Source organism: Carettochelys insculpta, chromosome 6 (genome assembly GCF_033958435.1).
Source record: "Carettochelys insculpta isolate YL-2023 chromosome 6, ASM3395843v1, whole genome shotgun sequence".
NCBI classification, from domain to species: Eukaryota; Metazoa; Chordata; order Testudines; family Carettochelyidae; genus Carettochelys; species Carettochelys insculpta.
Window position 1 is genome coordinate 21173400 of NC_134142.1, and position 276389 is coordinate 21449788.

Below are 276389 nucleotides of genomic sequence, written 5' to 3' on the forward strand. Positions count from 1 at the left end.
AAAGAAGGGATTCAGGGAAGGTTTTGAGAATGGCAGTAGTTTATTGTTTAGGTAAGGATAGGTTCTGTGGTTCTTGGCAGCCCTACACCAATTGCCAGGGTGAGTTATGCAATAGCCCTTCTGCCACATTTGTTTAAAGAAAGAGGGGGAAAAAAAGCACTTCACTGGAGTTAATTGTACATGGTTTTATATACCAGAAAATATATTTTGAATTTCTTGTAAGTTGTACCCATGTGTGTTGAATTTTTTCCATTAAAGTATAGGCCAGTTGGCTTTATCTCTTCATGTATATGCCTTGTGTATAATTTATGCAATGCTGTAATTTGCTTTAACCACCATTTAACTAATTGTATATAGTGTGGTGAAGAAGTGAAAGGGTAAAGTTAAAGAAGAGTTGCTACATGAAAGTGACAATTTCAGGAGCCTATGATACACTAATCCAGAGCCCATATAAATGTGCATAATAAAATACTGTTACAGCATGGCTGCATTTTGAAGTATTTATTTCAAAATGTTAGGCAAAAGTACTGTAGCCTCTGTCCACCTAACCTGCAGAACTGATCCACAATAGGATGTGCTCTACAATTCACCTCTGTTCTTTCAGGCCAGTCTGAAATAGTAAACTTGTGGCATTGTGAATGTGAACTTCATTCACTAGGGAGTGCAGCCAGCAAACTCCTGGTTTTTTTTTTAAACAGAGGAATACATGAGATTTTCTAGTTTGTGTATAAATTGTACACTCTAGTCAAAGCACATTTGAGGCATTGTGAATAACCTTGTATTCTCTCCTCCCCTCAAGCTGTCTCTCAATCTTAGTCAGTAGTTGTGGGTTTAAGTTTAGTACACTTAAATACTGTGTAATCTGCTCAAACAATTATTATAATATTAATTAGCAAAAAGGTCATTTACCCAAGTAAAATGAATATAAAACTACAAAATTGTTTTCTGGAAGCTTATATTTTTCCACATGAGTCGCTCAAAGAGGTCATTTATATAATCCAGTTTGTGGTATTTGGTGAAACTTTAAGTGTTAAATCACATGTTGAACACAAAATGATTACTTCTATAAAAGGGTATCTAAGGCAAAATTTCATTATACATTGATCCTCAACATTTAGATAAGAAAAAAACCTGAGATCTATACCCCAAAAGCTATTCGCTGCAGAAGAGACTTACAAATAGTTTGTTGGTTACAAACAGCAAACAAGTGTAAATACACATAGTATACATAACTGGTTCTACAAAAATTGTGCTATACATATTAGCGTGTAGTGCAGGTCATACTTTCATTTTCCATATTAAGTGCCAATAGGATTTAACAAAATAATATACAAAGTCTTAAATGTGAGACTATATTTAAAGCATTAATTGTATACATATTGCACACTAGGTAAGTGAATACTCATGGTTCAAAATTACTCACATTGCATGTGCCAGTGCTTACATAATGAACCACATTTGGGATAGAGAGGGTTCATAACACCAGTTACCATGGATCAAAGTAATTAGCAAAAAGTGAGAAGCAGGTTTTCCTTCGAGCTGATCTCTTCCCTCAGTGCTCAGACAACTTGCTGCCATTATTGGTCCCGAGATTCATAAAGAAGTTTTGCTGCCTGTGATCGAAAAAAACCAAACACACCACAAATCCACCATCATTATAGTTTGCTGTATAGGCACCTTAGTGATAAACAACAAAGCCTCCTTAGTCCTCCTCAGGAAGCTACTGTAAAACCAAAAGCTGTAACTTGTTTTCAAATCTTGGTTAGTCATCTGACACACAGATTTCTTAAATGGGAAAGACAATCATACTCCAGTTTGTCATGGCACAACATGAATTAAGAGTGTTAACTGGAGATTCTCAAAGGGTAAAACTTCATAAATTCATAAAAATATCTTGTAATCTTAAACTTTTGTCATGATACAACTGCCAGATGACTGACCTTTCTTTTGAGAAGATGGTTACGTAACAGCTTTCTAACTAAACAAGTTGATTATTTTTAGGAATATTTCTTGAAATACAAGTGACTAGGTATGTATCCACATTAATAGTAACATTACTCTTGGCAGTGGCATTGAAAAAAGTGTTCTGGGGGGTGGGGGAAGGAGGGTAAAAGGTGTGCTCTATTAAATAGTGAGTACAGTGACAACATCCTTTTATAAATGGTCTTTTGAAAACATGAGTGATCTGGCCTATTTCCATACAAAATAACTTTTTAAACACATCTTTACAAAAAGATTCTTACATAAAGTTAATGCTACATGACTTCAAGATTGTTTACAAAGTCTGGGAGGATTGCCAGATTCTCACCTCACTGATTTCTTGCTCAAGTTTGAGATACTACATACCCTCTTGTACCCCAGCTGAAACAGGATAAATTTCTAGCCTAATGAGAGATCCTGGAGGTCAGGCCTGAAAAAAGAGCTGAAGGTAGGTCTGCATGGCAAAGTTATTTAAAAGAAAAAAGCTGTTACTTCAAAATAACTATCCTAGCATCTATATAACAGCTATTTCGAAATAGCTGTTGCCTTATTTTGAAATCGTTAAATCTCATTCTGACCATATCTACACTTAGAAAAAAAGAAAAGAAAAAAAAAAAAAAAAAACTTTGAAATGGCTATGCTAATGGCCAAAATCAAAGAATACTAATGAGGTGCTGAAATGTTTATTCAGTGCCTCATTAGCATGCCTCCAATCACAGCACTTAGTGTTGTGGTTCTCTCGCCTGCAGCTTGTCTACAGGGGTCCTTTACGAAATGACCCTGCCAACATCAAAATTCCCTATCTCCTCAGCTGTTAGGAATAAGGGGATTTCGATGTTGGCAGGTCCTTTTCAGAACGACCCCCTGTGTAGATGAGCCACGTACGAGCTAACCAGGACTCTTTTGAAGTGCTGTGATCGGTGGCATACTAATGAGATGCTGAATATTCATTTCAGTGTCATTTGTAGGGCCATTTTGAATTTTTTTTTAAAAAGTATAGACATAACCTCTATAAATAGCAGCACCTATTTTAAAATAGGAACTATTCCCTGTCTTAACAGTACTTATTTAAAAAAAAAAAAAACACAAAACACCTGTGTCCAATGGCTCTATTTCAAAATCGGTTCTGTCTCTAGTTCAGCTGGAGGTTATGCCTGAGCATGAAAATAATAAACTTCCAGTAAAGAGCCTAAAGAAGGATAGCTAGGGTCATACATTTGTGCAAAAACAGAAAGGACAATATTTTAAAAAAATTATGTAAACAATGCAAAACAAAAACATTTGTGGTTTTAAGTCTGCTATTTTTACAGAAAACTACTAGAAAAACATTTGACAGTTCTTTTAAATGGGAAGAGTGCTTGCATCTTTTGATCACAAATCTGCCTAATATTAGGAATGATGCTGGAGAGTTGGATTCTCCTATAAAGGTGCAGCCTCACATGGATTTTCCAGGACATGACTTGTGCCAAAACAATCCAAATCTACTGTTTCAGCACAAGCTGCATAATAACTATATTATGAAAGCACTACAAGTCTACCTACAATTTAATTATTCACATTCCTTACTATTTGATACACACAATTTCACATTTAATATTTTTAGAAGGAAAAATATTGCTAGCATCAATTTTTTTCATGAAACACTTATTTGGAACACCAGTGCTCCATGAAACATAGGTTTTATTGTTTGTTTCCTTCTATTTTGTTATGAAAGTGAACTACAAGATTATTATGTAAGCATTAAGTGAAACCTTAATTTTGGGGTTGGGGGGGCAGCAGGTGCCTAGCTTTTATACAAGATGAAACCATTGAATGTGAAGTCTGTAGTTTGTATTGTGTCAAAAACAGAGTATCAGTCAAACCAGGGCATCTGGAAATCCATATACCATCCAATATTAGACTCCCAGAGTAAAGACAGGTATCAGAGGGGTAGCCGTGTTAGTCTGGATCTGCAAAAGCAACGAGGGGTCCAGTGGCACCTTATAGACTAACAAACGTATGAGCATAAGCCTTCATGGGCAAAGACCTATTTCGTCAGATGCAGGTATAGATGAAGGTATCTGACAAAGTGGGTCTTTGCCCATGAAAGCTTATACTCATACATTTCTGTTAGTCTGTAAGGTGCCCCAAGACCCCTCGTTGCTTTTAGAGTAAAGACAGTGTTCCTTGTTTGCAGTAGTCACTCAGATCCCTCCCCACACACACCCATTTAGATGCCAAACCAACATGATTTCTAGACCTCAGCAGAAGCCAGTGCTGTAATCAAGAATATGATCTATCATTTATAGTATGCTCACCACTGGCTGCACCAGGCTATAATGAAGCACTTTGAAGGTAACAAGTCCTAATCAATTTTAAACATTACATGTATTTTACACTAAGTTACCTTATGCATAGCTACTAGCCAGGCTGATGACAGCTTCTTGTTAGAATTGAAGTCCTCACTGACAGTAAATTTCATCTGTGTGAATTCCTCTGATCCTGGTACTTTATACCGCAGGAGCATACCTGTGGCACGAGTATTGCCTCCTGAAAAGGGAAAAATTAGAAGTCCTGAACAAGCAAGTAGGAGAACATTATTTAGCCACCCGATAAGTAAGAGGATGCTCTATCCATCATCACCAATATACTTCATTCACAACACCACTTGAATGCTTTAAATATCTTGTACTATTAACAGCTCCATCATTGTATGAGCATGAACCATGGTATGTTACCACAACTCAAAGGCAAGAATTTGCTGTCAGATTAAAAATCAGGGAAGCTAGCACGAAAGGTAGTTATTTATGCATTGACGTTACAAGAACACCTTTCTCGTTTGGTATTTTTCTGAGCACTGTAAGTCTTAAAACATAAAATTTATAATTCACTACACAGCATCTCACAGTTTGCAAAAAATCCAAGTTTTAAGTACTGGTTAAATCTGACAAGAATATTAAAAAAAATTCTTACTTGACAGAAAGTCAAGTTCACAGGAGTGAAAAGTTTCTGGTTTGTACCAGATAGGTGGGAGGACAGCTGGCCTTATGGTGAAAGCCCTACTGTAAGATCAGATATCTCCTGACAATATCACCATATGGGATGTGTCTGCCAAAGAAGATTGCTCCACAGAAGGAATTGTAGAAGAGCACAGCACCTTATATAAATTTATATTCTAGATCTCATTTTAAGCTGTGTTGTTATAAACAGGCCATCTAGTGAAGACCAGGAGGGAATTGAGGAGCAAGCACATGAATCAGGTTAGCTTAAAAGTCAAGAGCTATACATGTTATCCTATACTAACCTAAGCCCTTTGACACCTATTAGAGTTAACTAAGTCACCAGAAAAATTTATACAAAAAAAAAAAAAAAAAAAGGGCACAGGGAGAGAAATCCCCTTTGTTACCTCACTTGCATGATCCAATGCTCCTTATGCATATAAATGCCTTGTTTATTTCTAATGAAATGATTATCTGCATATGGGGGTAGGGCCCTCAGTGTCCTTATGGCACTACCCAACAGAAACCCAAGCACAATCAATCAATAAGATTCTGACCACAAGCCTTATGATTGCAAATTAACAGGTTGTTCAATTTCTTTCCAAAAGGAGCAATTAGATTTTTCTGCCTTCTCCAGTCCACCTACTTGGATTAGTAAACATTTACTGTCCTGAACTTTGACCCATTTCAGATTGTTGTAAAATGCGATTACATTACACTGATCTATCAGTAAGCACAAGTCACTAGTGGTTTATATAAACAAGACAGCACCAAAAGGAGAGAAAAATACAGCCACCAATATTTCTTTTCCTCATTTGATTAATCATAAACCCATTCACCACCGCACCTCTACCCCACAAAACCCATACCACCTGGGCATAAAATAAATAGCTTCTCCCTTCCCTCAAAAAGGCAGACAGACAATCTATAGCTTATAAAACTATGCCAAAAATGTATTAACTGCCCAAAATTTAGGTTTTTACTGAATATTCACTTTTATAATCTGGACATGCCAATTTAAATATGCAATATATTTCGTTTACATATACTTTACGAACCCAGCTACACCACTGTTAAGATCATATACTGAAGCAGAATAGAATCTGTTTTGAATAAGTACACTTGCCCATGCTTTGTTACCAAAGAAAGAAATTCAATTCATTTACAGCAGGGGCCTGAATCTGGCCCCTCACAGCATACAGCCCTCAGCAGGGTGGAAACTGTGGAGGACCAAGCCTTGCTGCCCAGAGACAGGTGGGCCAGGGCCAGATCCAACCCACAGGTTCAGCCTGGCAGGAGCAGGAAGTGGCACCGCTGCTTCCCCTTCCCTTCCTCTGGCTAGGGGTACAGCACTGCAGAATTGCCCAGAGAGGCTTTCCCCCCACTGCTGTGATTGGCTCTAATCACAGACAATCAGAGCAGCAGCAGGTGGTGTGTGAGAATGATGGAGGAAGGGGGGCACAGAGAGCCATATGCATCCCAGGGTGCTGCACTGGGTAAGCACTGCCCTCGCTTCCTCCCCATTGTTCAGAAGTCACACTGCCAGCCTGCTCCTGCTCCCCCACCTGCCCAGACATCCACACCCTGCCTGCTCCTGTACTAGAGATGTAAAATCCAATTTAGTTGGTTAACCAGTTTTTGAGTAAGGAAGCAAGCATGGAGGGTAGGGTGCTCCAACCCAGCTGGAGCAACCCCTTTCCATCATGGCTGGGCTGGAGCAGTATTCCCTGCTTGCAGTGAGAAAGCTACAGCAGCCCCTGCCTGCACCGTGCCTGCTCTGTGCACAAATGGGGGTTATTCCAGGTGGCTGACATGCCTGGGCTCGCACTAGACAGAGACTGTTCCAGGTGGCCAGAGCATCATCCATTAAGGGTGATGCTTATTGGTTAACCTTTCACATCCCTATCTTGTATCCCCCTACTTGTCCAGACCCCAACTCCCAGGCTGCTCCCGCATCCCTTCCCACCCACGCCCTCCTCCTTGCAGCCCCTCCCACACACTCATTTTAGCCCTGCCCCAGAGTCTAGGGGTCCACAAAAATGTACCAGCCCTGCCCCTCTAACTCAGAGGCTTGTGTGCAAGGGCAAAGAGTCTTTTTTTGGTTTGTTTTTCAGTTGGGACCATGTCTGGGGGTGGTTTTTTTTTTTTTTTTTTTTTGCTTCTCACTTGCATGCCTCCTCAACTCTTTTCTATGGGTCAGTGGCTCCCCAGCTCTAAAAGGGTCGCTCACCCCCACTTACAGCATTTCATTATGAAGACTAGAACTTCCAGCTGGTGCTCAGTAATTTCTATCACAATTTTCACTACTGGTTTGGTCTAGAAACTGGCCTAAAATGCACATTGGTTGAAGCACCAGTATTCTCTCTTCATGAAACCCAGGAGTAAGAAACTAGAACAGTATCAGTTCATACAAGAAAAGTGACCAAAATTCAGTAAAATTGTTTCATATGTTCAGCAGAAGCTACCCATAATTAACATGCCAAAACTGCAGCGATGCATACTAAAAGATACTCGAAAACAGTTCCTAGCATAATCATAGAACACTAGGACTGGAAGGGACCTCAAGAGGCTATCAAGTCCAGCCCCCTGCCCCAACGGCAGGACCAAGTACTATCTAAACCATCCCCGATAGACATCTAATCTGTTCTTAAATATCTCCAGCGATGGAGATTCCACAACCTCCCTTGGCAATTTATTCCACTGTTTGACCGCCCTGACAGTTAGGATCTTTTTCCTAATATCCAACCTAAACCTCCCTTGCTGCAATTTAAGTCCATTGCCTCTTGTTCTATCCTCAGAGGCCAAGAAGAACAAGTTTTCTCCTTCCTCCTTATGACTCCCTTTTAGATACCTGAAAACCGCTATCATGTGTCCCCTCAATCTTCTCTTTTCCAAACTAAACAAGCCCAATTCTTTCAGCCTTTCTTCATAGGTCACATTCTCTAGACCTTTAATCATTCTTGTGGAGAAACTAGAGAGGGTCCAGAGAAGAGCGACATCTTTTTTGAACTGCAGTGCCCAGAACTGGACACAATACTCCAGCTGAGGCCTAACCAGCGCAGAGTAGAGCAGAAGAATGACTTCTCGTGTCTTGTTCACAACACACCTGTTAATGCATAGGTATTCCCTAGTATTCCCTGCAACTGCCTCTCCATGAGGAACGAAGGACCACCTGAGATCAAGATTTAAGGGGATGGTTTCTTGTTTATATTTTCAACATCCCTCTTATTCTGGCCCTTCTCTAAACTCCCCTGCTCGTTCACTTATTCCTTCTGCTTCCTCATCTATTCTATAACTGACATAAAACACATCCACACCTTTCGTCTTTAACCCATCCTCCTAACCTGAGCAGTAATCTGTGAAGTAACCAAAGAAACGAATGTGCTAATGCCCACCGATTTGTACAGCATGAGCCTGAGTTGTTCATGGCAAGGGGAATAGCCATCCATATGACTTAAGGGAACCCTGATTGAGGCAGAAGTATTTTAAGTCTTTCCCCAACAGTCAAACTATTCTCCACTTTGGATAATTGCTGTGCTACTGTTCTTTCCAAGAACATCACACAAAATACACAATTAAATCTAACACTTATAAACACAGGTTGCCGAAAATTCATTTTAGGAAGAACTATGCAACAAAGAGAAGGGGAACAAAGCAGCACTAAAAAGGGCATCATAACAGCATGCTCTTAGGTGAATCAAGTTCACAATACTGCTGACCTTCAGTAATGTGCTGGCTCTCCAGAAGGCTGGTGTAAGTGTGAATATCTTTTTCTACATCAAGAATGTAGGCAAGCAAACAATGAGGGGGTGGGGGGAGGGAAAAAAAAGGAAAAAAAAAAAAATCAGAAGAGCAGTGAATAAGAAAGTTAAAGAAGCATTAAGTTACATTCAAACAGCCAATGTCTGGTTGATTTGAACATGGGAGTTAGTTCATTAGACAGAAGTTACACAGCGACCACAATAGTCCCTCGTTCCACAGTTGAGAGATTTGCAGTGAAAGTCCCATAGTCCTTGATGGTAAAGAATCACTTTAAGTAAAAATTGGGAACAAGAATTTCTAATGTACTCTAATACTGGACCTGCTCCTGATAAGCATATTTCATAGAACTTGCATTAAAGTCAGTTATCCTCATTCATATTTTGGTTGGCCAAAACTAGGACTCAGCTGTACAGTGAAACTCTGCACAAGTGTCTGGTTGACCATATACTAGGCAGCTGTACTTAAGTGTGTTAATTGAATAATTGGTCCCAATCTGTGGTTAGAAACTCTTATTTAGGAGGATATATTATATGATTTATTTTATATATATAAAAATAAAACATCCTCTCTGACACTGCACTCCCATCAACTCCAGTGTCTGTCCCTTATAATGTTGGTATCAAGCAAAAGCAGGCCACTGCTAGGTCACAGTCCTGTCTGTTCTGACCAAAGTTCTTCCTAACCACTACTCCAACTCTGTCAAGAGTGCATCTCTGTGGTTACAGCAGTGGGAAGTGACAGCAGGATAGATGCCCACCATCGCTTCATTTAAGACTCAAAGTTCCATTGTGTTGAGGATCAAAAAAGGTCAGAAATCAATTCTGACTTTTTGAGTACTCTAAAATGCTTTTGCCAGCAACCCAAGGCGAGACATCCAAATGCTGCTGCTGCACTCATGAGTGAAATGAATCATCCATATATGAGTTGTCAGTGCAAAAGAAGATAATGTTTTTAGGTTAAGGAAAAGTATTGCAAATTCTTAACATATGACAATTAGTTTAGATTCACTGCAAGATTTACCTCCAGGAGTAAATCCCTCTGAGAGTATCTGGACAGTTGAAATCTGTGCAATTTCAATTTCATAATGGTTGTCTCCATCCAGAAACAGGTATCTACACAACAGAAGAGAAATACTGCTTCTTTCAAGTGTTAATTTTCAAGTTTACAAAAAAAATCCGACTCAAGAGAAACAACAGGTTTTAACCAACAGTATCCTGGCAGTTTATATTCCTTAAACACAAACCTCACAGGGATTAACTTCTACAAAAGTCTTAATAGCAAGCAGGAAAGATGAGGGGGGGAAAAAGCTTTAAGTGAAAAAAAGCTCTGCAAAAACAAAACCACCTTTGATCATCAGATCAAAGCTATCGACTAAATTGCCAGGTGCCTCCTGCAATATTTCCTGCAGAGCATCCTGAAGGAGTGTGTGAAATTTTGAAAGGTTAACTAACTATCTAGAGCCTGAGAATCACACTGAAAACTCAGTGGAGTCTGGAACTTTATGCAGAGAGTTAAGTGTCTGAATTAAACATTTTGAAATACTTTTTCAAATGATTAATTTTTTCCCCTCTCATGCCTTCTCAACCAGTACCATTGCCATTACTGTTGGCAACATTATTCACATTCCAATAGCACCTATTGACCAACTAGGGTTCAAAGCCTAGTGTATTAGGCACTACATAAACACAACAAAAGACTGCACCTACCTCAGAAGTGAGGGGGGAAAAATACCAAACACCCAGGTATTAGGTAGTTTGTTTAAAGTTACACTACAATTTATTTTCATTTGTATTTTACCATCAACCAACCCGGTATCCTATCCGCCTCCAAAAGGCAATACTCCACCTCTCTCTGGCTGTAGCGGTTTAAGAAAATTGACAAAGTTAGCCAGAATACCTTCAGATGTTTCATTTCCCCACAAAGGAGCTCCCCCGAAACCCTCCCCCCACCCCTGAAAGGGACCAGACATTCACCTCACCTGATCTGCATGCAACATGTCCACTAGCAACTAATCACTTCCCTCCCTCACTGAGGCAAGGAGGCCTAGGCTGCCCCTCCATTCTTCCTGCCTCCTAACCCCACTGTGGGGGTCACCAGATTCTCCTTTCTTCCTCCAGGACCAGGATTTCTTCTTTCAAAAGATCTCTAAATTCACCATTTCTTCAGTATCAGTTGCCAATAAGTCTACACACTACTCTTCTCCCACCTTTGCTCTCCAAGACATGTGCCTTTCATGCTCCCGAGGATTCTGCTTGTATACTATACGTCATCTGATGCACATTTTTACAAATTAAAAGCTCTGAGAGGGTCAAGTACAATCTTCCTCTGTATGTTCATCTAATAGGTTTTGGACATACCAGCATAGAAATAAAAATGAAACTAGTCATGCAGCGTACTTCTTAAAATTCCATCATCTATGTTTAGACCCACCCGAGCGATATTCTTGAAATATCACTACACTGAAGAAGGAAAAAAGCACCACCACATGCACACAACTATAATAGCAGCTCTGAATGCCAAGTAACCTGGCTTGGGCTTGCTCTATATGACTAAAAAAAAAGGCACTCTCTCTCCTGCCTGGCTAAAACTTGCCTGGACTCTGAGATCAACATCCTGGCCTCCAGCTCAAGGAGGAGCTGGAACATATAAATCATTAATGTTAACTCTGTAGCATCAGCCCAAGTAAGCTGACAGAGGCTCACGTTCACTGCCATGGGTCTTTCTGTAGTGTAGATAAACTTTCAGTGTAAGTTTCTTCTGTTATCTGCAAGGTTTTGTTAGCAAAAAAAACTAGTGAATCTGATAGTGCAACAAATAAACAAAGATAAATCCAGAAGGGCTTATCCTCGCCTGTTCTCCACCTGCTGATTCTGGAAAAAAAAAATTAGTGCACATAAACCAGGCTATACAGGCAACATACAAGCCATAATACACAGGGAGAAGGAGATAATTTAATTTTAACTTAAACAGTTAACCAGATTTAACTAGTGCAGTTTCCCTCCACATTTCTCACCTCTGGTTGTTGGAGAGTCGACAAACCATCATCTCAGATTTTTCTGATGATCCCCGGGCAACAGAAAATGTAGCACCTTAGTAGGAAAAAAAAATCTTCATGTATTTATTGGTATTCAAAAGCTAAGTTTACAATTTAAGCAGTGAAATTAGCATATCAAAAACTTTAAAATTTTACACTTAATGCACCTATACCAGAGGCGTGAACTCAAAGCTACATTGTGCTCTCCAGATTACCCAATCCTAAAAGTCTGATCCCATGAAGTACATCAGAAGAGTCCACTTTCACCGTCGGCAATAAAATGGTGCAGTTTTAACTCAACATCCTGAAATGAGTTAATATTTATTCTCCCATGTGTGTATATTAATGTATTTCTACTTGATTTAAAAAGACATCCCAAATTTCAAAGCAAGAAGTAACAAGTGATTATGAGATTGTTTATTGCAGCTACACTGGACTGTTTTCGCACTTACAATTACTAAAAAAACATACTATAGAAACTTTTAGAAAAGCATACAGAATATACAGTGAGATATAAAGAATTATCAGATAGCTAGAGGACATTGATTTTGCTGATGATGTCGCCCCCTTTCACAACATCATGAAAACATGGAAGAGAAGATTGCAAAACTACACAAAATTGCCTCAGTGACTGGACTGAGCATCAACAAGGGAAAGACCATGACAATGAGGACCAACCATTTCAACACCACCATCACCACAACAGGAGGTGTTGACCTGGAAGATGTGGAGCAGTTTACCTAGTTGGGCAGTATTATGGGCAGAGACAGAGGAACAGACAAGGATATCAATGCCAGAATAAGGAAAACAGCTGCATTCAAGCTTCTTTGTCCCATATGGGAATCGCAAATAACATCTGCAAAGACGAAACTGTGGATCTTCCACACATGAAAAGCATGCTCTCGTAGGGATGCGAGACCTGGCATACTAAAAAACACCATTCTTCAAATCACAAGCACAGACATTCATAAAACAGATGCCCAAGGTACATCCTTTGCAACAAATGTCAAAACTTGGTCACAAAGGAGGAGCCTTGGAACAGAGCAGGACAAGAACCACTTGATGTTCAAATCAAGAGAAGAAAGCGAGGATGATTAGGCCACACACTCAGAAAAACCATCATTCAGCATAGAGCATCAAGCTCTCCAATGGAACCCACAAGGAAGACAACAACTGGAGGTACTTCTGGGGTCAGCTAGAAGTTTTGTCCTGAAACAGTGAAGTGGAGAAGACTTGTAGATGACCTATGCGCCACTTGGAATACAAGGGTTTAAGTCAGTCAATCATTGGCATGTAACCATTCCAAGACAACCCCATGCTCATTTTTTTTAGTTACACCTGTGTAAATCTGGCATTACTCCATTGCAGTATAACTTCATTAACTTTTGTACTTAGTATCTCATAGAGCTGGAAGGGACCTTGGATGGTCATTGAGTCCAGCCCCCTGCCCTCCTGGCAGAACCCAGCACCACCCCTGACAGATTTTTTTAAAATCTATTTGCCCCAGACCCATAAATGGCCTCCCCAAGGACTGAACTCACAACCCTGGGTTTAGCAGGCCAATGCTCAAACCACTGAGCTCTCTCTCCCCTTAATAAAATACCGTTCTTCACAGTACATTTAAAGGCCATCTGTGTCTCACTCCCAAGCTGTGCCCTCACTTGGCCAAAATTTTGAAAGGGCCCTACTAATAGCAAAAATCAGAGAATACTAATGAGGCGCTGAAATGAATATTCAGATCCTCATTAGCATGCTGCCAGCCATGGCACTTTGAAAGTGCCATGTTTCGATCACGTGCAACTCAGCTGCATGGGGCCCTTTTCCAAAGGGTCCCGCAAACATCAAAATCCCCTAGGAAAATGCCAAGTGTGGCTGCAGACCCCAAGTACATTTAGAATAATCAGTGCATTAAGTTATACATAATCCACGTGCAGATGTGTTCTGACAGCATATTATCCTGCCCCACAGGCAGTGCTAATTTGGTTGAGTGTGTCAAAATTAGAGACAAAACTAAATGTTAAAATTCAAATGTAACGTTCCATAGAAATTGGATTCACTCCTATGCCCATGAAAACGTCGGGCATCAAGGCATGTGCATTTTAAATTAGAGGTGTGCTCTTCCCTACCTACTGAAAATACCAATTAAAGTCACATTCAGCAGTACTTGAAAGGCACATTCCCAATTATAAAGAGAGTCACGGGATTTTTGTTTTTTAGAAAACTAACAAAGAGATTCTTCATTTTTAAAAATAGTTTAAATCAGGGAACCAGTTATATTGCATACTGCTCTTTAAGTCTTTCACAATTGACAGTTCAGTGACAATTCCACCCACCTACACAGCCTAGAGAGGAAAAAAAAAGATAAGGTGAAATGAAGTTTGAAGCACATACTCTCACAATAAGACTTCAGAACTATTCTCTTTACAGTTAAGACTACTGGATCCATATTTTGTGTACAGAAATATCATTTTTAAGAAGTGCAGTGTTACAAGAGCTATTACTATGCCCTCAAATATTCATCAGCTACTAAGAGAGTCTCTACTGTTCCTTTGACTGTTGAATCGGAAGTTTATAAAGATCTCATATTCAAAAGAGAGATAGGACTAGATAACAAAATAAACATGCAAACAAGAAAAATGACAATGGGAAAGTATTTCAAAGAGATTTCCAGAGAATGAAACATAGCTCTTTACTTGACAAACACAGAAGAATTAACTCTGGTATTTCTGTTCGCTATTTGTTTGACATTTGAATAACTATCTAGAGAATCAAAACAGTTGTATACGTAGTACTTACCATTCATAAGCACTTTGAGCTGCTTGTCATAAAACTCTGTTTCTTTCTGAGAGATGAGAGCACATTCTGCACACTGGCGCACAGGATCTACAAAGCACATACGAGGCAGAGGCACTTTTTTACTGCAGCACTTGTCACAAAAGCACTTTCCACATCTCCGGCAGTGGTGCTAGGCAAAAAAACATTATTACTACAAAAGTGCAATTAGAGAGCTGATAACATTACCACATCAAGAATAGGCCTACTCCTGAAGCTCTGGAATTCACAAGAAAAACCTATTTTGGTATTACCTACTCACCTACACCTATTAGATTTGGCTAATTAAGTGTCACATAATTCCAGAAATAGTGAGAAGTCTAAATGACATCTCTAGAGTAGTCTAGTAAGAGCAATGGATGTGCAAGCTTCAGACACACAAGCACCATGATTCAGGTCTGACCAGAGCCAACACCAAGGGTTAGAAGTAGCCCTGTGGCCCATTAAATCCTTAGCCTTACTGTCAACAAGACTGCAAAATATAATGGTCTTTTGTACATCCTCTTCAGGAGAGTCTACCGGATATCACTCTCAGCCCACACTTTTCCATCTAAACATTTAATTCCATTCCATGTCTAATAGATCCAAGAAGCAAATTCCAGATTTTAAGACTCAATGGCTACATCTACACTTGCCCCCATCTTTAAAGGTGGCATGGTAATCAGGGTGATGGGAGATTACTAATGAAGCGCTGTGATGCATATGCAGCACTTCGTTAGGCCAATTCTCCCCCGCACCAACTTCAAAGTTGCAGTACTTCATTAGGCTAATTCTCCCCTGCAGTATCTGTATCACAGCACTTCCTTAGTAATCTCCCATCACCAATTACCTTGCCCCCTTCTTCAAAGGCAGCAAATGTAGATATAGCCAGTGAGTTATATTTTTAATCCTACATCAACTGTTGAGATTATGGCAAATCATTTCAAGGGATGGTAAGGCCTATTTCAAAGTAATTCTAAATTCTCAGAAAATCCGTGGCAGATATTCCTCATTATGAGGACGATACCTTTGCCAAGGGAAAAAAAGTGATTGATAAGATTTCTGAGGAGTCCAATCTGTAATCTACAGGTTTTAAAGACAAGAAAAGCTACCACACACCCGTCATGCAGTTACTAGGAGAAAGCACAACTGCTGGCCAGATGCTATATGTTTTCCTTCCTCCTCTGTTTCTCAGTCTTGCCATCAAGGTAATTCTCTTCAAAATGAGTTAAGACATTATGTATTATGTGGCGCTATTGTAGTCTACTACCAATCAGCTCTTCTGTATTTACAGGTTCAACACTTCCCATCCTAAGGGTGAATCTATACTCACCGGCTGTTAAGATGTGTCAAAAATGGATCTCTCCGGGCTTGCCCGTCGACCCTGGTACTCCACACTATTGCGTGGAGCAAGGGACATTGTCATGAGCCCAAACGTGAACCCCAATCTACACCAGAAGTCGACCCGATACATTGATTCTAGCTACGTTAATGCAATGTAGCATAGACCAGGTCTAAATGCTGCCAATTTAGCTGCTCTGTCAATAAAGTTAGTGCCTTTTCAGCTTCCCTTGTGAGAAAATAAGTGTCAAAGTGACCAGTGACAAATCTGTCAACTGCCAATTACAGTGACATTCAGAGAAAGAAGTAAGCAGTACATACAATCACAAAAATTACAAGCAGCGTAATAGTCTTAATAAAATCCATTTCATGGTATTCTCACTAAATTCTCTTGGACACCAAGTCAACATCACTACATCTAAACTGAGGGATGTCCTCCGAAGGAAATCGCTTTCCAGGGCTTCTTGGGCTGAAATCACTAATCAGCAGTTGAGAAAAATAAGTTTGTGGACGCTAATGAAATATTTTGCTGAAGCCAGGCACACTTTGGAGAGCAGCACATGAGCCGGGACTTGTTTTTATCCAAAGCGTTTCTTTCTTGCTGCTCTGTAGTGGGTAGCCCACTCTGTGATGCACGGAAAGATGGCAAATGAAGCAGACAGAGCGGGAGAGATGCATAGATGGATGATGGCGTGCGATGAGAGAGGGCCATGTGCCCCAATGGAGCAAGAGGCAACATGCTTCCAGGGATGAAGCCCTTACTACACGAACAAAAGGGGAAGCTAGCTTGCTTTAGGCTCCTCTTTACTCCTTCCTTCCAACATGGCCCTAGTTAACTGCTCAGCTGTTTCCAAACATCAAACTGGAAACGGAGGCCAGGGAGGGGGGCAGGGGAGATTGAAATGTTTAAAAATATTTTGGGTGTTTTTTCCTATTTCAAATATGTTGTATTCAGTGTTGTAATTGAAATCAAAGTGAACATTCACTTAATATTGTTATTACAAATATTTGCACTGTGAAAGTTACAGGAAATAGTATTTTTCAGTTCACCTAATGCAAACATTAAAGTGCAATTTCTATCATGAGATTACAACTTACAAATGTAGAATTGTCACATAACTACAATCAAAAACATTAAGTCCTCTCAATCCTATTTCTTGTTCAGCTAATTGCCAAGACAAACAAGTTTGTTTCCATTTACAGAGATAATGTTGGCAACTTTTTATTTACACTGTCACCTGAAAACAAGAATACATGTTCACATGGTACTTTTGTAGCCAGAATTGCCAGATCTGCTAAACGTACCTAAGACCATCATGCTTTGGCCACCATTCCACAGAATATGCTTCCATGATAACAATGCTCATTAAAAATAATAATGCAATAATTAAATTTGTAAATGAACTCCTTTGGGAAGAAATGTATGTCTTCTGCTCAGTTTTATCCACATTCTGCCACATTTTCGTATTATAGCAGTCTGGGATAATGACCCACTACATTTTAAGAATGCCTTCACAAGTCATAAAAGAGTAACACTCCAACATGGAAACTGCAGAACCTGAACCACCAAAAAAAAGAATCAACCTTCTGCTGGTAGCAACTGACTTAGATAAACGCGCATTACCCCACACTACTTCAGATATTTACTGAGCAGAACCTGTCATCAGCATGGACATACATCCTCTAAAATGTTGGCTGAAGCATGAAGAGACATCTGGCATGTAAATATTTTGCAGTATGGCTAACCCAGGTGCCATGTGAGCACCTGTTTTCACTTTCAGGTGACACTGTAAATGCTGCCCACTTCCTGTTATCTTGTTTGTCTTAGAAACTGGCTGAAGTAGGAGGACTGAATGACTTGTAAGCTCTGAAGTTTTACACTGCATTTGTAAATACATACTACCTTTGTAAGTTCAACTCACGATAAAACAGTTGTACTACCACATCTGAATAAGGTGAATTAAAAATATTCTTTATAACAGGGGAACTATTTATAATAAAAATAAAACTAAGCACCATATGCTTTGTATTGTTGTGACTGGAATCAATAACTGTGGAAGCTTTCTACATTTTCAAATAAGTTATATAATAGCGTGATTAATTACAATTATTTTTTAATTTTTTGACAGTCCAACGTATCAAGAAATTTTTTTAGTGATTTTTTTTTAAACTCATTAAGAATGCTTAAATAGCTACATCCAACAACTTTTGTCTAGCGACTTCCTGGTACATGGAGTTGGCAACATCTTTCAGGGAGTGCTTGTAGCTTCTCCTGTGCACCAGGCCAAGATGGCATACCTGTGAAGGTTTTCAAATCTGCTGGAACAGCACTTGTGTGCAAAAACTTAGATTTCTCAGCCAGTAGTGGGACCCCAAATCATTGTTTCCTCTAGACATGACAGGCATAATGGCCATTCCTGATTTGAGACTGCAGAGGAAATTAAAGTAATTCATTCTGCATAGTAAAACTCTCCATGGGAAATGGAGCATGTCAGGCAACTAACCTGGAATAAAAGTAAGTTTTTGCAACCACGCATGTGAACAAATTATAGCCTAAGTTTCTGAATATTTCTTTAATTAGAAAGCAAAACTTATGTGCACAAAACCACCAACTGCTATTCCAATATGTCCATCCTCCTCACTGACTAGCCACATTTACTTACCTTAGTTATCAGTCTAACACTTTTAGGACTAATGAAAATTCCTAGTACCCCACATTTATTGAGATTTATTTTCTACTGCTTTACACCCAATCTATTGGGTTTTACATTCCAAATAACCAAATCCAAAACCACTGTTTCAGACCATGATGGATCTTCACACCACCCTCCTTTTCCATCAGTGTATGCTCCAAAACGTCCATGTAAGTTAAGCAATTATGCAAGGAATGTTATTAATAGCTAGAATTATTGCTAGTTTGTGCAAAAGTCAGCAGGAAGATCCAAAATGATTCAGCCTCCCCTCCTCCAAAGATAAACTCCAGATTCTCAGCAATATGTTCTGCGTCCTCTAACAGTAGCTCCTGGTAAAACAGCACCATCTCTGTATGCTGTTTGCTACTAAAAAGTTCAAGAACGGAAGACAACGTGAAAGTTAATAAATATACCTCTGTGCAGAGGACTGAATGTCCTGCCCAGTGCAGCCCACCTCATCAATTTCACTGAACTGCTGTTTGTAATTCAACAAAAACTCATTTTACTTCTAGGAAATGCATTTTGCCAGCACAGTTACTCATTTTTCACATTTTGCCCAAAACGTTACGATTTTCAAGCTTTTCCTAGAGCACAGACCTTGAAAAAAAGTTTTCGAATTCTAGACTCTTTCACTCACAACCAATTCTATGCATTTGAGTGTACTGAAATAAACATTTGTTGTTTACTTGCCAGCATCACTGACAACAGCATATTTTGAGAAATGTGGCTTACGTACTGCCTCAAAAACATCAGAATACTGAAAGTATTTTTATCCTAAAAATAATTATTTAAACAAGCAAGTTTACCTGGCGTTGCTCAGCTCCTCATTTCAAGCAAGCCTTTCCCCATCCCAGGGGGGAGAGGACAGGAGGTTTAAAGGAAAAAATGTCCATGCTTTATTTAAAATGATTAAGTTAATTTTTATTTTGGAATTCTTTTTAAAAGGGATTGTTAAAATTTGTCCTTTTTAAGTATTTTTAAAATAGTGAACAACGAGAGTTTATAGGGTTGAAGAAAAATACAATGATGAAATTCCTCTCTCTTAACAATACGGCTAGAGTCAATTTGGTTTTCAATAACATTTTCCTCTAGTTTTCAAATCTTAAGCAACGATTTAAGCATTGTTTTAGCATTAGCAAAGCAGAACACTACTCCAAATTTCTGTTTTCTCTCTTTCCGGTAAGGTTTATTGAAAAGCAATCCTATTCCAAGTTCATCCTAGTGCGACTCAACTGACCGACTGCACTGCGGTCAATCTGCCAGAGTTCAACTTTGCTGCATGTTAAGACACAGCAAAAACTGATCTCTCTAGGCTTGGCCGTCAACTCTGGTTTGCCACACTACTGTGTGGAGCAAAGGATGTTGGCACGAGCCTGAAAAGCCCCGATCTACAGTAGGTAAAAAAGTTGATTCTGATACATCAATTCTAGCATGCATAACAGAGATCAACTTTGTACCCTAGTGTAGATCAAGCCTTATTTTTCTAGCTCAAATTGCTTCTGTCTCTTTCAACATTTGCTCAGTTATGTCAATTTGGAGGACTACTCGATTTGGTGATTTCTCTTTTGTTTGGTTTTATAAGCAACAATTCCATTCCAGCCACATCCTGTTTTCCTGGCACAGCCAAACCTTTACATTGCTTTAAGCTATGATAATTTGAAGCTGTATGCTAATTTGGTAGTCCTAGCTTTCACTGCATAGGATCAGACAAACTCTAAAACATAGGTTTCACAGCAGAATGTATTAGAAAGAATGAATTCTTATTCCCAGGGGCTGGGAGGGGGGTAAAGAAAGCTACTTTTTAAGGCATTTCAAATTTTGAATGTAAGGTACTTGACAGTACTCTTTTGAACAAGACGTTTCACCACATTTCAAAACAGGAGTGCATAAATTTTCACAAATGCATTTAGGCTACTACTATGTTTTGTTATTTTATCTTACCTTTCTGGTTATGAAGTCAAACTTAGTCTCACACTGCATACATCTTGGACACTAGAAGACAGTAACGTGTTATTAAAATTTATGTACATCCTTTGCCCAGATACAATACACAAGATTACACAGCTCAGATTACAAAGCCAAATAGCTCTAATGAATTTCTAGGTAATATTAGTTTCTCATTTATCTTAATCTTTTGAACATTTCTGTAGTAGACAAGTATTGTCCACCTACTACAGAGAAGAAAGAGCAAAACAAAACTCATCTGCCCAAGGAACACAATAGAACTGTAACAGTCAGAAGTACAACTCAGAAATTCCAATCATATGCTTAATACAAACATGAAACACAGGAATAGCCATACAGACTAATGAATTATCTTGTGTACCCTATATAAACAAACTATTGATTTATATTATCCACATTTTTAAACTCAGTGTTGCCAAATTATGCACTTTGATAATGTTATCAGTCATTAATAAAACTGAAAAATATTATTTTATGCTGGAAGTTCTGTTTTCCCCATAAAACCATTAAAGTTAAATCTTGTATCTACAAAATTTCATTTGCTAATTTAGAGGGTTTTTTTTCCCTAGAAAGAGCTTTGTAAACGAAAAAAATACGAAGTCACTTTAACGTATAATTTTTCCTCATTTAAATATTTGACAATAACCAGCTGTTCTGGGTTTGGTTATCTAAACTAGTAACAGTACTTGAGAGGCTAATTTCATGCAGTAAGTGTTTGATGCAATGACTATCATGGGCTGTTCAAAGAAGATACTAACAAAGGCCACCCATTTGAGCTACAGAACAGTTTTACATCACTGGCATCATTTGTGAGACTCTCATATTTCACTTGAACACAGGACACCAGCCAACGTTCAAGGCTTTTTAACTGAAATGCTACCAGGTTGATTTGCTAGGCTACTGATGCAATGTTGTATTACCATGTGCCAGATGTGAAGATATGTGCAGGTTCTGCAATAGCTTTTAGAGTTACAAAGTCTGTAAATTCTTTAAACTGGAGCCATCATCATCTTATGTTTGTGCCATGTCTAGCACAATGGGGTAAATCACATTAGATAAATTACAAACCTCAAATTCTAAGCTGACTACTTTTAACAATAGGTTCATGTGTTAAATTACTTCATATACCTACACCTAATCTGCAGCTAGCCAGTTCCAATTAAAGAGATTACTTAAATGTTCAAAATGTGAAAAATTAACAAGAAAGCTGCCTTAATCTAAACCAAAAGCTTCCTTAAAATCAGAATTATCTGCACTGTTCTCTGATGGCTTTCAAAAGATGTTATCAAACTGCACATATATGTTTAATGCACTAATCCCTTGAATTCCATTGCTCCAGTTTATACACTACAAATTTAAATTGTTTTTTTTATTAGCAATGTCAGATACAAATTATAATTACTTCCCTGATATTTTCTTCTCAGTGCAGAGCTTTTCAAAGCAGAAATTGGGATAAAATTGAGCACAGGGCAATGAAAAATACCACAAGAGGGGCATGGTTATTAAAGAAACCATACTGAACAAGGATGGCAGTATGGCTTAAAATAAAGGGTACTGGATTGGGAATCAGGAAACCCTGGTTTCCATTCCCAACTGAAAGTGGCTTGCTGGTTGAAAATGGGCAGTTCACTTGCCTTCTCCATATTGCAGTTTCTTTACCTACAAAAAGGTGACAATGATACTGTCCTCCTTTAAACCACTTTGAGATCAATGGACAAAAAAAAAAGTTATATAAAAATCTAGATATTGCTCTATTATAGTAACTGCACAGACTTGACAAAAAGGCTCCTTACTCTCCAATAAGGAATAACTGTATATCTGTTATGTCAGTCACAGACACCTTTTTTTTTTGTAAGGCCCCCTTGCCATCTTGAGCGTGCCTGACATTAGAAAACAGTCCCTAGTCTTTAACATTACAGACTATGTTTGCTTGACTATTTTACTTTCACATTAACTATCACAGTCATGTATCAACGTACGATACTTTTGACGCGTCTAGCTTTGGTTATTTCTGGTCAAAAGGGTGGACCATTTGTACAACAGATAAATAAAAACAGGAGTTTGTATCAGCTCAGACCAATATATACGTATTAAAAAGTGGTCTGATTGGTGCTCATGCAATTGATAGTCATTGCCATTATCCCCAGATCTGACTCAATAAAGAAACACATTTGGTGAATTCATAGAAACAATAGGGTTCATTATTTCTACAGTCTGTTGACGAAGGAAGGAAGGAGGCTTGAGCTATTTTTCGAGAAAATCTTGAAGGAAAAACAGATTTTAAAAAAAAGTGGTACGCCATGAAACTACTCTTAGATATCTGAAGGAAGAACAAATATATTATTATCACAAAACAGACAAAAGAGGTTGCTAACTAACAAAAAAAAAAAACTATTTTCTTGTTTTAACAGTTGCATCAATACATTCACAAAACATACACATTAACTGTGAGCGTTGTTCATGATGTGTAGTTATTTATCCACAAAAGAAAATGGAAGAATGTTACAGAGCATTTTTAAGAGTACAGTGAGAAACCTTATTTTCATGAAATATCAAGGTTAAGTCTAAAATAAAGAGAATGAAACTGCTTTCACTGAAGTGTCACAACAGATTACAAACACGAAGACAAAAGGTTGAATATAACAGCTACAGCCACAGTATATTAAATACAAAAGAATTATGTTCAAGTAATGCTTTGGTCCTGGGTGCACACAAAAATTAGATTAGTCAATTTACAGACTGATTGTGTCAAGCTATGTCTACATTAGGAGGGCTATACTGGTGTACACATAGAATACCTTCTATTTACTGGTATAGCTTACACCTGCTCCTTACACAGAGCAAGTTATTCAACAAGATTACTTGTTTGCTGGTATATGATCAACACTGTGGCTTTTATTGGCATACCAAAGTTGGTTAGACATCTCATTTTTTTCCTACAATCCTAGCCAACATAGCCCTACAAGAAAAAAAATTAAGTGTAGACCAGGCTGCAGATGCTGAATTCAAGAACAAGAATTTTCCTATAAAATTTACCAACATCAGCATCTAGTGCTGGAAGAGACACAATTAGTAAAGAATGACCTAAAGTGGTCATTCTTTTAATAGTGGTATTAGCATACATCTAACCTTATAAAACAATGGTTAAAAGGATATAAAACATCAATTACACTTACCTCTATTTTTATGGGCTACTAATATGTGTTATCTTTGCTAACATCTATGTGTATGATGTAGTAGTGTCAAGCTACTAAGTAATATTTCTCACCATCAAAAGTAGATGCATTTTGCTGACAGTGTTAGACCCCATCTTGACGTCCTATGGCTGAGTATTCCACTAAACCATGGTCTCCCAAACTGCGAGACAACACAGCCCCCCCCCCCCCCCCCCATCGTTCCTCCCACTTGAAGAAAGAGCCGGCTCTCAGCCCCTGCCATTTTACGTGGGTGACCCGACACAGCCTCTATAAAAAGCAGGCAGCCGGCAAAGACCCATGCAAAGGTGAGTGAGTGTGGGTTGGGGGGGGAGGAGGACGAGGGGCTGGAGGTGCCTGGCCTGGGTGAAAGGGGTGGGGGCTGGTGGTACATGGCTTTATGAAAGGGGAGGGACTTGGGTGGGCAGCTTGTGGGGCCTGGGTGGCTGGCCCTGGCTTTGCAGGGCACAGGCAGCTGGCCCCAGAAGCTTGGGGCTCAGTTGATTTTGACTGGCAGGCAGGCAGCTGGCCCCAGCATCGTGGGGCTTGAGCTGGCAGGTGGACAGCTAGCCTGGACAGCGTGGGGCTTGGGTGAGTGGTTTGGGCAACTGGCCCGTGGCTGTTAGGCAGGCAGCTGGTCCCGGCAGCATGGGCTTGGGTTGCTGGCAGGCAGGTGGGCAGCTGGCCCTGGCGGTGCGGTGGTTGGCTGGGCGGCTCTAGCAGTGCAGGTCTCAGTTGGGTGGGCAACTGGCACTGGCATCTCTGGCAGTTCGCATGGGGCTCAGGCAGCCGGCCACCTGGGGTGCCACCAGGCACAAACAACATTTATATAAAGTTTTTTAAATTCTGATTTGAGTTTTTTCTTAAGAGGTGGGGGGCATAAGGGTTTCCCAAAAAAACAAAAGGGGGGGGGCTGATGCCAACAAGTTTGGGAACCACTGCACTAAAGCAAAGCATTCCTCACTAACTACTTTTTCCTAAAGAGTTTTATGTACTCATCTGTGTTAAATACATCCATAACAATTTTATCCTCTCAATCTTGGCAAGCAAAAGCATATTTCAAGGACAAGAGGCCGCAATCTTAGAAGCTAAAAGTATAAAAACTATTTCCTTTAGGAGCATAGGGCTGCTTAGTTCACAGCATCTTAACCTTATATGAATCCTCATTTACTTTTGTGATGGAATCTCTCAAAATGACCCTGGAAAATAACTCTTCCTGTTATTTTTATAGCCAGTGTTTAAAACCAGAAGGTACCACCACCAAATCATGTGGTCTGACCTCCTGTAGATCACAGGTGACCAATATCACCTGCACACTAAACCCAACAACCAAAATATGACCAAAGTACAACAGCCTGTAGGAGATTAAACTATTAAGTTACCACATAAAGAAAATAGGAGGGGCTTAGGCGTACTAATGCCTGAAGTTTCCGCAATGCCAAGAAAACACTTAAATGACACCAGTCCAGATAATCCTGACAAGTGACTTATACCCTATGTTGCAATGGAACAAAAAATACCCAAAGTCACAGCTAATCTATGATCCTAAATGAAATACAGTGCACTGTTTACAACAAAAAGAAAATAAACACTATGCACAACCAGACAAAGGAGACATCTGTTGGCTTGCAGTTTTTAAACATGGTCTAAGACAGAAAGCCAGCACATTACTCTGGAGATTAAGAGAGTCATGAACTGCAGTCAAAGACTCTACCCTTCTTATCACTGAACCATTCCCGGTAACTGTTTAGGAAGCAATTTGCTCATGTTATTTAAATCAACCCAACAGAAGCCTCTTCTTAGCTATTTCTCCATCAAGACAGTAATGAACAGGTCTTTCTGCATGGGGGATTGACAATAATTACTTTGCCTCTGCAAATATCTGTGGGGTACCTGTGTAAGACTGTATCCACAAACACAAGGAGTCCTGTGGCACTTTAAAGGCTAACATTTATGTAGGCATAAGCTGGCTCATTGCAACAGCAATTCTCTCTTGGTATTTCACTCTTCACGAGCTGTGGAGAGTGCAACACATCCACTCCAACTGAATTAGCCTAGTTAATAGTGGTACTCCTCCACTTGACAAAGCAACTCCCGTCTGTTCATATATATTTATGCCTGCCACTGTAATTTCCACTCCATGCATCTGAAAAAGTGAGACTTCAGCCACAAAAGTTTATGCTCCAATAAATCTGTTAGTTTTTAAGATGCCACGAGACTTCCCCTTGTTTTTCCCTCAGCAGAAACGGCATTTACTGCAGGCAAATATGGGAACCATGTTGACAAGATAGTACAAGAGATACAGTAGTCTAAAGATAAGAGATTCCTTAAACCCCGAATCCTTACAGCCCAGGCCCGTGGGGCTGCTTTGCTGGAAGCTATCCATAGGGGCGGAGAAAGCCAAGGTGCAGGGTTTTTAGGGGAGGATGGGGCGGCAGGCTCCATTGCGCATGGAACTGAAACTATAAGCAGTTCGTGGAAAGGTGTCTGCAAAGCCCCGGACCAGAGGAAATACTGAACTCCACTACAATGAAGGGAGTGGCCCAAACACCCCAGGGGTGGGTCAAAGCCTTGGGATCCCCACAGCACTTTAGTCGGGACTTCACCACAGGAGTAGCTGGATAACAGAAGTCAGAGTCCAGGCAGCTCAGTGCCAGGGGCGACACGGGGAAAGGGGACTCGCCGAACGTACAAGGGAACAGGGACTCAGGCGGTGGTGGAGGTACCAAGAGAGGCACCACAACAGCAGGACAGGAAGGACCATCAGGACGCAACGGGCGGGGCCCGCCAATGAGGGGGGGGTCTCAGGGCGGAAAGCTGGGGGCTCCCGCGGGCGATGAGGCTCCACCCCCTCCCCTCACTTACGTCCTTATCGGGCACCCAGGGCGGCTCGTCCAGGCCGAAGGGGCTGCGGGCGGCATGGTGCTCGGGCACCATCCGGAGCCCACTGGAAGAGCGAACCAGCTTCTTTCCATCGCGAGTCTCCCCACCCGACATCTTCGCTACAGCTACTAGCCCAACCGGGCGACGAACAGCAGCGCTGCCCAATCATCGACTACTTTCCTTGAAGCTGACGTCTATCTCTACCAATGAAACTCTCCAGCTACACGACCCGCCCACTACACGCATACCCAATAGCATGAGACTTCCACATACGGCTGTCGCAATGCCGAAGCCAGCTGGTAATGCGCATGCGCAATTCGAAAAAGAAAATAGACCATTTTCCTTGGCTATGGCTGAATTTGTGTGCCCCGGCAAATCCCGTAACCAATGAGCGAATTCCGAAAACGCGGAAGGAGGAACTGAGGGTTGGTACTTCAGGAAGACCCCGAGTCCGAGCACTCTGATTAGCCCGTCTCCAACGGGTTTATGACTCCGAATGTCTGTTCGGGGATTGGCTTCACCCAGACCGCCTCTGATTGGATGCTGCCCCAAAACGGCCCTTTCTGAACGCTTCTCTCATTGGCATGTGGTTTGCGCGGGTTCGGACGAACTGGCCTAAGATTAGCGGCCGTTTAGAGCGCTAATACCGTTTGTCTGCTTGGGCGTTGTGCCCTCCGTTTGCTGGCAAACTGGGAAGACTCGTTAACAGAGCGGTTGGCCGCGCGACGGCTCAGGCAAGTCACTCCCTGATTAGCTAGTCTCCTTGGCGCGTACACTTTACCTACGTGGTGTGCGGTCCGGGAGCGCGACTCGCGAGGGAGGCTTCCCTTGGGGGAAAGAAACTGAACGTCCGGAAAATGGTGGGCGGGGCTTCCTCTCAGTTGAAGGGCGGGCCGGGTTGTCATCTTATCCCTCTCTGTGACCACTACCGCAAATTTCCTTGCTTGCTAGGGTGACCGTATCACTTCCGGGCTCCCTGCCGCCCCGACTGCTCAGTGGCATCGGAGCTGCTGCTATTTAAACAGAATTTATTTTTAAATAAATAAATTGCATGTAAGCAGCGACCGCCTCCGGAGCCGCATGTGGAGTCAGTGGCGGCAGTGTTGGGAGCCACAAGTGGCTATTTAAAGAGCCGCAGGTTGGCACCCCTGCCCCAGGACCATAACTCAAACACCACTGAGCAAGTTCTCTTCTTCACCTTTCCCTGATTGCATGCCATGTAGTTTAGTGCAATTGAATTAAATCTTGAAAGCCAAGACCTTCCTACTGCATGTGATTATTAAAGATTTTAAAGCCTTGTTCATAAGCAGAGGTGTTCCTCCTTCTGTCTTGCTCATAATTTCTCTACCCTTCACGCTGTTGTATGCTGCAGTGACTGCATTTCAGTGGTGCTGTGTGGGTAAAATTTGTCAAGTGCTTTGCAATTCTTTCAGCCTTAAGGGCACTGAGACCATCCTTAGGTATATTGGCTACGTCTACACTAGCCCCAAACTTCGAAGTGGCCACGCAAATGGCCATTTCGAAGTTTACTAATGAAGCGCTGAAATGCATGTTCAGCGCTTCGTTAGCATGCGGGCAGCCGCGGCACTTCGAAATTGACGCGCCTCGCCGCCGCGCGTCTCGTCCAGACAGGGCTCCTTTTCGAAAGCACCCCGCCTACTTTGAAGTCCCCTTATTCCCATGAGCTGATGGGAACAAGGGGACTTCAAAGTAGGCGGCGTCCTTTCGAAAAGGAGCCCCATCTGGACGAGATGCGCGGTGGCGAGGCGCGTCAATTTCGAAGTGCAGCGGCAGCCCGCATGCTAACGAAGCGCTGAATAGGCATTTCAGCGCTTCATTAGTAAACTTCGAAATGGCCATTTGCGTGGCCATTTTGAAGTTTGGGGCACGTGTAGATGTAGATCAGTTTCAAAATTGGATTACGTTATGCTGTAGGATTTTTCCTCAGTTTTTATTTTAGTAAATTAAAGCAATTCTGAGTAACAGAAATATTAATAGTCATGGGTTATTTTATATTAAATGTTTTATTTCTCTTTGAAAATGAAAACATAGGGAGAGGAGTGGAAGGGTGGAAGTAATCACCTCAGCCAGAAGGGTATCTGAGTTGCGGGCACTTTCAGCAGACCCCTTGTTCACAGTGTTTTACAAGCGTAAAGTTAGGGTGAGACCTCACCCTGCATTTTTATCCAAGGTGGTCTCTGTGTTTCACATTAACCAGGACGTTTTCCTATCGGTATTTTACCCAAAGCTGCATGCCTCCCCGAGGGAGCAATGTTTACAAACCTTAGATTTTAGAAGGGTGCTGGCCTTCTGTAGGGACAGAAGGACACAGCAACTCTTCATGGCAGTAGCTGATAGGATGAAGGGCCTTCCATTCTCCCCCCAGTGGATTTCCTCCTGGATAGTGAAGTGCATCAAGGAGTGTTACAAGCTCTCAGGGGTTCCCCCTCTGCTGGTTAGGGTTCCCTCCACTAGGGGGCAGGTGCCTATCCAGGACATCTGTAGGGCGGCTACCTAGTCCTCAGTTCACACATTTACAGCACATTATGCTTTGACTCAGTACACGTGGGAAGACGCTGTGGTGGGCAGAGGTGTTCTGCATTGCTTCTGGGGCTGTGACCCTGCCTTCTAGGCATTGGCTTATATTCACCCAACTTGGAATGCACATTAGCAATAACTCGAAGAAGAAAAGACAGTTACCTGTTCTGTAACTGGTGTTCTTTGAGATGTGTTGCTCGTGTCCATTCCAAAACCCTCCCGCCTTCCCCACCGTTGGAGTAGCCGTCAAGAAGGAATTTGGGGGGTGGGTGCATATATTGGTCACCATATTGGTGCCACTCCAGCTGCTGGCAGCTGGGAGTGCGCCAGCACACACCCAACTTGGAATGGACATGAGCAACACATCACAAAGAACACCAGTTACAGAACAGGTAACTGTCTTTTTCAAGTTCTGTGTTTCATGTATGTTTGACTTCAACTGACAGGAAATCACCCACTCAGTGTGTCAGGACATGGATTGGGATCAGTTTGACATGAACCCCAAAGTGATAGCTGCTGTTAAGAAAGGTAATTAAGCCACCATTATGTACATTCCTGATTTGCTATTACCATACTCTCTACTTGTACATAAGCCTATCTATACTGCAAATTTTACTTAAATACTTGGTGAGACAATGTGTTTTTGGTAGAGATACCCTCTTCTCACAATGATCCATTGGTGATCTTTCCACATTGTTTTATAATCTCCTTTTGATAAACCACAAATGCAAGCTGCTTACTAAAAGCTGCTTGTCAAAAGTTGACAAGAACAGCGTTCTGGCTTCTGAAAAATCAAAAAAGGTAGAAATACTGGAATTTCTTTTATTAGGCAAGAAATGAATGGACACAATTGGACTATTCTTGTCTAGTGTAGTTACCTTTATTGTTATGTGCATATAGTATATTGTTGCCTTCTTCAGTAAGCTAAAAATAAAAAAAAACCCAGCACTTAGAGACAAATAACTCCATTTTGGCACACCAGAAAAGTATAGTAAAATTGATTCAGGATCACAACCTTCTCCCAGGTACCACTTCCATCTACTGTTCAAGATGACCTGTTTTAATGCCTTTCAAAACATTGACATCCCTTTCCATTCAAAATCAAAGGTAATGGTGGTAATACAAACCAGATTTGTAACTTTTAAAACAAAACTCCAATTAAATTAGAAATGGTATGTAAGGTTTTTTGTAAGGTTATATTAAATCCAAAAGTTCATAAGAGTTCTTTTAATTTCAGCCAATATAAAATCAATAAGAGAGATTTTGAATCTTTCTGGGGCAGACTTGCAAAGACTGACAAAACTGTCCAGTATGGATGTACAATGCTTATTGAAAACCATCTCTGCTACACTGAGGAAAAACTGTGTGCTTACAGGTAATACTATGAATACAAATAGCTTCATATTAAACTAATTCTTTTAAAACAGTGCTAGAATTCTGAGCTATAATGAAAGACTTAACTTTATTCTTCAAAAATCTATTGTTGAAGTATAGTGTAGCCTTTTTGCATATCAATATTTATTATCTGCTAAATTACTTTTCAAAGTTGCATCAGTTTTAAGAAAATAAAAACATCTTTTTATGAGTAACTAACTCACAATTTTTCATATTCCTAAAGGCCCTGAACTTGTGAAGTGCTGAATGTAAATAGAGGTGGATTTTACTTATTTGTATAGTCAAATAATTTACCTACATGGAAAATCTTTGAGGGACAGGACACTGCAAAATTCCCCTCTTAGAATTTCCACTGGAATATTTCATAGGAAGGAATTGCCCTCCTCTAAAGGAATGGGCTGGGAGTTGGTCATTTGGAACCACCACTTCTGGTTACCTGTGTGGATCTTAAGGCTTACCCAGAAGTACAGTCTGCTTTCTGTTCCTTAGTAGATCTCCTCCACATCCTGGTCCTATATGGAGATACACATCTTACAGAACTGGAAGGGACCTCCAGGAGGTCATTGAGTCCAGTCCCCTGCCCTCTGCAGGACCAAGCACCATCACTGACAGATTTATTTATTTATTTATTTTTAAATCTGTTTGCCCCAGAACCCTAAATGGCATCCTCAACAATCTATTTCACTGAAGTCATGCATACAAGATTTACCTTAGAATCATAGAAGATTAGGGTAAGAAAAGACCTCAAGAGGTCACCCAAATCTAACTCCCTGCTCAAAGCAGAACCAACCCCAACTAAATCATCCCAGTCAAGGTTTGCTGCAGCTGGCCCCAAAAGTCTCTTTAAAGCGGGAGAAGAGGGGAAGTTCTAGGGCATGGAGGGGGATTTGGCACAAATGCTGGTTTTACCAGTTTATAAGCAGATTCCTCAGGCTATGTCTACACTAGCCCCTGCCTGCCACTAGCTGCCATGAATATGCAGCACCTCATTAGCATATTCAAAAGTGTCTTATTAGCATCCCCCTTTCAAAAGGCAGGGGCTAGTGTAGACGTAGCGTCAGTGAATAGACTGTTGGGAGAAAACAAATTGCTTCCATCTGGAAAAAATGTCAGTCATAAAGCTACCTAAAAGGTGGCTGCTCTGTTATATTATTGAGAAAATACTCATAGAACTGTTTTTTTTCTTTTTGTTTTGTTTTGTTTTTTTAAATTATATCCTTAGCACTTCAGCTGTACCAAGACAAAGATCATTGTGCATCCCAATACCAGAAATTAAGTTTGGGTTGCTCAATACTAGACAGTTTGTTAAGAGGAGGCATTCCTTTGGTGGGAATCACAGAACTTGCTGGTGAGAGCTCAGCTGGGAAGACTCAGATTAGTTTGCAGCTGTGTCTTTCTGTGCAGTATCCTTATGAGTATGGAGGATTAGAATCTGGTAAGTACAATGCACTTTCAGATTTACTTATTTTAAGGAGTATGCTAGCTTTAAGATGCATAATTTTTGTATTACAGTAAATATTTGTATATGTGAATTTTAACTGTCTGCAGCATCATTAACAGTGAAATGAGAAACTGGGCATCTGGCAAAAAAAAATAAACGATGTACACAACTTCTACATCCCCACATAATGCTTACCACTCTTACAGCTTGTCTACACTAGCTCCCTTCTTTCTTTTTGGGAGTAAAAGCACTTTGAAGTTGTGTGGGTACTTCGAAGTGCCCGCAGCTACACAGCTTGCCGGTGCTTGGAAGTTATCAACTTCAAAGTTTGCGTGGCAAAAATTAGCCTAATAAGGTGCTGCATATGCATCACAGCACCTCATTGCTATTCCCCGCTCCAGCACGTTTACATGCCCCCTTTGAAGGAGGGAGCTAGTGTAGACAAGTCCTTACTTTTTGCTGTTACTATCACACTGTGTGGATACAGTCAGACATGACTTTCCACTGAATTAAAATTGGATTTTTCCCTCAATGATCAGGAGCAATGGGAAGATTCTTGATCAAGATGCATAAGACACATAATGAGGCAGTTTGTTAGTCTTCACTATCATGACCACTCTGACTCTTCATGAGAACTGACATGGCAAAACAGTCCACATGACATATATTGTTACTTAACTCTTGCCTAAGATAATGTAGCTCTTACTAAAGCAGAGGTTACAGTATCACAAAGGATCTGGACATGATATACACATCTCTTAGAATTAGAAGGGGCCTTGGAAGGTCATAGAGTCCAGTCACAGCAGGACCTATCACCATCCTTGACATATATATATATTTTAAATGTAACCTCCCACAGCCCCTGCCCCAACCCTTCAAGGATTGAACTCACCTGAGTTTACAAGGCCAGTGCTCCAATCTTGGAGCTCTCCTGCAGGATGCAAGTGATCGACAAATAGTCACGGTTACAGGCATTGTGATGTACCCTACATTTCGCCAGTTTCATATAGATTAGATGGAAAATGTGAACATAACCATTATTACTGGCGTGTCAATGATCTTTGTAACCTCTGCCTAACTCTTCTATATGAGGGGTTTTTTGGAGGTGGGCATGTATTTTTGAACTTTGGGAGAAAGAAACTATTAATTCTGAGAATTCAGTTGTCTGGTATTCTATATAACTATAATGATTTGGATAAGTTCTTACTGTGCCTCTTTATGTAACATTGTTTAAATATGAAACGTTCAGTTTTCTGTGCAAAACTTGCTCAACTGTTTCATATTAGGGATGTTAATATTTTACCGATTAATTGATAAATCTCACCCTAAGCATCTGAGTCTTACCCATTACAGCTAATGGGGCTGGAGCAGCCCCCCACCCAATGTGGGCAGGGAGTTGCTCAAGATAAAACACAATGGTAGAAAACTTATCAAGACTGACAAATCAGATAGAAGAGCAGAAAGAGTGGGGTGGGGGTGGGGAAGTAAAGTTAGGACAAACATCAAAGTATGTGAAAGAGTCCTTATAACGGGTTAGGACTTTTTCCACATACTTTGATGTTTGACCTAATACTTACTTCCCCACTCCACACATGCCTCTTTCTACTCTTCTATCTGATTTGCCAACAATGATAACAATTTTTCTGATTTGTCAACCTTGCTAACAATTTTTGGACCTCTGTGTTTTTTCTATATTGAGTCTGTTCTGGTAGGGCTGTAGGTCTGAAGATGTGGGTCTCTCCCACAAAAGATCATCTAATAAATTATTTTGTCAGTCTTTAAAGTGCTACATGATTGCTTTTTTGTTTTGATAGAATACAGACTAACATGGCTATCCCTGTTACTATTAAATTAAAAAAATGATCTTGTACTTATAAAAAGGTTGGAGACCACTGCTCTAGAGTGAAAAGTACAATCTGATAGTTAGAATAAGTATGGCTGCCCTGGGGATCAGGTTATGTGGCTGATGTGCCAGCATCTGTGTAGCTGCCCAGGGGATTAGGACAGTTGCTCTTGGGGTCAGGGGAGTGTACCCTAATGGCCAGAGTCAATATCGCTGCCCTTGGGATTCAGGGCTTTGGGGTCTAATGGCCAGAGTAAGGAGTTGTCACCCAGTGGGGTGACTTTCTTCCTAATCCACTGACTCCCATCTTAGGGCCCTGTCAGCGACATATTTGGTCACCATCTAGTGAGCAGGGATTCAGCTAGAGCATGCTGATATGAACTGAAACAAAATTGTGTATTACTCTATAATTGAATGAGTGTGAGTAGAAAAACACTGAACCATAGCAAGGTAAACATGGAACTGTCTGGTGTGGCTGACCAAGCAACAAAATGGACAATTGATAGCAGTAAACAACTCCAGATAAGGAATATGGATAGAATCATGCAAGATACCTGCGTGGCTGGAGGAACAAGGTGCAGTCTGGCACTGGATTAGCAAGGATGAGGTAATTTGGAAAGAGAAATCTGTTTATGTGACCAGCCAGAGATAAAAGGCCCATGTACTGGGGACACTGTGGAGACGAACCAGCAAACATCACAGTGGCCACATGTGCACCACCAGAGCTCCAGCCTCCAAGCTTCACCCACATCTTGGATTGGCCACCCAAGGATGAATGAATATGGTGCATGAATAAGCATAGGAAAATTCTGCTGGTAATTTTGGGAAATAAATTGATTTTATTGAGGAATACTTGCATGGTATGGCTCCCTCTCTATAAGGTCCTGGTATGAGGGCTTAGTCAACCTTCATTGCCACAAAGGCAGCTTAATACTGATCTTCCTTGGATGCGAAATGACACTCTCACCATCTCCCTGAGCCACTTTGTACCATGTTTCCTGAAGCCAGGGCCTGTATGTTGCTGGTGTTTCCAAGCCCTTGGTGCAGTAAGTCCCTGAGATTCCAACTCCAGTTGGCCACCCATAGGCAACTGTTCTATGGTGTGGTCCTTGAACTATGGTTCCTATAGTCAAGTGCTGAAGTGGCTTCTGGGCCAGAGCCTCCACCAGCAATCTGGTCAAGCTAGAGTAAGTGCAGCCAAGGCAGCACTGCCTCATAGCCAGGGAAGGGGCTCTGGCTGTCCTTACGGATATTGCTAGGCAAACTTTTCTAGCTCTGTTGTGTTGCACAGACATGCACTAAGTAGAATGCATCTACTTGAACAGATGGAGAGGGTTTGAATGATTGGATTTCTTTACATACAAACAACCAACCCTTCATTAGATTTAAAGCATGGTAAAAGTGCACTCATCTGACACCCATAAAAGGGTAAAGGATGAATTTTATTAATCAGTGTTATTGGTATATAAAGTAAACTAGATTCAGTGTTCTAGTTGTAGGCATCCTTCAGTCTGCATAGACTATGGATCGCGCCCTTTAAAGTTTCAACTGAGGACTTCATTTACAGCGTCTATTGTGACTATGAAGACCCACACGAGAGTGACAGTCCTTCCTGCATCTCTTGCAGATATAGTGGGTGTCTGGCAAGTCCTTATTGTGCTTTCTGTGCGCTCGCTTCTCCTCTGCTAGCTGTCTGATCTTCATCCCGCCCTTCTGAAGGCCCTTGTGTAACCCCTGCCTCCATCTGCTGCGGTCATCTGCTAGTTCTTCCCAGTTGTCCAGCTCGATGTCTAACTCTCTGAGGTCTCTCTTGCAGACATCTTTGTCGCACAACTGGGGGCGTCTGGGAGGTCTTTTGCCAGAGGCTAGCTCACCATACAGAATGTCTTTTGGAATCCTTCCATCATTCATCCTGTGGACATGGCCAAGGCAGCGGAGCCAACACTGCCTGAGGAGGGTGTGCATGGTTGGGATTCCAGCTTGCTCGAGGACGGCGGTGTTGGTCACTCTGTCCTTCCATGATATTCCAAGGATGCGCCTGAGGCAGCGCAAGTGGAAGACATTCGGCCTCTTTTCCTGGCGGGCATACAGGGTCCAAGTCTCGCTGCCATAAAGGAGGGTGCTGAGTATGCAGGCTCTGTAGACTTGCATTTTGGTGTGAGTGTACAGCTTGTTGTTATTCCACACTCTCTTGCTGAGTCTGGACAGAGTTGTGGCTGCTTTTCCAATCCTCCTATTTAGCTCAGTGTCCAACGACAGGGTGTCAGTGATGGTGGACCTGAGGTAAACGAACTCGTGGACAACTTCTAACGTATAGTTGTCAATGCTGATTGATGGGAATTCAGCAACATCCTGACCGAGTACGTTTGTCTTCTTTAGGCTGATGGTAAGCCCAAAGTCCTTGCACGCTTTGGAGAACTGATCCAGCAGTTTTTGAAGCTGGTCTTCTGTGTGAGACACTACAGCAGCATCGTCTGTGAACAGCATGTCTCTGATGAGGACTTCTCGCACCTTAGACTTAGCTTTCAGCCTTGCAAGGTTAAACAGTTTCCCATCAGATCTTGTGTGCAGCAAGATGCCCTCTGTTGAAGATCCAAAGGCATGCTTCAGGAGGAGTGCGAAGAAGATGCCGAACAATGTTGGAGCAAGCACGCATCCTTGTTTGACGCCGCTCCTGATTCTGAAAGCATCCGATAATGCGCCGTCATATTGGATGGTTCTTCTCATATCTTTATGGAATGACTGGATTGTCTTGAGTAACTGTGGAGGACAGCCTATCTTGTGGAGCAGTTTGAACAGACCATCCCTGCTGACCAAGTCAAAGGCCTTGGTCAGGTCGATGAAGGCTATGTAGAGTGGCTTTCTCTGCTCCCTGCACTTCTCCTGCAGCTGCCTTAGAGAGAGGACCATGTCAACGGTAGACCTCTCTGCGCGGAATCCGCACTGTGGTTCGGGGTACACCCTCTCAGCAATCTTCTGGAGTCTGCCAAGGATGACGCGAGAGAACAGTTTACCAGTGATGCTTAGGAGGGAGATTCCACGGTAGTTGTTGCAGTCGCTTCTGTCTCCTTTGTTTAGGCGTAATAACCTCAAAAATGTCCTTCTGACATGCAGCTATCATAGTGCTGACTGTGATACAGATCACTCGCTAGTTTGCTCCAAGCTCAAGCTGAGACCCAAGAAGCTGTACCGCTCTAAACCTGCTGGAAGGCCCCGCATTGACGCCAGAAAGACGGCAAACTCGGAGAAAGCTGAAAAGTTCAGAGAGACCCTCCAGGAAAATCTGCGCAGCGGCCCTGGGGGTGCTGATGCGACATCCAAATGGTAACATCTGAGGGATACAGTTTACAACACGGCCTTGTCGGTGTTTGGAAGAAGAGCTAGAAACACGAACGACTGGTTCGAAGCTAACGCCGATGAGATGATTCCAGTCATTGAAAAGAAGCGCGCTGCACTCCTGGAGTACAAACGCTCACCGAGCCAGAGTACTCAGCAAGCACTTAGAGAGGCCAGAAGAACAGTACAGCAGACAGCCAGGTGCTGTGCCAACAACCACTGGCTCCAGCTATGCAGCAGCATCCAGACCTGTGCCGACTTTGGTAATCTCAGAGGAATGTACGAGGGTATGAGGAAGGCATTAGGACCCACTCAGAACAAGATGGCACCTCTAAAATCCAAATCTGGTGAAGTCATTGCTGACAAAGCCAAACAGATGGAGCGCTGGGTTGAGCACTATTCCGAGCTGTACTCACGCGAGAATGTTGTGGTTGACGCAGCCCTCGATGCTGTCGAGCTCCTACCAGTAGTGGATGAACTGGATCAAGAACCAACTGTGGATGAACTGAAGAGAGCCATCAACATCACTGCAGCAGGAAAGGCCCCTGGTCAGGAAGGTATACCACCAGAGGTAATCAAATGTGCCTCAGACACACTCCTGGAACCCCTACATGAGCTACTGTGCCTGTGCTGGGAAGAGGTTGAGGTTCCACAGGATATGCGCGACGCTAACATTGTAACGTTTTATAAGATTCGGTGTTAGTGTATTTGTAATTGACATCCTCATAATTTACCTACATTCCTCAGTGTCAGGTCAGGTGGTTATTATGCAGCTATGCAATAACAATGAAGAGTGCAAGGAGGTGCATGTGAAATCAAAGGATGTGGTCATGTCAGTGGGCACCAAAAAAAAACCCAGCTGGCAAGACCACTGTGATCACAGATGTATCTTTTGGGTCATCAAGTTTGATTTTTTTTTTTTACTTTTTTAGGCCATTCTCTTACCACTGCCAAGATTTTGAGAGCATTCATTGCTATGCAGAAGAGGGAACAAAATTTTAAAATGTATTTTTATAGGAGTCATTTTGTAACGTCAGGTTGGGTTTGTTTTTTTTTTATTGCAGGTGCTGTCTACATTTGTACAGAAGATGTTTTCCCAAATAAACGCTTACAGCAACTCATTGATCAACAGAATAAGTTTAGAGCAGATGTTCCATGTGATGTCATACAGAAAATAAAGTTTGGAAACAATATTTTCATTGAGCATGCTGCTGACCTTGTAAGTAGCTGTGCAACTTACAGATAAATTAAGTGGGAATGCTAAATCCACTTTATGCAGATGCAAACGAACCGTACAGGTTCTAACTGACATGAGAGCACTCACAAAGAGGGCAAATAAAGATGATTGTACTATGTATGCCAGCTACCTAATTTCTTAAATATATTTAGGAGTCTGATCCAAGTTTGATACATAGTTTCATTTTGAAAAGATGAGATTTTCACAGACTAATATTCAATTTCCTTCAAAATTTGTTGCTTATTCTAGCATATGAAGGATTGCTATTAGTTATGTTGCAGTATTGTAAGGTATGCCCCCACCCCACTCTATATACTAGACACTGTATAAACACATGTAATAAAAAAGATGGATCCTGTCTCCAAAAACTTACAAATGTGAGTACTTACGACCTACGATAACAGGTTGTCATGCAGGGTATGAAGGAGTAAAATATCATGCTATACCATGGTTATTGTTTATCATGGTTATATCTGCTGTCTAGGCCTTGCCAATGTTTATGTATTTGGTACATTAAGATATTAGCTTTTAATGAGAAATTTGGGTGGAATTCTGCATAATTTAGAACTGAACCATCAGTTCATCTTAATAGATAATACCCTGATGGGTTTAATGTGGGATATTAAAGATATTTTTATAAATATTTTTATTTTCTCAAGATGGTCTTGTCATAATCAAAACTAACTACTGTCCAGGCTGTGTTTTTTGTTTTTTCTGTAAACTGTTCAGTAATAATCAAAATGAGCTCCTTGATGACTTACATCCCTCAGATACAACCAGTGAAATGACAAGTATCTCAGAATTTTATAGGTACCAACATTCTAACTATTTCTAATGCTGAATGTTTGTATTTTGTGGCAGGACACTTTCTACAACTGCATTACTAAAAGGATTACCTTACTGCTCTCCAGAGGAATGGTGCGTTTGGTGGTCATTGATTCTATAGCTGCTTTGTTTCGGTCTGAATTTGGAGCAAAAGATTCTGTTATGAAAGCCAGGTATCTGCAGACATTTGGAGCAAAGCTTCACAGTTTAAGCTGTAGATTCCGAACTCCAATACTGTGCGTTAATCAGGTATGAAACCAGAAATTTTTTCCTGCTCTGCAGAAACAAATGCAAATGACAGTGACAGTATTCTTTCGAAAAACACATTTTTGTTCTATGATTATTATAAGATTAATAGAGAAGCTGTATCATAGAAAAGGGAATTCAATAGGATTGACACCTGTTGGCCAGAAAGTATTTGTAGAAATGTCTTATAAGCCAGTTGACGATATTCTACAAAAACTTCCTTCTCTGAAACTGCAAAACCTAAATAAGAACTAGGAAAGTTCCCTTCCAACACTCGTTTTGTTAATCTGTTAATAAAGTCCTCCCATAAATTGAGTAGAATACGTACAACCCAGGTAGTACCAGTGCCTATTGTGATGACTTTATGATGTGGAATTTAATCTACTGAAAGCTGGGCCAAGAAAGCCTGAGACATAATTTTTTGAGTAATGTGTGGAAATCATATTTTCTTTGAGTGCTTGTTCATGTTCATTCCAATCAGTTGTCTATGCATGCACATGAACATTATCTGGAAGATTTTCCCCACCCCTCACCTACTAGCTAGCTGAGGGTCAGTGAGGGCACCCCCTGGAGCGGTGCTGAAATGGCTTTCAATATAGGACCCTACCAATCCCTCCTCTCCTCAGTTCCTTCTTAAACCATTAACACCTAAGAAAACTTTGTTTGAAATGTAATTGTGCAGATGTCATGATAGGCCTTTAGCTAGAGCAGTGGTTCCCAAACTGGGGAATGTGAGAGGTTTCCAGAGAGGCGATGCGGTGGGGGAGTGAGCCATGAGACAAAAAGTCTATTTTTAATTTTAAATTAATCTGAAATACTCAATTTTGAGCGGCATTTAATCATCTCTTCTGTAAACATCCATCAGAATATTAAAAAAAAGTTATAGAAGTTAGATTTCAACATTTGTCAGCATTATTCATCATCAAATAAAGAGCACAGTGCAACATCCTTGCATGTCCTTAAAAGAGGAAAAAAATTTTTAACAAAGGGGAGGCCAAGGTATATAAAGCTAACTTCTTTGTATCATAAATGTTTCTATAAAGGCCAACATTCTCTGCCTTTCAATTGCTTTCTTGGAAAATCATTCACATCCTCTTCAAGCCACGTGTTCTGTTCAGTTTGCTTATTGAGTGTCGGGATAGTGGCTGCATCTGTTTAAGCGGAAGGTAAATTCTGTTCCTTTTAAATAGGAATTTATAGGTCTATAAGAGTTCCCTGTTTGTCTTCGTGTGTGCAGTGCTTTTTGATTTTTTTTAATAACTTTTAATTAAACATGGATATTCATGAAATTCAGCATCTAAGTTTGTCACTAAACATTGCTGTTAATTCTTTATATAGGTCTTGTTAATTACCAAAATTGCTTTAAAAATTCTAACAGCATTGGATTAAATTTCTGTAAGTTGGAAGGCTGAAATTTTTCTAATATATTGAAGGCCCAAAGAAATTTTTTTTTCTTTTGTAGAAATGTCTGTGACAAAGAAAAGTATCAAGTTTGAATTTACTGTCACTGAAAAAAATGGGATTGATATCCCTCAGTGCATCATACCGTGCAGCTCTCAGCAATGATGCCATGAGAGCTGCTGCCAAACTTCAATGTTTGAGATGCAGGAAGCCGGACGCTTATGGGAATTTTCATCCAGAGAGAGCCAAACTGGTGGAAGCATCTTACAAGCTCTCATTACTCAGTGCAAAACCAAAGAAAGCTCATGTGATTGGAGAGACACTTGTGAAACTGTGCTTGAGTGCTGCAAGTAATGTGCTTGATGCTGAAAGCCAGAAAGCTATAAAAAATGTTTGCTTTGTGATAACACAGTGAAGTGTCACATTGATGAACTTGCAGAAGACACAAAAAGACCAGTTTTGGAAAATAAAAGCATCAGGTTTTTTGCAAATCAGTGCGATGATGCCACTGAGGAAACTCAATGTTGTCAGTTGCTCATCTATCCTCAATTTTGCGGATGATGGAGCTGTGAAAGAAATGCTTTTCTCAAAAGCATGGGAGACCACGTCAAAGGCTTCAGATGTTTTGGCAACTGTTTGACTTTTTTTGAAGAACATTGTCTTTCATGGGAAAAGTTAGTTGGTGTTTGTCCTGGTGATGTCCCAGCAATGCTTGGCTCTCACTCTGGATTTGTGACTTTGGTTAAAGAAAAGAATCCAGCCATAAATGGGACTCACTGCATCATCCATAGTCGAGCCCTAGGTGCTAAGACCCTGCGTGATTCACTGAAATTGGCAATGTTGTCAGTTTTGTGAAGAAGCGCACTTCATACACAAGGCTTTTTGCAGCTCTTTGTACAGATTTGGGAGCCGATCATAAAGCTCTCGTTTCACGGGGAAGTCTGCTGGCTCTCAAAAGGAAATACACTGAGCCAACTCTATGAACTCAGGCATGAAATAGGAATTTTTTTGCAAGGTCAAAAATAGAACTGCATATGCCAGTGAAGGCACCATACATTGTGGACATTTTTTGAGGCTATCAACCTCAATTTCAAGCTGTAAGGAAGAAGCACAAACAACATTGCCTACTACAATGCAATCAGAGCTTTCATGAAGAAAATTCAGCTTTGGAAGCACCAGCTCCGAAGTAGAAACTCTTTTCATTATTCCCTCATCTCAGCTGGGTTACAATATTCATTTATTTTGCATAAAAAGCAACCTATGTGCTTTACAGCTGTGCTGAGACAGTGAGCAGCATCTGACTCTTGCTGCAGTCTAGATGAGAGTAAGTTAGGACACCCTCAAATACCCTAACCCACCCCACCCCAGGGATGCCAGCACCTATCCATCCCCTTTCCCCACCTAATGCAATCTGCTTTTTGCCTTCTTCCACCCCTCAGCCCAGCGGCTGGGAGAGAGTCTTGCCTCCTTGGAATAGCAGGTACCAACAGCCACAGATTCACTCCGGAGTCCCCAGCCCCATCTCACCAAACCTACCTGCTCCAATTGGAGTCTGTGAGAAAGTGCTGGGGCAGGAGGAGGGAGCACAAGCTCATAGTTGCTGTAACGAATAATCTTTCCTCTCACACTGCTGCAGCCTAGCTGAGACAAGACACCCCAGATTTGTCCCCCTTTCCCTTCACCACTTTCTCCCTACTTCCTTCTTATGTTCACTCCCTACCAGTTGGGAACAGCACACTCGGTAGTCCTGAGCAGGGAGCTTCTGAAACTGAGGGAGAAGTGCCTCTCTCCCAACCAGGCAGCTCCTTGTGTAGCAGCTCTGAGCCCTTGGGTGGGACTCTTTAAATAGCTGTGCTGCCACACTGCTTACAGGGAACGTTTGATCTCTGGGCTCTTGAGCTCAGTTTCCATGTAAATGACAGTGCTCCAGGTGGTCTTGTTGATGTGCCTAGTGTTCAGTTCTTGCCTGACAAGTAGGAATGATGCCCCCAGGCTGTGTTTGTCAGAAACTGGGAGTGGGCAATGGAATGGATCACTTGGTGACTGCCTGTTCTCGTCATTCCCTCTGGGGCGCCTGTCATTGGCCACTGCTGACAAACAGGATGTTGGGCTAGGTGGACTTTCGGTATGACCAATATGGCTTCTTATGTCATTGTATACTGGTGATAAGCCAACACAATGACATTGTTTTATATCAATAAATGGGAAGTTGCATGCTTCTCTCTTCTGTCCTCTGTCCTCTGGCTATGGAATTTCTGTGCATCTCACAAGATGTTTCTACAGGCCCAGTATCTTCTGGGAGTGCAGAACACCTTAACAGACAGCCTCAGTCATTTCTTTCAGTCCCATGATTGATTCCTTCACCCAACCATCATCTAGTCAATCTTCCAAAGTTGGGGATCTCCCCATATAAACCTTTTTTGCTACCCAACAGAATCAAAAGTGCCATTTCTTCTATTCACTTCAGGGTCACAGCCCCAATTCCTGTGGAGCTACCTGCCTTCTCAATTTGAGAGTCAACTACTATATGCTTTTCCTTCTCAGTTCTTTGTTCCACAAGGTGCTCTTAAAGATGGTACATGTTCAGGACCAAGTCATTCTCATGGCTCCAGCTTAGGCCTGCCAACATTGGTTCACTACTCTATTGGTCTTGTCAGTGGAAGATTTGATCCCAAAACCTCTCACCCCAGACCTCATTTCTCAAGAGCAAAGCAGTCTCCCTTACCTGAATCTCTCCACTTCACAGCATGGAAGCTCCATGGCTGAACCCTCTGAAGTTTTCATGTTTCAAACAAGTGAGACCAGTCCTCCTGAGTAGTAGGAAGCCCTCTGTGAGATCTACTGATATGTCAAAGTGGAAGAGACTATTGATTTTGGGACAGACTCTGGTGGGCTCACCCCATTTGGGGACTGATACCATTGGTTCAGAGAACATATATGACAGCTTCCCCCCTTCACACTTTTCTTCAAAGATGAGGTACAGCTCTGCCCCCATCTGGCATTCCTACCAAACGTGGTCTCCCAATTCCACATGGATCAGGATATTTTTTCTCCTGTATTTTATCTTAAACCTCATGCTTCCCTGCATGAGCACAGCCTGCACTCTGGATTTATGAAGGGCACTTGTCTTTTACACTGAAATAACTAAACTCTTCAGGAAATCCTCCCAACTCTTCAGTGGTGGCAGAGAGGGTGAAGGGCCAACCTGTGTCATCTCAGCATATTTCTTCATGGATCGTGGCATATATCAGAGTGCTACAGCCTGGCAAAGATATAGCCTCCTCAGCTGTCAATGCACTCTACTAGGGCATAGTCATCCTCAGCAGTTTTCCTGACCTACATTCCTGCTCAGGAGATATGCAGGGCAGTCACTTAGTCGTCTATCCATACTTTTGGGGCCCATTATGGGATCACATATCAGTCTAGAGACAGTGCAGCCTTCAGAAGGGCCATGTTATAGTCAGTTCAAAGCTCTGCTCCCACCTCTAAAATTTAGGTTTGGAAATCACCTGATTGGAATGCACATGAACAAGCACTTGAAAAAATTATGTGCCTTCTCATAACTGTTGTTCTTTGAGATGTTTATGTCCATTCCAATACCCACCCTTCTTCCTCTCTGTCAGAGTAGCTGGAAAGAAGGAACAAAGGAGGGGAGGGGGTTGGCAGTGCCATTTTGGTACTGTTCCACGAGGTGCCCTGACCAAATCAATGGCTGGCTGCTTGGGGAAATATTTTCATCCTAACATGCATATGTGCACACAGATACCTGATTTGGAATGGACATGAACAACACGTCCTGAGAACGAGAAGAGGGGTGTGTGGGGGGGGGGTTGGTTTTGTTGTTCTTTTTGAGGTATTAAAAGAAACTAGAATGGCCAAAAGGGAGCAATCAGTACAGAAAACTAATGAAAAATGTTTCTTTGCAATTTGGACGAAGCATCAGATCTTAGACTTGTTTATGCAACTTTATCTGTTTTTTCCCCCCCTTCCTACTAATGTTCTGGAAAACTTCTGGAGATCGTTTTTTGTTATTTGTATCATGGTTGTGCCTAGAAAGCCTAGTGGGTACTGTAAATCTGATTTTTGCAAGTTAGTGGTAAGTACATGAAGAAAAAGGGGCTGCTTGAATGAGAGAATTGTCTTGTTTTAAAGGGACATTATCAACTTAGTCATTTTGATTAATTCAAATTTTCTAAGCGCTAATAAGGGTCTTGGGGTTTTTCTCCTCTTCTCCTTTTTGTTTGCAAGGGTCTCTTTGCTTTGTTTTGGCTAAGGGAGAAACTCTCTGTATAGAAGAGAAAATGAAAATGACCATCTGTAAAGCATTGTCAACTGCACAAAAAGCAACCAAACTAATAAAAGAGCATTTCTTTCACACACACACTAACTTTGAAGGGATTCCACAAGGATATGTATGGTCTGATCTCTTCAATATCAAATGAGAAGATTATATTTGCAGCTCAGGTACCAAAAGTATGTTAATAACACTGAACTAGATATCTTCTTCTCAATTCATGCAACTATTGTCACTACTAGAATGTCAGAATATCTACAAAATTTCAGTTCTTGGATGAAGGTCAGTTGGCTTTAAAGGCTGTGGCCACACTAGCCCCTCTGTTCGGAAGGGCTATGGTAATGTAGCACTTTAGAGTATGTTAATGTGGCGCTGCCGTAAATATGCAACACCTCGTTAGCATAATGGCAGCCATGTGTGCTTTGAAACTGCCCATTTCGAACACGTGCCTCCCGTGTAGCCAGGGCCTTTCGAAATGGTCCCCTGATTTTGAAAGCCCCTTCTGGATTTGGGAAGGGGCAGAGGTAGTTCTGAGTGCTGGTTAAATCTGCTTTCAGAAATGGGGAACAGTAAATTGGCTCTGGCTTGAGCACATCTTAGAGAACCCTCAGCCATAAAGGTTGCATTGACCTATTGTAAATGGACTGATTTTCATTTGATTGTATGCTACCTGAAGTGTGATTTATTTTTAGGAATAACCTCCCTACTGAGTGTGTAACTTAAAATGAATATAAAAATCTGTAGGCTCCTTGATCAGTCAGATCCCAGATTTATGTAAACCAAGTCTCTCTCCCTGGCAAATCAAGGTTCTGCAGATAGGGAGCAGCTGTGTGAGAACTACCCTTACAAGTGGTGCCTCTTAGCAGCTGGAGTATCTCTTTTCCTTTGAATTGCTTCATTTAGACTGCTTTGCTGTAACAAGGAGCAAATGATGGGGAGAAGCACAGTGGTTAGTTTCATTTGGAGAATTAAAGCTCCTGAAATTTCAGACACAAAGGCAGGGAATTACTGCAGTCTAAAATTCAACTTTAAATGTAGGGAATCCTGGATTGCCATTCTGTTTCATCATGCTGGAGATAGACTCTGACACAAAGGTGGAAGGCCTCGTGGACAGTCAGAATTGTCTTTGGTATTTGCTGAAAGAGAAATGTAACCCAGTCCTCTGACTAAAGAGGTCAGCATCTATAAAACACATGCATTTTTAACATAAGATTTTTTAAAAAATAACTAATTAGGCTCTAAGACATATAGCTGTAGACTATAAAAACTCTAGTTATAGGGGGGAGCTCTGAATGTAATTATTTTTGCTTATGTGTATCTTGAAGCTGTGCCTCATAGAAAATATCATAGCATGCACAGAGGGCTACATACAAACACAACTACTCTTCTAGCCCTTAACTTACTGTGCTTTTGTCAACAAAGGGATTAGGAACAAAGATCTTCTATTGTCCATTCCGGAAGATAATTCATATGGTTGAAATGCATGCCTGGGAGCCAGGACCCCTGAGTTCTGTTCCAGGCTTTACCTACAGGCTTAGTTTTGTGATCTTGGGCAAGTCACTTAATCACTCAGTGGCTCCACTTACCCACAGGTAAAGTGGGTCTTTTATAGTTCTTCAGATGATAGTACTATCTCAGTGAAACTATGCTCAGAGGACCTTTTTTAATTAAGATATTGGTACAAGTTGTAACCTAAGGGAATAGTTAGTGTGTATAGGACTAAATTTACACTTCAGGTATCACTTCAATTTCAACTTGGATAAGCAAGGTATTTGTTTTTAACATAGCATAAGTAGTTTGTGACTCAGTATGGTCTTTTTGTGTCATTCCTTTCCTCATCTTCCCTTGGTTAAATAAAAATATATATTCAAAATGCAATTTCATTCAAACTGTTTGGGTTTTTTTTTAAATAGGTAACTGATGCAGTTGATGAGACAGATGTTGTTCAGAATGATTTTGGGTAAGCAATTGTTCACAAACTGAAATATAGTAATCATGTATACACACCAATTTAAACATGCACTTTCTTCTTTCATCAGTTTATCCTCGGTATAATATATAGGAAACTAGGAATTGCCCTACTACATGAGACCAGGGTTCACTTTCTGTTTCTGACACTGTCCAGAACAAGCTGTGGAAGAAATCCTATGGGATACAGATGTGAAATTATCTGCTCAAATGGATGTTGCTTTTTTATTTCTCAGCTATTAGTGGTCAGTTTATATTCTAGCACATAAGGGATTATATCTTCTCTTGTCTAATGTAACTTTGGATGTTATTTTCCATATGCATTTAAAACTTTATTAATCCTGTTTTAAAAACTGTAAAAACATAATTAAACCAGAACTACATTATCACAAGATATCTTTGAAGCCAAAAGATTAATAGGATTTAAATAGGGCCTTTAATATATATATGAATGAGAACATTCCCAGTGATATAAGGAGATCAGATTTTTATATGACGAGATCTACATTTTGGCTGTGGCCACACTTGCAGCTCATTTCGAAATGAGCAGGAGAGCGGCTACACAGCAATTGCTCATTTCGAAATTAAAAAGCGTTCATTTCAAAATCATTATTCCACTCCCATTTTGGGAATAATGCCTCGTTTTGATGTTAATTTCGAAATTAAATGTGTGTAACTGCTCCCTGGCTGCCATTTCAAAATGAAAAGTCCTCCACAGAGCCAGCCTCTCCCACCAGCAGCCAGAGCTATATGGCTGTCAGCTGCGGGTTCCTTAAAGCTGCAGGGACACAGAAACCCCGGGCAGGAAGCTGTATGTGTGCTGGCAGCCACAGGAGCACGAGGTAGCCAGACGACACTCCCTAGCACCCCCAGAAAGCGACACCCCAGTGTGGCCAGACCGATGGCCAGCAGCCAAGACCCCCTAGGATCCTCATGGAGCCAAGGGCTCTGGGTGGCAGGGCTCTGGGCAGCCCCCAAAGAGGAGGGGGGGACCTCTGGCTGGAAGCTGAAGTCTGGGACTTGCTAGCTGTCTGGGGGGAGGAGGACATCCTGCTCAAGATGGAGGGGCGGAAGAGAAATGCGGACGCCTTTGCCCGCCTTGCCAGCAACCTCGCCACAAGGGGCCACCCCCTCCGGACCCTGACCAGATCCGCTCCAAAGTGAAGGAGCTGCATCAGGGCTATGCCCAAGCAAGGGACTCAGCTAGACAGTCGGGGCAGCGCCAGCCACCTGCCCCTACTTCAGGGAGCTCCACCAGCTGCTGGGACCCAGGGAGGCTGCACCACTTGAAGAGAACCCTGTACATGGTGGAGCCGGAGGGGCAGGGAGAGGAGCCCCAGCCAGGACCCTTGATGCCACCCCCACTACAGACTCCAAAGTACCTGCTGGCACTGAGGACAGCAACAGTGGGAGTGAGGGACCACTGTGCATGGCCAAGCCCTCCAAGGGCCCTAGCTAGGCTACCTCCACCTGGGACTCCCCTGAACCACCCAAGGAACCCTAAAGGTAGGACTGGGCATGGGGTGCACTTGTCATGCGGGGGAGGGGGCGGTCCCTGACACAGCCAATACAGGCCTGGGCACACAGCCACGGGCCAGGGATCCAGGGATGGCCATCATCGCTGCCAGGTGGGGCCCCCATGGGGCCATGGGCTGCCATGAGGGTCAGAAGCCTGGGAGGGCTGGGGCAACCACTCTAACAGCCCTGCATTGATGGACCCCACAGAAGACTGGCCCCCCCAGAGCCCCTCACCACAAGCAGGGTGGGATGGCGGTGGGGACAAGGCCGCTGGCCCACGGTACCCGGGCTCATGACTGATAGGACACCACCCTCTCACCTTATGTCTTCACAGCCTCTGCATCTACCAGCCACCCCAGCCCCCTGGAGGTGCCTGGGAGCCCTACAGCAGCAGAGGAGGATGAAGGGGCAACACCTCCCCGGACTGGGTGCTGTGGTGGGAGGAGCCACCGCCGCAGCTGGGCAGATGATCTGGCTGCAGCCCACACGGCTGCATGGTGGGAGCAGAACCACTTGCTGCGGGAATGGCTCTCCATGGAGCAGGTGGCCTGGGACCGGGTGGCCGGGTATCTCAACACCCTGACCCAGGCCGTCACCAACCGCCGGGCCCAGCCGCCCACTCTGTGGATAGCCTTTCCCCCAGCACCCCGCTCTGCTCCAGGCCCCGCTTCCTCCCTGGTACCCTCCTCCTCTCTGCCACTTCCCTCTGCCCCCGCCCCCCCAGCCCCAGCCTCTCCCTCTTCCCTACCACCCCCGTCTTCCTGAGCTCCTCCCTGTTCCCCAGCACCCGTCCCCCACATAAATAGGTCCCCCACCCCATAAATAGTCACACGTTCTTTCTGTTCCAAACATAGCACTTGAATTTATTTAACAGTGCTGTCTCCTGCCTCAGGTGGGGATGGCAAGGGCAGTGCTGGTGAGGCAGATGTGAGAACCCGGGGGGGGGCGTTGCATAGAGTGAGTGGGGCCAGGTCATGGGGGCCCCGGGGCAAAGGTCTCCCGGAGGGCTTCCCGGTTCACCTGGCAACAGGGGACCGCACCTGGCTGCTCATAGTGCAGCACAGCCTTGGCTGCCTAGTGTGCTACAAAGAGCTCCTACTTGCTTTCCACAAGGTTGTGCAGTGGACAGCAGGCACCCACCACCACGGCACGCTGGGCAGGCCTACCTCCAGGCGCATCAGGAGGCACCTGAAACGCGCCGTCAGACGGCCAAATGCCCACTCCACGGTGCTCCTGGCCTGGTTGAGGTGGGCATTGAAGAGGTCCTGGCTCTCATTGGTGTGTCCCATGCAGGGGTGCATTAGCCAGGGCTGGAGTGGGTGGGCAGCATCCGCAACGATGCACAGGGGCATGGTCACATCCCCCACCGGCAGCTGCTGTGTGGGGATGTAGGAGCCCTCTGACATCCTGCAGCTGAGCCATGAGTTCCACAGGACACGGGCATTGTGGGCCCTGCCCACCCAGCCCACACAGATGTTGGTGAAACGTCCTCAGGTATCCATGAGGGCCTGGAGGACAACAGAGTGGCAGCCCTTGCAGTTGATGTACCATTCCCGGCTGTGTGGTGGGGCCCAGATGACAATGTGGGTGCTGTCCAATGCACTGATGCAGTGGGGGAATCCCAGCTGTTGGAAGCCAGCTATGGCAGTGTCCACACCCCCAAGGCGGATCAGGCGGGTGCAGGAGGATCCTGTTGATGGTGGTGACAACTTGTAGGGTAGAGGGCAGAGGCACCTGTAAGTGTGTGGTAGCATATGGGGGGCCCCCTCCATGGGACCCCCCCCACTTTGGGATCCCCCTCCCCAGGAACCCACCGTGGGCGTGTGGCCCCGAGTGCCTTACCTCAAGGAGGACGACCCTGACGGTGGTCTTCCCTGCCCCGAATTGGTGGCCAACCAAGCAGTTGCTGTCCAGGGTGGCCAGCTTCCACAGAGCGATGGCCACTTCATTCTCCAGCAGGAGTGCAGGCTGCATGCGGGTGTCCTGGTGGCAAAGGGCTGGTGCCAGCCAATGGCACAGCTCCATGAAGGTGGCCTGAGCCATCCAGAAGTTGTGGACCCACTGGTCATCATCCCACTCTCCTAGGATGATGTCGTCCCACCATTCCCCACAGGTGGGGTACCGCCAGAGGCGACGATGGGGCTGGAACAGGGGGTGCTCCGGATGCAGTGTGGGGTGAGCCTGCAGGAAGTTGGCCACGTGTCAGGCAGCACCTAGCCTCCTATGGCATGCTGTCAGGATGGCCATCAGGCTGGCCACAACGTCCAAGGTGTCACCATCAGTGAAGTGCTACGGGTCCATGGCAGGCAGTGGTGTGGTGGCTAACCAAGGCTCTGCTGAGTGCTGTGCTGGAGGTCGCATGCTGCAAGCAGCTAGGGTCCTCAGCACAGGGGATGTGTTTGGGAGGAGCCCTTTAAGCCCATGCTCCAGGAAGCACTTGTTGACCATTTGACCCTGCCCTCGCCATTTCCTGCCATTATTTCAAAATGAAGCTGTGGCAGTGTAGCTGTTCCATTTCGAAATGACTGGGAGTCATTTCGATGTTGCAGATCGCAACGTTGCTCTGCATTTCACGTGTAGTTGCTTCCATGCCACTTATTTTGAAATGGCTTATTTCGAAATAATGGACAGGGCTAAGCTATTTTGAAATCACTCTAGTGTGGCCACAGCCTTCATGTTTTAAGGCATGACATTGAAGCGGGTTAGGGAGAAAGGTCTCTTTTGGGCAGGTTATTCCCTGTCTACTGGAGGGCTGTTTCCATGTTCCTTTAAAACAAATTTTATAAATGACAACTCAAGAAAAGAAAACTGAGGGTGTTAAATCTTCCGCACCTTTCTTAATGTTCCCTCTGCTGGAGCCCAGGGTACATGGCTCTGTAATTTTGTGTTTTAGTGGTTGAAAATTGTTTGGAATAATTCTCCCTCGCAAGAGAGGATTTGTCAAGACAAACGTCATATCTCTGGAGCATTCCATCCTTAAGCCAACAAAATTCTGACAGTCCACTTATATTTGAAGTGTAATTTTTAATGTCTGGCCTACTTAAAATGTATTGACAGCTTACTGTGAAACATCTTGTTTGATGTATGCAAAATCTGACAAAACACTGTTTCCTTCTAGATTATTGGATAAGACCATTTCTCCAGCCCTTGGGCTAACCTGGTCCAATCAACTGTTGATGAGATTGATGGCCAGCCGACTAACAGTGTCAGAAAAGTCATTTGGTGGTACACTACAGCATATTGGAAGTGTTTTGAGGACTTTAAGAGTTGTTTTTGCTCCTCATCTCCCTCAGTCCTTTTGCTGCTATACAGTAAATTTGGAAGGTGTGAAAGGAGTTAAAGTGAAAACCCCACTGTGAAAAGCTGCTCTCACAGACAAATGATTGTGAAACAAGAAGCCAGTTGATGCATTTTTCATCTGTGGGAAAAATAATGCTGAAAATATTGTTTGGACAGTACATTATTCATCCTATTCTGATAAAATAGAGAACAGGTATGTGTCTACTTTTATGTTCAGTTGTGTTCTCATCTTGATGCATCTATCCTGAAAAGGCAATCTTAATAAAATATTAACCTGGATGTTTGGAATGCAAATTATACTAAATATGGGCCTGCTTTAGAACAAATACAGAAATCAGTAAATTAAACTTTCAAATGCTAACTTTAGCAACAAAATAATTTTCTTTAATTACTTACTGAAGTAGCTGAAATTCTGCCGCTCTGGGGAAATGACAGAAGGGACAATTTGAATATAGTACCAAAACATTGTTATGGGCACTCTCTCTCCTGCCTCCCTACACACCATTAAGAAAAAAAATCCTTTTGCTGTTATTTCTAGCCCAACCTGCAACTGATTTTACTACTTGTAGCAGTGGAGGTAGTTGAAGACTACACAGCTACTTCCTAGTTCCTGTATCATGGCTATCAATTCTATGTAGGTTCTTATACTGTTCATCAGCAGACTAGTTGAGCAACTTCGAGTAGTTCATGAAGCATGACATATGTTAGAGGATTCACTCTTCTTCCCTGTCTATACGAGCCCCTTCCTTTCGAAAGGGGCATGTTAATGAGCAGGTTTGAAAGATGCTAACAAGGTACTGCAATGAATATGCAGCACCTCATTAGCATAATGACAGCCACATCAATTCGAAAATGTGGCTTTTTGAATTGCACACCGCCTGTGGAGACGGGACCTTCTGAAAGGACTCCGCCCCAGTTCAATAGTGCACTCTCTAAGAGGTCATGTCTACACTAGCCCCAAACTTGGAAATGGCCATTTCGAAGTTTGGGGCTAGTGCAGACGTAGCCAGAAAGGGACTCAACCTTTAGCTTATATCTGTGAAGTGCCTGGGGTGAACAAGACTAAAGCTTTCTCAACAGGGAGGCAGCTGACTTCATAAGTGGCATAGGGCAATTATTTCTTCTGAAGCATAGCAGGCCAAGCACCAGGAGAGTGGGGCTATAAGCTTGCTACCTTGTCCCCCTCTCAGATGGAAAAGGACAGAACAGCATTTATCTTCACCTACCTGTAAGTGGTTCCCCATACTATGGAAAGTAGGGTGGGGGGTGTGAAGACAGCTATGCCTATCTTTAGTGCAGATGCCAGTTTGTCTGTTTTAAGCTGACGCCAGAGAGGCTACCTGGTCAACCAGAAACCCTAGCAAACTGGAAATAAGCTCTCTCTCGTGTTCATCTAGTTGAGGTTTTACTGTACATTAAGTTTAATTCCATCACAAAGACTTGGTTCTTGAGAAGTGTGCTTCATTTTAGAAGCAGGATGGCTACGTTTAAATCTGTTACTGCGTGTCCAGGGAGACTGAAGTATTCTCCTGTAGGCTTTTGTATATTACCATTCCTGATACATGAGTTGTGTCCATTTGTTCTTTTACGTAGAGATTGTCCAGTTTGGCCAATGTATACTGTGAGGGCATTGACACATGATGGTATATATATTATATTAGTAGATGTGCAGGCAAATGAGCTCCTGATGGTGTGGTTTGGTCCTCTGATGGTGTCGTTGATGTAGATATGTGGGCAAAGCTGGCACCAAGGTAGTTTGCAGGGATTGGTTCCTGGTTTAGAGTTACTGTGATGTGGTCTATAGTTGCTGGTAAGAATGTGTTTAAGGTTGGCAGGCTGACTGTAGGTGAGGACAGACCTGCAAGAGTGAGAGATCTTTGTTCAGGATGGGTTGTAGATCACTGATGTGCTGGAGAGGTTTTAGCCAGGGGCTCTATGTGATGGCCAGTGGTGGTGTGTTTTCCTTGTTGGCCCTGTCTTGTAGCAGGTGGCTTCTGGGTACGCATCTGGCTGTCAATCAGTTTCTTCATTTCCTTAGGTGGCTATTGTAGTTTCAGGAAGGCATGGTAAAGGTCTTGTAGGTGTTTCTCTGTCTGAGGGACTGGAGTAAATGTAGTTGTACCTTAGTGCTTGGCTGTATACAGTGAATCGTGTGGTGGGCCCTGGATGGAAGCTGGATACACATAGGTAAGCATAGCGATCTGTGGGTTTCCGGTATAGGCCGGTGTTTGTGACCATCACTTGAACGTGATTTTTTTGTCTCTATGAAACTACCCCAGTGCACAACCACTTAATATTCCTTATTTGAACATCCAATGTAGTCCTGGCTTTTGCAGGTGACAAAAGTTTAATTTTCTTGAACTCTGTACCTACAAAAAGTCACTTGTGGGGGCTTTCTTAAAAAAGCAGCTCCAGTGGTCACAGGAAAGCACTGATATAAATACAGTAAAGCTTCTCTTAAATGCTGATTTTATTTTATTTCATCAGCTACAGCTGTTGATAGGGTTCATGTAACTTATCACATTTATATAATGTAATGAACAAGTTTGGCTATACAAGTTAGTTGGTGTAAAACCCATGAAAAGCAGATCTGTATACATAAATTATTTTATAAGGGTGAGAGGGAATCGTATGTGCAATATAAGAACATAGTAACTTGCTGTTCCAGTAGTACAGCTTGTACCGCCAAAAACCTTGATTCTCTGCCTCCAGTAACATCCATGGTCCTGCTGGACCATGGATGTTCCTGGACCACAGTTCCAGGTCAGCGTCTGGCAATGGGGCCAGCATCTGGCAGCCTAGACAGGACAAGAGTATGGGGGCTAGGTCCAGCGGTAGGGAGTCTGGCCAGGGTTGGTGTTAGGGAGCCAGCATCTGGCAATCCCAGCCACAGATGGAGGCTGAGTGGCTGGCCAGGACTGGAATTGGAGCTGGCGGTGGACTGGTGGCGGGTGACCCCCCCTTCTCCAGCAAATTCCCTCTTTCAGGAACAGTCAGGTCCCAAGGGGTTGGACCAGGGAAGTAAACCCTGCATTTTTTTAAAGTAATAATTGCACTTTATTTAGGAACTGTCCCTTATTACAGCTTTTTAATCAATCTTTGGGATTCACAATAGAAATTTATTTCTATAAAGGAAATAACATGACTATGTGCTTTTATATGAAAGGTTTACATTCTAAAATGCATAAATATTCAATTTTATTTAACAACTATCATAAGACTACATTTAAATATTTTATTTTTGCATTTTGAAATTAAATGACAAGACACTTGACATTTTGTTAACAGCTTCAAACCATAGCTCTGTAACAAATACAAAGTAAACAGACATTCAGTGGTAACATGATGCGCATTTCTGGAAACAGGTTATTGTTGACAAGTAGAAAGATAGGACAGTTATTCTATGCACTGTAAAGACATGGGTGCATACAAGGAAAAGTGCATTTATGGAACTAATGTTTTCAACACAATAGGCCTAGTTAAAAACCTTAACCTTTCACTTCATGGCAAGTTCTGCATTTAAATCACAGTAAATTACTGCTATCTTTGTTGTTATCTGTTGCACTCTTCCTTCTATCTTTGTTTACAAATTAATTCAAAAATGGAACTCAGGGTTCTGTTTCTCCTTCAAACAGTTGGAAATGCATCCTAAAACTGCACAGTGTAACACAGCACCCTAAAAATCAGTCTTTGAAGCTTTTAAAATGAACTTTTGTAATCTAAATCTACATTTTTCAAGTTGGATTTAAAGGAAAAGGTGATATGATTGTCCTTAAAGACAGAGCCCTGCAAATCTCCTTATATCCCTTTGTTAAACAGTGAATTTTAGCTATGAAAATTTATTTCAAACCATCCATACCAGTTGTATGTATTACAGGGACATGTAGCGCTTTGAAGACTAACAAAGTAATTTATGAGGTGATGAGCTGTCGTGGGACAGACCCACTGCTTCAGATCAGATGCTGATCTGAAGAAGTGGGTCTGTCCCACGAAAGCTCATCACCTAATAAATTACTTTGTTAGTCTTTAAAGCGCTACATGACTGCTTTTTTTGTTTTTACAGAATATAGACTAACACAGTTATCTGTGTCTATTCAGCATACTAGGGACATAAGAGCCCCTTCTTCCTATTTGGTTTTAGGAAGAAGGGGCTTTTGAAGCCGACGGGAGGTCTTTTAGAAAGGCTCCAGTCTGCATGGGTGGTGTGCGTTCTGAAAGCAGCACTTTCGAATCGCGCACAGCTACTATTATACTAATGACACTGCATATTCATGTCAGTGCCTCATTAATATTCCTCCTCCTTTTGGAGACAAAGCTATTGAGTTTCACAACTGCTGTTTCACATAAGCCTTCACTTTCTCACCAGAAATGCCTGTTTTTAGAGCAACTGAACTTTGGGTGATGAATGTGTGGGTAACTCATCATTTAGCTGTAGTTCAAAAAAAAAAAAACAACCCCACTGCTTACCTCTTCCACTCAAAGTACTGAGAGGACAAATGATTTGAAACAAATATAAACATTCACCTCACAAATTGTTTACTTTTTAAAGAGGGAGTACTTATGCCAATGCAATATTTTTTAGCACATTACTAAGACTTCCATTGCTTACTAGGCTCTTAGAAGACATTTGGTGTAAATTACAGCTAAATAACAGCACAGAACACAGCCACCAGTCCACGCTCTGTAAACAGACTTTGTGACCACAGCAGGAAATCTGGCCACACCCATAAGCGCGCATCCGGCTAACTAAAATCATGCCAGATTATGGAGTTCGCCAGTCGAGAGAGTTCCAGATCAGAGAGGATCAACCTGTACTATAAAACAAAACTTCCATGCTTTTCTTGCAATATTTATTCTTTTTTATAGAGACAAAGTACTAAAATGCAATACATACACTTAGCAGCTTTCTGACAAAGTAATGACCTAATTGACAAATTGTACACTTAAACCTATCATATACTGTAAACATACCTTAGATGAAGCACTGCACACCCTAATTTAATTGTACATACACAACACAACCATACTTTCTCTTACATTTGCTAAGTCAGTGGAATCTTTTGACTGTACAGTTTGACCACAGATACGTCAAGCTTCAACTTTCTTGAATTACTACCATTCAGCTTCAAAAAAAAATACAAAAGCATGATGAACTGAGACATTTATTTTCCATAGATCCTTTCAAACATGTTGCTACCACAGGGGACAGTGTTTAAAACAGTAAACTGCTAGTTCAGCCATCTATCTACAAATGGAGCTTATGACTCACTAACATTTACCATAATGTTTAATTCATGGTTTCCCAAACAGGAGAGGTGCCCCCCCCCAGGGGGAAGTGAAGAAATTCGGGGGGGGGGGGCAAGGTGACTCAGCCCTCCCCATCAGACTCCCCATCCAAACAGGCAGCCTTGGCTTCCGTCTCCCAGACCCTGCCATTTTACATGGTCAACCCGGCCCAGACAGATGTGGAGCTAGCTGCCGAGTGTGGATTGGGGGGGGAGAGGCAGGAGAATGGGGTTAGATGGGAGGCTAGGGTTGCTTGGCTTGGGTAAGGGGGATGGGATAAGAACAGGGGGAACTGAGGGTGCCTAGCTTTGCGGGAAGAGAGGAGAGGGGAGGGGTTGGGCTGGTGGATGGCAGCAGGCCCCAGCAGCTCGGGCAGGTCAGGCTGGAAGGCAGGCGGCTGGCCCCAGCAACATGGGGCTCGGGATGGCAGGCAGCTGGCTGGCCCTAGCAGCGTAAGGTTTGGGCAGTGCAGGTCTCAGAGGCAGGTAGCTGACTAGCACGGGGCTCAAGGCAGCTGGCCAGTTGGGGCTGCACCAGGCACCACAAAGGGCCAAGAAAAACTGTGTACTTATTTTTAATTTTAAATAATTTTTGTATCAAGCTTTTGTGTTTATTTTATATTACAAATTGAATTTTTTTTATTAAGGGGGGTTGGATGATGGTAAAGAAAGAGGTGGGAGGGTTTCTCAAAAATCAAAGGGGGGGCATGATGCTAAAAAGTTTGGGAACCACTGGCAGATTTTCAGTCAAGAATGAATAGCGACAGTTCTGCTATCAACTGGTGCACAAAATGACAGTCTAGCAAAAAAGCTAAAATGGAAGTGTCACAACAAACTCAGAAGTACACTTAAAAGTAAATATATGCATACACTGGCAAAGTAATTTTTTGATCATTTAAAGAAAAGAAAAATCCATCATTTCCACAGATTTTGCAACTTGGTAAAGGAGTGGTTTTGTATGAGGAAGTGGTGTGAGATAGAGAAGTAGGTCAACATTTTAACTGTATCATTCCTGGACAGAATTCCTTTAAATAATATATAAAGCACTTGAGTCCCATTTGTAAGTACAGTACTAATAGTACCACCTACAATATTTCATTGAACTATTCAATAATTCTAAAAGGAGATTCCACTGCTACTAGTGTCCGACAGTCTTCAGTTTGAAAGACCATTTAATTTAATTTATAGTTATGCAGGTCTGAATTAAGTTCTAAATATTTAAACAGATTTCTATTTACACACAAGTTCCAGTTTTTTTGAGAGGCTGCAAAAACATTAATTCAAATTTGAAAGGTAAAGGCTTGGAAACAAGTTCTCAGATTGCCAAAATACGGAATTTCAAAGTCATCTCTGGGTCAGAACAGATCCTTTTATACAAGGGCAGACCTTTGTAGATGCTTGTCACATGACTCAAAGTTACCTTGGATACAAAGGGCCTGTACAAAGCCCTCTGGGCCACTATTATTGTGATAGCTCCTTCCATACTGGTCAAAGCTGACTTCTGCACCGGAATCCTTCAGTTATTGCAAAAGGGGAAGCTGATACAAAGCAGTTGTGGTTGCTATGTGGTCTACCCACCAGTTAGTGATGGATACTGTCTTTTTACCAACCCAGCAACTGCTGCTTGTTCCACAAACAAAGCTAGTTTAATCCAAGCCTTGTGCAAAGAACTATGTATGTGATGTTTTACTAAATAAATGCTCTCAAAAATTAAAATGAGTCCACATTAGGACTACATTTATAAAAACTGAGCAACAACTTGTTCTCTCAAATTTAATGAATTGCACTGTTCTGCACTAAACCCACAACACATTAGCAGCATCATGTCACAATTTCTGGACTATTTTTATGGCAAATATACCACATATACAATTATTTCTTCATCATAGAGGTGCTAATGAAGTATCTCATAGTAAACATAAGTGCATTACACAGACTATTGCATTTGTCATTAAAATAAGCATTAAAACCAGATGCAAGTTGGACAAGCAATTATAAAAGCATTAGACCTAGTGAGTTCTTCACAGCCTGATCAAATACCAAAACTTACTGTTTGTCTTCATCTATCTTCAATGTGTCCTAGTCTAATCTTGTCCTAAAGTTTTCTTTCTGTTCTGTATTGAAAAATTACTTAACTGTACTCACAAATACATGCACATTTTTATTTTCTCCTTCCACTTGCATGTAAATAGCTTTCACTATGCTAAGTGTGGTGTCTTAAAAATTACACATTTTACTGAAAATACAAATGTTCACAAGATACTTTAACAGCATATACTCAGTCCCAGCAGCAGGCCTGTATACAGACAGCATATCTATTATGTGTATATAGATTAAAAAAGGAAGTTGATCAAAAACATGACCTGTCTGCCAATAAAGGTACCTAGCGCTTCTGATGGGGGCCCCCAAATATATTAAATTTCAGTAGAGACTTTTATAAGTGGTCCTGTGCACAGCAGCTATTCCACAGTATAACAGCCTAGCATGCAGTCATCTGCTTCATTTGCTCCTGTTGCCATCAACTAATAAGTAAAGAGACAAGAGCCGGAATAAACAAGAACAAACAACAGTGTTTTTAGCCTAAAGGGAACCAAGGGATAAGAACTCTGATGGACAGGCAGGAAAAGCACCAGCAACCTGAGGCACAATGTTTTTCACTAATAAAGCAGCAGCTGCTGTTCTGGGGCAGTTGTACCCCAAAGCTTCACTATGCATCTACTGTACAAAATACAGGCCAAAATGTTTGCCATTTTCCCCCTCAGTAAAAATGAGCCGCATGATCACCACTCATTACTGGGCCTTAAGACCTACCAACAATAAAACAAGATATGAAATTTCTTAGTTACAGGTATTGCTATGCTTTCCACCTATAGTTAAAAGGCACTCTAAGTGTTTCCATTACAAAATTTAACATATAGCTCTATTGCTTATGGAATCCAATATTTATAACTACTTTTCAGGCAAGATATCTGAAGTTGTGACACTCAGTGATGCAAGGTAAATTCACACCAGTACAGTATACACAGTTGTAAATTTATACAGTAATGCACATAACTGATATTTTCTCATTCAAGCACTGCATATATTTTCTGCTACACATTTAATTTAATATGTTTCAAATAGCAATATAAGGAACCTTTTATACTCCTCTGGATTTTGGTATGTTTTATCTGTATTTCTATTTTTTCAGTTTTCAGATGCTGTGGTATTCAGATCTGTTAACAGAAATCAACACAAGTAGCATGAATGACAGCAGTGCAGTGAGCAACATACATCTATATACTTTCTCTTTCGAAAAATATCCACTATGTTTAAAAATGTCACTTCTATTTTAGAAAAATGAAACCAGCAGTCCATAGCAAAAACAGAATCTACAAATTAGATGTTCTTATAGAGAATGAGAAGGAACCAAAGCTTTGAGAGTCTCAGTGCTTCTTTATTCACAAAGGAATTTTAGCTAGTTTTTGTCCAAGAACTTCAGTGTGCCAAATTAGTGTGACTGGCACTCAGAGCTCTTGATTCTGTCAGACAATTATTTCGTTCCTGTATGAAAAAAAATGAAAAAAATATTAAAATACTTGAGCTACCTGGATGCAAATAACCTGAACAATCAGCATATTTTAGGAAGCTGGTATTACCACCTACTTTAGTTTCAGAGATGCAAGATTTTTTTCATCTCCTGACAACTATTTCTACTTCAACTAGCTATGCTGAATGGATGTAGTTATTTGTGTGTGACCTTTGCATTTACAAACAGATATTTATTGCAGAAAGGGCCGAGACCCTAGAAATAATTGGCAAGCGTCTCTCTACTAGGCAAACCTAGGGAAAATATTTGTAAATACATTGTTAACGTTACACATTTCACTTGTGATAAGCATACCTCATGGAGAAAGCACAGAATGTACAGAAAACCTATTATAAAATTAAATGCTCCTAGGCCAACACAGTCCAATTTTGAAAGCTGTGTGCATTTTTTGTATTACTGTTGCGAAGTGTTTTGGTTCACCTTGTTACTTTTTTGGTCAAAGTTCACAGAAATTAATGAAGGAACATACTTGCATACATTTCAGAGAACTGAAAAAAACACTGCAATAGACTCTTGGGGGCTAATACTGAAGAGATACCTTTATGTCACCCAACAGTGAAAGAGATCCATGCAGCATGGGCTTTTGTAAAAGCCTTGCAACAAAGTAAAGATCTGACAGAGTACAGTATGTTGGCATTGATGCAATTAATATTCTCCCCAAAGTTAGTCACAGCTGCTGTTAGTAAAATGCATAATGTTTAGAACACAGAACGCTACAAGCTTTCCTTGACAATATGTGCTATGGAGATTAATTAGGTACAAACAGTTATGCATAATAGCTATCAGGCACACTGAAAATAGGCAAGATATGTCCAGTTTAGATTTTAGTACAAGCAATACTTAACAGATCAGCTAAATTTATGTATTGTTCCTGTATACGCTCAGCTCCCATTGAAGTCATTGGGATTTGAGAATGCACAACACCTAATATGACTGGACCTTTTGAGTGAAGCTAAGTCCATCAAAACAGCAGAATGTCTGAGCTTTACAAGTATTCCTTTTAAATTATGCTGCAAGAATGTTAGACGGTCCAATATGCTAATTAAGGCTCCAATTCAGCATTATAGTTAAGCACCTCCTTCACAGACTGATATCAGTGGGACTTAAGCATGTGCTGAAAGTTAAATATGTGTTTGAGTGCTGTGTTATACTGAGTCTAACTGAGAACAAAGAGGTTTATCATTTTACTGTTTCTCAAGCTCTTCAGCCCAAACCCTGCTAGTCATATCTACCTGCGTAAGAATATTATAGGGCTTCTTACTTGAAAGTGATCTTCAGTAGCCTTGCCACCCATGTTAAGAACATTCAGAGAACTGGCACGCTTCATGCTGCAACCAGGATAGTGAACATGCAAGGATAAACGAATCAGAATAACTGAAAATTCTAAATACACAAGTATAATGATACTGATGCAAGCTTAAGGGAGTTTTAATGTAATCCACGATACCTAATAGGAAATATGCTCTTTTAGAGAAATACTCTGTAGTTATATATATTTGCATATTTTCCTTCTCTTTTAGTTCTAAGATATGTATCAAAATAATTGCCAGCCACAAAGTTCTTAAGCACATTATGTGTTTGATGTTAAAACCTTTTGAACCTTTAGGCCTCATCCACACTAGCAAGTTCTTTCGAAAGAAGAGGGCTCTTTCGAAAGAGCCCACGGAGCATCTACACGCAAAAAGCGTTCTTTTGAAAGTAAATCAAAAGGACGTGGTGTTCCTTTCAAAATCACTCTTCCTTTCACATTTCAGGAAGAGCACCCCTTTTCAAAAGCTTCTTTCAAAGGAAAATGTGTGTAGACACTCCTCAGGGCCTTTCTTTCAAAAGAGTTATCTTCATTTTCAATCCCTGGCACATTCTTTCAAAAGAGCTGCTGTGTGGATGCTCTCTTTTGAAAGAGCAGATCATTCTTTTGATCTGCTTTTTTGTGTGTGGACACACTCTTTCGAAAGAAGTTCTGTCATCTTTCCAAAGCAAAATATTAATTTAATATATGCCCAATTTAGTGATCACTTTCAAGTTATTTACTTGATTTAGAAACAAAACTATTCAGATATAGCTGTTCAGGAAATATTTGAAAATTATTAATACATAATAAAATAAGTTTCATTTATCTAGTACAAACTTTGACAAGACTTTTATTGACATAAATTAGGCAAAATGGTCTTCTGAAAGCAATATGCAACAAAGATAATACAATCAATTTCAGTAAACCCTCATTTTAGAAGGGCTATTGCTACTCAAGGTAACTATATTAACTATTTTATATTATAAACAACTTCCATATTTTTGAAGATAAATATTAATTGCTTTCATTTTGAACTTTCATAAAGGTTATTCAAATATCTAACAACATTTAAGATGAAAATATTTAAATATAAGGTTATATAAATTTTAAACAGTCCCCAATGTGAGAATATTTTGCTGAAAAGGTATGGACGTTTACTACACCCCATGCCCCAATACTGTAGGTGAACTAGACTGTAGTGCTCTGCTGGTAGGGTATCACTGAATTTTTTATATATAAATATCTATAATATATATAGTTTGTCTGCTTTTAAAAGGAGAACATTAAAATTTTGTGTCTCTCTCTATTAAGATTGAAGTTTGGCCTCAGTCCTGCAGTGTGATCTGCACAGGTGGCTCCCTGCACCCATGTGTGACGGTTTCTCAGCACAGCTCATACTGCACAATAAGCAAGTCACTAGTCCCACTGAAATCAACAGGACTACTAACACAAATATTACAACAAGCCCTGTAGCACCTTAAAGACTAACAATTTTATTTATTAGGTAATGAGCTTTTGTGGGTAAGATCCACTTCATCAAATTTTGGAGCAAAAATATAAACAAAGATAAGCATGTGCTTAAGTGCTCTGATGGATCTGAGCCCAAGTAATGTGTATGTCTGGAATGCTGAAATGAAAAACACAAACTACACAAATGAATGCAGGTAGCAGGTACACAATACAAGTACACTACATTTTTTAAAGTAAAAAATTTTGAAAGTTTCATATAGCAGAATGCACATGAAATAAGACAAATGTTAGCAACACAAAAGAAGCAATTAATCATGCATGGTTTACACCTGTTATTTATTTATATAAAATATACAATTAAGGTTACACATGAAAGTCAAAGTATGTTAATCTGCAAACACACACATATATCACACATGAAAATCTCTTTTCCAAAAGTAAGAGCATAAAGGTTTGTTTAAAACAAAATCCAAACTCCAGAAAAAACAAAAAATAAAATCCACGGGTACAAATCTACCCAAAACACCTTGTATTATTTTGCTAAATTGCTACTAATGCACCTCAATCATGATTAAGGTACAACTTTTTAGAAGTTATTAGCAGCCAATTTACTTTAGAAATAAATTAGATTTTAATTATAAATAAAAATTAGCTTGTAAGTGCACTTGTAAATTTTTTCAAATCAGAAACAAGCCTGTAAAAGTATTAAGAACACATGCATCATTTTTCTTTGTTATAACAACTATTTAAAAAAAAAAAAAAAGCTTTGCTTTTATATTTCCTGTGGCAACTAGCTAACCTTTTCTATCAAATTTTAAACTAGAGAAATCAAAATCAGCAACTTGACAAACCAAAATAAATGTAGAATTAAAGATCTGAAATAAATAGAAGTCAATGGAAAGTCATTCACACCACGTTTCAAGTAATATATGTTTGAACACTTAACTCTTACTGAAAACATTTTACACAGAAGTAACTTGCCAACAGGTGTTTCTTCCCTTTCTTACCTCAACACTGACAGCTGGGTTTTTTAAGGCCTGGGAGTTCATCAACACCTACTGGTTATTCCTCACTTGAGACCTTAAATCTTTGTTTGACTATGACTTTAAGGGTTTGTCTTCATTACATGGTGGATCAACACTGCATCTGACCCCGGCCATTGATTTATTGTTTCTGCTTACGGAGTTTTGGGAGTAAGGGAACTTGGAAGTTGTGCAGGTTCTTCAAAGGGCCCACGCTACACGGTTTGCCAGCACTTCGAAGCAACTTCAAAGTTTGTGTGGCGAGAATTATGCTAATGAGGTGCTGCATATGCAGCGCAGCACCTCATTGCTATTCACCTATTGGGCTTGTTTACATGCCCCCTTCAAAGGAGGGGGCTAGTATAGACTAGCCCTAAATGTAGCAAATTACTATGGAAAGCCATGTTACTAGTGGAAATGAAGATGAAATAATCTATTACAAATAAAGCAGCTTTGGAAAGTATTCTTGTGTAAACATATCTACTTATTTTACTAAATCCTGTCCTCTAAATTACACTGTCATGATCTAGAAAGGGTTTAAATTTTACAAACCAGACATTTAACTTCACTAAAATACATAAGCAAATGAAAATTAAGATATTTTAAAAGCTTTTATAATCTACATCATCGCCAGCAATGATTTTGAAATCGGAACTATTTGTTGAATATGTATATTAAAAAAAACCTAATGAAGAATTTTGCCTCCAATTATCAGACAGAAACCAATGATGAAATTGGCACTTTGTACTTAGGATAAAGTTAGAGTAGAACAGATTCTAAATGCCACATGCCTCTAGGTGCAATACAATCAAAAATATGGTTCATGTTGATATGGGTATATAACTTTTGCCTACATGCAGCATTCACTCAGAGTTTATACCAGACTACAATACTAAATAAAATAAGCTTTGAATATTCAAAATATAATAGAAATACCCTTTAGCTATCATTTACAATGAAAACAAAATCAAGTTGGCAATATATTTCCTAATACTGACTGCAGGAGACCAGAATCATAACATGTTCAAAATCTTTGAACTCCCCAAAATATTGAGACAGAGGAAATAGTTATTAGATATAAATTACAGTGTATAAAAAACAGTGATGAGCCTGAGCCATATGGAGAGGTGATGGAGAGAGGTCTCTAAATGAAACATTTATGGACACTGAAAGAATCAGACTCATTCTGGGCATGTTTTTACACCATTTCACTAAACTATTTTGCAGTTTTGAACTTCTTGCATTATACTGTTGTGTGGGGTTTGTTTGTTTTTTTTTTTTAATTTCACTCTCCCACCATACCTTCATTGAAAAAAAGACAGCTTGGCCGTGTCTACACTAGCCCCAAACTTCGAAATGGCCACACAAATGGCCATTTCAAAGTTTACTAACGAAGTGCTGAAATGCACATTCAGCGCTTCATTAGCATGCGGGCAGCCGCGGCGCTTCGAAATTGACGCAGCTTGCCACCGCGCGGCTCATCCAGATGGGGCTCCTTTTTGAAAGGACCCTGGCTACTTCGAAGCCCCTTTATTCCCATCTGCTCATCGGAATAAGGGGACTTCCAAGTAGGTGGGGTCCTTTCAAAAAGGAGCCCCATCGGGACGAGCCGCGCGGCGGCAAGCCGCAGCAATTTTGAAGCACCGCGGCCACCCGCATGCTAATGAAGCGCTGAATGTGCATTTCAGCGCTTCATTAGTAAACTTCGAAATGGCCATTTGCGTGGCCATTTCGAAGTCTGGGGCTAGTGTAGACACTGCCAAGCTGTCTTTTTCAATGAAGGTATGGTGGGAGAGTGAAATTAAAAGAACAAAAAACCCACACAACAGTATAATGCAAGAAGTTCAAAACTGCAAAATAGTTTAGTGAAATGGTGTAAAAACATGCCCAGAATGAGTCTGATTCTTTCAGTGTCCATAAATGTTTCATTTAGAGACCTCTCTCCATCACCTCTCCATATGGCTCAGGCTCATCACTGTTTTTTATACACTGTAATTTATATCTAATAACTATTTCCTCTGTCTCAATATTTTGGGGAGTTCAAAAATTTTGAACATGTTATGATTCTGGTCTCCTGCAGTCAGTATTAGGAAATATATTGCCAACTTGATTTTGTTTTCATTGTAAATGATAGCTAAAGGGTATTTCTATTATATTTTGAATATTCAAAGCTTATTTTATTTAGTATTGTAATCTGGTATAAACTCTGAATGAATGCTGCATGTAAGTAAAAGTAATATACCCGTATCAACATGAACCATATTTTTGGGGCTAGTGTAGATGTAGCCCTTTTCATTTATAGCTTTCTTGTGCACCGATGATTTCAGTGGGAGTTTTGCCACTGACTTCACTCTACTGGCACAGAATCATCTCTTTATCAGATGACAAGTGATTTTTTACTAGTGATTGATACTATATCTGGTCAGATATAAGATTGAAAACATGTCAAAGTGTGATAACAGCATGTGGTAAAAGTCTTGTTTTACTGAATTTACAGTATATATAAATTTAATAGTTTTCTCAACATTATTTCCTGCCCTTTGAAATTTGAATAGTTAACCCTCCTTAGGGTTTTTCTATACTTTTCTATACTTGAAATGCTGCCGCTATGCTACTGTAGCACTGCATCATAGACATAGACACTCCTAAGCTGACTGGAAGGGTTCTCCCATGCCATAGATGACCCACTCCACCAGAGGCAGTAGCGAGGTAGATAAAAACATTCTTCCATTGACCTAGTGCTGTCTACACTGTGATATAGCTCAGCAGTGTAGACTTTTCACATCCCAGAGCCACATAAGCAAGGTTGACCTAACTGAGTGTATGTCAAGCCTAAGTTTCTAAGTGAAGCACAATTAAAAGTTGTTTATGCTTACTTCCAGCAAAACTTTTCCCACACCATTAAGTATTGAAAGGCAGCATTCTGTTTGCTATAAAAGTAACTTTCCACTGCTATACTCCTGATAAACAGAATGAACTTCCAATGTTAGCAGAACATATATATGCACAGTATGTGAAACACGTTTTTATACAGAACTAGATTCTTAGAGCTAAAGTTTAATGCCAAGTTGTGTTAACACTGAAGTTTATTTTAATACATTAAATATTCATAATGCTGTACTAGTCAAGAGCTCTACTGAAGCAAAAAACAGAAGCAAACAATGCCCTCTTACCTGCCCCCCCTCCCCCCAATACCAAGAATAAAGTGAAGGCAGTTTAATATATTCACTGAGGAAAGAGAAATTTAGCAATTTAATAAAGTGCAACAATAATACTGACTATACAAACACATTCTAAATAGAACTTTTTCTTCGCAGTGCCATCATGCTAACCATCCACTGTTAACAAGCTGCAAATTCAGTAAGAATACTTGAGCAACAAATACTACAAACAAATTTTTTCTCCTGTTAAAATAAAAAAAACTGTCAGCACCAAGTTTAACTGTTCTTTGCATCGCTCGTCAGTAAGTAGTCCGCCTTGTGTACATTCTACATGCAGTAAAGGTAGATAATAGCCACAAGAGAAAAGGCTATCTTGGTCGGTGCTAGGCTACAAAACAGGTACAAACTGGGAACACAGCAGCACATCTAAGAGTAGATAATTACCCAGGATTCTTTGGTTCACTGTCTCGTGAACTTCCTCCCTTCAGCTTTCTAACCAGCTTCTCACTGCTGCGTCTAAGTGAAGCACGAAGTTTGCTAAAGGAACCACTGCGTTTTAAAGATCCAGTGCCATCCTGAAAAAAATTTGAACAAATGTGAAACTGCAACAACTTTTGCCCCTCCCTCACAGCTGAATGAACATATATAGTCAAAATACTTGTTCTGCTACCACTAGGAAATACTGCCAAATATTTTGAATTCCAATTAATAAACTGTATTTTACCAAGATTACTGTCAGCATTCAGACTTATGTCTATTTATAAGGATTTCACAAATATTAAAATCTTTTCAATTTATGATTAACTAAGATTCACAACAGTTAAAATAATGTCAAAGTATACATGATTCACAAATGCATATCAACACCTCCACCACCACCACAACATTCCATGTTTACTTTGATGCAATCGTATGGGAAAGGCAAGTGCAAGATCAAGCAAAAAGCATTTTGTATCAAGGTCTGAATGAACAAGTTATTTTATTATTTTTGTTTAATTATCTAGACCATATGCACTAAACATATTTAGTGAATTCTATACATGAACTTTCTAATAAACTTAGGAACTCTGTATAATCAGAAAATTACACATTTAGATTTATATTTGAGTTTTACTTTCACCGTTTTTCAGAAAAATATAGAACAAGATGAAACAGTAGCTTTCTGCACATTACGTTCACATTTTATGTGAGAAATTTCTATTTCTTAAGAATAGGTATAAAATCTGTATGCCAAAGAATTGTTTTCACTTAAAAATCAATAGTTTAGTAAAAATAAGCTACTAGCTTCTTCGAGAAATCCTAAATGGCTACACTTTGAAAGGAAGAATTGTAAAAGGAGAAAATACTACCAAGCAGACAGTACAGGCATCAGTTGGAGTGAGTTTATTAGAAGTCAGAAAGACAAATACACAAATCACTGAACAAGATTAGTAGAGAAAAGCATAATTGCCAAAATTTCACACTAAGACTAAACAGCAATGCTACTTTAGTATAATCGTAAGTGAAGACATCCGAGTTCCATATTGATGTTAACCACATTATATGTCTCTAAATACATTTTAAAGCGCTTGCCGCACATGCCTTACTTTTACATTTTATTCTGTAAAGGTCACCATCATGCTATTTTAATAATACCTTGTGAGATACTTAACTATCTTTTTTCATAGTGAACAGCTACTCATAAAGTTCATTCTTACTTTTTACTTAAGTATTTCACAGCAACGGTTGTATTAACACATTTTGTATGACTAGATACATATCTGGTAAAGCTACACATGTAGAGAAATAGGAAACAAAAAAGACACTAGCACTGAAAGAATGGCCAGTTTGCAAGGAAGTGTAGCTCTGACAAAAATCGTAAGGGATTTGCTAAAACACAGCAGTCAGTACTGAAGAAAGAAGTTAAAGCTTGAAGATGGTGCACGCCCGTCATGCAGGAGGCAGTATAAGAATTCACAAAAGGCATCTAGGCCTGTCAGATAGAAACGGAGAGAGAAAAACTGAATGAAACTGTTGGGAAAAGTTCAACAGTTTTCAAAATTTGAACAGTTACGTTTATAGTATTTCTAGGTCATGTGCCTGAGGTGTTTTTTTTTTTTTAATTAAAGATTTGTGGTTATACCTTTAAGTGCTGTCATTCATAGATCCTTGTAATTACCAAAAAGGTACAGTTTGTTCACATATTTTAACCTATTTCATTAACATGCATCATACAAAAAAACCCCAAAAACGATCCAGTCTTTTATTATATTAAATATAGGTAAATAAGATAAAAAGATTTTTAAAAAACAGAAATTGCTTTTATATTATAAACACATCATGTGTAGTATATGTAGGAGAAGGAAAAATTGTTTTCGATTGAAAAGAATACAAAAGCCTGAATAAAGAGGAAAAACTTAAAACCTCTAAAATAAATGAACAGAACAAGGTGCATTCATTTAAGCTTTAACTTCTGTCCAGAATTTTTTCCCCACACAACACTAAAAAGGAAAGAGGTTTTCCCTTACCTCTCCAAAGAAAATTCTTTCTACTGCTTTGAGATAACAAGAACCTGTGGAATTGTTGATTTATTCTCATTTTTATAAATAAGTTTCCACACAATGTCCTTTCCAATAGACCTCAATACTGAATTGAAAGAACCACCTACAGAAGCGACTATGTAGTTGAATTTTTAAGTCTTTCCATTCTCAACTCTGTGAAAATGGACAAGGATGTCTTAAGATTTCTGTAAAATGATAAAGGCATTTCTCTGTAGCAAGTGAAAAGATACTATACAAGACACACTACTAACCAGTGATTGAAAACTAAATAGGAGCTGCAATCAAATCTTCACCTGGTGAAAGAGGTCTATCATCAAATTAGAGTTTATATTTTGTTTAGAATTACATAAAGACATTTAAAATATAAATATTCCAGGAGTGCTTGTGGAAATTCAGCAGCTTTGAATCTGAACTCTACAATTTAGGTATATGACATGACTCCATGAACAGAAAGCCAAATTATTTCTTCTATCTTAAAATAGGTATGTTCACAGCAAGTCCTCAAGTTAGCCTGCGTTTCAGCTTTATAGCCAGTGTGTGGGGAGGTGGTACATAGCTTTTATATATAAGAAAACATTTATAAAATATTTATAAAACATTTATTTTTAAAATGTTTCTGAAAGCACATAACTACAATTTTAAAATAAGTTACAAGAATGGTGTATTACAAATATTTATGGAACAAGTTTTTAAAATATTCAGTTATATAATTGCTTACTTTCAATTTTACTGAATAGTGTGTGCCTCAGTATTTAGCTAGATAGTCATATGTTAAAAACTAACTTTCTAGTTCATTTAAGACACTAACCCAAAGCATACATTTTTGTCTCAGCTATAGTACTTGTTGCAATATCCTCTTACTGGATATTCCCTCAAAAAACCTATTCCTCTGCACGGTTGGTCAGATAGAGCAGAAAACTTCTCAGGGACACTATTAAAAAAAAAAAAAAAAAAAAAATCAAATCAACTGTATAATTTATGTCCCTAATGCTACACTTATGTCTGACAGCCAAAGTTTGTGAACCAATTCAAAAGTGTAGGTATACATCATAAGGTTACTACCAAAACTGGCACTCTTTGGTCCCTGAAAACAAAGTAAATTGCCTATGATGGAATTTTCCATCTGAGAAGCAGAATATCGTGTGCAGAGAAGAGATGAGGGACAGGTAACCCCACACCCTTCAGGTACCCCAAAAAAAAGGGGGGGGGGAGGGGGTAGTACTAAAGTAAGGCAGAAACAATATTAGGCAAGTTTCCTGTTTCATTTGTTTGTGAACAAACTCCCTCAAGTTAGGAAAAAAGGTGAACTGTGAATAGTCCCTGGTACATCAGAAAAATTTCCGTAATTCCCAATCTTTAGAAAAAATCAACGCTTCCATGATTCTGGTCCCTAAAAGCAAATAAATTTAGGTAAACACCTTTTGATCAATTTACGTTTCATTCAAATATTGACCTAGAAATACCATCTTGTATTTTTTCAGAAAGTTCTTTATCATTCTAAAACCTGCATGCTTGTTTTAATTAAAAGCAAAAAGTAGAAAAAGGTTTTATTCATTTAGAACACACAAAGGCATGCAAAGTACGGTAGAAATTAAGGGAGGAGTACAGTACACAGTTCTAACGCTGAGTGGGCAAAATTAAGATAAAAAGGAGTTACCAAACTTATTTGGGGACACTAATGATGCAACATTAATTATTCACAACAGATGCTGATTGAATGTCTCGGCATGAAGAATACCAATGCCAAGAAACTGTCATTTGATAAATGACAAAAGCAACCAAAGATTGAGGGAACTGTCTCCATTCAAATTCAGCAAGTGTAAGTTTTTATAAAGCCAGCTTTAGGATCTGAAAGCTTCTCACAAGTAACTGGAAAGCTGTCATAAGATAAATGAACTTTAGAAGCACTCTAAAGTACAATAAAAACAAAGCAAAAGCAGTCAGACAAATCTATCACTACAGCAATTCAGCAAAAAGCATCAGTGCTTTTAGCAGAACTACGGCTTACAGTGAATTAACAGTTTTATTGCCTGCACGACTATATAGAATACAATAAGCCAGTGACCGAAGCAAACAAAATTAAGTAAAAACTCACTCTGTATACCTAAAAGCATAAGAGAGAAAAAGTAGAAAATACACAGCTGAGAGCACATTAAAACTATTTTTAAAAGTTTGTTATTGTTCTAAAATAGTGACAGTTACTATGTTAGGAACAAAACATTGCAAGAGAATAAGGCCCCCCTCACTCACAGGGACACACATCTCACAGGAGTGCATGGGAAGTGGAAACGCACATTTTATTTCAAACACGTATCTACGTTGTCAAGTTGCCATGAACCAGCATGACATGTACAAAGAGATTATGGATCACCCTTCTTCCATTTACAGATCATTCCCCTCTGACAAGACTGGGAGAGGGAGGCTGAAGTTGTTTGTAATTTTTAATCAGATTATTTTTATTTACTTTAAAAACCACTGATGTTTTAATTCCTAATTCCACAGTGACACCTGCAGGACATATTTAAGGTAGAGGCAAGGAAGAGTGTGAATAAAGTAGAAGTAAATTAATTGCCAATCTGTTGAGGAAACCACAGACTAAGATTATACACCCAACAGAAACCAGGACACCCAATCAGCATTCAAATGCTCCTTTCTAATGAAATTTTACTTTCTGGGACAAAAAGAAGTGTGGACAATTTTAAAGAATAACAAAATGTAAAGAATTTACTAAACGCAAGGTCTTATTCTTTAATTCTTAATTCTGCAGAATTACAGAGTGCAAAAGTAGATGAAGTAGGAAAACTACTGAAAACACAATGGAATGACAACTGGATAAGAAAATGTTTGTTATGGTGGTAAATTGTCTGCTATTTTCTTCAACTGTGTACTGTACTTACCCCATTCCATTCTACGCTCATACTCACTTCCTCGCCTCCATCAGGGCAGCTTTCGTACTTTACCACATCAACATTGAGGCTCTCCCGGCTTCGCCTTTTCTCTATGCTCTCAGGGTCATTTAGTACTTCAGCAACTCTCTGTTTGTGAACATTGTCAAGACCCTGTAAGGCAGGCAAAAAGTGTTTTACTTACTCAATACGAGTTTTATTAATGCATAGTATCATAAATATGCATGGTCACTAGATTAACGCAAAAAATCAGTTAACATTTAACTCACTCTGAAGCTAATACAATTTTCAATACTTTATGACTGATCTGTTACAAACATTAATGCAACATACACCAAAGCAGCTGGACTTAGCACAGGCCTGGGGTTCTTCTCCCAACTGTCAGTCACTTACCTCAAGCATTTTACATATTTGCTTGATATTAAGGCACCTGCTAGATCACCAACTTGGAAATGCATGATCTCTGTACCTGAGTTTTACCATATGTTAAATGGGGCTAATAATGTTCTTTAAAAAGATAAGTAAATGTTGAGATCATATTTATAAAGATCTACACTGAGTATTACCATAAAAACCCCAACAAGCTTTGGTATAGGCTTTCTATTTAAAATGGTTCTCAAATACCCCAAATTTAAACAGTATCAGATATTATGAAAAGTATATTAAAACCATAGGATTGGATCAAATAGCTGAAGAGAGGGACTTTGCTGATTTTAATATTTTATCAATGTAATACATGGTTTCCTGATAAAGCAAGTGTGGCCAAAATTTTTGATCGGGGGGTTCACTCCAAGAAAGTGGAAAGTGGTCCAGGGCCACGCTCTTCCATGACATTAATGGAAGAAGTGTAGGATCTGGGACAGAGGTTGGATGCAGAAGGGAGCTTCAGGTAGGTGGACTGGGGTGTTGGAGGTGGGGCTGGGTCCAAGAGGGAGATATGGGTGAAAAGAGAAGTTGATCACTTATGTAGCAACGATGGTTCTTCGAGATGTGTCCCTGTGAGTGCTCCACAGTAGGTGTCAGGCTCGCCCCGGCGCCGCAGATCGGAAACTTCTAGCAGTGTCCGTCGGGTCGCGCATGAGCCAATGCGTGCCGCTCCCTCGCGCGCTCTCGGTCACGTGCGCGATCCGGTCCCCGCCAGTTCCTTGACCAACCACCCCAGATGCTCCTGAAAAACACTGGACAGAGATCCAAAGCGGGGAGGACGGGCGGGTAGCAGAGCACCCACAGGGACACATCTTCAAGAACCATCATTACTACACAACTGAGTAACTTCTCTTTCTTCTTCAAGTGGTCCCCGTGGGTGCTCCACAGTTGGTGACTACCCAGCAGTGACCCCAAGTGAAGGAGGTGGGTAATCGATTCATGTGCAGCTTGCCCTTGAGAGGACTGCTGTCAACAGACGTGTATCCTCCTCGAACACCCGGTGCATGGCATAATGCTTGGAGAAGGTGTCATAAGAGGACCAAGTCGCCGCTCTGCAGATGTCTTTCAACGGATTCCTTTGAAGAAGGCCGTCGACACCGCCATCGCTCTGGTGGAATGAGCCTTGGGCGGAGCTAGCAGAGGGGTCTTACAGAGCTCGTAACACAGTTTTATGCAGGATACAATGTGATTCGAAATCCTCTGGGAAGATAGGCCTTCCCCTTTCGACCTGGGTGCAATAGACACCAGGAGTCTGTCCGTCTTCCGGAAGGACTTAGTTCTGTCTATGTAAAAGGCCAACGCCCTCCTCACGTCTAGCAGGTGCAGCAGCGCCTCCTTGCTGGAGCTGTGAGACTTCGGGTAAAACAAGGGTAATACTATTGGTTCATTAATGTGGAACTCCGAGGAAACTTTCGGAACGCAGGCTGGGTGTAATCGTAAGGTCACCGCTTCCTTTGAGAATACTGTGCAGGGCGGCGTTGCCATTTTTGCTGCGAGTTTGTTCACCCTGCGGGCTGACGTAATCGCGAGAAGGAAGGTCGTTTTCATGGTAAGTAGTTGGAGGGGTACCGTGGCCAATGGTTCAAAGGGCGGTCCTGACAGCATGTGGAGTACCAAGTCCAGACTCCATGACAGCAGTAACGGTTTCTGGGGCGGGGGGGGGGGGAGTGGTACAGATTTGCCAACCCCTTTAGGAACCTCGTGACGACAGGATGGGCGAATATGGTTGGCCCTTCCTCTTTGTGTCGAAACGCCGATATAGGTGCGAGATGGACCTTTAGCGAGGACAGGGGGAGTCCGTCTCGTTTCAGCTCCAGCAGGTAGTCTAGAATTACAGTTATAGGGACGTCCAGAGGAGCTAACTGCTTGGAAGAGCACCAGGAGGTAAATCACGTCCATTTCTGCTCGTAAGTCCTTCTGGTGGAGGTCCTTCGACTGCACTCCAAGACTTGTTTCATTCCCTCCAAACATGTGCTCTCTAAGGCGCCGAGCCATGGATTAGCCATGCCTGTAGGCGGAGCCCCTGAGGATGTGGGTGCACTATGGACCCCTGAGCCTGCGTGTGTAGGTCCGGCACTACCTGTAGGGGGAGTGGTGGGCAGCATGACATGCGCAGAAGCAGGGGAAACCATTGTTGTCGGTCCCAGGTTGGGACTATGAGTATCATGCGTGCTCGTTCCCTTCTGGCTTTCTCTAGAACCTTGTGGATGAGTGTTGCGAGAGTGAACACATAGAGTAGAGGGCCCTTCCATGAGATCATGAAGGCGTCCACCAAGGACCCCCGTCCTATGCCTGCTCTGGAGCAGTACTGAGGGCATTTCTTGTTGTGTTGGGTGGCAAACAAATCGACTTGGGGAAACCCCCATTTGTGAAATACGTGTCAGAGCAGGTCGGAGCGGATCTGCCACTCGTGCATGAACGCAAAGCATCTCCTTAGTTGGTCCGCCTTCACGTTGTGGACACCGGGTAAGTATGAGGCTTTCAGTGTTATCTTGTTGGCAATGCACCAGTTCCACAACCGGACTGCTTCTGCGCATAACGCTCAGGATCGGGCCCCTCCTTGTTGATTGATGTAAAACATGGTGGAGGTGTTGTCGGTATTGATCCCAACGACTTTGCCGTGCAGGTATTTGCAAAAGCGTCTGCACGCATTGACCACTGCTCTGAGCTCTAGTATGTTTATGTGCAGTGTCTGTTCCGCGGGGGACCATAGTCCTTGGGTTACTTTGCTGCCAATGTGCGCTCCCCATCCTATGTGGGAGGCGTCTGTTGTAAGAAAAATCGCGATTTGTGGCTGGTGGAAGGACACCCCTACTAGCAAGTTCTTGGGATCTGCCCACCATGCCAGCAATTTTCGCACCTCCGTTGTGGGCGATACTACCCTGTGGATGGTATGGACTATTGGTCTGTAAACGCTCGCCAACCAATGCTGCAGGCTTCGCATATGTAGCCTGGCGTTCTGTACCACAAACATGGCGGCCGCCATGTGCCTCAACAGTTGCAGACATGTTAGGATTGGCACTGTGGGGCTGTACATCGTAACTTGTACTAGGGATCTGATGGTGCGGAAACGGGCATCGAGTAGGTATACTCTTGATGTAATAGAGTCTATGCGTCCCCTATGAATTCTCTATCTTGTGTGGGCTTGGTCTTTGACTTTGCAAGGTTGATAACCAGGCCCAATGAGGTGAATGTGTTCACGGTGACATGTATCATGTGTAGGACCTCTGCTTTCGAGACCCCTTTTAGTAGGCAGCCGTCCAGATATGGAAAAGTGAACACACCCTGCCTGTGTAGGTATGGTGATACTACCGCCAGGGTTTTGGTAAAAACTCTGGGCGCCGGAGAGAGACCAAACGGAAGAATTCTGTATTGAAAATGCTCCTCGCTGACTATGAAGCTGAAGAAACATCTGTGTGCCGGGTGGATCGTTATATGAAAATAAGCGTCCTGTACGTCGAGGGCTGCAAACCAGTCTCCATCGTCCAGTGCTATAATTATGGAGGCAATTGTAGTCATCCTGAAGCGCTGTTTACCCAAATACCGGTTGAGGGCCTGTAAGTCCAAAATTGGCCTCCAGCCTCCTGTTTTCTTCTCTGTAAGTATTGTGAGTAGAAACCTTTTCTTTGGAATTGTGCCAGTACTCTCTCCACCGCCCCTATAAACATGAGATGATCTACCTCCTGTTTCAGCCTGGTCTCGTGAGAAAGGCTCGTGAGAGGACTGGGTGGGAGGTTTCGGTGGCGGGAGTGACTGGAAGGGATCGTGTAACCCGTGGCTATGATTTCCAGTACCCATTTGTCTGTCGTGATGTTTTGCCATTGAGAATAAAATGGTTTGAGGAGATGATGGAACATGTGTTGAGAGTGGCATTGAGAGACGGTCTTGATAACGCAGTCCTCGACATACCCGTCAAACTTGCTGTCTTAGGGCTTGCCCCGAGGTTGCGTGACTTTGTTGGGGATGTCGCCTGGGGGCCCTATACTGCTGCTGCAGTTGGTGGCGCCCGTGGTCGTAGCTTCGTTGATATTGTGCACGCTGCAGTTGATAGGCGTAGCGCCTTTGCTGGGGTTAGAACCTTTTCCTCCTGTATGGGACGGTATATATACCCAAGGTCCTAAGTGTGGCCCTCGAGTCCTTGCTGGAGTGTAGGACCGAGTCAGCTGATTCTGCAAATAACTTTTGCTTTTCAAATGGAAGGTCCACAATTTTTGTTTGTAGATCTCTGGGAATGCCGGATGTCTGGAGCCAGGATTCCCTGCGCATTACCACTCCTGTGGCTGTTGAGCGTGCCGCTGTGTCCGCCACATCCAGGGCGATCTGAACTCCTGTTTGTGAGGCTGCGTAGCCCTCCTGGACGATCGCCTTCAGCACTGGTTTCTTGTCCTCTGGGAGGAAGTCCATAAGAGGGGTCAGTCTGGAGTAATTGTCGAAATTGTGGTTTGACAGGTGTGCCGCATAGTTTGCCATTCTTAGTAATAAGGTAGGAGGACGAATAGACCTTTTTGCCAAACAGGTCTAATTTCCTCGCATCTTTGTCTGACCCTCCTGATTTATATTGGGGTGTCTAAACAGGAATTCCATTCCTTTGGCTGGAACAAAGTATTTCTTATCCGCCCTTGTAGCCAGACATGAACCCCCCATTTGGCCTTTTTTTTTCTCCCCCCGCCACTGGGAGAGACAGAGAGAGAGAGCCACAGGGAGACAGGCAGCCTTTGATACCCTGGGAACGCACGTGTGCTCTCTCACCCAGCCTCTCTACCATACACAGAAACCAGACAGTAAATGGGCTAGCTAATGGCCGCCCTTCTGGCTGATATCGGTGATTGACACGCCTGATCACTGCCCCAGGAAAAACGGGGAACCTCTGCCCATCACCTCCAAGGTGCCCAATTGTCCACAATTCACAGGTGCAAATTGAGCCTTGCACCTTCCCTGGGAAACCTGGGGTTCAAACACATTCCTCCCCAATTGGCCACTTGAGACCAGGAAGAAGCCTACATGACTAAAGGGGTATAAAGAGGGGTTTGGCAGCCCACCCCCTGTGAACTCCAATCACCTACACCTGCTGGCCAGGTCCGGTATTGACTCCCGAGACTGGGGACACCTGGTTTGTATCTAGTTCTTCCCAAGGGATTGAGAGAAAGATTCTGGGTCACACTGGATCTATGAGGCAGGGGTAAGAATTACACCTGTATTACACTTCTTTCCTATAGGAATTGAGGGAAAGACTCTGGTTCCACCAGGTCTAAGAGGCAGGGGTGAAAATCACACCTGCAACGTGCCTTTCTTGTGTACACATTAATTGTATTAGTTTAAGCTAGCTAGTTTGTCTAAAACTTTTCTTAAGTTAAATTGTGTTGTTTCCCCTTTAAAAACCGCAGGTACTAACTGTTTTTGGCTACAAACTGCTAAAAACCATTACCTTGTCAATCAAACCGAGGGAAGCCCTTATCTTTAAAACACGCTTACCCCCTTTGATCTATTAGAAAACTGCGATCGGCCACTCTCTTTTACATATAACTGTAGAAAATCATTATCTTGTCTGTCAAACCACAGGTGGTCCTTACCTTAATTGGCAAACTGCGGTCAGCAATTACCTTCTGTAAACATTAGTAACCGCAAGAAAAATCATTATCCTGTCACTCACTCGGCAGCCATCCTGGTTTCATTCATAAAATCGAGCGGTCAGTTTAAAAAACCCTTTTACACGCGGCAGCCACTTCTGTTGTAAAATCGCTGCCAGCAGTTTTCCTATTAACTGCTGCTAAAGTTATTAACACAAATTCACAAATTCTTGTACTTTAATCATTTGTCTTAGTTAAACTGTCTTTGTATAAATAAAAAGTAATTGTTAAAAGCCTCTAATAAGTGTAATCTTCATCTTGCTGCTGTACCTGAACTAAACGCAAACCAAAGAACCCAGCCTGCCCTGGCTGCTTAGCGTAGCTGCTGGTGCGGCATCACCCCCTTTGCCCCACCGGACCTTTAGCTGGCACCTGGGCATCGGCTCACAGCCCTTTTATTTGTAGGTGGGATGGAGGCCAGAATCTGCCATATGTTGGTGGCTGATTCCATAATGGCTTCGTCTAGCGGAATGGCGATTTTTGGATGAAGCCAGGGGTCTCAGATTCTTCAGGAGTTTACGATGTTTCTCCTGCACCTCCGCTATTTGAATGTCCTGTGTGAATGCTACTCTCTTGAACAGCTCCTGGAATTGCTTAAGGTCGTCTGGGGGGGGGGAGATGTCCCCCGCGACACCCGCCTCATCTGGGGAGGACGAGGAGGCGCCGCTATGATATACCTCCTCTAACTCCTCTGATTCTTGAGTTTGCTGATATACCTGCTCTTTTGTGGATTGTGAAGGAAGGTCCCGGGACTCTGGACCAATGTCTGTCTGGGAAAGCTGCATCCCTCTCACAGAGCGAGATTGTATGAGGGGGTGTTGGCAGGGATCTGCCCCTGAATCTGGACCCCCGATGCCGGTGTTCAGCATGATAAGGACGGCCACGACAACACGGGCAAGGGCCCGATGATGGAGATCTGGACCACGAGAGGAATGTGTACATATGGTGTCTGGAAGAGCGTGATCTCCGTGACGACGTTGATAATGGCAGAGATGATCTGAGATAGTATTCATAAGGGTCCATGCTGGAAAATGGTGAGGGTTGTCTGAGCCAAGGCGACGGTGGCTGGAGGAACGGGGAGGGAGGTCTGAAGCAGGCCATTGGAGTGGCTGCCCAGCGCAGTGTGTGTATCTCGGGGGGGGAGGGGGGGGGCGGCGCAATGACGTCCGGAGCCGGACTGCAGTGCCGGCTTTTGGCCTTTGCCTTCCCCTGCCCCTGTGGAGCAGGCGACGCCCCCTCCGGTGCCGGGGACCTCGGCGCCACTGTCGGTGCCACGCTCGGTGCCGCTATGAGCAGTGCCGCGCAGGTAGCTTCCTCCGGCACCGTTTGGCCCCTTGCCGGGTGCCCCTCCTCCAGTGCCATGGGTGCCACAAGGGTCGGTGCCGCGTGAGTTGGCTCCGCCGATTCCGGCACTTGCTGCGTTGACGCCTGCGGCGCCCTCAGTGCCAAATGCTGAGCAGTCGGAGGCCCAGGCACAGTCCTGTGTGCTGTTGTATCCCCGCTATGAGCGGCCAGGGGGTCAGGGCCCTGCGTTCCGCTCGTCCTGCTCACTGGTGTTACTGGCAAGGATCGAGCTGGGGAGAGCTTCCTTTTCTTTTGCACAGAGGAGGTTAGGGAAGCTGCCTTCCTCTCGTGCGACCCCAAGGGCCCCTCTTTCTGGGGCTTCTCCGGTGGTTCGGGTTGGAGGGCCTTATCAAATAAGATCATTTTTAATCTCATTTCCCTGTCCTTCCTGGCCCTGGCTGTAAGGTTAGCGCAGTGAGAACACTTCTGAGTAACATGGGTCTCCCCAAGACAACGAATGCACTCGCTATGCCCGTCTGAGGCAGGCATGGTCTCGCGGCATGACTCTCACTTCTTAAAACCCTGCGAAGACATCTCTGCCGAGGCTTGTAAGTCTTTAAATGTTAATAGGGTACTTAGCAGCTAATGAGGTCTGTAACCAGATAACGTTCACGGCCTTCGGGGTAGCGGACCGCCTAAGGCAGCCACCTCTGTCCGCTCTTCTCCCCTTTGTTCCTCTTTTTTTTTTTTTTTTAAATTGTATATAGCACAAAATGGTTTCAACAGTCATAAAACAACTAACAAGTAACAACTAATAACTATTAACAACAGTTTTGTTTTTTTTTTGTCTCAGGCGTTGGAGCCGGAGCGAATTCCGTCTGCAGCCACTGGCTGTTGAGAAGGAACTGGCGGGGACCAGATCGCGCACGTGACTGAAAGCACGCAAGGGAGCAGCGCGCATCGGCGCATGCACGACCCAACGGACACTGCTAGCCATTTCCGATCTGCGGCGCCGGGGCGAGCCCGACACCTACTGTGGAGCACCCACAGGGACCACTCGAAGAAGGAGAGAGAATGCTAACATGGAGAAGAGGTGTAGGCTGGGGGTTGGGGGGGGAAGTGTCTGGAAAGGGCCTGTGAACTGGGGTGAGGGTGCAGGGGCTAGGTCTGTGACCTAGGTCAGGAGATTGGAGTGCAGAGCCTGGGAGGGTATGGTGCATGAGCAAAGGTGCAGAGGGTTTGCATTGTGACAAGTACTTCCTGTAAGATGAGCACTTGGGTGTCCTCCCAGAGAAGATTCAATTGCTGCCAGGCTGATTAGCAGAACATCCACAGCTGGCCGCATGTGTTTCTACTGGTGTTACTCATCTGCACATACTTTTACACACATTAAATGTATTCTGCACATGGATGAAAAAAAATTAGAGGAAATGCTGGTTGTGAGGTGGGGCAGGAGTGAAGGTGGTACAGAGGGCTGGCGTACTGAAGGGGTGGGTACCAGATGCAGGCTCTGTCCAGCATCTAGCAGCCCAGCTGGACCTTCAGGCAGGCTTCCTGCCTACAGCCCCCCACTCAAAGAGGCTGGCTGCAGGGGCCATGTGCTGTTTCTATGCACTGCATGTCCCTGGCAGGGGGGACCCTCTGCATGTTGCCTGCACCACAGAATGGTCCAGGCAGCAGCTCCCCCTAGCCAGCCAAGGGAGGTGAAAGATGGTGCTGGGGGCAGCCAAGGGAGTGTGTGACACACACACTCCGGGACATGTGGCCACCACACCCAAACACTTTGAAGAGTGTGCAGGGGCACAGTAGGTAGCCTGCTCAAAGGTCCTGCCATGGGATGGTGGAGTGCCAAATCTGGTAGCGTAGCAGGCTGGATCTGGCCCAGAGGCTGTATTTTGCCTACCCCTGTGATAAAGGACATACCAGTTATTTCTGAATTTTTTAAAAAGGTTTATCAAAGAAATAAAATATATTAGATATAAAAGCTACACTAAAAATATTGAAGTTGCTAAGAGAACGTCAGGAAGTGCCAAAAGTAAATTTGTAAGCTATGGTATGTATGCACTATGATGATGGTACCCAGCATTAAAGTGATATTTGTTGCTTAGCCAGGAACAAGACCCCATCTCAGTACATTAGTCACAAGGGAACAAACTTTCTTTTCTTACAGCTGTCTCATTCACAGTGAAGGAAGTAGGGGTCAAATAGTGTATGATCACAGGTTATTATAACATACAGACACAAGGAAGCTAAATCACACAGAAGACATTTGGACATGTCTTAATTTTGAGTACTTGTACTTTGTAACTAACATTTTAAGGGTATTTGTTTTTAAATAAAGAAAAGGTATACTGAAGTTCAAACAACATTTCCATCAAGTGGAGCCAGAAAGATGCCCTGTCTGGGCCATTAACTAAATTGAAACACCAAGACCTCTGAATCACCTACAGAGACCTCTAGTACTTGATCTAAAAGTGCCAGCTAAATGATTTCACCAACATGCTGTAATCCTCTATGTGGATCAGTCACTACATAGAGATCTGACTTTGTCAGTGGCTTATTAAACTCCTTCAGACAGCACAGAGAAATCAGGAATCGAAAGCCTACCGATATTATTGTTAGCTTGGAAGGAAGGGGTTGTATAGGGGTTACAACTTCAGAAAAACTTAATAAATTTGGCACAATCATTCTAAAAAAAGCAGTGTGAAGTCCCCCAGCACAACAGGAGCACAAAACCATGATACATGGCCATATACTGCCAAACCTTGCAGACCTCTGTGTAGGAGTGTGCTGGGGCAGGAAGAAGAATGTTAGGGTAAGTGTCTGCAGTACTCTGCAATTCTGGACTATGAGCCAACAAGCTGCCGTCAATTAGAGAAGCCACAAAGCTGCTTTAACCTATTCCAGGGGCATCAGTTCTTAAGGCAGACCACAACCCAGAAGGCATAAATGTAGCTTAAAGTCACGAGAGATGCAATTCCAGGTTGTACTTCTAGATCTGACAGAATGCAATATATGCAACCTCATTTAATCCAGTAAAATGTTACTGTTTTAATTTACACAATAAGAAATGAAAATCTCAGAAGACTTCATTGCACCATTAAAGAGATGACAATTAAAGCATAATCTCCTCCAGGAGTCCAGCACTTCTACCTCAGTAGTGAAAAAAGACAAACAGGAATGGGTACCCACAGCACACCAGCCAAGGAGAACAGCTACTGTCTCAGTTACCTCTCTCTCTTGACCTCTTCTGTAATATGGGCTTTCTCAGAAATGCTTCCAAGCTATGGGTCCACCATAGTCCATGACACCCACCCCTCTACTTTACCCCTTAATATTCAACTCCTGGCTGCTGTGCAACCCCTTACACTGTTCCTGCTGAGAACAGCTGTCTGAGCCCACTGCTTCTGTCACTCCCAGCTACATACACACCACCCACTCCACACCAGGAAGTGTCCCCATTCTGCTGTGTACCTCAGAACTCTTAAAATATAGCCACTTACTGATATCATCATGAACATAGACATTAGCCAGTTTACTAAGGCTTAACATGGTGCATATATATTTTTAATTCACACAAAAACCAAGGGTGTTTTTAGTTAATATAATACAAAGTAAACTGGCAAATATATACAACAATACATCTCTAAAAAACTGCCATCTGTTTAACACTAATACATCAGACATGCACAATAAAAATTGAATGGAAGGCGAGACTGTGAGGAAAACAAACCACAAAACAGCATGACAAAGAGCAATGGGGAATTTTCATACTTGCCTGCTTACGGGATCTCATTGCTGCCTCTTCTAATGTTTCGGCAGCTTCAAACTTGCCTTGACGTTTGTAAAGTGCTCCCAGGTTCTTTAAGGTAGTTGTCACGGTTGGACTGTTTAAAAAAATATACTGAAATTATCCTTAATTTCCTTAAGACTCAAAAATGACATAAAAGCTTAGATACCATCAGTAGCAATATCAGTGAATCATCTTTTAAACTAATATTAAACATAAGACATTAAAAATACCTTTCAAATGCAATTATGATTCTCAAAAAAGTGGTGTGTGAATAGCCCTAAAAACAGATACAATTATCCTCTGGAGCAATGTGATGTGAAAAACAACTAGACCTCTAGCAGCAAGAGTGTCTTTCAGTCTACAAAATACAGTCAAACAACCAGAAAAGATGGTCAACTCATGCCAATATCAGTGGTGGCGGTTGTGATGAAGATTAGACACTTGACTGAGATGAAAAATTCCTCTCTCAGCCTCTAGCTGGAGCTATTTTCAATTTCTTTGTACCTCACCCAAACGTAAATGACACTGAGGGAAAAGATTTCAAATTCCACTATGTATTTCTCTAAGAATTGTGTCTCCCATCCTTCCCCACTACCCCCCCAAAAAGCAGATTCAAAAATACACCAGGTCTTAAACAGAGTCAAAACTCATGGCAAGGTTTTGTTCCAACAGCATTTGAGCAGAAACCTAAAAGCACTAAGATTGCTGCTTTTTAAATAGCATGCCACGATTACCTCTGTAGCACAGCATTGAAGAACCAGACACATACAAGCATGAGAAATTTAGGATACTAAAAAAATTACTGATTTATGTTATCCAATAGCTGATTGACCCATTCTCCTCCAGATAGAGTTCAAATGACTGAACAAATAAGTTTACTAGATCCAGCAACAGTTTTATTAAATTTTAAAGCTCTCATATGTATTACTACATCTCCAACTAAATGCTAAGATGAATACAGAAATAATTCTTACTATTAACGATGTCAACTATTTTGAGCTAAAGATTTGGATGATGTACACAGAGTACAACAGTTTTAAGCTCAAAATTTAAAGGCCATGGACTTTTTAAGTATTAATTTTAATATTAGTAGCACAGATATAGGATTTTATTTTTACATATGATTTTTAAATCATGTCTGGATGTCATATGTTCTATAGTTAAAATGTATTAATTATTATACCTACCTATCAACTTTGCAAGCCTTGTACCAACCACCATACTCTCCAAAAGAGGAGCCATCTTTTTGCTTTCCCTAAATTGAAAATCAACATGTTAAAAATAAATCTAACTAACAACAGAAGTTCTGAAAACAATTATCCAATCATGTTCCTACTTTGCATTCTTCTCTCTCCTCAGCATGCATCCAGATGGGTTTATTTTCATCTAGTGAAAATACAAAATAAATATTTTACAATAGCTGTGAAAGAAGTACATGAATATTCAAGTTGATTTTCGCTTTTTGAAGAAAGCTGAAGTTCAACAAATAATGGTTCTGGCAGCACAATTAGCATTTTTGACACATCACAGAAAGATTAAACAGATTAACAAAACAGGCGTGCCTGCCTTTAACTGGCTGCAGATGAGAAAAGCTACCTAAAAGTCAGTATTAAGAATTGCTAACATGTATATTTCTAAAACACTTTGATGCAACCAAGCTGGTAATAGTACATACGGACAAGAGCTTAGTCATTCGCTTGAATACATGCATTTCTTTCTTTTACTGTGACAGCTGCTGAATGTTGCACAGGTAAACGTCTTATTAAAATGAAAATATTGCATTACAATTAGTTGCTTTGGAAATGTGTTCAACAAACAGACTGCTGACTTCTACTTGTTAAATTTACAGCCTGCCCGATTTACGAAGAGGATAAGTTTTCCTGCATTCTTTAATTGCTCTGGCAAATGAACTCAAGCATTTAACCATTATTTTTCCAAGTCATCTAAAATCCTATACTGAGCCATTATAGTCATTGACTAGAAGAGAATGACAAACATATTCCTGTGTGTATACTAGTTCTTAGACACGAGAGTTTGTGGTGGTACAGAACATCCAAAAGCAGCTTGCTTAAAAAAAGCAGTATGTTAAATAGATATGCCAAGTCTCACTTACTTGGAAAATAAAATCCTTGTTTTTATTAATTTTAATGCTGTAATTGAAGTCTTTCCTCAGGATACATTTTGCTCTATACGTCAATGAAGTCTAAAATTTCCTTCCTTTTAATCTCCCTCAAATACTCACAACTTTAAGTCTCAAAACAGAATTCTAAAAGAGACAAATCCTACTTCTTAGTTGAACACCAAGTTCCTTACCATCTACAGAGCCAAATTCCCTTTCATGTGCACGAGTAAGGATCTCTTTGTATAAAGTTTCTGCTTGCTTAAATTTTCCTTGTTTCAGATAGCAGGATGCCTAAAAATAATTTAAAGATATCAGTATAGAAATGTATATGTAATTAAACATTTATTGACTAAAAAAGCATTATTATAGTACCTCAGGAAAAAAAAACATAGCTTGTATTTTGCTATTGTTACTTCATGCTACAATCTTACCAAATTATTCTTTGTTTTTGCCACATTTGGATCATCTGGTCCTAATTTAGTTTGGTAGATCTCAAGTGCCCTTTGATAGTAGTACTCCACCTCTTCGTATTTACCCTGGTTCTGACACAGTAAGGCCAGGTTATTTAACTGTTTGGCAACATCTGGGTGATCCTTCCCCAGGACCTGGAAATGAAGGTACCACACATTAAAACATTCCCCATTTATTGTAGTAGGTTTCAAAGAAGCATGATCTTAAAATGCTCTTCCACAACTTTTTTCATCCAAATTTCAAAATCAGACCCCATTCTTTTATTTTAGCAGTTTACACTGATCATAATTTTCTACAGTTAAGACTGAGTCACTTTTTTCATTATTAATCCCATACTTTTGTTTGAGAGTGGAAGAGGGACCCATTTACTAAGCACAGATTGCTCTTGGCTGACACGGTCAATAAGGTCTCAGTTGAGCAAACCAAGAAATTTAGACACTTCCCATTTATAGCAAATTTTAGAAGATTCTTTTGTACATTCCATCAAGATTCAAAGTTAAACTGAAATTTTACAGGTTAAAAGTATAATGCATTAGGAGACAGTGATGTTTTCTAAATACCCATTTCAGTACTGCTTCCAAGAAGTGCTTTGCATGAATATAATCCATTAAGTTTTCGGATATCTTTCAGTTTCGTACAAAATAAATATTCTTTCTTCTAGCTTATATTGGATCAGGCACATTTGGTCAGTAATTATGTTGTTTTGTTGATGATTAGTCAATCTGAAACTGAGGAAGCCGCAGTAGATATTTTCACTAAATAAGTACATTTAATTATTCTCTGATTACTAATCAGATTGGACCGCTGTAATTGGGACTTCCTTTGGGCAGCAATATCTGTTGTCCAACATTCCCATGGTGCTCTGGGGGTGGAGCACTCTTGGGAAAACCAGAGTCCCGTGCTCAGCAAGGCCTTCCCTGCCCTCCCAGGAATTCTGTAGAACTGCAAATAGCTTTTTTATGGCATTCAAGCTAAGGTGGGGAGAAGGGGTGAACGCCACTCATGGGAAGAGGCAGGATATTCTGCAATTCAATGTCAAACTGCTCTGAAATCCAAACTCTTGTTTCAAAGACGACAGTTTCTAGCTCTTACCTTTTCTCTGATCTCCAAAGCTCTCTTACACAAAGGTTCTGCCTCCTTGTACTTTCCTCGTTTACCATACAGCACTGCAAGATTGTTTAGAGTAGCTGCCACCTGTCAATAAGCAGACAAACATTAAACATATGAAACCTGCTGAAAAGAATACTTGGTGAAAGAATGAATTTGTTCAAATACATTGATATTGTACTGCTATATTCATATCCTCTAGGTACAGTGAAGACCCTATATGAAACAATACATCACCACTTCACATTTTAAAATTGAATTGAGCATAAACAGCTTGATTGGAATTATCTTTTTATTTTAAACAGAGGCAGTAAAACAAATCAGAAATACATGAAAAGTACATGAATTCAGCAACTGAATTGTTTAAAATAAGCTAACTGAAATATTTCTCCAGAAGCTAATTTTTCCACATACAGACCAAACAACTTGATTCACAATCAAATGTGGCAGCAGAGTAATTTTAGGGTGGACTAGTTTTAAATAGATAAAATGCTCAAAGACATAGTAAATATTTAAAAATGCAGAATATTATATTGTGGCCTCCTACCTGTCCTGTTTAGTGACAAGCCAGATCTTAAATGTTCCTGTTGAGTTTATTATTAGAATAAGTTGGGCAGAAAAAGGAAAAAAAAATGTTGGTGAAAAACACAACTAAAAAGTATGGAACAATCAGATATACAGACCGCTGGATGATCTTTGCCCAAAGTCTTTTCACGTATAGCCAAGGCATCATTCAGGAGGTTTGCTGCATCTTTGTATTTGTTCTGGTCCCTAAATTTTAGAAAACTATAATTAGCACTTGACTCCATTTCACAAAAAGGATGTACCATTCCAATATCTTTTAAGATAATGAACTGCAAAAGAAAGAACTGACTTCAGTGTTATGGCTGGAAATAGTACAGAAGAGATGGGTTCAAAAGCAGACTCTCTTTCAAGTGTAAAAACTTACAACTAAAAGTAATTCATTTTCAGTCCCCACCAAAACCAATCTGCATATGTAAATACTGCCATCCAATTTGGAAAAGCACTAGCATAACCTGTGACGTGATTGTCGTTGCTGTCTTCTCAATGATTTAGAATGGATGGATAGTTAAGTTTCAAAATGAATAAGCGTGTTCCAAAAGCTGAGGAACAGAAGGATATTCAGGAACCCATCTAGACCCTGGTGTACTGTAACATGACAGAGCACCCCAGATCAAGCGCCCATGTGATACCACTACAAATAAAAAAATTCAGAACCTACTAAATTGTTAAAAGCATTTTTATAGCAGTTCCAGCACTAAGGTCTCTAGCCAGCTTCAAGGAAAAAGTTTACTTAATGGAGAATTCAAATATGTACATCAGAATACCAACCTGTACACCAAAGCAAGTATGTTTAGCATAGTGGCAACATCAGGATGATCATGACCTGAAGTCTTCTCCAGATCTTCAAGTGCTTGTTTACAGAGGGGCACAGCAACCTCATATCTACCTTGGGAAGCATACTGGATAACCAAATTATGAAGAGTCCTCAATCTTGCTGGAATCTCATAGCCACCTTGCTGAGCAGCTGCTGCTGCACTGCTGTGCTGCTGTTGGACTGCAAAAAGACGCAACCGATTTGAAACCTTTTTGAAAGAAAAATCCATGCTGCTCTTCAGAGACTAGACACTAAAATTAACATAATTGTGTTAAACCGTGTTTCTCTTCTGAAACATTATGGTAAAATAAGGCACTCTTACACATGCAGATCCTCTCTCTGTCAGTATTTCAACTGACATACAGTCTACTCCACCTATCCAAATCACCTGAAACTTTTGGAAAACTGGGAATTCACAAAGAAAAATACTATTTTGACTTCTTCTTTCACTGATCTAGAAATACAAAAGCAAAGGGACTCAGAGGAGTAGCCGTATTAGCCTGTAGCTTCACAAACAACAAGCATTCCTGTAGCATCTTAGAGTAAGTCAGCACAGCTAAAAGTTATTTTGAATCTGCACAGCAAAAGTTATTTTGAAATAACAATCCTAGCACCTACACAATGCAGCCACTATTTCGAAATAATTTCAGAATAGCAGTTGCCTTATTTTGAAATTGGTAAACCTCATTCAAAAAGAAACAGTGCCTCAAAACTAGGTGGGAGTAAGGGAATGTCGAAGTGAGGCGCCTTATTTTGAAGCTGCCCACATCTAAAATGTCAATCTGCAATTTGAAGTCTGCACTTCAAAATTCCCACAGCTGCCATTATGCATATTCAGCACCTCATTAGCAAGTTAGTACCTCATTAGCTTGCTTTGAATTGCCTCATTACCATGCCCCCTCCGATGGGAGGGGGCAAGTGCAGAAGCAGCCTTACAAAGCTTCAATTTTAGGGCCAAATTCAGTTACATCTACTAAGGTCCAAGTTTCCCAGGAGGAAGGGGAGAGGAAGGCAAGCAAAACCAGCCAGCCACAGCAGTTAGTACAGAGAAGGGCAACAAAAATTAAAGGTCTTGAAAACAAACTATGAGGGAAGATTGAAATAGCTGGATTTGTTTAGTCTGGAAAAGCAAAGACCAAGATGGAACATCATAATAGCTTTTAAGTATGTAAAAGGCTGTTACTAGGAGAAGGGAGAAAACTTATTCTCCTTAACCTCTAGATGGTAGGACAAAAAGCAATGGGATTAAATTGCAACAAGGGAGGTTCTGACTGGACATTAGGAAAATTCCTAACTTCCAGGGTGGTTAACCACTGGTATAAATTGCCTGGGGAGCTTGTGGAATCTCTATCCTTGGACATTTTTAAGATGTTAGATAAGCACTTGTCAGAGATGGTGTAGGTCAGTGGTTCCCAAACTGGGGTCCAGAAAGGTATTACTGAAGGTCCGTGGAAAAAATAGGAAGAGAAATACAAGTCATAGAAAATAAGTTTTAAATAAATTGCAAAATTACAATCAATTATTTTTAAATTAAATACCTTCCAATAACATTACTGATTGTCTGAAAATCTATGTTGTGGTTCCCTTTTTCATTGAATGTAGCGTACACAGCTGCTAGAACTGGCTTCAATAGGGGTCCATGAACAGTTTGGGGGATAACTGGGGATCCGCAAATGCGTTAGGGCAGGCAACTGGCGGTCTGCAATAGTGAAAAGATTAGGAACCACTGCTCTAGGTGGTGCTTGGTCCCATCATGATTGCAGAGGGCTGGATTTCATGACCACTAGCGATTCCTTCCAGTTTCTCTTTTCCTCCCTTGGCCCCTTGCTCCAAGATTATAAAGTCTCTCAATAATTAGCTTCTTTTACACATGCCTTCCCACCTCAGCCTTTCCCTGATGGCCTATAAAAGAGCTATGCTGGTCTAAAAGACACATCAATAGTGGCAGCAGGAAAAGGAAGCAAGAGTTCACAGCCAGCCTCTACATTTTGTTTGCTACTCTTATGAAATCTGCTCACCAGGCCACCATTCTCATGACAGCCACCTCTCCATTCCAAGACCAGGAAGAAACGGTCTGTTGTCCCCTCCTCTCCACACAAGTTTCCTTAAGGGCTATAAAGGTCTCCTACGCAGAACCACACAGATTCCAGAAACTGAACACAAAGAACCAGTGCCCCAGCAGCAACAGCCTGGCTTTCTGTGATCCTCTGACCCTACCAAACAAGGCACACTTTCACAGCCCTGGAAAATTCTAGTGTCATAAGAAAGGCCATGCTGGCAGTCAGATCAAAGATCCACCAAGCCTAGTATTCTGTCTTCTAAGAGTGGCACATTCCCCAGAGGGAATGAACAGAGCAGGTAATCAAATGATTCATTCCCTGTCACCCATTCCCAGCCCTGAAAAACAGAGGTCTGTCAGTGGAACCTTTTGGTCCAAAACAAACTACAACTGTTACATTTGCAAACTGCTGCCCAATCCTCTTCTCCATGCCCATTATACTACACACTCTAAGCCTCCCCCTTTTCTATCCATTTCCCTCCCTTCCAGTGTTTTTCAACCTATGTACCATTACGGGACACCTCCAATGCCATTTGTATGGCCCTGAGGAGGTCAGACCAGAGCTGTGTGCTGACTGAGCTACTAGCATTCCACCGGCTGCAGATATAGAACTGCTTTATCTGCTAATATTTTCCTTTCTCCATTTCTAAGAAAACTCAAATAAGCAAAATAAAATTATGATTAGTTTGTCTTTCAAAAAAATGATAAACAAGCTGCACAGGATAAAACTAGCTATATGTTCTTGTAATTAAAAAAACCTTTGTCTTCTAGCCCCAATTACACCCCCTTTTTTGGGAGGGGGTGTATCTTCAACAAATTACATCTTAGCAGTCAAGAGGAGTATGGGCTTGTTTTCATGTACAGCACTACATCTGCATTGGTGCACAAGTGCCACTGTAGCACTGTAATGAAGATGCTCCTCTGCAGACAGGAGAGCTTTTCCCAACACCAGAGTTAATCTATCCCCAAGAGGTGGTAGCTACTTCAACAGGAGAGGCTCTCCTGTCAATATAGTGCTGTGTATTAGAACTATGTTGTTCAAGTATGTGGATTTTTCACATCCCTGAGACACATGTTTATACTGAGACATCTATAATGTGGACCTGCCTTCTCTCTCTAGCAAACAACATCCTGCCTAAACAGAAGGAAGACGACAGCTTAGTTAATAATCCAGGGATGAAACCACAGCCTGAAGAAACACCTTTCGACAAGTGGTCATAAGAATCACCTAGACACCACTTTGCTTTCAAATTGACTAAACCAGTGGTGGGTGGACTACATAGATGTAGGTATGGCTTTGCAATTCAGCATTCACATTACCCGTATGTTGACTCCAAAGAGGTCTGGAAAGTGATCCTCAGCCAAACATTTTCTCTACTATTCTGTCGAAGTCCCCCTTCATACATATCACTAGGGCTGGATCTGAAGAGAAACTTTATTCAGCTGACTGTCACCAATGCATCTCCATAGAAATTCTGTTTTAGATTTTTAAGAACCAGTCTCACACTTCTGCTGCTTTACATTTTGTAAAACTTCAGTATCTCAGTAAACAAATCCTAACTATCAATAATTCAACTGAACTGCCAAGGACTGCAAGCACCAGGAAAATACCCCACCCACCCACATCATCCCAGCACTGCACCCTAGAAGGCTCCAGTCCTCCTCCTTTCAGGTCACCAAAGATGAATCAAGAGTATAAGGAGAGAGAGACATGTTACTGATTCATCAAACTCTTTAGCGATGCATTTCCTCACCCTCACCTCTTCATTTGACTTGAAGCTCTGGTTCGACTGTCATTCACAAAATGGACATTCACTTGGACCTGGTCATCACCAAAGGCTCTACTATCTCTGATCCCACACTGTTGATTTCTCTCCTGTAACCACTGCCTGTGTCCTTTTGCATCAACTATCAGCCCTCTTTCTTATATCATCACTTGTCTTTTCTATGCCGTCCTGTCAATCAGCACTGAATAACTCATGTACACTCACACCACCTCCTCCTCACCTTCTTCCCTCTTTCTTCCATTTATATGGCTGTTGATTATCTCCATGCTTCACTCTCCTCCACCCTTGCTTCTTTTGACCCTCTCTTTCATCACAAGGCCACCCTTGCTAATTCCCAACCCTGGCTTACCCCGCAACATGCACTTCTGCTCCTGATCTCACTGCCAAGAGCTTCCACCAGAGAAGCTATGACCAAACTGACTTCTTCCACTATAAATCTGTTTCTCCACCAGTTTCAAAATTGTCCTAGTTAAACGACTCTACTTCTTCAACTTATCTAAATCCTATGCACGCAATCCTAGCCAAGATTTTGCAGCCTTTGACTCACTCCTCAAATCCTACTCTTCTCAGCACAGGACCTAGCCAATTTCTTCCACATGAAAACTGAAATTACAACGTGACCTTCCTTCACCTTTCCTAGAACTGTTATATCTCTCTCCTGTCACAGATGCAGAAGTTTCTCACTTGCTCTTCCCATCTGACTCCTCTGCTTGCCCATCTCACCTCCTGAACTCCCTCATATGCACTCACCTCCTCCCTTACTCTTTGTTTAACTGATGCCCTTTCCCCTTACAATGCAAGCAAATGTTAATCTCTACTACCTTTAAAAAAAAAAAAACCAACCTCCACCTCACTCATCCATCTCCTTTTCATCTCTAAGCTCATTGAATATGCTATTTACAATTGCTACCTGGAATTCCCATTCCTCGAATTCCATCCTAGAGCCACTCCAATGCAGCTTCTGTGGCTTACACTTAGCTGGAACTGCACTTGTCAAAGTCTCTTTCAACACATTCTTATCCAAAGCTGTAAACTGGTACCCAATCCGTATCCTGTTGGATGTGTCAGTTGCTTTTGAAACCATCAACCAAGCATCTCCTTGGCTTCTGGAACTCTAGCCTCATCTGGTTCATCTCTTACTCTTACCACTCTTTTAGAGCTGTGGCATCCAAGATGCTAGCCACTTGTGGCTATTTAGCTGGTTGAGTGTGGCTAGTTGGTTTACACTACAAATATATTTTCAGAATAATGTGACTAGTTTGCTATAGCACTATAGTGGCTACTGCTTTAGAACTGGTTGGACAGCACAGCTTTAGGGGATCCTCCTAATCTCCAGCCTTCAACTTGCTATGGAGATTCCAGTGTTTTGTACTAACCCCGCCACACACACAGTTATTCCTCTCATCTTGTATCATGACAATCTCATCTACAAATTCAACTCTGTCTCTAAGCTCATGACTCATAGATCCACCACTCTGCTGCAGATCTGTCACTTTCTGCCCCAACTAAAGTCTCAGCCTCTCTAATATCTACTCAAGAACATAGAGCAGTTATCTCAAACTACATATCGCTAATACAACATTCACTCTTTCCCACACTGCATACACCACCATAATTCAGTCATTCAGGCCTGTAACATACTTTTCAATTGAGCCAGATCTTTCTAGATCCAGAAGCCTTTATGTCTAAATCTCAATCTTTTTCCCTGCATAACAGCTCTAATATATAGCCTATCAACACACATAACTAAAACCCTCTTCGTGGACCTCATCTCATGTCTCCAACATCACATATCCTTTTCTTTGGCTTTGACAATGCAGTCTTGCCCTACTCACACCGATTCAGAATGCAGCTGCACAACAAAAGAGTGCATCAGAGAAACATGTTTATCTTCATTTAATCATAATTCCTTGCATGCAATAAATTCCAAAAGCTGCAACTGCCTCTCTCTTTGTTGCAGTTTCTAGACCAGAACACACTAGAATTTAACAACTGTTTATTTCTGTGAAGATAAAACCGAGCTTCTGTTCGGCAGAAACACATTGTAATGATATAACCCGAAGTTCACTTACTTCCTTGCCCTTGGTCGTCATCATCATTGGGAAAAAGGTCATCCAGAGGTTCTTTGGTCGAATCCGTGTCTTTGTCTTCCTATACAAACCACACCCCAAATCAAAATGTTACCTTATTAAATCTAAAAACAGTGAAGACATTAATATATGATTAATTTTATAAATATATATAAAAAAATCTATGTTTAAAGAATATTAAAGATATGTACAGAAGACGGCCCATGTGACACTAGGAACACTATCTCAATGCATATGCATAAGACATCTGAATTAAACTTGCAATGGCAACCTTATTTATGGCACTTCCTAACTTCTGAGTTTTTCACATTCTTAAAGTTCTTTTAATTTTTTAAACACAATTTCCAAAGTTATTTAGAAACAAAACTGAATACAAAAATCCTAGGAACCATAAAGATTTGTGGAATATTTATCATTTGAGTCTGAACCTACGCTCTGTAAAATTCACAGCACATACACACCTTTAGTTCATGTGAGAAGCGAGGGAGTTCTCAGACACCTTTGAATATAAAATAGGGGCTGAGAGGAGATTTTTGCCTGTATCCTAAGTTAGTCATTATCAAGCAAATCCTCAGACCCCTGTGAAGTGCACAGAATTAACAACAGTAACAAGAAAAATCCAAAACTAAAACATACAGTAGAACCCCGAGATACATGCACTCAGCTTGTGCATATCTTGGGTTTACGTGACTGGATTTTTGTGAGGTTAGGAAAGGGGGCAATACTGACTTTACACCCATGGTGCACAACACACCAGCCATAAACCATATGTGGCTATTTAAGCCAGCTGAATGCGGATAGTTGGCTTAAACAATAAAAGTATTTTCAGAATAGTGTGGTTAGTTCACTACAGAAGTAGCCATTATAGAGGCTGGCTACTGCTTCAAAACCGTTTGGATGTGACCACCTTACACCACAGATATGCCAAATTTCTAGTTTTTTGCTGCAAAACAAGGAAGTGCCAGGATATTTTATCCTGTCTAAAGATTACAGTTCCTCGTCTAACCTGTTAAACTGAGGTACTATCCTAGATTCTTACGAAAGGTATTTTGTATCAAGACTCAAAAATAGACTCCATTGGCCATTATTACAAATATTAGCCTTTTAAGATTTCCCTGAATTGCATGGAGATGACTACCTGTGAATAAAGTGAAGTTTAGTCAATGTGCTAGAAAAGTTTTGTCTAGCAGTTGGTTAGCATGTCTAAATACATGCATTTTCCCACTCCTACACTGTTGCAGTAATAGATTACAAGAAAATAAAACGATTGAAATAGATACAGATACCACTGGGAATGTAATAATTTACAAGGTGAGAGCTATTTCTGTGATAACACCACTAAATCAACCAATGAGGGGCAAGTTACCAAGCACTTATTTAAAATTAAGTAAGAAAATCACTTTTACAAGGGTATACATACGTATATTAAAACAGTATATGTTTGTGTGCACTCCTAATTTCCCACCCTTCATACGTCATTTGCCTTCTTACATTGTAAAAAGCAGGATTGTGAAAACTCAGACGCTATCCCGAACACCATGGAGCCCCTTTCCTGACTAGAACCTCCAGTTTTAATATAAATAATAAAAATACAGTGAGACCACTGTCTAGATCAAAATCATCTTCCAGATAGCTCCAAATAATGCAGTTTCCTTTTACAACAACTTACACATATTATCCTCAATCTTCCCATTATTGGTGGAATTTAGAACTCACATTTTATGGCGTTCTGAAGGTAATTTATAAAAGTAAACTTTTCAGCTAGTGTATAGCTGGGTATAAGTGTTGTACTATACACAGGTCACTTCCCCCCACTCCTTAAATCTACAGTGTAGTTACTCTATCATGAATAAAATTATATCTTCCTGAAACAAGGAAGATTTTTGGGAAGGAGTTCTACAATGTGTGAAAGTATAAACTATGTAAGATTAGAACAGCGTAAATATATGAAGAAATCAAGCTCTTAATGTACTTAAAGTAAAACCTATATAAGAAATGCCTGTTTCAACTGGTAAGAACAAAAGTCTCAGCTTTAGAAAAAACTAACAAAAGGAAACATGAAGGGTAATGCACAGTGCTTTTCAGCGCGTATCTACTTACTGATGGAGAAATATCATCATCATATTTTTTTAACTGATTCATGAATTCCAAGTGTTTCTTTTCTTCTTCCAACTGAGCCACAGACTGTTCACTCTTCTGTAATTTCTGTTGGGTACTGGCTAGTTCATCTCGTAACCACTGGTTTTCCTGGCATAGCCTGCGAACCTGAGCACGCAATTTCTGCTTCTCTGATTCCACTGCATTTAAGTGATTTGACAAGGCCATCATTACCTAAAAAGCATGAGATAAGACATTTTTCCTGTACAATGTATTCCTTTAGTTTTAACATGTAAAGCTTTTCTTGCATAAATACCACTGTACTTGTGAAAACAATGTTTACCTGGCCCCTTCATAAATTTCCATCTGGTTCTTGGTTTCTCTCTACTGCCAACCTTTGCTACCTGCTTAGATGAGGCTAATCTGAAGAAATTCTTACATCAGTAAAAGAAATCATGGAATACAGGGTAACATACAGTAGCTTCTGGAAGTTTGCTACCTTAACTGCTTTTACAGATTTGTACTTTGATGGATAGGAATGACCTCCCTGTCTTTGAAGTAGTACAGACTGTTTTTGGTCTTCTAAGAAAATGGTTTGTGCCCCTATAAGGGCAACACACAGACACAGAATCTCTTACCATGGCAGCTTCATACCAGAACAGCACAGGGACATTGAGCCTTACCTGCTGAAGTGACCAGAAGAAAAGGGGGACAAATTATATCCATACTGGTGCAGGAAAAACCCTCTTTCACCTGAATCAGGCAGAGCTGCACACATTCCACCACACTTGGAAGTTGCTAGAAATATTAGGCTTTGTTATGATCAACTGTGCTCATTATGCTAATCATTCCTGTCTCGATAAGGACAAAAACTTCTTTCTCAAACCCACCACCATCAATATCAGATTGGCCAACATGAGGTGGGCTTTCTTCCACATTCCCCCATAGTGAATTGGGAACTTTGGGAAAAAATATGGAATGGAAATTTAGGCTATGATGTTACAACTTATTATTTAAGCTTGGGGTTGATGCCTAGTATTGGTACTTTGTCGGGCAAGGGTATGATGATTAGAGGTTTTCATAGATCCTATGACACGTATGGCAAGGCAACAACCTCTATAGCCCCATTAACTTTCATTCTAGGGGGTCATAGTATAGTTGTAGGAAGCAAGCTGGCCATGTACCAAATAGGTAAAGAGGGACGATAGAGAGCAATGCCCTGCAAATGATTATGGAGTTACCTACACTGCAATTTTTTCTGCTAAGTACTCCCAAACATTTAAAATAAAGTTGTGGCCTATTTATATCATATCAAGTCTCCTATCCTGCTGGCATAGCTGGACAAAGGTCTCACATAACCTAAGACATATGCAAGAAAACATATAAATGCAACACTAAGGTTGCATTTAATATGAAATGCAAACATTAAATCCTACTTGATTACATTATTCAGCTTCCATGAAAAATTCACATTCTGCAGAATGCAAGTTCCTATATTAATGTATACGTTAAGTTTCTAACCTTTGCAAAGAAAGCCCTCCAAATGTTACCCAACATAAAGCAGTAGCTGAGCACCTATTTCAAACTGATTATAGGACTCAAATTATCTAAGACATGCAATTGCACATCTGATTATGTAAAATTACAACTGTTCACACAAAACAGATAATTGCACACGTATCTGACACAAAGGAAAAAGAACAGTGGCTCCATCTAAATGTCTTCTCCTTGTTTTCTCTAATTAATGCAGCTAAATACAGAAATAATTTTACTAACTATGTAATGACCATATTCCATCCTCATTCACTGGGAGATTTACACAGACAACAGTATGAAAAATTGGTATAGATCACAGGCAGCCTACTGCCTTCACTTTGTAAACCTGGCTCATACATAATTAAAGAGGTCATTTGGCTCTCAGGAGGAATTTGCCCCCTGGATTTTTTCCTCTTTCCCTTGATTTCATAAAAGATTTCTCTTAAAATTCAGTTCTGAAATGCTCAAAACTCATTTTTCTTTGCATGATTCATGTTTACTAAAATTTCTGCTTTTCCAGAAGGCAGTATCATTCTTTAAATGGATACTTTTAGCATAAAAGCAGTCCTACAGTGAATAATTCTTCAAGACAGAACTAATCAATTTCAGGCTTTTATTTAGTTTTAAGCATTTTTCTTTTCTTATTTCTTTTCTTTTCTATAAGAATTTTCTATACATATCCACACAATGTAATTTTAAAAGACCTCCCGCATAATTGATAACATATATGTCGGCATTTTTTTCTTTTAAAAAGTTTACAATGTTTCACTCTACAAAGGCTGGCTGTCTTAATAATCTAGCTGTGTCTTGCAACTTTGTGTATTAAAATTAAAGAAAGAATTCAAAATATTTACGAAACATTTTGAAAATAGTCTGAAACCGCAAAGCAGTTTGCAGTTCACCTGCCCGTCCCCGTCAGCATTCTCATACACACATCACTTTTGCAGCTCCTGCCCATCTTTCCCAAAACAACATTTTCTCCAACCAAGACATTTAGTAAGTCATCAGAATTATTTTCTCATTTAAATCAGGAATGTTTAGTGAATCTTTAAACTATTTGTTTTAAATTTTACTAAAATTTGGGTGAACGTTAGAGATGCTTATGCACTACGAATACTAAAATATTCCAAGTCCTTGGACTGGGATTCAGAAGGTCTATTCCCAGCTCTGTATGAACTTCAGCAAATTAGTTAATTTCTCTGTGCCTCAGTGAACATAGGAAAACATTCTCTTCAATTTACATAACTCTCCAAAGTTGTTGGGAGGATCTTTAATATCTATGAGGTGCTAAGATGCTGCTACCTGACAAGTGCCACAAAAAAGCCTACATAGAAAAATAAAAGTCTCATTTCAATGCAGTTAGTCAAAGAATAACTTTGCGTTACTTCAGTAGGACCAAGATTTAATGGTCAATGCTTAATTTGCTGTATGATGCACTAAAACTGCTACTGGTAGTCACTCTATATAGTTGTATAAAATATTTCCCTGTAACAAATAAGGTATAAAAATAATTATGAACACAAACTGATACTGCTCATTTTAATAAATGCTGCAAGTTCAAAAACTGATCTCCAAGTTTTCATGTTATGCCTTTAACCAAACTACAGTCCCAACAGATAAAGCTTGCATTTGCTTTCATATCATAACTGTAGTCACTGCTTGAAATGATCTTCCCATTTCAATTTTACCTGTGCCTCACTAAGTCCAAGTTCCAACATTTCCAGTGATTTTCGAATCATGTTTGATTTTTCTTCCACCAGATTAGTTTCATCATCTTTCTTCAGACATTTCAGCGTCTCAAGTAAACTCTGCAAAATGGAATTATGTTCATTCTTCAGTGCTTCTAGTCCCTGAATCACCTGCTTAGTCTTAGAAATTATTTCATCTTGAGTAAGCTTCTCCAACTTCTCTTCCTTTAGATACACCATTGTGGACATATTGTCATACATTCTGTAATAAAAAAATACAACAATAAAATCAAACAACTGAATATCAATGCTTTAGTTTTCATAAAGCTTGCATACATGGGCATTTTTAATTTGCAATGCCTGAATATGTTTATTTAGAATATATTTGTGTGTCTTTATACTGTGAAATGCATGCAATATTTCCAAATGTCATCACTGAATATTAAGTTATCACATTTTTATCTCTGCCCAAAGGTTATATTAGGATACTGTCATAAGCAAAAACTGAAAAACAAACATACAATATATCAAAATGTGACTGAGAATGAATTTCCAGCTAACACCCAACAAACAGCACAGAGTCTGTGCTGTCGCCTTTAAATTCTCTCTCTCGTAGATTCTGGATTGCTACAGAAACCAAAAATGGTCCTTGACATACAGCCACCTCATCATTTGCAACTGTTCATTTACCATTCACCGTGGCATTAAGCACACCTCCTACCACCCCATTTCTCTATGCTGAGGTTTATAAATATACAGACTTCAAACTCTCTTAGACAAAGAATTAATGGGCACAAAACAGACATAAAAACACTCCTGATCCACAAACCAGTCAGCCGACATTTTAATGGAGTGGGCCATTCTGTTAATGACTTAAGGATTTGCGTCTTACTAACGAAGAATTTTCACACTACTTTGGAAAGAGAGGTTGCTGAACTTTCTTTTATATTCAAACTTGACACATTACCACGTGGTTTGAACCAGGATGCAAATTTTCTGGGTCATTACAGGGGCTCTTTTGCATACTTGGCTTAATCTAATTCTTGACCCCCACCCACTCTCTGATTTGCTCACCTTGATCATTTTTTTCTGATTTGTCAACCTTGACTATTATTTTTGGTTCTCTATGCCTTCAATATTGAGTCTGTTCTGGTATGGCTATGGTCTGAAGAAGTGAGTCCGTCCCACGAAAGCTCACTTAATAAATTATTTTGTTAGTCTTTAAAGTGCTACTTTACTGCTTTTTTGTTTTTATAAACAGAGGTTGTACGAGCCACATCTGTCCTTCTACATTGGAGGATTCCCCACCAGTCCATTTTGGATCCTTTTCAATCGCACACAGAAGCTACAACAGAGAACCACAAATAACACAACATACTTCCATAAACATACAAGCTGTGAAACACAGGGAATTGCATTTGTCCATGAAGGTGCTGACCACCAGAATTCTTTCATTACTGAGAGAAGAGAAGAAAAGGAAAAGACCCTCTTCCTTCCTGACAAGCAGGAACAGTACACTCACTGTATATCATAAAACAAAAGCCAGGGACTCTATGATTAGCCTAAGTTTATTCGTCTTGTCTACACAAAGTAGTAATCTCAAGATACATGTGGAACTGTTGACACATCTCACTGACAGATAACTGTTTTTAAATATTCTAATTTAAAAAGGCATAATACTTTCTGTATTACATAAGAAAAGGTTTAAATATAGCAATACTTAATAAAGTGATTATAATCATTTCTGTTACTAGCTCATAAAATACTTCAATGTACCAATTATTGGAAGGAATTCAGGAGTTCACTACTGAAAAGAATTAACAGGAAGAGTGACAAGCAATATTTTACATTACACAGAATCATGGAATTGTAAGGAGTAAGAGGTCACCAAGTCCAGTCTTACACACTCATGCAGAATGAAGCACCATCTCAACAGTCCCTGATAGGTGTTTGTCTAACCTGCTCTTCAAAATCTCCCGTGATGGAGATTCCACAACCTGCCTATGCAATTTATGTCTATGGTTAGCCTTCCTGAGAGTAAGTTTCTCCCAATGGCCAACCTAAACCTTCCTTACTGCAATTTAGGGCAGTGGTAGGCAACTTGTGGACTGCATGTGTTTAAAGCAAACAAATAGGGTTTAAAAAAAAAAGAGCTAAATAAATACATGAAGGATAGGTTCATTAATGGCTATTAGTTAGGCTGTGTTAAGAATGGTGACCCTACCTTCTGTTTGTCAAAAGTTGGAAATGTGTGATGGAGAAGGATCAATTGATGAGAACCTGTTCAGTTCATTCCCTCTGGGGCACGTAGCATTGGTCACTGTCCTAACACAGGATACTGGGATAGACAGAACTTTGGTCTAACCCAATATGGCTATTATGCATCCCACCAGGACTCTCTGAATGTGGCCCACCTGACATTTTGCTTACTTGTGCCCACATGTAGGGTTGCCAGATTCCACTGGTTTCTGTCTGTGTAGATATTTTCCCTATCAATGTTACTAAAGTGATAGACATGTGAAGCAAGGATACAAGAAACAGGGTACATATTGATTACACACATTGACTTGAAAGTCGTGTTTTCCATCTGCATCCAAATCAAAGCACTGCTACGGTTCATTCAGCATACCTCAAAAATTCTAGGAGCAGATTCCATCCTATCCTGGGAGACCATCTTGGTTATGACAATCTTGTAATCCACTGAAATGAGAAAAAGGGCCACTCATAGAGCCCACTAACTAGTCTAGGTTGCACATTGCTGACATAGGAGTAAGATAAATGTGAAAATTAAAAAGAAAGTTGAAATATCACAAATTCCTCTTCAGTTAATAAAATTAGAAGCTAAAGCATGATTGGGAAAGAACCGAAGACAAAGAACTTTCTGTCTAAGAATTAGATCCTAAGCAAATCATCCTTACACCTCTTCACTCTACATTATTGTAACAGAAGAACAGACAAATTTTTCTTTGTACCTAGAAAGGTGACATTTATATATTTAGTACACCCTGGAATATAGACATAATAGAAGTTAGGAGAGGAATACCACCAAGCACTTGCGCTGCCTCAGGCGCATCCTTGGAATATCATGGAAGGACAGAGTGACCAACACCGCCGTCCTTGAGCAAGCTGGAATCCCAACCATGCACACCCTCCTCAGGCAGCGTCGACTCCGCTGGCTTGGCCACGTCCACAGGATGAATGATGGAAGGATTCCAAAAGACATCCTGTATGGTGAGCTAGCCTCTGGCAAAAGACCTCCCGGACGCCCCCAGTTGCGTTACAAAGATGTCTGCAAGAGAGACCTCAGAGAGGTAGACATCGAGCTGGACAACTGGGAAGAACTAGCAGACGACCGCAGCAGATGGAGGCAGGGGTTACACAAGGGCCTTCAGAAGGGCGAGTTGAAGATCAGACAGCTAGCAGAGAAGCGATCGCACAGAAAGCACAATAAGGACTTGCCAGACACCCACTACATCTGCAAGAAATGCAGCAAGGACTGTCACTCTCGTGTGGGTCTTCATAGTCACAATAGACGCTGTAAATGAAGTCCTCAATTGAAACTTTAAAGGGCGCGATCCATAGTCTATGCAGACTGAAGGATGCCTACTACTACTACCACCAAGCAGCGCCATCATTCACTTTCAGCAAAACCGCTGCCAATAGTTGTCATCCTGAGGATTCCTTAATTCAAACAAACACTTCACTGCTTGGAAGGATTTTACAATGTAGGCAGAAGTTACACGTGCTGCTTAAAGCTAAAGTTCTCAGAATATACTGAACAAGACTATCAAAAGTGAACATTGACTCTGAGTACCTAACTTGAGGTATTTAAAGAGGAACCTGGAATTGTGGAATGCTGAGCACCTGCTTTCTGAACATTAGACAAGTTTAACATGACTTAAGTTTCACATTCAGAACCATTAGCCATTTTTCACCATAATATGTTGTTTTAAGAGGTGTTATTTCGTGAAACTACTGACAAATGCCAATAAAATATTAACTAGCAACCTCGTAGTTTCAGGCTTATAAAAACCCAGGACATTCAAGTAATCTGCATATTCCTAACATGTCAAAATTATATTAAGCTCTTAAATCCTATTATTTTCAAATGATGTGAACACTAATTTAACATAATCAATATTTTAAAGAGATGCATTATAGAGGCCGTGGCTAGACTAGCCCCCACCTTTCGAAAGGAGTATGCTAACGAGCAACTTTGGCAGATTCTAAAGAGGTACTGCTATGAATATGCAGTACTTCATTAGCATGATAGCAGCTGCACACATTTTGAAAGTGCCACTTTCGAAACACATGCGGCTCGTGTCGACAGGGACCTTTCCAAAGGACCGCCCTGGATTTCAAAAGCCCCTTCTTCCCAAAACCAAATGGAAAGAAGGGGCTTTCGAAGTCTGAGGGTCCTTTTGAAAGGCCCATCTACATGAGCAGCATGTGTTTCTAAAGCGGCACTTTCAAAATGTGTGGGCTCCCCAGCCAGTGCCATGAGAAATTATGGTATGTTTTACTTTACATAAACTATCCAAAAATGAAAGCCCTTCAAAGCTGCAAGGAGAAAATACTGTACTGTAACTTCATAGGTGGTGTGTTTTTAGCATCACTGATTCCAATAAAACCCATACCAAATTCTTCTTTTTGCCCACTCCCACCCATAATGTGACGCATTCCCTTCTCCCTAAAATGAATATAATTCTACTGAATGAAAAAAGCATTTAATCCTTCTCGTCCATAAGAATATTAAGGTAAACAGCAGAAGACTTCTGGCTATTTATAAATTCGCATTTCACACCAGAGAACCTCTGAAAAGCCTGCGTTAAAAATTAAGTGCTACTCAGATGTTTGTGATATTTCAGAAATTTGAAAAACAAACTGCAGGCCAACATCCCCAACTTCTGCAGAAAAGGGATGATGAGTCTGGTACATTGGAACACAAACAGAAAGCAACAGGAAACAAAGAACAGAATGATTTTGCTGAGCTATACATTTTAACCATTGCAGCGAAAATTAATTAGTTTCCAGATAATAAAAATAAACAGCTGAATAATCATGTCAGCATACCATATAATAAGAAAATATAACAAATCTGTCATAAAGCAAGGGGTAATGCAAATGGTCACTCTCCTGGAGTGGAAAAAATAAATGTTTGTTATTTGTATAGTGTGTCATTTATCTGGGTTTTTTTCCTATGGGACACAATCTGCACACTCAATTAAATCACAGATGCAAAATGGACGCTGTGACTTGTACTATGGGGAAAAAGGATAATGAAGAATCTGGCACATATTTCTGAGAGAATACATTAAAGTTATAATCAAGAGAGGCGAAACGAGCAGCAGCTGCATCTGGTCCAACAGAGCAGCTTCTAAGATGATCTATACAGAACAAGAACCGTCAGGAGACAAGAAATGCATGTTTACAATTAAGTTTTAAATTCATTACATACAGACAGAAAAATATTTAAAAGTAACAGTCATGACTTGCAGTCCAGATTTCATTATTCTAAAAACATATTATTTTCACATTTGCTCCAATCCTGGCAGCTTAAAAGGGTGGAAAAATTCTAAAACTACACTCAAAGCCATCTGTCTCTTTTTACCATGTCTAAATGGCTATATTTAATATTAAATTATTTAAAGGATAGCCATCAAATTCCAAAACTGAATGATAACAGGTGTTACCCAGATTCTCAGATACATGACCTATGAGTTACCAGCCTAAAGAGATGAAATTGGAGATTTTTGAAGGTAATACGACAAATCCACAATATGAAGACAAAAGAGCAGGGTGGAGGCATTTAGAATCCCTTAAACTGGGAATGTCAATATTCGAAATTCTAATATTCAGAATCCATCTTTGTGGATCTGTATAGGAGAATGGCTGCTTAAATAGCATTCAGATATACAATAACCTTGACAGACAAATCCTGTCAGAATTAGCCTAGATAATTCAACTTGAAAAACAAAGTGCTTGACAGAATGATTTATAAAGTATAGGAGAAGGGAGAAATTTGAAAACATATGGAAACTATGGATCATAAAGATAACCACTAAGATTAATTAATACTACATTTTCTGGAAGGACTCCTACATAATTAAGGTTTCATCTTTAAATATGTATATTATCTTTATTTCTTTTCGGAGGCCAATTATAAGTGGTATCTTCAAGGAGCAAAACGGCACATTTCACTGGGCAACATTACAGTTGAAGCAAATTTTAATGGTCAGTTTCAACCAAACTGTGCTTTATGGGTAGGTGCTAGGAAAGCCAAACTGGTGTTTCTTCCTTACATAAAGAAAGCAATATCTGAAGCCAACTGCTTCTTCAAAGTTATACAGCCAGACCAAATAATTATTGTGTTAGATTCTGGAAAAAAACTTAAAACACTTCCCTAATTTTGAACAGCTAAGCTTGACAAAGTATTTATGCAGATCTAGGGCTATCCCAATTCACCACTGAAGAGGTAGCCAGGTCTAGATGAATCAAACCTACCTATGTTTTTTATCCCTCACGACATTTTGGCCTGAATATTTTCTTTCTAATTAAAAAGGTTATGTTTAAAAGTTAATAACTGGGACACTATGAAAGTAAATTTGAAAATTCCCTACATCATAGACAAACATATTGACAATAAACAACAAATCCAGATAAAAAACAGGTAAACAATCAAATTCTAATGTCTTTATTGATAATTCTATATCCATAATACTATCATCCAAAGTATACTAACTAATTATTTGCCAGACCTTTAGAGTAACTGAATTAGCCTGCTACTGCTATAGTAGCTCTGGTCTGTTGTATTTGTTTTCTCAGAAGCACAGTAGGAGAGCCTAGTGAAACAGCTGCCTGACACACTGCTGCTCCAGAACGCTTCAGCCGTACTGCCTAGCAAAAGAACAGGAAGGCAGGGGTCCGACAACAAGTGAGCACAGGCTGAAACTCCAGCATTCTCTTGTCTGGAAACAGCCATTGTCCAGTAGGACCATGGGTCTTCTAGGACCAGAGAGTCCCTGGGCTTGGAAAGAGTCGGGGGGGGGGGGGGGGGGGGGCCCGCTAGGCCAGAGGCAGGATCCCAAGGCAGGGCAGCCACAGCTGGTTTGGCAGCAAGGTGGGTCAGCGGCAGCCAGGGAGACCAGGCCAGTAGCACCAGCGAGAAACCTTCACCCTGGGAGCAACGGCCAGGGCAGAGAAACCAGCAGCCCAAGCCAGAGAGCAGGGGCTCAAGGGCAGCTCATTGTCGGGGCCAGGCAGGAAGCCAGAGCCTAGGGATGCCCCATCCAGGCTTCACGTAAAGCCCCAAGCTGGGGAGCAGTGGCTCACCAACAGGGCCAGGCGGGAAGCCATGGCTGGGGTCAGGCAGGAAGCTGTGGCCCAGGGAAGGGTGGATGGGGCTGGAAACTGGCAGCAAGGAGGCCTGCAGTAGGGGAGCTGGTCAGGAAGCCAAGGAGCAGGGGTTGGATGCCAGTGGGGGGGGAAGGGGAAAAGGGGGGCACAGAATTGACCTCCCCTGAACCAGCAAAATCCCTGGTCCAGGACTATTCAGGTCTCAAGGGTGCTGGACGAGGGAGGTTGAACCTGTGGCAGTTCACATGTGCAATCAGAGACCTGTTGGTGGAAGGGTTGGAGGAAAAAAAAAATCTACTTGTAGAAGGGTGCTGATATTTGAAAAATAGTCTAGTGAATATAACTAGTTCAAGTCTATGTTGTGCCAAAAGACTGCAAAAACTATTTACCATTCGTAATGTGTTACTTCTGAATGGCACTCTAACAATTTTATAGCAACATTCTAGATCCTTATGAAAGGGTCATATAAACTTAATACATTGGCTATAAATAAATTAGAGGAATCAGCAAAGAGCTGAAGAAAGTTAGCATGATGCCTGCACTGCACATACGAGGTACTGAATCTTTTATTGAGTACATGAATATTCTCTAACATTCTAAACAGCTGTCTCAAAGAATAACTATATGCTGAGACATAATGACATCTGTGAGTTCAACCATAAAATTTCAGAGACATTACAGTGCACAATTCTCAAAAAAAAAAAAGACAGTTGTTGTTACTCTCTTTTCTGAAGATGAAATGCATCTATCAAAATGAAGCTGGTACAGGTTGAAGCTTTCTCATCCAGCACCCTCAGGACCTGCCTGGTGCCAGATGAGAGAATTTGCTGGACCTCGAAAGGTGAATATTTTCTATCATATTACCAATGCTTCCAGAGCTTACATGGCTCTTAGAAGACATTTGGGGTAAACTACAGCTAAATAGCACAGAACACTTAAGAGCCAGGGCTGGTGGCTGTAAACAAACTTTATGGGACCACAAGAAACTTGGCCACACCCATAAGTGGTCATTCAGATAACTAAAATAATGCCAGATTATGGATGTTGCCAGAGGAGAGTGTTCCGTATTAGAAAGGTTCAACCTGCATAACAATTACCATTCATTAAGCAAATTAACACGAGGAAAAGACGAAGAGGAGACGTTGCAGCTAATGAGAGGGCAAAGTCCCTGAGGTACCTCTTAAAAGAGTACACAGGCCCACTGGAGCTCATGAAGAACCACATGCCCTACTCACCACATTCCCCAGCCTCCCGCCATCTGCATCCAAGAATGTGGGCGGGGGGAGGGGATTAACAACAGCATTGCATTACCTGACTCTCAGAGCAGAAGGCTGACGTTCCCCCACCTGTGCTGGCAAAACTCCTCTTGCCCTTCCTTACTAAAGCCCATGCCATGAATTCCTTTATCGTCCCCTAAAAAACACAATTAAGCTTGCAAAAACAGTGTCTTTAATGCCTGTGTTGGGGGGAAAAGGGAAAGACAGGGTGTTTTACAGGCCAGCACATATCATACAAGTGGCACCTCCTTAAGAGCAACAGACTTAACTGTCATGTCACTTTCTGGTCATTCATAAAGCAGGTTTTCCAAAGCCTCCCTGATTAACAGTAACCCTCAACCTGCACTCCTTATGGCCCTGGTGTCTGGCTGCTCATAATTACTGGCCAGGTGATCTGCTTCAGCCCTCCAGCCTGGCATGAAAGTTTCCCCCTTATTTTCCTATAAATTACAGAGTATACTGCAGGCTGTCACCATGAGGGGAATGTTGCAGTAGCTGAGGTCTAAGTCAGGATGCCACTGAACCTGGATTTCAAAGGGCCAAATATGTATTCTACCACCATTCTGCACCTGCTCGGCATGTAGTTGAACTGCTCCTTACTGTGGTCCAGGATGCCTGTGTATGGCTTCATGAGCCCACAAGGCAAGGGGTAAGCTCAATCTCCCAGTACCACTACTGACATCCCAATGTCCCCAAAGGTGATTTTCTGGTCTGGGAAGAAAGTTCCATTCTGCAGCCTTCTGAATAGATCAAAGTTCCTAAAGATGCGTATGTCATGCACCTTTCAACCATGCTACCCTGATGTTGGTGAAATGGCACTTGTGATCCCCCAGGGCCTGAAATACCATGGATACGTAGCCCTTGTGGTTTATGTACTCTGTGGCAAAGTGGTCTGGTGCCAAGATAGACATAACAGAACTCTGTGACCCCACTTCAGTTAGGGGATCTCATTGGTTGTGTCTACACTAGCCAAAAACTTCGAAATGGCCATGCAAAGTTTACTAATGAAGCGCTGAAATACAATTTTGAAGTGCCGCGGCCGCCTGCATGCTAATGAGGCGCTGAATATGTATTTCAGCGCTTCGTTAGTAAACTTCGAAATGGCCATTTGCATGGCCATTTCGAAGTTCTTGGCTAGTACAGACACAGCCATTGTGGCAAAACCATCCATTATGTCCTGCACATTTCCAGAGTCACTGTCTTTTGTGGCAGAAGGGTATTGAGTGCCTAGGCTATCTGGATCACAGAAGCCCCACTTAGATTTGACCACTTCACATTGATTAACCATGGACAGGTAGTTGTCTGGCAATGCAAGCTTCCACAGAGCTATTGTCACCTACTTCTGAGCTATCAGAGTGGGCCTCATTTTGTTAATGCAGTGCTTCAAGACAGGGAAAAGCAATTTTGCAAAGTTCTATGAAAGTGGCCCTATGCATTTTGAAGTTTTGTAGCCACTGCTGATCATCCCATACCTGCAGAACAATGGGGTTTCACCAGCCTGAGATTGTTTTGGGGCACCAGAACCAGCACTCTACTGTATACAAAGCATCAAGTGCAACCAGCATCTCCCCTTTCCTCCTGTCCAGCATTTCACATTCCTGTATGTCTACATCCTTCTCAGAGTCTTCATCACTCTGAAGGTTGCTTAGGCTCCATGCACAAGCGGCACAATGTGTGAGGTGCCCATAATACTTGCCACAGCAGCTAGACTGGCTCTAAGCTGGTCTTGCAATGGCATCTGCATGGGGGGCGGAAAAGCATGAAAACACTTTTGCTGTTGCTTTCTAAAGGGGCGGGGGGAGGGGAAGTGCTCTATGAGAGGCTCACAATACACATCCAGAACCACCTGCAGCACTTTTTTGTCCCATCAGACACTAGGTGCTTAACTCCCAAAGCAAAGACAGCAGGAACTGAGGAAAGGTACCCACAATGCACTGCTGACAAAGTCAAAGCTGCCAACCTTCATGGGGATGCACTCCACTGACTTCATGTGCCAGTGTGGACGTGCACCCCCTTACTTTACAAAATTGGGTGCTTCAAAAAAAAAAAAAAAAACCAAATAAACACCCTAACCTTAAATTCAGTCTCATTTAATAGTGCAGATGTACCCATAACCTCATAAAAAAGGATGTTTCTAGTCTGTGCATCCAGCTACCTCCTCTTCCTTCTTGAAAATTCTGAGCTTCCACTTTGTTTCTCAGCAAACAAAAGTCACATGAGCAAAGACAGACACAGGCTGGATAGGGCTGCTTTTCTTCTGCACTTACCTGGTGGTGGACCTACACCATGCACAGCTGAGTTAAGACAGCGTCAAAGACAAAGAGATGATATACAGAAAAGGATAAAGACAGCATAGAAAGGAACAGAGGAGTGGACTGGAAAGAAAAAGGGAAGACATCCAGCACATACACAGCTTCCTTTCTTCCCCCCCACCAGCACACCCACACACACACTTTTGCCACAGAAAAACTGGGCATAAGAGATACTTGGGAAGATTTTGGAGAAATTTGTTCCCTGGGTAAAACAGAAAAAGGTGTCAAGTGTAAGCTGTGCAAGGAGATGCTGGAAAAAATTAAATGAATAATAAAGTGGGAAGAATTACCAGTCTAAATCTTTTTTTTTAATTTTGTTTCAGGATCCCATTTAAGCATAACAGACAGACTAGCTATCTGCAACAACTCAGTCATCCACTGATACTTTTGCACTACAGTAGACCCTCGGGATATGTGAAGGTTGCATTCCATGAAAACCTCATGTATTCCAAAATTTGGGTAAGTCGGGGGGGGGGGCCTTCAATGGTGGGTTGGGACTAAGGGGTTAAGCCTGGGATGAGTCAGGGTTGCAGGGGGGGTTGAGCTGGGATGTGAGGGGTTTGGAGATGGGTCCACAGAGGTTGGAGCAGGGTCCATGGGGGCAGTAAGCAGGGAGCTAGAGCCTGAGCTCTGTGTGCCACGCTGGGGGCTGGAGCCTGAGCCCCATGTGGGACTGTAGTGTGCCGGGGCTAGGAGCCCCCAGTGCAGGTGGTGGGTGGGTGTGAGCTGGGGCTATGGAGGAGATATTCGGGGGTGGGGGGGGGCAAGCAGGTTTTAGCCCCTTCCCCTGCCCCAGCTACCTGCCTAGCTTGACAGCAGTGCTGCTCTCAGAAGGGGGTTTTAGCCGACCTGGCTGCCCGCACCTTCCTTCCACCTTCCTTCCCAAAGCAGCGTCTAGTGCTGCTATGTGAAGGCATGGGGAAGGGGCACTTTGCCTGCCTAGCTGCCTGCAGCTGTGGGAAGCCAGGCAGGCTGACAGCCATGCATCTTCAAGCTGCGTGAAACTCACAACAATGTGAGTTTCATGCAACCTGAAGATGCATAAAGCAAAGGTTTACTGTACTGCGACTAAACATATTTCAGACAAAGTATCAGTAGCAAGCAACAGATTTTAATCTTCCAGAAAAAAAATTCTAACACCATGGATGGATTTGTAGTAAAGACTAGCAAATACCAACAAGGCATCATAAGATGCAAAGACTGCTTAGCTTATTTAGCCAGGTATTCACGTTTTCAACAATAACCACCTTCATTGACACTGTTGAATCCTCATGATCAGGCTATACTCCACCTATTAGTGCAGACACTGGTGGTAAGTTGCTAGATACAGTATATGAGAAGGAACTTTAACATATTCTCACTACAGAGAATGCCTGATATTCAGAACACTGAGCTACAGACACCAAAATATGTGAAGAGATAGTCTGAACAGTCTGCAATGGAATACAGTGAAGTCTGGAAACATCTCACCTGTGCAACTTCTTCCTTCCCCACCCCAATGCAGAGTGCAGTTTCAGGAAGACACGTTAATCAAGTTAAGAGACCACATTAGTGGTGACTTTTGGGTGAGGTCTTACCACCACCTTATTTGTTTACAATAATTTTATAGGGAGGTTCAGGCATAACCACCTGAAGTTCTCTCACTTCTCTGGCTGTACTGACAGCCACAGGAATAGCTTCTTCAGAATGAGAAATACAGGTTGAACCTCTCTACTCTGGTACCCTTGGGACCTAATGAGCGCCAAAGGAGAGACTTTGCTGAACCGCAGGAGGTCATTATTGTCTAGCAGCACTAACAAAGCTTCACTGCTTACTGGGCTCTTAGATTACATTTGGGGTAAATTAGAGCTAAACAGCACAGAACACAGAGCCACGACTGGGGGTGTCAGCAAACTTTATGGGACCACAGGAAACTTGACCACACCCATCCAGCTAACTAAAGTCATGCTGGACCACACAGCCAGACTGGACAAGTTCAACCTGTACAGGGTGAATTCCAACACCGGTTCTAGAGGGAGGTTGTATGAGCCTCAGGAGGACTATAAAATCCCAGGTAGGAGTAGATTTTCTGACTAGTGAATAAGCATGTCAGAGCCCTTGAGAAACCTAAACAATGCTGAGCAAGAAAAAAGCACAATACGATTGTTCTGGCACCTGAGAAACTGAAATGGCTGTGAGGTAGACCTTGAATGAAATGAATGAAAAGCCAGTCTGAAGCACAAATAAGTAACTGAGAATCTTCAGTATCAAGGATTGGACCAGGTCCAGAGTACAATTGGTTGCCCATATCAAAAATCATTCCCGTTTACATGAATAAGTCTTTCTTCTGGTCAATGTTTTCTTGTTCGGTCAGAATTTCGTATGAAGCCATCTCTGTCCATGGTACTCAATCAGCCAAGAGCCAGCCAGAGCAGTTGTTTGAGATCTGGATAGGGTTTCTGTCAATGGTGCTATCAAAGCAATTCCAACAAACCAAGAACTGGATCAGAAGCTGACAGAACTGCCACAGCAGACCAATCAAACAGAAAGAGCACAGAACTATGAGAATCCTTGTGGCTTTGTCTCTTCTGAGTTTGGAAGTCACCCTGGAAATCAGGACTTTGCTGAAAAGGGCAGCAAAGGCCTCAAAACCATTGTAAAAAGAGGAATGACCATGCATTTATGCTCCCTCTGGAACAAGAAAACGGGAACACTCGGTGTTAATGGTGGTGAAGAAATCTATGAAAAGGAATCCAAACTATCGGCTATATTTACAGAGTTCTATAATGGAGCTCTGCAGAGACCGCTCAGTAACACTGTCTGCTCAGAAAGTCATCCAGGTGACTGCTGACTCCCAGGAGGTAAAGAGCCATTGGGATAATCCCACCCAGATGGCTGTTAGCAGTTCTCCAGATGCACAGGACTCAGAGCTACCTCATTACCTACTGCCTCCAATGAGAGGCAGATTTGCCTATGCTTAATTAGGTGTTAGGTCCATGGCATAGCCAGTTGGCCAGCAACCTTAATCTCCTCTGGGCTATGCCAGCCCTTATTTTTCCTTGCAGGTTAACAATATGTGGACTCCAGTTCTAGGGCTCCTTTGAAGCATTCCCCTCTCGTGTGCAGCCAGTTATCCGAACATGCACAGGTATGCTGTTTCCACAGGAGCAGTACACATACAAGTTGATTACACTGATGATGATTAATCACAGTCAGACCTCATTATATAATACGACAGCACTCAGATATATTTACAATCAAGTTCAGTCTCTGGAAACTGGTTATTAAATTAACAGGCTAACCTGCTCTAAAGCAGTCCTAGAATCATAGGACTTGAAGGAACATGAAGAGGTCTTCAAATCCAGTCCCCTGCACTCATGGCAGGACCAAACACCACCCAGACAATTTTTGAAAGGTGTATGCCTGCCCTGCTCTTAAAAATCCAGGGTGGATAAAAATTACTAAAATTAATCAGATTATTTCTCATTTAAAAATACTGTAACAGTTATAATTAAATTTCATCACAAAACACATCACACATACACTTACAGCCTAATAAAAATGAGTGAAGGCTCTATTCTGTCCCGCTTACCTACTAGCTCTTGATTCTTGCTATCAATTTCTGTTTCTCAACAGTCTAAAAAGTAACATATGCAAAGAAAGACACAAGCTACATAGGATTGCTTTTGTTCTGTGTTTAAGCGGTAGTGGACCTTGGTCAAGCAAAGCAGAGAAGTTAGTAAAGACATTATCTTTAAAACTGACAGAGAATATATAGGAGAGGTCAGAGACAGCATAGACAGGAACGACGAGGTGGACTGGAAAGAAAAAGAGAACATGTTATTCAGTACACACAGCTTCCTATATTCCCCAACGCTTTTGCTACAACAAATACGCTCTGGCTTCTGGACATGAGATCCCCCGCCTAGGAATACTTTGAATAAACGTGTCCTCTGAGTAAAAACAGAAAACATGTCAAGTGTAAGCAGTGCAAGAAGGTGATGCACGGCCTAGCTGAAAGAACCAAGCGTAATACGGAAAACTTACTGGGAGAAAATGATGTGGATGAAGATGTCACAATATATCGTCAGGATGGCACAATATAGCCTCAGTCAATATCTTGCATATTCTCAGGTGCATTTCATCTGGCCCTGATGACTAGAAGACATCTAACTTGTCTAAATGATTTTTAAGTTTTTCTTTTTCTATTTTAGCTTCTGAACCTACCCCATTTTCACTGGCATTTACTATGTTAGGTGTTCAATTGCTACCAACCTTTTTGGTGAAAACCAAAACAAAGTCGTCACTAAGCATCTCTGCCACTTCCACATTTTCTCTACATTGAGTAACGGGACCTTCCTGATCCTCAGACTTCCTCTTCATTCTAAAAACGTTATAAGTTTTTGTTGTTAACCTTTATGATTCTAGATAGTTTGACCTTGTTTTTGTGCTTTGGCCTTTCTATTTTTTCACCTGCATATTTGTGAGTTTATTTTATATTCATTTTTTGTTATTTGTTCAACTTTTCGTAGACTCTTTTTTGATTTTTAGATCAGTCTTACCCAAATTCCTTTTGTTGTGTTTCCAATCAAAGTTGGTTGTGATCTACTTTTCATGAATGTAAACATGATGTCTATTTACTTCCTCGGTACTGGATAAACAGTTGTTTTCCCCACCCCTCAGTTATAGTCCCATAAACCTTTGAAATGAACCTTTGAAATCATAAGGCTGTTTTCCTCTGTTAAATTTGATAATTCTTCATCTAGCTCAAACTGGTGACTGTGACTGGGATAATATTCAATATATGTGTAAAAGTCTCTGATCCAACAAGAAACCAGTGTGTCATCTATGCTGAGGATTAACATCTTGATACAAAATAGTATGTACTGAAATATGTTCTTATATGAATGCATACACATACACTCACATAACTCCTTATACAGTAGCAGTAGCAAGGGGGTAGCCACATCAGTCTGTAACTTCATACACAACAAGCAATTCTGTAGCACATTAAAGACTTACAAATGTATTAGGTAATAAACTTTCGTGGGTAAGAACTACTTACATCATTCAATAATATTAATGATCAGCACAACCTTTAAGAGCTCATATGACATGCTTTGGTAAAGTAACAGCAGAATCAGGATATTCTGTCAAAAACAATGCCAGTTAGCATTGAGGGATTTAAGGGTCACAGGAGCATGCTGTCCAGAAATTGATAGTTTCCTGATATAGAAGTACATGCTCCTTGTTTGTCTAAACTGTACATCACAGAAGTGTTGTTTGTCAGGAACAGCACTGTGAAATTTTGAGGATTAGGCAGGAAGGACATATAGGCTAACCTAATCAGTTTGAGCTCTAGGACACTGACGGGCAGGGGGTAGAGCACCCATGTCTTTTTAAACATGAGGTCCCTTGCATCTGAGAATGGCCCAGGTGTGTTCTCCAAGCTGTCCCTCTGCATCTGTGACTGAAGTCCTCGTCAGGCCAGAAACAAAACAGTACTCCACTGCATACATTTGTGGATTTCTTCCACCATCTCATTTCTTCAATGATGTGAGGTAGAACCACAACCTTCTTAAAACAAAGAAATAAGTCCTGTAGCACTTTAAATACTAACAAAATAATTTATTAGGTGATGAGCTTTTGTGGGACAGATCCACTTCTACAGTGACCAAGCTGAGAGAGTTGGAGCTGTTGCAGTTCAAGTCTGGCAGCCAGGATCCCATAAGGGCACACCAACATGGCCTAGCAAACTCAGACATAGATGTACTGTCTTAATGGGGTTTTATATGATCCTAAAAATTAGCAATTGCATTGGTGGGAACCCGTCTTCAGAAAGGTACACACTTGTCATTCTGAAGTCAAACTAGACTCCTTTGAACCATATTGCCTGTGATGGTGTAAGAGGGGAAAGTGTTACCACCCTGAATATTAGAGGTGTATGTATCGTTCAGTCTCTTCACTTTTAGCACAAAACAAAGGCCCCTTTCTTCTTTGGTATAAAGAAATACTAGGAGTAGAAGCCTCCTCCCCTGTATTTCGGTCGTACCTCTCCTATGGCTCACAGACAAAGCAGGTCATTTCTATCTCTTTTGTGAAAACAGTCCCTTAAACAGGGATAAGGAAGGCGGGTGGGGGGTGAATAGGGACAGGGTAAAGAATGGTAATACAGAAGGTAGTCTTGGACTATGCTGAGCAGGACAAAGGTAAAGAGTAGCTGAATAAATCTAGATGTCTCAAGAGAACCACAACAGCCAATGAAAAAGTTCAAGACTGAATGTGGAGATACACTGAAAACTTCCAGAGGCACCCAGCCAAACTACAGACCCTGAAACAGATGGAGGCACAAAAGAAGGGATATTGTGACAGGCCCGTGGGAAGTTCCTCCATGAGCACAGCAACAGATTCTGTAACTTAAAGGTGCCTGTACAGTATTGTTTTGGTTCTCCTACTCTAATAAGACATAAAGATGCTCACCAGATCCTGTCCTACATTTTTCCTCTTAAATAGTTAGATGCCTCATTTGAAATTGCATACACCACTACAGGTAGTCCGTCGTCTCCGACGATGACGTCTTGAGCTTGCACAGGCTCATCAGTTGTGGACTCGCATGTGGCTGAGGAGTCCAAGCTTTGAATGGCATGGGCATTCACAGTGGGGGCAAGGGAATTGTCCTGGCTCTGTTGGTGTGGCTGCCGCTGTTGCTTTCTTCCTCTCACGAGCATCAATGAGGCGTACCCGCTGCTGCTCTTCAAAGTTGTCAAACAGATATCATATAAGAGCATGCCAGCCTGTTCGGTCTTTTGCATGCTGCTGTAGCTGATCTGGTTTGAAGCCAGCATCAGCAATGTTGGCCTTCACACAGTCTTTATACCTCTTGCGAGGCCTACCTTGATTCATTTTACCCTGGGAGAGGTTACTGTGGACGTGTTGATTCCTGACTCCTCCATTCGTATGCTGTGCCCTGTCCAGCGAAGCTGGGCTTTCAGAATCATAGCTTCTATGCTCGTGGTTCTCACTCTGTCCTACCATCGAATGTGCAGTATTGACCTCAGGCTGCATGTGTGGAAGCGCTCCAGCAGTTTTACATATTTTCCGTACAAGGTCCAGGTTTCACCGCCATACAGGAGACTGGTCAGGACTACAGCCTTGTACACTTTCAGTTTAGTGGAATGTCGGATATCGTGCTGAGTCAACACTCGCCCTCTCAGACATCCTAGTGCCCAGCTGGCCTGGCAAATTCTGACATTGATTTCTTTGTCAAGGGAGCCATCATTGGCTATCACACTGCCAAGGTACTTGAACTCCTCTATTTTTAACCCTGTTCCTTCAATAAAGATTAAAACGGGAAGAGCACCAGATCCTGGAGCAGGTTGAAACAGTACCTCAGTATTTCCTAGGCTGATGGTCAAACCATAGAGGTGAGTGGCATCAGCAACTTGTTGACGATGAGCTGGAGATCAGATCCTTGTGTGCCATAAGTGCACAGTCGTCAGCAAAAAGGGCTTCAAGGATGAGCCTCTCAAGCATCTTGGTTTTAGCACTCAGACGAAGGTCAAAAAGTGACCCCTCAAGTCTGTATTTTATGTAGACGCCATGATCCAGGTCCCTATCTGCATGGCTGAGGACACATGTGAAAAAGAGACTGAATAACACCGGGCCCAGCACGCACCCTTGCTTCACACCATTGGACATCTCAAATGGATCTGAGGACTTGCCACTTGAAAGAACAAAACCAGTCATGTCATGGAACAGGCGTATGAGGTTAACAAATCTTCTCAGGCAACCATTACTCTTTCACCAAGAACCTAGATTGTTCTTAATTTAACTACCCAGCCACTTAGCCTCTCACCGTGCCTTGCCATAATGCTTACAAGAAAATTTTAAATATACAATTGACAACTTATTCATTTTTCTTGATTTTAAATGCTATTTGATAGCAGTATTGTTTTAATTAAAAGGAACAGGAGACAGTATAATGTTCCTAGACTCTCATATTAATTAGACTGTCCATTCCAATCATCCTCAGAAACAGAAAAAGATTTCCAAACTTTTTAACTGCAACATAATGCAGAAGTGATACTGCATTTTTGTATGACTTTGAGGAATTGACTGTTTTAATTTTCTGCCCCCTGCCCCCATATGGGTCTGCACAGTTCTGAATCTGACATTCTAACACTTCCCCAAATTTGCAGTCACGTCACAGCAATTTGTTGTTAACAGTGTGTTAACTATAAAACTGCTCTGTTGACTGAAAAAACATTGAAGTCCTGTGCTCAATTTCATCTAATAGATCCACTTGCTCTCTATGATGTATGAATGTTGAACTTGTTACTCAATCCTATGGTTAATCCTATGGCTATGTTACTCTGAGTCATGTTGTACCTCAGCTATGCAATTCTTAATCAAAAATAAAATTATTTGCCAAATAAGATTTTTTTTAAATCAAAGCTAACTTCAAAAATTTAGCCTACTTTTTTTCAATGGTTTGTATCTGGACATTTTTTAAAACATTTCCTTTTGTGCTAATTTGGATGCAGGTTTTCTGCGCAAATTGTGTCCACAAACAAAAATAAATCAGACATACCCCAAATGAAATGCCATGCCACACATTTGTTTCTGATCAGTTTTGCTTTTTGTATTACTGTTACGTTCAGTTTTCAAACATTACAGACAAAAGTTTAAAATCAAATAAAATTAAAATAGAAATAGCTTAAATGCTTTTGTATTTTTAAATTATTCGCTAGGGATTTAATCTATTATAATTATGCAATCCCTTTAGTGATCAAGATAGGATCTCCAAGATCCCTAGAACAAAGGATACCACAGAAATGCAAAGAGCTCTACATACATGCTTTTAATTTTGATAATGTATTTAATTGACTATAAAGATTCACATATTACACAGATAATGTGTTATCTGGAAAAAATTAAAAACAGTGACAAATCCTTATGAACTAAGTTATTTACTTGGGGAGAAGATTCTATGCAGAAAACTAGCCTGAACTATGAATTTATAAAACCTGTTATTCTACTCAGATTAAAGTATTGTTATAGTACAATACTATTAGTCTACTCACATTAAGTGCAGCTTTTTGAAGAGTTGATTTAGGGTTTTTTTAAATCTCATAACTATGATTAGCTTCTTGGACCAAGACCTCCTAGTCAGAGTCTTAACATTTCAAAATAGAGGAGGTATAGAATGATGACATAATCTATACTATGGCTAACACCCCTGTAATTTATAAAGCCAGCCATCACACATGAAAATGGCCTGACAGCTGTCAGTATTGTTCTTTCACTATTTCAGAACTAGCGAACAACCAACCAACCTATCTATTGATTGTGCAAATAATACAAGAAAGAGGTAGGGGATGAAATACCTCCGTTTTGTCCTACAACTCTGTCCAGGGTTTCCTCCCTGGGCATCCTCAGGCCCTAACTGCAGCCCAGGATGGGGGTTGTGTGGGGGACAGGAAAGAGCAAGAAAGGAGGAGGAAAAAAAAGCAAAGCATGCCAGAGCATGTTCCGATTAACCGGGATTGACAGACAGACTGCACTGAAAAGACTGGCTGTAACCATGAGCTACAGCAGGACCGGCAAACCAAGAGGACCTGCCCAGCCTTTTGTTCTGTTTGTGTCACGGGAGACGGGAAGGGAGGTGAGGTTCAGCGCTCTCGGAAAATGACAAAACACAAGCCAACCCCACCCTTCGTCAACCGCCTCTTGCTCCCTCTCTGCGAACACCTCCCACCCATCTTCACCCGATACACTCCCCAGTTGCCCCAATGCCCCATAGCCACAGGGCTCGGCCCCACGCCCCCGAGCTCAATGCCCCGTGTACTCCAATCCCTGCCCCATCACCCGACAGACTCAAGGCCCGGCCGCAGCCAGCCTCTCGCTCCCCCACCACTCACCGCTCGGGTGCTGAAGGCTGTGGCGATGCGCTTCGGGCTTGGCGAGGCGGCCAGGGCGCCTCACCCCCAGAGCGCACCGGAGATGGCGGGGGAGGGGGGAACGGGGCGGTACCACCCACCCCAGCGGCCTCCCCGACCGCCGGCTGCCCTGGGCGCTACCGTAACTGCCGCCAGCGCAGAGCCACCCGCGCGGCAGCGGCACTGACAGTTACGGGCAATACGAGCCACAGGCGCCGCCGCGCGTCCCCTTCCCGGCTCCCAGCCTGTGCGGCTCGCTCCGCCCCACCGAAAATGGCGGCCCCTCCCGACCCACAATGCTCTGCGTCCAAACCCATGACGTCACCCCCGTAGCGGGGGCAGGAGCTCGAGAGCTTGGGGAAGAAGAGAGCAAGGCGCGTGCGCCGGTTGAAGCGCGAGGGCCGGCGGGGCAGGGCTGGTGGGCGCTCAGCCGGTGGGGCTCCTCACGCCGCTAGCTGCAGGGCGGGGCAGCAGCAGGAGAGCGAGGAGGTGAAGGGACGACAGAAGTGGCTGAGGGGGCGGGTGGGCCAGATAAGTTCCTCTGGACGGACGCGCGGTGCGCCCGACGACGGTCCCGGAGAGAGGAGCCGCGGAGGGTCAGACAGCTTCTGTCCTTACCCCGCCTCCAGCCTGTGCGGTCCTCATGCAGCACATCACGCGGCGCCCCCCATTTGCAAAGAGGGGCACCTTGGCTCTGACGTTAACGTGCTCGGTCTTCACTGTGTGAAGCACAAGTAGCACATTTACTGGGTATGGTGATTTTAGCCCCGGCTGCAGGAGCTGCCCATCCCTTGCGTAGCAATTAGTTTTGGCCCCAGTCAGCCGCCTCTCTTCAGTCGTCCCATCAGTTCAGCCCATTCCCTTGCACCCTATCATTGTAGCCCCTCGGAGTAAGGGCTGCTATCTTTCCTGGCCTTGCGGGGACAGGGTAACTGCAGCAGTCATCTCTTCCGGGTCCAGGCTAAGCTGCTCAAGGGGCTCATCATCTTCTGCTTCTTCCCAGACCAGGGGTTGCAGGGAGAGGGACTGGAGGAGGCAGTGAGCCAGCCCCATGGCTGTAAGAGTGGAGATAGAAGAGGAGCAGGAGTGGCATTGTCAGGCTTCCTGCTGCAAGAGAGAGGAGAACGCTCATCCTACAGCAAAAGTGACTGGTTTTTTTGCTCCAAGAGGCAGACGAGGAAGACAGCGGGTCAGGAGGGTGGTGGTTCATCCAGGCAGGGCTCAAAGTTGCTAGAAGGGAGGAGCTTCCGGTCTCATTGTTGGGCTGCTTGCAGGCCAGCTAAAACTGCTTCATTTATAGAAAAATGGCAATAGTTTGCATGAAGTGAGAAATGCCCCTTAATGACATGGCGATATGCTATCATTCCTGCTCTTGCCTGTTTCCCTTCCTTCCAGAAGTGTGAAGTTCATTCTTTACTCCAGCCAAGGACTATGAAATAGGGAATGCTAGTGCTAATATATTTGAGAAGTACAGTGGAGACAAGGCACGTTGCTTTTAATGTATGCTAAATTAGATTTAAATTCAGGACTAGACAAGGCCACAGTTCACATCCAGGGAAAGGCAAAGTTTGTTTGATGTTTCCTGAATGTCTCTCCACAAATCTTCATGTTCTGTTAACTGTTTTTTGTACAAAATTTCCTAAATTGATTTTTTCTTAAAGAAAGTTCCAGTGCCTTGCAAAAAGACTGAGAATAGAATATGTAAATCCCATAGTCATACTGTTTGGCTAGAAACCACTGGAACATGTATATCTCAGAAAATCTGCAGAACAGAGATTTCTGTTCACCTTTGCACCTTTCAAGCAGCACAGGAGACAAGCAAGGCTTCAAAGGGAGGTTCTGCTTTAGCCTATACACAGCATCAGTACTTTTTTGCTGTGCAGTTATCTACACAGAATAGAACCTGATACCTTTTGATTAAAATGGTAAACATGCACTACATTTAACACAGCCAGAGGTCAAACAAAAATTATTCACCAGAACACTTTAGCTATATCTACACGTGAAGCCTACATCGAAGTAGCCTATTTCGATGTGGAGACATCGAAATAGGGTATTTCGATGAATAACATCTACATGTCCTCCAGGGCTGGCAGCGTCGATGTTCAACATCGACGTTGCGCAGCACCACATCGAAATAGGCGCAGCGAGGGAACGTCTACACGCCAAAGTAGCACACATCGAAATAGGGGTGCCAGGCACAGCTGCAGACAGGGTCACAGGGCAGACTAGCACTTCCGGGGCAACAGCTAGCTGCTCCCTTAAAGGGCCCCTCCCAGACACACACAGCCTGCACAGCACGCGGTCTGCAGAGCCATAGGCACGCAGACCTTGGGCGATGCAGTCATGGACCCCCCAGCAGCAGCAGCAGCAGCAGCAGCCAGAGGTCCACCCAGCCGCCCCTGCAGGAGCAGGGCGAGCCCCAACCCAGCGCACCCCCAACCCTGCAGCACCCCGACCCCCCCCCGCCTCACACGCCGGCGGCTGTGGAGCTACCCCACCAGCACCGACTGGTGGGAGCAGCTGGTGCTTGGGGAGTGGGACGATGACCGCTGGCTCAGGAACTTTAGGATGAGCCGGCAGACATTTCTGGAGCTATGCCAGTGGCTCACCCCCGCACTCAGGCACCAGGACACCGCCATGCGGCATGCCCTCCTAGTGGAGAAACAGGTCGGCATCGCTGTCTGGAAGCTGGCCACTCCAGACAGCTTCCGATCCGTGGGCCAGCAGTTTGGCGTCGGCAAGGCCACCATCGGGGCTGTCCTCATGGAGGTAAGAAGACCCACGGGGGGAGTGGGGGAGGCAGCCCTGGCAGGGGAGGGGAGGGGAGGGCAGGGGGGCCCTGGCAGGGGAGGGCCATGCACACCCCGCTCACCCCTCATTGGTGCTCTCCCATGTACTTCCCCTGCAGGTCGTGCGCGCCATCAACGCCATGCTCCTCCACAGGCGCGTGAGGCTGGGGGACCCAGATGCCACCATCGCGGGCTTTGCCACCCTGGGCTTCCCCAATTGCTTCGGGGCTCTGGATGGGACTCACATCCTCATCCGCGCCCCGGTGCACACTGGAGGATGCTATATAAACCGGAAGGGCTACCACTCAGTGGTCCTCCAGGCCTTGGTGGACAGCCAGGGCCGTTTCCAGGACGTTTATGTGGGCTGGCCTGGCAGCACCCACGACGCCCGGGTTTTCTGGAACTCGGGCGTGTGCCGCCGCCTGGAGGCAGGGACCTACATCCCCCAGCGGGAGATCCCTGTGGGGGACACCACCATGCCCCTCTGCGTCATCGCAGATGAGGCATACCCCCTCCAGCCCTGGCTCATGCACCCGTACACGGGCCATCTCTCTGCCAGCCAGGAGCGCTTCAACCAGCGCCTGAACCATGCGTGCCAGGTGGTGGAGCGCTCATTTGGCCGCCTCAAAGGGCGCTGGAGATGTCTCCTCACCTGCCTGGATGCAGGCCCCACCAACATCCCCCAGATTGTGGGTGCGTGCAGTGTCCTACACAATCTGGTGGAGAGCAAGGGGAAGGCCTTCTTTCAGGGCTGGGCTGTGGAGGCCGGCAGGGCCGATGTGCAGCCACCCGCTGCCCCCAGTCGCCAGGTGGACCCCGAAGGGACCCGGGTCCGGAAGGCCCTGCGGGCCCACTTCGATAAGGCCACGGGGTGAACGCTGGCAGGCCCCCCAGTGCCCCCCCCCTCCTCCACAACACTCCCTGCCCCTACGCCCACACCACGGAGGACCCAACAGCGCACCCCCCCCCCCACTTTTCCTGGACAAATAAAAGCAGACACTTGTTTGTGAAATCAAATTTGTTTACTTTGAACTCTGTTCTAACTAATAGTAACTATATACAGGAACTTCTAACTAACTTAACTATGAAAAGTGTATGTATATATTAACAAAAAAAACCAGGGAGAACTATTTACGTGGGGGAGGGAAGGATCAGACTGGGCAAACAGGGGGCACAAATAAATAAATACAAACTATATACAACGCAAAGAACAAAACGGGGGGGGGGCCATGTCCTGAGCCCCACGCCCCTATAGTCCAGCACTGGGGGTGGGTGGCCGGGAGCCCTGCCTCGGCCGCAGCCCTGTCCGGGGCTGGCTGGGGGCCGGGCGGACCAGCAGATATGGCCGGCAAGTGTCAGCTGGTCCCAGGTCTCCCTCAGTGGAACGGCCCTCGGTGGCGGGGCGATGGCGGACGGCACGGCGACGACAGGAGCAGCGGGTGGCGCGGCGGGTGGAGCAATCAGGGCAGGCACAGCGGCGGCCGGTGCGGCATGGGGGGCCAGGTAGTCCGCTATGCAGTTAAAGGTCTCTATGCAGGCCCCCCATGCCTCTTGGCGCCAGGCCAGCGCCCGCTCCTGGAGGTGGAGGTGGCGGTGCTCCACCCGCAGCCGCTGCTCCGCGACCTCCACCTGCCGGCGGTGGAGGGCCAGCAGCTGGGGGTCCGTCGCCGTCGGGTGGTGGTGCTGGGTCCGCCATCTTGCCTGCCGTGGGGCCGGTCGGTCCTCCGCCGAGGGGCTGGCCTGGAGTGATGGCCCCGGAGGGGATTCCGGGACCACTGACGCCTCGCCGGCGCTCTCCGGTCCTTCCGATGGTGCAGCTGCGGAACACAGGAGGGGGGGAAGAAGAGTGGAGACAGGCGTTAGTGTGGGCCCCAAGCCGTGGCCCTTGTCCCCCCACCCCTGTGCTGCACGTTCCCCGTCCCCGGGAGATGCTGCTGTGGTGGGGTTCAAGGGTGCCCCTGCACTGCACCCTGTCCCCTGGCGGAAGTGACTCTCAGTTCACTCAGCAGGGTCTGACAGAAGAGGTTTCTTAGGCAACAGATGCCCAGTTTCTCCCAGAAGTGACAGTACAGCAGTCAGAGATGGTCCTTCCAACCCGTCCTGGGGAGAAGACCCCAAGGGGTGCCCCTCTGGGGTGTAGCTTTCCCCCTCCTCAGGCTGGCTGCCTTCCAGCTCTCCCTTCCCCTAGCCTCTAACTGCGGCCCCCGATTCAAACCCAGCTCGGCTCCTCCCTCCTCTTTGTTCAGGGCAGAGGTGTAACCTGCCAGTTGTAGCCCCAGGATCATCCTTAGCCACTGGGAGCTATTCAGCTTGTTGCTCGTATCTAGCCTGAGACTCGCATTTGCACTCCCCCCACTCCATCACATGCTGCTGCTGCTGCTGCGGGGTGTCCCACCCCCTCCTCCTGGGGGACCCTAGAGGTTCCGCTCCGCCCAGCCCTGGGGATGGGGCATGGCACTGTCATGCTGGGGGGGGCGGGCAGGGGCTGATGCACTCCTGTGAGGGACATGCCACTGCTGTCCTTGGGGCCATGGCCATCTGGGCATGTGGAGGGCCCTGGCCACATATCTATTACCCCCGCCCCTCAACCCCGGGGGTGTACACCGGGGGGGTACATACCTGTAGGTCCACTCCCACGGTCGGGGGACACCCAGGGGGCAGACGCCCAGCTGCTGCTCCTCGATGGCAGGAGGATGTGCAGGCCGGTGTCGGCGGAGTCGTCGTCCCCCTCCCTCTCCTCCTGCTCCAGTGCCCTGGGGGTGGGCTCCAGGGGGGCCCCCGGGGTGCGGGGCTTACCTCCGGGGCGGACTCCGGCTCCGGGGCCTGCTGGGGCTCCTCAGCCGAGGTATCAAGAGTGGCCAGAGGGGAGGAAGTGTGCCGGGGGCCCAGGATGTCCCTGAGCTCCCTGTAAAAGGGGCAAGTGACGGGGGCGGCCCCATATCGGCCGGCCGCATCCCGGGCCCAGGCGTAACCCTGCCGCAGCGCCTTGACTTTACTCCGGACATGGTCCGGAGTGCGGGCAGGATGACCCCGGGCGGCCAGGGCCTCGGCCAGCCGAGCGAACGCATCCGCGTTCTGCCTCTTGCTCCGCATTACCTGGAGCACCTCCTCCTCGCTCCAGAGCCCCAGCAGGTCCCGAAGCTCGGCCTCCGTCCAGGAGGGGTCCTGCTGCAGCTTGCCACCCTGGCTGCCAGCCTGCGAGCCCTAGCTGCCCTGGCTCCCCTTGGGGGGGGTCCCCTGGGGGGCTGCCGGGTGGCCATCGCAGCTGGGGTGGCTGTCTGTGCTGGCTGAGGAACATGCAGGCTGGCCGTGTGTCTGGGCTGCCGCCTGCACGTTCTCTCAGCTTCCTGCACAGGAAGGGATGGGGCGGGGACCTTTAAGGGGCCGCTCCACGCGGCCACCATTGAGCTCAGGGGCTGGAGAGAGTGTCTCCCAATCCCTCAGCTGATGGCCGCCATGGAGGACCCCGCAATTTCGATGTTGCGGGACGCGCAACGACTACACGGTCCCTACTTTGACGTTGAACGTCGAAGTAGGGCGCTATTCCCATCCCCTCATGGAGTCAGCGGCTTCGACGTCTTGCCGCCTAACGTCGATGTTAACATCGAAATAGCGCCCAACACGTGTAGCCGTGACGGGCGCTATTTCAAAGTTAGTGCCGCTACTTCGAAGTAGCGTGCACATGTAGACACAGCTTTTCTGACACTTCCAAACTACTTTCCATGCCAGCTTTCAACTTTTCATTCCAACTGTCTTGGCTCTTCAAAGAAAGGACTCATGTCATATTTACCCAATTCTTCTACTCAAAACTGTCTGACCCATTTTTGCCCAGAATTAAAAATAATCACATTTGGACAGAAAATAAATGATGAGTCCATAGGAATGGATGAGATTGTCCTTGCCACCTGAGCAGACTCATTAACATCAACAGCGGTGAGAGAAAAGAGGACCAATAGTAGAGCTGCCAGAGAGGGAAAAGAATGAGGCCAGGGGAGAGTCACAGAAACAGAAGGGCAGGGGGATTCAGGAAAAAGATGGTGATGCCAATAGCAGGTGTAAAAGATTGTAGGGAAGTCATAAGCCTTCAAAAGGATGGTAGCATTACAATATATCCCAGAGGTGTTGCTGATTTTCATGTTGTAGAGATTATAATTGCTTTTTTAATGGAAAGATACCAGGTCTGTAGTAAGAGCAGCAAATTTTGTGTCCTTTGTCTGAGTTAAACATACACACATGCTTTTCAATTTCACATTAATGGTTAGTTACCTATTGGTATTTGTAGCAGGGAGGTATTGAGCAGAGTTCTAGTATTAGCTGTGGTATAAATATGAAGCTATCAGAGGTTGAGATTCTTCACATTATGGGACCTAGCTGCGTGGTGCTACAGAAATGTGTGTCATATTTCCCAAATGGTGTTCCACGGAACCCTGGAGTTCTGCAAAGTGAAAATAAGGGTTCCACAAAAAAAATTCACTACAATTGCTGACTCTTTTGCAGCACCCTGCCCTACCACCACTGAAACAATAAAACTAAATTTAATTGGTTGAACAGCCAGCAGGAGGGATCTGGCCCTTAAACCAACTGAATTTAGTTCCATTATATAAGTGGTGGCAGGGGAAGGAGCTGCAGCTAGCTCCTCAGTCACCCCAATACCCTAGTGGCCACGCCCCTCTGGTGGGTATGGCTCAGCTCACCCCCGCCAATGGAACACCTCCACACCAGCCTTCCTTCCACTGGGCACACATGGCTGCCCGATGTAGGCTCCCCAGCCAGTGCCATGAACAGGTTAGTTCTGGGGGCTAGTTTGGGGGTGAGGCAGGTTAATTCTCGAAATGGGTTTGGAGCTGAGAGGGGTTAAGCCTGGGGCTGGTGGGGTGGGTTTGCGAGATGGAAAGTAAAGCTTGGGGTTGGGGGCAGATTCAGGGGTTGGGGAATGAGGTGAGTAAGCCTGGAGATGGGGGGGTGGAGCATGGGAATGGGGTTCCACAAAATTCTTGTGTTTAAATGGGTTCCATGGCCAAATAAAATTGGGAAACAGTGGAGTAGAGAGCAACGAAGGGTCCTGTGGCACCTTATAGACTAACAGAAAAGTTTTGAGCATGAGCTTTCGTGAGCACAGACTCACTTCATCAGATGTGTAACCCTATATTTGAGCTAAACATTAAAAGGGGTAGGAAGTAGGGTTGCCAACTTTCTAAATGCACAAACTAAACATCCTTGCTTTGCTCTGTCTCTCAGGTCCTGCTCCTCTCACACTGCAAACCCCTTCCTCTGTTGCTTGCTCTCCCCAGTGCTCACTTTGGCTGGGGTGGGCTTGGGGTGTGGGAATGGGCTCCAGGCTGGAGCTGAGAGGTTTGAAGTGTGAGGGGGGCAGGACCTGGGAGAAAGGGCAAAGGAAGGATGTTTAGTTTGTGAGGTTTGAGAGGACTGGAGCAGGAAGCTGGGGAGAGGGAAGGGGTGCAAGCTTCAGCCCAGGGTGTATGTTCTTGGATGGGAATGAAGAATTTGAGGTGCAGAAGGGGGTCATGGCCTGGACAGGGAGTTGGGGTGTTTGAGGGGCTCAGGGCTGGAGTGTGGGAGGTGTTGAGTGCACGCTCCAAGCAGTGTTTACCTCAGGGGGCTCCTGCAGAAGCAGTGATATATCCCTTGGCTCCGAGGCAGAAGTGCAGCCAGGCAGCTGTGCACATGGCCTCCACTCATAGGTATTGCCCCTCCAGCTTCAATTGGCTTCAGTTTCCAACCACTGGGAGCTGTAGAGCCATTGCTGGGGAGAGGGCAAAACACGGCCAGCCCTTCCCTGACCGCCTCTCCATCTAAGGGCGGCAGGGACATACCAGCTACTTCTGGGAGCTGCCCAAAGCCAAAGCAGGCAAGGAGTCTGCCTTAGCCCATGTCTGCTGCCTTACTTTCAAAGGCTTGGACAGCAGTGCTGACTGGAGCCACCAGGATACCTTTTTGATTGAATGTTCCAGTCAAAAGCTGGACACTAGCAACCCTTGTAGGGGGATCAGAGCTACTCAGTATGGAAGTTCAGTAAGTTTTCATAAATACGCATAAGATTTAATTGAAATTATAACCTATTCATTATGCAAGAGAGCTGATGCAAAGAAGTTGCTTCTTCTTTTGGCTAAACAATATTCACTGCCTCGTCCCCATCACTCATTTAAAAAAAAAAAACACCACCTCTGCAGTTACTTATTTGCACCAGAGAGTTGAATGACTCTGAACAAAACAGCTATTCTAACATGGATAGATACATAATGCATTTTGTCTAATAATGTATATCTACATGTACAGTTTTGGTCTCTTTCTAAGTAGTACATATTTCATAAGCTTCCAGTCAGATAGATTTTTAATTTGCTGGAACCAGCAAGTCCCTCTATTAATCATGGGCACCAGATAAAACAGGGTCTCTCTGCTGTAAGCTTCCACCTGCTTTCAGACACAATAGAAAGCCCCTCCCATTAAAGGTCTGCTGGATTTGGCCTCTTAGGTGGGGATCTTTTTGAGTTGGGGACCACTGACCCAGAGAAAAGTCAGGAGCCACATAAAGTGAGAAGCAAACACCAAAACGCTCACTGATGTTGCCCCTCACCTGAAACATCTCACTCCCCTCACAGGTTCAAGGTTCACGCTTGTGGGAGGGGGCTGCTGGAGAGCAGGTATGGTATCTAGGTGGGATAGTGCAGAAGTGGGCTGGGGATAGGTGTTTGGTGACTAGATTGGGGTGGGTATTTGGGGTCTAGGTGGGAAGGAGGGTGCAGGAGTGGGCTGGGGGATCTGGGTGGGAGGTAAGGTGTGTAAGTGGGCTGGGGACAGAAGTGGGATGATTCAGGAACAGGATGGAGGTGAGGGGGTCAGTGCAGGAGGGTGGTGCCCCAGCAGAGTGGGGATGGGGGGATCTGGGAAGGAGAGGATGCAGAAGTAGAATGGGGTAGTTAGTGTAGGAGGAGGGGGCAGGAGCAGGCTGGGCAATGGGGGGCACATTTACCTCTGTGCACTGCTGCCACACCCGCCCCTTGGCTTGGGGAATGGCAACAGGGAGAAAAGGTCCCCGAAGAGGCTTTATCCTCACACCCCCAGGCACCACCGGCTCTTCTCCAATTGTCTAGAATTTTGGCCAACCAGAACAGCAGGGGAAGCCTCTCTCCAAGCAGCACTATGCTGTAATTCCCCCCAGTTGGGTGAGGGAAAGGAGGCAGCAGAGCTGCTTCCTTCTCCTGCCAGACAGAGGCCCAGCTTGCCTGGATCCAGCCCCTGAGGTTTGGGGCTCTACACCCCACCATCCTGGGCCAGATGCTGGGGAAGTGAACCCTAAGGTACAGATCCAGGCAAGGCATGGTCCAGGTCCCTGTCCCTGTCCCTGTCCTAGAGTATGTCTGCACTGCAATAGAAGAGCTGCAGCTGGCCTGTGTCAGCTAATTTGGGGCAGCTGGTCTCACAAACTGTGGGGCTATAAAACTGTAGTGTAGACTGAGTTTCCCAGCTTTTTTCTTTCTGAGCCCTTTCAACTACCCAGCATGCTATATAATGAGCCCCCCCCACCCCTGCCCAGCATGCTAGAACATCTCATGGCTACCAGTGCACAACTGTTTTTCTGTATATAAAAGTTAGGGCTCAGAGATTAGCAAGCAACTGCTGGGGCCCCTGCAAAGCTAAGACTTGGTCTACGCTAGAGAGTTAGGTTGATTCCAGATACACACTTCTATCTGGGGCAACTGCATAGCTAGAATCAACTTATCTGCAATTGACTTACCTGTCAGTCTACACAGAGAATGGTCAATGGGAGAAAACTGACCACCCATCACTCCCCGTGATATTGAGGAACACGGTTTGACTGCCAACCCCAGATAGCTCCGTTTCATGCATCTCTACCAGGCGCATGAAATTGAACTCCAGAAAACTGACCCTGCCCAGGCTGATCTTCCTGTTAGTGTAGACATACCCTATGTTACTCAGGGTTTGGCTTCAGCCCCAGGTAGTAAGGCTTGAAGTCCACGGTTCCAGCCTTGCACAATGGTGCTTCAGTTTTTGACCCCAAGCCCTGTTTGCACTTCACCCGCCTCCCCCATGGGCCTCAAAGAGATTTGCTGGTGTACATAGATGTGCTTGGTCTGGAACCTGAGCTTCTCCTCCCTTGGAGGGTAGCAGGCCCAAACATCTAACTAAAGTTTATGGCCCTGTAGCCTGAGTCCACTGACATAAATGAACCTTGAGTGTTTCATTGCAACATAGGCATACTCTAAGAGCCTAGTGGGAACAGTAAGCAGGATGGCCATTATAGGAATTGATTCTGTAAATCCTTTCCTTGCCTTTTCTCTCAAGTCCTCTTAAGGAGCAACATGGGTACAGAACAGTGCTTTTAGGGAGAAAGTGGCACAAAGACCCTTGTGGAAAGGAAGGCCATTCATTACAGGGCAACACCAGGTCCTTTTGATTTTGTGTAGACACCTCAGTATACGTGGTAGTTTTGTCTACGGATTAGTGGATGTTGTATGTAAAACTCCATTCCCTCCCAGAAAGAAATCTGTGTTTCACTGACAAGCTGAGATATTTTACATAAGTTAATTGTGGAAAAGTAAAACAGTTCATGTGATATAAAAACCTATGTTTAAATAGTTGATTTTGTCACAGCTGTTGCTAATCTAGGAAATTCAGAGTTCAGCCTGACTGCAGCTTTGGGTTAGAGTCTTTGATCAACAGAGAAATTAATATTAATTACCTCCACATACAGAGGGAAATATAGCCCATTTTGTTACACCATTTTGATTTTCAGAAACAATCTTCCTTCTGATATTCTCTCACAATAGTACTAAAATGTTTTACAAACCTAGCCTGATCATGCAGTCTGTGCACACAAAAGATTCCAAATGATTTCAATATATTAATATGGCTTACAGTTTGGAGCTACTCTGGAATTATTTCACCCCTCTGTGAAATGTAGCAACTACTCAAAAGTGTCCAGGCACCACTAGTTCTCTAAAAACCACACTCAGCAGCTTGTCTGATATTTGCTTCATCAGGACATGAGTTGGCAATGTTTAATGCTGCTATCAACTTTATTGATCACAATTTCTAGCCAAATTCAGAGTGCTTTAAAAAATATTCCAAACAAGATCTGTGCTAGGAGAACAATAAATATGCACAGAAAAACACTCGAGCCAGAAAATATAAGTTTCTGAGATTCATGTAAACAATCTTAACCCTTGCCCTTTGTGCATGCATCACAATACCGACTTCCAGTTATTACAGGCAGAGTTATACTGGTATCACTGAGGGCAGGGACTCTGGAGTAAAAGCAAAAGGAAAAAAAAAGATGTCTGAACATATAGGAAACCCATTACTGGAGGTTTCATTAAAGAGAACATTGGGACTAATCCTGCTCCACTCAAGGGCAATGTAGCTGTCTTCTGCATAACTGAATTCTCCCTCTTCCCCTTTTAATTTTTTTTTCAGTATTACAAGTACCTGTAGAAAAATTCTGCCAATAATATCTAGTGCATTTAGTCCCTAATCTTTACTATGCATAATTGACAAGAATAAAAATAATGGAGTCTGTTTACCATACATGCAGAGTTCATTACAAGCAGAGCAGGATGCTTGATGGGGACATTTTGAATTTCGTTTTAGTTCAGCTCACAGCTATTATATAAGCATTGCTATTGTCTGAGTGCAAGGGACCTTCTGAGCTTTTTTAAAGATGCTCTGCTTTCTTTAAAACCATTGGGTTTTGTGCTTTATGAGAAAACAAGTATTTTAAAGCCATTTAAAAGAAATTAAAATTATTGTTTCCAGTATTCATGCAATTAAGACAAATTGCATCTACCTACTAAGATGCTGTTATAAGAGAAATACTACCTCATTTCAGTAACATTGCTACCCTTCTGCACATCACTGCTTCCATCATCATCATCTATAAAGAGCTATGTAAGTAAGGACTGGAGAATTAAGCCCCAATCTCCTACCATGGACAGAATTTGGCATCAGAGGCTATTTGAATCATGATCATCGCTATTTCCTTTCTAATGTTATACTATTAACTTTCTCCTCATTTGGATTTTGCCTGTTTTTTGGGAAGCAGAATTAACAGCATCCATCAGAAGTTCTGCATCCCTGTCCTGCAACTAGGCTATGGCTACACTAGAAGTGTCTGTCTACAGAGGTTACTTTCAGAAGAGATGTTCCGAAAAAACTTCTGTCGACAGATTGTGTCTACACATAGAAGTGGATCATCCTTTGACCTGCTCTGTCGACAAAAGGGCAACCTGGAGCATCTACATGGCTTTTTTTTTAATCAAGTTTCTGCTGACAAAACGTATTTTGACTTCAAAGTTGAGCACCTGTGTAGCCTTAACACAATTTCTTTGCATACCACCTGTCTTATCTTTTGCTCCATGAGCTTATGGTCTGTTTCCAGACTTCCTTTCTTGTGGCTCTTTCCTTGTCATGGCCCATCTGTTCCACTTAACCAAGACTGTCTTTACCAGAGCAACTACTAGCAGCTTTCTAGCAAAGTTTAAAGGTCCCTTCTCCATAATTATTTTCCTTGATATTTTTTGTTACTTTGTAGACTGAGAATATATACTTCTGATCAACCCTCTCTTCTTTTCTCCCCCTAAAATTACCTTGCTAATGAATTTATTCACTTTTTACAATTTGTTAAAAAAATTTTTTTCTACTGACCCAGGATCATGTCAAATCCATAACCAATATCAACAAACTGCAGAAAATTACATTTATTTCTCCATTCACCTACCTTAGTTACATAGCACCAATTTACTGAAGTCATGTAACAATCAGAATGAAGGGGGGAGACAGAGAGAGAAAATTGTTAGTGGAATATTTTATTAATCTTGTCCAATCCTGGATTAAAAATATTGAGTGCATAGACAGACCAAGAAAAGGGAGGCCTCCTATGGCTTCAATCCTATGCTGAGGCTGTGCCCCCACTTGAAGTGGCAGGGGCTTACCCTCCGCTTCTTTGCCTCATCAAACCACAGACAGGAGCCCTGGACCGCTGCAAAGATAACTTCAATTTAAGACTCAGCAAGTGCAGAATGGTGGGGGAATGCACCTTTGGCCATTTAAAAGTCAGGTTCAGGTGCTTATTGACCCATTTGGACCTTTGTGAAACTAATGTCCCCACCATGATTACAGTGTGCTCTATTTTGCATAACATTTGTGAAGCCAGATGTGAGAATTTCATGAGCCCTTGGAATGCAGAGGCTGAAGCCATGAGCAGGGCTTATCTGCAACTGCCTACAAGGCCATTCTCTAAAAACCATGGAGAGGCAGTGGCAATCAGGGAAGCTTTGAAACAGTTTCATGAATGATCAGCCAGACCCACAATTGCAATGTTGTAATACCACCGCCCACTCCCCAAAATTACTTCTGCTCCCCACAAAATCTGCGCCAATAAATCAGACCATGGCTTTCACAGAAAGAATGCTGTTACTTGCGGGGAGGGGGTAAGTTTCAGAAAGGATGGATGTAAAGGGACGGTTACTTACTTCCACAAAAACATGGGCAGCTGTGCTATCGGCCCTCTCCACCCTCGCCCAGGTCCCTCTGCTGCAAGTCCTTTGCGGACCTTGGCATAACAGTGGGCAGCTGTGCTATTGGCCTTCTCCACCCCCGCCTGGGTCCCTGCAATGATTTATGCACCCCACCACACATGGGTACCAAAAAATAAACTTATTCTTTCGATGACAACTACAGTGTTATTTGTGGGAGGATTAAACAGCAGGGAAAAGAAGGGGTGTCAAGAGGGGTGGAATAGGCTTTTGCAGTGGCTCTTGGGGGTAGAACGGCGGACTTGCCCTCCCTGTGTTCGGGAACCTTGACAACAGGGGGTGGGCAACCTGTATTCAGGGGAGTCTGGGCAGCAGGGAGCGGAGCATGCAGTGCTACGCAGGGAGTCCCTTTGCAGCTCCAGCATGGAGCGCAGGACCTTGGTTTGCTCACCCATTGCCATCATGAGTTTTGCTGCGTCCTCCCTTCAGGCACCATTTCATAGAATCATAGGTCTGGAAGGAACCTCAGGAGGTCATCTAGTCCAGCCCTCTGCTTCAAGCAAGATCAACCCTACTAAGTCATCCCAGCCAGGACTCTGCCAAATCGGGACTTAAAAAACCTTGAGGGATGGCGAATCCACCAACTCTCCAGGCAACACATTTGCTCTGTCTTGAACTCAAGCACAGTCTGCCACCACTGTGCTGAGTTCCTTTTGCTCGCTGCAATTTCCACATGAACCCACTCCATGTGCTGCAGGATAAGGTCCTGCTTGGAACTTGTCTCCTACGCTGAGGATGCCTGCTGGTAAGTGAAGGTCAAAACTGAGATACAATTCACACAGAGCACCTACCCATGGAAGGAACGGGTCTCTATCTTTACAAATCAGTGAAACTTTCTTTTTTCAAGTCCACTTAAGGCTTCTTAAGGATGACAAGGATTAAAACCATGCATTAAACAAGCCATCGCATAACCACATCATTTGATTGTGGACATGATAACCCACTGTCCGCTTTACAAGGGTGGTGGGTGCAAAGCAGGGGAAGCGGCCTGGCATGCTGGAGCAGGGTAGAAAGCTTTTTTGGCCGTTCCCTGGACCAATCCTCCACAAGGAAAACCAGCCTGTGCCAGACATGCCTGTGTGTGGGACCAGGATCTGCAGAGTCAAGCAGCCATGTGGTAAAGGGGAAGGCTTTGATTCCCGCCACATGGACAGCTGGGTGGGGCGGGATCCCCATAAAGTGAAAAGAAATGTAGGGAGAAAGGGAAATGGGAGCGGGGAAGGCCCAGAGAGCCTGCCAGCCACACAGAGGTGGGGAGACGGAGTGCCCACCAGCCACGTCGTGTGGTAATGCGCTCTAGAGAAATGTAATATGGCATGGAACATTGCAAAGACATCCAATCCAAATTCCTGTGCTTCTTTAGGTTGCTAGAGAAGACATCACCCTCCTAAGAATAACAGATAGCAACAAAGAAGAGATGCTCAACCTGTGTGAGCACAAGACTAGAAAATTTGCCAAAATGCTGTGTGGCACCATGATACCAGATTGCTATCTGGTTGCCTGGTATGGCAGGGTGTGCTACCATGGGAGCTGCAATAAGTCAGGCCTGCCCAAAAACCTCATGCCAAAAATACAAGAGAACCTCGATCAGGCCTTCCTGGAAATCTCCAAAAAGAATAAGCACTCCATCCCCAGAAATATTAACATGCTGTTCTGAGAGTCATAGATCCATAGAAAACTTATACCCATACCCATACCTATACCCAGCCACAATCTGCTTGTAGCATTCAGAAAAAATACTAGAATAGCTGGGCCCCCGCCAGGGCCTGCGTAGGGGGGACTGGCTCCAGGTCTGTGGTAAAAAGCTCTGGGCTGTTAGGAATAGGTTCCTCGGGCCCCTGCTGATTGCCCCCGTCGTCCTCTCCATTGGCCTCTTCCTCCTGGCCCCCCAGCTCCTCTTGGATCATCCTGGACACCAGACCAGGGCCTCCAGAAGTGTCAAAATTCAGAGCGGGCAACCTGGTCAGGTCCTCCCCAAGAAGCACATGGAGCTGCTCATATTAGCAACAGGTCTTTGGGGATGACCCAGATCACCGGTTGTCTTCCCAGACTTTTGGATAGGCCTGCCGGAGTTCTTTCACCTTCATCCAGATTGCATAGCATCCCGGGAGCAACCTCTGGATTTCATCCTGCACAACATCTTCTCAAACAGCTCCACATTTCTCTTGGACACTTGAAGTTTGCCCACCTCTAATTCCTCTCCCGAAACTGCAAGAAGATCCAAAATCTCCTGATGGCTCCAGGCTGGAGCTCTCTTGCAATGCTGAGAACTAAGTAGACTGCTACTCTGAGTGCTCATGATTGCAAGAGACGGCTACTGATGCAATGGCCACCAAAGCAGTGTGATGCGATGGGTAAAAGAAAGTTTTGCTTCTGGGTGCCCTTGTATTTCCTGGGCATGCTGGTGATGAATTCAAATTCACAGGCTTCCTGTGACCTACTTCCTGTGCATCTGGAAAGCAGTGGAGATGGAAGGGGACATACATAGCGAGCAACCATATACCTTTGAGGGATACATACAGGAGATTTCTGGAAGCTAATAAATTCTATTTTAAGACTTCCACACTGGCATTCATTCGGACTTTTAAATTTGAAGTTGAGGCTACACCCAGGTGCTTTTGGTGATGTTATAATATCAATGTTAGTGCTTCCTAAATCGAGCTAATGGTATTTACAGTGAAGACAGTGACATTGTAATATCGAGCTAACTGCCTTAAATTTGAATTTATCTCATAGTGTAGACATAACCTAGGAGTTAACAGCCAGTGAGATAACAGAGCAGCCCACACCTCTCTGAGCTCCCTTTTCGAGATACCTGCAACCCCTGGAAGATGTTTGTTGCAGCAGTTAAGCTTGGGTCACACTTTCAAGTTCTTATTCTTCCTAACTATGAGGGCGAGTTATTTACATTTTAGAAAAATCAGAATCTGACACAGTTGTATGACATCTGGAGCCAGTGCACTAGCTAGGCATCAGCCAATAGTACTTATACCAAAAGCACTGAGAATCTCACAGGAAAGTATTGTTGTAAAAGACCTCCTGTCTAGATCCACGCGGTACAGATTTTCTACAAAAGCTATGTCTTCTGAGACAGAGATACTTTGGATTTTTTTCTCTCACCTCCACCAACACTACACTGTGCCTTTTCACCTCTCCAACATTAAAGACTCAAACAGGCTCCAGTCCTGTAAACTGATCTATGTGAATGGATCTTTATGCCCACCCAGAATCCCAATAACTTCAATGAAGGTCTGCCTGCAAAGATAAATAAGCATCATTAGTCCAGCCTGGCCTTAGAACCTGGCTAGTCTCAGCCTTTAGTACTGGTGTGACACTTGGCAGGCCTGGTACCAGCTCATGCCAAGGGCCCCATAACTCAAGTGGACTTTGACGAACACATAGGTGGAAGCTACTGGTTCACTTGAGGGTTAATTCTGATAAAAATGGTTTTGGAACTACAAGAAAAAGTTTTTAGTATTTAGACTACTGAATGCTTCTGGGTTGCTGCATATGTTAATTATACTGGCAATATCAATGTTCCATATTACTTAAGCAGTTGCATTATGAACCTCTGTGATCAAAATAATTATATACAGGAGAGAGCTGTCACTTTGCACAAACTCACCGCCAGGTAGGTTTGTGCCCTAGTTTTATCAGTTTGCCCTGAGGTTGGTACCTACAGCTCTTTCATAGCCATTAGTAGTATTATACATGGTCCTGTAATTCTCAAAGCCTTATAATTGGGTTATGTCCATTGATTTTTGAACCAAGCGCCCAGACTACTGCCAGTTCTGAAAACTCATTAACCAGCATCACCATCCCTCCCCCCGCCACTCCACCCCCCAAAAAAGAACAGACAATACATTGCATTTTAAAAGCTCTTGTTTGTAGAGGAAATCACTCCCACATGAGTGGAATAGGATTTCACTTAGCTTCTCAGTGGAGACGGGGTTATTCTTTCCTTTTCTGATCCCCTCCATTTTCAGTTTCTCCATCCCAATAGCACAGAATATGGCACCTGTTATCCATCCAAGAGATGGGATATCTTTTAATTTAAAAATCTAGTCTTAATTTTAGTACCCTAAATCACCTTGTCTGCCATTTACCTTGGTAGATTTCTAACTCATACAAACAGTGAAGGATGCCATCTTCAGTGATGACAGACTAATTTTCATCCCATTGAGAATAAGGGCAGACAGCAGGCTTTTTAATAAGAGCAAACAAACAAAATGATTCCACAAATTAAACATGAAACCACCAACAGCTTTAGAAAAAAGAAAATATCCACACATACTCGATACAGAATAGAGAAAATTTAGCTCCAATATAATTCACGAGGATTGCAGGTTTTCCTTGTGACCTCCTGTCCCACACCATCATCTTTTTTGTTCTTTGCAGGTAACCAGATTCCTCACTTCTCACGCCCTTCTTCTGAAAACTACTTGCATAGCATTGATTTCTAGGAGGCAGCTGTGGTATAAGCCATGGAATCTATTTACTAATCCCCTGAGGGGCAGGGATTGGACTCCTTTCAGGTGAATGTCCTAGTCATTGGACTACAGAATAATTCTGACTTGTTTTGTGTGTAGGTTTTCAGAGTGCAGCCTTCTAGCTGTTCAGCTCAGTTCCTGCACCGACGGAAATTTCTCCCAGCCAGATAGAGGGCTTTTGAGGTTACTTTTTCTACTCATGCCTTTACCCAGCATAAGAGGGCTGGAGTTTTGGAAGAGTGGAAATCTCACCCTTAATTTGTTGGCAGAATCAGGCGCAGAGGATTGTGTGGGGTTACATTTTGAAAAGTTTTCCTCACACCATAAGGCTAGACGTAATTAACATAATAAAGGTTTAAATTATGCAGAAACTCACAGGGGAAGAGGCAGTTATACCACCACGATGTGGGTCACTTCATCATGATGCAACACACATCATCAACATTTTGAAGCACAGATCCTTTTCAGTAGAACAAATCATTAAAAAGTTGAAATGTCAACCTCTTCCCTTGATCTCTGGTTTTGTTACATTGTCTATTAACGCATCTAGAGGATCATCAATAGTGAAATGACATTAACTATGTTTTAGAAAACCAAATCCTGCCTCAGTGTTTTCTAAGTGGATACTGTGAACAAAAGAAATACACATTAACAATGAAAGTGGAATGTGGTGCATACATCATGTTACAGCTATTAATGTGTGCTACAAGGCCACAAAAAGTACATGGTGATCATACGTTTGCAAACTCTCCTGGTTCAAAAACCAGACTGAAGAATAAGGGTTTCTCACCTTCAGCACTGTACATTGACTACAAATATACCCAACAAAAGACCCTTTTGTGTGCAGCAATTCAACATGCTCCCCCCACCTACTGTATTTTACCATGTAGTTGCAAAAATGTGACTGCAAATTTTGTAATTCATCGCTCCTGTAGGAACATATGCATTTATATCCACAAAGGAAGAGTCATACATTTCTTTCTTTTTCAGGTTCTCTTAACTGGGAGCAAGCTAATCCAGGATTAGAATTAAATGTTCTTGGCACTACTATTTAATTTGATTTGCCTTCTTCCTTTTTGCTATAACATTAAATACATGCATCTTTTATTACAAAGTTCACACTGTAAATAATGGCAATTGCCATTCTAATTTCCACACAAGTATATAATGGAATTAAAGGTTAGAATATAATTGTTAATTATATGTTAAATAAAGTGCAGGGTGCCGACTAGCTGTTGAGTAATGACTGTAATCATTATGGGTTTAAACCGGCAAACAATAATCCTCTGAGACTATTTGTTTTACAGAGAAATGGTGCAAAACCTCCTCAACTTCAAGAGAAAGCTTCCTGTGCTAAGGCGGCTAGTACACGTTATCTGATGGCTGTTCTACAGCCAGCTTCTCCCAGGGGCATAGTCTTTGATTCCTCCCAGACCAATTGCCATATATAAACATCAACCAGATTTACAGCAGTAATTTTTGGGGGAATTATGGAGCATGCACATTGAGTCTTTTGAGATCTGACTGATGCACCCTGCCCTTCCTGTAGATAAAGCAGGCAAATCACTGGGAAAGGAGAGAAGCTCTCTCTCATATTTGGAAATATAATTAAAACATATAAACTCAACTGGCTGGAGAATGGATATTCTTCACCCCAGGAGACTTACTCCAGATTGGTGTAATCCACACAAGCTACAGAAGCCTAAAATGAGGGAGATAGTCACAACTAAGTGTAGGCTGGGTCTACACTACCTCCCTACTTTGAAGGGAGGATGGTAATTCGGGTGTTGAGAGTTTATTAATGAAGTGTTGCGGCACACATGCAGTACTTCATTCAGCAAATTCCCCCTCGCAGCAACTTCGAAGTGTTTAACTTCAAAGTGCCAGCTCACATCTAGCCACAGCTCACCTGCCGGTACTTCAAAGTGCCTGGGGTACTCTGAAGTCCCTTTACTCCTCAAAATTCCTCGTGGGGGGAATTTGCTTAATGAAGTGCTGCATATGCACTGCAGCACTTTATTAATAAACTCCCAACACCCTACTTACCATCCTCCCGTCGAAGCAGGGAGGTAGTGTAGACACAGCCATAAGGAGTATTGGAGCATGGCAGGAGAGGAATTTATTGGTAGTACGCATCTGCACATGCCTTGGTACATATAACAAAAGTTATTCTGCCCAATGATGGAAAAAGTTGAGGGAACACTGATCACAGAACAATATGGAAAACTGACTTTCTCCTGTTATAATTTTATGCTGTAGGAAACTGGAAGCTTTCCAAGGGTGGACATTATTTTGCTTAGTAGTGGAGAGAGGTATCTGCCTCACTACTTAAATATAATTTGTAGCTTAATCTCCCATTCACCTTCCCAGTCATGCCTACTGAGAAATAAAGTCTGTCCTATGTCTAGTTATGAGATGTAGGATCTGTCAGGAAAATCCTCAGTTGCCCAGTAAAGAAGCTTTACAGACCCTTTCGTCACTCCCAGATCATTTGGAGAGTTGAAACAGTTTCTTATATGTATATACCAGTAGCATCAACAATTACTGATGTGGACAATGCACAGGGTGGTTTAGCGTTAGACCTCCAAAGGAAATGTTACGTTGTGTCATGCCAAGCAATTAATTTATTTTGAACTTTAGAATACAGTTCTTGAACTTTGCCTCCCAATAGGGTATTGACCTCAAAGTTTGTGCACAGACATGCAAAAATGCAACAATTATTCCAATAATTCTAGAACAGTAGCTAAGAAAATCTCATCTTAAAATGTTCCAAAAGACAATGTGCAATACACAAAGATCTTCACGTGACACATCATTCCTGGAGAGGCCATTATCTCAACAACAGATTTAAAGCTTTTCAAGCAACTGCTTTAACACTGAGATGTAATTAATAATTTCCGACAGTATACTTCAGAAATTGACAGGGAAAAATACAAATCTCAGGGAAAAGCCTCAGCTGGCGTAAATTCTCATTGTTCCGCAATGGAGGATTTGTCCCTCAGTTGGGAAGACTGTGCATACGGCAAAACTAAACTATGCTCAGGAGAGCCAGGCTCAAACACAGAGGGGAGCAGGATACATTGGAAATCCAAAGTTACACTGCCAGGGTTTCTCTTGTATGCATCTTTAATAAAAGATAATTAATAAAACTAATTCCTGGTTATACACTCCATCATTGGTTCATGACTGACTTGGTTACTTTTCAAGAACCAGCTACTTTTCAGCATTCGCCATTCGTAAATCACCTGATCTCTACCTTACAGGTTTATCTTGCCCATCTTCCCCAGTACCAATGTGTTCCTGCCTATCTCAACCAGATTAATTCACATAAGTCTTACTCTTATTTATAATTCAATCTTTCGTTCACTTCAGTCACACCGAGAAATAAGGCTTACCTTATGTCTAGCTATGCCTACGTAGATGTAACACATAAGAGCCGTGTCTACATGTGCTGGCTACTTCGAAGTAGCCGTGCCAACTTCGAAATAGCGCCTGCCACATCTACATGTGGCGGGCACTATTTCGAAGTTGACATCGACGTAAGCTGGCGAGACTTCAAAGTCGCTAACCTCATGAGGAGATGGGAATAGAGCCCTACTTCGACGTTGAACGTCGAAGTAGGGCACATGTAGCCGATGCGCGTCCCGCAACATCAAAATAGCGGGGTCCACCATGGCAGCCATCAGCTGAGGGGTTGAGAGACACTCTCTCCAGCCCCTGAGCTCGATGGTCGCTGCGTGAAGCAGCCCCTTAAAGGTCCCCGCCCCCTGCCTTCCTGTGCAGGAAGCTGAGAGAGTGTGCAGGCGGCAGCACAGCCAAGCGGCCAGCCTGCACGCCCCTCTGCAACCCACAGACACCACCCCCCGCTGCGATGGCCGCCCGCCAGCCCCCAAGCGACCCCAGGGCACTTCCCCCAAGGGGAGTCAGGGCTCCCAGGCTGGCAGCCAGCCCGGGAAGAGGCAGCGGGGCCCCTCCTGGACAGAGGCTGAGCTTCGGGACCTGCTGGGGCTCTGGAGGAGGAGGTGCTCCAGGTAATGGGGAGCAAGAGGCGGAACACACATGCGTTCGCTCGGCTGGCCGAGGGCCTGGCCGCCCGGGGTCACCCTGCCCGCACTCCTGACCACGTCAGGAGTAAGGTTAAGGAGCTGAGGCAGGGTTACGCCTGGGCCCGGGATGCGGCCGGCTGATCTCGGGCCGCCCCCATCACTTGCCCCTTTTACAGGGAGCTCAGGGAAATCCTGGGCCCCCGGCACACTTCCTCCCCTCCGGACACTCATGATACATCGGCCGACAAGCCCCAGCAGGCCCCGGAGGCGGAGTCCACCCCGGAGGCAAGCCCCACACGCCAGGGGCCCCCCCAGGAGCCCACCCCTGGGGCACCGGAGGAGGAGAAGGAGGGGGGATCCTCCTCCAGCGATGGGGGGCTCCACATCGCGCTGCCATCCCGGAGCTCCAGCAGGGCGTCTGCCCACCAGGTGTCCCCCGACCATGGGAGCGGACCATCAGGTATGTACCCACCCCGGTGCACACCCCCGGGGTTATGGGGCAGGGGCAACAGACATGACCAGGACCCTCCACATGCCCAGATGACCATGGCCCCAAGGACAGCAGTGGCATGTCCCTCAGAAGAGTGCATCAGCCCCTGCCCCCCCAGCACGACAGTGCCATGCCCCATCCCTGGGGATGGGGGCAGCAGAACCTAGGGTCCCCCAGGGGGAGGGGGTGGGACACCCATCAGCAGCAGCAGCAGCATCTCCCGGGGACGGGGATGGGCAACCAGCAGCAGAGGGGTGGGGGGGACAAGGGCCATGGCTCAGGGCCCACACTAACAGCTGTCTCCACTCTTCTTTCCCCCTTGTGTTCCACAGCTGCACCATCGGAGGGACCGGAGAGCACCGGCGAGGTGTCAGTGGTCCCGGAGAGCCCGCCGGGGCCATCACTCCAGGCCAGCCCCTCGGCAGAGCACCGACCAGCCCCAGGGCGGGGACGATGGCGAACCCAGCACCACTCCCAGACGGCGACGGACCCCCAGCTGCTGGCGATCCTCCGGCAGCAGCTGGAGGTCTCAGAGCAGCACCTGCGGGTGGAGGAGCGGCGCCTCCAACTGCAGGAGCGGGTGCTGGCCTGGCGCCAGAAGGCATGGGGGGCCTTTATGCGCACATTCGAGCGCATCACGGACTACCTGGCCACCCATGCCATGCCGGACGCTGCTCTGCCCGCTCCACCCACTGTCACACTGCCATCAGCCACCAAGGGCCCTTCTACCGAGGGGGACCTGGGGCCTGCTGACACCCGCCAGCCATATCTCCTGGTCCGCCCGGCCCCCAGACAGCCCCGGCCAGGGCTGAGGCCGAGGCGCGGGTCGCAGCCGCCCACCCCCAGCGCTGGACATTAGGGGGTGTGGGGCCCAGGACGTGGCCCCCCCTCCCCCTTTGTACATATCCCCTTTACTTGTGTTTTGTAAATAGTTTGTATTAGACCCATTATTTTATGATGATACCTGCCCCCCCATGTAAATAGTTCTCCCCTTCCTTGTCTTCCCCTTTTTTTTCCTTTCATCATACAACACATAAATATAATATTTATTTTGGTTGTAAATAGTATAATAATAACAGTTCAACGTTTTCTGGTTTCACGAACAACATGTCTATTTTTATTTCCAAGAAAAGTGGGGGGGTGCGCTCTTGGGTGCTCTGTGGTGTGGGCGTAGGGGCAGGGAGTGTTGTGGAGGATGGGGGGGTGCAGTGGGGGCCCTGCCAGCTTTCACCCCGCGGCCTTGTCGAAATGGGACCACAGGGCCTCCTGCACCCGGGTCCCTTCGGGGTCCACCTGGCGACTGGGGGGCAGCGGGTGGCTGCATATCGGCCCTGCTGGCCTCCACAGCCCAGCCCTGAAAGAATGCCTCCCCTTTGCTCTCGACCAGGTTGTGGAGGGTGCTGCACACACCCACAAACTGGGGGATGTTGGTGGGGCCCGCATCAAGGCGGGTGAGGAGACACCTCCAGCGCCCTTTGAGGCAGCCAAATCTGCGCTCCACCACCTGGCGCGCGTGGTTCAGGCGCATGTTGAAGTGCTCCTGGCTGTCTGACAGGTGGCCCGTGTAAGGGTGCATGAGCCAGGGCCAGAGGGGGTATGCCGCGTCTGTGATGATGCAGAGGGGCATGGTGGTGTCCCCCACAGGGATCTCCCGCTGGGGGATGTAGGTCCCCGCCTCCAGTCGGCGGCACAGGCCTGAATTCCGGAATACCCGGGCGTCGTGGGTGCTGCCAGACCAGCCCACATATATGTCCAGGAAGCAGCCCCAGCTGTCCATCAAGGCTTGGAGGACCACCAAGTGGTAGCCCTTCCTGTTTAAGTAGTGTCCTCCACTGTGCTCCGGGGCACGGATGGGGATGTGGGTCCCATCCACAGCACCGAAGCAACTGGGGAAGCCCAGGGTGGCAAACCCCATGATGGCAGCATCCGGGTCCCCAAGCTGCATGAGCCTGTGGAGGAGCAGGGAGTTGGTGGTGTGGACGACCTGCAGGGGAAGGACATGAGAGAGCACCAATGAGGGGTGTGCAGGGTGTGTGTGGCCTTCCCCTGCCAGGGCTGCCTCCCCATCCCCCCATGGGTCCTCTTACCTCCAGGAGGACAGCCCCAACGGTGGCCTCGCTGACGCCAAACTGCTGGCCCACGGATTGGTAGCTGTCTGGAGTGGCCAGCTTCCAGACGGCGATGCCGACCCGTTTCTCCACACTGAGGACACGCCGCATGGCAGTGTCCTGGTGCCTCAGTGCGGGGGTGAGCCACTGGCATAGCTCCAGAAATGTCTGCCGGCTCATGAGAAAGTTCTGGAGCCAGCGGTCGTCGTCCCACTCTCCGAGCACCAGCCGCTCCCACCAGTCGGTGCTCATGGGGTAGCTCCACAGCCGGCGGCGTGTGCTGCAGCAGGGGGGCAGGGGGCTGCAGGCTTTGGGGTTGCTTCCTCCTCCCCTGGGGGCAGCTCCTCCTCTGCGGCTAGGATGTGATCAGCTGCCTCCTGCATGGCATTGAGCAGGGCAAGCCCTGCTCCTACAGGGGCGGCTGGGTGGACCTCTGGCTGCTGCTGCTGCTGCTGCTGCTGCTGGGGGTCCATGACTGTGTCGCCGAGGTGTGCGTGCCTATGGCTCTGCAAACCACGTGCTGTACAGGCTGAGTGTGTCTGGGAGGGGCCCTTTAAGGGAGCGGCTAGCTGTTGCCCCGGAAGTGCTAGTCCGCCCTGTGACCCTGTCTGCAGCTGTTCCTGGCACCCTTATTTCGATGTGTGCTACTTTGGCGTGTAGGCGTTCCCTCGCAGCGCCTATTTCGATGTGGTGCTGCCCAATGTCGATATTGAACGTCGACGGCACCAGCCCTGGAGGACGTGTAGACGTTATTCATTCGATGTTGCTACATCGAAATAAGCTATTTCAATGCAGCGTTCACGTGTAGACGTAGCCAAGGACTGTAAAACTCCTTCACTAGGCATTTTCCTGACAGAGAAATCCCTTGGTGGCATACAGTCAATTCTATGCCACCTCCTGCTATCTCCGGCTCCCAGCAATGCTTAGCACAGTGGCAACCCTTTTAAAATGAGTTTATGAAACATATGAACCAAAAGTGCTATCTTACAAATAACTGATTTTTGAAGTAGGGATTCTTGGGGGGTACTTAAAATTTTCAAACCCAGCTAACTCCTTGGTGTTTTTGCATATATGGACAAACATGGACACCCCTCTGACACTTAACATTTTCAGTGAAACTTAGAAAATATCACAAAAGGAGCTGACATCACTCTCCTATTAGATTTCAAGACTTTTATTTCAAGATTTCTTTGGCTAAAGTTATTTTGAGATTTATGGATCTTTCTTATTAATCACAAAAGGGAAAGAAGTTACTCACCGTAGTAACGGTGGTTCTTCGAGATGTGTCCCCGTGGGTGCTCCACAATAGGTGTCGGTCTCGCCCGGCGCCGCAGATCAGAAATCTTCCAGCAGTTTCTCCTGGATCACACATGCGCCAGTGCGCGCCGCTCCCCTGCACGCCCCCGGCCACATGCGCGATCCGGTCCCTGCCAGTTCCTTGACCAACCGCCTCGAATGCTCCTGAAAAACACTCGACAGAGATCCGAAGCCGGGAGGATGGGCGGGTGGTGGAGCACCCACGGGGACACATCTCGAAGAACCATCGTTACTACGGTGAGTAACTTCTCTTTCTTCTTTGAGTGGTCCCCGTGGGTGCTCCACAATAGGAGACTACCCAGCAGTAACCCAAGAAAGGAGGTGGGTAATCGGTTTATGTGCAGCTTGCCCCCGAGAGGACTGCTGTCGACAGACGGGTATCCTCTTGGAATACCCGATGTAGGGCATAATGCTTGGCGAAGGTGTCGTAGGATGACCAGGTCGCCGCCCTACAGATGTCTTTCAACGCGATGCCTTTGAAGAAGGCTATTGATGCCGCCACCACCCTGGTGGAGTGAGCCCTGGGCGGGGACAGCAAAGGGGTCTTTCAAAGTTCGTAGCACATTTTTATACAGGACACGATGTGCTTTGAAATTCTCTGTGAAGAGAGGCCTTCCCCTTTTGACCTGGGAGAGAGAGAGACTAGCAGCCTGTCCATTTTCCGGAAGGACTTAGTTCTGTCTATATAGAAGGCCAATGCCCTCCTCACATCCAGGAGATGCAGGCGTGCCTCCTTGCTGGAGCTGTGAGGCTTTGGGTAAAACGAGGGTAAAACTATTGGTTCGTTAAGATGGAACTCTGAAGAAACTTTTGGAACAAAGGCTGGGTGCAGCCTTAAGGTTACCGACTCCTTTGAGAATACTGTGCAGGGCAGCGTTGCCATCACTGCTGCGAGCTCACTCACCCTGCGGGCTGACGTAATTGCCAGGAGGAAGGTTGTTTTTATCGTAAGGAGACATAGGGGAACTGTGGCTAATGGTTCAAAAGGTGGACCCGTTAGCGTGCTGAGCACCAAGTCCAGATTCCACGATGGTGGAAGCGGTTTCTGAGGGGGGTACAGGTTTACCAGCCCCTTCAAGAACCTGGTAACGATAGGATGGGCGAATACTGTGGGCCCTTCCTCTGTATGCCGAAAGGCTGATACGGCGGCGAGATGGACTTTTAGCGAGGATAAAGAAAGCCCGCCCCTCTTGAGATCCAATAAGTATTCTAGTATTACCGGTATAGGAGCGTCAAGGGGAGCTAACTGCTTGGCGGAACACCAGGCTGTGAATCGAGTCCATTTCTGTTTGTAAGTCTTCCTGGTGGAGGTCCTTCGGCTACATTCCAGGACTTGTTGTACTTCCTCTGTACATGTGCTCTCTAAGGAGCTGAGCCATGGATTAACCATGCTTGTAGGTGCAGACCCTCAGGGTGCAGGTGCACTATGGACCCCCGAGCCTGCGTGAGTAAGTCCGGCGCCACCAGTAGAGGGAGTGGCGGGCAGTCCGACATGGGCAGAAGCAAGGGAAACCATTGCTGCCAATCCCAAGTTGGGACTATGAGTATCATGCGAGCTCTCTCCCTTCTGGCTTTCTGCAACACCTTGTGGATAAGCGCTGTGGGGGGGAATGCATAAAGTAGGGGGCCCCTCCATGAAATCATGAATGCATCCCCCAGGGACCCCCGCCCCACTCCTGCCCTGGAGCAGTACTGGGGACACTTCTTGCTGTGCTGTGTGGCAAACAGATCGATCTGGGGCAACCCCCATGTATGAAAAATGGGCCGTAGCAGATCGGAGCGGATCTACCATTCGTGCGTGAGTGCAAAGTGCCTGCTCAGCTGGTCTGCTTTCACGTTGTGAGCACCCGGCAAGTACGAGGCTTTTAACGTTATGTTGTTGGCGATGCACCAGTTCCACAATCGGACTGCTTCCGCACATAGGGCACAGGATCGGGCTCCTCCTTGTCGATTTATGTAAAACATAGCGGAGGTGTTGTCGGTATTGATCCCGACTACTTTGCCATGTATGTGGTCTTGAAAATGTTTACAGGCGTTGAACACTGCTCTGAGCTCCAGTATGTTTATGTGCAGTGTCTGTTCCGCAGGAGACCACAGCCCTTGCGTCACCTTGTCGCCGATGTGTGCTCCCCATCCTATGTGGGAGGCGTCGGTAGTAAGAAAAATAGAAATTTGTGGTTGGTGAAAGGGCACCCCTGCTAGCAGGTTCTTGGGGTTTTCCCACCACGCCAGGGATCTGCGCACCTCTGTCATGGGCGACACCACCCTGTGGACAGTGTGGGATGCCGGTTTGTAGACACTCGCCAGCCAATGCTGCAGGCTTCACATGTGCAATCTGGCATTCTGTACCACAAATGTTGCTGCCGCCATGTGGCCCAGCAGCTGTAAGCACGTTAAGACCGGCACCGTGGGGCAGTATGTGATGACTTGCACCAGCGAACTGATGGCGCGGAAGCGGGCGTCGGGTAGGTACACCCTTGCTGTGACAGAGTTTATGCATGCCCCTATGAACTCTATGTCTTGTGTGGGGTCGGTCTTTGACTTCGTGAGGTTGATGTCTAGGCCCAGCGAAGAAAACGTGTCTGCTGTGACGCGTAACATGCGTAGGACCTCTGTCTTCGAAGCCCCTTTCAGCAGGCAGTCGTCCACGTATGGGAAAATAAAAACCCCATCTGTGCAGGTAGGCTGACACCACTGCCAGGGTTTTGGTAAAGACTCTGGGGGCCGAGGAGAGGCCGAACGGAAGAACCCTGTACTGGAAGTGTTCCTTGCCGACCATGAAGCAGACGAAGCGCCTGTGTGCCGGTTGGATCGTTATATGAAAGTAAGCATCTTGTAAGTCGAGGGCTGCAAACCAATCTCCATCGTCCAGTGCCGTGAGTATGGAGGCGACTGTAATCATCCAAAAGCGTTGCTTGCGAATGTAGCGGTTGAGGCCCCGAAGATCTAAGATGGGCCTCCAGCCTCCTGTTTTCTTCTCTGTGAGGAGGCAGCGTGAATAAAAACCTTTCCCCTGGAATTGTTCCGGCACTCTTTCCACCGCCCCTATGAACATAAGGTGGTCCACCTCCTGCTTGAGCCTCGCCTCGTGGGCAGCGTCCCGGAGGTGAGGCCTGGAGGGAGGCTTTATCGGTGGGAGCGACTGGAAAGAGATCACGTAACCCGTGGCTATGATCTCCAGCACCCTATTTGTCTGTGGTGATCTTTTGCCATTGGGGGTGAAACGGTCTGAGGCGATGATGGAACATGAGATGAGAGTGGCATTGAGCGATGGTAGTGATAGTGCAGCCCTCGACATGACCGTCAAACTTGTTGCCTTTGGGCCTGTCCTGAGGGCATACGGCTTTGTTGAGAACGTCGCCTGGGAGTTCTGTACTGTTGCTGCTGTTGATGGCGCCCTTGGTCGTAGCCCCGTTGATACTGAGCACGCTGTGGTTGGTACGGGTAGCCTCTTTGCTGAGGATAATATTTTTTCTTCCTCTATGGAGGAGTATAAATACCCAAGGTTCTAAGTGTAGCTCTCGAGTCCTTACTGGAGTGGAGGACCGAGTCGGTTGAGTCTGCAAACAGCTTTTGCGTGTCAAAGGGAAGGTCCACGATCTTGGCCTGTAGGTCCCTCGGGATACCCGATGTCTGGAGCCAGGATTCTCTACGCATGACCACTGCTGTAGCCGTTGAACGTGCCGCCGTATCTGCCACATCCAGGGCAATCTGGACTCCCGTCCACGATGCTGCGTAGCCCTCTTGCACAATTGCCTTTAACACCGGCTTCTTATCTTCCGGAAGTGAATCCATGAGAGAAGTAAGCCTGGAGTAATTATCAAAATTATGGTTCGCTAGGTGTGCCCCATAATTTGCCATTCTCAATAGCAGGGTGGAAGAGGAATATACCTTCCTGCCAAACAGCTCTAGCTTCTTGGCATCTTTGTCCAATCCCCCCGATTTGTACTGAGAAGTCTTTGACCTCTGCTGGGACGATTCGACCACCAACGAGTTTGGTTGTGGGTGACTGAAAAGGAACTCCATGCCCTTTGCCGGGACGAAGTACTTCTTATCCGCTCTCTTGTTCGTAGGCAGAACGGAGGCCGGAGTCTGCCATATGGTAGTGGCTGACTCCATAATGGCTTCGTCCAGCAGAATAGCAATTTTGGATGAAGCCGGGGGTCTCAAATTTTTCAGGAGTTTGTGATGTTTCTCCTGCACTTCTGCCATTTGAATACATTGCGTGAAAGCCACCCTTTTAAACAGCTCCTGAAACTGTTTAAGGTCATCCGGGGGAGAGACATCCCCGGGGGCCATGGCCTCATCTGGGGAGGATGAGAAGGAACCACTAGGGTAAACCTCCCTCGAACTCTCAGGCGCCGGCAGCCGATGATACGCTTGCTCGCTGGAGGATTGTGAAGGAAAGTCTCGGGGTTGTAAAATTAACTCCCCTTGAGATAACTGTGTTTCCATTCCCGATCGGGAGTGTCCACGGGGGTACTGAATGGCCGGGGGGGGGACCTGCCCCTGGGCCTGGGGTGTCTGTGTCCAGCATGATAAGAACGACCATGGCAGAACGGGCAAGGGTCTGGGGATGGAGACCTAGACCACTCTTGGTGTGTGTACCCCCGATGCCTGGGAGATCGAGACCTCCGCGACGACAGAGATAGCGGTGAAACTGGTTTGTGGTAGTATTCCAGGGGATCCAATCCCAGAAAAGGTGAAGGTGGCCCAAGCCATGGTGACATTGGTTGGAGGAATGGAGGAGGTGGTTCTGGATAGGCCGGTGGAGACCCAGGCCTTCTGGGCGGCGTGTGTAGCACAGGGGGAGGGCTTGTTGCTAGTAGCAGCGCAGCCCTGTCCGGAGAAGGGCTGCGGTGCCAGGCTTTTGATTTTGCCTTGCCCCTCCCCTGCAGGGCTGGCACCGCTCCCTCCCGCACCAGGGATCTCGGCCCCGCTGTTGGCGCCGTGCTCAGCACGCTCAGCTGCGGTGCCGCGCGGGTAACTTCCTCGGGTGCCTGCAGGCTCCGTACCTGGTGGCCCTGCACCGTTAGCGCCGCGGGGGCCGGTGCTGCCTGTGGCGGTACTGCCGGTTCCGGCGCTTGCCTGGCTGATGCTCTAGGTGCCACATGTGCCGGCTGTTGTGTAACCGGAGGCTCAGCCTCCGCCACGTGCACTGCCACGCTGCTGCTTGCCTGAGTATGCGGCTGGGGGCTGTGTGCTTGCTGAAACTGCCGGCAAGGATCGAGCTGGGGAGAGTTTCCTCCGTTTCTGCACCGAGGGGGTCAGAGAAGCTGCCTTCCTCTTATGTAACCCAGAGGGCCCTTCTGGGTGAGGCTTCTCCAGCAAGTCCAGCTGGAGGGCCTTGTCAAACAAGAGCATTTTAAGACGCATTTCTCTGTTTTTCCTGGCCCTGGCTGTGAGCTTAGCACAGTGAGAACACTTCTGGGTAACATGTGATTCCCCCAGGCATCGGATACATTCACTCTGCCCATCGGAGGCCGGCATAGCTTCATGGCAGGACTCACACTTTTTAAAACCTGAAGAGGCCATCGCGGTGAGTCTTTTACTGTTAATAGGGTACTTAGCACTTAATCCGTGCCTGTTTACCCGAATCGCAGTCACCGGCCTGCGGGGCAGCGGGCGGCCTACTGGCCTTCACATCCACTCTTCTTCTCCGCTCCTCTCTCTCTATTATATATTTTCTTTTTTTTTGATATTCTCTTTGTCCTCTTTTTTTTTTTTTGTTTACCGGAAAAAAATAACAATTTACACGTAGAAACACTATCTAATCTGACTCTGGCTGTAGCCTGAGCGGATTCCGTTTGCAGCCGATGGCGGTTGAGAAGGAACTAGCGGGGACCAGATCGCGCATGTGGCTGGGGGCGTGCAGGGGAGCGGCGCGCGCCGGCGCATGCGGGATCCAGGAGAAACTGCTGGAAGATTTCCGATCTGCGGCGCCGGGCGAGCCCGACACTTATTGTGGAGCACCCACGGGGACCACTCGAAGAAGAAGCTACAATTGCAGCAAACCTTCCAAGGAAGAGCCTTTAATTTCTCTTCTTATTCCTTTTTCACACTTCCTCCCTTTCTATTACTGAAATATACGCCTCACTAGAGAAGTTAGCAAATAGCAGGAAATAGGCTGTTGAAATATAACTATTTCCCAACATAATATAAATCACCTAAATTATTAACCTTTTGAATATTACCAAAATAATGTTGCCGTGTTAGATCCTTGTAACAGAGAGGAAGATTAAACAGTACAGGATGATGTTGTATGAAATATGAAAATGTATTCTATTTCTTTTTGAGAGGATTACTTTACTATTTAGTTGGTAGAATAGTTCCTTTGCATTATCACCCCCCATGGTGAGAGTTGGTGCTCACTCTTTGATCCTTCTCCTGCTTCTGATGCTACAACAGTCCTTCACAGACACAAGAATTTTATTTTCAAACAGACAATGAAGGCTCCATATTCTTCTCAAGGGGGATTTGATGCACAGATTTATTATCGGTAATATCCGAACCCAGTAGCATCATAATTGTGCCTTGCCTGTCAGAAAAAATCATCATGAATTTAATAATGGCAAATGTATGAGACCTCTGGCCAGTGCTCCCTCTATTTTTTTTCCATCTGGGGCAGAATAAAATTTGTTATGGGCACCAGGGCATGTGCAGATGTGCACCACCCACAGAAAACACATACTGCCAGCTGTGGATGCTCTGCTAATCAGCTGGGTGACACCTGAGTCTCTCCTGGGTGGTCACCCATATGCTCATCTTATTGGGAGCACTGCCACTAATTGCTCACAACACTTATTTGCCTAAATTAACGTGGCTTAGTTAATTAAAACATTTTACAGACATTATTTTAACATGTTTTCATAATAGCTTTCTTCAATTGTCTGTGTTAATATCTTATACTTAGCCTAGGGCTTCAATCATACAATGACTTGTGTACAAACAGTTCATCCACCTAGGCAGAACCTTACTGAAGGAAATGGAGTTGCATGTGTATGCAGGGAGTCTGCCCAGGTGGAGTTCATTACAGAAATGGAGCTTTAGCATCCCATCACCTACTTCCTAATTGCGTCCATCACTTGGGGGAAAAAAAACTGCTCAGTGAGGCTGGCCACTGGTGAGCCAAAGGAGGAATTCTAAAAAATGTGCTCTTGCCACTGAATGTGACTGGGAGCACTTGGTATGTAGAGAACTGCAAATACCCTCAACCATTGAAAGGCAGAATCCAAGGTGACTCAGGTTATAAACCCAAAAAAGCCCGAGGCTCTCAAAATCAGAAGCCACTTTTGAAGGTACAGGTTGTACCTCCCTGGTCCAGCACCTCTGGGACCTGACAGGTCCTGAAGGAGGGTGTTTGCTGGACCAGGGAAGGTCGTTTCTGGCATTCTGCTGACAGACTCCAGGTTCTCCTGTGGTCTACAAGAAAACCAGAGTGGGGCTCTTCTGCGGGCTCTGCACTCCTGGCCTAATGCTGCTGCCAGAACTGGCAACCAGTCTGGCTCCTGTCCTGGCTGCTGTCTGGGCTCTCCTGTCCCTAGATCCCTGGCCCCAGCTGGGCTCCCTTGCTGGTCCCACCCTAGCTGCTGGGCTCTGCACTGTCAGGCTCCATGCCCTTGCCCATGCTCCGCTGCTGGGTCCAGCTGATGGCCCCTGTGGCTGGTCTGCTGCCAGGCTCTGCACCCTACCATCCGCTCCTCTCCCAGCTACCAGCACCAAGGACTCTCTGCTTCAGCAACATCCATGATCCTGCTTGGCCAACCATGTTGTTGGACCAGAAAGGTTCAACCTGTACTGACCTTTGAGACAGGACTGTAAAAAGCATCTCAGCTGATCAAACCAACAGTTGTAAACAGGGAAAGGCAAAACATCTAAGGCATCAATCTTTCAAACACTTGCAAGCTTAAAAAATGAGTATGTGCATGACAGCAGTTCTACTGAAGTCACCAAGAAATCCCAAAAGTGATGTCTCCCTTACCAGCCAGAATTGAGAGTACATCTAACGTACCAAATGAGGGTCATGGAAAAACTGAAGTACAGCTGGAAATCTTTGCCCTGTAAATATCTCGGACTGAATCCTAATCCAGCAACAGAGAGGCATTGGGAGCCAATGCAATAGTAATGTGGGACCCAAAATTAAAGATATTTCATACAGTCCCTTTTGCAGTTGACAGATGTGACTAATATGTTTCCATTACCAAGACAGAGGTAAATAAGGATGGATCAGCCAAGAGACAAACAGATTTATGCACACTCCACATTTATCTGTCCCACTATAGGAGGGGAAGCAACAATCTCTATCTGCTACTCCAAAGTACTTTTCTATTAGGCTTGTACTTTGATTTTCAAGCCAGCTGTTTATTTCCCTGTTCTGCTAAATGTGAACAAATTCCTTTTATTGAGGCTATGCTTCATTCCTCCCACTCCCACCCCAAGGGAGGGGTTTTTTTGCATTTCAGAAAAATATGAAGGTAACCCAAACCTGCATTGTAGAAAAATATACTGCAACTATAAGTTAATGAAAAGATGGAGTATTACACATTGCATGTCTAAGCCTTTATTTTCAGACAAGAATATTCTGAAAACAATACGACATATCAAACAAAGTGATAATATACAGCAAGGCCAGTTCCCAATCTAAAGTACTATGTAATAGGTAACTTTCATAACCAGTATGTCCAAGGAAATATGTTATTACAAGATACAAAAAGCAAAAAGAATGAACAAAAAACAACGGGCATAGCATTACTGTTGACAGAAACAATAAGAGTCCAAAGCAAGGATGTCACATTTAAGTATTTAGATATTACATGCAAAATTTTCTCTCTCATGGATTTAAGTTAGCTTGCAATACTACTGAAACATGTTGTACCGGGGGTCATAGTTACACTTGGAAATTAACAGATCATTTAGCCAACAAACCACTAACCCCATAAGATATTATGTGGATACCCTGGCATAATTAGACCAAATTATGTGGCCATTATTAGTGGCCACAGTGATTTATGTGAAAAATATTTACAGAAAAATAAAGGCTGCATGTTTACTAACGTACTTGCATGGGCAAATTCACGGATGCCCTGACTACCATAGGATTTTTCTGTGGATCTCAAAATATCCCTAGAGGGCCGAGATCTTAGGCCTAGGCCTTTACACCTCCTTTAATGGGGTATGATACCATAGGAACAAATGCTAGGAGATGATGTCCCCTGGCCATGCCCAGTCTTTCCCCAGATCCTTCGCTTAAACCTGCAGTACTCCAAATGTACTATTTTCACACAGTAATCTTTACAGGCCTGGAGAGTGTGTACATATGCATGCATGTGGAGAAAATACTGTGGTGTCCATTCCTACCTAAAGTTTGGGGTAAGTACACTTTGGCTGTACACTTGGATCTGATTGTTTTAATAGAGATCTAGGGTACCTGCAGAGGAAGCAAGGAGCAATCATGTGATTGATATCCAAACTGGCAGGTGGCCATGCCTACTGCTCTGGACTACTTGAAAGGATAAAAGAATGTTAAGCAGTCTGGCTAGCCCTGAGCACTTCATTCATTTGATGTGGATTTTTCAACTCCAAGAATGAAGCATATTTGCCACCAAATATGATCAGTTCTACTTATCTTTACTACTGTAACAAAAATATTTATCCCTGCAATTCTAACATGTATATTTATCAATGCACACTTCATTCAGAAGAATCCATTTATTAGGTAACAAAGTAAATAACATACCTTATCCATTCAACTTCATTAACGGGCATGAAACACTAGTACAAGGTCATTTCTTTAAAACAATACATAATTAGTACAATTGTAAAAATAAGTTTAACTCATGATCAGTGAAATGGCATTCCTTGAGCACTTGATTTATGCTAGCAGGAATTCTGGGTGCTCAAGGAACCTGGTGAGAGCAGCAAGTCTTTTCAAGATAATTAAAAAACAAAAATTGGCTTTTACTAGCAATTTTCATCTTCTGTAGCCATCTTTTTTTCCTATCACAGCCACTAAATACCTATCATAATGTTTATATTTTGTTTAAAACTAAAAAAGCTTAAAATTTTTATTCATCTGAGTACTGACAACTGAGACAAATCATTTAGTCAACATGTTTCCATTTCCAAAAATACAGATAAATTAGGTTTCAGTTATTTTGATCATTTATGAGGGTATTAAATCTATGTATTTAAAGTGTCCCTTAAAAAGGGGATTCTAATCATTCTAAATAAGAATGTGTTTACAAATCTAAGTTAAACTTAGTCACAAATTGCACTTACCTCTATGATGGTTACAGGATGGTGGAAAAACTGTAGCCAATGCAGATAATGGCCACTTCTATCTTTTATACATTTATACGACCCACAGAGACTCCAGCACATGGAACAAAATGAAGCACGGTATGTTGATCTTTATGGGTTGTTCTCTCTGGTACATAGCCTCTATGGGTTGCACAGCCACATTTAAGATGACTGTGGAACAGACTGCAGTCTTTTTATATAAATTATGTACAGCCCTCTTTCTGCTGTAAATGTCAACATAGCTTTTGGCTGTGCATACTTTCGGATGTTCTGTTGTTACATCATGATGCACAGTCAAGATCAGAAGCTACTTGAATTTATGTGGCCTGATATACAAAATAAACACAGATCAAAAGAGTTACTGTGGCAATAATTCAGTGTTTGAATGTGTCCAACATGCATTACAGTGTTGTTGTGTTCTAGATGATGTAGCGAGCATTAATTTCCAACTTTTGTCCTTTTCCAGCCAAGCCTCTTCCAAGCCCTCTCAAAGGTCACTTGTCCCATGAGGAACGTGATAATAAAATTACGTTTGTACCACTCTCTAGGTTCCAGTACCAGAAAAAAACCAGTACAAAAAGAAAACACAGAGGGGAGAGAAAAAAAAGGTAAATAATGGCATTAAACCTCCTAGAAGGATGAACACAAGACACATCACATCTCATAGAACGGGAAGGGACCTTGGGAAGTCATTGAGTCCAATCCCCTGCCATCAAGGCAGGAACAAGCACAATCTTTTTTTTTTAAAAAAAAAAAAAATCCATCTGCCCCAGAGCCCTAGATCATAGAATCATAGAAGAGTAGGACTGGAAGGGACCTTGAGAGGCCATCAAGTCCAGCCCCCTGCCCTCATGGCAGGACCAAGCACTTTCTAGACCATCCCTGAAAGCCATCTATCTAACCTCTTCTTAAATATCTCCAGTGATGGCGATTCTACCACCTCCCTTGGCAATTCGTTCCAGTGTTTGATCACCCTGACAGTTAGGAACTTTTTCCTAATGTCCAACCTGAACCTCCCCTGCTGCAATTTAAGTCCATTGCCTCTTGTTCTATCCTCAGAGGCAAGGACGAACAAGTTCCCTCCCTCTGCCTTATGACACCCTTTTAGATACCTGAAAACTGCTATCATGTCCCCCCTCAATCTTCTCTTTTCCAAACTAAACAAGCCCAATTCTTTCAGCCTTTCTTCATAGGTCATATTCTCTAGACCTTTGATCATTCTCATTGCTCTCCTCTGGACCCTCTCCAATTTCTCCACATCCCTCCTGAACTGCAGTGCCCAGAACTGGACACAATACTCCAGCTGAGGCCTAACCAGCGCGGAGTAGAGCGGGAGAATGACTTCTTGCGTTTTGTTCACAACACACCTGTTAATGCATCCTAGAATCATGTTTGCTTTTTTTGCAACAGCATCACTTGAGGGATGGCCTCCTCAAGGCTTGAGCTCACAACCTGGGGTTTAACAGGCCAATGCTCAAACCACTGAGCTATCCTTCCCCCCAGTTACTGGCAAAACTTCTGTCAACAGAGTGCTACCACACACAAAAGCCAAGTGGGAGAGTGCTCTGCTCTGGCGACAGAGCAACCAGACTGCCTGGCTACTCTCTCGACAAAACAGGCACCTGGAAGCACAGCAGACAGGGCTGCCCATTGTTGTGGATGCCCTGTCTGTCCAAAGAGGCCCCTTGGGGGCATTTACACAAGAGAATTAATGTATTACCTACCTTTCTTTCCTTGCAGCATTACTTCCCCTTTCTAATTAGATCTAATTTGCCTACAAACATTTGTAAGTACTAATGTTACCTACATGGCTTAAAGGACGTCACAAATTGCGTTATCTGTGTGTGGAATGCATGGCTGGAGGCACTCAATTTAACACAGTACTAGGCTATCGTTACACTAGAATTTTGCCTTTGACAGATTTCTGTCAACAAAACAGCTGTGTAAACACCTGCAAGGGGGCTCTCTGGACAGACAGGGCATCCACAACAAGGTGCAACCCTGTCTGCTGTGCTTCCCGGTGCCTGTTTTGTCAAAAGAGTAGCCAAGCAGTCTGGGTGCTCTGTCAACAGAGCAGAGCACTCTCCCAACTGGCTTTTGCGTGTGGTCACACTCCGTTGACCGACGTTTTGTAGGGAAATCTCTTCTGACAGTGACTTCTGTCGACAGAGTGCTGTAGTGTAACCATAGCCCTACAGTTAAAGAGGGGTTGAATAGTTTTATGGCCAACTATACCAACTACATTTGAAGTTGTGCAAGTTAAGGTAAAGGCAGTCAAGTTTCATGGTTCAGAGGTGAAACTGATAATCAAGCAGCCAGGGAGAAATTTCCTTCTTGTACAGCATTGTACTATTAACTAGGTGTACATATATGCATGCATTGAGATGGTCACAGTTGACTACTGCCAAAGGAAGAACAAGAGTCAACCTTGGAAGGTTGAATTATCTAATCCAATAAAGCATATGCTAGGCTTATAAATCAATATATATTTACTGAGCCAGTATTATGCCTGGTAAAGTAGTGTTCTTTAAAATAATATCTATCCCTTTAACTGTTTATGAAGCATGCCTTTAAGAAGTAATTCAGGATATAGGTAAGAGAGTCTGCACCAGTCTTTCATTTGTGAGAGGGGTGAAGATTTGAAATCAGCTATCAAGAGGTGAAAGTATGTTATCTCTTATTCACAGTGACCATCTGTCCATTTCACAAAACACTGCACAATTAGCAGGATCTGGCTAAAAACAGGCTTAGTGCTGTAATGGCAGTCACATTACTTGTCAGGATCAAATGGCAGAACAATATGGGAAAGCTTTTACGTATTTGCCTAGTGTAAGCTACTATTATTGCCCCCTCAATAAGGGCCTTATCCTGGATCAGACTTCAATTAGTAACAAACTACCCACAGAAAGATAAAACCCAGTATTTCTTGAAATGTACTTAAATCAGCAGGTCACACTAATATTGTAATTGTCTCTTTCCCCTCTACTTCCTCCGTGAGAATTTTTTATTGACTACATATTTGAAAGGGATTGTATGTTTGTCCATCTGTCCATGAGTCTGTTCAAGAACTCTTCCTAAACAGTAAGAGTTAAGACCACTAAATTTGGTATGCAACTTCCTCTTATCATAACTTAGAGCAAGATAAGGGTTTGGCTGTCCCACGATAAAGGGATGTGCCTGGAATTTGATTGCTTCTCATAACATAGAAAGGGGTGGGGCAGGTCAGCAGGAACAGATACTGTAGTGTAGAATGACCACAGAGGGAGGGTGTGGCTGCACTGGGAACAAAGCAGCTGGTGGGGTGAGGTATGAGATCTCTGGATTTTGCCAGCCTTTCCACTGCAGACCAGACAGCACTGTCCCCACACCCTGATTCCTGCAGCCCCTCACCCCTTGCCTTGAGCACCTCCTCACCCCTCGACCCTGACTCCTGCACCCCATCACATACCAACCCTCTGCCCTGAGCCAGCTCCCATCTAAGTATATGGAGATACTCAGATTAACTTCTGAAGGAGCTGGATCTAACCATATACAGTGGAAATACTCCAAGTGACTATAAATGAAGTGCAGTTACATACAAAATTGAAAAAAAAACCAACATATTTTTCCCTTTTTTTTTTTTTAAATCTTTTTGGCAATAATTACCTTAGGTGCTTCTTCTAATAACAGTAGGCAAAAAGTTTCAGACAGAAGAGCCATCTTGTTGATGGTGTCCCTTTAACTTAGATGAATTACATGTATTACTCAACAGGAAGCCTATACACCTACCTGTTATAACTCATGTGCTTTTTAAAATTTTTACTTAAAAAGTCCTTGTAAAAATCTGCCATTTCTTCTGCATCCAATGTTACCTTTTGGCCTGAAAAGAAATTTCAACATGAATACATCAAGGTTTTTCTTGTGATTAATACATTAAACTGCGGATACCTACTACGGAATTCTTGTGTGACCTTAGGCCACTTAGTTTTGCTGTGCCTCATTTTCATATAATATTCCCTTTCTCCATGCTTTGTTTTGTCTATTTAAATTAAGCTCTTTGGCTACATCAAAGTAGACAGTTTTGTTGACAAAACTTGCGGAGCATCTACACACAAAATGAGTTGTGTCGACAAAAAAGCTGTGTAGACATTCCAGTGGATCCTTCTGTCAAAAGAGTGGGTCACGATAGATCCGCTTGTGTATGTAGACGCAATCTGTTGACAGAAGCTTTGTGGGAATATCACTTTCAACAGCAACTTCTGTAGACAGATGCTTCTTATTGAGACATACCCCTGTGTCTATAGAGCACGATATGGATCTGATTGGAGGCTTCTAGGCCTTTCTGGAATAAATTAGAAACTTAAGTCTGCTCTTATTAGGTTGTACCTCTTTTTCTATTCAATGTTTTGTTTTTAAGTGCCAAGAAAACTTGTATTAAGTATGCTTCCATTCAGTCATTATGACAGATCCTGTACCACATGCAGTTACATAAATATAAAGCTAAGAATAATATATATGCCTTTGACATGTCTATACTAGACAATAATTACAATAGTAAGGCAAATGTAATAGTCATAATAAAGTACTGTATTTAAATCTAATTTTTAAATGTTGAAAATGAGCCATTCAAAACTCTTACCTTTTCTTATTGACAAGAAATGCCTCAATACGAAGATTTTTTTTTAAATTTTATTTTAAAATCTGAAGCATTTAGATTTTTTGCGGTAGACAAGTAAAGTATGCAGTAACTATTTTAAAAAATGCCCATAAAAAGGTGTTTAAGTCAAGTCACCCAGGGCTCTGCTGCCTCTAAAAGTCTGAAACAGCCTTAAAAAAAAACAAATGCAAATATAGAAGGGAAAAAGGTAAGCTGTTACAGAGGATGCAAACATGGCTGATCTTGAAACTTATAAGCTAGCCCTTTATAACCATTAGACCTTTAAAAATAATTATAAAATCTAATGGATCCCAATTAAGAAAAAGAGAAATTGCAAATCTGTAATTAATTTCTGAACTATCCATATTTAGTCTTTAGGATTTTAAAGCCTAAGCAGGATCAAAGCACCATCTAAACTACTCAAAAACCCTCTTCTTCTCAGTATGAAATCCTGCCACTCAAACTCGGAAGAAAATCTTGTCAATGGCTATGTAGGTATTTCAAATGCTGGAATTTAATAGTGCAATTCTGTGTTCTGCTAAGTAATGTACACCAGTACTTAGATGTTCTGAGATGCCGAATTTAATAACCATCTAGTAGAAAGACACGTAGTAGAAGTAACAAGAATGAATAAAAGAAAAGAGACAAAGCATGTTGGATCAAAAGTGGCAGAACATGTAAGGAAAAGGATTCTTTCTACAGATGAGTAGAAAAAAAGCTCTGAGTACGGGACACTAGTCCTGGCTCTGCAAGAGACTGCCTATAGGACAACGGCTAGTCACTTAATGGAATCTACATCTACACTACGAAATAAAGTCAAATTTATTAAAGTAGACTTGTTAACACTGGATTTTATAAAGTCAAAGTTGAGTGTCCACACCTGTCCAAAAAGTCTACTTAGCGCATCCCCACTAAATTGTCAAAGTTTGACTGTTGCAGCAGTCAAACTTGGGGAACCTATCCCACAGCTCCCTCAGCTCTGTGAAATTCTGGATTGTTTGCTGGTGCATTACGGGGAAAAAAAACACGCCGCAGGTAGTTGTGAGTGTGTGATGTCATCTTCCCAGACTGTATTGCCCTCATTCCCCTCCCATTGAGAAAAGCTGTTTTTCAGAAGTCTCTATCCCCAGTGAGAGAAACTGTTTAAGTTGCCTGCATTATGGGCCTTGTTACCAAATGCGTTCTGGAGGCACCCAGATGACTGAACTATGTGGAGCACCCAGCTGACAACAGGCTGCTCAACTAAATCCCCACCTCCGACCCCCGACATTAAAAATCAAGCGGAACAAACTGGCTCCATGCAACTAGGGAAAGACGATACACTCCCAATACACTACAACTTTTGCATTGTATCTGGCTGAAGAAGCCAGGTTTCAAGTTGAGAGAGAGAGAGGCTATGTCTACGCTACGAGATAATACTGATTTTAAGTCATTTAGCCTGATTTTACCAAGTGCCCTTCTTCACTGTAAGTGCCATTAGCTCAATTTATAGTGCATTAAAATTGACAAAATAGCAATATCATAATATTGTAGTAACCTGATGGGTGTAGCATTCAGTTCTAACTTAAAATTCCGAATGAAGGGTAGTGACAAAGCGCCCTGTCTTTAAATTGAATTCATTAGCCTCCAGAGATGTCCCGTATGTGCCTCACAATTCTCCACTCTGGCCTCTTCCACCCACACTGCTCTCAGGCGTGGAGGAATTAGGCAAAAGGAAGACAGTTTCAATTTGGCACCTGGAATCCCGTGGCTGGAGAGTCGTGAGAGGCTGAAAAATCTTCTTTCTTTACTATTAGCGCGGCTGGGGGGTCTGTGGTTCTGTGTCTACCACTGCTAGCGGTCTTTTTTTTCTGCACTGCCTGGTGCCAGCTGTTGACCCCTGCAGCATGTGGCAGGTAGGCTTTGGGTGGCGGTTGTGTTTGTATGACAGGATGAGAACTTCTTTTCAGCCATTTACATGTTGTCCTACTCCCCACATCCCCTCCCCGAGAGGCGCCAATGCGTCCTGGAACTTTCCCTTGCCTGCATCACATGGTAGCCAGTCTGTGGGAAGGGGTCATGCTTGGACAAGAAACTTCTTTTCAACCATTTACATTTTGTCCTGACTCCCACATCCCCTTCCTTTCCTCCCCACAGAGGCGCCATGCAGTCTGGATCTTTCCTGCACCCGCCGCATAATGTGGCTTTGACCTTGAACCAATAAAAGGCAATGCTGCACAAGGTGCCAGGCAGTTTGTATGAGGTGAGGGTCCTGCAGCCGGCCAGGGAAGTCTCCCTTGGCAGCTAGGTTTCTGGGGGGCTGGCTGCTATTCGTGGGTCTTTTTAGCCGCCTGGGGGAAGTCTTCCTCAGCAGACACAATTTCAGTCAACAGAAGAAAATATTTCATCACTAGAGTGGCTGTCCTCACAGCAAATTTTTTGTATGGGCTTTATCCAAAGACTACGGGGCTGGCTATACTTTTGGGTCTTTTAGCTGCCCAGGGGAAGTCTCCCTGGACAGTCACAATTTTCGGGGCTGGCTATAGTCATGAGTCTTTTAGGTGCCTGAGAGAAGTCTCCCTCGGCAGACGCAATTTTTGGGGACTGGCTATAGTTCTGGGTTTTTTTTCCAAAACTCAATGAAGGCAATATAGTAGCTCTACCATTACCACAGTTCTCAAAGTAAGGCTTGCAGCAACCAACCGAGCCATAACTGATTTTATGATACATTGCATTTTCAGTGTTATGTATGTGTCTACTCCTTACACATGCATTTCCAGGTTTTGCAGCGGTTGCCAAGATGAAAATTCTTGTTCTGAGGGTCTTCTTTGCCAGGTGTAAACCTAGAGCCAAGACTGGGCACGCTGGGAATAGGGGAAGGTGGTGGGTCCTGCCCCAGAGTCAGACAGCATCCTGGGTCCGGATATTGCCCTGATTGAGCTCTTTCACCTTTGCTAGGACCTCCTCCATGCTGCACCTCATTCCGTCAGGGTGGTGGCCATCCAGAGTAGGTTTGGACATTACAGCGCTTCACCTAGGGGTCTTAGAGTTGATCCTCCTCACCCCACAGGTCCAGGAGGGTCTGCACCTTTTGCCCAGTCCAGGAGGGTCCCACCTCTTGATGCCTCAGGCTGGCTCTTGGGCCTTGGAGACAAAATTATTGATCTCAGGATCTTCTTTGATAAGAGGTCTAAATCCAGATCCAAGCTTGCAAAGGTCCTGTGCTTTTGCAGCCAGTTGTGAAAATCTGTCAGTTAGGAAACACAACATCTTTTTTCCAACCTTTTCTAAGTGATTTATTAACATCTCCCTCCCCACCTCATTATAAAAAGAACATCTCTTACACAGGAAAGCCAGACCTAGCCTGGAAAAAGGGATATTTGGTTAACAAGATAGGGGAATGAGGGAAATTAAATGAAGAAAGTGAAATGTGGGAAGATGTTGTCAGATACCCAGTCACTTGCAGGGCATTTTTTCCCCCATGCTGCATCAGTGAAAAGAGCCAGAATGCTACGGGGCTAAGGGAACTGTGAAAGAGGTTCCCACAATACATTGCTGCAACAATCAATTTAAGCTACTTGTGTGTGGCAGCAATAAGTCAAATTTTGTGGGGAGCATGTGGGAAGGTGAGGATGCTCAAAATCGAATGGATAAAACCCAACGTTAAATTGATTTTAATAAATTCAATTTTAGCTCGAAGTGTAGATGCAGTCAGAGAGAGAGAGAGAGAGAGAGAGAGAGAGAAAAAGAAAAAGAAAGAGGGATCTGTGAGTCCTCACTACATGGAAGTGATGAATGCTCTAAGCGGCCACTGCACCGATGTCTCCAACATGAGACGAGAAGAACATTAGAAGTATTTGCTCCATACTCACTGTGAATCCCCAAGACTAAATAGAAGAGAAAGAAAGAATCCCAGAGGACATTGGTGTCTAGCAGCTGCTGGAAGGAGCCATTACCCTGTCAGAAGTAATAATAGCTGGGAAGAGAAGGAAAAGTTAAGGAAGCATTAGGAGATAGAAAAGTTGAGGAAAGAGTGAAGGGATTCCCTTACCTCCATTCCATCACAGGAAATCTTCCCCGAGCAATGGTCTGTTGCCACCACTACATGGAAAAAATGTAAAGTAGTGGTGGTAGGAGACTTTCTTCTGAGGGGGATGGAGATACCCATCTGTCGCCCTGATGTCATTCTGGTTACGTTTACACGTGCCCCAAACTTCGAAATGGCCACGCAAATGGCCATTTCGAAGTTTACTAATGAAGCGCTGAAATGTATATTCAGCGCTTCATTAGCATGTGGGCGGCCGCGGCGCTTCGAAATTGACACGGCTCACCGCCGCACGTCTCGTCCAGACGGGGCTCCTTTTCGAAAGGACGCCACCTACTTCGAAGTCCCCTTATTCCCATCAGCTCATGGGAATAAGGGGACGTCAAAGTAGGTGGCGTCCTTTCGAAAAGGAGCCCCGTCTGGACGAGACACGCGGCGGCGAGCCACGTCAGTTTCGAAGCGCCGCGGCCGCCCACATGCTAATGAAGCACTGAATATGCATTTCAGCGCTTCATTAGTAAACTTCGAAATGGCCATTTGCGTGGCCATTTCGAAGTTTGGGGCACGTGTAGACGCGGCCTCTGGGAGGTATGCTGTCTGCCAGGAGACCATATCCAAGACGTTACGGAGGCGTTGTCAGGGATTATCCAGCCTACTGACTACTACCCCACACTACTCATCCATGTGGGCACAAATGATATTGTAAGGTGTAACCTTGAGAAGCTCAAGCTTGACTACAGAACTCTGGGGGTATGAGTCAAGGAGCTGGGAGAGCAGGTAGTATTTTCCTCAGTCCTTCCTGTCAAAGGTAGGGGCCCAGGCAGAGACAAGTGCATTCTGGAAGTGAATGCCTGGCTGCAAGGATAGTGTTGCCCAGGAGCACTTTGGCTTCCTCAATCTCAGGATGCTGTTCCATGAACGACTGCTAAGCAGGATGGGATTCACATTTTGAGGAATGGGAAGGATGTATTTGAATCATGATTGTCTAACCTAGTGAGGAAGGCTTTACACTAGGTTTGATGGCGATGGGTGACCAAAGCCCACAGTTAGTAAAAAACCAGGAGACATAGGAGTTGGGTTGGAAACATGAGGGATCATGGGCTAAAATAGCAGAGAAAAAAAGAGGGGCTAGGCAGAATTAGGAGACAAAAGCAAATCAGTATCTTAGATGCCTATATACAAATGCAAGAAGTATGGGTAATAAGCAGGAAGAACTTGAAATCCTAATAAACAAACACAACTATGACATAATTAGTATCACAGAAACTTGGTGGGATAATACACAATTGGAATATCGTTATAGAAGAGTACAACTTATTCAGGAAGGTCAGGCAAGGTAAACACAGGGAGGAGGTGTTGCCTTATATGTAAAAAACGTCCACGAGGTCGTCCACGAGTTCGTTTACCTCAGGTCCACCATCCCTGACACCCTGTCCTTGGAGACTGAGCTAAATAGGAGGATTGGTAAAGCAGCCACAACTCTGCCCAGACTCAGCGAGAGAGTGTGGAATAACAACAAGCTGTACACTCACACCAAAACGCAAGTCTACAGAGCCTGCATCCTCAGCACCCTCCTTTATGGCAGCGAGACTTGGACCCTGTATGCCCGCCAGGAAAAGAGAGGCTGAACGTCTTCCACTTACGCTGCCTCAGGCGCATCCTTGGAATATCGTGGAAGGACAGAGTGTCCAACACTACCATCCTTGAGCAAGCTGGAATCCCAACTATGCACACCCTCCGCAGGCAGCAGCGGCTCCGCTGGCTTGGCCACGTCCACAGGATGAATGATGGAAGGATCCCAAAAGACATTCTGTATGGCGAGCTAGCCTCTGGCAAAAGACCTCCCGGACGCCCCCAGATGTGCTTCAAAGATGTTTGCAAGAGACCTCAGGGAAGTAGACATCAAGCCAGACAGCTGGGAGGAGCTGGCAGACGATCGTAGCAGATGGAGGCAGGAACTATACAGGGGCCTTCAGAAGGGTGAGTTGAGGATCACACAGCTAGCAAAAGAGAAGCGAGCCCATAGAAAGCACAGCAAGGACCTGCCAGACACCCATTACACATGCAACAGATGCAGCAAGGACTGTCACTCTCGTGTGGGTCTTCACAGTCACAGCCGACGCTGCAAATGAGGATGCCAAACGGAACTACGAAGGGTGCGATCCATAGTCTACGTAGACTGAAGGATGCTACTATACTGTATACTATACTGTAAAAAATGTGCACACCTGGACTGAGGTGGAGATGGATGCAGGAGACAGACATGTTGAGAGTCTTTGGGTTAGGTTAAAAGGGGTAAAAATCAAGGGTTGTGTCATGACAGGGGCCTAGTACAGACTACCTAGTCAGGTAAAAGAGCTGGATGAGCCTCTCTCTAAACAATTAACAAAATTATCCAAAACACAGGATTTGGTGATGATGGGGGACTTCAACTATCCAGACATACGTTGGGAAACTAACACAGTGAGGCACAGACTATCTAGAAAGTTCTTGGACTGCATGGATGACAATTTTTTATTTTAAAAGGTGGAAAAAGTTACAGGGGGGAAGCTGTTCTAGATTTTATTTTAACAAATAGGGAGAAACTGGTTGAGAATTTGAAAGTGGAAGGTAGCTTGGGAGAAAATGACCATGAAATCATAGAGTTCACGATTCTAAGAAATAGTGAAAGGGAGAACAGCAAAATACAGACAATGGATTTCAGGAAAGCAAATTATGGCAAACTCAGAGCTGGTAGGTTAGGTCCCACAGAAAGCAAGATTAAGAGAAAAACAACTGAAGTGATTTGGCAGTTTTTGAAAGGGACATTATTAAGGGCCAAAAAGCAAGCTATACCACTGCATAGGAAAGATACAAAATACGGTAAAAGACCGCCTTGGCTTAGCCAGGAGATCTTGCATGATCTCAGAATCAAAAAGGAGTCATATAAAAAGTGGAAATTAGCATAAATTACAAAAGATGAATATAAGCAAACAATACATGTATGCAGGGACCAAATTAAAAAGGCCAAGGCACACAATGAACTCAAACTAACTACAGACATAAAGGGTAACAAGAAGTCATTCTGTAAATATATTAGAAGCAAGAGGAAGACCAAGGACAGGGTAGGCCCACTACTCAGTGAGGAGGAAGAAACAATAATCAGGAAACTTGGAAATGACAGACGTGCTTAGTGACTTCTTTGTCTCGGTCTTCACCAAGAAGGCAGAAATGCCTAACATAATGCATGCTAGCGAGAAGGGAGCAGGTTTAGAGGATAAAATATATAAAGAACAAGTTAAGAATTACTTAGAAAAACTAGATGTCTGCAGGTCACCAGGGCCTGAAGAAATGCATCCTAGAATACTTAAGGAGCTGATAGAGGAGGTTTCTGAGCCTTTAGCTATCATCTTTGAAAAGTCCTGGAAGTCAGGAGAGATTCCAGAAGACTGAAAAAGGGCAAACATAGTGCCCATCTATAAAAAGGGAAAAAAGAATAACCCAGGAAACTACAGACCAGTCAGTGTAACTTCTGTGCTGGGAAAGATAATGGAGCAAATAATTAAGGAATTCATCTGCAAACATCTGGAAGAAAATAACGTGACAGGTACCAGCCAACATGGATTTGTAAAGGACAAATCATGACAGACCAATTAAATAGTTTTCTTTGACAGGATAGCAAGACTTGTGGGTAGATGCGGTAAACCTAGACTTTAGTAAGGCACTTGACACGGTCTCGCAAGATCCTCTTATCGAGAAACTAAACAAATACAACTTAGATGGGGCCACTACAAGTTGGGTGCATAACAGGCTGGATGAATGGTCTCAGAGAGTAGTTATTAGTGGTTCGCAGTCATGCTGGAAGGGCATAACAAGTGGGGTTTTTCAGTGATCTGATTTGGGATCAGTTCTATTCAATATTGTCATCAACAATTTAAATGCTGGCATAGAGAGTATGCTTATTAAGTTTGCAGATGATACCAAGCTTGGACGAGTTGCAACTGTTTTGAAGAATAGGTTCACAATTCAAAATGATCTGGACAAACTGGTTCTGGGCACCACATTTCAAAAAGAGATGTGGAGAAATTGGAGAAGGTCCAAAGAAGAGCAACAAGAATGATTAAAGGACTAGAGAACATGAGCTATGAGAGAAGACTGAAAGAACTGGGCTTGTTTAGTTTAGAAAAGAGAAGACTTAGAGAGGACATGATAGCGGTTTTCAAATACCTCAAAGAGGGTTACAAGGAGGAAGGAGAAAAATTGTTCTCCTTGGCCTCTGATGATAGGACAAGGATCAATGGTCTTAAACTGCAGCAAGTGAGGTTTAGATTAGATACTGGGAAGAACTTCCTAACTGTCAGGGTGGTTAAACACTAGAATAAGTTACCTAGGGAGGTTGTGGAATCTCCATCACTGGAAATATTAAGAACAGGTTAGATAGACACCTATCAGGGATGGTCTAGATGGCATTTGGTCCTGCCAAGAGGGCAGGGAACTGGACTCAATGACTCCTTGAGATCCCTTCCAGTTCTAGTGTTCTATGATTCTACGATTTGGGAAGGGAGAGTACTGGCACCTTGGGAGGCACCAGCCCTGTAAAACGTTTGTGGCCCAGGGCCTGCCCCCAGGCACATGGTGTATATTCCAGAGGTTGATGCTGGTAAGAATGAACCCCACAAAATGTGAAGCAAAGAAAACAAGTTTCCCATAGGGAAGAAGCCTTCACCCTGCACAGGGCAGGACAAGCTGCTCTCTGGAAGCACGGGCCGCACTCCACAGCTGCCACGTGGTGTGGTGGGGGCTCGACTGCCAGTCACATGGCACCTGGGACAGGTGGGGAGAGACTGCCCTGTGGAAATGTGAAACGCAGAAAAGAAGTTTCTTGGCCTCTCCTGCTAAATCCTGTGCAGGGAAGAAGCCTTCACCCTGTACAGGTCAGGACATGCCACTGTCTACAAGCATGGTCTCCACAGCCCAGCCACCATATGGTGTGGTGGGGTAGGGGTTACTCCACCAGCCGAAATGAGATCCTGGTTCTCCTGATGGCTTCATGCTGGGGATCTTCTGAGATCCTGATAAATCACAACTAGATGTGATCATCACGCAGCCCAGAAAGAAAATGAATTCAAATTACTGGGCTTCCCATTTCCTACTTCCTGCACACCTGGACAGTAGTGGAGGTGACAGAGGCCAGAATGGACACATTCAGGTCATTGTGGGATACCTCTGGAGGCTGATAAAATCAAGTAACCCTGTTTCCACATGTGCCCTAATTTGACATTTTAAATTTGAACTTGGCATTACACTGCATCAGAGGGGCAAGGCAAGAAAGTTGACCTTAGTGCCCATTAAAATCAACCTAACGATATTCGCAGTGAAGACAGTCACATCGTAAAATTGAGCTACGTGCCTTAAAATTGATTTTATGCTCTAGTGCAGACATAGCCTGATGTGCAGAGAGGTTTCATCATCTATAAAAAGTAGACCATACTTATCTACATGACAGAAGTATTAAATTTGTTAGTCTATAAACCATTTTAAAATCTCCACATGAAAGAAACCATAGAAATGTGAAGTATTATTTGACATTATTACTATAATCTACAGTATTTCAGAGCAGACTTGTGATGAATACAGAGTAAACTAATTTGAAAGCTTCCCACTTAACTGAAAAAGTTTGTGGTGGAGGTTAATTCACTTCATAGTTCTCAGAAATCTCTTATCTGCCATTCTTATAATGTTATAGTGTTTATTATTAACAGTTAGTCTCAGGTTCTTTTCCATTGTGGATTACACACAATATTCCCTCAGTAACTATTCTCTAGGACTGAAGTGATTGGTAACAGAATAATATAGATTCCATTATTCTACTGCACTCAGTCGTCTGAGACTTTAACAGCAACTTGCAAATAAATACATTGTGGATGCACATAAGCATTATTTTTCTTCTGCACAATCCTTCATTGTGATTAAATTATGGTGTAGAAAAATATTTGCTCCAACTCTTATACGCAGTGCAACTATGCTTGTGGAAGAGTTCCAAGGATTGCATAAATTTACTATCTTCCCCATTCTTCTAAATTCTGACTAAACTTTAAAAAAAAAAAAGAAAAAGTGAACGTGAAAAATAACATGGCAATGCAAGATTGGCCACTTTGTTTCTTGTAAAGGCAGAATTTAATAATTTAGACAGTTTATTAAACAAAAAGTTACTGAGATTAATATGGGGTAACGGGTAAATTTTTATGGCCTGTGGTAGACAGCCATCACACTAAAGATTTAATAGTCCCGTCTTCCCCTTAAAACTATGAATTTATCTTCTTCAGACATGAATAAAGCACTTAGTACCACCACATTATGAATATTTTATTTTTAGTTACATCTCACAAAAATTCAAGAGTCAGATACTTTCCAGTAACTGTTCAGGCAAGGAAGCTTGGTGAGCCACTCCTCTTCCCTCAGAAGTTGGCTTCCTCTTCAAGAATATATACAGTAGAACCTCAGAATAACAAATACCCTCATGAATGGAGGTTTTTCATAACTCTGAACAAAATGTTATGATTGGTGTTTTAAACGTTTACAACCAAACACTGACATTGAAATTTTATAAGCAGGAAAAGCATGCTTCTTTTAACTGTATTAAATGAAACAAGCACAGAAACAAGTTTCCTTGTCAATTTTTTTCCTCTCTCCTTCTTTTAGTAGTGCACATAACATAGCACTGTTTTACGTTTTCGTTTTTTTGTCATCTCTGCTGTAGTTTGACTGTACTTCCCATTCTAACTTGTGGTTGTTGCCTGGTCAGTTCATAACTTGGAAGATTCTACCGTACTATAGGAATTGTATAAGCCTTGTGGACTGGAGCTAGAACCTGTCTCTCCACTAGCATAAGAACATCAACCCAAGCACAATATGCACTTAGGGACAAACTCTCCAACACTCAGATCAACTAGATTTCTGGATCAGTGTGCAAGAGGACAGAAGTCTTCCCCTAAGACACAGAACAGTTATAGAGTCACTACACTTAAGCTAATGCAGCCTCTAAGACCACAAGAGCCTCTAGCCCCACAGCGTACCCCACCCCTGGGAGTGATGCAGAATATGAAGAGCTATGCAACAGCAGATTCTCTGATACCACAGGCACCACTGTACAAAGAGCTACAGTAGAGATGAGCAGTCTGCCACATCCCTTGCCCAGCCTTTCAAATTCCAACCAACCCTGTCTTCTTGTGCCACAGGACTGGACTGGCATTGCTGCCAAGTGATTCCTGGCAATCATGGAAGCAGTGCCAGGATTTGCTCTTTTTAAAATAGTCTGAATTATCTGGTGAAAACTTTAAGCTAATCAAAACCTTCCACTTTACAAATTATTTTAAATTGTAAAAACAATGAGAACACTAACCTGTTTCATCTCTCACTTCCAGACCTTTAGCCTTCAATCTTGAGTGAATGAATTCTTCTTTTCCCTAAAACATGTTTAATATTATAATTTAAGATATTTTTTCCTTCAAATCAGCTACTTTACTGATGAAGTTTCAGGAACCTGAGCTATATATATACATATATATGTGTGTGTGTGTGCGCATGCGCATGCACACGCACACGCACGCGCACACATATCAGACAATGACTATAGTGTTTTCTACTTAAACCAATAACCAGTTAACTGGAAGATCTTAAGCATTTTAAAATAATTATTTAATAGAATTTTTAAAAAATTTTCTGCTACTTTTTCTAGCTAAAAATCTAACTTTGCAGATCCTCCAGAAAAGATAACAGTCACAACCATATATTTCTAAATTTTAAAAACAAGGAGCAAAAGAGTATAAAAAGTTTATCTTTTTACACATCCTCAAGCAACAGTAATGTACAAACTCTTTAGCTTTGAATCTCTTCTTTAAATGCACTCCTCAGTACTGACAAGCTAATTTAATAATTTTATTTTATACAGGTAAAATAAATAATTGTAGTGCTCTCAGCTCTTCTGAACAACTACCTAATACAAAATGATCATGGATCAACATCACTATATAATGTGACTGTGAAAAATCTTTCACATCCTAGCCTAAGAGAATCCTGTTTTGTATCAGCTACTAACGCCACCAATTCTAAAGGAAATTCAGCACCACCACCAAGTGGCTTAGTACCTCATCTACGTGCTCACCTTTCTGAATGATACATTCTGACTTGCCCAGAATTGTTGGTTCCAAACTTGAGTTTCCTGTCTCAATTTCCTAAGTCTTTGTTCCAGTGGCGATTCATTTTTAGGAATATGAAATACTATTGGTCGGAGGTTTGAATGTCTATCAGGAGGACCAATCCAATCATTGCAAGAACATGCTGGAGGGCAGAAACCTGAAGCCTGAAAAAAAATGCATTTAACTCTTTAAAAAATTTTTTGCACAGTATTTTTTTAAAAAAGTGTAATAAAATGTTTCCCACAGTTGAGTCTAACCTTAAAATATAAACATGACAACTTAAAAGTTCTGAGAGTTCAGGTTAACTTGATTTCACTTTACATCAATAACAACTTTATATGTTTATCAATGTCAGAGATGCACAAGTGACTTTGAGACACAATCATGGACACAGACCAAAGAACCCCTCAGATCACACTTTCATTTAGTCATGTAATGGACATTCTGGTTTATTAATGTATCTGATGGTAGCATATGAGACTGTTGAGCAGGATAGATAAAAAATGATTTAAAATATTTTTTTAAATCAATCGATTTTGTATTTTAAAAATAAAAAATAAAATACCCAAATTTCTCATTTAAAAATCACCATTACAATTACATCTCATAAAAATCATGCTACCCCTTCACTTAATCGCATAAAAATAGATTAATGGCTCTAGTGTATGCAGCCTAATTACCAGCTCTGGAGCACCAAAACCTCTGAGCTTCCAATTTCTGTTTCTCTGCAGACTAAAAAGTAATGTGTAAAGTAACATGTCTAAAGGCTAGATAGGATGGTTTTTGTTCTGTGCTCATGTTGTGGTGTAGTTGGGCTAAGCACGGGAGAGGAATTAGTTACGACACAGTCTTAAAACAGAGAGAAATATACAGGAAAGAAAGGAGGCAACAAAGTAAAAGGGAAGACATTATTCAGCACACAGTCAGCTTCCTATATATTGCTACACATCTGCCAAAGAAAAACGAGCATTTCTTCTGGGCCCTAGAGCAACTCTAAGTGTGACGATTTTGAAGAAATCTGTTCTCTAGATAAAAAAAAAGGAGATGGGACTGCATATCTTTCAGAAATAACAGATACATTGAGAAATGCCCACAGAGCAGAAGAATTAAAAGAAGTGGTAGTGAAAGCTGTAATAAACTGTAAAAAATAATTCAACTGACGCATGCACAACTTCATCACAGCCTATGCTGCAAATGTAACAAAGATGAGTAGAGACTTAAAAGAAACAGAAATATATTCCTTAATAATATGTGGCTGCAGTGGCTAATGTGGCTAATTCATTTTTTTAGCCAAAGAATTATACACATCTTCTCCAGGAATAAAAGAAAATATTGCTGAAGTCAGAAAATACTTCCCTAAGAACAATTTTGTTTCACCTTCACTGAAGAGAGCAGGAGGATCCAAACAATTCTCCCTCAAAATGTTTAATGGAATTCTATGGTTAATTGTTTGAACAACTTAGGAAGAAATAACCCATTCTCATAAAACTTTGTGAAGCAAACCATGATTAAATATATGGACGTATCTCATCCCAAGTATCTAACATTGGATTAAAGAGAAATGTAGAGTATAATGAAACCTATTATCCATAGCCTTAAACAAACTAGAAAGATATTGTTGCTGCATTGCTCATATTGTTAAAATTTGTAAGACACTTCAAGAAACATTGAGAAAAAAAAAAGGCAAAAAACCCTCACCAGACAGTTAAACTGCAGGCAATAAAGCAGCAAATGAATTAAACACTAACTCCACCTAATTTTTTGTGAACATTCTTAATCCCAAATAAAAAAGTATAGATGTCTAACTTCTGAAGATGCTGCTGCTATGGCATAGGCATCTCAAAATCACTGCTCAGTTATGTCAGTCATAATAAATCTCAGGGCTGGAGTGAAACCATCCAGTACATGTTTAATTGTGATGATGTGAACAAAGTCACTCCTGTGTATTAGTGGGAAACATTAGCCAGGAACCTTAAAATAGAGTTCCTTCAGTTATTAAGCCAATTTTTCACAGCAGTAGCTTCTTCTGCAGGCACCCAGAGAATATCTTCATAATGGGCATTATTCACAACAGCTAAGAAATTGACTGGGAGTTATAAAAAGCAGGAAACTTTTTATTCCTGTTTCAGTCTGTGAATCCAAATGGCAGTGGGAGTAGGGAAGATGAGAACTGGTTGTAGAAGTTTTAAGGACACCAAAAATCTAGTGTTCTGAGGACTAGTTTATTAGAGTTAATAAAATTTGAAAATTAAAAAAGAAAAAAAGCATTTAAGGACAGCTGTGAGCTGGCTACTCAGGGGACTGCTGCAACTGCAAATCAGAAACACCCATGTAACATTTAAGATTTAGCTTAATAAACTATAAGTGCTGTTGTGTTTGTGTGTGATTAAGTTCTCACCATTCCTAATGCAGTACTGGGGCACCTGCAACTTGACAGAGGTAATGACAATTATGCAAACTATTTCCTAAGTTAATAAAAATCAAGTTTTCCAAAAACTTTACACCAAGTATACAGTACACCCTCTCAGATGTTGTAAAATGCTGTACTGAGTGGCAAACTGACATTGTTACGTAATCAGATTTGCACCACTGTTTAAGAAATATGTGAAGAAGTATCACTGGGAAAATGATTTATTTCAGTGATTTTTTTTCTTGGTAATTTAAATTGTTATTTAAATCAGCAATCTAAATGGAGTTGATTCAAATCAGTGCACTGTGCTACCAAGGTGAGGACACTTTCTTTTTCAGTTCTCTTTACAGTTTATTCTCTGCTTGTGTGTATGTTTATAAGAATGCACAAAGGGAAGTACTAACAAGTGGTTTGTTGTGGGTGGGGTAGGGAGAATTCCAAGCTGCTAACATACTCTGTTAATAAGTCACTTTTTGATTTTGGACCTACCTTCTCTCTATTACAGTTTCCCAATCTACAAAAATTACAATATTTATGTTAGAAAGGCATTCTTAAGTATGTAAAGCACTCCAATGAAAGGCAAGGCACTAGAGAAATACAAATTACTGTTTATTATCACTGCCAACATTTTGAAGGTTAACTTTGTCCCTTTTAAAGCTTATTAAATAACACCACATTCCTATTTCTGTATTTATAATTCATCTTAGTTGTATCTCATAGGCAGGTGAACCAGTGACCATATGTCAGCAATGGACAACCTGGGCTCATGAGCATGCTGTGTGAGTTGTAAAAAAGACAATCTCCCAGGACAGCGTAGTTTTGCTAGGTACACTGGCATACCTGGAATTTGCAGGGTGTGCCAGCTGAACCATAGCAGCACTTTGGATGCCAAGGAAGGGTATAACTCTCACAGTCAATGTTGAGAGCAACCTGCACACACCTGACTTCACATGCCTTTGCTTTACGCATGTGTCATTTTAGTAATACTGGTAGGAAACAATGACATGGACAGAGACCAGCCAACCTGAAGTCCTATTGAACGTTATAGACTAACAGATATTTTGGACGTTTTTGAAGATACAGACTAACTCAGCTACCCCTCTGATATTTGTCAGCCAAATCTGGCAACTGCACGTGGGCAATAGCAAACAAAATATCTTGTGGGCCACACACAGAACCCAGGTGGGCTGCAAGTGGTCCACCACTGCCATATGTAGTTCACTCTGCATGCAGTTTCAGTGACTTCAGTGAAACTATGCACAATGCATAAAATTAAGTACACATATAAATACTTACAAGACTGGGTCTAATCTGGACATTCTTTATTTAGAGAGGTGAGTGAAAAGGTAATTCCTGGACTGTGCTTAAAAAAATTCTAATCCCAAGGTCTTGTAGCATCAACACCGAGATCTTTGTTTCTCTAATTTTGCTACACTGAGGAAATTCGGATTGCATGGAGATTCTCAAACTCTAGATGCTACTTATGTGATAATGTAGTAATTAATTGTCTAAATTTGGTTTATCACATAAATATAGTTGGAAGACTTAGAGCTTTAACAGCAATGTAAGTAAACATTGCATTCAAAATATACACACACCAGTGGAAAAATATTTCCCCCAACAACGGAAATGTCCTGATAAGCAAAGTCAGGAAGGTGTTGAAAAGTGTCGGGAAGGTGTAGCTTCAGGACTTACTACAGCTTGATTTAAGAGTATCTGCTTTAAGGATAGTATCGGAGGCGTAGCCGTGTTCGTCTGGATCTGTAACAGCAACAAAGGGTCCTGTGGCATCTTATAGACTAACAGAAAAGTTTTAAGCATGAGCTTTCGTGAGCACAGACTCACTTCATCAGATGCTGGTCTTGGAAATCTGCAGGGCCAGGTATAAATAAGCCAGAGCAAGGCTGGGGATAACAAGGTTAGCTCAGTCAGAAAGGGTGAGGCTTACTACCAGCAGTTGATCTGGAGGTGTGAACACCAAGGGAGGGGAAGCTGCTTCTGTATTTAGCCAGCCATTCGCAGTCTTTGTTTAAGCCTGAGCTGAGGGCATCGAATTTGCAGATGAATTGTAGCTCAGCAATTTCTCTTTGGAGTCTGGTCCTGAAATGTCTTTGCTGTAGGATAGCTACTTTTAAGTCTGCTACTGTGTGGCCCAGGAGATTGAAGTGCTCTCCTACGGGTTTTTGTATATTGCCATTTCTGATATCTGATTTGTGTGCATTTATTTTTACATAGAGCCTGTCCAGTTTATCCGATGTATATAGCAGAGGGGCATTGCTGGCAAGTGATGGCATAAATTATATTGGTAGATGTGCAGCTGAATGAACCCACGATGGTGTGGCTGATCTGCTTTAAGGATACTAACTTTGTGTTTTTTCCACCAACACCTACACAGAGCAGGCGGAGATCTCTAGGGGTCTTCGCCTTATACAGGCCCACACTGAAGCGGGACAAACCGGTATTCAGGCCGTCCCTGCATGTGCCTAACGACCTGTTCTCAACAACCAACGACGCCACTATTTCAAACCCTCGGTTATAGTCCGTAAGCAACACAGCCCAGGCAAGCCAGGCTCCCCCACCGACCCACCCTCCCTCCAAACGCGGACCTTCCCCACCGCCCCTCGACCGATTACCCGGCTCTCCGGCTCCTGCCCTCGCTCGGCTCCCTCAGCGGCCAGGCGCCCCGCGCCGCCCCCGGCTCGAGAGGAGCAGCAGCGTGTGCCCAGCCACAGGCGCCCTGCGGCAGCCATCGCGCCTCAGGCCCGCCAGCCTGGTCGCGGAGCTTTACGGCCATGTCGCAAGGAGAGGCCGCCCCAAACTTCTGCCTGCGATACGGCAGGCGGCGCAAGCTCCTGCCTCCAGGAACTCGCGGCAGCGGGTGGCAGCCGGGGCTTGAGCGTCTTGGTCGGTGTCTGGGCTGGGCAGCTCAGGCCGCTCTGCTCCCTACGGCCCCCGCCGGCTGAGGTCGGGACGGGGGTCCTAGGCTCGAGTTAGCCCCTGTTTGGCCCGTGGGCTGCTGACAGCTGGCCGTGGAGTGGAGTGGAGTGGAGTGGAGAGGCGAGGCGGAGGGGCCGGGCTCTGTGTGGGGAGAACAGCGTCTGCTGAGCCAGGTGAGGGGGCGGCCGCTGCGGGGAAGAGCAGAGACGAGGCTGCCTGGGTCGGGGGGCTGAGCTGCTTGGGGAAGCTGCGTGGGGGTCGGCGACCCGGGCTGCTGGGGGAGAGGGCTGGAGGGAAGGCGGGCTGGATGGTGGGGCGTGGGAGGGCTGGGCTGCCCGGAGACAGGTGGAGGGAGGCGGGATCTCCGCCGGGGATGGAGGGTTGATGTAATCGGGACGGGGGCTCTCAGCCACCTGTGGCCCCGGAGCGGGATTCCCGCTCGCTGCCGCACCCCGGGCTCCTGCAGTCGCTCTCCGTTCCCTCGGGACGCCCCCCATTGTGAAGTCATCTCCTGCTGGCGGCGGGGTGACACTGCCCGGCGGCTCCGGGCCCCTTCTGCAGGGATGTAGCGAGTCCGGGCTCCGGGGCGGGGTGGGGCATCGGGGCCTGCACCAGGAGATTGTTTTCCTCCAAGGCTGCTGGCTGGGGTAGGCGCCGTGCGGTCATCCGGAGCTGTGCGGCTCCGGTGGGGGCTAGGGACCTAAGGGCCATCTCCGCACCCACATCCTATGCAGTGCTGGGGATGGTTGTGGACACTGCTTGAGGGAGAGGTGCTACTGCAAGGTGAGGGGGCCTTCCGTAGGCTGGGAAGAGCGAGGAAAGGTGAAGAATGAAAGCGATTAGTGAAGGGCTGGGGTGTAGGTGAAGGACGCTGGATGAGATGTGGAAGGGGTTTGGGGGAGGAGGCCAGTGAGGATTGCTGGAGGTAGATAGGGTATTAGTTGTCTCAACAGTTTATGATCCTTGTTTTGAATAATGCAAGTGATTGGGAAAGGTGTGTATATCAGTTACACTGATGTATATATTCCACTATATTAAGAATTTGAAATTGGCTCCCTAATTTTCTTCATTACTGACTTAACCAATTTGTTCTGCATTGAATGTGATTGTTATAGCTCGGGAAGTAAATAAAGACTTCAAGCTGTAAACTCAAAAGTGTGTGTAATTGAATAGGAAGGAACTTGCAGACAGGATTAGAGAGAGATGTATACAAGAACAGGGAAATACTGTGTGTTTTGAAGCTGTGGCTCAAACATTTTTAACTTACAGTAGTAAGTTCTCTGTAGCTTTTTAGGTAACGTAAGTTTATTACATATTTTAAAATGCTCTGAGGCTTTATAAAAGTTGTTAAAATATGAAATGTTTGCTTAAAATTTTGTAAGTCATAGCTCTTATTCTTGCCTCATTTGTAGCTCTGTTGGAACTGGAGGAAATAAGATAATGGATATGGGTAACCAACATCCTTCTATCAAAAGGCTGCAAGAAATTCAGAAGGAAGTCAGAGATATTGAACAGCAGGTAGTGATTTTCAGTGGTCTGTCTTCTGACAGGGATTACAAGAAACTGGAGAGGACTCTGACTAAACAGCTTTTTGAAATAGATTCTGTAGATACTGAAGGAAAAGGGGATATTCAGCAAGCCAGAAAACGAGCAGCCCAGGAAACAGAGAGACTACTCAAGGAATTGGAGCAGAATGCAAACCATCCACACAGACTGGAAATAGAGGCCATATATAAGGAAGCTCAAGCACTGGTGGAACGTGAGATCACACCATTTTACAAAGGTGGCAACTGTATAACCGATGCATTTGAAGAAGGTATTCAGGATATTGTACTGAGACTCACTCAAGTGAAAACTGGAGGAAAAATCTCACTACGGAAGGCAAGGTATCGCACTCTGACAAAAGTGTGTGCAGTTCAAGAGATTATAGAAAGCTGTATAAAGCAGCAACCTTCCCTGCCACTCTCAAGTGATGCACATCCTTCAGTCTCAAAAATTAACTCTATTATGTGTGATGTGAACAAGGCTCGGGGTACGCTTATTGCAGTCTTAATGGGAGTAAATAATAATGAGACTTGCAGGCATTTATCCTGCGTGCTTACTGGTCTGATTGCTGATTTGGATGCATTGGATGTTAGTGGCCACACAGAAATAAGAAATTACAGAAAAGAAGTGGTGGAAGAGATCAATAAATTACAGAAATATCTGGATTTGGAAGAGGAAGCAGACTCTGCTCATGCTTATGACTTGGCACAAAATCAGTCCATTTTAAAAATAGAAGAGATCCGCAAAAAAATGAAAGAAGTTAATTCTTTACTTTTCAGGGCGGAAAACGCTTCTGATTTATACTTGGGATCTAAGGCAGAATTGCAAGGTTTAATTGCCCAGCTGGATGAAGTGAGTCCAGGAAAGAATCCATGTATCAGGGAAGCCAGGAGAAGAGCAGTGATAGAAGTACAGACTCTCATAACATATATTGATTTAAAGGAAGCACTTGAAAAAAGGAAAATGTATGGTGAACAAACTGTTGTGGAACACCAATCCCATAAGGCAGTCTGGAGTGTTCTTGGCCACTTGTCTGAGATTCAGAGGGAAGTGTTCTCCTTTGATGGAAACAGAACTGATAAGAACTACATGAGACTAGAAGAGCTCCTCACTAAGCAACTTTTGGCACTTGATGCTGTTGATCCACAAGGAGATGAGCGATCTAAAGTTGCCAGAAAGCAGGCAGTAAAACTTGCACAGAATATTCTTTATTATCTAGACATGAAAACGGATGAGTGGGAGTACTAGGAAACAATGGCCTCATGTTAGATATTGCTTTTCTTTTTTGCACTTTATGTAGACTGATAGCTCCCAGGAACAACCCATGATTAAAAGTTGTGTTTTTATATTGAGTTGTGGAGGTTGTGTAAATAGTTGGTATGACTACATGGCAACTATCCTATGCTTTCACCTACTCTCCATGACAATTGTCAGTACATAGTTTTGTTCAATTTAGGTTACCATGTTGTGTGGGAGAGAGATTCTTTTGAGGAATTTCATAAGTGTCAGAGTCTGTAATATTTGGTCAAACTGTTTTTTAAAGAGTGCACTTTTCTCAAAGGTGCGGGAACTTCCTGCAAAAATAGAGTACTGGAAAAACCAATAAAAGAAGACTGGGAACTTAAGGTTATTGGCTAAGTGCAAGGTTAGATCCATCAACTTGACAGCAGCCTGGACACATTTCTAATGTATTGTTCTAATCAAAAGATTAAATACAAACAAAGTTGGCTTTTCATGTGTGTTTGATTGGGTTCCATCCATTTCATCTAACTGTGTTTTGGGTTTTAGGTTTTACAATGCAACAGTATTATAATACAGAATGACTGGTTGTGAGCATTTCCTTGTGGCACTTGGCATCTAGGAAGGAGTTCCTCAAATTCAGGGTGTCTCCTATTAGAAGGTAGCTATGAGATATGAGAGACAGGCATTGATTAGCTAAATGAGTTTTTTAGCATAATTTTACTGCCATCCATAAATCCCTGAAAACTGTACTGAATTATGTTTCGTAGTATTATAACTGAGTTATTTGATCTGGATTTGATGAGCTTTCTCAACACTCTGTGAGAATGGAAATCACATTAAAATAACTTGTCAGTCAGTACTTTTGATTTAACCATGTAAATTTGTTCATAATTTGTATGTTGTATTTCATACTGGTCATGTGATCTCAGACATAAGACTCAGAAAAGGCCTATTAATGGTGTGATACCTCATCCTGCAATGCAGTAGCAGTTAAGCTAGCTTGCAACTTGCTAAATAAACCTGATTGTATTTCTGCATTTGCTTTCCTCTTCTTTTGTAGATACAGGAATTTAGCTGCCAATATAAATTATATTTCTACAATTGTACATATTTGGTATCACACAGAATGCTGTTCTGGCCCAAAATGGGTCCCAAAATGTGTTTAAATGTGGCTGTTTCCCACATAGCTCCTTTCATGTTAGCTTTGTAAATTATTGCTTTATAGATAGTTAGTTATTTATTTGCAATATTTTAGCAAGTGTAAATCATTTCAGATGTTACACTGACTACAATAAATATTGGACATATATTAACACATTAATTAAAGAAAACAAAATATTTTGTGAGACAAGTGCCTTTTAACAATACCCTCAAGTTATACTACTTTAGATACAGGAACTCTATCTAATGGCAGCATGCTGCATTTAGTCATGTTTATCAACTGGATTTTTGTATTTACAATTCACCTTTAATGTGTATAAAATTAAAGATGTTTTAGGGGTCAGTCTGAGAGTACAACTTGCACTTAGGAAGTGTGGGTTCTGTTTCCAACTCCCCACACAATGACTTGCTTAGTGACCTTGGACAAGCCAGCCAGTGCTGCAGATTGTAAGAAGGGGATAATAATGTTTACTCACCTTTTAAAAATTGTTTTGAAATCTCTGGATGAAAATAGCTATATAATTTCAAAGGGTGATTATTTTGATTAACATTTTTTTTTGTTCTGCTGTTGACTTCTTTGCAAATTAAAGATTTTTTTAATTAATTGTAGTCCATAAGTCATAGCCCAATACTGATGATGCATTCTTTGTTTCAGTTCATGCAGGGCCTTACCTGTACCCATCCCTGCTCTCTCTCTTTAATCACATCTGCTAAGTTGAACTGTAATTTCAATCTATTTTGGCATTTCTTGTTTTGTTAGCTAAAACTAATTTATTAGTAAGGGTTTTGCTCATGCTTATAAAGTTTGTTTTGAAAATTTGCAAAATTTGCAAAATACTTAAATCATAGCTCTAATTCCTAATATACATTTGCAATTTTCATGACATGTAACAATTGGATAGTGTTTGTATTTAATTCCTGTGATCGTTACTGTAATTTAATTATGATAATTGTTATTGTCTGGTCTCTTCAATGTTTAGATGTACAGCCCTGGTTTAAAAAACAAAACATTCATATTCTTCTGTAAGTCATCTGAAGCTTTTAGCATTTCTGAATTTTTCAGGAAAGCGGTGAAGAGTTTATTTTTTTTCTATTTAAGATTTGCTTATCTCAGCTTTTGTGAAAGGCTGAATTGCTAAAAAGGCAAACGCATCTGAATGATTGAATAATGATTGATTGACTCAATAGATTCTCATACTAACATTATGTGAACTTGGCTTTTTGCATTTTTAACAATCCTCTGCTCGTGGGTTAAATATGCAGCATTTAAGATTTGTGGAGTTCCTACTCTGGTGCAGTATTTGTAAGCAGTCTGTGCATGAATAGTAAACTACATAAGCTAAACCAAAAAAAATAAGTGTGCATGGATTTTACGGAATCCTGTTTCTGTGATGAAGAATGTAATTTTTGTTTTGTGTACAACATGGCTAGGGAACATGTCTGCTTTCTGGCAATTAACTATCCAGCAAGGTGTAAAAGAGTAAACTCAAAAAACCCTACATTTCTATTAGTAAATGGAATATATAGGTTTTTGTGTGAAGCAAAGGAAAAGAATTGATATATTTTATGTTTTGTTTTTAAAAGGTTATAAATCATGATACTTGTTTGCTGATTATATTGATTTGTGAGCAAGTTTGATTTGAAGTATCCTAGTCTCAATTTTGTGGCAACACACAATCATTTTTTCCCTCCTTTCTAGCTTAGTGGAGTTTGTTGAGGTTTTTTTCAAGTATGCTTAATGGAAAAGTTTGTAACTAATGATTGTACATGAATCTTCTTTACAATGTGTATGTCTAAATTTATGTATGCATTATACTGCATTGGTACAAGTTCAAGGTTAAATGTTTTATTATATATTTAATTAATAAACTATTTTGTTGCTGTTGACTTTCATGTTCTAGCCTATTGTCTGTTCTTAATTTTTGAATGCTAATAATCAGAATAAAACTGCTTTCCCTGACAGCTCAGTAGTAAAGAAACTACATTTTAAAATTCAAAACTGTGAGATTCATTCATCTCCCTGTTAAATCTTGTTTCTTCTGATTGCAATATTACCCAGACTGCACAAAAAACAATAAAATAACTTTTAATTTGCACTGTATTTCTGTGGATACCTCTCAATGAAGTCTTATTTTTGGTTCTCTTTTGATTGTCTTGTACTGTACAAGGTAATAACATATTATACAATCACAGTGACGCCCATGTGGGAAAGAGTGAACAAATAAAAAAAAAAACAGTCAAGCATAAAATGGTGGCTTTAAAAATAGTAAGATGTAGTTAAACAATACTGAAATAACTACTGTGTGTTTTAATGGTACTCATCCACTGAAAATATATTCAGTTTTAATTAACTTCCTGTTTTTAAAAAAAGAAAAACTAACCCATGGAAATAAGGAGGCTCAGGTGATAAAAATTTCTAACAGCTTAGAAAGACCCTGTAGGAAGAGGAACTGGATGTATAAGAATGTTAGTTTAGTGAAGTAGACATGACAGAGGAACACAAATGAGTAGGATAAGAAAGGTAAATTAGTCACTATTTACTTTTTTAAAAACTACAAAGACAAAGGAGCATCCAGTGACTTTGAAGGCCAACAACAATCTGTGAAACTCACTGCTGTAAAGTATCCTGGCACCTAACAATTTAGCATACTTTTAGGATGGCATATTAATTCTTCACTAATCTCTAACTAATGTGTAGAAAGAAATACATCCCATGCAAAGTTTATTTCACAATATCCACTACCCATTACTGAAGCATCTGGTACTAGACACTGGAAAAGACAAGGCAATGGTCTAATGAGGCACTGGCTATACCAGGGATTCCTAGTCTATGGGTAGGGACCCAAAAACAGGTTATGATTAGATTTGTTAAGGTTGCCAGCAGCTTGGAGCTGCATGTGTCTCTTAAGGAAGTCATTTGCAGCTCCTTAATGCTGTCACATTCAGCAGCTATCTCTATCAATAGAGAAGAAATTATGCATTACAAAGACAGCTTCTCCACCTCCTCCATGGACAGCTTATCGATTTGGTCATTGCAGACAAGCCACTTAATAGACTCTTGCAGTAAGTAATTTTTGCCCCCTCCCTTCTCCCCTTTTGCCCCCCTGCTGTTCTATGTAGCTGATTTGTCAGGGTTTTTTTTTTTTTGTTTGTATCTCCACCAGCCCCTGAGTGCAATCAACCCAGCTCCTGAGTGTGACCCTTGCACCCCTGAGTGTGATCCCCCAGCCCAAGTATGACTCCTCCAGCCTCTGGGTAAGACTCTGCTCTCCCAGACCCTGAGTGTGACTCCCACCAGCTCCTAGCCTCTGAGACCAGGGTTTGAGCTGGGGGAGCAGTGGGGGTGTAGTTTGGGGATGAGGGTCTTTCCCTCACCACAATGCAGATAAATTATAATAATAAAATAGTGTTTATTTTATTATTAATGTATTTTCCCTTTTTCTGTGAAATAACATGAGGGGCACAATTTTATATTCTTGCCTCAGGCACAAAATTAGCTAGTTACGGCACTGCGCCCCCACTCCCCTTACATTTTTGAATTGCCTTGGATCACCAAGTCTTCCTGAATTGTCAAAATGGGTCCCTGTCTGGAAACAGTTGGGAACTGCTGGGCTAGACACAGTTATTTCTGTCTGTAAGCTCTTCCTACAGTTAACATTGCAGGAATATCCATCTCAGTAATGGAAATACACAATGCCATTCTTAAGTGGGTTGTTTCTCCTCACGTCCTGACAAGCAAAATCTGTGTTGAAGGAGCAACTTTATTTCCAGAGGCTAATTAGAAAACATCTCTTGAGGACCAGAGAGCGAATAACTCAACATTGTTCAATTCGTTATAGAATCATAGAATACTAGAACTGGAAGGAACTTCAAGGGGTCATGAAAGCCAGTCCCTTGCACTCATGGCAGGACCAAGCACCATCTAAGACCACAGATGAGCAATTTTTGATGAGTGGGGAAACTCCAAGAATTGGGTAAGTGGTCAAGAGCCACACTTTTCTATGTAGGCAGTGTGAGGTCTGACATGTGGCTTTGGTTCAGAAGGGAGATCAGGGGAAGGGCCTGGGCGCAGGATAGAGTGTGGGATCTGAGGGGGAGTTTGGGTGAAAGAGGAGGTTATGACATGGGGTAAGGCATTGGGGTGCAGGGTCCAGGAAGGGGTATGGGTGCAGGAGTGGATTCTGGACTGCAGGAGGGATGTAGGAGCAGATACAGGGTCTAAAAGGGAGTTGTGACTTGGGGCTGGGGGAGGAAGCTACAGATGGCTTAGGTGATGACTTGGGGCAGGGATTGGGTTGCAGGATCCAGGCGGGAGTATGGGTGCAGGAGAAGATTCTGGTGTAGGAGTGGATGTGGCATCTGGGGGGGAGTTGGGGGATGCCAGAAGTAGGCTCTGGCCAGGAAGCACTTACCTACACAACTCCTGGCCAGCAGCTGTCTGAGGAGGGCTTCCCGGCCTGCCAGCATCCCCAGTTTTGTGTGTTGCTCCCCACCATCCCCAAGCAAAGTCTCTCAGGTCCTAATGACTGGAAAGCCTCCAATGCAGCTGAGAAATTGTGCTGCACTGTCCCACTCCCAGCAAAATCTCTCAGCTTCCATTGACCTGTTTCTGGCCAACAGGAGCCGAGAGATTTTGAAGGAGGTGGAAGCAGTGCTTGAAACTAGCCAACAGGAGATGAAAGATTTTGCAGGGGTCAGGGACAGCACCTGAAACTCTCCCACCTCCAGAGCCGTAGGGCCTGGCTGTGGGCCAGATTAAAAGGCTAGGCAGGCTGTATCCACCCACAGGCCGTATCTTACCCACCCTCGACTTAGACAGTCCCTGACAAATGTTTGTCTACTGCTGTCTATGCCAGTGCTGAGCCACTCCAACAGCATGTTTTTCCTAACGTCCAACCTAAATCGCCTCCCTTGCTGCAATTTTTAAGCCTGTTGCTAGTGAAGTCCTGCCTTGTAAAAATGTCCTATTTAGCTCTCCAATTTTATTAGGTATGCTTTGATTATAGGTTTACAACAGGCTGCTGTTTGCCAAACTTCTTGTTAGTTTCTTCGTTTTGGGGCGGAGGGGATGGGGGAAAAAGCCCAAATTCCTTTTGCTGTCCCAGTTGTCCCTAATTTACCAAATCTCCATGTGTATGTTAACACTTCTCTTCACCTCCTTCTTCATGCCTTCCTTCAGGGCACAAACCAAATTCTAACTAATAGGCATTAAGAATAAATTTTCCCATAGGGGAAGATTATTCCATGACTGCCTAGGGCAGGGGAAGCCAAAACTCAGCTCATGAGCTGTATGTGGCTCTTTCACAGTTAAAGTGTGGCTTGCAGAGCCTCTGCCCCCATTCAGTGGGGTGGGAGCTCAGGGCATCTTGCCCAGTGGTGGGACTAGGGGCTTCGTCCAGACGTGATTGATGCCTGCTGGGAGAGGGCACAATTTTAAAGATTTGCCATTGCCAAACAGCTCGAGTCATATCCTCCAAGCATGCCCACCTCTTATACTCAGTAGTCTCTCCCTGCAGCTTTGTCCCATGTGCTAACTCTGCATGGAGAGGCAGGGCAAACACCTGGGAGCTGCAGGGAGGAGCTGATTATTTTGACTCATCTTTCAGCAGACTGACTCATACTTTGGCATTTGTTGTAAAATAAATGTAAAGCATGGAATAAGCATCTGAATAAATACAAGAATAGACTTAAAACAATATAGTCATTCTGGCAAATTATTAATTGATTAGCGATTTTAGGTGCCCAACTTGAGCTTCTTTCTTTCTTTCTGCAGTCCCTGAGCTTTCTACTTGTTCTATCCACATGGTTCCTTAATTTTATATGTTCAGCTGCTGACAATAGGTGTGCCTTCTCTTGTACTGCATACTAGTCTTCTTAGGTAATAAAGAGTTCTTCTGCATTTTTATAGGGATGTTTATTCCACTGACACTAAATGGAAGAGGTTTTTCAATAAGATTTGGATTAGGGTGGACCATGCATTGTGTCATCTCAGATAGCCAGATCTACACTGTTTCTAAGGTGGATCAGTCTTGTGTAATTTCTCTTTAGTATCTGTGTTCTACATTTGAAGGGGATGGTATCCAGTAGTTTGAACATAGTATTGAGTGTCAGAACAATTGTGTGCCTTAATACCATATGATACAGGATCTAGTCCTTGAATTATAAATAATTCAGGACAGGGAATATGTCTTTCTATGTATTTATACAGACTGACACAGTGTGACCCTGATCTTGACTGAGAAATTTGGTGCCCCCTTAGTACAAGTAATAAATAACAATGAAAGGGGATTCAGCTACCCTCATATGTGACATATGTTTATGGATTAGTTGTAATTGCTGCCTTCTATTCAAGACAACTGTAAAGAAGTGATTGCAGAGAAGTGGCTGAAACAAAAGCAATAGCACCCAAAACATGGACCATAAAGAAGCTAGAAGAGAAGGTGAACCATGGCTCCTGAGGTATTTCAAATGCCCAGGGTAGACTCTGATTGCTGGAACTGTGTTCTTGTATGTGAGAAACACAGAGAGAAAGATGGTACAAGGGGCCAGGCATAGAGAAAGATCCAAGAATCAGAAAATGAGACAGACCTTGGACAAGAAGCTGGTAGTACAACCCTGAGAAAAGCCTAGAAAAAGCTTTTAAGGTGTGCTGGGTGGTAGATATTTGATCCTGTGAGCAAGAAAATTGCCTTCTGTTGTTTGGTTCCTCTTGTGCTCCAGGAATCAGAAATGTGTCCATTTATCATAAAAGTACATGGGTGAATCAATGATATCAGACTTCATTATCTGTGTCTTTTTCCTTCTGGGAACCAACACAGCTCATTCTGCACTCAGGTCCGTCCATGGGTGCAAGCTATACAGAATTGGGAGTCACTTCTTCTCACAAAGGGAGAGTGAGACAGCCTCTTTGTATGTTGGCTGCCCTATGACACTTTAGGCATTTCTAGCACAGTATGATTCATCATTTTGTCTGCTGCAGACAGTCTTTTGTTTCCCTTAGGAAATGCTCTCCTTTTGGGCAGCAATAGTTCACTTTCTGTTCTGGGCTCTCTCTCAACATTTGTCAACAGCACATGTGGGTGACCTTTTATGACAAGAACCAAGACTGCTCTATGCAGCTCACAGGTTCTCTTTCCAGTTTGCTATCTGCTGCTGTTTTTATAGCACAAGGACTTCTCTGCTTTGAAGAAATAATCTATGTGCTTTGTCTACTCGCTGCTGCGTTTTGCAGTTTGATGGAAGTGGGTTTCAAGAGGAGAGAGGGGGAGGGAAGGCTTCTGTTTTTATGTTGCCATCCGTCAGTACTGTACAAAGCTCTTAAATAACCTAATTCATCTCATGCAATTACTGTCTCACTACTCTAGGAATCTCCATTTCAGCTGCTTCCTTTTGTATTTTCCAATTCTGCCTGACATTTTCCTTCACTCATGCTGCAGACACATCGTATCCCCTAAATCCCAAGAGCATCATGAAGGAAACTGGGCACCACTTAATATGATATTTTCTGTATACAATTGGAATGCATGACACACTTCCCAAAATAAACTGCAGTACCCAGCAATTGCTGCATTGGCTTGGGTGAAGCAGAGTCCTAGCTTTTCAGCTTCCATGAATGCTCTGGTAGCGAATCACACTTGCATGTCTGCTTACTGAACACAGCAGGGATTCTACTTTAGTTCCCTTGCCCCCTCACAAAACAAAAATAGTAAATCTAATCAAATAGATGTTAGTGACTGAGCGGAGAGCCAGGCATACTGTCTCACAGCAGCAAAGTCAAGGGCCATTCTGCTGTTGACTTTTTTTGGGAGCAGATTTGGTTCCAACAATTTATTGTGATGGTGAACACAGCTCCAGGTTTCCTTTTCTTTGCACTTCACTTTTCCTGCTGGATCTGCATACTTGTCACAAGCTCAGTCCTGTAGTATACAACTTCCAGCTTCCCATGGCTCACATTGGAATGCCATGCATGGGAGGAAATTGGGCATTGTCCAATAATTGTTAAATTTTGTGCCTGTAAGATTTCTAATAGAATAGGGCTCTGTCTAAACTTAAACTGCAGAAGCAGTGCTGCTGCAGTGCTGATGAAAGAGCTCCTCTTGTGAGTGTAAGTAATCCAGCTCGTTTAGAGGTGGTACCTATATTGATGGACAATGCTCACCCGTCAACATTACGTGTTCTACTTCAGGAGTTAGGTTAGCATAGCTGTGTTGTTCATCAGGGGCTTAGAGTTTTCACTCCCTGAATGACACAGTAAGACTGATATGTTGCTATTGGAAACGGCACTACCAGTTTTAAATATTTTTTGTAATTTTGCAAAAGCAAAATGAAATAAAGTTAAACTGATTCACATTCATGGTCCAATCTGAGTGAATTTCTAAACTATTAATCAGCAGCATAAATGCTGGGAAATAACTTAGATTTTTAAACTCCTTTGAAAAACACAAAAGGTACAAAAACAGGGAAAGCATATTGTAAACGTATGCAATTTATGTTAATAATGTTCCTTTACAAATGTTCTCAATCTAAATTTTTAGCTAAACTGAAGCTAGCCTGTGACTTGGATCATTTAGTAATTTACATCCTTTGAAGTGAGTGTGATGCTTTAAGAAAATTGGCATATGAATACAAATACACATAACTCAGAGATGCTTTGGACAAAATATCAAATGTAACTTATTAATTTCAATGTTACAATCCTCGGTATAGTCTGTTTTGGTATATGTATCATTCTTCTATGTGAAGTTAGAAATATGAAAGTTAAGTCTGTATATGGTTATAAATGTGTTGGTGAGAGTCATTATTTATACCCTGAAATCCTAATGGCTGGGTGATCAATTTAATGATTTATAAACAGCCTTGATTGTCCTGTAAGTCTAGTAATTTACTTTGATCTGTTCATTTTAACTTAAATCCTATTTTTATGCTCAAAAAAACTTTTGTTTATGATCAAGCCCAGTGTAAATAATTGTTACTTGGAGGAAGGGGGTCACTGCTCTGCATATCTCCCTTTCATTGTTAAAAGGTCCTTATCTTATGAGCCCTCTCAGTGCAAAGCGTTTGTACAGGGACACATTTATTTGTGGGTTTGATCCCTTTCGGGGCTTGGTTTCCTGTATGCTGTGCCCTAGAACTGCATCATCCTGGAGCTGAAGTGATTCAATGTCTGCATTGCTCTGCACCTCAACTCTGTGCCTTATGTTGGGAAGACAAGAGGATCTGATCCAGCAAGACAGGGTGGTGGGGATCCCCAGAAAGCAAGAAGGCATGTGTCAGTGGCATGATCAGCACACTGGGGAACAATGCCAATGGGTCTTCTGTGACTGCACCGAATCACAGTGAGTACTCATCAAGTTTTGCCAGAACAATTATTAGGATGCGTAAAACTGAGGTCCCAGACTAGAAAACCTAGCCTGAAAACTTGATCTGAAGTTCCCGACTAATCTTCACTTGCAAAACCGAGCACAGAAATGGAGATTTCATTCCTCTGCTCTAGCAGATGGAACAGTTTTGGCATATGGAGAAGCGATGCAAATCCTCATACACTTACTCACATTAAAACAAAAAAGCAGTCCAGTAGCACTTTAAAGACTAACAAAATAATTTATTAGGTGATGAGCTTTCATGGGACAGACCCACTTCTTCAGATCGTTTTGTAGTAGTTCAAATAAATCAAGATAGTCTTTCAACATACCTTGTAATTTACAAGGGGTCAAACCCACTAATCCAGCAGTTGTTTTGGTGCTCTCATGCTCAAGATTGCCCTAAAACAGATATATCTTATTCCTTGGGGATACCCCCTTTGTTGTGGCTCCTGTGCACCTCCTGTTGCTATCAGTCACAGGGACATTCCCAGGGAAAAGTGGGGTATCCAGATTTCTTTTTAAGATTCGGCTGTTCGCTGAGCTTGGCAAATAAATTGCAAACATTTCGTTACCATTTGAGGTAACATCATCAGTGTGCGATCCAGTTCAATAAAGTCATCCCCAACTGGTCTTTATGTAGTACTTTTTGTGTGAACCGGACCAATGGTCAATCTTGATTGTTTACCTTTGACTAATCATTATTAACCATGGTTTCCTTGCAAGACCTTTTCCTATTATCTCTTAATCTCATGGGCTCAAACACTGGATCCAAATCAATGTGCCGGTTGATTGAATCATTACCCAGAAACCATGCTTCTAACAACTCCCTTGCTTGTCTAAAGTCTGATTGTGCTATAACTTCCACATTGTTAAAATCAAATTTATGGCCAGTGTTCTCTTCATGCAATGTGATCAAGGGTAAAGGGTCATGTCATTTAACTGCCATTTGATGTTTATGTATATGTGTGCCCAATTTCCTTCCCATTTGTCCAACGTAATGTTTAGAGCAACTTGAACACTGTATTTTATAAATCACATTTGTTTTACATCTCTCTATTTGTATCCAGATATCTCTACATCCCAGCACTAACAGCCTCTGAGGGCACGCTCCTCTGTAAGAGGCTGTGATGGGACAGCATGGCTTCTGTACCTTGTACTGTAGGAATTCCCCTGAGGGATGCTCCATCCTCTTTATGGCTTATACATGTTACAGGAATGACATACAGGGATCATAACATGAGGCAAAATCTGGCCCATTGTTTTTGCCCATATGGTCAGTTCAGCTAGTGACAGTGATAAATAACAGTGCTGGACTTTTACGATAGCGTGGCTTACAAATCTGTCTTAACTGCAAGCTCGACTGTAAAATGTGAATGAAAGTTCATAAGATGTCACAATAAGCTATAAGAATAAATGACAATGGGAAAGGCTGCAACTGGCACAGAGGAAAACTGAATTAATCTAAACAAAAACACCAATTGATATAATACAAAGAAAGTGTTAAAATCATGCCTGGTAAACAAATACAGAGTATGAGACAAAAGAACAATAAACCAAAATTGGTAAGTCAGAAGGCCTAGTTGATAACCCAAATGAGAGAATATTTAGGCTATGTCTCAATTGTGGGCTTCTGTTGGGAGCCGAGAGGACTCCTGACAGAAGTCTGCCACTCTGGGGGCCTTCTGCCAACATGCCGGTCACCCTCGTTTCATGAGGAAGAAAGAAGGTGCAGGCAGAGAGGGTTTTCCTGATATTTGGCCCCATGAGGATGGGCCAAATGTCATGAAAGCCTCTCCCAACAGAACTGTCATCGGAAGATATGCAAGTACTTTGTGCAATTTGCATATCTTCTGCTGACAATTCTCAGCAATGTAGACGTAGCCTTTAAGAATGAGACTTTGGGAGGCTTTTTTTCCTGGGACTCTGGATCTTCTTCAGACCCTGAAAATTGTCTCCATCAGACCAGGTCAGAAAGATGGAGCCAGCTGACATTGTCACCTCCACCAGGTTCAGCTAAAACCCAGATATCTGGTGGGATGTGAGACCCTGGCTCTGCCTTCCAGTACTTGTGCATCCTTTTCCTTCCCCACTCTATTTTGTCGCACTCCTATCCTTGTTTTTCCTTCTGCCTAAACACAGTCTTCTTAGCTAGACAAGATGAGATATTTTGCAATGCTGCTGGAGATATATAACCAGAAAGAAATACTTAAAAACTGAACATCTTGATGCTGGTATGCATCTTCCAGCTTTTGGAGTAGCTCACCTGACAGAATGTTGTGCCTATGTTTCACCACCAGTGAGCTCACAAGTAAAAAGTCACCACCCAGAAATAAAAGCTACATTTTGCTGTCTTTACTGCTCTTTTTTCTCCCCTTTTGTGCATGTTTGTCTTGGTTTCACTTCCAGAAAATAAAATCAAATTTTAACAATAGCAATAACAATAACTTCAGCCTATCTTGACTGTTTCACTTTTCCCTGAAAGTGCAATTGTTACCACGCTTAATACTATCAAAAAGACTGTCTACTGGTGAAGGTAGGATGTCTTCTGAAAACTCTCTTCAGTTATGGGGAAGGGAACAAAAAACACAAGATAAAACACTCAATATTTCACATTTCAAATGCTTTAACTATTTGTCTCTTTTTTGCATCTTTACTAAAAAATTAAAAGGGTAATAGTAAACTTGCCATTGTACAAGTAGGCTAAAAAGTCTGTGCATAGCAACCTTGTTTAAAATTGTTTTATGTTGGATAATATTTGAGGGTTTGTCTATGCTGAAATAACAGACCCTTGGCGGGGACACTGCTTGCCTGGGTCAGCTGATTCAGGCTCTTTTGTCTTACCTGTGGGGCTAAAATTGTTGTGTAGATGTTTGGCCTTGGTCTGGAGCCCGGGTAATGACACCCTCCCCACTTGCAGGTTTCAGAGCCTGGGCTCCTGACCTAGGCCAAACATCTAGGCCTCAGGCTATGTCTACACTACAGTGATCTTTCGAAAGAAGTTCTTCTGGAAGATCTCTTCCAAAAGAACTTCTTTCGAAAGAGTAACAGATATAATGGAGCATGAGCTTTTGTGGGCAAAGACTTGCTTCAAAAGAGTGCATCCACACATAAAAAAGTGGATCAAAAGAGTGATCTGCTCTTTGGAAAGAGAGTACCCACACAGCTCCTCTCTTTCAAAAGAATGGGCCAGGGATCAAAAACTCAGGTGCCATGAGGACTGCTCTTTCGAAGAAAAGGGCCCGCAAATCGCCTACACACATTTTCTTTTGAAAGAAGCTGTAGAAAGAAGGCATTCTTCCTGAAATGGGAGTGGAAGAGTGCTTTCGAAAGGAGCGCCACATTCTTTTTGATATAATTTTGAAAGAATGCTTTTTGTGTGTAGATGTTCCACTGGAGATTTCAAAGAGCCCCCGTCTTTCTAAAAATATTTTGAAAGAACTTGCTAGTGTAGATGTGGCCCTATACTGAAATTTTCAGCCCCATGAGCCTGTGTCAATTAACCTGGACTCTTAAGACTCAGTTGTGGGGGTTTTATTACAGAGTAGACATACCCAGAATAATGGTAATACCTTTTGCCCATATAATTCATCTAATTTAATGCAACAACTCTTCCAGTGATTGAGGCTCATCTGGGTTTTCTTCCTGTACCTGGTTTAGTGCATTTTGTTTGTTTTGCTTTTCATTGTTGACAGGCCCTCACAATTGTGCCTGTGAAACCAGTTTGGTTGGCCCCTCCTCACAACTATCTGTGCAGTAGGAGAGAACACTATTCCATGAACTGCTGTTGCCATTGTCTATGCCTGTTCTCTAGGGACTGTGGGCCAGTGCTTCTCACTATTTTTTTGGTGACCCCAGTGTGGCCACCAACTCTTATGGATGGATGCTCTGACATTTTTACTAAAACATGGAGTCTGTGCCCCTGTGCCATGGGGCTGAAGCTGAAGCTCCAGATCCAGGGTGCCAGGGACTCAGCAATTGCCTGTGGAGTCCTGGTTCCTCTGGCATCATGTACATTGGCCTCTATGTGTCTGTAGAACAGCTGCCCTGAGAAAGCTGTATGGTGCAGGGTGTAGATCCCTGCTGGCAACACCAGTGCAAACATCAAGGCAGTGCCTCCAGGAGCAACAGCTGGATGCTGCAGGGACGGGCCACTGCTCGCCCACACCCCAGTCTCTCCCCATGCTCTGGAAGCTGTCTGGCTGCAGAAAATCCACATTGGAGTAACACAGCTGCAGGCTTAATTCTCCATTGCCTTGCACCTTGTGACACCCTCCCCACTTACAGGTTTCAGAGCCTGGGCTCCTGACCGAGGCCAAACATCTAGGTCTAAGGCTACATCTACACTACAGTGATCTTTTGAAAGAAGCTCTTGCACCTTGTGTAGTCATATGCATCTGTGCAAAGCTGATGTAACAGGCTACTGTTCTCAACTGCTATTGTGTCTTCCTTTGCACATGTGTAAATGATTACACAAGAGGGCTGGAGAACCAGGCCTGCCCTTTCATGCTGAGTCAAAGTAGGATAGCTGCCCCCATCTTCCCAGAATGCACTTATTGTGACAGGTACAGCGGCACAAATAAGGCTCTGTTGGCGGTGGAGGGTAGGGAAGAGCTGCTATGTGGATGCAGCTCCAGGGTGTTTGTTGTAACTAGGTCAGAGGAGAGTGTCATTAAAAATAGGATTGTGCTTGTAGCATAGAGAGTGCCAAGGACATGCCATGGTCAAACATACTCAATAATAAAGAATAGTGAAAGAAACATTTCTACCTTTTCTATTTAGAATTGCATTAATTCTCATTTTTAACCTTACTTCATCTGTATCAGAAGGTTTCAGTTATTGAAACAAAGCATTTTGATAGATCCAAAACAATTTTTTTTGTTTTTTTTTTTTAAATTTGGTTTCACAAGACTTTTTTTCTCCTTTTTATTCCATTTTGTAGTGGAAAAATTTTCCCATTAAATTCTCAAATATTCCCATTAAACGAAAAAATCCAGTTTCTGCTCCATTCTAGTTATAGCCTCATTCTCAGCACCTGGTGCAGGTACCTGGTATCTCTTCACGAGGTGAATCAAAGTACATGTAAGAACAAGTTGATCCTCTTTGAAGAGCACATTCCTTTTCATCTGAGGAAAAAGCATTTGTTTGACCAGTTTACCACTGGTATTTCTTTCTAGCCACAAATAGGGAGCACAAAACAGAGGTTATAATTGTGCTGACTTGGCTGAGCTAAAATTAAAATTTATATAGCAACCACTGATAATCTAAACTTCCTTGCCCCAGTTTTGTCGGTCTTAGATTTTCTTTTTGACGGCTAAAAATGTAACAATTCTGTTATGTAACTCTGTGTACAAATCATTTACAAAAGCAGAACTACCTGGAGGCTGCTCACCCAGTTCTAGGAGGAATGAATGTCAAGCATATGTGACAGACCTCTCGCTGCTGATTCTGTGTGTAACAACCTTTGACAGGAATTGGTTATTTGGCAGTCTGTGGGCTCTGGTCTAGGGGGAAATGAGAGACAGAAGAATGGATGTTAGTGGTTTAAGATCACACCTGGGCACTATTGACTACTGTGTTAGAACTACGCAGTGTGATGGGGAATGTAACCCACACAGGCCCTGAAAGGATTAATGGTGGCCTGAGAGGCCAATTATATAACTGGCAGAAGTGAGGGGGAGAGTCAGGGATCTCAGCTTAAGCCTTGTTGTGAAACTGATTATAAAGAAGCAGAAAAAGGGGTTACAAAGAGAAGAAGAAATTCTGTAATTCTGCTCTGGAGTTAGAGAATAAGGAGACTAGGTGGAAAGACAGGGTAAGTCTTTGCATTAATGTTAACAGATGCCTCCCTTAGGCTACGTCTACACGAACCCCAAACTTTGAAATGGCCACGCAAATGGCCATTTCGAAGTTTACTAATGAAGCGCTGAAATGCATATTCAGTGCTTCATTAGCATGCGGGCGGCCGTGGTACTTCGAAATTGATGCGCCTCGCTGCCACGTGGCTCATCCTGACAGTGCTCCTTTTTGAAAGGACCCCGCCTACTTCGAAGTCCCCTTATTCCAGCTGATGGGGCTCGTGTAGACATGGCCTTAGTGAACTAGAACAGCCAAGAGGGTGGAGCAGGCTCTGGTGGGAAGCCCTTGCAAAGAGTCAGGAACTGGTATTCTGGGCAGAGAGGTCTGGGAGGGATATAAAATCTGCTCTCAGGAGAATGCAAGAGAGGTTTTGTTTTCACTTTTTAGCTTGAGATTCTTCTGGGGAGTTGCAGGGGAGGGTCCTGAGAGTCACTAGGAAGATTGTTGTAGGGGTGAAGGCCTGAGAGAGGCTGAATACAAAGAAGCCCAGAGAGGCAGCAGCAAGGAGATGTGTAGAGCAGACCTTGACAGCTGGTTATAGGATCCCTGTGTTGGAATGTGGTGTAACACTAGGGTCCCTTACTAGCCAGTGGAAAAGCCTGTCCTCAGTAAGAGGATAAGGGTATTGGAAAGCCCTTAGCGAAGTACTGAGGTAATGCTGAAGATCTTGTGTGAGGACATTTACGCTGTCTTCGGATGGACTGCCTATTAATTCAAAAAGGGCTGACTAACTTTTCACCTGGCTGCAGGGCTGAGTCACTGACGTGGTGGCCCATTGGGGGACCAGAGTGTTTGTCAACAGTGAGCACTGTCTGGGCAGAGAAGTTTTCTGGCCCTGCTTGTAGGGTAGGGGGCTGTAGAGATGTGTTTTAGGGGTTTACCCCCTCCAGGGCAAGGGAAGACCACACCACCTTGCTACAGTCTAGGAGTTGCCCAGCTCCGGGCAGGTCAGCAGTCACTGCAGGGTTCAGCCCCTTCAATGGGCAGAGTACAAACAGTCAATGAGGGACCACAAAGCAGATATCTGTGGATTTACAGGGCTCTGCCCATAACTAGCCACCCTTTCAAAAAATAAAAATACCATGTTCTTCCCCTTATGTCAGCCCTCAAGAAAATCCCCTGTGAAAGGACAAGCTTAGCAACATGCTGCAAAGGTCTTCTTTGGGATCAAGGGCTGTGGGAGGATGAGTGTTGCTGAGCAAAGAACACCTTTGCTGATGTCATTTGCAGAAGTATTGTGTGGTGAAAAACCAACACTCCAGTCCCAGGTCATTTACAGCCTTCTAGGTCGAATGCAAATAGAGCTGGAAACTTACAAGCAGCCAAGGTAGATCCCTGAGCATCAACATAATGTGTTTACAGTGAGACACTTAACAAGCAGCTGTTTTCCAAGGAGAATTAAAGTGCATACCAAATTGAGTATGCAGTTGCTTCATTATGAGACTATTGCAGAGGTGTGGAACACTGTAATTAAATCCACAGACAAAAGAAATGGTTTATATAGACCTTGTCCAGATTTTGATAAACAAGACCATTTTAGCCACTGCAGTACCTAGCTTCCAGTTGGGACTTCAATCAGATTGTTAACTTCTGTAACAAATAAACATATGGGTGCTCTCAGGTTAGGTATAATCTTTCCCTTCATTCTTCTGTAATTTCCAAGCAATCACTCCCACCTCTGTTTTACTGACTTTGAACACAGTATAGAGTCATTGAACCTGGAGGGGTTGACTCAGTGATCTAAGCACTGGTTTTAAACGCTCAGACTGTCTGGCACCACACCTTCAAATTCAGGCACGTTGACCTCAGCTTTTCATCCTTCTCAGGCAGGTAAATTGAGCTGCACTAATTTTATGTTGTCTGGGGCTCTTGGGTGTTTTACTATTGCCTCTTTGTCAAGAAGGGATTTTTTAGGGCTCTTCAGATCCCTATGCAGGAATTTCAGGGGTGTGTGTGCACTTTTGTTTTGTAAATGTGGACCACCACCTCCAACCTGCCTTAGGCCCTGCCCTTCTCTACTCGTTCCTGGCTCTCCAGCTGGCCCTGTCTTCCCACCCCCCTCCAATTGGCCCTACCCCCCAACTCCCCCACCAACCAGGCTGGCCCTGCCCCTCTCCTCCAGCATCTCTGCTGCTGGTGGCCAGGCCCATGTGCACCTGGGCCCCTGCTGCCCTACCCCTCTTCCTGCCTCTTTCCTCCCTCACACCATCCCCTGCTCAGTCTGCACATCTCCCCTGCAAGGCCCCAATGTCCCCCCGCAACCAAACACCCCCCCCACAGGCCAAACACCCAACTCCCCTCCATCTTGCCTGAACACCCACACCCTGCTCAGCCCCCTCCCTTGGCTCAGGAGGTGGAGGATTGGAACTTTTACCTGGGCAGGGGGCAGGACATGCAGATAAGAAGCAGCGGCCAGCTACAGGGATCACCCCCTCAGCCTCCATAGCACTCATTAAGAGGTGCTCTGCTGGCTCTCGTGGCTGGCTGAGCCCTGCGTCTCTGCAGGTTGCTGGGGCCGCTTGCAGAGAAGTGGGGGTTAGCTGGCCAGAAGGGCCAGTCCAGCACCACCTGATGTTCTAGGGAGGCCACAGGGAGCGACCTCCTGTGGCCGTCACTGACATCCATTGCCTACCCAGGCAGCAGATATCAGTGACAACCTCAGGAGGTCACTCCACGCAGCCCCTCCAATACCGCCAGCAGAGCAGGGAAGGGATGGGGCCAGCAGCTGGGGGAGTGCATGGGGCCCTGCAGCCCATTTGAGAGAGGTGGAAAAAGTACCCAAAAAGTTAAGTAAGTAAAAGTGCCGCTACTTGCGCTTCTGGATACTTGAGTACAATTTAGATGTGAGGTGTGTGCATGTACTCTTTTCATGTAGATTTCCAGAGGAACTCTGGTAACTTGTACTTTAGTACATCCACTCCAAAGAAGCTGCACTTATACTCAAGTAACATTTTATGTACGTTTTCCACCTCTGCCATTGGGGATTGAGCATTTGCACCCTTCGCACCCCAGCTGCATACAGGCCTGCTGTGGAGTTTCCTGTTTGGAACAGGAATTGGGAATGCAGAACCAGGATACAGGTGGAACTTCTCCAGACCAATGCCCTCAGAACCTGACTCGTGCTGAGCAAGAGAATGTGCTGAACCATGGAAGAGCAATGTTGTCTAACAGCATTACCAACCCTTCTCCTGCTACTGTGCTCTTAGAAGACATTTAGGGGTAAATTATAGCTAAATAACAGCACAGAACACTGAGAGTCAGAACTAGTGGCTGTAAACAAATTTTATGGGACCACAGGAAACTTGGCTGCACCCATGATAACTGGATAGCTGGTTAACTAAAATCATACTGCACCATGGATATTCCTGGATGAGAGAGGTTCAACCTGTATTTTCTTAGTGTAATTTGTTTATATACAAAATGTACACAAGCTCTGTTTCCTTGAATGGCGAGGTAACAAATGACATACAGGAAACTTCCTTGGAGGAACCTTGGGTAAGGCCCATTATATGCATATGCATGTATACTCTGTTAGCAGTGAAAGCAGTTATTGTTTCTGCACTCGTAGCTTGCTCTTCAGTAAAACTGCTGGTGCCATAATGGGAGACATATAACCATATGGGAAGGAGGAGGTCAGATCAACACAAATTGCCATAGGAATGCTGGAGAAAGCATTCATTTTGATGCAGACTGACTGAAGGTTTCCATTTCATGTTATCTTTGCTTTTCAAGCCAGCTTTGGACCAACAATTCCAGCTGTGAGACAGTAGTTATGCAAGACAGCACAAGTGTCAGTGATGTAAGAGACTGAATTTATAGCTGAAACCAGTTATTTCCATTAGCAGATGTGATCATCAAGGATGCCTTACAGCCATTCATAACAGCCAGACCAGGAGAATTAAAATAGAACCCTGAAAGAGACTGGCTCTGGCATATAATAGCTCGTTAGTAGTCAGTATAGAAGGCCTATATTTACACTGGAGTTTTTAGCCTTTAATTTAGGATTACCATATTTGAACTTTCAAAATATAGGACACCCCTGAGGTGGAGTGTACCATATGACAATCTATCAATTCATTGGATTAATGTACTATATATACACTATAAAACTTTAATACAATGTTCCTGTAGATACTTTTAATTATGGGTAAAGACCACAAAAGACTACAATTTATTATAACTTTAATAGTAGGCAAATTGAAAGCTAAAACCAAGAAGGAAAGCATTCTAGGTCAGGAATTCTTTGATAAGCAATGGATTGAAATATGTAAACAAACAGATAACAACCTTCATTAATGGGAAGACAGTGTATATGATTATAGTCATAAGATATATGTTTCCAAAATCTATATATAAAATTATAGTAACTATGATATGGCCCCTTTTCATCTTGAAAGAGGGTAGTTAGCAGCAGGGTGAGGATCTATGGGCAGTGTTTGAGTCTGCAGCTGTTCTCATGGCTTATCCGTCCAATATTGGATTTGCACGGTTGATTGCAATAACCACATGTCAATCTATTTCTGAATTCTGGAATCTGAGAGTTTTTCCTTGTAAAACAAAGTTCTTTTGTGTGGCTTGTGCATATACTATCGAAGGATGATGTGCCCTATCACAGCAATTATCGCCAGGTATTTCAATCTGATGATGTAGATTCCCAGGATTTTGGATCAATGTTGAATTTTTTCAAGGAGTTTTTAAATGTATCCTTGAATCTTAGCTTTGGTCTTCCTCTTGCTCTCAACCCACATGAAGGTTCACCAAAGAGGATTTCTTTGCAAAGGCATTCGTCACCCATTCTTCTCACATGACCAAGCCATTATAGTCTTCTGCTGTTGAGGATTGCTATGAGGCTGGGTATGCCAAATCTTGACAGGACATCTGCACTTGAAACTTTATTTTGCCAGTTGATATTTATAATTCTGCAGAGGCAGCGAAGATGGAAGCTGTTTAATTTCTTCTCCTGGTTCAAATAGGTGGTCTGTGCCTCAGAACCACATAGCACGATACTCAATACATATGCCTGGTAGATTAGTATCTTTGTTTTCACTGTCAGTTTAGGATTGTGCCATGCTCATTTCATAAGTCTGTCAAAAATTGTAGCTGCCTTCGCAAGTCTGACATTCAGTTCTTCATCCATGGATAGGTTTGTGGTGACAGTAGAGCCAAGGTAACAGAATTGTTGAACCACATCTAGTGGGCTGTTCTCCAGAATGACATAGGGCCGCTGAAGTACACCTGGAGTGAGTACAACAGTTTGCAGGCTCTGGACAGAGAATCCATCAGTGACTGTAGCGTGTCTTCATTCTGAGTGACGAGAGCTGCATCATCTGTGAAGAGGAGTTCCCTGATGAGGAGTTTCGTGACCTTAGCTTTGGCCTTGAGTCTTGCCAGGTTGTAGAGATAACACTGACCCAGAAAATCTCAGGTCCTATCACAATTCTGGGACAAAGTTTCTAAAAGTTTTCTTGGGAACTCATCTATTCCAACTTCACATTTGCTTTATGATGGTATCAAAGACCCAACACACGATTCAGGCAGAAAAGGGGTTAATACAGACCACAACAAGAGGCAAAGCTGGGACTCACCTGCAGCTATATAAAAGAACTTGTGATCAGAAAATTAAAAGTGGGCCAGGTCTGAGAGCTAGTGAACATTCTCCCTACTAGAAGGATTAGCGCCTGGTCTACACTAGAGATCAAAGTTGATCCCAGATACGCAATTCTAGCCATACCATTAACGTAGCTAGAATCAATGTACCAGGATTGACTTTGTTGCCTGGTGTAGATCAGGGCTTTTTGGGCTCACACCAACATCCCTTACTTCATGCACCAGTGTGGAGTACCAGGGTCAATGGCTGATTCCAGAGAGATCAATTTTTCCATGTCTTCACAGACACAGCAAAATTGATCTCTGGAAGATCGATCACAAGACATCAACAATCTCTGTCCCCTCTGCCATAAGTATAGACAGACCCTAAGATTTCTATATGCTGAAGGGACCTGAGAAGAACTGTAATATGGTCAGTGAGCAAAAGTCACCATCAGTCAGTGGGGATTTTATTAGAATTGACTGAATCATACAATTCCCTAAACTTCGTTTTATGCAAACTGCAAGATGCAAGTTATACCTGTGTAATCCTGACAAACCCAGGTTGCTGACCCTGCGAATAGAACCTGTGATCATAGGGTCTAAAGCTCCGTACTCTACCACATGAGCTAAAGGTCAGCTGGCTCTCAGCTGACGCTGTAGAGCAGAGACTTTACTCACCCCAGATGAGGTCTCAGTGCCTCTGGGTACAACACCTGTATTTGGGGACTTTTGAAGACAGAGGGAAATGGTCTGTGGGTGAAGCTTGAGGCAGATGAATAACTAACCTTAGCCAAAGCATCCTGTCTCACTTCATAACAGAATGGACCTTACTAAGGTGACTGCTAAGCAGATGTGAAAGAAAGCAGATGTGCTATGGTACACAGCTTTGGCAAGAGCTGTCTGAGCTGGAGCAAAAGCCAGCAGGGAACTATTTAAAGAGCTGTCAAGGCCCCAGGTTGTAATAGGACAGTAGCTGTAGGAAATTTTCAGTTACTTTAACCATATCTACACACTTACTTCATGATTAGTCTGATCTTTCTGTCTGCTGTAAGGAAATGAAACATTAGTGTAAACATCTGTAAATGCTTGCCTTCCTCTGATGAAAATTACCTGTATAACCCTTCTGTCAGGTTTTCCTGGCAACAATAAGATTTGGGCTTTATATCTTGTGGGGGCTCCTAAAATTACAAAATAAAGCTAGTTTGAGTCCCCATTAAATACCTAAAACTAAATACCTGTCTTGGGCAGCCTTACTAGGTAATATCCGTGCACTGGTAAGCACAGAATCTATGTACAACATTGCACAAAAACCCAACCCAAACATTTTATTAAAGGGAGAGGAAACACAGCATTAACTTGGGGAAGCACAGTAACACTGAATTAACAATAGAGGCATAAGCAGTGCTTTTTTGTGCCGGTACTTGTTGGTATTGAGTACCGGCATAGGTTAGGGTAATCCCTCATTCAGGTCATGTTATTCACAGTTCTGGCACCATTTAGTCACATAGCAAGGATATCAACATCCAGTGCTTTTTTACTGGTTTAAAAAAAAAAAAAAAAAGAAGAGGAGCTGGTTCTCAGCCAGCTCCCCACACCCCAGCCAAGCCCATGTTTGGGACTCCTGACATGCAGGTACTCAGTAGTGGCAAGCGCCAGCACAAAAAAAGCACTGACAACATCTCTTTACCTTTACACACAAGCTTTACAATGAATTTTAATCCAAAATGGCCTAACATGATCACGCTGGCATGGCATGTATCATCTATGCAAAAGACCTCTGCTCAGGAAGTTTCTTCTTCAGATGACAGTATTTCCTGAGACCTGCTTAAAGCATGAGGGATTGCCAGGGGTCAAACTGCATCACTGAGGGGCATACTTGAAGTGTTGTTTTACCCGAGCTGCTATGCTCAGATTATGAAAGACTCTTTCCACTTGTTTCAAACCATTTTAAACATGAGGTGGAGCTGGGGCAAATCATTAATTGGTCAGCCAGAAAACTGAATAATGAAAAAATATGTTCAGTTTGAAATCTGTCATCAACTTTGAAATCTCTGTCAGGCCAGCAAACAGCCTCTGTGTCCATGTCCCCTTTAAGCTAGTGGCTAGGAGGCTTTGCTTGGATGTAAGAGACCCCTGTTTGAATCCCCACTCTTAAGCAAACAGCTGAACTCAGCACTACTAGTTCTATGGTGGGCAGCCTAAGCACTAGGCTATTCTGGGATACTCAAGCTCATCTGCTGAACCTGTTCCACTTTATATAACTAGCTGTTAGGACAGCAATTTGAGCCTGGCTCTCCCCATGCCATCTGAGTGCCCTTACCCCTAGGCTACACTGCTATTGTTCACATTTTGTTATAGTTATAGAAGTACAATTGTATATTGCATCTCTCAGCATGGACCATGATTCATCAATGGTTTGTTGGTCCAGTCTGTGTTTCATTTTGCAAGTGAGATCATCTGCGAAGACAGAGCATTTCAGTGCATCTCTGGTATTGAGGGTATTGATCTTTGGCTTACTGCATTCCTTTGTCATATAGAGTTTCTTTGGAACGATTTTCACTCTGCTGATGATCAAAGAGTGATCAATGTCACAATCTGCACTGTGGTACATGTGTGTACATTTGACAGGATTGAGATGTTCCCTGAGTACCAGTACAAGGTCAAATTGATGCCAGTGACTGTATCTGGGGTGTCACCATCAAACCGTGTGACCCTTTTTCAAGTTAAAGAAAGTATTAGTGATGCAGAGCTGATTTTGAGAGCTGAATTCAAGAAGCTTTTGATCATTTATATTGATTTTTCCCAATACTGTGATGACCAAGGCAGACAAGCCAGGACTGATGGTCGTGTCCAACTCTTGCATCGAAGTCACTAAAGATGTACAGCTGTTCACCAGCTGGAAAGGAGTTGATAACTTTCTGAAGATTATAATAAAAGCAGTCCTTGTCTTCAGTGCATGACACCAACGTCGGTGCATAAGCACTGATGATGTTGACATATCCTGACTTGGTGCAGAGCTTCTAGGATACAATGCCTTTTGATTCAGCTCTGGGCATATTGATAGATTTCAGCAGATTGTTCTGAACAGCAAATCTAACTTCATAGAGGTGGTGTTCCTCTGAACTCAAGCCCTTCCAGGACAAAGTTTAATTGGCTTCTTTCACTGACCCAGCATCTGCCAGTCTGGTTACCTGCTGGTCAGCGATGTTGATGTTCAGTTTGTGTAGCTGTTGATCTATGACTTCTGTTTTGTGTATTGAGTCCACGTTCGTAAGGTGGTCATGGGCAGATTCAAGTCCTGGACACATGGTCCACACATTCCAACTACCGAGCCAGAGGCAAGTTGATTTATTATTTTGTTTTATGGTGGGTACATCATTTACATCTACTTTTTGATTTTTGGTCTATCCCCATGCACTCAGTGAGGAAGGCAGATGTGGCAAGTCAGCACCTTATTCACCGGGGGCTGCTCGGCTTGAGGCAGGGGTAGCTGACCAGTGGAGTGCCATGACTCCTCCCACTGATGAAAGTGACCCATGGCGGCCTCCTCTTCACCAGCTGAGGAGGGCTTATAACCCGTAACTGCCACTTCCCGTGTTGTTTCCATGCTATAAGCAAGGATGGAGTGTCCTCTCCATTTGGTAGCCTCTGAAACGCTGCATTGCCTGGGCTAATGTTTGGAGCAAGTGTGTTGCTCAAGTGGCATTGTCCCCCTCTCAGTTGAATCCGAAGGCAAGACAGAAGACAGCACATTTGGATCTGAGGTGACGGCAAGGAGATGCTAGAAAGCAGGTTTGATGAATCCTCCCTGTTAACTGCCTTGGGGTCTCCACTCTGGATTTTCTGTCTGGGTTTACTCCCATAGCCTTTGGCTCTCTCAAACCTGCCCATAAGGCAGTGGAGAATTTTCTGACCAGGTTAGCTTCCCTGGGGTGATGTAAGAAGTCAGGTTCCTTTGGATGTCAGTGACAAAATCGTGGTCCATATGCCATTTGGATTATCCAAAATAATCCAGAGACCCAAGTATCCCAGCCCTTCCTCTTATGCAGAATGAGGGGGCAGTAGCCTTGTTTGATGGTGGGCTACATATGCCATGCCATAACATTGTCATCAGGCACTTGTGATTTTTTTTAGTTTTGTTGTATTCACTCAAGATATACCTCAGTGACCCAATGTTATTCTGGAGAACAGCCCATTAGAAGTGGTTCAACAATTCTGCTACCTTGGATCTACTGTCACCAAAAACCTATCCATGGACGAAGAACTGAACATCAGAATGGGAAGGCAGCTACTATTTTTAGCAGACTTATGAAACGTGAATGGAACAATCCTAAACTGACAGTGAAAACAAAGATACTAATCTACCAGCCATGCGTATTGAATATCCTGCTATGTGGTTCCAAGGCATGGACAACCTACTCAAACCAGGAGAAAAAACTGAACAGCTTCCATCTTTGCTGCTTCCGCAGAATTACAAATATCAACTGGCAAGATAAAGTTTCAAATGCAGATGTCCTGTCAAGATCTGGCATACCCAGCCTCATAGAGATCCTCAACAGCAGAAGACTATGTTGGCTTGGTCTTGTGAGAGAAATGGGTGGTGAACGTCTCCCCAAAGAAATGCTCTTTGGTGAACCATCATGTGGCTTGTGAACAAGAGGAAGACCAACACTAAGAGTCAAGGATACATGTAAAAATTCCTTGAAAAAAGTCAACATTGATCCATAATCCTGGGAATCTACATCATCAGATCAAAATACCTGGTGATGGCTACTACGATAGGGCACATCATTCTTCAATAACATATGTGCAAGCCATGCAAAAGAGCTTCGTCTTAGAAGGAAAAGCTCTCTGACTCAAGAATTCTGAAATAGTGCAGTCGACTGTGCTATTCTAATATTGGACGGATAAACAATGAGAGAAGCTGCATACTCAAACACTGCCCATAGATCCCCACTGTGGCTGCTAACCACCGTCTCTCAAGATGAAAAGGGGTCATATAATAGAATTACATAATTATTCACTGGGCCAATAAGAGAGTGTGAGAACAACTCTATAGCTTGGTGATTAAGGCACTGGGGAAGGAGAGATACTAATGGTTGACTTCAAGGAGACTGATGGATGTTCAATACCCATTTATTTTTAGCCTTCATTAAAAGGGCAGATACCAAATACAATTCATATTAATAAGGGGGAAGAAGCATAAACCAAAATAGGGAAAGAACAGTCTAAAAGAATATTTAGATAACTTTGATATATTCAAGTGGGCAGGGCCTGATGAAACTCACCCTAGCTGAAACAATCTTGGAGCCTTTTGCAACTATCTTTAGGAACTCGTGGAGGATGAGTAAGGTCCCAGAGGCTTGGGGAAGGGCTAAGTGACAGAGTGCTGAAACCAAGCAACTGAATTGGCAGCCTGGTCATTGTAAATCACATTCTCCCCACTCTCCAGGCCAACTGAGGGAAGCAAAGGCTAATTATGAGATCAGTTTGGGCCAGGAAGAGCTAAGATGCTAATTAGCCCATTAACTGCAAGAATGGAACAAAGCACATGAAGGAAATGTGAAAAGAGGGGAGACAGGAGAGGGCTGAAGTAAAAGGAGACTCTTCTTTGAGATCTCTCTCTTCCCACTTGCACAATTGTGTGATACTGTAAATAGGACTGCTGAACAGGTCTATAGGAGGGTAGTAGCATATAGTGAAGGTGTCAGTCATTTACGCAGGAAGGCAAGAGCAGAGGCAAACATTGTTTCTACCGCTACAAAAATGAATGAAAAAGATCAGGGAGCTATGGACCAGTCAGCAGAGGTGAAAGAAAGCTGGGCATGGGGCTCTGGATGCTGCCGCTATAGCTACAAAAATGACATATGTGTGACCTCCTGTGTTGTGTGGCCACAGGGCATCTGGGCACCAGAGGCCTGGCAGCATGGTTCTTGCCATTCCAGCCAGCCCCAAGCTTCCCTCAGGCATCCTCCATCCCCTGACCTGTACACCCCTACTCCCGGCCTTGATCTTCTATATCTCCCAGCTTCCTGCCCTAGGCTCCCACACACCCAGCTCCCTGCACTCCATCCAACACTAACATTTCTTACAGGCGCTGTTGAATCACAACCCCTATCCCAACTCTCTGCCACGAGACCCCCACAAGGGGTGGGAAGTTGCAGTACAACAGTACCTGCAAGAAATTTAAGTTACTTTAACTCCTGCCAGCCAGCCAGACTTCAGTAACGGGAAAGATACTGGAACAAATGATTCAGCAAACAATTTAGAAATGCGGAGGCCAGGGCTACACAGTAGCTATATCTCAAAATAATTTGCCCAATTGTATTGCACAAATTGCGCAAGTTATAGTGAGGTAACTTATTGTGAAGTTGGTGCCATCAAAACAGCACCAAAGTCCGAAATAAGTGCCGATTTCAATCTTTCCATTACCCCTCTGACAACAAGGGGTAGCGGGAAGGAAATATCAGGCTCAAAATGGGTTTGAGGTGACAGTAGATCCAAGTTAACAGAATTGTTGAACCACATCTAATGGGCTGGTCTCCAGAATGACACTGGGTTGCTGAGGTATACCTTGAGTGAATACAACAGTTTTCCTTATGCTTATTGAATGAGAGCCAATAATGTGATGCTGTTGCAAAAAAAGGCTAGTACTCTGATATGTCTTAATAGGAACTTCATATGTATGGCACTGAGTAACAGTCCTGACCTACTTGGCACTGGTGAGGCCTCAGCTGGAGTACTATGTCCAGTTCTGCATGCCATACTTGTGGAAAGATGTGGTCCAACTGGAGAGACTCCAGAGGAGAGAAAAAAAATGGTAGGAGGTTTGGAAAAATTTATGTATGAAGAAAGTTTAAAAATGCTGGGCATGTTTAGGCCTGGGAAAAGCATACTGAGGGGCATGGGGGACTTGATAAGAGTTTTCAAATATATTAAGGGCTGCCATAAAGAGAACAGTGAGCAATTGTTCACCAAGTCCACTGAAGGCAGAACAAGAAGTAATCCATTTAATCTGCATCTAGGGAGATTTAGGTTAAAAAAATTAACTATAAGAATAGTTAAGCTCTGGAAAAGTCTTCCAAGGGAGTGTGATGGGGTGTGCTAACTGCCAGGCATCACTGGGGGCCCAGGATACCATACCCTCTTTCCCCTTCTGTGTATGCTCCAGGTGGAGAGCCTAGACAAAAGGATCAGAGGGATAGCCATGTTAGTCAGTATCCTCAAAAACAATGTGAGGTCCTGTGGCAACTTATAGACTAACAGATTTATTGGAGCAATAAGCTTTCGTGAGCAATGACATCTGATGAAGTGGGCATTTGGCCATGAAAGCTTATACTTCCACAAATCTGTTAGTCAAAAGGTGCCACAGGAACGCTCATTGTTTTTGCAGACAAAAGGAGGAAGTCCAGCCCAGTTGGGGTGGTTGATGGAGGAAGTGGTTCCTGTAATGGTCCTAGTGGCAGAGCCCCAAAGACCTGGACTATGTACCATGGGGATGCCATGCTGCTGTCTACAGAAGCAGCTGCTGCCTGCTCAGTTCCCCAGCCCAGTGGGAAGTAAAGCTTATATAGACCTTTTGCTTTCCATGTTCTGCTTCAGGGATGCATTCTGCTTGCTGATTTGCCCAGCTCAGTGAACTAATTTCCTAAGTGCTGCCCCAGCCAGGAGGCTGCAGGTTCTAGACTCTACATTTACTTTGCCCCACTCAGAGGCTGCAGCCTGAATGGTACTAAACACCATTGCCTGCCCCAGACAGGAGGCTTCAAGGCCCCAGACTGGTTGTTTTGCAGTGCAGTGCCAACAGACTATTCATTTAAGGTACCCTATCAAGGGGGAGGGACCTACTTGGCCCATATCATCCACTTAGTGGGGAATCCCGTTGACTAGGTGATGGGGTGCATCAGACACATACTGGACTGATGGGGGTGCCCAAGCTCAACGAGCAGTGCTAGGGTCACACAGAGATTGTGAAATCCCCCTCACCGGAGGTATTCAAGACCAGGTTGGACAAACACCACTCAGGGATGGTTTAGATCGTGCGCTTGATGCTCTCTTAAGCCCTAGTTTTCTTTGATACTGTGTTGTCACGTGGGAGGTAGGAGATGGAAATCAAAATATCTTCTCTATTTGATACAGAGGTTTCAACCCACCCCCAGGTGTTAACCTCAAGCCTGGTCTATATACAGAGTTAGGTTGATGCAAGGCAGCTTTCGTTGACCTGACTATGTCAGTGTCTACACTAAAATTTCGCTGTCACTGACATAACTTGCCTGCTATCCTGGCTTAATAACTCCTCCTCCACAAGAGACAAAGTTGATGCAGTTAGGTCAATGAGGGATCAATGTAGGCACTGCATGGTTTACACTGACTGTTGCTGGCTTTCAGAAACCATCCCATAATGTTCCACACTGACACTACAAGAGGTTCAAGCACTCCTAATGAGGATGCACACTATCACCATAAGAAGCAAAGGGCAGATACACACAAGGACTGTAATCACTGTGTTGCCTGTGTGCCAATATAAGTTAGGTCAACTTAATTTCATCAAATTAAACATGGCCTTAACAACCCCACTAAAGAGTCATTTTCTTTCTTTGGTCCACTGAATATTTACATTATTCTGCAAAGGGGAACAGTGTCAACAGGAGATTATGACATTCCCCTTACTCCTGAATAAGCTATAGCCCATAAGTAGGATGACCCCCATTGTCGGGGGACATCTTAATTTAAGTCACAGTAGACTGTGGGCTTGGCTATACTAAACAGAAGATGGACTTGGTCATGGTTGATCTTCTGGAGTTCGATTTTCCACATCTGGTGAAGACGTGGCAAAACAGATCTCTCTGGGGTCAGCAGTTGACCCTTGTACTCTTCACTGTTGCATGGAGTAAGGGAGGTCAAAGCAGGACTCTCCAGTCTCGGTCTTCGCTAGGGAAGTAAGTCGATTCCAATATGTCAACTCTAGCTATGCAAATGCTATAGCTAGGACTGTATATCTGAAATTGACTTATTTCCCTAGTATCGAATTAGCCTTGGTATTCAAACCTGGGTCTTCCCATAATCCAGGCAAGTGTCCTGACTGTTGTGATGAATATGCTGACCGAGTCTCCTTGTATGTCAATGATACTCCTGTTTACAACAACAACAAAAAACAACAACCCCTCTTCCCAATTTAATATTTTTCCCCACATTAAAATCACAAGTACTTGTATCAATTTCTGCCAATTTCAAAACCATAAAAATATTACTCAGAATCACATGCATCAGCTGCCCTGTCCATGAGCAGAGGCCGAGGAGCAGGGGACACCTGGGCCTGTGAGATGACTGCTTTTTGGCTGGGCAAAACATGAATGGCACTGCAATCCTGTATGACAGGGCACAAAGCCACTCACTCAGATTTGGTCCAGCTGCCACCTCAAATCTCTCTGCAATTAATTTGAAAATGGTCAGTACACTGCTAAATGTTACAGGGGACAGACTCTCACCTGCTTTTCTAAACATTTTTGCTTGTGAAACTAATCAGATCAAATTCACAAAAACTGGAGTCACAAATTGCATATTTTTTTGGCTTAAACTGTTTGGCCAGAAATTTTTGCCCAGGGCTATGCTCAGGAGCCCTAGCCACTGGATTTTATCTGAAAGAAAACTGGCTCTCTTAATTCTTTGTAAAGAATATGAAGCTCTGAAATGAAAGGTGTGTAATGATGCTCTTCATGAAATCCCAGACAGACCCACATTTTGTAGTGGTTGTAGACAGATACACATTTATGACTGAAATAGAAAAAAATGGGATTTGTTTCTTAGTTCAACAGTGACAAGTTGATGTGAGGATGGATGGAGGATCATGGATATTTTTAGGACAGGAGGAAAAAAGTCAGAATTGTACCACAAGGTGGCAGTCTCAGCATATAGTTCAGCTGAGGTTCTAACAAACTGTTCAAAGTGTTAAGGAAATTCCTTCCATCCAACAACACAACCTAGACCAGATGAGTAGGGATTAATTTAAGGCTAGCACTCTTTCATTTATACTTAGAACTATATATACTATAATTAATAAAATAATAATAATTAGTATTAGTATTATAATTAATAATTGCATTTATTTCACTGTTTGCAAATACAAGAGGCTGTAGGGTGAGGGAAGAAATAAGAGGTCCATAACTTACTGTTTTCTTGATATGCCCTCGCCTAACTGTTATGTGATCTAACAGCTTTGCTTAGCAGCCTCTTTCTGCTATGCATTTTCTGCAGTTAAAATAGCATATTTGGCATCTTTTCTGAATTTTTTTCTTTTTTAATGCAATATTTCCTGTCACCTAAGTTGATCTCAAGATAGCTACTTTAATTTATGATCTCCAGGTTTTTCACATGAATCACTTAATTTTTGTGGCTTTTCTTCCCAGTCTCTCTCTTGTGAGTTATGAGCTTTCATTTTAGGAAGAATTTTATTCCCTTCTTCTTGTTTTGTTTTAGTATCATAATCTGCCCCAGCACTTTCATAGGATTAAACATATAGACCCAAACACAGCACCTGAAGCACTTTTCCACTGAATTCCTTTGCTCTTACTTGTACATAAAAGTAGTTATTAGCTACTGTTCTGTGTGACAGTTATTACAATCAAGAGGAAAATTGAAGGTATAGGTGGACTGCTTGCTTTAAAGAGCTGCTGATCAGCACCACAGAAAGTCATGTAAAATGGCAAGAAAACCTGGACCTTGACTACAACCTAGCACTATGACAAGGTACCATTTACATAGGAATACACAAATTCTAATGCAGTCATGATTGTCCTTCCTGATCATCTTTCTGTAATTATCACTTTCAATAAAAGCCATGTAACAAACAGACCAGACCTGCTCCTGTTGAAACCAGAATCGCATGACTGACTTCAATGGGAACAAGACCAAGTCCAAAGGGTGAGTTTTTAGAACATATAATTTATTGGAAAAAAGAAAATGGAGACTGCAACAAAGTTTAATACAGGCGCATTCAGTCATTGTCCCCTTGTGTTTGTAAAAAACCCTACTTGTTAACTTCCCCTTCTGATCATTGAAAAGGATTTCAATATTCTAAAGCTCAGTTCTTACTCCTACATCATCTGACCCCCAAAGCCTGAATATATTTCCAGCCATTCACAAGTCTTCCATCTTCAAAGGCACAAACAATGCAGTGCTTGTTACAAGCAGGCCATGAGCTCACCCATTGTAATCATTGTAGTGCTTTGGCTACTCTTTCAAATTGAAGTTTTGTGGCAATTTATGAATGTGTACAGGGGAGGGATCTATTGCTACACAAGCTTGGGTTGAATCTGCAGAGTAAAACTGAGTGGATTGTGGCCATATAGCTGCTTTTAAGAATTGGATTTCTGAATGCTGGGGTACTTTGGCTGTTCAGATAATACAGTTCAGTTTCAGTTCATAATGCAAAGTCTCTCAAAGAATTAGGCAACCAGTATCAGAATATATTTTGTGAGCATCTGTGCAATCTGATACTCAGATTATCCTTTCGTTGTCTGACATTCAGGATTGATGAGAAAAAAAAGGTGATAAAAATGCAAATTGGCAAATTTTGAATTTAAGGATACAACTTACTTTGGTTCAGACTGTCAGGGAATTTCTGTAACAGCTGCGTTTTAGGCAGAGGAATTATCATTGTATGGGACTAGCACATTTTAATTGGATTAGGTGTTGATTTCAGTGCAGAGAGCATCTCAGCTATGCAGTTGCTCCTCTAGTTGCTCAAGCTGTGAAGTAGAGAACTTGGATAAAATGGAGCTTTGTACCCTGCTTCCTTGCAGTCCAGTGCTTGATGGCTGCTCTGCACTGGTCAGCTAGAGACCATAAAAAGACAACACTACCAAAGGGCAAAGTAAGGGCTTGATCCTGTTGATGCTTACTAACAAGAGCAATGATGATCATTACCAGCACGAACAGTCCCACAGTTGCAACTGAATGATATTTGCCATTTGGGGCTGTAACTTCATCTTATATTTTCATGTGTGTGAAAGCCTGTTTTATCCTTATGTCATGTAGATAAGATATGAGTCCAGTGTTAACGATGTTAAAGTGGGAGAGGGCAGATCTTCATTCTGTTCTGAGGTCTACTCCCCACTCGCTGTGTGACCCACAGGAAGTCATTTCATTTCTATGTACTTCCCATCTCCAAATCTGTAAAAATCAGGATGTTGATATTTCTAATAGCTTGATCCAAACTCTTCTGAAGTCAATGGAAAGACCCCTATAGGCAGAATTAGATTTTTATTTGTAAACGCTGGAAAACATCAATTTCACCACACACACGCAAACCGACAACAAAATTGATAATCAAAATATTCAGAAAGGCAGAGTAGAAATGCTGTATGAGAACCACTTTATTAGTTCGATTTAGAGATATTTACTTTGACACATGTTGACAATTTGTGTTTTAAACGTTATGAAGCTTTTATTTTATATCTCAATGTTTACTGTCATTATTAATATTGTCTGACCCCTCCATTGTCTCACCCAACCCTAATTTCCTGCAACTGTGAAAGTTTAAATTGATAAAAATCAGAAAAAGATGCTTTAAAAATAAACATCTGTATCTGTTGAAATTATTTTAAGAAACTGAATTTTGCCAAGCCTAATTGTAGAAAACTAAAAGGGCCCAAACCATTCTTTCCTTTTTTGTATTTCACTTATAAAACACCACCATGAGTTAAATTAACTTGAAAATAAAATCCCACGTGCAAATGCACTTAAACTGTGCTAGATAGGGTTTTGGAATCTAATCCTGGGTCCAGATCCAATTTTTTTTTTTGCCTCAGATCAATTGGGAGTAAAAGTTGGGAAACAGAGTCTTTGCTCTACCCAATTTAGGCTTAATCATTCAATTTTTACCTTTCAGTTTCCAGCAGAATTATTGTTACTTATAGAGTCAGGACTTGTATTTGTGCCAGACAAATAACGACAGAGCAAGTAGACTTGGTAAACAAGCCTAACTCATGACATTCGGGAACACTGGGAATTCCTTCTAACTTCTATGTCATTATCTTCTCTGATCCTGTGGTATGGTTCTTCAACCCCATCTTTCAGTTTTCGGCATGGTGTTTCTACAGTTTTGGAACCTTCCCAGATTTTTTTAAATTTAACATTACGTGCTTGTATAGCTCTTACTTACATCTCCAAAAAACAACCCGTTAACGTTTGTTTTGTCAGCAGTAAACTCATTTTAAGCAGATCAGCAATTCAACGTAAAAGAAGAATCGACAAAACCACATGCTGCCAGCAAGGCCTTGGCCTAAGCGTTATCTCATCTGTCTGCATTCATTATGCATAATTATAAATCATTAAAATGCAGCTAACAAAGCTCTTAATCTTACCACTGAGAAATCCTGTGTCATATATTTCAATGTTATAGGTCAGTGTACAACAGACCCCAGAATTACACAGAGATTGTGTTCCTGTGCAACCCCACATATCAAATTTCATGTTACTCAGGGGAGGCAGGAAACTGACCAGCGCAGCAACACTGGACAGTTTCCTGTCTCCTGTGAGTGGTGCAGAGCTGGGAGCCAGGCTCTTAGCTCCCTGCTGCTCACAAGAGACAGGAACCTGATCAGTGCTGCTGCCCTGGTCAGTTTCCCAGCTCCTTTCAGGAGCGGCAGCCAAGAGTCAGGCTGCTCTCCCTGACAGGAGCTGTGAAACCACTTCTGTCAGGGGTGGCAGCCTGACTCTCGCCTCCCCTGACATGAGTGGGGAAACTGCTCCTGTCAGGCATGGCAAGAGTCAGGTTTCTACTCCTGACTGGAGAAGTTTCCCTGCTCCTGTCAGTGGCGGCAGCTGAGAGTCAGGCTCTTGGCTGCTGCCACCGACAGAAGCAGGGAAACTAACCAGTGGGGTGGTGTTGGCCAGTTTCCCTGCTCCTGTGAATGGTGGGTAACTGGTGCGTGGCTCCTGGCTGCCCACCACTCACAGGAGTCGGGAAACTGACCAGAGCTGCTGCTGCACTGGTAAGTTTCTCGGCTCCCTGGAGTGGCAGGCAGCCCAGAGCCAGGTGCCAGCTCCTGGCCGCTCAGAGTCGCATTAACCCAAGATTCGTGCAACCTGAGTGTGCGTATCTTGGGGTTCTGCTGTATGTTATGCGCTTAAGATTGTTATGATTCTTTACTGTCAAGATTGCTGATCTACTTTAAGCATGGATTTTTCATTCAAATTCCAGGTTTGCTTGTGTGTCATTACAAAGAAACTTCATTAGACATTTTCCTGCAAATTCATTTTGAAGGCTTAATTTTAGGATGTTGATATTTCATTGCATTTAATGTTACCTTAACAAGCCTCTCTCTGAACTTTGCTATAATATGTTTATGTAACACACTGAAATGGCATCACTTTTACACCTGATAGTGAACTGAACGGAGAGTGGTGAGTGTTCAAATTTTTATTTATAATTGCTCCACTGAGATAAGACTCTTTGAAGCCATTTTCTTATGGTTTCCCAAGTAAAAAAGTAGATATCTCATATGTCTCCAATTCACAAAATAGTTATCCCCTCTAAAATTCCCGGTGTTATTGGGACATTTTAAAAGCTAAATCTAGCATCTATTCACATAATAAATAAATCAATTTAGAATTGGTGTATGTTAAGCAAATAATAGAGGAGCTGCAGTATATAGATCAGTATATATAGCCAGTCTGTGATTATGTAAAACTATCTTACAGACCATGGTTGTTTGGAAGTTCCTAGCTTATCCTGAGTTGCAACTCAGACCATCCAAAAACAAAGGGCACCTAGCACTTGAGATAAAAGACCTATGACACACAGCTGAGTTGTTCTTACTCTATTTACTAAGTTGCAATGATACACCTGCACTAACCAGGTCATTCCAATAAGTTACATTTGTAGCACTCTTTAGTCAAGGAAAACAACATGCTTTAGACAGTTAAGCATTGGAATATCCAAATGAGGCAAGTAAATGTCAATCAATGGTCCTTCTAATCTTTTCCATCCATGTGCAGAATAAATGGTTTTATATACACCAAAGCATGTGCAAATGTGCACCATCAATACAAACACAATACTTAGCTGTGGGCACTCTGTTAATTAGCTGGGTGGCATTTGAATCTCTTCTGAGCAGCTGCACAAGCACTGAGCTTACAGGAAATACTGCTGTCTATCACTAGTTTATAAATGGATGGGGTGGCAAATTAACAAAAGAGGAATTAAGAGGATTGTCCAACATTACAAAGTGAGGCTCTGGCACTGCAAAGAATAGATCTGAGGACACCCATCTCTGTGTTCGAACCATTACCCATGAGCTCCCTTCCTTGTGAGAAAATGTTTCCATATTTAAGCTGCTTTGCATGTAAACTCTGATCTGGAGACACTCAAATGCATCATAATCTACTTCTAAAGTACAGTAAGCACAATCATCCAAAATCTGTGATTATTTTAGGCAATATTTTGCTTCTGAATAGCACAGTATGTGAAAAAGCCAGCAGAGTACATTAAACATTCTGTTATTTTGAGGGATAAGACTGCACAAAATCATGGAATTCAGGAAACACTACAGAAATATTGTCTGTTAAATGTTTTGTTTTGTTTTTTTATCAGCACAGAGTGTCACAAGCACATATCCTGAAGTATATTACAATATCAGTCTTGAGCAGGGAAATTTAGCATTCCACTTGCAGTGCTGCATCTGAACGTGACTTGTTATTGCAAAGGCTGCCTATGTTTTGTTTATATCATTTATAACCACTAGGTGATTCTTAAAACACTTTATTTGCTGCTCCATTTTGAAAGAACGATAGGAACGGCCAGGAAAATTTTCCATAGAGATGCTATTCATGAACATAGTTTGTGATGCTTTTGCAGAGTGCTAGTTGCAGTTTTTAGTTTCCTGGGAATAAAGCCTATTAAGCAACCCTTCTGTTAGGATTGCCATAGCAACCCTCCTGCAATGCTAATGTCCTAGATTTTCCCCAGCCTCTTGTTTCTGAACTGACAACAGTGATTTTAATGCTCCTTGAACCAAATCTTTGCATGTGGAGCCTGCTTTTGAAAAATGCTTTTAATCAGGGCTGGTTGTTCTCTTTTCTTTATGCCTGAGAAGAGAGTAAGGAAGGGTTTTAGCACAGCATCCCTTTCTTCCTCCTGTAAGGCAAAGTTGGATCAAGACCATAAGAACAACTCCAGATTCTTCAATTTCAATATCATTCAGTGTTGCGAGCCACCATGCAAACGATGCTTTATCGTGTCAGCATGTGGGATGATTTTTATAGGTATTTGACATCTCTGTATTGGGATGCTTGGAAGGATGGCACAAAAATAGAAAACCAAGCTACAGACTAACTGCTAACCAGACCATTTCTCAGATCTGACCATAGAATAGTACAATTAAGGGACCCAGTGTACATTAATTGGAGTGTTGCCATTGATCTAATAGTAGTTGGATTTGGACCTACTATGTTAAGAGAACTTGGATTTGGACCCAGTATGGTGATACTCCATTAAAAAGATGGGTCTGTATGTTGATTTTAAGCATTTCCTGGGCACAAAATCTGGATGTTATTGCCAAGCTTCTGTAGCTGTAAGGCAGGGGTAGGGATCCCCTGGCTCATGGGCCAGATCTGGACCTTAAGGCTTGGGGCTCCTCTCCATCGAATCCAGTCTATGGCAAGTGGAGGGTGTGGAGCCCTGAGCCTTGCAGGCTGGATCAGGCAAGCTGTGGCCTGGATTCAGGCCATGAGCTCTGCCAGGGGCTGGAGGCTGGGGAGCAGGAAGCAGGTCCAGGCTCTGATGCCAGTTGCTACTGTTTTCTCAGTCATGGGGCTTAGCGGTGTCCTGAGAAGCCTGCCAGGAGGCTTCCTACTGCTGCTGTGATTGGCCAGAATTCCAGCCAATCTGAGCAGCTGAGGGCAGTGCCTGTTAGCAGGGGGAGGGGCCACAGAGCCATGTGCATTGGGGGATGGTGCAAAGGTAAGTGCACTCCCATCACCCAAGCCTGGTGCCCCCAACAGCTCCTGCACCCCTCTAATCCAGACCCCCTTTCTGTGCCCTCCCATCCTGACTCCCCACCTGCACCCTGCTCTTGCCCCCCCAAGAACCCTCATCCCACCATGATACCTCCCTTTCAGACCCTACACCCCAAACCTTCCTGCACCCTTCCTCTTACCTAGACCCACATCCCCAGCCTACTCCTGCATTCTCCCTCTTGCCCAGAATCCTCAGTTCCCAGCCCACTCCTGCACTCTCTCGCCCACCCAGTCCCCATAGCCCTACATACGTACCACAGTGAGGTATATTTATTTAATTATTTATTTGCATTTGCTTCTCACTTCTGTGGCCCCTGACTAATTTGTCTAGTGATCAGTGGCCCTCAACCCAAAAAAGGTTTCCAACCCCCTGCTGTAAGCTGTTTTGGTGAAGCCTGTGTTGACATCAGTAGGCCTAATTCAGCAACCAGGCCTAACACATGGTAATAGCTGGTGCCCTATAAGAGGGAGTAAGCAAAACACCTAAGGATGCTATTCAGATACAATTCCAAGCAGCAGCATGAGATCATGCTGCAGCTGTCTCAGATGAAGCAAGGCAAAACTTCTTTGCTATTTATATCACTAAATATAGCTATTTCAAAATAAACGCTATTCCTCACAGAGGCTGCGTCTACACTAGCAAGTTCTTTTGAAAGATTTTTCAAAAGAAGGGGGCTTTTTTGAAAGATTCCATGGAGTGTTTATACACAAAAAGTGTTCTTTTGAAAGTAAATTGAAGGAATGTGGTGCTTCTTTCAACAGTGCTCCGCCTTTCCCGTTTCAGGAAGAGCGCTCCCTTTCGACAGTGTCTTTTGAAAGACAACCTGTGTAAATGCTCCACCTGGCCCTTCTTTTGAAAGAATAGGGGCTGTATGGATGCTGTCTTTTGAAAGAGCAGGTCACTCTTTTGATCCGCTTTTTTGTGTGTGGATGTACTCTTTTGAAATAAGGTCTTTTGGAAGAGATCTTCCGGAAGGGCTTCTTTCAAATGATCTCTGTAGTATAGATGTAGCCAGAATGAGGGTTACCAATTTCAAAATAACTCAGCTGCTATTTTGAATTCATTTTGAAATAGCGGTTGGGTTGTCTAGGTGCAAGGATAGCTATTTTGAAATAACAGCTGTTATTTAAAAATAACTATGTTGCATAGACCTACCTAAGAAACTCCATCTGATAGTTAATAATGTACTAATGTAATATGTAATAATGGATAGATATGTACATTACAAATACATTCCCTGGTTTACTAGAAAAATCAATGATACCTTATAAAAATGGCTAAACTCTCATGGTGAAAATGATAAATAATAGATGTATAGAGTACTATGATGGCTCCAGTTATGTGCTATGTAGCATTGACACCATAGGCCCCATCTACAAATAAACTGTCCCTTCGGGCACACTGGGGACACCTTAATAAAAGTGATATGAACGAATAAAATTACTCAGATAATTGTCGATTATAAAAAGGGGATTCACCATCTGATAACAGATTAGTGGACATGACTGTTTAATAATGACACTTGACACTTACATATTCAAAGTACTATGCAAACATTAACTAATTCTCACAACACATCTCTGAGGTTGTGTTATGTTGTTACCTCAATACACCCAAGGGGCAGAGAAGAGAGCTGATTTGCCAAAAACAGCAGAAGGAAATTAGCATCATATCTGGGATTATTAGAGCTCATTAGAACTCCTTGCTCCTGTCCTGCTGTTGAACCCATCTTGCCTAGGATATTTGTTATATAGCAAATTATTATAGCTTAAATACAAGCCCCATCAACTCAGCTGCATCTTCCAAAATGAAGGATGACCTTTGGGCCTTACTGCCACAGCCTTACACAACAATGCCAGCTGCTTCGCACTGGAGATTCGGGGTGGAGATGGAGGGGTGCTTTCCCCAGTATAGTGACGAACAATGAGGCCTTTAAAATATGTGGCGGGGGGAGACACCGTAGATTCCCCTGACCTATAAATATATAACAACCCTCCCCACCAAAAAAAATTGGAGGAAAACATTTCATAACAAATCTAGAGATTAGAAATTTTATATGTGGCTGAAATTTAACTACCAGTGCAAAGGTCTGTGTGACCCATTTTCTCTCACATTGGCTACATCTACACTAGCACACTATGTCGAAGTACCTTATTTCGATGTAAGAACATCGAAATAGGCTACTTCAATGCATATCGTCTACACATCCTCCAGGGCTGGTGCCATCGACGCTCACCGTCGAAGTAGCGATGGAGAACATCGAAAGGAGCCGCCCCGGAAGGAAATGAACAGCATCCACACACACAAGTACTCCCCGTCAAAATAAGAGGCCAGCAAAGCCCCAAGCGGTTCCCTTAAAGGGCCCCTCCCAGACGCACTCGGCCTGCACAGCATGAGATCCACAGAGCCGACAACTGGTTGCAGACCCCGTGCACACAGCATGGACCCCCAAAAGCAGCAGCAGCAGCAGCAGCAGCCAGAAGCCCTGGGCTAAGGGCCGCTGCACTCAGTGACCATAGAGCCCTGCAGGGGATGGACAGAGCGTCTCTCAACCCCTCAGCTGATGACTGCCATGGAGGAGCCTGCTATTTTGAAGTAGCGGGACACGGATTGTCTACACACACCCTACTTTGACGTTCAACATTAAAGTAGGGCACTATTCCCATCTTCAGACGGGAATAGCAATTTCGACATCTTGCCGCCTAACGTTGATTTCGACGTCGAAATAGCACAAGGCGCGTGCAGACGTGACGCGTGCTATTTCGATGGTGTGATGGCTACTTCGAAGTAGCTGGCTAGTGTAGACACACCCCTAGGTGTAGATTTGTAGAAGGTATCTCAGCAGCAAGGCAGAAGGACATCACAGTCAATGATCTCTGACTCAGGTTCACCAATATTGAGGTTATTGTCCAAGACACTGGAAAGCCCAGGTCACTGATTTTACCCCCACTGTGGCTGCAGAAACTCTATTATGTAATGCCATATTTGCATGAGAATCGCCCTCTGATTTGCTCACCTTGATAATATTTTTCTTATTTGTCAACTTTGATTACTATTTTTGGTTCTCTGTGCCTTAAATATTGAGTCTGTTCTGGTATGGCTATGAACTGAAGAAGTGGGTCTGTCCCATGAAAGCTCTTCACCTAACAAATTATTTTGTTAGTCTTTAAAGTGCTGCTGGACTGCTTTTTTGTTTCAAACACCATCGGCTTGTTTCAGAGCTATACCCTCCCTATCGCAGAGATCTGCTGTCAATAATTAAAGTCAACTCAAGGAGATGCAATATCAGCTCTGTTTTCACTTTCCTGTATAAGTTTTCTGTATTAAATGCTAAATGCTGGGGCAACAATGATCCAAATTCATTCCTGGTGCAATTTCACTGCTGAATTTGATCAAGTGTATAAGATAAGACCTCGCTTCCATTCAGAAAAATGACAGAGCCCTCCATAAGGTGCATTTAAATACATATATTTTTTCTTTGAATGGTGGTTTCATATCCAGCATGAATGCTTGTACTGCTGCTCAACTAGGTGAAGCTGTGTAACTCTCTATACATTCCAGATCTGATCTCAACATGTTGCTCTGCTGTGAACTGTGACCCACCAATTCTGGGCCATTGCTGGGGGGAGACCAGAGGTTCTGGCTCAGCAAAACAGGATAGTGGTTGGGCTCCCCAGAGGGCAACTAGGCAGGGTTGGTGGCATTTTCAAAACATCAAGTGACAATCTCAAGGGGAATCTCTGCACCAAAAGCGTCACAATAAAAATGGCCATAGTGGGTCAGACAAATGGTCCATCTAGCCCAATATTACATCTTCTGACAATGGCCAATGCCTGGACCTTCAGAGTGAATGAACAGAACAGGGCAGCATCAACTGATCCATCCCTGCCTTCCACTTCTAGCTTCTGGGAATCAGAGGCTAGGGGGACACACATCAGGGGGTTGTACCCTGGCCATCTGGGCTAATAGCTATTGATGGATCTATCCTCATGAGCTTATCTAGTTCTTTCTTTTTAACCCTGTTACAGTTTTGGCCTTCACAACATCCTCTGACAACCGATTCCGTAAGTTGAAAGTGTGTTGTATGAGGAAGTGCTTCCTTTTGATTGTTTAAAACCGGCAGACTATTCATGGTTTTATTAAGGCAGATTAACTCAACAACATGGCCAAGATGGTGAAGGAACATTCTGTCTTAGCATTCCAAAACTCCACCCTCCCACTCTGGAGGATACTGACTGACCCACTCAGCCAATGAAATACAATAGGAAAAGCTTTACACCTTCAGCCTAAATTGTAACATTGAGGGCAGGGTGCTGTACCTAACAGCTTCTGGAAGATGATGATTGTACAAACTAAACCGTACCTGTATCAGAGAGGTGGCCAAGTTAGTCTGTATCTTCAAGAACAACAAGAAGTCCTGTGGTACCTTATAGATGAACGGATATTTTGGAGGATAAGCTATCGTGGGCAAAGACCCGCTTCATCAGATGCTTCATCTGATGAAGTGGGTCTTTGCCCACGAAAGCTTATGCTCCAAAATAGCCGTGGGTCTGTAAGATGCCACAGGACTTCTTGCTGTTCTAAACCATAGCCAGAGATCACACTTCACTGCCCATTTTTCCTATCTTATTTTTAATTTTTTGATGCGTGACAACCATATCCTTAGTCCAACACTGGAGTATCCCTTGCCTCAGCCATTGGCGCCTTTCATGTGCACATGCCCTTACACAGCTAGGAGAGGACATACTTTTTGTCACTGGAGTAGTGGGGGATATAGAAGCTGACTCTGAGAGCACTCTGAGGCTGAAGCACCAGGGAAAAACATTAGCTGGTGCTTAGCACCCACTAGCTCCCAACTCCCCCTCCCTTCAGCAGAGCCTCCTGCTCACCAGTAGCCCCATCGATTAACTCATTCCTCTGCCTCCCAGCGCCTACAGACTGCTGAACTCAGTTGTTTTGCAGCATATAGATGGTTCTGAGAGGGCATGGGAGGAGCAGGGATTAGGCATTCTTGAGGGAGTAGGCAGGAAGAAGCAGAGCAGGGATGGGAGCTTGAGGTAATGGGTCAAGCAGGGGTTGGGCCTATGGCACAGCAGGGGGATAAGCACTCCCTGGGCCCACAGGAAGTCTGTGCCTACAATGGGGGAATGTTTGCCCTCTAAATACTCATCCACCTGACCAGGCACTGATACCGTCCTCTGTCAGGAGTGTTCCTGGGCACGCTGAAAGCATAGGCAGCATCTCATATCCTGCTGCCCTATAGACACGGAGGTTAGACTTAGAGCTCAGTGAAGGAATGTGGTATACTCCACAGGCTCTGAAACCCTGATTCTCCACAGAATCTTCCAGATTCGTGCCATTGAGAGACCGCGCTCTTTTGGAAATTGCTCAAGTATTTATAAGGTTCAGTAATCATTTCTCAGACTTTTGGTTAAGGGGCAAAAACAGTATCTAAGGATCTGATGGGCGCTTAAAGGCCAAAATTCTTACCCCTTGGATTCACTTGAGGGCAGTCTGCCTTTGCTGCTTAAGGCCCATTCACTCACTACCTCTTACACCTTCCTCAGTCTTTTCTCATCAAAGTGGTATTGGTTCTGCAGCTTGACACTGCTCCACTTTGTTTTCTTTCTGCTTAATGTTCGTATTGGAGGATGGAGACACTGGTTCCAAAAGCATGAAAGATATGGATTCTCTCTCTTGGGCTTCCTGTGTGACCTTCCACAAGCCGTTTAAACTTCATTGCTCTGTTTGCCTTTCAGAGGATCGGGGTAGTAATGCCTGCCTGCGTATGTTTTACAACAAAGAGATTTTAACACCGGATTACAAAGGGAGACATCTGAACTGGAATTCATTTTCAAGTTTGAGACCTATCACCATGGACTCAACATAGATCTCAATTCTATTACTCATTACAAGGACAGTTTCCTACCCCTCCTTTGATATCCAGGATGATTGCAGGCATCCCACTTAACAACACTTGCAGAGTTTTTTCCTCTCCCGTACTCCTTCCTTCCCCTCTAGTTAACTGATTCCTCAGGTTTTTTTCTCTCAGTTATTCTTGAGATCTGAAGAAGTGTGTCTTTCCCACTAAACCTCATCACCTAATAAATACTATTGTTAGTCTTTAAGTGTTTCCTTTGTTTTGTGACTATACAGACTAACACGGCTACCTCTCTGAGACTGCCTATGGCCTACCAGCCTTGCGAGTTTGAAGGCATTAACATTTGTAAAGAGGCAGGTAGACTGTGCTAGATAAAGAAGCTCTAAAGTAAAGCAGAGAGGCAAATTAGCTATAAGGACGATAATATGGTTCCCTCATATTATAAAGTTCCTTAGCCAGTTTAAATAAAAGCAAATTTTTGAGACTCCCATTGTCACAACACTTTACTCAGGACATCCTAGTTCAGTTTTGCCTCTTCTGTTTTAAGCCTTCTAGGTTGTTTTTTTTTCAAATATACAACCACAATCACAGCTTTGCATTAAGCTTTAGCCCTTTAAACATTTTAGGAACATCTTTATTAATTTATTCAACACAACCACTAGCTGGTCAAAGCTAGCACAATACATGCAGCGGGTCTCCCATCACATACAGCTGTTGTAAAGATAGCCACAGGCTTAGTAAACAAATCACTGGACACAATGAGTTTTATAGTTTTACATGACAAGAAATGTACAGGACAAAGCTGGTAAGCAGGGGTGGAGGAACAACCAAACAATTGTATTTCATGGGAGATATTTTTAAATGGCCTATTTTCTGTCAGTCCAAATCCAATGGAGATTTACACAAGAAAATGTCTTTGTTCACATTATATATCCCCAAAGTTAACATGTCATCCACTGTCAGAGTTCTTAAATCAGAATACGATGTTCTTGTCATAGGCATTCTTTATGAATAAAAGGAAAAGAAGGCCAATTTTTGTCCTGTGGGAGCCTACACTGACACAGGATCCATATGCTATCTACTGACTGTCTAGCTGACTGATAACTAGGTTAATTTGTCAATAACTAGAATGACCCAACCCAGCCTTCCCATTATTTTTTTCTATCCATGGGCAGAATAAATTTTGTTCTGTGCACCAAGGTGTGTGTGAATGTGCACCACCAACAGAAACACATGTATCTACTGGGTACCTCTGATAATCAGCTTGGCAGCACCTGAATTTTCCCTGGGAGGCCGCCCAAGTGCTCAACTTATAGGGAACACTGACACAGACTCTTGTGACCTGGCAGGAGACATTTTGCTTATGCCAGTTTGTCTTTTGTATTTATGTCTATTTTCCTGCTACTGAGCAAGCAGCCAGCACAGCGAGATTTCCTGCAAGAAGGGCATGGGGGTTCAGAAGTAGGGGCATTCCACTGATGGGGCTAAAGTGGTCCTGTGATCCAGCTAGTTTACAAGTGGGAGCAAATTAAAGCAGTCCTCTGGCATAAGCTAACTATTGCCAAAGGCTGAACTGGCAATGGCCCAGAGATTAACTGGGAATAATTTGAATTGCAGCTTCAGATAAAAAAATCGTGACAATATGGCAGAGTGGAAGGGGCATCGGGCTGGGGCTCCCAACTCTTTCATTGATTAGCTGCATTGCCATGGGCATGTCACTTAACCTTTTCTTACATATGTGTAAGAATGGGAGAAATGATAATCACCCTTGAAAAGCATGGTTAAAATTTGCTAGTATTCTAATCTCTGCCTCAGAGTACTATGGAGCATTGGAATAAAAGCTCAGAAAATAGCCTTGCTTTGTGATTTTTAAACAAATGTTTCTCTGCAGCAGTCTTCTTTGGGCTTCATGAAGCTTTTAAAGAAAAAAATAAAGGTTACATGTAAAGATTTTATGTATTACCAGTTTTGCCACCCCACCACTCCAGTGTTAAAAATCATAAGTTTGACTTAAAATAGTCTGATCTTTAAAATTATATAACAATTTTTGGTTATTTGCTTTCTGATTCAGCGGCTTTAGATTACGTTTTATTTCTAGGTATATGACCCACATATGGTATATATGCTGGCTTTTCTGTGCACCCATGCATGCTAAGACCTCTTTTTTTAATCCAAAAAACAAAAACTCTGAGATTCTCACAATATCACTTGACAGTAGGAGCTGAAGATTGACATTCCCCCATCCCCCGCACACCAACCCAAAATACAAATACTGCAGGAATCAATAATGTCACAAGAAGCGGCAATTTTTGTAATTTCTGTAGAGGTTACAGTCAGAGAAACGGCACCATGCCGTTGGCTGTTTGTGGCCAATTCCAAGATGCCTGGCTATTGCTAAGTGTGCTAGGAAAAAATGTGTACAAGTTTACAAAGGCCAGGCTGCTGAGGCAGTAGATCATTGGGTGAAAACTAAATGTAATGTGATTTTGGAGCTTGTGGATACTCTATTTTATACAGCCAGGTCACTGGCTGCTGGGCCAGAAAGTATTCTGGGCAGGTCAACTCTTAAGTGTATGGACTTTCACTGGTGGGCCATGAATAGAAGGGGAACATAATTTGCTGAGTCATCATTGACAGTTAACTGCAGCAGCATAGATGATGGTATTCCAGAGAACTACACTGAATACAGAGGGAAACACTGCATGTGAAAAAATCATGTCTGTAGCTGTCTCTTTACATGTAGACATAGATGCACAGCTTGACAATCCAGAATGTATATATGGCTAATTTAACTAGACAAAATACAGGGAAATTAAAAACATAATATGTAACTCTAATCTAAAATCCAAGATGCCACAATAGCCAGGTCTACACTAGACACTGAAGTTGACTGCAGATACACAATTGTAGCTACAGCAATTGTGTTGCTAGGAGTGACTTATCTACAATCAGCTTATCCGGCTGTCCTCACAGAGGGAGATCAATGGACGAAACTGTCCCGTTGACCTCCATTACCTCTCACAATATTGAATAGCACAGGGGTTGACTGCCAACCCCAGAGAGTTTGATTTCACAGATCTCTACTAGGCGCCCCAAATCGAACCCCCGAAGATTGAATGATCTTCTTCATAGTGAAGACATACCATAATAATGCCTCTGGAGTAATAACATGTTTCAGTGGTGCCTGGCTAGAGAATGTCTTAAAGACTGGGTGTTGGGAATTAGTTCACTTTTGACTGAGGGAAGCCTTCAATTCTGCTTCCTTCTGTGCCATAACTTCTTACAGACAAAGCAGTGTTCTAGCAGAGGTATAAAGGTTGACAAATGGGAGCTCAGCATGAGTAAGTGAGGAACTGTGCATGCTTGAGTGTGTGTGTGTGTGTGTGTGTGTAAATATATAACTTGTTAGATTTCCTGCTAAACTGTGGGCTTTACAGAGATTCCAAATTCCCGGATTTTGAAAGCAGTTTATTTGCAGAAGACCTAGTTTGTTTGTTTGTTTCTACAGTGCTATCTGTGACTTCCAAGGAATGGTTTCATTGTCAGTGTGCTAATTCAAATGCCACTGAACAAAAAGATTACCCTCCCCTCCCCGCCTTTTGTCCTGTGAGAGGTCATCTTTATTCAAGAGCTATGAATGATGTGAGCAGGGTACTAATCGCACACAAAGAGCTGCATCCCCAGCTAGCCAAGCGTACAGCTGCCCTTTTGTTTACAAGGATGGAGATGGAACCTAAAAAGTCTTCCTGACTGCATAACAATGGGCTAGGCTTGCAAGAGGCCTGTGTTTTGGCAGGGTCCCACTTTCCTGGAGCTGAAGAACCTTTATGAAACATAAATCATGTCAGCGCTTCCCAAGAGCCCGTCTAAGCTTATAAAAGATTTCCCTTTGCTTCGTAAGTGACATGATGTAAATTGTAAGGGAACCATTCTCAAGTGCCCAAAGGACCAGAGGACAGGGCCAGTTTGGGGACAAATGACAATTCTGGCTGTTTAAATGCAAACTTCTTTTTTTTGTCATGAAGGTGTTTGGAGCTTGGTTCATTTTTTTTAAGCTGGCAGGTTGTTCACTATGCTTTATTGACTCTGTGTTGGCTTGAAAAATCAGGAGGTTGAGCAATGTTGTGCCAGGGGGCAGTGAAGCACAATATGGAATGCTCTAAGCCTCAAGAAGTACAGCAGAAACATGGATACTGTCAAGAAATGGTAAGACTGCCGCAGGAGCTGAGAAAGGAACTCACTGCACATTTCAGCTCTACAAAGTTCAGAGTGCTTCCATTGGGGAAATAATGAATTGAGCAGCAGAGAGAGGGCATGCCTGCAACATGTTCTTGTGCTGGGCTATTAGCACGCTCATTTTTAATGACAGAAAGGGCACTTAAGGTATAAAGAATAAACTTAACCAGAGAAAGTATTTCCCCATGCCCGTTGTTATTTGCAGATACTGTGTCTAGTTATTCAGCTGACATTTCTGTGCAGGGACAGTGACTATGTTGGCTTGTGTAATCAAGAGCAGGAGTTTAAAGTGCCCATGTACTTCTATTAAAATGTATTGCATGCTGTGAAATACCCGAACCCTTGTGTCATAATCCAGCACTCCATTTACGAAGTGTCACCATAGCTGCGATACAGCTGTTCTCACATCCCTGGCCATAACACAGTCTCTAGCTGCAATTAGTTGCCTGGGAAAGAGTGAAATCTATTTGCATGTTCTTCATGATATCATGTGAAACCTGGTTAATAAACACATCCACAGAATAGTATTTCCATCAAAATATAACATCTTCAATAAATGGCATCACTCTCCATTCTTCAGCTAGTCCTGGGAGAAAGGCGTTTGCTCTTTTGGGTACTGACTTCCCCTTTGCAAGACAGGCATGTGAGCCTCTGATGTGTACTGGAGCTAAGGAGGAGACTGTCAGCTTTGTACTTCACACATAGGCCTCCCATTAAACTCTAATTAAACATTATCCATTTTTTGCTACTTGTATGGAAAAGTGTTGTCTCAAACCTGGCAGATACCAACTTCTCACTGCACTTATTAGCATTTGTGCACACCTGACCACTAAAATTCCAAAGTAGAAGTAATGACACCTGATTTCCCATATGCCCTATTCCCTCCCTTCACCCCGACATCTGTGTTAAACTCTGATCCATTTTTCCTGATGGGGAAGGGTCTGCTTTTTCTGCTCTTGCTTTGCTTGTTACAAGACAAGGCTGACAGTCACACAAACAGAGCATGGGTCTCATTTAGAATCCTCCCTTCTGTCTTCAAACATGCAGTAGCCTGAATAACACTGAAGCCACCCTACTTGCATTCATTCTAATCAACTCCCACCCAGTGTCAAAACTCCCTCTCTTGATCAAGCTCCCACAGAAGCTAGCCAAGTGCCAAATATGAACTCATCGAATGGCTTGTTTGTACTAGGGAAATAAGTCGATTTCAGATACACAATTCCAGCTATAGCAATTGAGTACCTAGAATCGACAAATCGGAATCAACTTAGTTCCTTAGTGAAGACCTAGCATTGACCTCCCTTACTCCATCTTATTATGTGGAGTACAGGGGTCAACCGCCAACCCCAGAGAGATCAGTTTTGCTGTGCCTTCAAGAGACACACAGATTCCTCAAACTCCAGAAGATCATCCCTGACCGGGTCAATGTTCCACTTCTTATAGACAAGCCCCAAGTTAAGTTAATCTCCTAGAGCTGGCATAATATGGGTTCCGCCCAGGAGACAGAATTGAAACTGCTTTAGTGACATTGATGGATGATCCCATACTGTCAAAGAACAGAGGGTAGACATCCATTCTCAGACTCCCACAAAACTTAGCAGCATTCAGTGCTGATACCACCAAGATGGTCAATGCTTGGATGAGATCAGCTCTTCAGCTAAGAGCAGATGAATAGTAAGCCTAGGGAACAAACAGGAAGAATTAGAGGCCCTGGCACAGTCAAACAAGTATGAGGTGGTTGGAATAATGGAGACTTGGTGGGATGATTTGCATAACTGGAGCACGGTCATGGAAGGTTATAAATTGTTTAGGAAGGACAGACGGGAGAAAAGGAGGAGGAGTTGTGCTCTATGTGAGGGAGCAGTATGATTGCTCAGAGCTCCACTATGAGGAAGGAGAAAATCCAGCTGAGTGTCTTTGGGTTAAGCTTAGAGGTGGAAGTAACAGAGGTGATGTTGTAGCTGGTGTCTGTTATAGGCCGCCAGATCAGGGAGATGAGATAGATGGGGCTTTCTTCAGGCAGTTTAGTGAAGCTTCCAAATCACAGGCCCTGGTTCTCATGAGAGACTTTAATCATCCAGACATTTGTTGGCAGACCAATACATCAGCACACAGACAATCCAGGAAGTTTTTGGAGAATGTTGGGGATAACTTCTTGGTACAAGTGGTGAAGGAACTGACCAGGGGCTGTGTGCAACTTGACCTGCTGCCCACAAACAAGGAAGAACTAGTAGAAGAAATAGAAGTGGGAGGGAACCTGGGCTGCAGCGACCATGAGATCGTAGATTTCATGATCCAGACAAAAGTAAGAAAGGTGAGTAGTAACATACAGACCCTTGATTTCAGAAGAGCAGACTTTGACTCCCTGAGAGAACGGATGAGTAGGATCCCTTGGGAAATGAAGATGAAGGGGAAAAGAGTTGAAGAGAACTGGCACTATTTTAAAGAAGTCTTACTGAAGGTACAGGAACAATCAATCCCGCTGCATAGTAAGAAATGCAAATATGGTAGGCAACCAGCTTGGCTTAACAGGGAAATCCTTAGTCAGCTTAAATTCAAAAAGGATATATACAAGAAATGGAAACGTGGACAGTTGACTAAGCAGGAGTATAAACATATGACTGGAGAATGCCAGGCAGTAATCAGGAGAGTGAAAGCACAATTGGAACTGCAGCTGGCCAGGAATGTGAAGAGTAACAAGAAGGGTTTCTACAGGCATGTGAACAATAAACAGGTTATCAGACAAGGTGTGGGGCCATTACTGGATAAAGGAGGTAACCTAGTGATAGGTGATGCAGGCAAAGCTGAAGTACTCAGTGATTTTTTGCCTCAGTCTTCATGGACAAAGTCAAATACAACATGACGGTCCTAGACGATGCAGTATGGGAAAGTGGAGGGCAGCCACCTGTGGGGAAGGAACAAGTTCTGAGTTATCTAGAAAAACTAGATGTGCACAAGTCCATGTTTATGGATTTAATGCACCTCAATCCCTGGGAAAATAAAGGAGGAAATCCTCAAGGAATCTGTTTTGGAGCACTTGGAAGAGGGGAAAGTGATCAAAAGTAAAATTAGAGGACATTAGAGGAGGTTTTGGAGTTAATTGATAAGCTGAATAGTAACAAGTCTCCAGGACCAGACAGCATTCACCCAAGGGTTCTGAAAGAACTCAAATGTGAAATTGCGGAGTTATTAACAGTGGTTTGTAACCTATCCTTTAAATCCACTTTGGTACCAAATGACTGGAAGATGGCCAATATAACGCCAATATTTAAAAAAGGCTCTAGAGGAGACCCTGGCAATTATAGACCGATAAGTTTAACATCAGTACCAGGCAAATTAGTAGAAACACTAGTAAAGAATAAAATTGCAAGGCACATAGAAGAGCACGAATTGTTGGGCAAAAGTCAGCATGGTTTCTGCAGAGGGAAGTCGTGTCTAACTAATCTATTAGAATTCTTTGAAGGGGTTAATAAACATGCGGACAAGGGGCACCCAGTGGACATAATATACCTAGATTTCCAGAAAGCCTTTGACACGGTCCCACACCAAAGGCTTTTATGTAAATTAGGTGGTCATGGGATAGGAGGAAAGATCCTTTCATGGATCGGGAATTGGTTAAAAGACAGAAAACAAAGGGTGGGAATAAATGGTAAATTTTCACAATGGAGGAGGGTAACTAGTGGTGTTCCCCAGGGGTCAGTCCTGGGACCGATCCTGTTCAACTTGTTCATCAATGATCTAGAAAATGAGGTAAGCAGTGAGGTGGCAAAGTTTGCAGATGACACGAAGTTGTTCAGGACAGTCAAAACCAAAAGGGATTGTGAAGAACTACAAAAAGATCTCAGCAAATTGAGTGATTGTGCAGCAAAATGGCAAATGAAATTTAATGTGGGTAAGTGTAAGGTAATGCATGTTGGAAAAAATAACCCAAATTACACGTACTACATGATGGGGTCAAATTTAGCTACGACAGATCAGGAAAGGGATCTTGGAGTTATAGTGGATAGTTCTCTGAAGACATCCACACGGTGTGCAGCGGCAGTTAGTAAGGCAAATAGGATGTTAGGAATTATTAAAAAAGGGATCGATAATAAGACAAAAGATATCATACTTCCCCTATATAAAACTATGGTACGCCCACATCTTGAGTACTGCGTGCAGATGTGGTCTCCTCACCTCAAAAAAGATATATTGGCATTAGAAAAGGTTCAGAAAAGGGCGACTAAGATGATTAGGGGCTTGGAACGGGTCCCATATGGGGAGAGGCTAGAGAGACTGGGACTTTTCAGTTTGGAAAAGAGGCGATTGAGGGGCGATATGCTAGAGGTATATAAAATCATGAATGGTGTGGAGAAAGTGAATATAGAAAAATTATTTACCTTTTCCCATAATACAAGAACTAGGGGACACCAAATGAAATTGATGGGTAGTAGGTTCAAAACTAATAAAAGGAAATTTTTCTTCACACAGCGCACAGTCAACCTGTGGAACTCCTTGCTCGAGGAGGCTGTGAAGGCCAGGACTCTATTAGGGTTTAAAAAAGAGCTTGATAAATTTTTGCAGGTTAAGTCCATAAATGGCTATTAGCCAGGGATAAAGTATGGTGCCCTAGCCTTCAGAACAAGGGCAGGAGATGGATGGCAGGAGATAAATCACTTGATCATTGTCTTCTGTTCTCCTTCTCTGGGGCACCTGGCATTGGCCACCGTCGGCAGATGGGATGCTGGGCTGGATGGACCTTTAGTCTGACCCAGTATGGCCATTCTTATGTTCTTATGTTCTTAAAAGTAGCCAACATGGATTCACCAGAGGCAAGTCCTGATTAGCTTCTATGACAAGGTAACAAGGTCTGTTGACAAGGGGAGGTCAGTGGATGTGTTATACCTTGACTTCAGCAAGGCTTTTGATATGGTCTCCCACAACATTCTTGTCCATAAGTTAAGGAAATATGGATTGGATCCTTGGACTATAAGATGGATAGAAAGCTGGCTTGATGGTCGGGCCCAACGGGTAGTGGTCAATGGCTCAATATCTGGATGGCGGTCTGTTTCAAGTGGAGTGCCGCAAGGCTCGGTTCTGGGGCCGGTGTTATTCAACATCTTTATTAATGACCTGGATGAGGGACTGGATTGCACCCTCAGCAAGTTTGCGGATGACAAAAAACTAGGGGGAGAGGTATATTCAATGGAGGGTAGAGAGAGAATCCAGAGGGACCTGGATAAATTGGAGGACTGGTCCAAAAGAAATGTGATGTGGTTCAATAAGGAGAAGTGTAGAGTCCTGCACCTGGGGCGGAAGAATCCCAAACATTGTTACAGGCTGGGGACCGACTGGCTCAGCAGCAGTACGATGGAAAGGGACCTAGGGGTTATGGTGGATGAAAGACTGGATATGAGTAAACAGTGTGCCCTTGTAGCCAAGAAGGCTAACGGCATACTAGGGTGCATTAGGAGCAGCATTTCGAGCCGATCTAGAGAAGTAGTTATTCCTCTTTATTCGGCACTGGTGAGGCCACATCTGGAATATTGTGTCCAATTTTGGGCACCCCGCCCCCCTCCAGTATAAAAAGGCTGTGGATTTGCTGGAGCAGGTTCAGCGAAGGGCAACAAAAATGATTAAGGGTCTGGAGCACAAGACCTATAAGGATAGGCTGAGGGAGTTGGGCTTGTTTAGTTTAAAGAAGAGAAGACTTAGAGGTGATTTAATAGCAGCCTTCAACTTCCTGAAGGGGAGCTCTAAAAAGGAGGGTGAGAAACTGTTCTCAGTGGTGTCAGATGGCAGAACAAGGAGTAATGGTCTGAAGTTGAAGAGGGAGAGGTGTAGGTTAAATTTTAGGAAAAACTACTTCACCAGGCGTGTGGTGAAGCATTGGAATGCATTGCCTAGAGAGGTGGTGGATTCTCCATCCCTTGAGGTTTTTAAATCCCGGCTGGACAAGGTCCTGGCTGGGATGACTTAGTGGGGGTTGATCCTGCTTGAAGCAGTGGGGTGGACTAGATGACCTCCTGAGGTACCTTCCAGCCCTGTGATTCTGTGGTTCTGTGATCTGTGATTCTGTAACAGAGAGGTAGCCATGTTAGTCTGTACTCCAACAAAACAAAACAGTAGAAATGTAGCACTTTAAAGACTAACAAAATTATTTATTTGGTTATGAGCTTTCATGGGACAGACCCCACTTCATCAGCTCAATTTCATTTCCAATACAGACTGACATTGATAAGTAGAGAGGACCAAAAAAACATGCGATAAAAACTGACAAATCAAGTACATAGAACTGGACAAGGGGGTGGGAAGAGGCGGGTTGTTAAGTGTCCTTCCTGAGATAATTACAAACATGAAAGGAAGGGAAGCAGTCCTTGTAATGCATGGGGTAATTGATGTGTCTGTTCATACTGGCTACGTCTACACGTGCACCCAACTTCGAAATAGATTATTTCGATGTTGCGACATCGAAATAGTCTATTTCGATGAATAACGTCTACACGTCCTCCAGGGCTGGCAACGTCGATGTTCAACTTCGACGTTGCTCAGCCCAACATCGAAATAGGCACAACGAGGGAACGTCTACACGGCAAAGTAGCACACATCGAAATAAGGGAGCCAGGCACGGCTGCAGACAGGGTCACGGGGCGGACTCAACAGCAAGCCGCTCCCTTAAAGGGCCCCTCCCAGACACACTTTCATTAAACAGTGCAAGATACACAGAGCCAACAACTAGTTGCAGACCCTGTATATGCAGCACGGACCCCCAGCTGCAGCAGCAGCAGCCAGAAGCCCTGGGCTAAGGGCTGCTGCCCACGGTGACCACAGAGCCCCGCAAGGGCTGGAGAGAGAGTATCTCTCAACCCCCCAGCTGATGGCCGCCATGGAGGACCCCGCTATTTCGATGTTGCGGGACGCGGATCGTCTACACGTCCCTACTTCGATGTTGAACGTCGAAGTAGGGCGCTATTCCCATCCCCTCATGGGGTTAGCGACTTCGACGTCTCGCCGCCTAACGTCGATTTCAACTTCGAAATAGCGCCCAACACGTGTAGACGTGACGGGCGCTATTTCGAAGTTACTGCCGCTACTTCGAAGTAGCGTGCACGTGTAGACGCAGCTACTATGTGTTAATGTGTCTAATTTGAATATGAATTTCAATTCACAAATTTCTCGCTGTAATCTGTTTTTAAATTCTCTGTGCTCTAGCACACATATTCTCAGGTCTTTAACAGAATGGCCAGCTCCAGTGAATTGTTCACTGACCAGCTTATGTGTATTGAGTTTCTTGATGTCTGCTCTGTGTTCATTTATTCTTTAGAGAAGGTTTTGCCCAGTCTGTCCACTGTACATAGTGGCAGGGTATTGTTGGCACATAATGGCATATAATGTTGCTGGAAGTGCACGAGAATGTGCCTTTGATCTTGTGACTAATATAGTTAGGTCCAGTGATGGTATCCCCAGGATAAACATGTAGACAAAGTTGGCAGCGGGGTTTGTTGGAAGGAAAAGTTCCAGGATCAGTATTACAGTGGTATAGCCTGTGATTGCTGGTGAGAATATTTCTTAGGTTAGGAGGTTGTCTATATGAAAGGACAGGCCTGTCACCCAGGGCCTTCTGGAGCGTAGCATCATGATCTAGAATAGGCTGTAGGTTTTTAATGATGTGTTGCAGGGGTTTGAGTTGGGGGCTGTAGGTAATGACAAGTGGTGGTCTGTTATTGATCTTCTGGGGCCTATGTTGAAGTAGCTGGTTTCTGGGTATTTGTCTGGCCCTGTCAATCTGTTTTTTTTTTTACTTCTCCTGGTGTGTAATTAAGTTTTATAGATGCTTAGTAGAGGTCTTGAAGTTTTCAGTCTCTGTTAGTAGGATCAGAGCAGATGTGATTGTATCTAGGGGTTTGACTATAAACGATGGATCATGTGGTATGTGCTGGATGGAAGCTGGAGGCATGTAGGTAAAGTCAGTGGGTTTCTGGTAGAGAGTGGTGCTGATGTGGCCATCAGTGATTTGTACTGTGGTATCCAGGAAATGTACTTCTGATGTGGAATAGTCAAGACTGAGATTGATGGTAGAGTGCAGGTTGTTAAAATCTCTGTGGAATTCTTCCAGAGTCTCTTTACCATGGGTCTAAATGATAAAGATGTCATTGATGTAGTGTAAATAAAGGTGCAGTAACAGGGGATGAGAGCTAAGGAATCATTGTTCTAAGTCGGCCATAAAAATGTTGGCATGCTGTGGGGGCCATGTGAGTGGCCACAGCAGTGCCGCTAATCTGGAGATATAAATTGTCCCCAAATTGGAAATAACTGTGGCTGAGGACAAAGTTACATGGGTCAGCCACCGGATTTGCTGTGGTAACATCAGGGATGGTATTCCTGATCGCTTGTAGTCCATCGTGGTGCAGCTGGTTGATGCAGAACTAGAACAAGACTGAGGTGATGCTGGTGGGCAGAGGAAAGCATTCTGAAGAGTCTGCAGATGTGGTACTATCTCCCTCTGTTGAAGGTAAACCTACTTAGCTATAGGTTAGGAATACTCTTCGTCTCTTCACCGAGTTCTCACTTAGCCGTCTACAAGACTAACACTTTCTTCCATCTCCCTTGGCTAGAAACGGCAGTCCATCGTGGTGGAGCATGACCAGACCTCAGCTGAACACGCCTTTGTCACGCTTCAGCAGCACAGGCTATCTTGAACATATCAGACCTATACCCTGCTCCCCACATCGGCTTCCCATAGACTATTAAATCAAGTTCAAGTTCTTATCTTCAGGGTGCTCCATAACCTGGGCCAAGATATCTGAACGACTGCCTAAAGCTCCATGATGAGGACCATGGCCAACAGCTCAGCTCCTCTGGTACAGTGGAACTTTCTGCTACAAGGGTAAAGCTTGTCAGTCCTCCAGAATGCAAGGACCATCACAAACCTCACCACCTTTCACTCTTGGGAGTCAGCAAACATGCCTATCAGCTGCCTGAGGAGAACCCCACACCTCTGCTCCCTCTCTGGCTCACATATACTATAACCAGGCACAGTGTGGCCATTACTATGATTTGTAAGTTATAAAGAAGACTCCTAAGGAAATCCCAGCAGTTACAGGAAGCCGTGTATCACTCTTCATTATTGAGTCAATACCTCAGCATTGCATGGCTGGAAGCACCATCTTCAAGGCAAGACGTAAGACTGAGTTCCAAACCACATGGTCACTGAACCTAAATTCCCTCTGTGGTTTCAATTGCTATCTGCTCTTCTTCATTTCCTGTGCAAAAATCCTAAGTAGGCCTTCTGGAGCTAGTAAATAAATGTATTTCACTCCTTTCTCCCCTGGAATTGATGGTATCTTTGCCACTAGTTTTATGTTGTTCCTGCATTCTCCTACCCATTTGGGACAGGAGCTGTATCATGCTCTACTGAACTTTACTTCCTGATTTCATTAGCTTATATACATTTAAACACCCAGTATGAGTTTGAGTTTTCTTCAGGAGGCGTTTAAAATTTATCCATGTCCCAATTTTTGTGGCCCAAATTCAGCACTGTTAAAATCTGGTGCATCCCCATTAGTTTATTCCCTGGTTTATGCCAGCAGTAAATTTGGCCCTGACTCTGCAACAATGATTATCCTATCAGAAAAAACTATGTCTGTCCACTACACCATTAACTCCTTCACAGAGAAGAGACGAATTTAACTGAAGATGGGCTGCATTAGTGTACAATAGCTTTTCTTTGGGGATCTCTCTTTTGTGTTCAAGATCTGTCTTGAGAGAAGTTTGGCAGCAGTACAGCCGAGAAAAACTTATTTGAAAGATAAATTTCCTAATGTGAGTAATGAGCTAGGTCAAAAGGGCTACGGGACTGTGAGAAAGAAATCTGTGTGTTTATGCTCCAGAGGTCAGTCACCATGTGTCCCCGCAGCATAAACCTGAATAAAATTTGTATCCATTCTCTCTCTCTTTCCCTGATCTACCAGCCACATTGGAAACTTGCTGTCTACTAAATAAAATGGTTGAGAATAATTTTAAACTTGTAAAGTCAATGGGCCACATTAATCCTGAGTGTAATTCAGCTGACTGGGTTTAAACTGCAGTAGAATATTTATGGTATTTAAATAAAGCAGCACTGCCTATGTTCCTAATCTAAATGCTGGAAGTTTTATACTATTTTAATTATACTGCAACTCCATAAACAGTCTTTTTCAGCATTTATTGCTAAAAACAACAGATACAAGTTCTGAAAATATTTTGCTCACCCACTAAGAGAAAGCAAACAACAACTGCCAATGTGAAAATTCAGAGGATGGAAAAGCGATTCAGACATTACTAATGCCTATTTAACATTAGCATGGCAACTTGTTTTAAAAATTCCATATGTAACTGGTAGCAAACCAACACAACTGTAGTATTTGCATTTATTTCTCTGTACCTTATTGTCCCCATCCTTAACAATGAGATAGATCCTCAGGTAGTTTAAGTTGTCATAGCTCCATGGAGCCATGACAATTTTCACCAGTATCAGATGTAACCTAATGGCGTTAGCCTCCTTCTGCTTCTGGAATATCTGTGAGCAGATTAAATAAAATTCTAGGGAATCCCACTTTAAATTTTTTTTTTCCCTTTGTTAGCTGTATGGATTGATCACATAGTTACCTTCATGGATCCATGGTTTAAGCTGTGTGACAATGGGTCAGGTAAGTCATGTGAGCCAATTAACGAGGTCTTTGTTCAGGTTTTACACAGTCAACTGCATACACAGTTCAGTGGCAGTTTGCTTAAGTAAGCAACTCCGGAGTCAGCCCATGGAATTGATTCTTTTTTTCTTAGCCAAGTAGATACACATGAATTTAAAATTAGTTTTCCATAAATATTAGCATATGAAACTTTGAAAAACACTTTCTGCAGAACAGTCACATCAATTAAACAGAAATGTCATAGAGAGCAAATGCATCAATGGTCTGAGGAGCTGGGATGACCCAAATTTTGTTATTTACTCTTTGTGGTGAGAATTGTCACTTACTACATATAGTAGAACCTCAGAGTTACTAATACCAAAATTACAAACTGACAAGTCAGCCACATACCTCACATGGAAGCACAAGAATGCAATCAGGCAGCAGCAGAGACAAACAAACAAAACCAGCAGCTGTAGTACAGTACAATACAGTGTTGAATGTAAACTATTAAAAAATACAGGGCAAGCTTTAAAAAGATTTAGCAAGGTAAGGAAATTGTTTTGTTGTTTCATTTGAAATAAGAGCAGTATTTTCTTCTCCATAGTCAATTTTCAAAGCTGTATCAAATCCGTGTTCAGCTGTAAACTTCTGAAAGAACAAACCTAATGTTTTGTTCAGAGTTAGGAACATTTCAGAGTTACAAACACTACCATTCCTGAGGCATCTGTAATGCTAGGTTCTACTGTAAGTGCAGCCTTGCCTAGGCAAAGCTCCCGCACTTCCTTCAGTCCCAATCAACTGACTAAAGTTATCTTGCTCACCAGTAGGGCTGGATCATGAAAGGGGCTTTAGTGGAGACAGCCCAGGACTAAGGGGGTCCCTGGGACATAGCCACTCAAGCCCCTGTGTGCTGGAGCCGTGCCTGGTGGGGAAGGCAGGAAGAGCCTCTATGCGCTGCTGTTCCCTACGCCCAGGCTGGTGCTACATGTGAATCATGGCCAATGGGAATGGCAGGGGGTGGTTCCTGCAAGCAAAGGGCCACATGGCACTACCTGTGCCCTCCATCAAACCTGCTCCCCCTTGGGAGCTGTACCAGGTAAGCACCCCAATCACTTGCCCCCTCCTGTGCCCTACCTGCCTCCCAGGCTCCACTGCTTTATCCTCTGCTCACTCCTGCACGCTACCTCCCTCCCAGACCTCACCTCCCACACCCAGCCTGCTTCTGAACCCTACCTTCCTCCCAGACCCCCACCCCAGCCCACTTCTGCACCCTCCCTTCTGCCCAGACCCCACAAACCCACTCCCAGTCCATTCCTTCACCCTACTTGTCCAGGACCCCATCTCCCTTCCAGACTCTGCACTCCCACCCCCAGCCTGCTCCTGCACACTACCTCCCCCGACCCTGCTCCCTGGCAGCCTCCTCCCACACACCAAATCCCTCATTTTAGCCCCACGCCAGAGTCTAAGGGGCCCCAAAAAATCTACTAGCTCTGTCCCACTCACCAGCACTGCCAATATCTAATGCCTACAGACTTCAAAGCATACACAGAGTTTTGACATGCAATTACCTGGGCTTGCACACCTAGAATGATGATAACTTCTCTATTGAGCAACACACTGAAGAAAAGATGTGTTTCTCTTGGTATTTTCCCACTCAGGGCTTATCTACACGTCCACAGAAGATCAACCCCCTCAGGGTTGATCTTCCGGGGTTTGATTTCATGCATCTAATTTGGACACGAGAAATCAAGCTTTTGGGTCGCAGTCGACCTCTGTACTCCTCGTGAGATGTGAGGTGTAAGGGGAGGTCGAAGGGAGAAACTCTCCCATCCACCTTCCCCTGTATAGACAGACAAGTTAGCCGAGTACAGATACGTCCATTTTGGCTACACAATTGGCTTAGCTAAAATTGCGTATCTGTGGCTGACTTTTTTGGTCTAGTATAGACATCGCTTGAGCTGAGCATAAATCACTATTCTTGTACTTTAGGCATGAATTTCCCCACAAACAATTTTCCCATCTTATGCAGGGCACAAGAACCTGTTAATACCATAGCTTTCTCTCCCCTGAAGAGATTGCATCAAAGCAAATGTCATACCAGATCCTAGTGACATTATAGCCTGTCTCTCCATTTGTGGATTACCAAGCCCATTTATGCTGGTCTAGAACAAGGCAGTTCACAAAGCCCAGAAAGAAGCACACAAGAGCTAGGGACAAAACATTGTCAGTAGAGAGGATTTGGGCACACAATGAACTATGGAGGAGATCATACAAATCCAGAGTCTCAAAGCCTTGAGGAAATTCTGCAAAACCTTCCTATTTAATCAAGTTTTTCTTCAGGAAAAGAATCAAGGATTTCAGATATTTTTAGACCACAGGCAAATGTAAATGTGATGTTTCTCAGCCAGCTCACAGATCTACAGCTCACAGATCTACTATATAGTTTGGTTTCGTGAGCTGACTGAAGCCCGGATAAAGACTTGAACGGCTGCATAGATATTGCATGTCATGATGGAGGAGCATTGACAAAGTTATGGAGAAGGCAAAAATCATAAGGAGCTTGTTTCACTACTGTCCAGGTGCAGAGTGATGTTACACTTAGTTAATCTTTAGGATGTGCCAGATCACACTAAGTGTTGGCATGTAAAAGAATCATGGGATTTTTGTTTGCCTGAGCAAGTTAAAGAAACAATGCTGAGGTTTTAGGCTCATGGTTGAAGCTTTTAGGCTGCTGTGGAGAATTTGCCAGTGCTCTTTAAACCAATGTCATTGCTCTCTGCCTAACTGATGAAGGACACATGCATAAATCAGACTATATAGGTTAAAATTGGTATGTCTGAGAAAGTAGGTTCTTCTTTACTAATTCCTTTTGTCTGCCAGTGGAAAAACTATTCTTAATCAAAGTCGATTTTTTGCAGCAGTATGTTATCCTTGCCTTGGCCTCCTCTGTTTTTTTGTCTATTTTTATTCACTCATAAAAAATGTACAATCAGCTCCCTCATTACAAAAGAGGCTGTTAGATAATTTAGTACCAAAAACTTGACTGGTTAGTTGTGCAGGCAGTTTGTGCTTTCAGAGGGAAACCGAACAGGCAGATTTCTTTGTCAGATATTAAACCTTACAAAAATAATAGCGGGCAGCGTTCATATCAAAAGCACAAAATGCACAGAAAGAGTTTTAGTTCAAAAAAGGAATGACAGGATCAGACAGGTGTCGGTCCAAGGTCACAAGCAAAGACAAGGCATCTTACTGCTTAAAGCAACCCCCAGCTGCTTGCAGACCTCTAGAAGAATGTTTAATGAGCAGCAAGCTCCTAAGCTGCTCTGAGGTATCCTTAGTAACGGGGTTATACACCCATTGTACTCTGCCCTTGTGTGTCACCCAGCAGAAGGAGCTGGATTCCGCTACAGCAGAACGTCAGAGAGCTATTTGGGCTGTTACTGACTCAACCAAATGCGGCCATACTTTTGGCTTTCTTAATTATACCCACTGCTGTTTGAAATAAAAACGGTAAACAATCCCACTATCTCCACTGGAGAAAAGAACTACCACTTGCTTTGAAGGATATCTCTAGATACTGGTTGACAAAAACTTCCCCAGTTCCCAGCTTGCTTTATTTTTCTCTGACCCTCTCCAAGTTCATTCTTATTAGAGAGAGTTTTTATCGCTGGCAGCAAGACACCAACATATTCTACTAAAGCAACTCTTCGTTGTCTTGGCTTGAGTTTGGATGGCTACGTCTACATGTGAAGCCTACATCGAAATAGGCTATTTCGATGAATAACGTCTACACGTCCTCCAGGGCTGGCAACGTCGATGTTCAACTTCGACGTTGCGCAGCACCACATCGAAATAGGCGCTGCGAGGGAACGTCTACACGCCAAAGTAGCGCACATCGAAATAAGGGTGCCAGGCACAGCTGCAGACAGGATCACAGGGCGGACTCAACAGCAAGCCGCTCCCTTAAAGGGCCCCTCCTGGACACAGTTGCACTAAACAACACAAGATCCACAGAGCCGACAACTGGTTGCAGACCCTGTGCATGCAGCATGGATCCCCAGCTGCAGCAGCAGCAGCCAGAATCCCTGGGCTAAGGGCTGCTGCCCACGGTGACCATAGAGCCCCGCAGGGGCTGGAGAGAGAGCGTCTCTCAACCCCTCAGCTGATGGCCGCCATGGCGGACCCCACTATTTCGAAGTTGCGGGACGCGCAATGACTACACGGTCCCTACTTCGACGTTGAACATCGAAGTAGGGCACTATCCCCATCTCCTGATGAGGATAGTGACTTCGACGTCTCGCTGCCTAACGTCAAAGTTAACTTCGAAATAGCGCCCGACGCGTGTAGCCGTGACGGGCGCTATTTCGAAGTTAGTGCCGCTACTTCGAAGTAGCGTGCACGTGTAGACACGGCTGATGTATTGAAGCAACATTTAAGGGCCAAATTATGCCAACTCTGCCATGCTGAGTGGCCTCAGTGATCTTGTATGCGCACACACATTAGATACTATATTGGTGTAGTTAAAGTGTAGGGAATGTGGCAGCAGGAATGCAAGGTTACTGAGGCTGGGAGGAAACCCCCCAGGAGTTGAACCCGGCCCTTCTGGCAGGCATCTGGCATCAATAGAAGGGTTACAAAAGCAATACAACCTTTTCTTATGTGGATGCCATTATATTGGTATAAAGATGCTTTATATGGGAAAAGCTAGTCCGATATAGCAGTTTAACTGCACCCCACTATGACTACATCCGCACTAGGGGCTTTACCCATTTACTGGTAAAATTCTTATTGGTAAAAATTCACATCCCCCAGCTTTGCCCACAGAAGCATATGCTCCAAAACGTCTGTTAGTCTATAAGATGCCACAGGACTTGTTGTTTTTGCGGATACAGACTAACACAGTTACCCCTCTGACACTCATCCCCTGGCTGACATAGTTATATTGCTACAAAACCTATGTGTAAACTGGATTACATTAAAATGTCTGGGCTACTGGCAGAATAAGGTATTACTCACTACAAGACAAAGTGGCAGAATGCAGCCCGATGACCTTGCAGTCTTCAAGTTTTTAATACAAACGATTTGAAAAATACACATTTTTAATGCAAACCATTTTGTCTCATTTTTGGGCATTATGCTTAAAAGACTGGTTTTGAGCAGCTCCTCAGCCTGTGTAAATCCAGGACCACCAGCTGAAAAGCATCTTCTGTAAATCTCAGCCATAAGACCTTAGATGTTAGAGGGGAACACACCTGTTTGCTTACTCAGGCCATTCACCTGACAATTGGGGGTGGCTGCTTGTTGTGACTTGTCACCATTGCCCCTTTCCTAGTGCTGTCTGGCATGTGTGCAGGTGAACAGGCCACAAGGGCACAGGAGTAGGGCTAGGGATAGCTCTATGCACTGAAGATAGCAAGTTTTAGACCTCCTGGTATACTCACCCCCTACTCACAAATAGGTAACATTAAAAAAGAGCAGTAAGACATTGACAGGGAATGATTTAAGTGCTTGGTTACGCATTCCACTGTCAAGCCTCACTCCTGACTAGGGTGACCATATTCCCCTATCCTGACTAGGGGAAACCTGGCAAAATTACTCAGATTCAAATGATTTCAGTGGCACTCAATTGTACAAATGTTCCAATTAACATCTAGTTGAGTGAGTCCCTGTGAAGAAGACATGCTGCATGCTCAACAAAAAGTCCTGTGGCACCTTATAGACTAACAGATATTTTGGAGCAAAATATGCTCCAAAGTATCTGTTAGTCTATAAGGTGCCCCAGGACAACTTGTTGCTTTTGAAGATACAGACTAACTCGGCCACCTCTCTGATACTGCATATTTGGAGTCTTTTTATTTACCTTCTTGTCTTTAAGGCTTTAGGATCCACACATCGAGGGATCACACGGACTGTCATGCCTCCCCACAAAGGGAGGGGTGATCACACACACACTTCTGTTCACCTGGTGGGGTGTGCGCCAGACTGACCTGACACTCTCTGCCAGCCACTCTCAAACCTGCATTTCTGTCTGCACCCCAGGAGGGACCTACCTCTCCCGGCACTTAGCACCACATCCTTCTGAGTCACCATGTGGGGGGTATGCAGGGTCATATGCCTCCTCCCCAGATTTCTGTCAGGGTTCACCAGCACGTGGCCAAGAACAGCCCTTTGGCAATGCGTCAGAGGGAGGGGACAGGAGCGGCTTTCAGCTGCAGGAAAGATGTGGGGAGGGTGTGGAGAAGAGATAACTTAACCTGTATCTCTGCAGAGCTCATCTCCCCCAACCCCCACTGCAGTCCTCTCCCACAATGACTCCTGTGTAGCTGGAAGCAGCTTGCCCCTTCCTGCCTGCACGGTATCAAAAGCAGCTAACACCTCCAAGCTGCTGCTGACAACGGACATAAGCCAGTCACCTCCTATTCCCTGGCTACAGCATAGCAGGAAGCAATTAAGCCTTAAGGCTGCGTTGTCCACCAGTGCCCATGGAAGCAGATAGCAGGGGCTTCAGTCAGCCAGAGAGGTGGCTTGGTAGCTGAGGGTGCCTAGGGGATACAGCAGTCCCATGCTCTGCTCCCTGGGGGCACGACCCAGGGCTGGGTGTGTGTGTGAGGAGGGTGCTGAGCACCTGCTGAGGACCTGAGGTGCAGCCTGCAGGGCTGGGGTGTGAACAGGTTGGAAATCACTTTCCCCTCCATCTGCCAGTCCAGAACTTAGCCGAGAGGTGGAGAGGTTTCCCATGGAGCACAGTGTGGGGCTTTGGCACATGCAGGGCTTGGCTCTTCCTGTTCAGTGCCCACTTTCCTGGGGTGCCAGGCTGTTGGTGAACTGTGTGCTTCAGCTAGGGGCTGGTTCTCTGCACTGCACTGGGAGAAGTGTGTGTGTGTGTGCGCGCGCATGCACAGGGAGCTAGGCTTGGAGAGGGTGCTAAGCAGGGAGAGAACAGCAAGAAGGGAAGAACATAACGAGTCAATAAGTGGGCAGCAGAGGAGCCACAGCTGGTGCCCACCCACACTCACCAACCACCGTAGTTCACAGCTAGTGCCAGCTGGAAACAAGATGGGGGCAGGACCCTGCTGGCTGAGAGCAGGCACACAGCAGGTGCTGCTCTGATGGACCAGCACAGGGAACAGACAGCCTCACAAGTTCTACCTTTCCCTCAGCACCAGCCTTGCACCCCCACCACTGGCCACTGGATGCCCCTTCCCCACACTCATTGCTGGTGGTGGATGAGTGGCAAGCAGAGATCTGAAGTAGCTATGCTGTCCAGAGTCTCAAAAATAACCCAGACATTAAATCAAACCAGCTGACAAAGGGGGTGCTGTTGTCATCATGAATAAGTCAGACTATGAACAGGAGGCAGCCAGACAACTCTCCAACACATTTTACAGACCTCTCTCCGCTGATCCCACTTTGGAATTCCAAAAGAAATTACAACAACTACTTAAGGAACTCCCTGCTGCTAGTGGGACCTTATTCACTCAGACACACCATCTGAGCCCCAACCTTCATTATTCTATTTACTTCCCAAAATCCACAAACCTGGAAACTCCGGACGCCCTATCATTTGGGATATTGGCACCCTTACCACCGGACTATCCAGTTATGCGGACTCCCTCCTCAAACCCTATGCCACCAACACTCCCAGCTATCTTCGAGATACCTCTGACTTCCTGAGGAAATTACAAAACATCAGAAAAGTTCCTGACAACACCATCCTTGCCACCATGGATGAAGAGGCTCTGTACACTAATATTCCACATGAAGATGGATTACAAACAATCAGGAATACCATCCCTGATGTCACAACAGCCAATCTGGTGTCTGACCTCTGTAACTTTGTTCTCACCCACAATTATTTCTGATTTGGGGACAATTTATACCTCCAGATTAGTGGAACTGCTATGGGCACCCGCACGGTCCCACAATATGATAATATATTCATGGCTGACCTGGAACGATTCCTCTGCTCTCGGCCCCTATTACCCCTCCTTTACTTATGATACATCGATGACATCTTTATGATTTGGACCCATGGTTTAGAGACTCTAGAAGAATTCCACAGAGACTTTAATAATCTGCACCCCACCATCATTTTATGCCTCGACTACTCCACGCAAGAGATACATTTCCTGGACAATACAGTACAAACCAAGGAAGGCCTGATCAGTACCACACCCTACTGGAAACTCACTGATCACTATACTTACCTGCATGCTTTTAGCTTCCATCCTGCACACACAACTGGATCCATTGTTCATAGTCAAGCCCTTAGGTACAATTGCATTTGCTCTGATCCTACTGACAGAGACCAAAAACAACAAGATCTTTACCAAATATTCATAAACCTGAATTACCCACCAGGAGAAATAAAAAAACAAATCAACAGGGCCAAAGGAATACCAGAGACCAGCTACTCCAAGATAGGCCCAAAAAAGCCAAGAACAGAACACCACTGGTCATTACCTATAGCCCCCAACTCAAACCACTGCAACGCATTATTAAAAACCTACAACCTATCCTTAATCAGCATGCCATGCTCCAGAAGGCCCTAGGTGACAGGCATGTTCTCTCCTACAGACAATCTCCCAACCTTATGAGGATTCTCACCAACAACCACAGTCTATACTGCAGGAACACCAGTCCTGGAACTTTTCCTTGCAACAAGGCCCACTGCCAACTTTGTCCACGTATCTATTCTGGAGATACCACCACTGGACCTAACCAGGTTATTCACAGAATCACGGGCACGTTCTCATGTTCCTCAACTAGCATCATATATACCATCATGTGCCAACAATACCCAGATGCTTTGTATATTGGACAGACTTCAAACTCTCTTAGACAAAGAATTAATGGGCATAAAACAGACATAAAAGCACTCCTGATTCACAGACCTGTCAGTCAACACTTTAATGGATTGGACCATTCTGTTAATGACCTGAATGTTTGCATCTTACTGACAAGAAATTTTCACAACAGTTTGGAAAGAGAGGCTGCTGAACTCTTTTTTATATTCAAATTTGACACAACATGTGTTTTGAACCGGGATGGGAATTTTCTAGGTCATTATAGGGGCTCATTTGCATACTTGGCTTTATCTAATTCTTGCCTCCCGCAGCCTTCTGCCCCTCTACTCTCTGATTTGCTCACCTTGATAATATTTTTCTGATTTGTCAACCTTGATTACTGTTTTTGGTTCTCTGTGCCTTAAATATTGAGTCTGTTCTGGTCTGGCTATGATCTGAAGAAGTGGGTCTGTCCCATGAAAGCTCATTACCTAATAAATTATTTTGTTAGTTTTTAAAGTGCTACTGGACTCCTTGTTTGATCTGAAGTAGGGGGTGAGTCAGATAATAAGGGAGAATTTGCCCGGTTTTATGAAACCACCACAAGAAGGTTTAACTATGGGACTGTCCCTTATAAAATGGCACATCTGGTCACCCTAACCCTGAGTAGTAGCAGAAGTAATGTGAAAGCCACACTCTCATTAATGTGTGGTCAAGTGTTCTGCCCTGCATCTCACTTATTGCCATGAATTTATAAATTCCACACCTGCTGTGTGCCGAATCTGGGCTTTACAAGCACTGTGTCCAGTCTAGCTTCAAATGTGGCAAACAATGGAGCTTCCACCACAGCCCTTATTCAGAGGGTTATTTCATAGGCTGTTCAATCTCCTGGCAATTTCCTTCTCCTAATTTTCATCCCAAGACTCCTCCATGTCCGCTGTCTTCTCGGATATGACTGAGGTCAGATTTTGTTCCGTGGATACTACTTGTGAAGTTCCACAAAATGCATCATTCCCGAATTCTTTGTGGCATGCTAAAGAATTTTTTCTTGTGCAACTTTTCATGTGGCATAGAAGTGCCCGCTTGTCTCTTCTGAACAGGATCTATTTATTTTAAAGTCAGCAGTGAGTCACATCAACAACAGAACTCAGGTGGAGGCATTGGGGGGAGAAAGAGCCTTTTCTGCTCTATTCAGGGAATGGAAAGTGTTGTGTAAATGACTGTAAAATGGCATGGGGCGGGGGGTCAGTGACCTTGCGTGGCTGAGAGAGAGACTTTCTTCAGCGTTTCTTGTCACTGCTAGTAGTGCAGCATAGCAGTGTCTCCTGCCAGGGCCTGCCATTGCCAATCTACAGAATAACACCTTGTTCCAGGCTCACAGCTTAGTTTCTGACATGGCAGCAGAGAGCACCAACGGTATATCGCACCACTGGCTTAAAAACTGTTGGTACACGAGCTTATCAGTTTTCCCTCAGCAGGCCTAACCTACTTCTCCTCAGCTATAACCAGAGAAATAAAGCGATAGAGACAGTCTATCTAGAAACTCTTTGATCCTGATACTCTCTTCCACACATCAGTGATCTTCCTGGTGAAACAAACAAGCAGTCATCTAGCACTTTAAGGACTAACAAAATAACTTATTAGATGATGAGCTTTCACGGGTCAGAACCACTTCTTCAGATCTGGAAATATTCTTTAAAGTGCTACAGGACTGCTCTTGGGTTTTATTGCTCAAAGTGGTGTTCTGCCCAACATCCAGGCCAGGCTGCTGCCCAAGAAAACCGAGAGCCATAAAGCCAAGAGCAAGTGAAATTGGTCTAGAAGAGACAAGAAGTCTGAATCTGCTTAAAGTGTGACTATTCTACCTGGTAAAAGTCCATCACTGTAGCATACTGATCCCTTATCAATCCTTATTCTTTCCTTTGCTTCAAGCTGTTTCTTTAGATTTGTCTGCAATGGATGTTTTCCAGGGGTTGAAGGGTGTGAATATCAGTCACAGGTTCTCAGCAGGTAATCAAGGTCAAATTTATCCAAAATGTGACACTTTGCAACTTATCTTTGAAAAAACTTATAGGATGGATTCTTTTTTCCAAGATGTTTCAATTGTTTATTCGGGTGAGTGTTGATCTTTTAAAATCCGTAATGCATAGTGTCTTATAAACTTCCTGTCTTCTCTGTGACTTTTGTTTATACAGAACTTTAGCTCCCCTAATTGTAGTATACTCAGGCACAACTAATGTCTCCACATTTAGCAACTATATTATGTGGGTTTATTTTAGTATCACAGAAAGAACCTCCCTTAAAATGTAAAATGAAATAAAAAGGCCCAAGGTTGCTTCTACTGAAGTTAAGGGAAAAGTTATTTTCTTGCATCAGAAATGAGAGAAAAAGAACCTTCTCTGTTGTCCTTCATGAAAATTACCCAGTTTGTTAAGAACAGCAAAGCTATAGACAAATCAGTCACACAGAGCTACTCAGCAAGATCTAATTATGAGAAATTTAAGTTAAACTTCGCTTTGTTTGCTAAATTATAGGGAAGGGTCTATAAATTAGTCTTGTGAGCACTGAGAGCAGAACAATTGTAAAGGAACAAATAACAGCCATTTTTAAACATGGTTGGGACCAGCAGTGTTCTAGCACAGTTTCCCAGATCTGGATAGACAGAAATGTTTTTACCTGGGATTGGATAGCTACCTGCAGGATATTGTGTTATGTATAATAAAATTGTAATTTTAATACAGTTCTTAGACAAAAATAATTCCTATTTGCACTGATTGGGAAAACTTACTAGAAACCTCAGAACAACAACTGTCATAATGTTGGTTGCAGCTAGTAGTGCTCTGCTCCCAGTATAGAAATGGCAATGCCATTCCCACTGCTGTCTAGGAAGAATATAAGTTGATTAGCAAAGGATATGAAGCTGGCCAAATACCTGCCAAATTAGTGCACGGAACTGGGATGCCTTTTGGCACCCCATATATCCTGCATCATCTTAGAAAAATAAAATTACTTAACAGGGTCATCTGGGTATCAGTTGCACAATTACAACAAAAGTCTTTTGCCTCCACTGTAAATTTGTCGTGCACATGCCTGGCTGTCACATTAGTCATGCAACATGCTTTTAGAGTTTGTGTAAGCCAAGGAGTCAAAGGCTGGTTTGCAGCTGCTGCTGTGAGTGCTTGCAGATATCAGGTATCTGTCAGGGATTTTTTACACAAAGACGACACGTTTATGGAATTCCTTGTCCCACATTTCTCCCTTTTGTAATGTTGTGTGGTAAATCTTATTTCATTTTATTCATATCTAGGGAGACCTCCACGTTAGAGTCCCAGGGCTGCATCCAGAATTGAAAGACACCATCAATGTTGTTGTGTTTCATGATGTCATTGATTTCTTTGCAGAGCTTACAAAGAATAAAGAATGAGGGCATCCTGAATCCACAGCAGGGGGCAGTGCTATATGTTAAATGCATTATCAGTATTTCAGATACTTTGATCATAAAACAAAAAAAGAGTCAAGTAGCACTTTAACAAAATAATTTGTTAGGTGAGCTTTCATGGGACAGACCCACTTCTTCAGACCATGGCCATACCAGAACAGACACAGTATGTTCTGAGTCCGTTCTGGTCTGGCTATGGTCTGAAGAAGTGGGTCAGTCTCATGAAAGCTCACCTAATAAATTATTTTGTTAGTCTTTAAAGTGCTTCTTGACTGCTTTTTTGGTTTGATAGTAAATAGACTAGCCCAGCTCCCTCTCTGTTACTTTTGATCACAAAGATTCTTGAAATTATAGAACCAGACATAGCAATCCAGGGATCAGTAATAGTAATAGTTCCTTTTCCCACTCGCCTAGTAGAATCACATGGGATTCTGAATGCTCACTTAAAATTGAAACTGAAATATATAGTATTACGTCCAGATAAAATATATACTCCATTTTTCAGTCAAAAAGGAAATTGAGATCCAAAAGAGATATTTTAATGCTTAAATATGGTCTGATATTTTGCTAAATGTATTTTTGCTGGCATCAAAAGATACCAGTGTGCTTTGATAAGAGAGAGACAAAATACAACAAGGATATCCATGTGGTGGATTAATTACAAGGATTTAAGTGACCTATACAGGAGTGGTTCCTCACCTTTTAAGTGACATGGCACACTTCAATGGGACAAACAATTCACGGCACACCCACTTTTTTCAGCTGAATCGATTTCTCATAAATGTCACAGTTACTTACATTTACTATGGCTACTAGAGGGGTTTGCAACACAGTAGTGCATACAACAAGTTAAACAAGGATAAAATGCATTAATGTTTCAAATCCACCACAGAGTACACCATCTCAGACAGCAAGCACAGACACATTTTTAAAATCTGCTTAATGCCATGCCAGGGTTGTTGAACAAACGAGTAACCCCTGAAAGCAGGCTCCGCCCCCCCCGCCAGTCCATTGGAACCAGGACACTGCATTTAAACTGTGTCCCAGTTCCAACAGGCTCCCACACTCCCTCCCTTCCCTTTGCCACAACAAGAAGTGGGGGTGCACCCCCCCGCCAGTTCATTTGGCCTGGAAAGCAGCATTTCAGCTGCCTCCCAGCACAAACGGGGTCCTGGCTGCTTGAGTTGCAGCTGGTATGGGATCATCAATTTTCCCCGGTGGCTCTGCAAAGAGCCACAGTGTGGGAAATTGATGACATTTCACAGCACACTTGGGCAGTTCTCAGGGCGTGCAAGGGTGCCATGGCACACTGATTGAAAACCACTCTTTTATACTTCTGTCATTAATATGTGAATTTGCAGTCCATTCTAGATAGGGGGCATTTATTTTAAGAAAACAAAGATAAAAAGCCTACCAGAAAATTATCGACAAACAGGCTTCTGCGCAGCTCAAGTTGCCTCTTTGTCTTTTCTGTTTACCAGGGATCTCTCCCTACCATTAGCTCTGTGTACATAGCATAACATTGCACAAATAAAGATATTGTTACAAAGCCATTGCTGCCATCACCTTTAATAAAGAAATGTGAGCTGCACAGACTAGGAAGTCCAGAATGCAATGCTTCATTTTGACCTTAGTGGTAGGCCATTTAGCCCCAGATGGAGTACTGCTGTAATTTTTATGCATTGCCTTTCAATAGTTCTCTTCATTTATGCAAAATACGTGCAGCCCATGGTTGGGCAAAGTGTGGAGGTTCTTGCTGCAGGTCCCCTGTTGCTATTTAAGATAAAAGCTCAGTGGATTCCTTTAGTGTTCACAATTATAAGTAAGTGGTCCAGGAAAACTCAGTTGAGATGCAGTTTCTAACTTTCAGAAATGTCCTGGAATTGTTACCCAGCCTCCTGAGTTTCTCACAATGAGGTCCAAATAGTTTACCCAGGCAGTGAAGTGAGTCTATGGCCAGGAATCCTACTGGTTCTCAGCCCTGTGTTTCAAGCCATAGGTCAGGCATTCATCAAGATTTTCACAGAAGGGACCACATTTTGATTGTCATTTATTTTGGTTTATACAAAAAACCAGAGAGAGATTGGCTAACAGGCCACCTCCCTTCCCACTCAGGATCACCTAGACAATGTCCTTTCCCATTCATGACTCACAATATTGCTGTGGCAACTACAATAGTTGCATATATAGATGAGTACCTTCATGACAGCCCCCAGTATATAAAATACTTTGCTAAACACAATAGGAACATTGTGATTTTTGGAAAAAAGTAATCACTTTTGTTCTTTGTTTTGTCTCTCCTTTGTGCCTCTCCTGATCCTCCCTCTACTGATCAAGTTCCTGGGTTGCTTAGTTCCCCTTCTCCGCCTCTCCCACTACATGTGCTTCATTGACTCCCCTGGATACCATCCCCAGGCACCCATTACTTTTGGCACACGGTTACAATACCACTGGTGCCTTCTCTGAAGCCAGCTCCAGTTTCTTCCTTGCTGCCTAGAACAGGAAAGCTGGCTTCACATCCTTGTTGCCAGCTGCTTTTACAAATCTTAATTTTTTCTTTGCAATGAAAGGTCTTAACAGCTGTAGAGCAGCTGGAAACAAGCAGAAGAACTGGTGTTATGAAATCAATCACCTCTTTGTGGCCCACCAGCAAGCGCCTGAGAATCTGAGAACTACAGCACTAAACCATATTGTCTCCTACAGAATCTTAAGTAATTTCTGCTATTGCATCCATATCGCCACTTACTTGATTCCAGGTATGGAAAATCATGGTGATCATCTTTCATCAGAGAGAGCAGGTGCTCAGCATTCTCTTACAAGTCTGATGCCAATGTAACTGTAAATCAGGGGGCAGGAGGCCTCAGGCAACAAGCAGCCTGAACCTCCTGCCTAGAAACAAGTTCCTTTATCTGCATTTCCAAACAGCCCATCACTGAAGTTCCCCAGACTGGTTTCCTGGTGGGTTATGGCAGTGCCCTTGCTCCTCTCTCTCTTCAAATGTTGCTGTGGCCCTACCCCTTGCCCACGGTCCCTGGCTCCTTTGGCCAACATGTGTCCCCGTGGGTGGCACAGAATGAGCAACCCAATGCTTTCTGGGTGGTAGGCTATGTAGTACCAACAAGTCCTTGCACAAGATGTGTAGGTGAAAGGACAATCCTTATGAGCCCCCTCCCCCAAATGTGCAACCATGTACGTGCCTATCAGAATGTGGTTCCAAATAATCTATTTATATTAAAAGTAACTGATGCAAAAGGCTGGCGGAGAAAAAGGCTTATTAGGTTTGTTCAAAATGGGGCTTTCGCTGCTGAAGTAATGATGACCTATTTCGCTGCTTTTGGTGCTGTTCCAGTAGCCAAAGGAGCTGGGTATCTATTCTCATTTTATGCTGTTCTGAATCCTGACTTTGCAATGTCCTAGTCCTGGTTTGATTTAAGCAAAATGTTCTTTCAGCACCTCTGGATTTCAGTGCTCCCTAAAGTCAAGTCAAGGGGAGGCAAAAGGCAGCAAAGGAGAAAGCTCACTTATAAGGAAGTGATTTGGGAAATTGGTCCCCAATGAGCTGCCTGTACCAGGGCTGCTGGAAACACTTGCATTCCCAGTCCGGCGGTGGAAGCCATGGCCATGCTGTGCAGCCTGATGCTACCTTGTCTTGGCTACATGCAGTGTGGGGAGGCCTGGGGTCCATCAGCGGAGATGGCTGCATTCTGCACCACAGCATTGGGCAGTGCATGTGTCACACAGCTCCCACGTGGCCCGGCAGCCAGCATAGGGGAGGGGCTGCTGAAGTGGCCACAGCCATCCCATCCTTACGATGGGTAGGGCAGCCACTGCAGGTGCCTTGCTTCTGGGGGCCCCCTAGAGGCTGCCCCAGGTGTCCTGTGGATGGGGGGGAAGGATTACCTGGGGCAGGTAGTGGGTGGTGCGGGAAGGCAATGGCAGCAGCAGCCACAGGAAATTGCCTCCCCAGCACTCACCAGTCCACGCAGTGCTCCATCATGCCCTCCCAGCCCACTGAGCCCTGCTTCTCCATGGGCGGCTGGGAGAAGTGGGGCTCAATGGTGTGGGAGGGTGCGCTGGAGCACCACATGGTGAGTGCAGGGAGGTGATCTCCTGTGGCTGCCGTCTGCTGCCAGCCCCTGCCCCAGGTAATTCCTGGTCAGGGTGGGGGGGTCAGGAGTCTGGGTGTGGGTGGAAATGGGTAGGGGCTGGCCCTGCATTGTGAGGGGAGGTTACCCAGGGCCCCACAGCTGGGGAGCTGAGGGCGGGGCATTGTCCCAGGGCCTGCTCTGCCCTTGGGATGGCCCTGTAGGCTGACCGTGGTGGGGGGGGTGAACACACCCTCCCCCCCTCTCCTGTATATGGGCCTGTCAGGCACATGTTGCCGGGGAAGTACAAATAATGTCAACATCTAATGCTGAATGCCTGCAGCTTCAGTTTGCAGAAGTGACTAGTGATATGGGGAACCCAACTTGAGACATCTTACAGGGGCCTGGTTGTCAGAGGGCAGCTGCTCGGCACTTTCTGCCAGGTAGTTGCATTTAAAGTATCTCCAGGTGGACAACCCAAAATAGAGACAACCCCAAAGCACCAGTCTCTCTCTCTCTCTCTCTCTCTCTCTCTCTCACACACACACACACACAGAGGGCTCCTAACTGTACATTCTTTGACAAGCACTTCTCACTCAGGGCTCTCAAAATGCTTTTACCAACATTCACTAACTGGTATAATTCTGTGACTGCATGTCGACTGGCAGTCTGGTTTGGCACTGCAGATGTAACAAACTATTACAGGCTTTTTCCTTCCTGGGATATGTTCAGAGCATTGACATTATTAATCTGCTCTGAGAGTCTTTTACGTACAAGGTTACTCAATTGTCTATCAAATATACATCTAGCAGTACTGGTGCAGTTTTCCTCTGGAGGATATTCCTTTGCCCAAGGAGCACCTCTGTGAGGAATTATTTCCTAATGTTGTTCATACTCATTTTTCCATTTTCCAGCTTCTAACTGTGGAATCTTGATTTATTAACATTTGTCTGCCCTGAATAGTTCCTTAGTTTTGTTAATATTTTGGTATATAGTTATGCCCTTGCTTTACACTCTTGTTCTCAAAAAGGAACGCATTCAGTCCAATCAAGTTGTTTGTGCTAGACATGTCCTCAACACTTTACTTTTTTTCTTTTTTCTTTCTGAGGCTGCCTGCAGGTTGTCAATTTGCTAACGTGTTATGGAGTCCCTTCCGGAGTAGATCCAAGTCCCTCCTAAAAGCTTCAGCCTGCGCAGGCACTCATAGCAATTGTTCTGCATTAATACTGATTTGGAGGAGAGTGCCAAATTGATAACACTCAGAGCTATGATGTGTCTCATCAGTTTCACATGACATGCCAACCCACTGTACTTAACTGAGCGGGAGGAGCTTGCACTTGAAGGGACACTAATTGCTGCAGCACTTGTAGGACTGGAATTTAACTGATAAAGCTTAAGCCAGCCTTGAAAGTAATCACCTTGCAAACGTGCTTGGGTGTAATTTATTTAACTCACTTCAGCCAGAAATTCAGCTCGTTCATTCCTGGCTCAGTAGACCAGGCAACCCCAAAACTTTTAAGGCATTAAAATTGATAACTATAACTATAACTATTAATATGCATTTTGCTATTGTAATATGTGCTATTAATAGCTATTGCCTGGAATTTTCATGGAATGAGGCTTGATAGGAATTTGCTCCACCTGCCACTGAGAAGAAGCTATTTTAACAGCCTTGGATATATTTATCAGACAAGAGGGGAGGAAACAAAGATTTTGGTAATTAGAGGAAGACATCTGCAGAAGGGTTTCTTAAAGGGGAAATAAATCTACCATGTGCAGAAGGTATGGAAGGAGAGCACTGATGGAACATTACAAAATAGACAGGATCATTCAGCAAAGGTTAACCAAAAGCCAAGTCAAGAAACTTATACAGATTGTAGCAAAGAAGGCCAATAACAGCCTTGTCCAAAGGAGGAAGAATCTGACCTAGAATAATAAACTGGATTTGACTCTTTGAATTCTAGAATGAAAAGCCAGTACAGCCCCTGTTCTTGTTGAAACTGACATTCATTTCCATAGTCTCAGAACTTTTCATAAATGATCTCATTCTGAGGGACAGGGATGACAGATTACATGTGTCTCTCTGATCTACACCTTTTCTTTTAGTTCATAAGCAAATAAGGCCCCTGCGAAGAGCTCTAGGCTGACAGACCCCTACACCTGCTCGGAGGGACATTGGCTTTGGTGGAAAGGAGTGAAAATAGACCTGAAGCCATTGGGCCCGCTTCACTGCAGTTTGAAACAGTCATAGCCCCAGTGAATAAATGGAACTGTGCCATTATAATCAGCTGAACATTTAGCTCCTAATTTATTGTAGTTACACCCCTGGTTTGTCCTTTGTTTAACTTTGTTCAGGCGGACTGTACGTGTCTTGGTTCTACCTGATCAGACAGGTTTGAAGATCAGGAAGCCTTTTAATACAAAGTACACCTAGAACTGTGTGACTCTCACTATCCAGACACTGCTTACAGTACACAGACTTACCTCTGGCTTGCACACAGCTCAGATAAACTAAGTGCGTTGGTTAAAATGTTAACAAGGTTGCCCAAGGTTACTGGATGGAATAGGAAATATTGCAGATGTTATGGCAGCGCACTGCTATTCTGGTATCAGTACAATGTGCTTGTGTGAATTTCAGTACGCCGATATTTTTTTGGTCAATGAAAAAGTTAGTATAATTGATACATATCACCTATCTCCCAGGAGGAAAATCAGGGAAGTGAAATACCATTGACCATGTGGCCATGTGAGAGACAGGTACCTTAAAGGCAAACACCTAATCCTGGCTCAATTTCTGGAAAAATTAAGTTCTAAACAGCATCAGTAGTTTGATCTTATCTGATTAAAGCAATTTTACTTCCAAGCTGCTTGGTCAAAATGAAATTAGAGGACCAACCCCACTGTCTACTGGCCCCCACTAAAAAAAAAAGGGGGGGAGTCAAAAAAGCTGCCTCTTTTAGACAAGGATTTATTTGCGGATGTGATTTGTTTTGCATTAAAAAAGTCTTGGAGGCTACGGCTACAAGTATCACCAGATAAAGCCAGTCTAAGGCCCTGCTGCATTTTAAATACCATGAGCTATGCAACCACATATTTAGCACAGGGGGAACTAGAGTGTTGTCCTCATATGTGAAGTATCTATTTCCAATCTCCCTTTAACATGTTTTCCTTAGAGATTTTAGTGATAAGCTATTCACCTGTGCCTCACTCCATACCTGCCTTTCCTACCTTCCTTCCCTCCCTTCTCTGAACTCTTCCCCTTGACTTTATTCCTAGTTACTTGGTTCCTGCTGAAAAATATTCAAGACATAACATGCCATTTGCCACCATTGCATTGATTCTGTGGCCTGTATGTTCTTTCCCATGTTCTTTCTTTGTCCTGTCTATTTTGTAAGCTCTTCAAAGCAGGAGACTGTCCACCTCTCCGTTTGTGCAGTGCCCTCCATGGTGCAGCCCATTCTTGGTTGGGCTCCACCAGGCACGACAGTGAGAAACAAGATAAATAATTTGCCACAGAAACAAATCCTATTAGGGGTGGAATTTTCAGTAAAGCTTCACTGATATAGGAGCATTTTTCAAAGGCTTTCAAAATTCTTCCCTATATAAATCAATCACACCAGCCTGTCCTGACCCAGGAGAGACTGGTATTGTACAGTGCCAACTCACTGTCAGCTCTCACTCATAATAAATATCCCACTCCTACACATTCCATGGGCTTGCCCCATGAAAAATGCGAGTTATATAGTTAAGATAAGCCACCAGCACTTTTCTTAATAAGATAAACAATGGCCGGGCTATAGTACCCAAGAAAAGCACTGCCTTTCTCCATGATGATTGTACTTTTCACTTAGAACAGTGCGTTCATGCATGCCAGCCATTTTATCCCCATCTGAAACAGAAAGAAACTTCAATCCTGCCTGGACCTTTGGGTCTTTTGCAGCCCCATGACACATGCACTCAAGAAGTATTGCTTTAATTTTTTGAGCCCACAGAACACCAAATAATATTTTTTATGCAGAACACCTATGAAAATTTTCTTCAGAACGTTGTTTTCAAACAAACAAACAAACAAACAAACAAACAAACAAACAAACAAAACACGAAACAAAAAACCTCCCAAAACCAAAAAACGACATATACAGCAAAACCAAAATGATGTAATTTAATCAGGTATCATAGTGATGAAGAAGTAACATTGTATCTGCTTTAAATAACAGAAAATCTATAGCATCAGTGTCTGATACTAAAAAAGAGTGGGACGCGCATGGCACACCTGCAAGTTGTTCATGGAACAACTTAAATTATGTCCCAGTGTTCCATGGGACATAATTTAAGAAACACTGCACTCGGGGACCAGAAACAGGCTAGCCTAGAATTCTTTGATTTGGAAGGATGCTCCAGCCTGCTTCTTACAGGAACTAATAGTTAAAGAGCCACTGTCAAAACAAGAAGTCCTGTGGCATCTTATAGACTAACCGATATTTTGGAGCATAATCTTTTGTGGGAAAAGACCTGCTTCATCAGACGGGATCTTGTTGTTCTGGAAGATACAGACTAACACGGCTACCTCTCTGATGCTGTCATGCATCTTATGTTTCCATTTACAAGACAACCCCCCTGAACTGATAATAGACTTCTAAGGTCTAAAGGTACCATTAGGCTCATCTAATCTGATCTCTGGCACATTGCATCACCCATCCACTCCTACAATTTGCCCATAAATCTTGCTGGAAAAAATCACTGGATTCCCTGAATAGTAACAGAGAGATTGCTGTGTTAGTCTGTATTCTATCAAAACAAAAAAGCAGTCACGTAGCACTTAAAAGACTAACAGCAACGAAGGGTCCTGTGGCACCTTATAGACTAACAGAAAAGTTTTGAGTATGAGGTTTCGTGAGCACACTTCATCAGATGCTGGTCTTGGAAATCTGCAGGGCCAGGTATAAATAAGCCAGAGCAAGGGTGGGGATAAAAGGTTAGCTCAGTCAGCAAGGGTGAGGCTTACTACCAGCAGTTGATCCCCTCCCTTGGTGTTCATACCTCCAGATCAACTGCTGGTAGTAAGCCTCACCCTTGCTGATTGACCTAACCTTGTTATCCCCACCCTTGGTCTGGCTTATTTATACCTGGTCCTGCAGATTTCCAAGACCAGTATCTGATGAAGTGAGTCTGTGCTCACGAAAGCTCATGCTCAAAACTTTTCTGTTAGTCTGTAAGGTGCCACAGGACCCTTCATTGCTGTTACAGATCCAGACTAACACGGCTACCCCTCTGATACTTAAAAGACTAACAAAACAATTTATTAGGTGAGGAGCTTTCGCGGGATGGACCCACTTCTTCAGATCTACAGCCCTACCAGAACAGACTCAATATATAAAGCACAGAGGTCCAAAAAGTGTTATCAAGGTTGACAAATCAGGAAAATTATCTTTGTTGGCAAATCAGATAGAAAAGCAAGAGAGGGGGGTGAAGGGTGGGGAAGTAAGTGTTATCAAACATCAAAGTATGTAAGAGTCCTTATAATGGATCAGGTAATTGCCATCCCTGTTCAAACCACTTTTTAATGTGTCCAATTTGAATATGAATGTTATTTCCGACCATTTGCTCTGTAGACAGTTGTTAAAGTCTCTTTTCTACAGAACACAAATTCTCAGGTCTTTAACAGAATGGCCCACTCCATTAAAGTTCTAGCTGACAGGTTTGTGTCTTTGGAGGTTTTTGATGTCTGCTCTATGTCCATTCATTCTTTGGTGAAGAGTGTTTGCAGTCTGTCCTATATACAAAGTATGTTGACATTGTTGGCACATGATGGCATGTATGGTGTGTTTTGAGGCACAGGAGAATGTGCCAATGGTTCTGTGGTTAGGTCCAGTGATGGTATCTCCAGAATAGATATGTGGACAAAGTCGTCAATGGGGCTTATTGCAAGGAAAAGTTCCAGGATTACTATTATTGTGGTATAGCCTTGTGGTTGCTAGTGAGAATCCTCATAAGGTTGGGACGTTGTCTATAGGAAAGAACAGGCCTGTCCCCTTGGGCCTTCTGGAGTGTGGCATTCATGATTTAGGATAGGTTGTAGGTCTTTAATGATGCGTTGCAGTGGTTTGAGTTGGGGGCTGTAGGTAATAACAAGTGGTGTTCTGTTCTTGGTTTTTGTGGGCCTATCTTGGAGTGGTTGGTTTCTGGGTGTTCGTCTGGCCCTGCCAATTTGTTTTTTTACTTCTTCCACTGGCTAATTCAGGTTTATGAATGTTTGGTAAAGATCTTGTAGTTTTCAGTCTCTGTCAGTAGGATCAGAGCAAATGCAATTGTATCTCAGCGCTTGACTATAAGTGATGGATCATATGGTGTGTGCATGATGGAAGCTAGAAGCATGCAGGTAAGTGTAGCTATCAGTGGGTTTCTGGTAGAGAGTGGTATTGATCTGGCCCTCAGTGATCTGGATTCCCTGAGAAAGAGTTGCTTGTGTACAGTGGAAATCCAAACCAGCCAAACCGAGACAGTAGGAGCCAGCATTGCACCAATACAAGTTTTTTCTGCTGTGCAGATCTCTTGTGCAGGTTTCGAGCGCCAAGAGGATCAGTGTCTGCTGGCTGGCTAACTGCAACATCTGGCATGTCAGTCTACAAAGTTTTACATCTTCAGGGGTCACTTGTGTATCATCCCTGGAAGGAATTGGGAGGAAAGGAGGCTCAGTCCAGTTCTTATCACATCCATATCACATCCCAAAACACATTGCAAGTGCCTTCAACTGGCACCTACCGGACAGTCTTAGCAGAGAGACTGGAGATTGAATGGGCATGAGACTTTAAAATCATCTTAGCCATGGAGGGGACCAGTCCAGGTTTGGGAGGGGCACATTGCTAGGCAGCATAAGGAAGTTTGCATTGGTGGTACCTGTACTGCAGCCCTTCTGTCAATACAGGAATTTCAAGTCTAGGGCTGTGCCAGTCCTTTGCACAAACAGGATATTCACTTTTCAAAAGGATCCGTGTGTTTTCCTAGCAGCAGCCGGCCAGCCAGCCCAGCCTTCCAGCTATAACACCATCTGCTATTGAATCAGTCTGTCTCTGGTCAGCAGCACATGAATCATGAATCAAATTACTCCTTCACTCCTAGATCAAGACAATGTGAATCAGGACTGGAACTAGCTCTTACACTCAGGCCAGGAAGGACTGAATCAGACTCTGAAATAGTCCTTCCCCTTCAGAGCAGGAGGGTTTGAGTCAGGATCTGAATCAGTCTTTCAGTTCCAGATTAGAGAGAACAAATGTAATATGAAAGCAACACATGCAATCTCCAGATGGGGGAGATGAGAAAGAGGGAACGCCTCACGTTTCACAACACTGTGCCTTCCACACGGGTAAAAAAGCAGCACAGATGGACCCCAGAGGGAGCCATGTCCAGACCTTGGCTAGAAAGGCAGTTACTATTAAGTTACTTATGCAGTCTGCAGAGGAGAAGAGTGAGGGGGGGATTTGATAGCAGCCTTCAACTTCCTGAAGGGAGATTCCAAAGAGGATGGAGCTAGGCCATGGGGCAGCAACCAAAATAGCAAGGAGAGCCATTTTTTCCAATTCAGTGAAAAACTCAGTAATTCAAGCTCCGTAATGCATGTGAATAGATGAGCCAATCCTTAATAAATAATGTCAAACCATATTTTTGGTAACCCCTAAGTTAAGACCAGCTCACACACAATGATTTCTAATGTGATACATGTTTACTGCAGGATGTTCACAAAAGCTGTATCTACACTTACATTCCTCTTTCGAAAGAGGCATGCAAATAAAGGACATTGAAAATGCAAACGAGGCATTGATTTACATATCTGACACCTAATTTGCATAATCTCTTTTCGAAAGAGCTTCTTTCAAAAGAAAGAAAGAAAGAAAGTAGTGTAGATGGGACTCTTTCAAAAATAAACTCCCATCTTCAAAAGAACTCTTCTTCCTATTTTGCTTCAGGGCTTTTTTGAAGATGGGGGCGGGGGGACTTTTGAAAGAGCTCCATCTACACTGCTTTCTTGCTTTCTTTCGAAAGAAGCTCGTTCTAAAAGAGATTATGCAAATGAGGTATCAGATATGCAAATCAGCGCCTCATTTGCATTTTCAATTTCCTTCTTTGCATGCCTCTTTTGAAAGAGGAATGCAAGTGCATACACAGCTAACCATATTGTTTCCTCACATTTTGTGTGTGTGTTTGTACCATTGTCTTCCTGACTTTCACTCCTGAAGCTCCTCTCTCTAGGATGCTAGGGGGAGTTATCCAACAATTTGAGATCACATATCATTCGCTATTTAGAAATGAGTTGTTCATTTTTGGGCTTTTAGATGTCCAGCATTTATCAGAATTAATCAGGAGGGTGTTTTTTTTAAACTTTGCAATTATAGCATTGGGAGCCACAAAGAAGTCCTTAAAGAGCCACACATGGCTCTGGAGCCTCAGGTTGCAGACCCCTGAGCTAGCCTGTTCTCTGTGGTGGCAAATGACAGAGAAAGCAGCGATGGTCACAACTCACAGTGGGGGAGGTCTAAGTTAGCTATTAGGAAAACTATTTCACTAGGAGGCTGGTGGTTCACTAGAATGGGTTAACTGGGGAGGTGGTGGAATCTCCATCCTTAGACGTTTTTAAGGCCAGGCCAGCCAAAGCGCTGGCTGGCATGATTTAGCTGGGGTTGATCCTGCTTCGAGCGAGAGGTTGGACTAGATGACCTGCTGAGGTCTCTTTCAACCCTAATCTTCTATGATACTATGACATGCATATTCAGTGTGCAGGGTGGAGGGAAAAAAGGGAGGGAACCACTGGTGCTCCCAGGACATTCCTTGGAAAGGCAATCATATGTCTATTTAAACAGAACTCCCTTGGTTTCCTTATGGTATCTTCCGATTCCAGCTAGTATAATCCAGACGTCTCTAACCTCTGGTTTTCTACCAAGTTTTGCACTTCATTGCTCATACACCTGATCCAGTGAGCTATGGCTTTAGCTGTTATTTTTTAATATTATGGGGTAGTTTTTATAGGCTCCAGTGGAGATCAGAGTGCCACAGCAGCGGATGTGGTACATGCAGCAAGAGAGGCCATGCCCCAAAGAGCTTAAAATCCAAATAGGCACAGAGAAAAGAAACATTATCCCCATTTTAGAAATGGAAAACTGAGGCACAGAGCAATCACACGATGGGTCTAAGGTCCAACAGGGAGTCTCTGGCAGAGCTCAGAGTTGAATCTGTATTCCTAGAGCCTTAAACCAGGGGGTGAGCAAATTTTTTACACTGGGCCCCACTTTTCACACCTGCAATTAGCAGGGCTCCCCTGGATGGCCCTAGACGTGAGCAACGGTCTCCTGGAAGTGATGCACCTTGTTCTCATGGTGGTGGAGCCAGGGAGCTAGCAGAGGCTGTGGGGGAAGCAGCAGAGGCCACAGCAGAGGGATGGGGACAGGATGGAAAAGATTAGAGGGACCATTGGTCTGGGGTGAGATTTTAAACCTCTCAGTGAAATACACAAGGCCAATGCTGGGGCACCAGTTTTAAAGGGTCTTCTTCTGGCCCCACCATGCACACAGTCCCGCAGCTCCGTGCTGTGCCGAGGACACGCTAGCGTAATAGCAGTTGTATGGACGGGGCAGGAGCAGTCTTGCTAGTGCCCCAGTGGTTACCTGAGTGCAGCCAGGCGGTGCAGAGGGACAAGGCAGTCCCACTGCCTCGCAAACAGCAGTGCAAGGGCAGCTGGAGGACTCGCAGGGCTGGGCTGCATGCCAGGTTTTGTCCATGCCTGGGAGCAGGAGGGGGTCAGGTGTTGGGCTGGGGGAGACAGGGGCAGCACATGCATCCCCCCCACCCCCAGCACACAGTGGGAGTGGCCCATTGCAAGTCAGAATGGCTGGGACGTGTACCTGACCTGCACTCCCTCCCCAGGGCCAGGTTTGTCCCCTGTTAATGACAATGCAGCTGCAGGGAGAGGGACTTCCCTGCATCCTCCTTATGAAATTTCATGCCCACAAGTGGGCGCACCCCCCCCTTTGTGTCCCCCTGCCTTAAACCACTTGCTCATCTCTTCATACTCTATATTCATAGCCCTGTTTTCCCTGGACATACAGTCCCTAGTAGGTAATCAGGAGCTCTCTCCTTCCCCAGATACATCCTCTGAGGATGGGGAGATGGGCTTTTTAGCCTGCCAGTCTTTTTGTGCTCACTTCTCTGTCTTTCTTAAATCCATCAAGATGCTAATGACTGGAATAATTGCAGGGCGCCTGCGTTCCTGTATGAACGCTTCCTTGCACCTTCCTTTCTACATTATTCTCTCTGACATTATGGTGTTCTCTAGCTGACATCTTTAAGATGCCTGCTATGCTAATTGTCCTCTGAGAACTTGGTTGACAAGATATATTTTCCTCCAGCAAGTGAGTGTGGAATCAGCCACTCGGGCTCCTTTATGTGGCTGAGAGCTGCCATGCTGCAATATTATCTCTAGAGCCAGCCAGGAATATGGAAGCGTCTGGAACTTTTTGAATTGCATTATAAGCACTTTAACTGCTTTTATGAACTGTGGGGCGGGGATGGGGCAGGGATGGGGAGATAAAGAAAGGCAAAATAATTAGTTAAAAAGTATGTGCCATGCACTGCCATCAGATACCTGTACGTAGCTCTGCTTTCAGTCCACGTGTATGAGAACAGATGGTAGCTACGTGTTTTACCGATAACAGATGAAATTTGTGAGGTATATTAGCATATCAGCCCAGAGTGCCTGACTGTTTTTGTTTACCTTGACACGTTTGTCTACTTGGAAACACAACAATGAACACTATTCCTCATCTGCCTGTGTCTGATGCACGTGCGAGGAAGGCAGAAGTCCTCAGAGGGGAAAGGAGGCAGAACAGAATCTCTTAAGGAGATTTGAGTAGAAGATGTGCTATGGTTCGAGACAGGGTTGACTGGAGCAAGCAAACCCTGGGTGGTTTAATACAGCTCAATATAAATGTATACATGTAAGAACAAACAACACAGAGTGCACTGACCCTGCCCTGGGAAGCAATGATTTGAACGAAGTTGGGGTTTATGGTGGAGAATGAGGTTCAGTTCCCAGTTTCATGCTGTGGCCAAAAGGGCTAGTGCAATCCTGAGACTCATGAAGACAGGAATCGCAAACAGGTGTAGAGAGCTTGTTTTACCTCTGCATTTGGCACTGGCACAACCACTGCTGGAATGCTGAGCCCAGGTCTTGGGTCCACAATTTAAGATGTGGATAAATGGGAGAGGGTACAGAGAAGAGTGGTGGGATTAGAAATCCTTCCCTATCATGACAGATTAAACTCCTTGAGTCTATTTAGCTTAATAGAGAGAAGGTTAAGGAGTGATTTCTGGGAAAGTCCTATGGTCTGCATAATACAGGTCAGACTAGATGATCACATTGGGCCTTCTGGCCTTGAAATTTATGAAGCTAGGCAGCAATCATCTCCCCAAGGCTAATTCATGTAACCTTATTCTTCCCTTTCCTCTTCCCTGGGTCTCCCCTTCCACATTGCTCATCTGCCTGTAACACGTTTAGATCAGACTCCTCCTCTATAAATCATTTGAGCAGGTACTGTCTCTGTCTGTTTGTACGGCACCCATACGCCTGCTACTGGGGGCAACCAGACCAGCAATAGTAAACACTACAAAAACAAAACAAAAAATTGAATGGCGTTTCCAGCTTCTGAATAGCACAAATAGTGAAAGGGTGTTAGATTTTCAATTACAGAATTTTCAGTTTATAATTTAAAGTGTTATGAGGACGACAAGAAAGAATATTTATGTGTGTGAGTTATAGTGTGAGTGTTCTTTAAAAGGAACACTCACAAGAAGTGTGTCTTTCTACAAGTAAGGCTTTGTCTACCATAGAGAGCCCAGGAACGGCAAGAAAAATGAACAAAACCTAGTTTATACACGAGTTTCCATGACCTAACCAAAGTGATCAACTCAATCAATTGTAGTGCCCTGTGGACCATCCTCTCAAAAATTGTCTGCCCCAAAAAATTCATTAGCATCTTGAGGCTGCTTCACAGAAACATGACATGAGGTCAAAATGGGAGTCAAGCAATGCTGGGTCATTGCCCCATCTCTGTTCTGCAACTTCGTCACCATGACCTTCACCTCAATGATGGCAAGGGTCCAGATAGCATGAAATTGTCTGTAGAACAAATGGGAAGCTTCTCAATCTCAGCAGACTGAAGGCTAAAAGCAAGACCTCCATGACCTCAATTATGGAGCTCCAATACCTCCTACTGAAGTTAACAGAGAACTGCTGGAAAATGTGGAGCATTTCCCATGTCTTGGAAGTCACCTTTCTGCTGAAGTCAACATTACTGCAGAAATCCAGCATCGTCTGAGCTGGGCAAGCTCTGCTTTTGCTTGCCTGAGACAAAACGGGACATCTATGCCTAGATAGAGCTCCTTTGTATAATGCACAGTGGTTATTCCAACACTACCGTATGCATGGGAAACCTCAACAGTGTACAAGCAGCATTTAAAGGTGCTTTAACAATCTAATCAATGCTGCCTCAGGCAAATCCTAAATATCGCTCGAGACGATATGCACACAAACACTAGCATCCTGGAAAAGTCAAACATGACCAGCATTGAAGCCATTATCGTTCACCAACTTCACTGGACTACTCACATTGTTCGGATGTCTGATTAGCACCTCCCAAAAGAGATTCTGTTTTCTGAGTTGAAGGAAGGACAGAGGAGCGTTGGGGGGCCAGAGAAAGTGATAGAAGGACATGCTGAAGGAACATATGAAAAAATATAGCATCAGTGTCAACACTTGGGAGAACCTTGCCCAGGACCGTCCTCAGCAGAGAGTGGTAATCCGTGAAGGGGTGGCACAATTTGAGAGGTTGCAGTGCAGACGAGGAGAGGCGGAGAAGAAGAAAGGAGTGGCAAAAACTGCCCTGCGCCACTCCAGCATCTACCAACACCTACCCCTTCTGTAGTAAGACCTGTGGCTCCAGAATTGGGCTGATCAGTCATCAATGGACTCACAAATGGGAGGGTGCCATGAAGACATCCTAGTTGTTATCAAGTGACTGCCAAGAAGAACATTAGCACTGTTGTACCAATGCATGGGTCTAAGATCTCCCACTGATACTATTAATCCACACCCAATAGTGGTGATAGTTGTGTAGGCAGGAGAACTGCTTATGTGGTGTGGTATGTTCACACCCCTGAGTGATGTACATTTTGTCAACATTAGTAGTAGTGTAGACATAGCCTAATACAATGAACGATCCCTAAGTGTCTCTTTACACTGCACTTTTGTCAGTCAGTGTCCCAGCAGTTAAATATTTGGGGTTTTCAGGCATTTCAGTCTGAGACCACTTTTTTCAAATTAATTACTTGTGGGAAATTCCGTGTCTCTGGCTGAATTAAGATGGAGGTTGCCCCCTCCAGTCTCATGCTTCCCAGCTTGACAAGACAGAGCCGTTTTAGCAAAACAACCAGAGATGAACTGCTTTTCCCTAACAACAAACCTGGAGTTGCGAACTAGATAGAACATAAGACTTATTCTCTATAGGTGCAGTGCAAGGAAGAAAGGCTGGCTCTGTGGATAAAGCAGCCCATTGTATATCAAGAGAGCTGGGTTTTAATTCTGGCTCTGCCCCAGTCTTGCTGTATGAGCCGAGAGGAGTAGCTCAAATTCAGCTCCCCTCGGAGTAAATTGGAGATAATTCTTTCTGGCCTCACAGGGGTTTTCTGCACAATTTTCTATACATCAAATCTGCACATTAGATTCAGCCTAGTAAGGCTAGGCCAGAAACATTTGTGGAGTTTCTATATTAGCATTTATGAAGATGTTAGCTAACACAAGCTGTCGATTAACACAAGCTACTAAAGGAGCCAAAACTTTAGTCTAGAGCCATAGATTTAAATTCAGGCAGGGGTAAGCTGGATGAAGTTTTAGTTTACTACAGGTACTTTGCATTGTTTAAATATTAGTAGGAAGAATATTCTTTAAAAATCTCCAGGATGACAGCTGGTGAGAATGACTTTCATATGCTTTCAAGAAATACCAGCCAACAAGAACCAAGGTGGGATTAGGAAGATTAGCCATTTATAAAACTATACATAGCATCTGCAGTTACATTAGTTAGGGTGAAAGTGCCAAAGGTTATTGATCTTTATGCTTCAGGGCATAAGACTTTCACCAGCTGGAGTCAAGAAGAAATCCCCAGCTGTCAGAGATGTGGTACAGCACAAGTACACACATTATAGGGGTCTTAAGTTTCCTGTTTAGCATGTGGCATTAGCAGGTGTTCGAAAATGGAAATTGAGCTAGATGGACCTAACAGGGCAGTAACTATGAACTGAACCTGCAGGGAGGAATGTTATTGGCAGCGATTACTCCCCAGATTTGGGTCTCTCTGTGTACCTCACCAACCCCTCCTGTCAGTGCAAAGTTTCAAGGAGCTAAAGTGCTTTTGTTCTTGGGTTTTAGAGATTTAGTTTCCTTGCCTGCAGCATCACTTAAAGGCTCAGGAAAGCTTGACCCCTTCTATTTTCCCTTCTCTGCCTCTCCATTTGCCAGTGCCCCTGTACCCAAGAAGACCGTGCTTCTCAGTTTCAATGGAGCGAACACTTCTCAGGTGGTCAGAGCTGGAGGTAGATTCTGGAGCTTTAAGGAGAACAAAGAATGGAGTCAGGCAGGGCAAGTGGTTGGCAGTGGAATTTAGAAGAAGCCTGTTGGCTAATTGATTTGGGACCATTCTTTCCTCATTTGCCCCAGGGGAACCCCACTGACTAGAATGCTCTAAGCCCGGAAGGCCCTGAGAGCTGAATCAGGATCTTCAGGTCCATACTGGTCCTCAGGAAGACGTGCTGTTTTGAGTCACATGCATTTAACTCTGCTACTGAATGAGAGTTGGGGGATTTAGCAGAGGGGTTTACATGGCTCACCCAAATAAGATGAGCTCACCTCTGAGCCTTCCCTTCTGATTCCCTTTAGAAGCTACTCCCAAGGTGCACCAGTCCTCCTGACCCCAGACAAGCAGGCCCACGGAAGCATTTTAAAAAGGCCAACAATGGCCCCGGGATAAGAAAAAAGATTTATCCCTTCAGCCTCACCTGTTTTTTAAACCACCTCTGCTTGTAGACCAAATTCTGTATATGGGTATTTACTGTTTGCTTCTTTGGTGTGTCCTTGCCTGCCTGGGGAGCAAATAATAATGCTTTAATTTAACAAGCTGATCTACTGATAAGGAGGAGATGACAAGCAGTGATCAAAAACCTATAGGACCTGAACAATCAAAAGCTATTGGCTGTCATATAGAAGTGTACTAAAAGTAGAGAACAAAGTTAGCTCATTTCAGCAGGGTAAAGGATCCTCCAGATACTCTGAATCCCATCTCACTAACAAACAGAGTGAGATTTCCACAGGAGGACAAACTCCATCAATACCCTCTTCTGGAAAGCAATACAGATTTCCTCTACAGCTGGAACACTAGCATGACCCAGCGATGTCAGTCTTTGGTCCGGACTATAGGCACTGACTCCCTGGGTGCACCAGGGCTGGAGCACCCACTTGCACCCTCCATCAGCAGCTCCACCCCAGAGCTTCCAGCCTGCCCCACTGATCAGTACCATCCCCTGGTTCCCAGCTCGTCCCACCGGCTGCAGATCAGCTGCTCCTCAGCCTGCCCTCCCTCTGGCAACTCCCTGCAGGAGGCACTGGAGGGGAGGAAGGAGGAGCGGGAAGGGGTGGAATGGGGTCAGGAAGTGGAGAGGAGATGGGGAACCGCCCCCCTACAGCACATTAGGAAAATAAGTGCTTAGGCCAAGACATCTGAAGTCAGTGGAAAGATTGGCTCCAGCGCATCAAGTCTATTAGCACCAGATCCCTTCAATTAGTCAGAAAAACCCCACATGTCAAATACGGCAGCCTTGAAAACTGTTCTGCAACAGGGGTGTAGCAATGGGTGGGCCTGAGTTGGCTGTGGCCCAGACACTTCCCCAGGCCCACCCCGCCTCTCGTCCCAGCTAGGCTCATGCCAGGGAGCGGGATTAGAGCAGAGGCCTGCCCAGCTCCAGCTCTCTTCCCAGTGTTGGGGCATGGGGCTTGCCCTGCTCCGCCCACCCAGTGCTCCAGACGCAAAGCTGAGTCGGAGACTTTCCCTGCTCTTCCCACCTGGCACTGTTGTCAGGGAGCAGGATTGGGTTATGGGGGCTCGCAAGCCTCCAACCTTCACTCCCCAGCTGGAGTGCCAGAGCAGGTGAAGCTTCTGGGCCTTGACCCCACTCACCAGCAAGAGCGCTGGGTGGCCAGAGCAAGGCACGCCCCCCTCCCCACAGCCTGACCCCCCTCTCCCAGCTGGAATGCGACAGCTAGCCAAGTCCCTGTGCCCTGACCCAGCTCCCCAGCAAGAGTCCTGGGCAGAGCACACCCCAACCCCCTTCCCTGGCTGGAGTGCTGGGTGTAAGGGCAGGGTTCCCTGTAAGCTGAGCATGTGGGTGACCACGCAGGAGAGATTCAGGTGCCACCCAGCTGATTAGCAGAGTGCCCACAGCCTGCAGCACGCGTTTCTATGGTGCTGCACACCTGCACAAATTACAAAATTTATTCTGCACATGGATGGAAAAAAATTAGCAGGGGGGCAGTGCAAATAGGGGTGC

At 43.4% G+C, this 276389-nt stretch overlaps 5 protein-coding genes across 14 annotated transcripts; 2 read left to right on the top strand and 3 right to left on the bottom strand.

Annotated features, from left to right (window-relative positions):
- Positions 1 to 679: 679 nt before the first annotated feature.
- Positions 680 to 26769, bottom strand: ZFYVE21 (zinc finger FYVE-type containing 21). 2 transcript variants are annotated; one of them, XM_074996436.1, is made up of 8 exons: positions 26624 to 26769; positions 20541 to 20591; positions 14551 to 14719; positions 11734 to 11809; positions 9741 to 9832; positions 8678 to 8731; positions 4367 to 4509; positions 680 to 1613 (listed from the first exon to the last, which is right to left on the bottom strand). In XM_074996436.1, the coding sequence occupies exons 1-8, from the start codon at positions 26753 to 26755 to the stop codon at positions 1578 to 1580; spliced, it is 753 nt and encodes a 250-aa protein (XP_074852537.1). In that variant the 5' UTR covers positions 26756 to 26769; the 3' UTR covers positions 680 to 1577. The 2 variants fall into 2 exon arrangements, with proteins under 2 accessions (XP_074852537.1, XP_074852538.1); XM_074996437.1 differs by lacking the exon at positions 8678 to 8731.
- Positions 26770 to 30420: 3651 nt separating this feature from the next.
- Positions 30421 to 73222, top strand: XRCC3 (X-ray repair cross complementing 3). The gene is made up of 7 exons (XM_074996435.1): positions 30421 to 30554; positions 31797 to 32009; positions 38259 to 38413; positions 39293 to 39505; positions 47111 to 47157; positions 51802 to 52176; positions 72048 to 73222. The coding sequence occupies exons 1-6, from the start codon at positions 30491 to 30493 to the stop codon at positions 52040 to 52042; spliced, it is 933 nt and encodes a 310-aa protein (XP_074852536.1). The 5' UTR covers positions 30421 to 30490; the 3' UTR covers positions 52043 to 52176; positions 72048 to 73222.
- On the bottom strand, positions 54504 to 121867 carry KLC1 (kinesin light chain 1). Of its 6 annotated transcripts, none has more exons than XM_074996426.1 (16): positions 121578 to 121867; positions 100734 to 100995; positions 97513 to 97743; positions 95395 to 95473; positions 89431 to 89656; positions 88761 to 88848; positions 88063 to 88164; positions 86931 to 87104; positions 86691 to 86790; positions 85714 to 85763; positions 85565 to 85632; positions 84363 to 84471; positions 73239 to 73400; positions 68246 to 68376; positions 62119 to 62185; positions 54504 to 60811 (listed from the first exon to the last, which is right to left on the bottom strand). In XM_074996426.1, exons 2-16 carry the CDS (start codon positions 100992 to 100994, stop codon positions 60746 to 60748), a joined length of 1914 nt encoding a protein of 637 aa, XP_074852527.1. In that variant the 5' UTR covers position 100995; positions 121578 to 121867; the 3' UTR covers positions 54504 to 60745. The 6 variants fall into 6 exon arrangements, with proteins under 6 accessions (XP_074852527.1, XP_074852526.1, XP_074852525.1 ...); XM_074996425.1 differs by lacking the exon at positions 121578 to 121867 and adding an exon at positions 115933 to 116027 and having other exon boundaries at positions 73266 to 73400; XM_074996424.1 differs by lacking the exon at positions 121578 to 121867 and adding an exon at positions 115933 to 116027.
- A 3558-nt stretch (positions 121868 to 125425) lies between these two features.
- Positions 125426 to 180729, bottom strand: COA8 (cytochrome c oxidase assembly factor 8). Of its 4 annotated transcripts, none has more exons than XM_074996431.1 (5): positions 180591 to 180729; positions 175514 to 175711; positions 174752 to 174815; positions 162479 to 162569; positions 125755 to 126204 (listed from the first exon to the last, which is right to left on the bottom strand). In XM_074996431.1, the coding sequence occupies exons 1-5, from the start codon at positions 180705 to 180707 to the stop codon at positions 125907 to 125909; spliced, it is 768 nt and encodes a 255-aa protein (XP_074852532.1). In that variant the 5' UTR covers positions 180708 to 180729; the 3' UTR covers positions 125755 to 125906. The 4 variants fall into 4 exon arrangements, with proteins under 4 accessions (XP_074852531.1, XP_074852532.1, XP_074852533.1 ...); XM_074996432.1 differs by lacking the exon at positions 125755 to 126204 and adding an exon at positions 156956 to 159254; XM_074996430.1 differs by lacking the exon at positions 162479 to 162569 and having other exon boundaries at positions 125426 to 126204.
- A 76-nt stretch (positions 180730 to 180805) lies between these two features.
- On the top strand, positions 180806 to 186919 carry BAG5 (BAG cochaperone 5). The gene is made up of 2 exons (XM_074998703.1): positions 180806 to 181067; positions 182307 to 186919. The coding sequence occupies exon 2, from the start codon at positions 182335 to 182337 to the stop codon at positions 183685 to 183687; it is 1353 nt and encodes a 450-aa protein (XP_074854804.1). The 5' UTR covers positions 180806 to 181067; positions 182307 to 182334; the 3' UTR covers positions 183688 to 186919.
- Positions 186920 to 276389: the final 89470 nt, after the last annotated feature.

Excerpts from the sequence above, each read along its gene's own strand:
- KLC1 (XM_074996424.1), bottom strand. The coding sequence starts at position 115,988 with ATGTGGAAGTGGCAGAGATGCTTAGTGACGACTTTGTTTTGGTTTTCA. Across the intron at positions 86,791-86,930 it reads CAAAAACAAAGAATAATTTG|GCATCCTGCTATCTGAAACA; the intron begins GTAAGATTGTAG and ends AATTATTTTTAG. Across the intron at positions 84,472-85,564 it reads AAGGCTTGCAAAGTTGATAG|TCCAACCGTGACAACTACCT; the intron begins GTAGGTATAATA and ends TTTTTTAAACAG.
- COA8 (XM_074996430.1), bottom strand. The coding sequence starts at position 180,707 with ATGGCTGCCGCAGGGCGCCTGTGGCTGGGCACACGCTGCTGCTCCTCT. Across the intron at positions 175,712-180,590 it reads GGCAGGAGCCGGAGAGCCGG|GCTTCAGGTTTCTGCCCTCC; the intron begins GTAATCGGTCGA and ends ATTTTTTTTCAG. Across the intron at positions 174,816-175,513 it reads AGAATGTATCATTCAGAAAG|GGAAAAGAAGAATTCATTCA; the intron begins GTGAGCACGTAG and ends AACATGTTTTAG.
- ZFYVE21 (XM_074996436.1), bottom strand. The coding sequence starts at position 26,755 with ATGTCGGGTGGGGAGACTCGCGATGGAAAGAAGCTGGTTCGCTCTTCC. Across the intron at positions 8,732-9,740 it reads AGAGGGATTTACTCCTGGAG|AAAAAGATATTCACACTTAC; the intron begins GTAAATCTTGCA and ends TTCTTGATGTAG. Across the intron at positions 1,614-4,366 it reads GGCTAGTAGCTATGCATAAG|GCAGCAAAACTTCTTTATGA; the intron begins GTAACTTAGTGT and ends TTTCGATCACAG.
- XRCC3 (XM_074996435.1), top strand. The coding sequence starts at position 30,491 with ATGGATGTACAATGCTTATTGAAAACCATCTCTGCTACACTGAGGAAA. Across the intron at positions 32,010-38,258 it reads GTATGGAGGATTAGAATCTG|GTGCTGTCTACATTTGTACA; the intron begins GTAAGTACAATG and ends TTTTTATTGCAG. Across the intron at positions 47,158-51,801 it reads GTTGTTCAGAATGATTTTGG|ATTATTGGATAAGACCATTT; the intron begins GTAAGCAATTGT and ends GTTTCCTTCTAG.
- BAG5 (XM_074998703.1), top strand. The coding sequence starts at position 182,335 with ATGGATATGGGTAACCAACATCCTTCTATCAAAAGGCTGCAAGAAATT.